The sequence below is a fragment of the Rhinatrema bivittatum genome, chromosome 1 (assembly GCF_901001135.1).
Source record: "Rhinatrema bivittatum chromosome 1, aRhiBiv1.1, whole genome shotgun sequence".
Taxonomy (NCBI): Eukaryota; Metazoa; Chordata; class Amphibia; order Gymnophiona; family Rhinatrematidae; genus Rhinatrema; species Rhinatrema bivittatum.
Window position 1 is genome coordinate 277,830,556 of NC_042615.1, and position 288,358 is coordinate 278,118,913.

At 43.6% G+C, this 288,358-nt stretch overlaps 1 protein-coding gene across 1 annotated transcript; it reads left to right on the forward strand.

Moving 5' to 3' along the window:
- The first annotated feature begins 23,100 nt into the window (after positions 1–23,100).
- Positions 23,101–218,629, forward strand: LOC115087796 (drebrin-like protein). Its single transcript, XM_029595386.1, has 14 exons — positions 23,101–23,356; positions 122,656–122,708; positions 145,311–145,423; positions 158,659–158,733; positions 166,135–166,269; positions 170,248–170,325; positions 183,757–183,908; positions 191,755–191,809; positions 192,260–192,334; positions 193,312–193,435; positions 210,134–211,156; positions 211,509–211,654; positions 212,475–212,532; positions 213,781–218,629. Exons 1-14 carry the CDS (start codon positions 23,271–23,273, stop codon positions 213,915–213,917), a joined length of 2,310 nt encoding a protein of 769 aa, XP_029451246.1. The 5' UTR covers positions 23,101–23,270; the 3' UTR covers positions 213,918–218,629.
- The last annotated feature ends 69,729 nt before the right edge of the window (positions 218,630–288,358 follow it).

The following is a 288,358-nucleotide window of genomic DNA, read 5'->3' on the forward strand; positions in this document are numbered from 1 at the left end:
TGGAAATGAGAGAGAGACTGGTGTGTGTGTGTGTGTGTGTAACAGAGAGAAAGTGATTATGGGAATGAGAAGCCTGTGCATGTGAAGAGAGTGAGAAACCTGGGTGTGTGAGAGACACAGCATGGGAGGGAGAAGCCTATATATGTAAGACAGAACATGGAAGTGGGAAGCCTGTGTGGGTATGCATGAGAGAGAGAGAGCGAGAGAGAGAGAGAAAGAGAGAGAAAGTGATTATGGGAATGAGAAACCTGTACATGTGAAGAGTGAGCATGGGAGTGAGAAACCTGTATATCTGAAAGAGACCATGGGAGTGGGAAGCCTGTGTGTGTGTGTGTGTGTGTGTGTATGTATGCATGAGAGAGATCAGGTGACGTGTGTGTGTGTGTGTGAGAGAGAGAGAGAGAAAGAAAGTATTATGGGAATGAGAAGCCTGTGCATGTGAAGAGTGAGCATGGGAGTGAGAAACCTGGGTGTGTATGCATGAGAGAGATCAGGTGACTGGTGTGTGTGTGTGTGAGAGAAAGAAAGTGATTATGGGAATGAGATGCCTGTGCATGTGGAGAGAACAAGCATGGGAGTGAGAGACTGGTGAGTGTGTGTGAGACAGAGAAAGTGATTAAGGAGAACATGGGAGTGGGAAGCCTGTGTGTGTGTATGGCATGAGAGAATCTGTTCAGGAAGGTGACTGGTATGTGTGTCAAAGACTGTTTGGGAGATGACTGGTGTGTGAGAGACAGAAACTGGTCATGGGGGCATGACTGGTATGGTGTGTGTGTGAGAGACATGGGCACTAAGGAAGAGGACCATGAGTATAGAGCTTAGCCTCTACTGCTGCTTCTGCTGTGTGCTACGGCCTGCATGGAAGAGGAGTAGGAGAGCTGCTGGAGGGGGTAAGTAAAGGTGGCTTTTTAAATGTATTTTTCTTGATTGACTGCCATTTTAATTATTTAATATTATGTGATGTGTCTGCTTTTTTTGAAATATTTTATTGGTGTTTGGAGAATTTTTAATAGTTTTTATGAGTTTTTAATTGTTGGATGTTATTCTGTTCATAGCTGTTTTGAAACATTTATTCTGCTTATTAGTATGGTTTTACAATTATTTCTGTGTGTGTATCTATAGCTGCTTGCTAGTTCTGATTTCCTAATAAGAGGTGTATTGGTTTTTAGGGCCTGATTTAATATTTGTAGTGCTGCCTTTTCATAGATAGGGTTGCTCCTGATTGAGTGCATTCCATAATACAGGTGTAACTGTGTGAGGATTAGTTTATGTGCATTACTACAGATCCTGGGAGTATGTTAGGTCGGTTCTGTGTCTGTTACCGAGATGAGATATTTTACTAGCATGTAAGCGTTTTATCAGTCTTATTTGTTGTGTTTTCTCAAGAGGACATGCATTGGTGGTAAACTGCTGTCTTTTCATAAGTAGGGCTATTGAGCCTGGAAGTAGGAGTTTGAGTTGCTGTTACTGAGATGACACCAGAACCAGAATATCTTTTTTGTAGGGTGAGTTGTATGGGGAATGTCATAATTCTGCTTTACATCCATTATTGTGGGTCAGGGGGGTTCCCGTGGATGCAAACTGTACTTTTACATCTAGCCCCGTGACGATCATGGGTCAGTGTGTCACACATGTGAGAACCATCTGTCAGGTGTGTCCCGACAGAAAAAAGGTTGAGAACCACTGGTCTAGATGGCTTAGCCTTCCCTTCTCCTTTCCAATAACAGGTATTGTTTCTGAAAAAGCAATAGTCTTCGCATGTGCCTAATATTCTTCCCCAAATTCTGGAAATCTCTCTGTACTGTTTGGATGCTATTTCAAGCAAGGTCATTGGTCCCCAGATGGAAGATAAGGACTAAAAAATCAGTTACTTCTTTTTTTAATTGTATTGATTATCTGGTTTGCACTTCTACTAGCTGAAGATCCTCGAAGGCGTTTAACTATTTTGTTCCCCTGGAAATGAAGTTCCAAATTAGTACCTCTAATGACAGTCTCTCCCAGTACAAGAATGTTTCTATTAGGACTTTTGATATGTTATGGGGTTTTCCTGTGCATTGGGTATCTTTTTTTTCCTTTCCAGATATTACTATAGTTTCCATTGCTGGGACATCTTCATTTTTCAATTCAGAAAAGGCATTTTGTACCGCTATCATTTAAGAGAGTGGGTGTCTCTGTGTCACAGGTCTTGTCTTACTAGAGCCCACTGTAATCCATTTGATCCTAGGTTTCTGGATGCTCTGTAGAAGTGGGCATGGACATTTGAGCTTCACAAGTGGGAAAAGTGGGTGTGGGTGGGTCACAGGTCTTATCCTACTAGATCCCACTTATTTCTGGGTTTCTGAATCCTCTGTGTGAGTGGGGGCAGGTTCTCTGAATGCAGAAAGGCGGAGGTGATTTCTTTGATGTTGCTAATTCCTGTTTAGCCTTTTTAAATTGTAGCTAATAGGGATGTGCATTGTTTTTTTGACGGATGAAAATATTGTACAATATTTTCTAATCCGTCATGTATCGGGGGTCCCCAAAAATGATAGGAAAACCCCACAAAATTTTTGTGTGGTTTTCTTATCGTTTTGGGGGGGGGGGGGGGGGGAAGAGGGCACACAGAAAAAAAACCCCAAACCCACCCTGAGCCTTTAGATCTAATTATTTAAAGTCCCCCACCCTCCCAACCCCCCCCCCCCAAAACTTTTCTAAAGTACCTGGTGGTCCAGCGGGGGTCTCGGGAGCAATTTTTTAAGATGGCGCTGGCCATCCATTGCTCCTACCATGTGACAGGGGCCGGCCAATGGCACCGATAGCCCCTGTCACATGGTAAGGGCAAAGGGCCACCGGCGCCATTTTGTTTACTGGCAGCCGACGGCCCGAGAGCGGGAGATCGCTCCCGGGACCCCCGCTAGACCACCAGGTACTTTAGGAAAGTTTTTTTTTTTGGGGGGGGGGGATTGCAAATAATTAGATTTAAAGGGTCGGGGTGGTTTGTTTTTTTTCGGCTCGGGACAGCCAAAAGAAAAAAAAAACCCCGTCTGGAACACGGGAAATAGAATTTCCTGTGGGTCCACGATCCCGAAACCGATTCAGACACCTGATTCACATCTCTAGTAGCTAATTCTAATTTGAGTTGAGTCAACTCCTTATTCAATGAAGAGAGCTGCAAAAAAATGGGGCAAGTTCTAAGTCTGCAGATGATTTGCCTTAAAAGAAAGCACAACAATTATTATATTAAGACATTTTAATAATTTCTTCTGATATGGAACAACTTAGGTATGATTAAGATTTGCAAAAGAGCTTATTACCAATTATATTAATTATGTACCTTAGCAAGACTATATATAAAAGCAGAAGCCCAGGAATGGGTGGATAGAGGGGGAGGGAGGACTTTTAACAGTTGAAATTGCCTTTTTTTCTGTTTCTTTTTTTTTTTCTTTTTATTCAGCCACAATACACTCTATTGCCTTTTTTTCTCAATTAAAAGATACACCCTCAAAGGCACTCAATAATACAAATATAGACAAAGGTTATACTTAGCCCAGATATTTTAAATAAGCAAACAATTCCACTTAGCTTTTAGATGCCTCAAATAGGAAGACCTGCAGACAATGGCTAAGTTACACTGGAAAATTAGTTTTGAGGCAAGTGAATTCTATAATGAGCTCCTCCCACTATAGACAGTCTAATAGTACACTTATGGGACTTTTTATTTAGCACAATAAACTATTTGCCATTTTTTCTCAATTAAGACACACCCTCTAAGGCACCCAATAATACAAATATTGACGTGCATTGGTATGTGTGAAAGAAAGCATATGTATGGAAGTGTGTGTGAGAGAGCGTGTATGAAAGTATGTGTGTGTTTGAGAGAGACAGCCTATGTGAGAGCCTCTGTGTGTATGAGAGTTTGTGTGAAATAGCTTCTATGTGTGTATGTGAGAGAGAATGAATGTGTGTGTGTGTGTGTGTGTGTGTGTGTGTATAAAAGAGGAGAAAGATCTCCCTGCCTGCCCTCTGCATTAAGCCATGGCAATTTTCAGGGTGACTGGAAATCAAAAGTCCCCAGTATGGAAAGTGGGGATATTTTTTACCCTTATTGGGGCAGATTTTCAAAGGGATACACGCATAACCCCTGAAAAGCTGCCCCTGTGCGCGCCGAGCCTATCTTGCATAGGTTCAGTGGCGCGCGCAAGCCCCGGGACACGCGTATGCCCCGGGACTTCAAAAAAGGGGCGAGGGGGGGGGCAGGTCCGAGGCCTCCTTCGTTACGGCCATGCCGGGGAATGGCGCGCCAGCAGCTGGCTGGAGCGTGCAAGTTATGCCTGCCCAGAGGCAGGCGTAACTTCTGCAACAAAGGTCAGGGGTTTAGGTAGGACTGGGGGGTGGAAGGAAAAGTTCCCTCCGAGGCCGCTCCGATTTTGAACTGGGAAAGCCATCATCACTCCCTTAGGGCTCGGTGCGCACAAGGTGCACAAGTGTGCACCCCATTGCGCGTGCCGACCCTGGATGTTATAACATGCGCGCGGCAGCGTGCACATGTTATAAAATCGGGCATAGATTTGTTCGTGCTGGGTTGCGCGAACAAATCTACGCCCACGCTTATCTTTTAAGATCTGGCCCATTCGTTTTAATTATTGGGTATTATTTGATGTGTCATTTGAAATATTTTTTTTATAATTTTTGTATGAGTTTTTTAAATTATTGACTGTTATTCTAGTTATCAGCTGTTCTGAAAAATATATATTTTTACTAGTATGTTTTTACTATTATGACTGATGCTTTGTATTCCTTTATTTTATTATTTTGAGGAATGGTATTTCTATTTTTCCATGTTTGTACTGCATACAGTTTGGCTTGTTGCAGTTTCTAGTTCAGTTTTTGCCTACACGTTTCAGTTTATACTTTATGGTCTCTTTATTCTATATTTGTAGAGGGTCTTTCTGTGTTCTGTATGTGCGACTAAAGCGAGATTCTGCTAAGCGTGTAGTTTCGGTATAGGAATCTATAGCAGGCTGGCTTGTTCTGTTTTCCTAAAAGGAGGTGTATTGGTGTTTAGGGCCTGGAGTAATATTTGCAACATTGCCTTTTCATAGTTAAAGTTTTTACTATTTAAGTGCTGGCAATTAGTTCACTTTTATACTAAAAGGTTTACTATATTGTAATTGTGATTCAATTTACTCTGGGCTTTCTGAGGGCAAAAATCCACCTCCAACATGCATTACAATAGGCCTAATACCATATGAACACCAAGTATGTTTGCTTTTTTTGCAGGTTGTGATATTTTTACCTCAGAAGACTATAACTTTAATCTCTTTATTTTTTCACGTAAAATTGGTTATTATAAATACATAATTTTTTAAATTGTATGTGTTAGAGGAAGGGTAGATATGGGCACAAGGATGTAAAGTTAGTCTATGCTGCCTAATGCCCCTTCACCCGCCCGGAGAGCGTATTCCACACAAAAGCCCCCACCATGCACCCATCTCTCAATTTTTCATGGGGAAATGGTGGGAGGCAGGGTTCCTGGGAGTGTAGCAGGGTTGCCAGCTTCCTAGAAATGTCACCAACTCCTGCCACTCCTCTGGGAAACTCTGACCCCTGATTTCCTTCTTCCGCAGCATTTGAAATCACCGAAAGGTCCAGACTACAAAGAGACACCCCACTTGCCCCTCTTGATAACATGACCCATGCCTTTGGGAGGGGGCAGGGAGAGAGTAATGTTATCCTTCGCTGCAGACAGCAGAATGCCGTGAGCCACCCCTGGGCAGCACCCCTTCATCTCACAGCTGGAACCAAAAAAATAAAATAATTAAAAAAAAAAAAAAAAAAAACTCTCGCTGGTGCCATCCTGAGCTGGGATAAGGCAATATTTTTTTCCTTTAGTGAAAACATGTTAGTTTTCCAAGAACAATGCAACATTGTGCATAGCTGATCTGATGTGTTGTGTCTGCAAAGTTATAACCACATTTAGTAACCCGGAAACTTCCTCCAACAAGTGGATCCAAGCCTCTCACTATCACTGTGAAGCTGCCCCTTCAAATTAACAGTGGATATCTGGCGGCACCCAGTAGGGACTGCCACCTAGGGGATATTTTGTGCCAGCTATAATCCTAGGACAGCATTAGGAAAAATGGAATACATCAGGGAAATGATTATGTCTGCCACACGAAGAAAAAAAGAGTTAAAGAACTCCTGATCATTATTTACAAACAGAAAATATACTGGGAGAACAGTAAATAAAGGACAGGAAAAGTATGAATCACTCAGTTTGCTCTGTCTGCTGGTAGAGGTGCATAACCCACTGGTCCTGAACCCATCGGTCTAGTGCTAGGAAACTTTAGGTATTGCTCCAAGCTATTAGCAAACACCCAGCTTTAGGAAAAAATTCCTGTAGTTGCTACTTTGGAATGGGAGTACCCAGTTTTTTTTAAAAACATAAAATCAAACAAAAAAATCCCCCCTTGCCACTGCTGCTGCTGTTGTTGCCTTAGGCCAGGGGTCAGGAACCTTTTTGGCTGAGAGAGCCATAAACGCCACATATTTTAAAATGTAATTCCATGAGAGCCATACAATATGTTTAAAACTAAATACAAGTAAATGTGTGCATTTTATGTAAGATCACACTTTTAAAGTACAATAAGTCTCTGAAAATATTACACCAGGCCTTAAGACACCAATACATCTCCTATTAGGAAAACGGACCAAGTCAGGCTGCTATAGAGTCCTACACAGAAACTACACGCCAGCAGAAAACCTCACCTGAATCACGTGCTGTCCCTCACCTAACATAGAATAAAGAGACCAAAATGCATAACAAGAAGCATGCAGACAAAAACTGAATTGGAAACTGCAACAAGCCAGAGTCTCTGTATGCAGTGTAACAAAGGAAAAAAGAAACATCACACATCCTTATAAAACAAATCAAGAAATATAAAATCATCAGCAGTAAAACTGTACTAACAAAAAGAACATATTTCGAAACAGCTGATGAGTGGAATATCCAATAATTAAAAACTCATATAAAACATTTCCAGATACCAACAAAATATTTCAAAATAGCAGACACAAAGATCCAGTAATGAAAAATAATAAGGATACAAAAATTTTTTTGCTCTGCATACCTGGGAACGTTTGATATCCAGGTGTCCTGAGATTGTTCTGAATTAGCAGGAGGTGGGGTGGTTTGCTTGGAACTTTCTCCTCTCTCAGTCACATACCAGCGCTCTCTCTCACACTGGCTCTCAATGACACACCTATACACACATGCTCTCAGTCACTCACATATACAAATGTTTTTTCTCTCTCACTTATATAGGCTCTTAATTACACATTTACACACATGCTATCTTTTCACGCTTACACACACACAGGCTTTCAATCACATAAATACATGCTGTCTTTTTCTCTCACACACAGACTCTCATTCACATGCTTACAAACATGTCCTCTCTTTCTCTCATTTACACACAGGCTCTCAATCACATACTCACATGCTCCCTCACCTAAATCAGCTCTCAATCACACACAGACACACATGGTCTCTCTCTCTCATTTAAACACAGGCTCTCAATCACATACTCACATGCTCCCTCACCTAAATCAGCTCTCAATCACACAGACACACATGGTCTCTCTCTCTCATTTAAACACAGGCTCTCAATCACATACTCACATGCTCCATCACCTAAACCAGCTGTCAATCAGACACAGACACACATGATCTCTCTCTTACTTATACACACAGGCTCTTAATCATACATACACATGATCTCTCTCACACACAAAGGATCTCAATCATACACACATACTCTTTCAAACAAACAGGTTTTCAATTACAAACTTACACATACAGGTTCCCAATGGTAAACTTACATTCATGCTCTCTCTCTCACAGGCAGGATCTCAATCACAGACATACTCTCTTTCACATATACAGGCTCTCAATCATTCACATACATGCAATCTCTCACTCACACACACAGGATCTCAAACACACATGCTTGCTCGCTCATTCACTCTCTCTCTCCCCCCCCCCGGAACTCGCGGCAGCAGCAGCCACCTCCCAACGCTAACCTCCTTCATTTTCAGCCCTCGCGGAGGCGAAGGCGGAGTCCCATCGGCCGCGGTTGAAGATTTTCATTTTCCTCCGAGCCGCGCTGCAGTCTTCTTCCCGCGCAGGCACCCGATGCTCTCCACTTCCTCTTCCGGGCCGCGGGAAGAAGAGAGCACCGGCGTGCTCTCTTCTTCCCGCGGCCCGGAAGAGGAAGTGGAGAGCATCGGGTGCCTGCGCGGGAAGACCCGCGCAGGCACCCGATGACTCCAGCGCTGGCACCCGGCTGACACCCGATGACTCCCGCGCAGGCACCCGGATGACTCCAGTCGGCGTGCTCTCTTCTCCTCCCCCCCGCGGCCCGGAAGAGGAAGTGGTGAGCATCGGGTGCCTGCGCGGAAGAAGAGACCACGCTAGTGTGGTCTCTTCTTCCCGCGCAGGCACCCGATGACTCCAGCGCTGGCACCCGGCTGACACCCGATGACTCCCGCGCAGGCACCCGGATGACTCCAGTCGGCGTGCTCTCTTCTCCTCCCCCCCGCGGCCCGGAAGAGGAAGTGGTGAGCATCGGGTGCCTGCGCGGAAGAAGAGACCACGCTAGTGTGGTCTCTTCTTCCCGCGCAGGCACCCGATGCTCTCCACTTCCTCTTCCGGGCCGCGGGTGGGGGGGGAGGAGAAGAGAGCACGCCGGTGCCGCTGACTCCAGCTGTCCTGCCGCGTTCCGCCCGGGCTGACAGCATTTTAAGCCCGGGCGGCGGAGGACCGGGGAGCAGCTGGGTCAGCGGGGAACCGCGAAGTATGGCGACACGTGTCTGCGAGCCAGATGCAGTCCTCAAAAGAGCCATATCTGGCTCGCGAGCCATGGGTTCCCGACCCCTGCCTTAGGCCGAATTGTATTCTACAGTATATGAAGGTTAGGCAGTGCTGGCCCTGGAGTGCCACAAACAGATCTGGTATTCAGAATATCCACTATGAATGTGCATGAGATATCATATACAGTGGAAGCGGCGTATGGAAATCTCTCATCAGATTTATTGTAGTTATCCTGAAAACCAGAACTAATTGGTCCATTCCAGGATCAGAGTTTCCTACCCCTGCTCTATATGTTGATATTTTTGTTTTGTAATGCAATTTGTTCCAGCTCCCTCATTAAGAGCGGAAAGAGTATCCAGACTTACTTTGCTGTATTTTTGCATTTATGATACTGTTGTATTTGATGTACTGTATATTGATTATATTGCTATAAGCTGTATTTGATACCATATTTGATTGTGTGATATTAAGTCTACTGTAACACGTTTCCCAACTATCGCCCGGAGGCACACCTAGTTAGTCTGGTTTTCAGGATATCTGTAATGAATATGCATGAGATCTGCATACATTCGAGACCCAGGATATGCAAATTTTTCTTATGCATATCCAACTGGCTAAGTAGGTGTGCCTCCAGGCGAGGGTTGGGAAACACTGCTGAGGATTAACTTGGCCCTTAAAAAGCAGCAAGTAAATTGAAACTAAAGTAACTGATTTTTTTTTTCAAACCCCTCACTGAAGAAGGGAACTCAGTCTCACTCTGATTACAGAAGAAAACATTGTTTCAGACAGAAGAAGAAGAAGTGGTGCAATCGTGAGGGAGACCTATAGACGGGAAAGAGGGAGGGGGGGAGAGGAGCTAGGAGTAGCACACCTCTCCTTTCCCTCCACCCTCACCAGCATCTCTACATTGGGCTTCTGCTGTGTCTTCCCACCTCTGCCCTCGTCATCTCACCAGCGTCTCTGTAGTAACTCCTGCTGTGGTGGTCCCACCTCTGCCCTCAACTACCTAATCAGCAGCACTACAGCAGCCCCTGCTTCTCTCACCCTACTCTTCTTCCAGAAAAAACACACCATCAAGAAAGGAGCACAAAAGCAATCATAGAAAGGAAGAGAGTGAGAGCCACAGCAGGAGGGTTAGAGATTGCTGTACAGCGCCAGGAGAGGATAAGGGAGACAACGTCAGACAGACAAATCAATGCTCCAGAGATAATATTTTCTGTGGGAATAAATCTGAATGTCTCAAGTCCCAGCCACAGTGACAGGAGTAGATGGTGGTTTGCTATTCTCTCCATTTTTCCCATCCCTTTCTTTCAATACATGCTTTTCCCTTTTTCTCCATCTACCTCACTTCAGGCCAGGGGCAGGGGGAACATCTAGTTGGGAACTAAACCAACTTGAACCACCCCCTATCCTGATCCTTTTTCCCCCTCTCCATTTCTACCCGAACTTGCCGTGCCCTCCCCCCCGGCTGACGTCACCTGCACTCTGGGTGAGTCAAAAATGCGTGCGCGGGCCGTAGACACTGCATGCCTGGCGACGAGCGCCAAAGGAGCGTGACCAAGGGGCCTGCCCCTTAGTGGCTCCTTTTGAACTGCCTGTCTTTACAACACTTTCTCGCATCGCATCTGCATTCTGTGAGTATCCATCATGGAAAATATTCGGACTGTGCCTGTCATCACGTCTAATAGACAGTTATGTAGAAAATCATACATGAAACCCTTTGCTCGGAGTCTCATACAAATTCCTACTACCAATAACGTTCTAATTCTAGGAATGTCGATGATATCCATATTACTACTAAATGCACAATCTATAACCAAAAAACTACCAGTGTGTAATGACCTTCTTTTGGACAATAAACCGGACTTTTGTGGAATCACTGAATCTTGGCTCAAAAAAAAACAAAACAAAAAAAACAGAATCTGTTACAATAAATCAATTACCAAAAAACAGTTCACTCCATCCCCCGATTGAACAGAAGAGGGGGTGGGCTATTATTACTGAACAAGAAAGCTTTTAAAATGTCGTTGCAAGTCATAGTGCCTCCCTCTAATTTTGAAACTGGCCTTTTAAAATCTAAACAGCTCCAAATATGTTTAATATATGCCCCACCTGCATTAATCAACCATAATCCTTCTCTTCTAATTGAGTTTTTGATGAACAATATTGACTATGATATTCCTGCTATTATCTTGGGCTATTTTAATGTGCATGCAGACTCTGATCTACTTTCTTCCAGTTGTGAATCCTTCTTAACCACCATGATAGCCTCTGGTTTCCAACAAAATATCAACTCACCCACACATAAAGCTGGCCACACATTTGATCTTGTTTTCATCAACATAAAGATCCTCCAAAAATTCTTCCAATTCCTTGGTCTGACCACTTCTTGATTTCAGCTATGCTTATTGTGCAAAATCCTACTGTAATACTGTCCAATCAGCCCATTAACACTGAATACAGAAAGATAGGCTCCCTAGAGCAGCACTTCTCAACCAGTGTGTCGCCAAACACCGGCAGGTGTGTCGCGTCTCCAGGTGTCCCACTGCCCCGTTGTACTTTTCTTCTCCCTTTTTCCAGCCCCCGCAGGCCAATTGAAAGCCTTTCTTCCAACTCCCATGGCCAGTGGGAAGCCTCCTTCATTCTGCCTTCCCCCGCGCAGGCCAATCGGAAGCCTCCTCCCTTCTACCTGCCAGTGGGAGTAGGAAGAAGGGAGGAAGCCTTTGATTGGCTGGTGAGGCAGGCACGGCATAGCCCGGGGGTGGGGTGGGAGGAATGGCAGTGTCGAACCCCGACGAAGCAAGGCCGCTACGGGAGCCCATCCCCGTAGCGGTGAAGAGGAAAACGCGACCCCGACAGTGCAAGGCCGCTACGGGAGCCCATCCCCGTAGCGGTGAAGAGGAAAGCCCAACCCCCGACTGAGGTGCCCATTCCCGTGGCGCAGAAAAAAGAAGGCCGTGGCGGAACTGGAGCCCATCCCTGCAGTGAAGGAAAAAGTTGTTTTTGGTGAGAGCTGGTGTGTGTGTGGGTGTGAATGGAAGCCTGGGTGAGAGCTTGTGTGTGTGTGGGTGTGAATGGAAGCCTGGGTGAGAGCTTGTGTGTGTGTGTGAATGGGTGAGAGCTTGTGTGTGTGTGTGTGTGGGTGTGAATGGGTGCTTGGGTGAGAGCTTGTGTGTGTGTGTGTGGGTGTGAATGGGTGCTTGGGTGAGAGCTTGTGTGTGGGGGTGTGAGACTTTTGTGTGTAATTGAGAGAGCGAGACTGGTCAGGAAGATGACTGGTGTGAAAGAGACCGAGACTGGTTGTGGGGTCTAATTGGAGATGTGTGTGTTGTGAGTGACTGGTTGTAGGCGCTAAGGAAGAAGATTGAGGACAGTGCTTCAGCAGCCCTTGCTGCTTCTGGTGAGTGCTATTGGCCTGGAAGGGAAAGGAGTAGGAGAGTTGCTGGAAAGGGTAAGTAAAGGTGGCTTTTTAAATTTATTTTTCTTGATTGACTGCCATTTTAATTATTCGGTATTATGCAATGTCTGCTGTTTTGAAATATTTTATTGATATTTGGACATGTTTTAATAATTTTTATGAGTGTTTAATTGAATATTATTCTGTTCAGCAGCAGTTTTGTAACATTTTTGGTATAAACTTTACAATTATTTCTGTGTGGGGCTCTGTAGCAGCTTGGCTTATTCTGTTTTCCCAATAGGAAATGTATTAGTGTTCAGGGCCTGTTTTAATAGTTGTGTTTCTTAGATAGGGTTGTTACTGTTGAGTGTGTTCCATAATACAGGTGTAACTTTGTGCGGGTTAGTTTGTGTGCATTATTGCAGATCCTAGGATTATGTTAGGTGCTATATTTCTCTTTCCATTTCTCCAGGTTCGCACTGCATGCAGAGTGGCTTTTTTGGTTTTCCATTCCAGTTTCTGTCTCCATATTTATAATTTGTGTTTTTTCTGTACTTGGTGAAGGTCAGTTCTGGGTGTGTGACCGAGGTGAGGTATTTTACTAGCATGTAGGCATTTGTATCAATCTTATTTGTTGTGTTTTCTCAATAGGATATGCATTAGTGGTAAATTACTGTCTTTTCATAAGGAAGGCTGTTGTGCCTGGTAGTAAAGGGAGTTTGTTTTGCTTTTACTGAGATGTCATCAGAACCAGAATATCTTTTTTGTATGGTGAGTTGTACGGGTAATGCCCTAGATCTGCTCTGCACTCATTGCTGGGGGTTGAGGGGATTCCTGTGGATGCAGAGTGCATGTTTACATTTAGCCCCGGGATGGTCACATGTTCAGTGTGTCACGTATGTGAGAACCATTTGTCAGGTGTGTCCCGGCCAAAAAAAGGTTGAGAACCACTGCCCTAGAGAACCTCTCTGATGTCCTTCCAGATGCCATTAAAAATTTAGATGTTTCCAATACTGACAATGCTGTTAAATCCTGGCTGGATATTACCAATGCTGTCGCTAAAAACTGTTGCCCCTTAGTAAAAAAAAACAAATCAAACCATGCCTTAAGAATAACTCCCCCTGGTTTACCTCTGAATTAAAAGTAATGAAATGTCTCTTAAGAAAATTAGAAAAAAATATGGCGTAAAGCACCCTCAACTACCAATCTGACTAATTATAGAAGAGCCCTTCACAATTATCGAAATAAAATCAATGATACCAAGTGTAACCATTACTCAAAGAAAATCCATGATTTCAAATTCAATCCCAGAATCCTCTTCTCTTTTGTTTCGGACCTAGTTAGCCCTTCTTCTAATATAGAGATATAATCAAAAAGCTGAATTCCCTTTGTAATGACTTGGCATATTTCTTTAGGGACAACCCCTGAAGTTAATAAAACGCCATTTCTCCAGATATAAGCAATAAAATAACTTTGCCTACCAACCCTGAAATCTCATGGTCCTCCTTTGAAATATTGCTTCAACAGAAATAGAACGTTTCTTACGACTCTTAAAACCAACTAACCATCCCCTCGACTCTATCCCCACCAAACTATTGAAATTAGTTCCAAACATTGTCTCAAAACTCTTTGCTAACATAATTAATTAGTTCTCGTCTCAAGGCACATTGCCGGACTGCCTTAAAAATGCTATCAAGCCAATCTTAAAAAAAACAGAACTTACCATTCACTAATCTCTCAAATTTTAGACCTATTTCTAAATTCATTGAAAAAACTGTTAATCAGCAATTAATGGATTACCTGGAAATAAACCACATCTTATTCCTATCACAATACGGGTTTCGAAAATTTTTCAGCACCGAGACTTTATTAAATGTCCCTTATTGACACGGTCTTGAAGGGCCTTGATAACGGTCAATCCTATCTGCTTGTAATGTTAGACATCTCGGACACTTTTGACACGGTTAAACATGAGATTTTATTAGACTGAAATTGGTATTACAGGCACTGCTTATCAGTGGTTTGCATCCTTTCTGAAGAACAGGACATTTAAAGTTCAAGTACATACTCATTTTTCTGAAGAAGTTAACATCACATGGAGTTCCACAAGGCTCATCCTTGTCATCGACCCTCTTTAACCTTTACATGCTTCCACTATGTAAGTTCTTGGCAGGTCTAGGCTTATCCCACTATATTCACGCAGATGACGTACAGATCCTAATTCCTATCACAGACTCTGTTGAAAAAACCCTTAAACTGTGTGAAATTTATTTAGCAGCTATCAGACGCCTGCTCACACAACTCTGTTTATCTCTAAATTCCTCAAGAACAGAGTTCCTTATCCTTTGCCCTAAAGTTAATGATCCCATCACTATGCACATCACGACTCCCTCTAATAATAAATACTCGATTCTACATGAAAATTAGAGATCTAGGAGTAATTCTGGACAGTGAACTCAATTGCAAGAAATGGATCAATAATCTAATCAGAGACTGTTACGGTTCGCAGGCGCTGTACCTGCGAACCGTGCCCATGGCAGCAGACCCAGACGGGACCCCCCCCCCCCCCCGCTTCACCTCTTCACGCTCCGCACTGCGGAAGACCTCCCAAAGCCTGCTGCATGGCCGCTGACGCTGTCTTGCTTCCCTCAGCAAGGGCTTCTCCTTGACACACGCGGGAAACTCCGCCCCTTTAAGGGGCAGTGACGCAACAGAGGATGATCTCATAAAGGAGGGAGTATTTAGACCTGGTAGCTGCTGTGGAGAGATGCCTTAGCAACAGGTTGTCTCTCCTAAAAGTTCAGTTTCTGTTCCTGCTCCGTGCCTAGTTCCTGCATCCGATCCTTGGCTTGATTCCTCGGTTTGACCTCAGCTTCGTCTCCTGACTTCCTTCTTGTCTGCCGCTTGCCTTGAACCTCTGAACTGTCATTGACTCTTCTTGTCTTCCGCCTGTCACGACTTCGACTGCTCACTACTTCTCTAGTCTCCAAGAGACCTCCTAAGTCCTGCCGGCCCTCTCAGCACCTAAGGGCTCAACCCGTGGGGATCGAGGGCTTGTATAGGTGAAGGCTCTGTCAGGTCTTCTGTCTTGATCCACCTCCCGGCTACGAGCATCGCTGCAGGCCTTCCTGCAGTAGTTACATCTCTCACTCTAGCCGGCCAAAGGGCCCACGAACATAACAGAGATGACTATTTTAAACTCCACGTTTTAAAAAACAAAAAACTTAAGCCGTTACTACATACTCAAAATTTTAGGACTGTTTTACAAGTTTTATTGTTTTCTAAATTAGATTACTGTAATGTGCTTCTTTTAGGTCTTCCAGCATCCACCACAAGGCCTCTCCAGTTGTTACAAAATTCAGCAGCTAGAATTCTCACAAACATGAAACTCTGTGAGCATATAACCCCTGTTCTAGCAAATTTACATTGGCTTCCTATAACATACCGTGAACCAATATAAAGCTTTAATGCTAATCCATAAAACCTTATATAATGAAGACATGGAATGGCACGATGCAGCGCTTCATTTTCACACACACCTCTCAGAAATACTAGATCAGCGTTCACCAATGACTTGTTTAGAGAGCTGGACAACAGCATGAGTAACTTAATGAAAAGGACAGATTCCAACCTATTTAGTCTCTCCAAATGCTTTTGCTAAAATTACCCAAAGTAACATCAAGCCTATCCAGGTCCAGATTGCTTATGATATAGTTTATGTCTGTATGTGGACATTGAGAATATGGAGGTTGTGCAGGTTTTAAAATTGGCCTTTCATTTTACCTGAGAATGTTTACCAATTGAAACAAGTAATTAATGTAGGTACCTGGATAAACAATGAATACCTGTGTGTAGACACCCCTGCCCTTCTAGCCTATCAGAGCGACAACCCACAGCAGTATTTAGTTCCTAATTTAGCCTATGCCAATAAACAAATGACCGACATTGGTGTAAATGGGATAAATAAAATTTAAATACCTGCCCGATTGTTGCTGGGGCCATGGGAGCCTGATGAGCTCCCGGCAACCAGAAAGAGCCCATAAGTGCTACGATGAGTGTCTTTTTTTAATAGATAAATGCCATTCTGTGTGGCTGGTGCCCTATGCATCAGAAGCACTGGGAATGCTGCCGCTGCTAGCTTAAGCCAGCAGACAGTGTCAGGGCATGATACAGTTCAGGCCAAGGGGTCCTCACAGATGTGGGACAGTGAAGTCAGCGAGAGGCTACCTACACCGTGCCTGTATGAAAATTTAAGTTTAAAAATGAATACAACTAATTAATGATCTTAAAAGTGTAAAAAGGTGATGTTTCAAAAAGGAAGCATGTAGAGAGACTCCCACCTTAGTATCAGCCCCTATTTTTGCCTATCAATATAAATTAACATTTTGCAAGTGTTGGTATGATTTAGGCATGCTTGTGACTTGACCACATCTGGAATTTGGGATCAGAAGTGAATATTAATTCAGTTCTCTCACCCATTTTCCCAGGGGGGTCCCTGTGATTGAAAAGTGATTTAAACCTATCAGAAACTGGGTTTGGTGGTGGTAGTTGCCAGGTGAGATCATATAAATATGGATTTAACCCTTGGTTTGGGGAAATAATGTTTAAGTTAAAAATATAATTAGCTGTAAAAATGTTAAAATAGCTAATATGGTCATGAAAAGACACATGACTACTGTTACATTTATTTAGAAGTTAACCTGAAAGTTTGGTGTGATTTTGAACTATTCAAGCGGAGCTTATTAGTTTCATTTTCCCATTCATTTTAATGGGCAATTTAAAAAGTGGTATAAACAAGTTCCATGCAGCTCTCAGAGAGAGAGAGAGAGAGAGAGAGAGAGAGAGAAAAAAGAAAACCCTTTGCCATCCCATAGACAATGCAATGGTAATGCTAGCCCATGTCAGTATCTATGCAAAGCAGCTGGGTGATCAGGTCTGTGTAGCAACACCAAGCTGAGGCAAAGCACAGAAAGATTTGAGAAGCAATTTTCTTAAAAGAAGGGTTTGAATATACTAAAAATTCTTATGAAAGCTATGTTCCTTAGTCAAGGAGTTTTTAAATGGTTTCTTTGTGGATAAGGGTTTTTTAAAAAACTAGATGAGAACTATTTCTTGAAAAGATTTCAGAGGAGTAACGATCTCTTCTGAGGATTTTTCAGAAAGCATGTGCAGACTGAGGCAGAGCTGTGCTAGTGACTGCAGGAGAGAGACCCGGTTATAGGTTCCTGTCACAGAAGCCTAGACTAAATGGAAGAGAAGCACCCTAGGAAAACAATAGATGTGTGTGTGAAAGTGGCGTTTGTTGTAATTCTAATCCTTTCTGAGGCAAGGAATTAGTTAAAAATTATGGCTAACTTTCTACAAATGGTTCGCTGTGTTTTTGCCAGCTTTGATAGATAAGTGGATGACTGATAGCCCAATTCTGAGCCGATTTAATTGAAGTACAAACTACCTCAGAAAGAAAAATGTTCATTAAGTCCCACAGATTTCAGATTGTGTACACTCCACCTGTAGATAAAAAGGTATTGCTGTGTTTCCTTAGAGGAAAAAAATCTATATTCCATGTTACTTCAAAGAAGTCCTGTAACTTGTTCCTGTCTTTATTGGCAAATAAGTGTGGAATGTGAGAGAGAGAGTGATTGAATATTTTCTTTATTTTGTGAGTTCTCTCAAAGCAAGCATCCTTAGAGAGGGTTAAAATAATTATTTTTTGATTTCTATTAGCAAGAACTCCAGTATCATTTAGACACACACGCTAGCAACACTGTAGTCTGCGGAAGATTGGCGGTGTGAGGCAGTCAGTCTTTATTTTTGATTTGGTTTGACATAGCATAGTAGATAAACACTGTATCCTGAGACTTTGTTGTTAAGAGTGATAGATCAGGTCCAGTCTGCGCCATAAAGCAGTATGAGCTATTCCTCGATCACAAACCACCAAAGCTTCACATCATTCCTGGGTCAGTGCTCTCTACCCAGCGTTCACAAGCAGCTCTCCCAGCAATCAAAGATAAGTATGTACCAACAAACTGTGACATAATTTTGGTAAATTACACTAGTGCAACACACATAGACATACAAGAGGTCAAAGTCATTGAGTTAAAACAGGTTAAAGATAAAAGTTATTAATACTTACCTGGAGAATTCCAGAACTGCCTGAAGAGCGTGCAATAACAAAATTAACACAAAGAATCAGATTTCTTGAATTAAAGTTAAAATTTAACATTTGTTCTCATTAAGTAACTAACTGAGAAAATAATTATCTGATAGTATCTTGGTAAGAAGGAATCCTTGTACAGAAACCAGTTTCTATTCCAGACTGTGTTAAGAATTAGAGTGAGAGTCACATATGAAAATTGTTCTTGTGCACCAGAAGTACATTATTTCTCATTGAAATTGACTTTATTGAAAGGTTTGTTTGTTTAATAATTACACTTGTTTCTAGAAGTGAAGAACCTAGAAAATTATCCATTTGCCAGCAAAATAAAATCCTTTAAAATTTAATTATAAAAATGCTTCTGAAATCATTTTGATTTATTTTCTGGTGAAGATACTCTGGGTGTGCAAACTATCTCCATATCATTTTTAAAAGTGGAAACTCCAATAGCCTTACCATCTGGCTACACACGTGATAGTGCCCAAGATAGTTTGATGCCCAAGGGCGTTTACATTGGTTATGTCCCAGTAAGCCTTTCCTAAAGGATACTACAGATGCTCTGTGTGGTTTGACCTCGGACAATGACTGAGAGAAATGTAAGATTACCGTGACAAAGTATGATGAATTCTCCAAAACCAAGATTGCTGTTGTAAATAATGTTTGGTTAGTTAGCACCCCTCAGAAGGTGCTTGCTATTTCTAACAAGCAAGATGTTACTAGTAAGGTTCCCTTACCCAGTAATGTTCTTTGTCAAGTTCCTAAGAACTCAATAGTTACTGTAGGGGATGTGTCCTTATACTACCTAGAAACACACCCAGTTCCCACAGAGGTAGAAATCCAGGATGTGTTTCAAGGCCATTAAATCAACTTTGATGAAAAGCTGGTATATCTTTTAGGCTATAAAGACTCTCACACTGTGGAACTGTCTGTAGACCAAGATGCAGCAGAAATTGCAGACTACAACTATGATTCCAGAGATGAAGATAGTTTGTAAAATATGTCCTGTCTGATGCCTTACCTACCCTAGCCATTATGATTGTGGCCCACCTGCTATTTTCAATCACCCTCTTTAAAAGCAGTAAGGGCCTAATAAGATACACAGGGGAAAGGTCTCACTGTAAAGCTATGTGCTTGCGAGACCTCCCACAGTCCCCAACTCTGGAACTGTAAGAGGAACCATATAATCAGTGATCACACTTGTCACCTTCTAGACTAGGGAAAGAAAGGAGAGTTGTACACAAATATATTCTACCTCAAGTCTGAGATAAGAACATAAGAAATTGCCATGCTGGGTCAGACCAAGGGTCTATCAAGCCCAGCATCCTGTTTCTAACAGAGGCCAAAACAGGCCACAAGAACCTGGCAATTACCCAAACACTAAGAAGATCCCATGCTACTGATGCAATTAATAGCAGTGGCTATTCCCTAAGTAAACTTGATTAATAGCTGTTAATGAACTTCTCCAAACCTTTTTTGAACCCAGCTACACTAACTGCACTAACCACATCCTCTGGTAATAAATTCCAGAGCTTTATTGTTCGTTGAGTGAAAAAGAATTTTCTCCAATTAGTCTTAAATGTGCTACTTGCTAACTTCATGGAATGCCCCCTAGTCCTTCTATTATTTGAAAGTGTAAATAACCAATTCACATCTACTCGTTCAAGACCTTCCTCAAATTTCTACAGCATACACCGCATGAGAACTTCATTATTTCCTCATTTCTTATCATCCTTTGTATATACCTCCTGTTACCATTCCCCATTTATTTTCCTTCATTATACTTTTAACACTCTGCATTTCCTCATTATAAAAGATGATTTTATTCACTATTATTCTATTATTACATTGCTCCCATTCTATTATTACTATTATAATTCTTTATAAATACGATGACAATTATTATTGTTCCATTATTCCTACTTCATGTTCATGATGTCATCATTGGTCATACAGCTGAAGCCTGCATAATAGCCTGATAGTTAGACTTCAGCAGTGATAAGCTCCCTTGCTGGCTCATCTCACTTAAGAAGGGGGAAATGTAGGGAGATATCCCATTTTTAAGCACTGATAGCACCCAATATAAATCATAATAGCCAAAGAGGGATGCCGACATGCCAAAAAAACCCCAAACCAAACACTGTAGCAGTGGCAAAAGAAGAAACTTTGCCCAGTGAAAACTTTAATCAGAACTGAAGGATGCTTATTAAGATCTGCTGGTTTGTAAGCTCCTGTGTAAATAAAACCAAGGCAGAGGGACAATGCAGCAACTTTGGCTCAAAAGCAGAAGTCACTGACCGGCCAAGGGAAGTCCAGAGGTCAGAGTGGCCCCCACCCTTGGATGAAGGGGGAACACTCTGAAATGGAGAAAATGCTGATGCAGACAGCCTTGGTCCAAATGTGGCAGGACCCCCCCCCCCCCTCGAAGAAAAGGGAAGGGGGAAAAGACCATGATTATGCACATTTATCAGCTGGAAAGTATAATACGGGGATAATAGTGAGAAAGGGGTAGCCCCAACACTCCCTATCAAGAAGGGAGAAGTATATGTGTGGCCAGGAGACCAGAGAGAGGAAACACCCTGCCTGGGGTTGGACGGTGGCGCGGAATCTGAGGCGATGAGAAGCCAAGAAAAGCATGGCACCTTTGCCAGTACCAGACCCAGAAGCAAGCCTCTTTCTCGGACCACCCTACAGCTCTGCCAATATCAGACCTGGAAGCAAGCCTCTTCCCCTGCCCACATTCTCCAGCCAGAGCCTACTTCAGAGGTAAACAGGGAAACTGCCTGAAGATAGGATAACTTATCCCCTGGTCCCAAGTATTAATATATTAGGCAGGATAAGGTTTATGGCATGTTTTAAGACACCTATGGTGCAGAACTTTCTTTAGGGTAAACTGGTGCTCAGTAACAAGGATGTTAGCGACATGTGTTATCTTCTAAATGCTAATCCTGCCAAATCTGATAAATAAAAGTCTAATTCTGTGGAGAAAATATTTGTCTTTTCCTGAACTTAGGATTGTGAGGGGAGGTGGGAGGGGAACCGGAAGTGCTCTGTGGCAGACAAGTTTCTGTACCCCGAAAAAAAACAAACACAAAAAAAAAACAAAACAACTTACCTACACTACTGCTATACGCTTCCTTGTTGCATATGGAATTTCTATCTTAAAGATTCCACAGTGAATTTTGTTTGCTGTAGGACCTTTATCATGCTTGACTCTATACCATCCTTTACATGTAGTGCCACCTCTCCACCAATTCTGTCTACTCTGTCATGTTCATTTCATTTCTAGCTGGGTATCACACTGTCCCATTGGTTATCATCCTTCCATCAGTTCTCTGAAATGTCTATACCTTTATTAAGGGTCACAATTCTAATTCTCCAATCTTATTTTTTTAGATTTCTGGCATTCACACACAGACAATTTAGAGTGTTTATATTGTTTGTATTCACAACCTGTTTATTAGCCGTTGATACAAGTAATTTCAAATCCTTCGTATTAGTTAGCTCTTTATTTGATTCCCTCTTGGTTATGTCAACTTTTACCACAACCTTGCTGCCCTCCCTGTTATGCGAATATATTTACGATACCTCTCTCTGAACCATGTGTGCCTGTGCGACTATTGGCGTTACCCCATGATTTCTTTTAAAAGTTGCTCGCTCCTTTTAAAATGTTAAAAACACCAGCAATCGTTCTTCCAGCATCCCATTCCCTCCACCACCTCAGCATCTTCTTTTAAGTTTTCATGGGGGCTGTGGCAGGGTGCAGGCAGCGCGTATCATATGGGAGGTAGCTGCTGCTGCAGAACTCACTGGACAGAAGCGTTTTGGGCAGAAAATAGTGACAGGCCTGCATGATTTGGAGGTGCAGGCTGCAGCAGTGACTCTCCATGCAGACAGCAGACACAGCTGCATCTGTATGTGTCTGGCTCCCGTGTTCTTTTGCACCTGCACCAGGAACAAAAACGGGTACGTGCATAAGGGCAGAGGAGCCGAGCGAGCTCCCATTAGCCGATTGCCTGCCTGCCCTGCTTTTGACCAGTGATTACAGTGTCCATTACCGGGCACTGAGAAAATGTAGGCTAACCTGCCCAAAGTTGATGGGGCAATGGCCCCATTCCTTGCCTATTTCTCATAAACCTTAGTCTGTTATAAGGATGTATAAATGAGCAGCCATTCGTTTTTGTCATCATTCACATGAAACATATAGATATATACCACAATATAAAAATGTTAAGTGCCTTATTCCATAATGATATTTTTTTTCTGTAGACACCGAATAGGGAAAAGTCCTTTTCAAATAAGGCCATAAGTGCAATAAAATGCTAGCTAGTCTTCCATGTACTTTGATTCCACTTCAGAACAATAATCTTGAAACTAATCAGAGGGTGGCCTATACCCACTTTGACCCTCCCTGTCCATCTGATAGATAAACCAGCTCCTGCATGGAGGGAGAACACCCTCTGTGAAACCTGCTCGTGAGTCGTTTATGCACAGGACAACTACAGAGGGTGGGAAAACGGTAATGCTAAGGCAGTAACCTCAGGGAAACAAACTCTCTCCTTTTACTTCTGTGTCGCTTGCACACCCTACCCTCACTCCCATCGGCACCCCCTTTCTCTCTCTCTGACTCCCCTCCCACACACACACACACCTCTTCCCCCTCCTCCTCTCTCCGCTGGATTTGTTTAAGGTTCCAGAAGGGGGAGGAGCTCTGGCTTAAGGCTTTCAGTCAAGAAACTTTTCCTGAAGCTGAGTGAGCTTGTGCTCTGTCTGCGCCTGCAACACGGCCGGGGAAGGAGAGGACGAGAGAAAAGAAAAGACGCAAGTCAGGGAGAATTTGCTAATTGCAAGCAAGGGGGGAGGGGAGCATCATGAGCGCCATTAATTTGGAAAAATACAGTTTATCTCTACTGACGGCCAAGGAGGATATTCTGAACAGAAAGTCATCCACGGACTGGTAAGAGAAGGAAACGGGGGTAACAAATGGCTGGGGGGGGCAATTTCCAGCAAACTTCATCAAACGCTGCTGCTTAGCAGGAAAGCCTGCCAGCTTTTTCTTTAGTCTCTCTCTCTCGCAGCTGCCAGGGGACTGGGCGGGGAGATCGGGAGCAGCACGTTGGCAGAGCAAAGGCATAGAGTGCGGAACGGGCCCCCGGGACGGCCAAATCTTTGACAGTTGCTCCGAGTTTGGCATGTCCTCAGGGGAGGGGGGACGCCGAACGGATTCTTTATAAGAGCAAAAAAAAATACGAATGGTTCCTCGTTAACTCTTTCCGCCCCTTGCTCTTTGATTGCTGCATGGTGCTAGACGTGTGTGTGGCAAAGGCACCCCACCGAGAGTGAAAGAAATGGCACAGGAAGGTGCTGCGGTTGCATTGCACACGCAAGATCATTCTCTGTTGATAGACTGTAATGCAAAAAATAAAGACCGTGTAGTGCATGATATCTGCAAACCAGGGCCCTTCTTCGGAGGGAAGAGCCACAGCTGAAGAAGGGACTTGGGTGGTCCCTAAAGTTCATGTACTACAGGGGGCTTTTGCGGGGGGGGAGGGGGTTAACATCTCACGCCCTACTACAGCTCTCTTGACAACGGATAAGGCTACTAAGCCTGCACTCTGAAACCTGAGTGGGAGACAGAAGGAATGAAAACGTAACAAAGAGAGAGAGAACCCCGATGAGACAGACCTAAAATGTGAGGCTGACCGGGGCCTGGCAGCACTGGAGTTGGAAGTTTGAACTCTTGATCAAAGCTACATATTGCTCGCAAAAAAAAAAAAAATCTCAAACGTAACAGGGTTTGAAGCATAGAATCACAACACGAGCAAAGTGCAGTGCTAGGGGAGCGAGCTGGGGGCTGGTGATGCGGTGGGAGTGCTGCTGCCTATGGAAGAGCTAACGGCCTCTCTCCTTTCGGCTCTTCAGGCAGCAGTGATGCAGAGGCTGTGGCCGGGAGGGGAGGGGAGTTCACGGACCCTGCAGCCTCAGCTTTTACCTCCTGGGGGAATTAAGGAAGGGTCACCGCTTTACAGCTTACAGGGTGGAAATACGCGAGAGGTTTCAAGGATTAGCATCCTTTTCATTTCTGGCCCCCCTCCCCTTCATTTTACCTGTGTTCCATTTGGCCACCTTTTAAACCCCTTCATCCTTTCTGGCTTGGCTTTGTTTTTACCAAAGTTTTGAACTTTCCCTCCATGGCGATTGGCGAGCGCAGCCGCAGAGGATGTCGGCGCTGTTCCTGCCTGCGACGCTTCTTGCTTGCATTGATAATTCATGCGCGCACATTGTTACCCCCGATGCCACTGCGAGCTGTGTTTCTGCCGTCGCCTTGAGTCCGGGAGAGAGGGGGGAAGGGCGTCAATCTCTTCCTGGCGGCTCCTTGTAGTTGACAGGCAGCCGCACATGGCAGCGAGCCAATGGCCGTAATGTCGCTTCTCGGATTCTGGGCGGTGTTGTATGCAGTGGTGGTTCCCCCTGGAGAGAGAGAGGAAATCTGTAAACAGAGGTGGATCGAAGCCTACTGGGAAGAGCAGACAACTGTCTAATATCGAGAGGAGGATGGGCTGGCGTCCTTTACTGACTCCAGTGTGCTCTATTTTTTTTTTTTTTTTGTCGGGATAGGCTGAACCGTTCCTGCTGTTACCTGATTACCCTGCAATGGACTTGTAGTACGGTTTTCCTTAGGGAAATGGGAGACCATGGATTCAATGAGGCAGAACCAGTACTGGATCAGCCTATCCTGAAAACCAAATTGGAACCAGGTGTCACCTTAGCATGCTCAAGAAAAAAGATCCTCGATTATTAGGGGTTAGCAAAATTATCCTTTTTAAGCCATCCCCAACACCAACTATAAACTTATGGTTTTTTTTTTTTTTTTCAAAACGCATTAAAGAGTCTCATGATTCACTGAAGTTCCTGAGCCATATTCTGCAGTCGCCAGAGTAAGATATTCAAATTGTTTGGTGGTCTTTGGACAGGTGCTAATGTTTCTAAAACCATTCTGCTAGTACTAAACTACTTAACTAGCCATATGCAATGCTGTACAGAGCCATGGAAAAGATAGTTCCTGCTTCCTGGAGCTTATAATCTAATTGAGACACAGAGAGGAAACAAACAACTTTCTACTAATTCTTTAACTATTACAGTAAAACACATTCCAAAGGATGTCAGGGAGGTAGGGCCGTCCTTGGTGCGAGGTCAAATAGGTGCAGTGGCCGTATAGTAACATAGTAATGATGGCAGAAAAGGGCCAAAATCTTTCATCCAGTCTGCCCAGCAAGCTTCTTAAGGTGGTATCTGCCGTGCTGTGCAGGTTACCCCCATGTTTCTCTTTTACTGGGTGATGAGCCTTCTTGAAAATTCAGACAGTGCTGCCTGACGTGCTTTGCTTATGGACTTAGAAGCAATCCAGTGCTTTCTCCCTTATGTCTGCGTATCAGTGCCCCAAACCGTAAAGGTTCAGGGCTCGTGTTGGTTGTCGTCTGAATCCAGTACCTCTTTCCACAATGCCCCACACCATCAAAGCAGAGAGCGATACTGCAGTAGCTTCAAAGGAATCAAGGCTTATTGGTTAAGGATAATAATCCCATGCCTTATGTTAAAGGTAGTAACTGCCATTCTGTACAGGTTATGCCCATGCTTATCAGTTCCCCAGACTGTAAAAGTTGGGGCCTTCGTAGGTTGTTGTCTGAATCCAGTTCTCTTTTTTTCCCCCTGCCATTGAAGCAGAGAGCAGTATTGCAGTTGAATCAAAGCATCAAGGCTTATTGGTTAAGGGTAGTAATCTCCATACCTTCTGATAAGGGTAGTAACTGTTGCACCGAGCAGGTTACCCCCCCCCATGCACTCTTTTCTTCATTTCCATCCTCTTAGCCTTTAGGGATCCACAATGTTTATCCCATGGTCCATCCCCCACACCGTAATTTCCTGTCAGCTTGGAGCTGGATCCATGTTCGTCAGCGTTCCAGGGCCCCGCTGTGATTGATTTGCCATTGGCTCTGCTAAGGTCAGCTCTGCAGGAAGGGCACTATTCCAAGTCCTTTCCACAAGTAAAAAAAACAAAAAACATTTTACCTACAGAAATCAGGACTTTAAAAAAATGTGGGTCTGTCCATGGGTAAAAGTATGCATGCTGTTCAACTTTGCACATACTTTTAACCATGGACTGCAGAGCTGGTCCGGGGCTGGAGAGAAGGCAGCAGGTTAAACTGCATAGGTAGTTTTGATTATTTAAAACTATGCCTGTTTATGTTTATGCGGGAAAAATTGTGCACAGAGAAAGCAGGTGCAAATCTCTGTGCATAATTTTTCCTTGGGCAATAATCAAAGCAAAACTGCTGGCAATGGGTTTGCGTGGATTTGTTTAACATACCCGCATTTGATGTATTTACCCTATAGCTCAGGGGTCAGGAACCTATGGCTCGGGAGCCAGATATGGCTCTTTTGATGGCTGCATCTGGCTCACAGACAAATCTTAATAAAAAAGTAAAAATCTAACAAAATCCCCCACCCTCCTGACGCCCCCCAAGACCTCCAAAATTAATTTACTACAACCCCCACCCTCCTGACCCCCCCCAAGACCTGCCAAAAGTCCCTGGTGGTCCAGCGGGGGTCCAGGAGCTGTCCGGGAGCGATCTCCTGGACTTGGGCTGTTGGCTGCCAGTAGTCAAAATGGCGCCGACGGCCCTTTGCCCTCACTATGTCACTGGGGTCGACCAATGGTGGCGGTAGCCCCTGTGTCATAGTGAGGGCAAAGGGCCGTCGGCACCATTTTGACTACTGGCAGCCGACAGCCCAAGTCCAGGAGATCGCTCCCGGACCCCCGCTGGACCACCAGGGACTTTTGGCAGGTCTTGGGGGGGTCAGGAGGGTGGGGGGTTGTAGTAAATTAATTTTGGAGGTCTTGGGGGGCATCAGGAGGGTGGGGGGTTGTAGTAAATTAATTTGGTAGGTCTTGGGGGAGTCAGGAGGGTGGGGGTTGTAGTTAGTATGGCTCTCATGGAATTACATTTTAAAATATGTGGTGTTCATGGCTCTCTCAGCCAAAAAGGTTCCTGACCCCTGCTATAGCTAGTTCTCTCAGCATAGAGGTCAAAGACTGAATCCATATGGAAGCTACATTTTTATCCATGCATGACTGAGTTAGAGTGGGCTTGCAGCACCTTACTGGGAGAGCGTTAGGGAAGTGTACACTAACATTGTCTGTGCTGTATGTACATTTCCTGGAATTACAACAGCTTGAAGGTTTCTGTTTCCCATAGGCTTTTCATAAACACGAGAAAATTCAAGCCAATGAATGGTTTATCAAGAATAGGAACTTAGGAGGTACAAAGGAATGATTAGAAACCAATAACAAATAGGGAAAGCATGCAGAGGCATGACTTCGAGAATGCTTTCCAGCAGATTTGTGAAAGGAGTATTTGCGTATGGAGGAGTTTGGATGGAGAAGTGTTTTAGAAAATTAGAGATATGGATGTTTGTAGGGGGTGTAGGTGCGGTATTTTGGGGAGTGTATGGGTGGAGGTGAGTGAAGTTGTGCATGGAGGGATGTGGGTGTGTGAGTGTAGGAGTGTGTGGGTTGTTGGTCTGCGTGGGGATGTGTGAGTGTGGGAATTAGGGAGACATGAGTGAAGGTATGTACGAGGGTGTGGGTGGAAGGAGAGAGAATGTGTGTGTGTGTTTTGTAGGCGTGTTTGGGCTGTAGGCATGTGTGGAGGGGTGTGAATTTATGGGTTCAGGAGTGTGGGTTGTGGGTTTCTGTGATCTCTGTGTATGAGATGTAGAAATGTGTGAGTATGATGGTTGTGTGTGCGTAGGAGTGTGTAGGTTGTGAGATGTGTATAAAATGGGTGTGTAGGAATTGGTGTATGGGGGATTTAAGCTTCTGTGGGGGGTGTATGTATTTGTATGAGATGTGTGTGGAGGATGGGGGTTTGTGTGGGGCTGTGTTTGTATGTGAGGTGCATGAAGATGGGGTGTGTAGGTAGGGGGTGTGATGTGTTTGCAGAGGATAGTCTGGGGAGTATGCATGGGGTGGGGGAGTGTGTTGGTGGGATGTACGGGGTCATTGTGGCGATGGTTCGTGTTTGTATATGATGAGTGTGGAAGGTATGTGGGGGCTATGTATGTGAAGTATTTGGGGATGAGATATGTAAATAGGGTGGGTAGAAATAGGATGTACATGCGGGGGGCAATGTGTGTATGTGTTTGATGGTGTGTCAGTATGGGCGGTGTGGATGTGTCTTTCTGGGGGTGGGGTGGAGGAGGTGGGGCGTGCTTGGGGGACTTTTCAGGCCGATGCAGTACCGTACGCTGGCCGCAGTGCACAGCTCAATGCGTGATTGGACGCACGTCCATAATCCCTGATGCAAAACGGGGGTTAGTGCGTCCAAAATGCACGTCCCATCGTGCGCGCAGGTAATAGCGCTTATCACATGTAAATGCATGTTGATGAGGCTATTATCTATTCTCCTCCGATGCAAAAAAAAAAAAAAAAATGTGTGGCCGACGCGTGCATTTTTACTTGCCTGCTCCGAGCAGGCGTTAATTTTGGAGGAGCTCAAAAAGTGTACAGAAAAGCAGAAAATACTGCTTGCTGCCTTTCTGTACTTCCTCTGACTTAATATTGTGGCAATATTAAGTTGGAGGAACTAAAAAAATTAGAAATGTTCCCCCCACTCCCCCCCCCCCCCCCCCAAAAAAAAAGGGTGTTTGCATTCAGGTTAGGAAAAGGGATGCTCTAATTTTAGAGCATCTGTTTTCTTAACCTGTACACAGCCACGTTTTCCTGACCGGCTGACAGCCACCTCTCCCGGGTGCCCACCGCCGAGGAGGCGCTAGGGGTGCACAATTTCCCCTAGCGCCTCCTTTTTACCACAGCACCTGATTTAAATATTAAATCGGGCACCCAGGGAGAGGTGGGTCGCCGGGCGTTAAGGGAGCGGGCGCTCATGATTGAGAGCCCGTTTAATGTGCGCCACTATTGCATCGGCCTGTTTTGGGAGGGTTTGTGTACGTGTGTGAGACTTTGGAAGTGTGAAGGAGGGGACTTGGTGCCATCCAATGCCAGCTGCTTCAGTCGTTTTTCCATGCCTCTGTCTGCCTGTGTTGTTCTGGGCCAAAATGCTGGAGGGGGTGAGGGAGTTATTCAGAACGGAGCAGTAGTCAACATTATACAGCTCTAACGCTTTGGAAGCAATGGGGACTGTATTTTTGAGGCTTGGTTCTCTAAAAAAAATATTGACCCAACATTTCTGGATTTTGAACTTATCCGCTGTGTTCACGTTTTCTTCCTGCATGCTAAATTTGGTTAATTTTCTTTCCTTTTTTGGAGAGCTATTATGCCTATGGATAGATGGACAGACATCGATCCCTCTTATATCATTCAATACTCCTTGTTATGCTTTCCAATGTACAAAATGTTGGAAAGAAACGGCAATGACTCTTTATGTGTTGGGCATTTCAGCAAAGGGAACACAGCAAGAGACCACTATAGTCCACCGATTGTAGGGGAAAAAGTAAGTCCCAAACCTCCAAACGTTCAGAAGAAAACAGGCACCGTAATAGGAGGATGGGCAACATTACCAGAAGAAAGAAAGGGACGCAGACTGGGCAGTGAGACTGGCAAAAGCTCAAACCAAGGAATATATTGCCCGGTCAATAAAGGGAGGGGATAAATGTTCTTTAGGGAGGCTAAAAGGAGGCCTAAAGGGGAGGATTGGTTTAGTGAGGAGGAGGATCAGAAGACGGCAGGCATCCTACATATGTTTGCTCAGTTTTCAAGCTAGAAGGGGGCTGAAAACAAAAGGCAGGGACATAAGGGGGTGAGCACATTTTTCCGTTTACTGAGGAGTGCGATGATAAAGTTTAACACAAGGCAACAGGCAAGACAGACAGTATATTTCTCTTGAATAAAGCCTTTTTATTCTTTATTCTTATGCGCGCAAGGCATTGTTCAAGGGCACTAGCCCAGTTGAAAGTAGACAAGGACACAGGACCTGATGGGGCGTATCCCAGACTGCTGAAGGAGTTCCTGACTGCCCCCCCTTCACCGCCCTGTGCAGCTTCCAGCACTGGAGGCGGCGGAAGTGCCAGGAGACTGGAGGGGAGCAGATGCAGGCCCTCTCCACAAAAGCGGGAAGAAACAGGAAAACGGCAGACCTGTTAGCTTGACATCGGTGTTGAGCAAGTAACGGGAAGGCCCCCTGCGGGAAAGAATAGTTTGATGCGTTGAAGCTGGGGAAGATCAAGGGGAAGTGCTTGCCAAGCAAAATTTGTTTGAGGCGACCAGAGTAGTGGATGGCGTGGTGGGAGGCTACAGTGGATGTGGCCTGACTGGATTTCAGGAAGGCCTTGGCGCTTTTCTACAGAGAAGACCGGTCAGCAAGGAAACCAGTTTAGGAACTGGAAAAAAACCGGGTGAGAAACAAGACTCGGAGAATGATGGTAAACGTGATATGATCCCCCCTTGGAAGGGAAAGCGACCAGCAGGGTTGCCTCGTGGTCAGTGTTAGACCTCCCGTCCTCTTCACTGTCTTTATAAGTCGCGTCGGGGAAGAAGTGGAAGGGAAAGCGTACCTGTTTGCAGATGATATGCTAAGGATTAGACAAAACACTACACTTTAATCTAAAGCCATGCCTTTGGGCTGCACAGATCCAGGAGCCTAATATCATTTTGGAAGAGAAGAATTAAGTCAGAACAGAGACCTGGAGGTCATCGTCTGAAGGTGGCCAGTCAGTGTGACCTGCAGACAACTGGGAAAGCTATCAAGCTGCTTGGGTGCATAAAGAGAAATATCAGTAGTAGGAAGAGGGAAGAAACATTACTTCTGTACAGCTCTCTAGCGAGCCTCTGCCGTGAGGACCGGGTGCAGCTCTGGAGATCGAAGCTGCAGCAAGACGCTGATAAAATGGAGGCAAAACGGCTAATGGCCTACACCAAGAGCCAAGCCGAGAGAGACCGAAAGAGCCAACGATGCACTCTCTCTGGAAGAAAGAATAGAAAGGGGAGGCGTGATACAGCATTCAGATATCTGGCAGGCTTCAGTCACGCACCGGAAGCTAGCAGTTTCCATAGAGTGAAGAGCTGAAGGGCAAGGCCTCATCGTGTGAAGGCAAAGAGAGGGAGGCTCATGAGGAATGCTTTTTCACTAAGCGAGTGCTCGACATCTGGAAAAGACATTCCTAGTTGTATTTTATGAGGCTATGCTTTTTTTTTTTTTATGTTGTACCACGCCTTGAGCTGTCTAGGAAAGGTAGCTTATAAATTAACTGATTGATTGTAGGAAGCGAAACAAGGGTGAGCAAAGTTTTCAAGCCAAGGTGGGTTACATTATATATAATGCACTCACACTCACTCCTGGATTCCTGAACCGGTGTCACATTTTTTTTGCCAACTATTCAGCTCTTGAACCAGTTGCCAAGCCGTCAGGGAGCCATGCTGCTAACCAGTGGCCTAAACCCTCCTCCCATTTTGTGCCTCTTCAAGTTGCTGAAGGGAGCAAGGGCACGTAGACAAACATGGACACAGACTGAAACAGACACCTCATATCCAGACAGTCACAGACACTGTGTACCCAGACAAAAAGGTACAGCGAGTCACAGATAATGCACCCCCTGACGGACACAGAATTCCCGCCCCCCCCCCCCCCCCAGCACACAAAGCGGCACAGACAAACACAATCACGCTGTACTTGGAGACCGAGAGAGGCACAGACATACCACACCTAGACACAGAGAGACAGAAACAGGCAGGCAGAACACACCACCCACACAGCACAGTGCCCCGGTGCAGCCAGACTTTGCTTCCTTGATCAGCCAGTCATTGTGCCCCCCCCCCCCGTTCAGGATCATTCATACCCTACGCCCCGCCCCCTCAAGAGGGGCCCGCCCCCTGGCCCAGATAACTAAAAGCATTGCCTTCAGGAGTTAAACCAGCAGCCTCTGATGTAAGAACCGCCCTGGGGAAAAATCAGTGCTAGCCATCTAAGTTCTTCCGTCGACCCTCCGAAGAGCTCCAATTTAAGTGGCTAAAACGTAGCCACCTCCTGAAACCAGGTGGCCAGATTTTGCACCCCGTTAGGTGCCCTGTAAATATAGCTGGTTAAACCCCTTAGTTGATGGACTGGATCCTTTTAAAATTTGGCCCCAAAGGACCATGGACACAGGAGAGAGAAGATCGCAGACCAAGTAACGCCTGTAGTAGCACGGTGGGCAGGCAGAAATGGGTAAACTGGGTGGACCGAGTTGACCTTATGTACCGACATCTTCTGTGTGGGAGGTCAACTAAGGAAATTGTTATGCTGTGGTACTGGAAGAATTTAAACTTACCGTTCATTTATTAAAATCATGCATTTAGTTCCGTCCATCAAGATCTTTCTTAAAATCCCTTTGCTGCCCAGTCAGTAACTCTCTCAGCATCTAGGGAGCCGTACAGAAAAGGAAAAAAAAGAGAGACTGAGAGAGATCGTACAAAGGAAAAGAAGAGAGGAAGAACGTTCAAAGAATGATCTTTGGATAGATGCAGGCTAGGAGGAATGGTGAAACAAAATGACACAGGAAACAACAGGGATAGAAAAGGATGAGGATTACAGGACGTGAAAAAAAATCTCTTTTTTCCTCAATCTCGTTCCTCTCCCCTTTTTATTGCTAGTTCCCAGTTTTCTCTCCATCCCATTTTTTTCTGTATTCTTTTCCTTCAGCCTCTTTTTTTTTTATCTTGTGTTTTTTTTCTCTTTTCCTTTCTTCTCCTCTGAAATCACAACAGGAGACACCGAGATGTCAGAACCATGGTAGTTTAATTGCAGGTGTGTGGGGTGTGGAAGGGTTAGGGATCAGTTATATAACTGCAGCTATATAAACTCTGGCAGCTTTCCTGAAAACGTCTGCTCAGCTTGAGGTGATTAACAAGCACTTACATCAAACACGTTTATAACCGGTTATAATCTCATTTTCTTTCTGCCTGTGGTAAGCATTAAGAAGAGCAATGTGGGCCGTGCTTAGCACTGGAGGAGCGATTACATATCCCTTCTCTTTCACGGAGGTGATAGTCCCTCTAGGCCAGATAGATTGTGGTGGAGCGATATCAAGAGGCGCAAAATGGAATGACCCTAGAAACCTGATGGAACCCGAATATCCGTTCTGTCACCGAGAAGGGTGGTGAGGCCTGCAGTAGATTGGTGGGAGAACATGTGGATGGGATGACTTAAATCCCATCAGCCTCTTGTTCAACTTGTTTCTTCAGGTCAGGGTTGAGGTCTCTTGAGAAAGTGGAATGATAAAGCCTGAGATAGTTAAGCTAAAGAGAGAGTGAAGGGGATGGACATGGAAATTTAAGTAGCTGCCAAACGACTTAATGTTCCTGTTTAAATCTCACTGTAAAGCCGCTTATGATTGGAGACAACTGTCAAGCATATTAGGGTTCATTGTGACACAGTGGTTGAACAGGGCTGTGCTGCAGCTCAGGGATGTATGATGAATTGTATATATACTGAGTGGCTCTGCAGGAGCGATCTTAGCGCTTTTGTACTAAACATTTATCCTAAGGACGCAGCATGGTAAAAACCCATACGTACATCAGACTGTATATGTGTGTGTTAGGAAGGCCTGGTGGAACGGTGCTGCTGCTAGTTCCTCAGTCTGTTCCACGAACCCAACAAGTTTCCCAATCTTTTCAAGCCCCAGGCACACCTGCATTAAACAAAAATGCTGTGTGGCACACCTTCACAGAGCGAGCAGCACAGAGAGGATTTATAAGGCCAAAAGAAGAGCTAGGGAAGCAGTAGAGTCCCAATCAGTGTTTCTCCCAAATTTTAAAACAAAGGGAGAGAGGGGGGGGGGGGGGTGGAGACACACGTGGACCCATCATGATGGAGCAGGGATCCAGAGGCCTTTGAAATTAACTAACATAGGCCGGCCTGATGGCTCGGTGCTGTGCACTGCCATATGGAAGGCCCCTGGTTCAATCCCCGAATCGGGTCTTCCAATCCCTGGAAAGGCTGGGGAATCTGCAGAGAGGTGCTCACAGACCCTGAGGGAGGATGGGGAAATTATGGTCATTGTTCAGGGGAGACACCTAATGGCCTGTGCCTGACCGCTCCCCCACATTTAAAGGGCCAGTGGCAGGAAACGCCCGCGGCCCTCAGTGATGACGTGTCAGCCAGGGGCCTATTTAATTCCGGCCCTGGCAAACTGCAGTTGCCTCAGCAACAGGTCTCGCTCTGACTCAGAGCTGCTGGTTGCTTCATCTGTTCCTGGTCCTGCTTCGTCTGGTCCTGGTCCCTCTCTTGTCTCTGCTTCTCATTCCCTCTGTTGGTTCTTCTGGTTATTGACTTGATTTGTCTCTGGATTCTGCTTCATCTGCCTCCTGCCCTGACTCATCGACTCTTCTTGCTAGCTGCCTGCCTCGACCTCTAGCCCGATCCTGGATTCTCCTGCCTGCTGCTGGCCCCGACCTCTGGAACGCCTGACTTTGCCTCCGCCTTCTGCCTTCAAGGATCGACTTCGTCAGAGTCCCGCACCTAAGTCCTCCCGGCCCCGACACCCAAGGGCTCAACCTGCGGGGAACGAGAGCTGGTGTAGGTAAAGGTCCGGTTGGGTCTCCATTCCATGCATCCGCCTCCCGACGACGAGGACCTATCGAGGCCTCCCTCCTATAGGTGGCACCAACCTAGTCTCAGCTCAAGGGTCCATCGCTCCTCGTAACAAAGGGTTGAGCAATAAAGGTGATTGCCCTGGGTGCCAAACCTGGGGGGGGATGTTGTAGGAGAGGGCAACATGCCACCCTTTTGAATCTGTGAGTATGCAAACCTGAAAAAGAAGGGGACCACTGAATGCAACCCTTGTCCAGAGTGCCATCTTTGTCCAACAGCTGCCCTGATGGTGGATGACTGGGTGCAAATGTTGACACACTGTTGGAATACATGGAATGTTATTGTGTAATTTAGCAGAAGCAGTGCAGTCAAGGTTCAGTATAAGCTGCAGTAAGTTAAGGTTTCAAGTGTACTTGGTTGCATAAAAACAGGGCTTAAGTGCAGAGATTGGGCTGCTCTACAATTGTATAAGGTCATGTGAGACTGCACCTGATGTATCTTGTACAGTTTGGCGCTCCCTGTCTCGAGAAATTTATCAGAGCTGGAAAAAGTGAAAAGCAATTGAGTTAATTAGGCGACTGGAACATTTACCATATGAGGGAAGACTAAGGCTGGTAGTAAGGTTTCCTCTGGTGATATGAGCACTGTCTGCATATATGGGAAAGGAATGTGCCTGAGTCAGTATGTTAATCTCTGGAAGTGTGAAAGACAAAAGTTCATACTTTGAAGCCACAAAAAGGAACAATTGACTTGATTTTAAGGAATACCTATTTCACTATTAGAATGATCAAACTGTACAATCTGTAGCCTAGTGAGGTCATGCATGCATCACTAAGGATACCTGAGAGAAAATTGGAGAATTTCATGAACGCCTGAGTTATTAAGAGATACTATAGCACAGTGAGCAGCAGAGGTTACATAGATCAGTAAAAGAAAACTAAATCTGATGAACACATGTAAGAATATAAAGTTAAGAAGTGCCATGCTGGGTCAGACCAAAGTTTGTCGAGCCCAGCATTCTGTCTCCGGTGGCCAGTCTGGGTCACAAGTACCTGGCAGATCCCCAGTAGTTGATCTGTTTCTTGTATCTCACTCCCATGGATAAGCGCTGGCTTTCCCAAGTCTTCCTGGTTAAAAACTGTTTATGGACTTTTTCTTCAGGAACCTGTCCAACCCTTTTTTAAACCACACTTTTAATTGCCTTCATCACATCCTCTAGCAACAGATTCCATAGTTTGATTGTGCTCAGAGTGGAAAAATACTTCCTATGATGATTTGTTTTAAATCTGCTGGTTAGCTAGTTTCATGACGTGATCCCTAGTTTCATCTATATCTATCTATCAAGAAAAAGTATGTAATGGAATATGTCTGTAAGAATAAAGGATGGTAGGATAGAATCATAGGAGGTAATTTTCAAAAGGAGTTACTTGTGTAAAAGTAGCATTTATTGTAGCAAGTTTCAAAAGTCCATTTACACACGTAAAACCTTTTGATAATTCAGCCCTAGGGTGTGAATTTTCAAAGGAGATGCACGCATAAAAAGTAGCAGTTTTCAAAAGCCCATTTACATTTGTAAAGTTCATTTATGTTCGTAAAACCTAGTTTTTACATGCGTAAATCCTTTTGGAAATGACCTCCCATAGAGTGAGTCTGTGACAGAGAGCTAATAGTCAGACTGATGCAATATAGTGCGCTCGGCTGAACGCACTGCTTAACATATACTTGGACGCACACAAAACCCCTTGTGCAATAAGGGGATTAGCGTGTCCAAAATGCGCATCACTAATAGCACTCATCACTTATTTATTTTAGATTTATATTCCGCTTTTCACACTTTTTTCAGCTTTTCAAAGTGGATTACATTCAGGCACTGTAGATATTTCCCTATCCCCAGAGGACTTACAAACTAACTGGCCAATACAGTACAGTGCGCTCCGGTTGTTAGCCCGTGTTTGGACGTGCATTTTCGACGCGTTAGCTTTACCCCTTTTACAGTAAGGGGTAATAGCGCGTTGAAAACGCGCGTCCAACCCCCCCGAAACTAATAGCGCCCGCAACATGCAAATGCATGCTGATGGCCCTATTAGTTATTCCCGCGCGATCCAGAAAGCAAAATGTGCAGCTTCGCCCAAAGGCTGGCGTTAATTTCTGCCAGCGCCCGGGAAGTGTACAGAAAAGCAGAAAAAAACTGCTTTTCTGTACACCCTCCAACTTACTATCATAGCGATATTAAGTCAGAGGCCCCAAAAATAAAAAAAATTAAAAATAAAAAAAAATAATAAATTTAAACTCGGCCCGCGGGTCGGAAGATGGACGCTCAATTATGCCGGCGTCCGTTTTCCGAACCCGTGGCTATCAGCGGGTTTGAGAACCGACGCCGGTAAAATTGAGTGTTGGCTGTCAAACTCGCTGACAGCCGCCGCTCCTGTCAAAAAAGAGGCACTAGGGATGTGCTAGTGTCCCTAGCGCCTCTTTTTACCGCAGGCCCTCATTTGCATACTAAATCGCGCTCACAGGAGAGTGGCCTGTGCGTATTGGTAATTTTTTGGCTATTTTTATGTTTTTGGCAAAAAAATTACCAATACATCTCAAATAAGTGAACGATGATTATAAACCTCCAAGCCTCATTTCGGGTATGTTATAGCTATTAGTGATTAACAACCCGAGGTGTATGATGGTCACTTTGAGATACTATATAAATATGTACGCAGTCTATTTTTGAACAGATATCTCTAGAGAATAGCTGGATGCATTAGAGAGACAGTGTCTCATTTCAAAGCTGTAATTAAATTACTGGAATGATGCCTCAGGTGATGGTGGAAAAATAAAATAAAAATAGAAACCTTTCATGTTTGGTGGGGAAAAAACACCGTCCTAAGTAGAAGGAATTAGGTCTGTATTATTTTTTTGATGCTGAAGTTTCAGCCTCCCATCTACCCCTCTTAGGACAGGATGCATTGACAGCTCAGAGCAGGCAACAGAATGCAATCTAGTGCAGGAAAGGCAGGAGGATGGGAAGATGGTGCAGATCTGCCTCACATAATGGAGTCAGTCAATTGCCAAGATACTGTGACCTGAAATACAGAGCAATACAGGTGAGGCACGTCACAGTGTACCTCATGATCCCCCCCAAAATCTTTAGCAAAGTAGTCAAGAGTTTTTGTTTAAGTTATTTTTCCTGTAAATAAATCTGTTATAGTATGTATATATATCTTGGATCTACTGCAACTTTGTGCGTATGATCCTTAGTGTTCTTTGTGGCACAAGAACTGACAGTTTGTAGTATAGTGGGTTTGATTGTCAAAGCAGCTTGCACACGTAAAGCCCTATTCTGCCATTGCCTGACCAATTAAGGAAGGATTGTCCTAACAAATTTCTGCGCATAAGTTCGCTTTGAAATTACTTGCCAAAATCTGTGTGTGTACATTGTATGCAGTGGACTTATAAAATTACCCTCAGTCTGTGCGTTCTGAAGATGGGTCTGAGTGATCTGTCTGAGCAGCAGTTTGTGTGGTAGAGAAATGACTAGTTGTCCTGCTGCTAGCACTTGTCCATGTCATGTGTGATAATGTGGATGTATTATATATATAACAGTACTGTGTTTGTGTGTCTTGTGATGTGGATATATTATGACATGGGTGTGTGCTCTGTTTCGGTTGATAACATTTTGAAATGAAAACGGACTGTGTGAATGGATGTGGAAAGAGCGAGTTTGTGAGGTGTGACAGGCTGTGAGAGAGAAGGGAGCGTCCAAGGGTTATTACCATAAATAATCAAGAGGCACCTCTATATGGATGGCAGGTTTTAAAACTGGATGTAAAGTACCTTGTTGGTAGATTCTTAAAGAAGCGCACACACGTTCATTATTAAACACGAGTTAAACATTGTATCTGCGTTTTATAAGAGTTCACCAAATTGTTCATTTCCAAAAACAAATTTCTTTATGGTTTTCATGAGTCTAGCTTAAAACAAATAGCCATAAACAGGTTAAAAGTGTCTCCCAGCCGGTTTACCTGACACACATTCATGGCATGGTGTCATCTAACTAAGCAAGAGTTAAGACAAAGAATAACCAGTCATGTTTGCCAAACAGCAGTTAAAGCAAGTCACCCTAGCACTGTCTCTAACGTGGTAAAATAGGCCAGATCTCGGTCAGGGAACCCTCCTGCACACGCGTAGAAGCACTTAGTCCATTGGTGTAGCCAGGTGGACGGTGAAAGCAAAGCGAAGCGAAATCCTTTTTTTTATGTTCACCTTAGTGCTAACCTTTCTGTTAATCCTATGTCACGTTCCTTTTGGGTGATAGCAGGAAGAACACTTCCTGTGTGCTCAGAGTTTCGTATGTCCAAAATACCTTGTTATGATGAATCCCATGTGCCCTTTTTCCCTGTGTCCATAAAAGGAGTTTATGGCCACCTATATTGCAGAAGTCAATGGTAGGTACTAGTTTTTGCAAGCACAGCTTTTTCATCGGAATGTCTAGAATAATAATAAAAAGAAAAAAAAACATTTGTCGGAAAAAAATCTTCCACAATGCATTGTCCCAGTTAGACTCCATCTTGTATATAGGTTTATTGGTTCAGTGTGTCCTAAGTTGACTTAAAAAAGGATAATGTTTGTGTTATAGATGAGATTCTAGGTCACTAGACTAGGTCAAAATGGGTTTTGAAAAGGCTTCAGATTCTGGAGTTTGCTGGGAGCTCCTACAGGTTGAAGATCTTGAGTCCTAAACTTGAAAGACTTGGTATACCCATTAGTAATTTGTATGACTGAGTCCCAGAGAATGCTTTGGCATTTCTCTCCTGACATGCATTTTATTTTCTAGAAATGATAAGCCGCCCTCTGAAGCATACAGCTAATAGAATGAGCTAAGAAATCTTAACATTGGAAAAAAATGTGAAAGTTTCCTCTTTCTTGAACATTAAAAGTAAGCATGGGGAGTAGAAGGACTGGTGAGAAGAAAGTCATAAAAGACTAAGTTACAGTGTGTGTTTTGGCCCACTTATCTACTCAGAACTAAGTTCACAGAAATAGAGGAGTGGCCAAGGACATCTGTTACAGATAGCAGTGCTCCAGATAGCCACAATGTTAAGTGTCCACAGGAGAAACGCCCACCACATACCTTCAAACTTTAACTGTAGTTGCTCATTCTCACAGCTGTTGGTCTGCATGTGTTTGTTCAAATTCATTTTTATCAAGTAATAGGGCTAAGAATATGAATATTAATTTCGGCATTAATAATTACAGTGGGAGAACGACAAGCATCTGAACATAGGCATGTGTTAATGTAGGATGGGTGACTGCAAATTTTGACTGATTTTAGCATCGTTAGTTGCATTTCACTGGAATGAGAGCATCTGTGTCGACAGTGCGTCTGTCTACATGCATTGTGGAAGTCTGAAGCCACCGAATGGAATTTTCTAAATTACAATTCCAGGACAACTAAAAATTGTCAGGGAATTTTAAATTTTATATATTTGTTTGTTTACATTTATTAATCACCTCTGTAATATTACTCAAAGCGATTTACAGTCAAACGTATCAAATACACTATAAAATAACAAACAAATGTAATACTGTGGGAACACCTTGGATTCCCCACTATGGGGCAGATTTTTAAAAAGTACGCGCGCGTCCATGTGCATGCGCCACCCGGCGCGCACACATGGATGGCCGATTTTATAACATGCATGTTATAAAATTCTGGGTCAGTGCGCATAAGGGGAGGTCTAATTTTGCAAATACACACGGCGACGCATCGGGGCCTTCCTCGGTTCCCTCCCAGTCCACTTCAATTAAGGAGCAGACTGGGAGGGAACTTCCCTATCCCAGCTACCCCAAATTGTTTTATTTTACCTTTTCCTCCTACCAAGGAGCAGGAGCAAGTTGCGCGTGCTGGCTCAGCGGCAAATGGCCGCTGTACTGGGCGCCTCTAGCCCCGCCCTGTCCAGAAAATGCCCCCCCCCCCCCCCCCCCGGCCTGCCCCTTTCAGGAAGACCCGCGCTTATGCACGTGGCTGGGCCTTTTTGAAAATAGGCCCAGCCTCGCGCGTAAAGGCTGGGCCCTTATATGGCCCTTGTTCCTAGCCCCTTGGTGAGCTAGCAGCAGGAGGAGGGAGGGGTGCACCATTCTTAGAACAGCATCTCCACAGAGTTTGCCAGAATGGCTACCCCTCTGCCAGTATAAAAGCAGCTTGTAGCATTGCAATGTGTGGCAATTTTAGTTAGCAGTCAGAGAAGAAAGGCGCTGTGGGGTTTTTTTTCTTTCCTGAGTTGATTTTCTTCCTATTTGGGTGTACTAGGACTCTCGGCCTATGACCTGCACTGAATGGCAGGTGGGCAGTTGCCTTGCTAGTTCACAGCCTGTCCAGTAAGGGTGTGCCAGGGTTGTTTAAAGGATTTTTGGACCTGCTTTTTGAGACTTTTTCTGTGAGATTCCTGGTACTTGGCTTGGGTCAGGTGACTTTCGGGGAGTCCTTTTTTCTTGGGAAGGCCAGGAATAGAGGAGATTCTGCTGCTCTCCATCATACAAGCCGTGGATGGATTGAGGGTGACTCGCTGCAAGAGTTCCAGGTTTTGCCATTTTGTGAAGATCTGCCTTGTATTTGGGGGGAAGTTTGGCTGCCATCTTTTGCTGAAATGCCAATTACTTGTTCCTGTTTTTCTCTGATCCAATGACACTTACCCACTTATTTTATCTCTCACTACTAAAGTTTTACTGGACCGGGCTCTCACCTCCCCTTATTATTAGGCTTACCATTAACTATGGAATAAGATTATCATTAGTTTAATTGTTATCTATACTTAATACTTGTTCTTAATTTTGTTCTTAATTTATTCCTAATAGAGTTATTATGTACACCTTATTTCATATAGACTGTAAAGCTTGTTGCTGGTTTATTGTTTATTGTAAACCAAGGTGATGTTATTAACGTGCCGCGGTATATAAAAAATTATGAAATAAATAAATAAATGTGAAGCAACCTTAATTGCCACCAAAAGACCACATATAACCCATGTTTACAATTATACCACCATATATTCAGCACAATTCTATTTGTGTATGCAGAGGATAGACAATGAAAAATGAAATACAAACAAAATTGCAAAGACAACAGGGGACTGTATACAGCTACAGGAATATACATGAAATAATATAACACGGGTACCTTTAATTTGCTGTAGTAGACTCCTACAAGGATCCTCGTTTCGCCACTTGGCTTCTTCAGGGGGAATCTCTTGTTACTTTAAACACTGTGACATCTATACAGAACATAAAAAATATATATTATGAAATCTTAATAGAAAAACGCAATCATGAAAATTTATCAGAGAATTTATTTATGATAATTTTACCCTTAACAATAAAAAGAAAACGGTTTGTGTGTTACAAAACCACAGGCAAACAAGATCCCAGCTCATTAATGTTGCGCGTCTCGGCCGTGCTGTGCCACGACCGGGCCTGCTCACCTCGGGCTCCCTTCCACGGGCTCCGTTTTGACCTCTCCCGCAGCAGCAGCCAGCTCTCGGTGTCCCCAACGCCTACCCCGAATGCCTCCATCGTCGCAGGCCTCTCAGCGGAGCTCCTGCAGGGGCTCCGTGTCCTTGGCTCCACCCCTAAGCGCGTGCGCGGCTGGTGCTCCCTCATTTAAAGGGCCCAGGGCGGGAACCTTGGGCCGGACGCCTCCCAATGACATCAGCTAAGCATCCTATATAAGGCAAGGGCCTTCCCTCAGTTCCTCGCCTTGGCAAATGGGTCGTCTCATTTCTGTGAAGCTAGTTGCCATCCTGTGTTCCTGCGTTCCTTGTTCCAGTGCTTGATCCTGTGTCTTCCAGTGGTCCTTCCTGTGTTCCAGTGTCTGCTCCTGTTTCCTGTTCCACGTTCTGCTGACCAGGTTGTACCTTCTCGGACTGATACTCTGTACTGACCTCGGCTTGCCCCTGACCTCGTTTGGACCACTGCCTGGAACTAACCTCTGCTTGCTACTGACCACGCTTGGACTGATACCTGGAACTGACCTTTGCTTTGGCTGACCACCCTCAGACGGATATCCTGGCTTTGATCCTTGCGCTCCATTCGGACACTCTCTCCTTGCTTCTCCTGTGACCACCAGGTCTGCCTGCTCTGACGCTGCTCGCGGCCTTCCACAAGCTAGACCACTAGGTGCTGCCTATTCTGTCCGGAGGACCTTCAGTTCCTGTCTCATTCCAGTGGTCTCTGGTACACTCTGATCCGGTCTAGGTCATCTGTGCACCGCGCACCCTTGCTCTTCGTGGGCACACATCTCTGCCAACTCTCCGGGAGACCCTCAGAGGCCCACTTAAGCCCAGGCAGTCCGGGAATCCAAGGGCTCAACCCACGGAGCCCCCAGACTGTTATTGGTGAAGCTCCAGCTAGCCTCTATCTCCTCGTGTGCTCCGCCTCCTGGCGGCAGGTGCCCTCTGGGAACCCTCAGAGGGCCGTACCAATCCTGTGCCAGGCCAAGGGTCCACCTCCAGCGCAACACAGAAACATGACTTTTAAAAACAGAGAAACAGGAAGAGAAAAACAGTTAAAAACAATACCTAAAAGGACAACACATAGATAAAAGGATGGTAACCACTAAACCAGTAATCCCATATCAACTAAGAATTGAAAAATTAAAATGCTTACAATAAGGCGATAAATCAAATGCCTGAAAAAACAGCCTGCTTTCCAACTCCTGTCAGGGTCAGACCATGCTGTCATGGCTGCAACACTGCAAAATCTGTTTAAATGCTGAAAAAATACCTGATACAAAAAGAACTGCAATATAACTGTCATAGCCTACGTGCAATAACGACCCATCCTTCAATCACCCTCCTGCCCCCCCAAACCTAGGATTTTATAAAGCTAATAAAGCAGCCACATTAGGAAGGGAGAATGCAAACGTTAAAATTGCAGCTTATTTATAACTTTCTATCAATAATAAGCCGTATCGTCAAAATCGAGCACTTCTGTTGGATTATACTGTCAGGTATCTTTTGGTTATATAGGTAATTCATGTTTTGGATATATTAAAGATTTAGTACATGATTAAATAAAGATTATATTTGAATGATAAATGAAAGAGTGGGCTTTTACTGATTGTTTTTGGTGTATACCGGTTTGGATGTAGCCCCCTCCTAATAGAGGTATAATTAGTGCCATTGTTTATATACTATATATATATATATATAGTATACACACACCTTTACCGTAAAGATGAAAACCAGCCTCAACCAATTCTTTTGAAGCCTGAGCCCTTCATCATGTTTAAAGTTCCTGTTTATCCCAGCCTGCTTGCTCTGTTGTGATGTCAAGCCTGGGAACTGGAAGGAAGGGCATAATGGACCTCGGCAGTAGGAAACCTGCGGATGAAGGGGGTGGAAGGTTTAATCTGATTTCCAAGGGTCTCCATAAAGTCCCATTGTTCATCCAGCGGAGTGGAAATTGCAAACAATCTCATTTTTTCCCCTTTTTTCCCTGGGGAAGGTGAAGCTTAATTTTTGTCTGGAGGAGGGTTAGGGATAGATTGTCTGGAGGTCAGAGAGGCTGAAATGAGACCGAGACTGACCCTGAACGTGCTGGAGTCTCTTTCCGCAGAGGTAATGTTCAGCCATGTATCCTAGAAATAGAATGCATGCATTGTTAAATAGAAGGTGACCAGTTCAGCATGGTAATTTCTAGAATAGGGGTGCTGAGGAATCAGAGTGCCAGGGATATAGAAATCCTTGAAAGGCCAGTGACCGGTGCACTGGATAATCACCTCCCGTGATTAGTGTAACCAGGTCATCAAAAATCTTAAGGAGTAGTAGGCTGGAGGATTAAAGTGCAACAAGATAAGATATGTCTGATAATTGGTGCCCGTGACTCTGGTTGTTTTGGAGTGTGTGTGGGGAGGGGGGACGGTAGAAACAGATAATTGCACTGTCAGTTAATTGTAGCTCCACTGATTGATTAACTTAACAATTGTGCTTGATAAGTAAATGGGAAATTAGATTACTGGAGCATCACAAACTAATGCAGGGATGCATGGAGCACTTGGATAACTGTTTTATCAATGAATGGATGCACCAAATAAATATCCAGCAGTAGTGAACATTGCACCAGATAATGGGAATAGCACTGATTGGGTGCCAGTTACAGGGTTGCTGATGAATGGAGCTTGGGATTCTGAATAATTACAATAGCACTGATGCTGTAAAATAATACCTTGATTCTCCTGAATTGTGTTGGACTTACAAGTTTGGATCCCTTTAATGAGAGAAGACTGCTCCCCTGAGACATGCATCAGGCCCTTCTCAATGACCAACCTTTTTGTTTCACACAGTGTACTAACGTGTTACAAGGGCCATTAACACTGTGTTTAACACATGCAATAAGAATGAGATGTGCACACGAATGCTGGCATTCGTGTGCACATGCAGAGAGGTCAGTGCAAAACATTAACTAAAAAAGTTACCAGTTACGTAATTTGCGTTAACAGGTCGGTGTTAAATTTTGCACCATTTTAAAAAATCTACATTTTTAGTCTCTTTACAACTGATGCCCAAGGCGGCCTAACAGCATTATTAGAATTCAGGCACACATTTTTCACTGTACTAACAGTTGTTTAGCATAATTCTGCATCTCATTACCTCATCAGTGTAGGTGTGATAGGTAATGCAGGCATTTAATGTGCATTAATGCTTTATGTTAGGATTAATGCACTTTAGTACATCGGTCCCTTAATTGTTAAGAAATGAAGGTTGCGCACAGGGTAACACTCGGCAAGGCATATTGTTAAGGAGGAGGCTTTGGTTTCCATTATTATACTACTGTCAAAGCTATAGTTATGGTGATTATGTGTGTTTGCATGACTCTTATTTTTTATTGAATTTATTTCTCCAAGTTAACCACAACTACACAGACTTCTCGCCGCAGGGATCAGCATTCTGTGGAAAAAAGAAACAAAATTCATTACACCTTCCAATGATATTGCAGGGATTCGCAGCTCCACCAGCATATCTTATCACATCTAGAATACTGTAAAATGTGTCGCAGAGCAGGGAACCAGCTGGATGGGGAATTCCCCCAACAGAAGCAGGGTCAGATTCTTGGGCAGGGTCTTTCGCCTGACCAGCCACCTCCCCCCTTGGGTTGAGCGTGCTGGTTCTGGTGGCTGGCAGGGCTTTCCGGGAGCAGTACATGGCTGGCAGAGGTCTGGGCAGGCAATGTTCCGACGAAGTCAGTGTCCAAGCTGGAGGTCGGAGCAGGCAGCAAGCAGATGAGATCAGGGCAGGCGGCAGACGAAGGTCAAGGCCAGAGACTGTTCAAGTTAGCAATAAGATTGGTCCAAGGGTTGCTGATAGGACGGCAAGGCACAGGGGAACCAGTCAGGAGCCAGAGATTGGCATAGGAGACAAGGGCTGGAACAGGAGGCAAGGCCTGGGCCTGGAAACAGGGACTGGAACGGGAGGCAAGGCAGATTTGAGAGACAATGGCTGGAACCGAAGGCCCACAGGGAGCAGGGAACCAAAGGGAGGACTGGGCAGGAGAAGGCAAGACAAGGACAAGACTGGGACTGGACAAGACCACGAGAACAGGGCAAGGAAGGTACAATGCAGGCTAATGGGAATCTAATGCAAAGCAAGATACATATAAGTCCAGACAAGGGAGAACCAGATGATAAGGCCTAAGCAGGCCACAAGGGAAGACAAAGCTAGACTAGTAGGATCTGGCCACAGGACAGGGCAGGAAGGCTATGGAGGCTGCAGGACAAAGCAGGATGGCCAAGGAGGCCGCAAGACAAGATGAAACAAAGCCACAGGGACTATGCAAAAGCAAGGTAAGGTGACACAATGAAGAGGCAAGTCTAAATAGGGCAGGCCTTGCTGAGTCATGGGACTGCTAAGGGGGTGGCTAGAGCAGGAGAAAGCTTGGCTCCATGAGGATCTGTGCTGGTGGGGAGGCTGCCCAGCGGCCAGGGTTGTGACAAAATGTTTGCTAAAAAGAAAACACAAAGCCCCTCAGGATGAGGAAGGATAACAAAACAGGCAGGTACCAGCTTTTTTTTTTTTTTTTAATGTAGATTTTAAATGAAAAACTGGGATTTTTTTGTAGACTTGAAAGATGCAAAGTCGGAAAATCAAAGTATTATTTTCTATTATTAAAAAAAAAAAAATCAGCGTTTGAACATAATGGAGCGCTCTTAAAACAAAAACCTTAATTTCATGGAAAATCCATTGGCGTATGCTGAGTTTCGCTCTAGCGGAAGAGAACGGGCGCTCCCTGCTAATAATCCGTGAGGAAAAACCCATCACATGAATACTGTTTTCAACACAGATCATGCACGCAGCCGCGGTTTCACTTCTGTCTCCACTTCGTATGACTTCATCCTGAGTCACAGTGCATTCTCGAGGTATGGACAAAGAAAGTGTGACAATAGTGACAAAACCAAACCGGTCTCCAGTACAGATGAGCCGTGCTGGCGGTGGATTCTTCTCCAGGCCAGGGGTGCCCTTCCCTGTACCAGACATTTTGCTGCATTAACGTTCATTGGAAGGAGAAGGGGGGGGGGAGGGGCGTTCTGTAGCATTTCCAGGACTGCTTCAACATTTGGACTTCGCACTTATTTAGAAGGTCACAAATATATAATAAAAATGTCTAGGAAATGTATTCCTAAAGAAAAAGAAGTGTTTTCAGAGAAAATAGTGTGTTTTAGTGAGTGAAAATCCAGGTTTTAGTGAGTAAAATCCAGGTTCTGGATTTTATTTTTACCTTCAGTTTCCACGCACTTTTTTTGTGTATCAATGTATTTTAAGTAAACGACTTGGACTGGGTATCATGAGCCAAACCGAACTGCTACTTTAAAAGGCGGGCCTGGCTTATATTGTAGATTAGCATACAGTACTTTGTTGAAGTCTGCTCTGCATCTTTTAATGAAGTTTGACTCGTTAATATTCTTCATGCCGCCTGCTTTTGCTTTTCTTCCCTTTCTTCTCCTCATCCTTTTCAGCAGCCTTAACGTTCCATATTGCTCCTCTGCTCTACGCGCCCAGCCATCTTTGTGCCAGCTTTTCTTTCTCAATGCTATTACTGTGATTGATCTTCCTTTATGTGCCTCTTCTTTGCACAGTCTTCCCTCACTCCTTGTATCCTTTCTGTGGCCTCTTCTCATTCAGGCTCAACATTTTAATCAGCCTCTGGCCCCTCATGTTGACGTCCCACGCTTCTTTGACTACTGGAGTGGTCTCAGCTGTGAACGCTGATGACCGATTGCAGCACTGGGCTTTAACTTTTCCCTGTCTGAGAGCATTTCATTGCACTGTTTTGTTTTTTTTTCCCATCTCTCCAAAATAAATGATTTGGAACCGGTGCCATTATCCCGCACCGTTTGTCCCTACCTATAAATTGTATTGATGCTCCCTTGACTTCAACCAAACTTCACAATCTGCCATCACTGTGCCGCTATAATGATATAATCGGGCAACTCCCAACTAGCAAGATGATCCCGCGCCCCTACTCTGCTTGAAGACTCTGAATGTAAACCTTGGACTGTGTAGGCATGTAATCCTTAGCTTGCAGTATCACGCTTTGAACTCTGGATGGAAAAGCGTGAAACAAATTAACGATGATGATGATGATTTGTTTCCCTGGCTTTCCTTTTTCCTTGTTCTTTGTGCTTTTTCGTCTCTCCCCCCTTTAACCTCGCTCTTCTGCCTGTGTTTTTTCTTTTCCTTCTTCAGCCTCAGTTTTTTGTTTTTTTTTTCTTGTGTATATCTTACTCTCACATCTGGTCTCTTTTTTCTTTTCTGAAGCAGTTCTTTCTCCTTCTCTTTGTTTTCTCTCCTATATTCAGACTTTCTTGTACGTCTCTCTCTCTGTCTTTCTAAATCAGAATAGCTATAGTGGCTTACTCAGCGTCTCAGATATCACAAGCCAGCCATAAATATTGACAAGCATGGAAATTCTGTAATTAAGAGGATATGTTTTTTTAAATAAAGTACAATATTTTTCTAAGGCAGCTGGCTTTCTGGGTACAAGCTTGGGTGTAGGACAGGCAGGCTGGTCACGGGTTTCAGCGCACAGATTTTCCTATGCACCTGCAAGCATCCCCCCCCCCCCCCCACTGGGGGCCATGCAGAGCTCTGCCAGTGCACCCCATTTCTTCACTTGCATCCTTCTCCAGGCCTGGGCCCTTCTCGAGCACAGATCATGAAGAGTGCACTCGACTGTGTGGTGAGCAGCAAACTTCTTTCACCAGTGCTGTGTTGGCAGTGTTTTGAACCCTGATTGCCATAAGTAAATTAAGGAATCGGTGCACTGATTCCTTAATTCTTCCCTAATTTATAACAGTTCTGAAAAAGAAATTGGGAGTTACATTTTCTGTAGTGACCAGATGTATCAGAGAGGCGCTAATGTGAAATTACCATAATGAATGGAATATTTATTCTGCACTCACTAGTATCGCAGAACTAAAACGTGCACTAAGATACCATTCAAATACGACAGTGCTATAAAGATGGAAGTGCCCTTATGTGGAATCGGCTGCAAACCATCTGTAAGTGCAGGGTTCTAGTAACCGGATTAGTCCCGCGGAGAATGAGAGGCTTGGTGGTGTCAGGCCCTGCAGGTCCTCACCAGTAGAGGGCAGCGGCGTAGATTCTGCTTAAGCAGCCCGTTCAGTGCGGGGCGGGGAGGAGAGGGACCCCCAAGGAAGAAAGGGACCCATGTACAGCCATTCTCGGACCTCCTGAAATGGACCTCCCCGATCCGCTCCTCACCTTTACAAAATTGTTGCTGCTTGGGGGTCCTTAAATCGAATTGATGCCGCCAAGTAGAGGTTATCTTGCTTTTTAAGAAACGCAGATGGCTTTTGAGGTGTGTCATCCATCATTTATGTAATCCATCCCCGGTGGGAGGGTATCTCCCTCGGCCTACAGATAAACTCAGTAGGGTGGGGGGTGGTTTTCAGAAGGAGAGAAGGAAGGGAGGTTACAGGAAAGCTTTGCGCAATGTTGTGAGAGGCCTCACATTTTTGCGCAGTGGGAAGGCCACTTTTCCCACACTTTCATAGCAGAGCTATCGCTTTTGTTTTTCTACTGTTTTGGTGGCATGGAAAAGGTTCCTTTTTTTTTTTTTTTTTCCCCTTTATGGTAAGAAAGCTCAGCCTCCTTAAAAAAAAAAAAAAAAAAAAAAAAAAAAGTTGTCACCAAGCACATATCAAATCTCCCAAGGGATTTGTTTTTCCTTTTTCCAGACTGCGAGCCAGAACTGTCCACGTCTCTTCAAACCAGATCTAACATCAGTAGTCCAGGTGACGATTTAGTCTCGTTGGGTTGTCAAAATAACTTGATAAAGGTCCCCTCCCCCTCGCAAAATGGCTTCGTAAGGTTCAGCTCATACAGAACAGTGCTGCTGGGGTTCTTTCAGGAATAAAATGTAGAGATCGTATCACGCCCCCCCCCCCCCCAAATGCCTTCAACTGGTTATGGATTTTCTGGAGGATTGAATATAAAAATCGTTTGCTTGCCTTTGAGGCTTTACATAGGGATGATCCCATTTATTTGCAGTCTCTTATGCCTTATTCTCCTGCTGGACATCTGTGGTCCTCCCAGGCCCCTTTTACTTGTGGTCGCCCCTCCGAACACTGGCTGACCAGCGCATGCCAGACAACGTGCCTTCTCATACTGTCTATCGCTACTGTGGAACGGTCTTAAGGATGAGGCCAGGTTAACTAGGGACGTTGGTCAGTTCAAGCATGCCATCAAGACTTGGCTTTTTTAGACAGGCCTTTGGTATTTAGCCCAAGTTGATTTAATGTTTAAGAGAAGGATCCCTTGTAGAGTTTACTATGTATAATGTAACATTTTTCATTGAATTGTTTGCTTTTGATTGCTGGTTATTTGTTTTGACGTTGAACCATGTTTGGCGAGTCAGTTTTAGCAAATAAACGAACTGTCAAACTTGGGAGATTTAGGATTTCTGGTGGCATACTGAAACTGGCGGCAGTCTATTTTTTTGGAAAAGAAGGCTGTTGAGTGTAACATTTTGGAGGGTGTCCATCCCAAAGACAGGAGAACTATTCTTGAGGGGCTTCAGCACTTACAGGTATAAGGGAGCATCTAATAGCAGCAAAGAATCCCACATTTATTTATGTGAAGGTCTTGGAAACAAGTGAGGCCAATGGAATAACCAGAATATTGGCTACTGTTTGTTTTTGTGTGTGTTTGCTGGACTGTAATTCTGACCTAATTGCAACTCTGAAGAAGTAATTTTTAATCCCTGCATCTGCTTTAACTTTTTGAATCATTGGAACAAATTTTGCGTGTGCAGTGCATTTGTTGAAAAACTGTTACACTGATCCTCTACAATCCAGAGGCAGTTGTTTGCCCCCTATTTGAAAGAACCACTGGGACTGTAGTGGGCTTGTGAGACCTCATCAGTGCCTGAAGGTGTGCCATTGTATCAAACTGGACCAAAGTAAAGGTGTTACAGTGACACCTTTTGAAAATCCAACAAAAAAAGAGACTGTAGTGCATAAGTTTTGGAGGTATCTGATGAAATGACCTGTGCAGTATCAAATGTTCATGTCCAACAATCGCTCTTTTCTTGGTCCTCTTAAATGTTTTACAATTTACTAAGTAATCATTTGCAAATAATCAATTTTCAAAGCAAACCTTGATCAAAATATGCACCTGTAGCTCTAAGGAAGATCAACAAATAGACCGACTAGTAATCCATAAGCATCATGTATGGTACTTGTACACAGATAAAAGGATGAAAACTATTTGTTAAATTCATTGAATGCTAGAGTCCCTCAATTCACTGCTATGACAGGTTTGCTGAATCTGTTTTTTTAACTTGCATGCCCAGTATTTGTTGAGTATATGTGGATGTTATAAGTGCTGCTGGAACAAATGGACAGAGACATGACTGTTTTCACAGCACCAATTTAAAGTCATGCAGTGGTTCTCTATAACGTTCAGCCAGCTTTTCAGAAAGTAATGGAGCTGGTACATTGTGCACTGCTGTGTTTACGTAGATGGCATTACTGTATTTGGTAAGACTGCATTGCAATATGTAAATTTTAGCAAGGTATTTGATTACCCAAGATTTTCCAGGATTAATATTGCCTCCAGAGTAATGCTAATTCCTTAGATTTTTGTAATGACATTTTTGGGCCATGTGATGTTAGAGCAGGTGCTCTTTTATTCCTTGCTAGGCATGTAATAACAACTGTAAATTATTTCAATTAATATTCAGCCTTCCTTAAAACTGGCAGTGCATTTGCAGGAATGGCTGAAACCATAGAACCTTACTCTTATAGTAAAGAGATTGCCTCTAGCTTTCCTTGGTGCCACTCCATTGGCTGTCGGAAAAAGGGATCCCATTGGATTGGATACTAGCATCTGAAGGAGACTTTCACCAACCATCCAGTTATGTCCTGTCCGAGTTATCCCTCATCCTGTATGTTGTACCCTGATCTCTCCCAAAATGTAGTGGGGGCAGTCTTAGCCCAGATGCAAACTGGACGAGAAAAAGTAGCACATAATAGCCTTCTCCACAGAGATCAATTGGACTGAAGCCTTTGAGGAATTTCGTGGTCAGTGAAATATTCTTCATTAATTTCATTTACTATTAGACTCATCACAAGATCTCACTGGGAGAAATGGAAGGTCTGCTCTTTCACTGTAAGGAGCATAGGCTCCTAGGCTCTTAAGATCTTATGTAGGCGCTAAGCATTTTTTTCCATAGACAAAGCATGGGAAAAACACTTTAGATATATCTTTAATACATCTGGTCCTAAGTTTATATAACTTGCATAATTAGTATCAAGCTGGTTCCAAGCACAGAAATGCTCTGTCACATAGACCAAGTAACATTTCTGAACAGCCCAACAATTCCCTTGCATGAATTCAGGTGGCGGAGAGGACCCTGTTCAGAATCTTTCCTTAGAGGTGAGGGGCACAGCTTGGGACACTGCAAGGGTTTTAATAAATTTAGTGTAGTCTGGGGAATTTTTCCAGATGGGGGAGGCCACTGACTCCTAGACTCAAGGTAAAAGCCCTCACACCAGAAAGTGTTGTTCCAAATAAATAAAAGTTTATCCTTGCAAAAAAAAAAAAAAAAAAGGCAATGGTTGACAAAAATGTCCTCTTCCCGAACACAGGATTCTACAGTCACTCAACAGATCATAAAAAAAATACAGCATTTAGAACTCCTGAAGTCCCTTTGGCCTCACTTGCCTCCAACACTTCTTAAAGAGCAGAATGTGGGATACTCTGTTGCTCTTACTGATTTTTCTCTGCATACCTGCAGCTACTTGGACTAGTTCTCCTATTCTGCAAAATGGGATGGATCCCCTCCTCTTTAGTTGAAGAGCTCTCAACAAACACCTTATGCAAAACTTCTCCTGGGGCATGAGACCTTTATCCGTTCTCCAGTTCCCCCCTTCCTCTCTTATTCTCTTCATGGAGCAGGCCAGTAGACATATACTCTCTTCCATTCGCAAACTGCTCAACTCTTCAGTTTCAACCACTGCCCCTCATGACTCCCAAGTGAGCACTGGACTTAGAATTATGAAGATGCCTGCCGGTGGGGGTGGATCATATACGTGTCGTTCAGACTCCAGTATTTTCTAGGCACCGACTAGCTTTGTTAAGGACCTGGTAGGATACAATGCTAGAGCAGAAAGACATTGCTTATGGGGGCCAACATAGTGGCTCAGTTGCAATGCAGGGAACCTGCATCTTCCCTGGGTTATCCAGGGGTAGGGGTGCTGCTGAGGCTGCTTTTAAAGCCCCTGGGCGGGGGGTGTGTGTGTCTCAACCATTGCTCAATGGGGACAGCTAGTGGCCATATTTACTGCCCTTAATAACAGGGTTCGGGAAGAAATGCTGTTGTGTGGCCTTGGCTGAGGACTGGCCCTGCAATAGCTGGATTAAGTGAGTTGGGAGGGTTGGGAAACCAATGAAGGAAGTTAGTTTAGACTGAGCTGGAAGCCCAGAGGAAGAGGAAGTAACTCCTAGGCCCAAACAAAACAAAACAACCCCATCTTGTTTACACAGCAGTGCCTCAGTACTGGAACGCAGTAAACAGCAAGTCCCACTGGATGCCTGCCTCTGTGCTGTCAGTCTGAGAGGCCTACGTTCTCCAAACATGTGGCAATACCTGCTTAAAGTATAACTTGGCGTGTCATAATGCTAGGATTGTAGGAATTATTGTGACTGATTTTTGTCGAATGTGCTTTTATTTGAAAGTCTGTGAAAGGGGTTCTCTTAGTATTACAAACCCCCCACCCCAGTTAATTAGATGGCAGCTTTCTGCAATCAAGCCACTTTCTAATGAGAAAGGAGCCCACTCCCAGACAGGAGTGCGTCTGTGTGCTGGCTAAAGCAAACTTAACTCCGTTCTCCCACAGTAGTTAGCACGGGGTTAAGAAACCTGATACCATAACCAGCAGGAAGCCCACAACCACAAAAAGGCAACTTCCAGCTTGCCTGTGCTACACCTCCCCCCTCCAACTCCCTGAGTGCATTTCCTCTGATGCACAGGAAGCAACTTGCTAATGGGCCGCGAGAACCCTGAGACAGTCAGGGAGGGAGCCAGGAAACAGCACAAGAGCAAAGGAGAAAAAAAAACCCCAAGAGGTCCTCGGCGTCTGTCGGGGGCGCAGAGGGAGTGGCAAACCCAGCGGCCCCACTGCCCAGCTGCTGGAGGCCATCTGGCAGCGGCCGCTAAGAAGCGCTAATGGGAGCGCGCGGCTTCTCGCGGCGCAGCTCCCCGGGAAGGCACGCGCACCATATGCGCCGGCAGCTGGCTACGTGGGAGAGCTCGGGCGGGCAAGCAGAGAGGTGTTTTAATCTCTTGTAGAAAACACATTAGATCCTGGCAGTGGGCTGGAAGGAAAAGGCTCACATCTGAGGGGAAAGATAGTTGGCCTTTTTTTTTTTTTTTTGCATGTAGAAACGGCAGCAGATGGTCTAGCAGCATCCCTCATAAAGTTTTTTTTAATTTTTTTTTAATCAGTTTAGTTGGTAGCTAAACTCATTAAGATTCCCTTTCGCTTTCCCGGTTCGCCCTCTCTTATTAGTCTAAATCAGGGCACTGCTGTGGTGCTCCTCAGCGGGGGTTGCCTGCAGCCATCACTGGGACACGTGCAAAACAAGTGAGGAGTGCACTCGGAAATATTTTTAAAATAGAATCCCAGACACTTTATAAACATATTTAAAAACAAAACACTGAAGCAATAAAGAAAGGAGAGGTGAGAATAAGATGAAATGAGGCAACGGGTTTAAGAAAGAGGCAGGTTGATGATCTGAGAAAAACTGATAGCCCTGTGGTATAATGAGGTTACCAGACACCTCCTTAGTGAGAATCTCAACCTGATGTGGATTCCCAAAGTGCTGACTGTATCCTTGTATGCGGCATGCCAGTAACTAGCCGAAACTCCTTGCTGGTGTTCCAACATAAAACTTTACTGAATAACTTTCTAAAATGATATTTTTAGGCCTGTCAGCTGGCACACACTTGGGTTGTTGGCGGGAAGGAGAGTCTGCGGGTGCTGGAGTTGAGACGAGGAAATCATTTACGTGTCTCCTTCTTTTATTTCCCGAAGTACGTTCCTAAGTGTATGCACGCATGCTTACACGGGCACATAAGTCTGTTGGAGTTTCCGCAAATGGTCCTGATTTTCAAAGCAGACCTACTTACACATGAAAGTCCCCTTTACAATTTGGGATAAAAGTCTGTGAGAACTTTCTATACGCTACCCGCTTTTTGTTATAAAATGAGTGAATGAACTGGCACATCACATTCATCAATCCAAAACACTGCCCCCCACGGCGCCATTTTCTTGGAATTTGTTGCTGTCTTCTACGTTCTTTGCCTTTCCATTTTACCTCTTCTGCATGTCCCCTTTGCTCATTTGTTTTGCTTCCTCTTAGTCATGGCATGCTTTCTGCCTTCGGTTTTCATTTTATTCTCTGTCTCAGCTTGATTTTCATTTCTTACTTTTGCAGGACAATTTCCGAACCCCTGCACCTGCGTCAACAGTGATGTATGTGCGTGTATGTTGGCTGTCTGAGAATTGCTCTACCTCAATGTGGCTAAACGTACACGTGATATTGCCATAGAGGAAGCATTTTGTGTTCAAAAGTTGTTGAAAAGAGCAATTTTTGATTGGATATCGAGTGTAGTAAGTGTCCTGAAAAATCAGCCCAGATATATTTTGGAGCATGACAACGAGTGACCAACACACAAATGGAGAAAGTTCTACAGCCAGAAAATCTTACAAATTTCATATATGTGAAAATAAAGTTCCACTCTTGAGTTTGGGGAGGGAGAGAAGCATACTTGTATATGTGTTTGTAGACATATTTTCCATAGGCGAACTCTTATCCATTTATTATAATTCTTCAACCATGACTAATTTTGAAAGGGAAAATTCAAAAGCAGAGCCATTACCAGTGTTATATGTGCATTATTAGTCTTAATGGGGCTAATAATCCAACTGTCCCCATTGGTGCAAACCCTGTAGGTACCTTGCACCACTAATCAAAGCAAAACCGTGGGGGGTAGTTTTGCTTGGATTGTCGTCCCAAGAAAAGTCCCTGCAGAGATTTATGCTTTCTTTTTCTTTGGATTAATTCTATTTTTCTGGCTGAAGTAAAGCAGAGTTTTGAAGGTCGTGTGTGTCCTTGTTTCCCTTGACCTGACCCCTGCCAGTGAGAGCGCTGCCATACAGTACACGTTGTTCTTCTAAAAGTTTTTTACCTGCAGAAATGGCTTTGAAAATTGCCATCCCTATGCAATATGACAATGCAAACTTTATGGCATTATATATCTTTTTTTTTTTTCCAAATAAAAAACTGGATCCACCAAAAAAATTTGTAGACCAAGAAAGTGTAAGTTGTTTTTTTTTTTTTTTTTTGGGATCCACTTTTTTATTTAAAAATCTTTAGTGACACTGGATTCATTCTTTTCCAAATACACATTTTACTCCAACAATGCATAACCGTAGATAAAAGCAGAAAATAACTGGAGTTAAATAGCTTTTTGGCTATAAAGTAACTGAAGTGCTTCAGCCAGAGACAGTTTAGGTTAGGTGACAGTGGCCATTACTTATGGGGGGAGGCAGCCTTGATTCGAGTACCAGTTTAGGATGCACATGAAAGAAGCTTGGCTCAGCGTGGGAAGAGGCCTGGTATAGATTTGTGGTGCATTGGAATAACTCAGTGTGTGTGGGCTGAGCACCAGGCTAGCAGGATTCTAAAACAGAGGCGGATTAACACAGCCATGTGAGAGATCCAAATCCAGGATCGTGGAATGAGGTTCTGCCGCGGGCCAGGAATGAACTGCACAGTGCACTGGCTAAGTTGCCTGATGTTCTCATATCCAGAATAGCAAAAGATGCCTCGGCCTAGGACTGAGATTATATTAGCAGAACTGTGGAGGAAGTGGTTAGTGCTTGCAGTATTAAAGCGGGGTATGGGAGGCTGGGATTGGAGCACAATGTATGAGGATCTAGAAGTAGAACAGCAGGAATTGCGGAAGCACGTTGGCATGCCTGTATGTGGTATCCTAGTGCTGGCATGTTGGAGAAGTTGCAACCTGCAGCTCAAGAGCTCAGGAGTGTTGGGAGTGCTGGAGCAATTACCAGTACCGGTACAGCATGGGTGGCTGCAGACTAGGATTTAGCTATTTTGGTAGAGCCACGAAGGGTTTCATGTCAAATGGCATTAATGTTACAGATCTGGATTGAATTACTTTGACTGCATTGTACGTGATAGGAAGTGGTATTGTGGATCACGATTGTTCTGGCAGAGATGAGTGGCCTGCAGGACGGGAGTAGCGAAGAGATGCTGAAGGGCAGGTTTGAGGTACATGTAGCTCCCGTGTCGTCGTCTTCTACAAAGTAGGGGGTTTTCAGAGTATCAGCCAGCCTGCTGCAACCCCTGGGGTTCTTCAGTGGGGAGAAGCAATCGTTCAGGACCCACAGGGGTAGAGTACAGACAAAACACAGTGAAAAAAATTCACTGTCCACTCCAAGATGTGTTGTTCCAAAATTAAACAGTTCACCGAAGTACTTAATGAAACGTGATATCTTAACAAAAAGCCCCCCCAGAATTCCTGCATGTTACATCCAGAACAAAAATCCAGTCACATACATCCAGTTCATCAGCAAACAGGGGCTTTATCAGACTTCCAAACCCCTCTTCGGTACCTCAGGCTATGGGACTCTTTTGGTAACCTGAATCAAGCTGGTGATTTCTCCTCCTCTTCTGAATCCACAGGGCGGATTCCCTGCACCAGAATGAGATCCTTCTCCCCTGCACTGTCTCTCCTCTGAAACTTCTTTTGACAGTTCACTCTGGAAGAACCTTCTGCTACCATTCTCACTTTTCAGCTGCAGAACACACACTCCCTGGAGCTTGGACTACTCCTGAGCATATTTCTGGATGACTCCCAAAAGAGCAAAAAACTTGGGATAGGTTTCCCCCTCAGTAGGAACTTTGACAAAATTCCTGCTTAGAGCGCTCACTCCCACCTGCAGCACCAGGAACTCCGACCTTTAGTCTTGCACTGCATGAGGAGAGGGCCTCTGCTATATTCAATCTCCAAAACGTTAGACAGTTCTCCCTGGGGAGTGTCTGAACCCTACTGCCACCTTTTTATGATATCATGGCTGAGTGCCTATGGAGACACTTGCATCATTAGTAAGGGACCTTTAGACCCTCTTGCATACACTAGCAGAAGAGTGTGAGCAGGTGATAGATCCAGTTTCATATGAGACTCATCAGGCAAGTTATGTAGGGGCACTCAGGGCTGGAATAATTGGGGGTGCTGTTTGTATAATGTTTGGGAAATGGCTGCCACGAGCATTTGGTAGGGGTAGTGCCACATTAATTGCATAATGTCCATTTCTCTGTCAGTGAGCCTATACAATGCCACCATGCTGGAAATATAACAAAGAGGATATTATGGATATAGCGCCTGTACCAGATGGTATGCCTTAGAGTGTAAACTCCTGTGTTTTGAGCTCTGTCATTTCCAATGGTGCAGGCCTTTTACCTCATCCATTCGGGTTGATATGAAACAAATCAGGTTAATTATGTTTCAAGAAACTGCTACAGTGCATTCAGAAAGTGTTCAGACCCCTTCACTTTTTCTACATTTTGTTATATTACAGCCCTATTCTAAAATGGTTAATATGCATTTTTCCCCTCTTCAATCTACATACAATACCCCACAATGACAAAGCAAAATCAGGGTTGTAGAAATTTGTGCACATTAATTTAGTAAAAGAGGAATATCATATTTACATAAGTATTCAGACCCTTTATTCAGTACTTTGATGAGGCAACTTTTGTAGCAATTACAGCCTCAGGTTTTCTTGGTTATGGCACTACAATTTTGGCATAGCTGGCGTTGAGGATTTTCTCCCACTCTTCTCTGCAGATCCTCTCAAGCTCTGTCAGGTTGGATGGGGAGTGTGTAAGCACAGCTATTTTCAAATCTCTCCAGAGATGTTTGATCAGGGTCAAGTCTGGGCTGTGGCTGGGCCACTCGATGTCATTCACGATCTTGTCCCAAAGCCATTGGCTTTGTCTTGGCTGTGTGCTTAGGGTCATTGCCCTGTAGGAAGGTGAATTGTTGCCACAGTCTGAGGTCCAGAGCACTCTGGAGCACGTTTTCATCAATGTTCTTTCTGTACTTTGCTCCGATCATCTTTCCCTTGATCCTGACTAGTTTCTCAGTTCCTGCAGCTGAAAAACATCCCCACAGCATGATGCTGCCACCACCATGCTTCACCCTAGGGATGGTACTTGCTAGATGATGAGCAGTGCTTGGTTTCCTCTTGACATGACGCTTGGCATTCAGGCCAAATAGTTCAATCTTGGTTTAATCAAACCAGAGAATCTTGGTTTTTCATGCTCTGAGAGTACTTTAAGTGCTTTTTGGCAAACTCAAGCGGGCTGTCATGTGCCTTTTACTGAGGAGTGGCTTCCATCTGGCCATGCTACCATAAAGGCCTGATTGGTGAAGTGCTGCAGAGATGGTTGTCCTTCTGGAAGGTTTTCCTGTCTCCACAGCAGAACTCTGAAGTTCTGTCAAAATGACCATCGGGTTCTTGGTCACCTCCCTGACCAAGGCCCTTCTCCCCCAATTGTTCAGTTTGGGCAGGCGGCCAGCTCTAGGAAGAGTCCTGCTGATTCCGAACTTCTTCCATTTAAGAATGTTGGAGGCCATTGTGTTCTTTGGGACCCTTTCCCAGATCTGTGCCTCAACACAATCCTGTCCCAGAGGTCTACAGACAATTCCTTCAACTTCATGGGGGACGCCGTGTTGATAATCTTTTGCGTCTGTTAAGCAATGGAGTTGCCGATATAATGAATTAAATATTTGTTCATACAAATTTTGAAGTTTGGGACTGACTTTGTTTCTGCATCTCCCTGGTGACTTGGATATTATATTTGGAGTGCAGCATTTGCTCCTCTGTGGTGCTTGTGGATTTTTTGATTTTGCTCTGACATGCACTGTCAGCTGTGGGACCTTATCTAGATAGGTGTGTGCCTTTCCGAATCATGTCCAATCAATTGAATTTACCACAGGTTGGGGACTCCAGTCAAGTTGGAGAAACATCTCAAGGATGATCAATGGAAACAGGATGCACCTGAACTCAACTTTGGGTGCCATAGCAAAGGGTCTGAATATTTATGTAAATGTGATATTTCAGGGTTGTTTTTTTTTTTAATTAATTTTCACAAATTTCTACAAACCAGATTTCACTTTGTCATTATGGAGTATTGTGTGTAGATTGAGGAGGGCAAAAAATCCATATTATCCATTTTAGAATAACTCTGTAATGTAACAAAATGTGGAAAAAGCAAAGGGGTCTGAATCCCTTCTGAATGCACTGTGTATCCAATCCTTTGTCTCAGTGACTCTGATCAGTAACTACAGGAACTTCAGCTGCCACAGGAACTGTGTGAGTCATTCTATAGCACGTGTTGACTTTCAGTTATACTTCCACTCTTTCTAAAAGAAGAAGAGTGAGATACTGTTTGCTAAATTTAGACATTTCTTGTAGATACAGCAAGATGTACAAATATTTTGTCTTCACACCAAGCCTATAGTTTTTAGAGCACTGTTTCCCAACTCTTGTGCCTTCAGACCTGATCAGACGTACCAATGAAAAGTCCCCAGTTACTGATGCTCAGATCTAAACCAGTACCTGAACTCCGCTTTCAGCGCCTCACAGCAGCAAGAATCATCAGTGGTGGCTCATGTCGAAGTTAATTTCTGAAAACGAGGAATCGTGCATACCTCTTCTCCCTAGCTACAGCACGAGCTCTCGAATGTGGTGCTTACAAATAGCCGGACCCTGAATTGTGTAACCCATATATTGCGCCCTGCACCTCCTCATTTTCCCCTTCCTGAGCCGCCTCCTCCTTTGAGTCCTTCCAGTCTCTGCCTTATCTCCAGGCTAAGGGAGATGGGGAGAGTATGTACTGAGTGCTGGATGTGGCTCAGGCTGAATGTTGGGAGCAGCAGCAGCAGTGGAGGAGCGCTGTCAGCCACGTGAGGCAGCCTAGGTAACTGAGGGGCTGATGAATATCACGTGCATACAAACGTGCGTCCAAACTGGGCGCCCGTTTTTTTTCAATGCGTGCACAATCACCTCCTGGGAACACAATGCAATATTTTAATGAGCTGCCGCGCTAAAAAGGTCACACTAGGGATAAGTTGTGTATCCCTTACACTCAAAAGCATTGGGCACCCAGGAGAGGTGGCTGTGCGCAGGTTAGGAACAAGGGCACTCAATACAAGCATCCATTTTCTCCTTGGACAAGCAAGATGGTAGTCCTCACAGATGGGTGACATCATCAGATGGAGCCCAGCACGGAAAACTTTTGTCAAACTTTCTAGAAGCTTTGACTGGCACACTGAGCATGCCCAGCATGCCGCTATCTGCGTGTCCACATGAGGTTAGAACAAAAGAACATGCCATATCAGATCAAGGGTCCATCAAGCCCAGCATCCTGTTTCCAACAGTGGCCAATCCAGGCCATAAGAACCTGGCAAGTACCCAAAAACTAAGTCTATTCCATGTTACTGTTGCTAGTAATAGCAGTGGCTATTTTCTAAGTCAACGTAATTAATAGCAGGTAATGGACTTCTCCTTCAAGAACTTAAAAATCCTTTTTTAAACACAGCTACACTAATTGCACTAACCACATCCTCTGGCAACAAATTCCAGAGTTTAATTGTGCGTTGAGTGAAAAAGAATTTTCTCCGATTAGTCTTCAGTCTCTTCTTTTCCGCAGTGTGTTTGCCTCACGGTTTTGGAGCTCAGCTCTTAAGAGAATTTTTTTCTCTCATTTTTTCCGGTTCCTCTCCGTCCAAATGCCAGACGTGGCAGGTTAATTTTCACACCTTCTCTGTGGTTGACCCCTGGCGCATCGCTTCTTGGTGGCCCACTGGCCGTCGACCGCTCGCCGGTTGTTCTTTTTCATGGCTTCATTTGGTTTTCGCTGGTGCCCCCAGTGCCCACAGATCATGTCCATCACGGATTCACATGAGGTTTGTATCCTCTACCTGGGGGCATCGCACAACATCTGAGGGTGTCAGCTGTGTGACCAGATGACCCCCAAGGGCCATCGTGCGTGTCAGGATAAAATGGAGAAACTTTTTGGCTCCAAAATGTCTGCTCCATCCACGCCTGCATCAGAATCATCGACGCCCCAGGGTTGAGGAGAACCGTTTAATACGCTTTCCCTTTCTACACCCCTGGCGGCATTGTCTAATAACCATGTAGACGGTGACCGCTCTTCCATGGTCTCTCCATTTTCAAGGACATCGGAATCTTCAGCTTCCTCAGCGCCAGGGAAAGACTGGGCCGAGCACCGTGGGAGAGCCCAGAAACACAGACACAGGTCGCCATTGATGCGTGGCACCGGTCCCAGTGCGGCACTAGTGGCTGCCGTGTGTTAAGCACCAAACACGCTTAAAGGTGCTTCTCAACAAACACAAGGATACCATACCAAATTGAGTAGAAACAAATATCAATTTTTTATTGCATGTCAATAAGCAATGCAGGTATCCTTGGGAGGTACAGAGTCACAGCAGTTCTCCTTTTGTCTAGATGCTCAGGAGAAACATTACTCTGTCTCTCTTTATATGTCAGTGAGTGCTGCTTTTTATAGGTAAAACATACAATAATCCCTAAGTTGCATGAACCTGTGGGAGAATCACGTACACAGTTTCTCATATTAAAACAAGATGAATTAAACTTAAGTTATCCTGATCCCCCTCCTAAATTGGGGCCCACTTGCCTGATGTTTACATCAATCTTCTGTTAGTCCTTTCTCCTGTCAGGTTTTCACCCTCAGGGAGGTTTCCAAGACTCTGGTTTTACTGGTGCCACCGTAGTTGAAATGTTAGCCTGTGAGATTCTGATCTTTTCCTTCTGCTTTTTTGTGACTCCATGACACTCCATCATAAGTTTTTGACAGCTCCTGCTGCTGTCCAGATGTCTCCCGAAGTTTCTCTAAATTAGGGTTAATAGGGCATTTAAGGTTCCCATGGCCAGAACTGCAAACAGGCCAAAGCAGCAGAGGATTCTGGGTGAGTCATAGTCTCCATGTTGGTCTCAGACTCAGGCACACATAACATGTGCCACCACCGAAGTGACCATGTGGTGAGGAGGCTCCACCCTCTGACTGACAGGCCCGGGAGTTCCAGGTGTTCTCCACCGATACTGGTGCCAGGCACCATGCCTCCTCGGAGCTCCAAAGAAGTGCCAGTGATGCCTCGTCCCCCTCCATCAATCCTGTCTTCACAGGACTTCCAGGAGGAGTTGGACCGCAGGGTGCAGTGCGGTACTCCAAGCCCTTTGGAGCATTGAACTGCCCCTGCCACCGGCGCTCATACTGGTACTGGAGCCTGCGCCATCCATCTTAGCACCCTTGCTCGAGCGTCTGGATGTCCAGCTTGGAGCCCTCTTGATACAACCAGTGTCCAAGGGACCCTCTGTTCCCCAGCGGCCACCGATGCCCCCCCCCCCCCCTCAGGTGCGATTCCCATCATTGGGTCCTCCTCCAAGGAGGAAGATGTGCACTAACTGCGGACATGTCCAGTGCAGTGGTCCCGAGGCCTTCGTTCCCCGAACCCTTGCCCGAGCCTTCCAGCCTCCCAAGACCCTCAATGCCACCGCTACCACTGGGGCCCTCGGCTCCATCTGTGCCCAAGCTCGGGGGTTTATGCATAACTCGCCTGCGCTGGCCCCACAGGGACCTCAGCAAGGAAGAGGGTCCCTGTGATCCATGGGATATGACTCTTTTGAGTCTTCCTCTGAGATATCTGATGATCCTCTCTCGGAACCTTCGCCCCCAGAGGAAAGGCATTGGTCTCCCCAGGAAGACCCTTTTCCTTCACGGGCTTTGTATGGACCATGGCCGAGACCATCCCCTTCCAGCTTCTCACGGAGGAGGATGCATGGCATAAGATGTTGGAGGGCCTCCAATTTATCGATGCTGCAAAGGAGATAGTGGTTGTTCCCATCCACGATATTTTTAAGGACCTCCTTCTTCGGATGTGGGAACACCCGATATCCATTGCCCCAGTAAATAGGAAGGCGGATGCCATCTGTTTGGTGCAACAGGCCTTGGGCTTCAAGAGGTGCCATCTCCCCCACCAGTCTGTGGTAGTGGAGTCTGCTCTCAAATGCAATCAGTCTGTCACTGCCCCACTGAAGTTCAGAGGCCAAGGTGCGGAAATGCACTGCATATTCTCCTACCGAGCAGGAGCCTTGGCTAATCTGTAGGATTTCTGAGGCCTTGGATATCGTAGTGCCTGGGTTATCAAACATCTGTCAGAACTCTTGAAGGAAAGCATGCCAGATCCCCCAGGATTGGATCATCCCTTTCCCAAAGAGGTGAGGCCCATATCAGTGCTGTGCTGCCCAAAAAGGAAAGAATATGTCACTTTGACTTGGTCTGTCAAAAACAAGGGTGCCTGTAATTCAAATTACATCCAACATTAGTAATTCAGGGGATCCCCTTCATACCTCGGAGGTGGAGGCAGGTGAAGAGTAGAAGTAGTAGAAGTAGTAGACCGGACCAGTGATGTCAAAGCAGGAGTCACTGGAAGTGAAGGGGCAGCCATGCTTTGTAGGAAGCTGATATCTGATCCAGTTGTCTTTGCTGCTGCTGCAACTTGTGGGTTATCTCGGCCATGACAGAAACCTGGCCTCAGCAATCTATAAGGGATTTCAGGTGTGTGAGCCCTTAATGCTGCCTCGTAGGATGACCTTCAAGGCCTATGCTGGCAGCTGGTGAACAGACTCAAATACAGGCCAGACTGGAGCTTCATATATACCAGCCGCTTCTCCCTTGGATTGAGCCCTTGTGTTCTGACAGCTGGAAGGACTAAGGCGGGGCCCTGGAACAGAGTACAAGGCAAAAGTCTAAGACACACCAGGAACAGGGCAGATAACAGTAACAGAGTCAGAGACAGGCCAAGGTCGGTGCAGGCAGATAGCAAGAATAGTCAGGTCCAAGCCAGAGGTCAGGGTCCAGGTGGCAGGCAGTCGTGGTCAAGTCCAAGCAAGAAGTCAGGTCCGGAGAGTTAGGACAAGGGTGGATGAAGACACATTGAAGACACTGAACAGGACAACTAAGGAGGACAGGACTGGACCAGAAGGCAAGGCTGGACAAGGAGGCACGAAATCAGGAATGCTGCAGCACACATTGCTAGATAGGAGACCCATTGCCGAGTCATGTTGGCAATGGCCTGGCTGGGTTTAAATACCCAGCCACGCGATGATGTCATGACGCACCAGAACTGGGTTTCCATCTGCAGGGTCAGTAAATGCCGGTGCGTGATGCACGTTTGTGCCTAAGGAATAGCATGGTGCCATGGCAGGTGACGCAGCGGCAGCATCACTCCCGCAAGAAGGATTGCAGGACTTCTGGCAGTGGCTCAGGGTGAATGTGGCTGGTTGTGGGGCAGCCCACGGCCAGCCAAACATAATAGGTATCACGCAATGATCCGACCACAGGACTGGAGTTACTGCTGGATCACCAATATGTAATCTTGCTACTGCATTCTGTTGAACATAAACTGGCTGTGTGTAAACTGCTGTCCGGCAATGTGGCTAAAACCATGCATGAGGTCCCACAATGCACATATTTTAAGTCACATTTAGAGGAAATATTCCCAGGGACGTGCTTTGGTCGGAAGGAAAATAACATACGTAGATTTCATTTTCAAATCTATGTGCAATCTTTTCCATGAAAAAAGTTCCCACAGATAAAGGGCCGGATTTTCAAAGGGTTACACGCGCCGGGCCTATTTTCAAAAGGCCTGGCGACGCGCGTAAAGCCCCAGGACGCGTGTAAGTCCCGGGGCTTTACTAAAGGGGCGGGAAGGGGGTGGGGTGATCCGGGGAGAGGCGGCCATTTGTTGCTGTGCGGGGAATCGTGTGCCGGCAGTTGGCCTGCGCGCACAACTTACTTCAGCTCCAGGGCTGAAGTAAGTTTTAAAACAAGAAACAAAAATAGAAAAAGGTAGGGGGAAAGGGCGGGGGAGGTAGGGAACGGGTAAAGGCAGCTCGGCACGTTCAAGGTGCACAATTGTGCACCTCCTTGCGCGTGCCAACCCCAGATTTTATAACTTGCGCGCGCGAGTTATAAAATCGGGCAATACATGTATGCCCGCGTGCACCTTTTAAAATCTACCCCAAGGCGAATGCAAATGTGCCCACAGCAGGTTTCAACGTGAAATTGCTCAAGGTTTGCAGGTAAAAGGTACCCCGTGGACTTTGTACCAAGATGTACAGTTTGTAAATTCTCCCCCACCACACATTTCTTTTCTAAACTTAAATAATTCCTTTTCTGAGAAAACATTTTTTTTTTCGCTTTTGTGAAGAAAAGATAATTCAAATTATGTAGACAGCATTGCACAGGGCAAATCACAGATGGCTTGATTCAAGCCTTTAAACCCCATGAGCTAAATCAGTTGAACCAGTTACTCATTTCTGCCTTTTCTGGCCTGTAAATTGCCTTTGTGTCAGCTCTAAGGTTGCAGATTTCCATCTCTGAAGAGCTTAGAATCGATATTTGAGGGGGGGGGGGGGGCGGGGTTAGGTGACTTGCTCGGCAGTCTCAGTGAGCGATAAGAGGTCTAAGTTTCACAGTGCAGTACATAAATGTACCCGGTGTTGCAGCTGTATAGAAAAGTGGCATAAGTTATAGATCTTTGAGGGTCATACATAGGTGTGTTCAGCAGGATATCTACAAGGAACAATCGCCAGCTATCTTTGCATAATGTTGGTCTAAGAACCTATTCAATTACATACTTCAGTGACTGAAAACAAACCTGTGTGTATCCCTCAAGGATAGGAGTTAAGAAACTCTGGCATAAATGCTCATGTAATATAGAGAGGACAGTTGTGAATAAACCTAGAAAGAATGGGGATAGCTATAAATGAGAATTACATTGACACAGACTGTTAACAGGCATTCTTCTCACAGTATATCATTACAATTACCTCATTTTTTAAGTCCAGTGCTCTCTGAATTTGACATACATGGCTGAGGACAATGAGTTACGACATCCCCTGGCATATACACGCGCCAGCAATCTTGAAATAAAACCCCTACTGCAGCACTTTCCATTGTCAAACAATTTAGCTACAGCACCAACAATGGCTTGTTCAAAGTTTCAGTCCTCATTATAAGAAAGTGATAAAGTTCCTTTGTGTGGTAACTGCAATGTGCTGAATGCCATTCGTTTTCAAGAGACGGAATGGCTACTTCAGAGGATGATGCAATAAGGTGCATGCACAGAGCGCACAGTTTAATCCTCAGTTCTGTGCATACTTTTTGTGCGTACACTTTACTGCTGATATAGCAAGGAGTTTTGTGCACAGAAAATGTGCATGCAACAGTGGTACTTTATATAAGGAAAACATGATATGGGCACATAAACCATGTTTTATGTGCATAAAATATGAGTTATGGGGTCGTGCGGTTCCCAGCGCTTGCACATGGATGTGCCAGTTTTATAACATGCATGTGTTGCAGCACGCATGTTATAAAATACAATGTCCATGTTCACATGCGCACCAGATTTTAAACATCTGCGCGCATGTGCAGATGGCCCGCAACTCGTGTGTGTGGGGGGATTTTCAAATTACACGTTGCAACACGATCATCCTTTTTCCCTAACCCTATCCTTCCTCCCTCTTCCCCTCTCCTCCCCAATCTTTAACCTAACCCTATCTAGCCCCAATTTTTTTTTATTTTTTATATTTGCTGCTTCTCATGAGCAGAAGTAAACCCCGTGCACCAGCAGCTAGCTGGCACACACTTCCCCAGGACAGCCTCTGATGGTGCTTGTGTATATACGTGTGTTATGGTTATTGATGTTTGGGTGGATCCTTGGACACTGTGGCAGCTGACCACGTCCACGGGGGGCAGTCCCGTGAGGGACCACAGTGTCAGGCTAGACTCTGGACACACAAACACAGATTTGAATCTTTTATTAAACAGTTTTGGAAACCACCAGAGATGGCAGTAGTGAGTAGTAGATGTTGAGCCCGGCTGGGCAGGTCTCCCACAGAACGCTGGAATAGCAAATTCTCTGCTAGGTTGTGCTGTAGTGGAAAGAGACTGAGAGTTATGAGTACACCATAAGAAGCATTCAGAGTCCCAGGTAGAATTAGGAGAAGCTCCGAGACAGGGAGAGCAGGCCCTCGAGGAGCGAGTACCTGATCCCTTAGAGCAGAGAGACTCAGTTGTATTGTACTCACGCAGCAGTAACAGAGATTCCACTAGACGAGAGGTCTGGCACTGGAACAGAGGGCAGGCCCTCGAGGAGCGAGTACCTGGTTCCAGGGAAGCAGCACTGTGGAATAGATGGTAGTTGTACTCACAGATGGATACTGTTAGTGAAGTCTTCCAAGTAGAAGGGTTTGAAGATGCAGGCAGCGACTCAGGGAACATGGGCCCTCGAGGAGTGAGTACCGGTTTCTTGACAGCACCTAAAAGAAGCAGAAGAGGCCCCTGAGGAGCGGGTACCCCGTTAGCAACCCCGAAGGATAGTAAGAGTTCCAGATAGCGCTGGAGTGGCAGAGTAGCTTCGGTACAGAGAGCGAATCCCATCCATAGAGTTACCATTGCTAACTCGATGAGCTAGCAGATACTGTAGGCTTAAATATCAGGGCAGCGTGATGTCATATCAGGGGGACGTTCCTGAGGTTCACGCCAATGTGGAAATAAAGATGAGGGCGGTGTGCGCACGTGCGCCCTAAGGTACCTTGGAGGAGCATGGCGGGAGGCAGCACCATAGCCAGTCCGGGGACGCCAGAGATGACAGCAAACAGACGCCGTGGCAGCCAGTAGTCCGAGGTGAGCGGGAGGAGCCGCAAGTAGTGAGAAGCAGTCGAAGACCGATGGTCGCAACAACGTGTGTGTGTGTGCCTATGAGAAAGATAGATTGGGAGCCTGTTTGCATATGTGAGAGAATGATTTGGAGGCTGCTTACGTCTGTGGGAGAGATAAAGGAGAAAGGTTGTGCACCCCCTCTCTCCTGCTAGTAAGCCATGGCAGTTTTAAGATGAGTGGAAATCAAGCATTCCCAGATATGGAGAACAATGTATATATTTTTTTATCCTTGCTAGTTTTACTTATTGGGTGTCAATGTGTCTTCCAAACATCAATAATAATATTTGAAAAGATCAAATTTTTAAAAAAATGTATGTTTTCAATTATTGGATAATCTATTTGTCAGCTGTTTTAAAATATTTGTTCTTTTTTTAGTATGGTTTTACTATTATGTTTTATATTTCTTGGTTTTATTGTTTGATGTTTTATGAGGAATAGTAATGTTTCTATTTTTCATATACAGTGTCTAGTTTGTTGCAGTTTCCATTTCAGATTTTATTTTCATACTTTATGGTCTCTTTATTCTGTTTTTGTTGAGGGTCTGTTTGCATTCTTCCTGTGCCAGACCAAAGTGAGGTATTATCATTAGGTTTTAGTTTCTGTGTAGGGATCTATATCTGCTTGGCTTGTTCTGTTTTCCTAATAGAAGGCGTATTGATGTTTTAGGGCCTGGTGTAATATTTGCTGTGTTGCTTTTTCATAGGTCGGGTTGTTGCTGTTTGAGGGCTGGCAGTTAATGCTGTTTTGTTTTGGGGATTTACTGTATATTGTAATTGCAATTTAGTTTACTCATGGTTCTCTTAAGGCCAAGCCCACACCCAACACATGTTACAATAGGCCTAATACCACATGAGTTCCAAGTGTCTTACTTTTTGCAGGGTTTTATGATTGGCACCACAGCAGTGCTTGTAAATATAGTGTGCATCTTATATTTTTATTTCAGAACAGCTGTTCTTCAAATGTCTTTTTTTCAAATAAAATCTTATTACAAATGCATAATTTTTAATTGTGTGTGTGGATGGTAGGACTGGGGATGCAAGGCTGTAAGGTTTGCTTAGAGTGCCTATTACCCTTGCACCACCCTGGCTGGTGTAAGGGTACTGGTGCTAGTAATAGGAGTGGCTATTTTCTAAGTCAACTTGATTAATAGCAGGTAATGGACTTCTCCTCCAAGAACTTATCCAATCCTTTTTTAAACCCAGCTACACTATCTGCACTAACCACATCCTCTGGCAACAAATTCCAGAGTTTAATTGTGCGTTGAGTGAAAAATAATTTTCTCCAATTAGTTTTAAATGTGCTACGTGCTAACTTCATGGAGTGCCCTCTAGTCCTTTAGAAAGCAAATAAGGAAGGCTGAGCTCCCCAGTGCTAAACAAAATTGTTTTCTCTATATTTGTAAAATCAAGGAGGAGAGTGTTACTTTTGGAGGAGTAGAAGTGGATGCACAAACACATACATACACATGAAAAGTAATCCATTTCAAATGTAAATGTGTGTGTGGAGGAGCATATTCGGGTAGGGGTGTGTGGGAAAAACTGCATCTCATAGTAAAAAAAAAAACCAGGGATTTTTTGGGCGGGTCCGGTCCGTCCTCTGAAAACAATGATTTGCTGTTTCTGTTCTTGAACTTGTCCAAGTTATCTCCATTTTTTCTTCCACTGAGCCAAAAGTGATGTTTTTCTGTCCCCTTATGAACACATAGTTGGACCAACATAGAACTTTATATATTTCTATCCAACATTTCACAAGCTGGAAAGCATAAAAAGGAAATGTTTGTGAACATAAAATTTTGGGTGGAGTTGGGTGCTGTGACTTCACAAGTCGTAAACGGGGGCAATTTTACAATTCCTACATACGTTTTCAATCAAATATGCGCTGACAGGTAAATTTTAAAAGGAGTGCGCGTGTGCCCATAAACGCGCCTATTGGTCACGCGAGCAGAAGTATGCTCAGGTTTTTATATAGTGTGTGCAAGTACACGCGGATCATTTAAAAGTGTGGAACTTTTACGCACGTACTCACAAGTGACCGAGAGAGACAATCCGACACTCTGTATATCTCCCACTGTAAGAGGGGAACTTTCAACTCAGAGTGGGTTTTGGGGAGGGGGGGGTTACATTGGTCTGCCTAGGGCGCAAAGGTCTGTAGACCCTTGTAACACTGGCAACCCAACAAAACCCATCCTGAGTTGAAAGTGCCCCTCTTACAGTGGGAGATATACACAGTGTCTGTCTGTGTGTGTCTTTCTCTCCCCCCTCCCCCCGGTGTTCAGGATCTCTCTGGCCCCACCCCTTTTCTGTCTCTTTATTCTTGACACACGCACAGATATGTACGCGCGTACGTCCCGGCTTCTTAAAATTTGCGTCTCTCGCGTGCAGCCCATATACGCATGTATGGGGCGTTTTTTTTGTGCAAACAACGCATTTAAAACATAATATCACTTGCAAAATTATCCCAGCAAAACTTGTGCATAGAATTTATCTGAGGAAGTGCCTACACGTGCTCTTCAGAATGCAAAAGGATCCATGCAAGCAGAAACCCCTCCTCAAGCCCGCCCCCAGGAATGTGTCTCTTCACTGCAGGTAAATCTGCACCCATCCATGAGAAGCCATTTCTGCGATGAAGTCGCTGTTTTACCCATGGAAACACCTTCCCCGTGGCAGGGTGGTGGTAGTAAGCAAGAGTGCTAGGTAACCTCTTCTGTCACATCTTGCAGTTTAATTTGACTCACAAGATATTTGTTTCCAGGTCCTAGGGAGCTTATCCTTCACTTTTATTATTTCCATCCAGGGAAACTGTTTGGGCGTTATTGAGTTTAGCTCTGAGGGCCTACCCGTGAGGGCCATTATACTCACTCATGTCCATCTGTTATTCTACAGTTTATTGGATGTATACGGATAATTTGGAAGAACATAAAGGCAGAATCATATTCATCCAGGCTCCAGTGCCAACAGTTTAAGCTGCCTGCCACCACGTGGAAGATACTGAGCGAACCTTTTCAGGTTTTGTTTCTCATCGTTGCGTGCAGTGCAATGGTTGCGGGTTTCAGAGCTGCAGTCACGGGTATAGCTGCTCCGCCTTTGTGCTCCAGTGACTACTTAGTGACATCGGCAAGCTGGCCAGAGCTGCAGTCCCAAATCACAGAGGAGGATATTGCCATAACTTACTGAGCATCTGCTTTCACCCCCTGCTCACCTGGGCGCAGTGTGCTTAGTTGTGCTCAGTAAAATAATTAAAAAAAAAAAAGGTGCAAGCATGTAAACCGTAGTATGAGTTTCACCCTACAGGCAAAATTGCTGTGGCTGAAATTTGTAGTAACTTGCCTGGATCATGGGAAAAGTTACATTTCACAACGTGATGACTGATTTATCATGTCACTGTGACAAGCACATAGTTCTCAAGATGCTGAGGTCCACATTTGAGGGAAATCTTTGCAACCTTCCTTGCACCCTCCTCCTTTCTGTCTTCCATCCTCTTTCCCTATCACCGTGCACCTTCCAGTCTTTCACCACAGCACTTCCCACCCTTGTTAATCCCATTCTCTGTCTCTTCTCCACCCCTAATCCTGTATTTCCCAAGCTATTGGCTAGGGATACTGAGGTGGGTTCCTTCCCTCGTGGGGTAGCTGCAGCTCCATGGGCCCTACTGGTAGACACACTGTGCCTTGAAGCTCTTCCGGCAAATCTAGACATTAACCGAGTTCCCAAAGCTTTTCTTTACTGTTGAATTATAACTCAATAACAGTGACGTTGCTGGAGTGAAGTTATCCATACTTTGACACGGAATGAACAACTCTTCTAAACAGACGTCCCTTTTACAGGGTGCACGGTGAGCTCGGATATCAGATTCTCTAGTTTTATCCGTGGCAGACGCTGCAGCTAATGGATAACAGCATAAATCTTTTGCACTGCCCTCCTTCTTCTGTCTTTTTCCAGTAAATGCCGTTCCTGGATAATGCCCCACCACTCATTCTGCTTGCTGCTTTGCTCCCAAATGTAGACTGCCACTATTTCTTTGGTGAGAAATAACCCTGATATCCCATGGAGTGGTAATCCTTCAGCAACCAGTGTACTTTACCCCCTCTCCCTTGCAGGAAAGATCACACTGAGAGTAAACTTGAAGCCTCTTAAGTTTTTTTTGTTTTTTTTTTGAATTGCACTCATCGGACAGATTTCAGCTTTCTTTCAGCTATATCACTCCAGGGGACTTCTGAAGAGCACGCCCTATTCCTCGCTGAGATTTGCTTTGCCAGCGATTTCTCAGCTATAGGACTCCAGGGAACCTACGGGAGATCACTCGCTACGCTGATTTATCTAGAGATGAACTCTTCCCACCCTTCCAGAGGGCGAGCTTCTAGCCTTCCTAGTCTCTCTGAGGTCCTTATTCAGTTGCGGGCTGTTTGGGTAATTTAACTGGATAATCTTATCCGGTTGTCCCTCTGAATATCCCTAATTAAATTCAAAGTTAGCTGGGTAAGTTAATCCAAATAACAATCACAGCTAAAACTATCTGGATAGCTGAGCTGGATAGCAGTGACTATCAGTGATGTCTGGTTATTTTATCCAGAAAACTTAGCCCCACCTCAGGAAACTCCCGGAATACCTCTGATTACCTGGGTATATCCTATCCATCGAAACATTTACCTGGATAAATCAAAGGCAGTCAGTGCAGCAGGATTTTTAAAATCTGCAGTTTGAGGTCACGTGATGTGGATAGACTGAGCAAGACGTGTCTTGCCTGGCTCTGGACGCCGCGCCACATAATCCCTCAAAACGAACTTGTTTCCCGGCACAAACAAGCTTTAAACGGCGAGGAGAAGCTGCGCTTATGTCGATTGTGAGTTTCATGCAGAAAACTCCTCCAACGAAGCCGATTCGGGGGAGTCGGAAGGAAAAAGAAAAAAGCAAACCGGGACCGGACAAAATGGTGACCGTGCCTGTGCTGCAAAAAGGCCCCCAAACGCCGTCTGGTACCGGTAATGACCAGCTCTTGGGTGAAATCAAGGATATTATAAACACTGCTTTAGATGAAAAATTAGCGGGAATTGGGTCACAGCTAGAGGAAGTCAAAGCAGCGCTCACAGAGCTGGGCCCACGGGTGGATCACGTGGAAGGGAGAATCTCCACTTTAGAAGATGATAATTATAATCAAGCCTCCAAGTTACAGGAGCTGGAAAAAACGGTACTGGAGCAGGCAAATAAGATAGATGACCTCGAGAACCGTGCTCGGCGCTCGAACTTACGGTTCATTGGCTTCCCTGAAAATCTGGAGGAAAACCAGCTCGGCCGTATGCTAGAAACATGGCTGCCAGAGGCACTCGCGCTCCCTGACTTACAAGGCGCCATCTCTATCGAAAGGGCGCATCGCCTAGGCCCCAAACGACAATCGGATGTGAGACCCCGAATCGTTATTGCTAAGCTGCTTAATTTCGCGCACAAGGCGCGCATAGCCCAGGCAGCCCGCAATATCCCAGAAATTCTTTATAAGACACATAAAATTCGAATTGTGCAGGATTATTCTACCAGGGTGGCGACCCTTCGGAAGGCGTTTACACCATCTTGCTCTCTACTATTTACCAAAAAAATTAAATTTGCGCTTGGCTACCCAGCGAAATTACGCATCTGGCATGAAGGTCAAATCAAAATGTTTGAAGATCCGGCTGCGGCTAAGGCCTTCATTGACTCTCATTATAGTGGCTGAAGGTTGGTAAGCGGAAAATGCCACGGACGTGACGCAGCTGAGTAAAGACCGGGAGAATTTATCTGATTTGACTTTGAGGGAAATTGATAAGTGATATGCTTTGTTTCAAATATCAATCTGTTGGATGTTAGTTAACTTTTAAGACGTATATGGACACGGCTTTGACAAGGGGAGGGGGGCGCGGCGTCCAACCGCATGCCACACGTGTCCTTTCTCCATAGGAGACATAGATAGCACAGGTTTCATGTTGGGGGTTGGGGAGTATTGGGGGTGCGGAGTCGACATTGGTGGTTCTGGGTTACAGTTAAGGGAATTGGTTTTGGGAATGGGGAAACAGGGAGGGGGGGGCAGAGAGTGGTCACCTAGTTATGAGATTGCTTTGGGGCGTGGAATTGGGAGATCTATGGGATTGCATAAGAGTTTTTCAGAATGCACAGTTGAGCGATCGAGAATACCTCGGGAGCCATAGGATTTCAGGGGTTAGGTTAGGCTGGGAGCCTGGCCCCGATCTTAAATTGAGTGTGTACATTGGTCTATATATTTGCATAGGGCAGGTTGATGGGGGGTAAATACCGAGTGATTTCCTGGAATGTCAACGGACTTGGTTCCCCCATTAAGAGAAAAAAAATTTTGCAATACTTGCATCGTCTGAACGCTAATGTTGCCTGCATCCAAGAAACACATTTGTCAGAGCTAGAGAGTGTAAAGCTCAGTAGGGAATGGGTTTCGGAGTGTTTTTTCTCCCCGGCGAAAGGGAAGAAGGGGGGTGTAGCAATTCTGGTAAACAAAAATACTCCACTCACGGTGACTCACGAAATGCATGATGAGGAAGGGAGATATATCATTATAATAGGGACTCTTGCGGGTAAGGCCTTTACATTGTGCAACGTTTATGCCCCTAACGTCCCAGATCCAAATTTTTTCATTAACTTAACTACCCTACTGCACACCCAAGTACAGGGTGACCTGATATTGGCGGGGGACATGAATAGTGTACTGGATAGTCACCTTGATAAATCCCAGACCCCGACAGGTTACCGTATGACTGGGAACGTGGGTGTGGGTCAATTCTGTAAAAGTTTGGGGTTACTGGATCCATGGCGAGTTTTGCACCCGGAGGAACGTGATTACACGCATGTTTCTAAGGCCCATGGCACCCTATCTAGGATAGACTATGTCTTGCTAGCGGAACATATGTTTTCCAGAGTAGAGAAAGCTGAGATTGGGGTTATTGCAGTGGCGGACCATGCTCCTACTTGGGTGGATGTCTGGTTCACCTCGGATAAAACTAAACACAAATCTTGGCGACTCCCAGGGCATTTATATAGTGATAGTGCCTTTCATAGTTACCTCCGCGATAAATGGGCAGATTATACTGTAAATAACCAGGAGCATACTCAGGACCCCAACCTCTTCTGGGAAGCGAGTAAAGCAGTGCTCAGAGGTGAGATCATTGCCTATGCCATTAATAAGAGTAAAAGAATGAACGAGGCTATTCTCCTATTGGAAGCACATCTTCAACAGGCCAAAAAAGATCTAGCGGAGAGGCCCACTACTGCCCATAGGGAGGTTTATAGGAACTGCTTACAGGCACTAAATGCCCAACTACATCTGAGGGCTCAAAAAATGATGGCCGCTTCTGACCATCATTTTTACAGATTTGGCAATAAATCCAGCAAGCTTTTAGCGAGACTTGTAGCAATCAAACGGAAAAAAACTTATATAGCGGGACTCCGATCGAGCTCGGGTAAAGTGGTTACTTCTTCCCCTGAGATTTTGGAAACTTTAAGATCCTTCTATGAACATCTATACACAGAGGATCGGACAGGGGGGGATTTGGAGGAGGCCAGTTTTTTTCAGAACCTGGCGTTGCCACAACTTTCGGCCTCCCAGCAAGCGCTCTTAGTTAAGCCTATCACTGAACTAGAGATCCGAGGGGTCATTAAGACCGGGAAGGGGCACAAATCCCCTGGTCCAGATGGCTTCCCAGTGGAATACTATAAGATTCTGCAGGACCAGGTTGCGGGTCCCTTAACTGCCTTCTATAACCAAGCTTGGCTCAATGGGGCTTTTCCTTCAAATTTTAATAAAGCCTTTATTACTGTCTTGCCAAAGCCTGGTAAGGACCCTCTCATGGCTGCCTCTTACAGGCCCATCTCGCTTTTAAATTATGATTTAAAAATATTTGCCAGAATTTTGGCGATACGTTTGAATGGGGTTCTACCAACCATAATTTCACATTCCCAGGTGGGATTTGTGGGGGGACGTCATGCTGGGGCGCATGTGATTCGATTGCTTTCAGCCATTGAAACCTCACACAGGCAACAACTGCAGACGATGGTCGTAGGATTTGACTCTGAAAAGGCCTTTGACAGGGTCTCCTGGGGCTATATGTTTTCAGCATTGGTGCGCTTTGGTTTACCCTCTCAATTTCTTGCAGCTGTGTCCCTTCTATATGACCACCCTACCTCCCATATCTCTGCGAATGATGCTCTTTCAGGGGAAATTGTAATTCAGCGTGGAGTGAGACAAGGTTGCCCTCTTTCTCCAATACTCTACATCCTTGCCCTTGATCCATTACTGCGCAAATTGTTGCTAGCTCCCGAGCTACGAGGAGTCTGCTTTAAAGGGCAGGAGTTCAAAGTCGCTGCCTTTGCGGATGACATGCTGGTCATCCTGAGCAATCCGATCACAGCGCTCCCTCATGTTTTAAGGTTGCAAAGGGAATTCGGGGCCTTTGCTGGTCTAAAAATAAATGTGGACAAATCGGAGGCCTTGGATGTCCTGGGTGTATTGCGCGACATGTGGCCTGGCCCCTTTCCTCTACGCTGGGTGGATAAATCTCTGAAATATCTGGGAATCCATATCCCCGCTGATCCGGGGAGATTATATGCCCTGAATGTGTTACCATTAAAGCTTAAGTATATAAATAAGTTACGTTTGTGGCAGAATCTTCCCCTTTCTCTATCGGGCAGGATCTTGCTGGTAAAGATGATGGAAATATCGAAGTGGCTCTACCTATTTGCTATGTTGCCCATTTGGTTAAAGACCACGGATATTCAAGACACTAGGCGAGCTCTGAGCCGGTTCTTGTGGAGGGGGAAGCGGGCGCGCATCCCATTATCCATACTTATGAGGTCAAGACTAATGGGAGGCCTGGGATGTCCGGATCTTAGAGCGTATAATTATGCCAGCTTGCTTAGACATATCAGGGATTGGGTAGTTAATACGCAGCACTGCTCACCGACTGATCATTACAATAATTGGGTTTCTCCGCTAACTATTAGTGCTGCGGTACAGTCTCCTGCTACCGCCCTACCTAGTGCCATTGTATCTAGTGTTATAATACACCCATTTAGGCGAATGTGGCTCAGGTTATGTAGGCTATTGGAACTTGAGCCGGAGCGCACAGTATGCCTACCTATACGGGGGTGCCCGCTGTTCTTACCGGGCACGCAATATGCACCCTTTCTCAGATGGGCGCAAAAAGGACTGGTGAATGTTTCCCAATTGTTTACATTGTCTACTACGTCAATAACGCTTGTTAGTTTTCAGGAACTGCAACACCTATATGACCTACCACGAGAGGACTTTTATTGCTATCTGCAACTGCGGCATTTTATTACTGGACAGCTACTCACATGCCCCAGTTTCACATTGTCTCAGAAACTGTTGCCCCTGCTGTTGGGTCCAGATGGCAAGCGCACACGTTGCACTCAATATTATGGTGCGCTGATATCCATTCTTTACCCGGCGTCCAACGATCAGACTTTAAATAAATGGAATAGGCATCTACCGGACAAACTTACTGATCAGGACCTTCTTCAGAGCCTACGGAATATTCCGAGGGTAGTGGAGAATGTGCTGTTAAGGGACAAACTCTACCAATTCTACTTCCAGGCCTACTACACACAGCAGGTTGCTTCTCACATGGGAAGAGTGTCCACGAACCTTTGTGAGAAATGTCAGCACCCTGCGCCACACTTCTACCATGCATTCTGGGCATGTGCCAAGGTCCAGGCTTTTTGGAAGTATCTTCGGAGGTATCTGTTTACCCTGTGGGGTTTCCGCTTTCCTTTGGACCCAAGGATCTGGCTTTTTGGCTTAATCGCAGAGACGGAGTATCATATGGACTGTTTCCAAATGGCCTTTTTTCATAAAGTCCTATTGCTAGCCAAAGTAACTATATTGGCTCAGTGGACGGATCCTACCCCGCAGTACATACCCATATGGGAATACAAACTCTCGGGTTTACTTCACATGGAATACCGAACAGCGAAACAAAGACCAGCCAAGTATCGGACGTGGACCATACGTATCTGGAGGGACTATGTGCACCGCTTACCACAAGCAGTGTGCGAGAGCCTACCATCATTGGAAGAAGTAGATTCTGCGGGGCACACTGGGAGGACATAACCTTTTGACATTTTGTACTGACTGGATTTACCCTTATCATTGCCTAGGGAGTCCGGTATGGGAGGTCTGTGGTTCTTCTCCAGTGCTTGACGCATTACCAGTAGTCTTTTGTTCTATGTGCATATCTGTAATTCAAATTCAATTTCATAACATTCTCGAGTACTGGGTGACCACCAGGGGATGTGGAAGGGGGAGGGTGACTGTGGGGAGGGACAGGGGGGTTATGTTATCCATCAGTATCTGGTGGTGTTCTGGTTTAGGGGTGGGTTTTAGACTAATTTCTAGAAAATACAAATATGGTTAACCGGAATCCAAACAAATACAGAGACCGGGACATGAAGGTCATGTATGTGATGATATGAGGTTTTGGATGAAAGTGCTTATTACTAGGAAGATAATGCTACTGTATGTAGGTCCTATTTACATTCGGGCGATGTTATTTTTATGTTCTGATTATGACCGCTAAGAAGATAATGTTATGTGGTTTCACGGTTGATAATAATAAAAAATATTTCCAACAAAAAAAAAATCTGCAGTTTGGTCGGTTAAAGTCCCAAACTTAGCCAAACCTTTCAAGTGTGGATTAAAACGTTGACCATGAGATCCTATGTCTGTCCCTGGGATTCTTCTTTGTATCCTATAGAGGTGTCTGCTTCTTTCAATAGCACAGACCATTAATGCCCCCTGAATTAGGAGTGGACAATCTGGGCAAATGCCATCTTTTTTTACCCAGATCTGAAAAGTACCCTTCATTTCTAGTAAGGTCAGTGGGGTCCCTAAACTAGATAGTCTCCTGCCTTCCTACAGACAAAGAGGACAAGTGAGCTGGCCAGATTGTGCCATTTGCCTCTGACAAGTGCAGTCTCCTCTTTTTTTTTTTTTTTTTTTTTAATTTCAAGTTCTTGTTTTCCTGTTTTTATTGTGTCAGCTGGACTGTAAATAGTTGGAAGCTTAATAAATTCTTCCTCTTTCAAAACATTTGTTTAGATCAGTTTCTTAGTTTTGTGCTATGGCCTCATTCATACAATCTGTGGCTTGGGAATTGAAATACACCCCGTGGAAAATTGATCAGCGGTCAAAAACTCACATAAGCCAGACTCCTGTGGCAGATGGCTTTATTTTTTATTAAGATTTTTATTATGTCCAGACAAAAAACAAGTGCAATGATACACTCTCCATAGTACTTTAGAAGAATGACTGACAATTTTTATCCTAAATTTGCAAGAACAACCGAAATTATAGTTTTTTGACCTGATAGTTCCTGTATTTCCCTTTTGGGAAGCGGTGCCACAAGCCTTGATTCACAATTTTTTGAGGGTTTGAATGGACCCACCTTCTCACTCTTTCTAGTCTGGTCATTACAGCAACAGTGCTGAGGCCAGGAGCCAGGTATTATCAGTGCTGTTTCCAGAACGCTGTATCGTGGGCTCTGAATCCGGCCACCAGATGTCGCCCTTAACAATGACCATGACTCCTGCCCTCCCTGGGCTTTGAACACTGCTTCTGCAGCATCCCCGACAGACCCAATGGCGTGGAAAACCCAATCTGGGAATTTAACCAGGGACCCTCCGCAGGGTAGCGCACAGCACTGCCGCTGAGCCACCAGACTGACTCCAGTGGAGATTATTTTACATTTTTTTTAGAATCAAACTAACAAAAGCAAATACAAAATTTAACAATTCACAGGAAGCATGAGCTTTAATGGGATTTGTGGTCATAATGGGTCTGCTCAGGTTTGTGTAGCTTTATAATTTTCAAGGGGAATTAAAAGGATATGAGGGCGTGGAAAACACTGCACTCTGACATCCAATAAAATAAAGAGATGGATCCCAAAATGGCACAAAAACGATGGCTCTTCTGTTTTAGATACCACATCAGTTTCTCCGTCACCACTACATTCCAGTTCACCAAAGGAGGCTCTGAATTTTTTCAATTCTTAGCAATTGAATTTCTCAATGTTGGCAGTATTTATTTACATTTGTATACCACTAATTGCATTCAGAGATCCATTCCAATACATGGAATCAAATCCAATATAGTAATACAATAAACAGTCTTAAAAATATACAGACAAGATATCTATTCTATTTGTATATCTATTCTATGTATATCTATTCTATGTATAAAAATATACAGACAAGATATCTATTCTATTTGTTCCATCATTATTGTTGTTGTTCTATTGTTACCTGTTTTATTGTTCATCTGTTCTATGTAAAGCCCACTACTCTTTTTGGGCATTTAAAAGTTGTATGTGAACCGGATTGATTTGTAGTTCCTACAAGAACTTCGGTCTATAAAAATTAAAAATAAATAAATAAAAAATAAACAAGACATAAACCCGTCAACCGACAAAGCGATTATCCAACCACACGACCCACTAAACCCCCCCCTCCCGATCCCACCCAAAACTAACCATCCCACTCGCCTGAAAATCCAACCACTACAAGCCCCTAAAGTCTCATATCTAACCCAGACCTAAAGAACCCTTAATATCTCATCTCATCATAACCCTAAAAGCTCCTTCCCTTAAAAACCAAAGATTAGCAAATAATCGCCAGACGACCATATCACTAAGCAAAACCCCTAATACTCTTATCCTTAGAGAGCAATCCAATTCTCCATCTTCTCCAAGAATATTAAATAGAAAATGGAAATAAACTGGTTTAAACTAATTTCTTAAAGGATAAATAATCTGCCGTAGCCCGAATGTTAGTAGAAAGTACATTCCATATAGTAGGGTTCTGTATTATTGTGCTGAACACGAAACCCAGATTGTGGTCTCTCAAGAATGTTATGATCAACGTAATCAATTGTCTGACCCTTCCTGCGGCCAACCGCTGACCCTTCCCACCTAAAAAACCTATGGAGAAAGTGGTGCATCTGTTCCAGCAATATTAGAAATAATCTTTAGAATCTCCTTCCAAAAGTTTAGTATTTTAGGACATTCCCATGAAAGATGCTTAAATGGACCCTTTTTGCCACATCTATACCAACATGAAAAGCTTCATTTAGGCACTAAAAGGCACAACAGCTTTTGTTCAGCAGCACCATTCCAACCAAGCAACAATAGACACAAAACAATATGGATTTTATCAGGAGAGAAGATTCTCGGGCTGTGCGGGGAAAGAGGCTTTTCTTTTCTAGTTGGGAGCATGTCACTTCCAAAATAATTTAGTAATGCAAGAAAATGGTCAGGTAAAAGTGTTACTACGTCCTGCTGCTGACGGGCTCTGGCTATTTGTTGGATGCCGTACTTGACAGCAGGCTCTTTCATGCTAAGGGGTTGCAGCAGCAGATCTTAGGGTAGAAGACCCTTAGCCCAATTCTCTATCTGTGATCTAGGGGAGAAGGTGTAGCAGGGCTGTGTCTTTAGCTGCCCAACTTTCTCGTCCTTGGTTATTTTTCCATAAAGGCCTTGTGTATGTGGCATGCACCGACACTTTCGGTCTGTCTCGGGCAGCAGTTTCTTGCGCAGCCCGAGTTCCTTTCACCTCTAGATTCAGCCTGCAGGCTGGAAAACCCAGCCTGATTCCCAGGCCTGAGTAACTGGCTGAGCCTTCCCTCTTGCACACCCCTAGGGACTGCTTTTCCACTGGCTTGTTTCACTCCTTTCACTTTTTTTTTTTTCTTTCCTACCTGAACCCAAGGCCGCCTGAGGTCACTGCTCAGGCCGTCTATTACCCCGGGCTAGGAGAGGGGTGATGCAATAGCATTTGGTGCACTTTGGCTGTAAACAATTAAATACTAAGCAAAGAAAATTGAACTACCAAAAGCAGAACAATGTTGCTTGTCAATTAGTATACATATAACTTTAAAACACTGAAGATAAATTGGATATTCTGAGGGCGATATTCTTATTGGCTGATCACCTCTGAGTTAGCCGGCTACTGCTTGGCATTCCAGGGGCGTTTCTGGGTGGCGTCAAATTAGTTGGTTATTTGGCTAATTCTGGTTGTGCCATAGAGCAGTCGTAATGTTAGCTAGATAAAATTATCCAGTTAACTTTAAGATAGCCGGGTATTTTCAGAGGCATGGCCGCACTATAAGTATCCCAGTTAAATTAGCTGGATTGAAAATGGACCCCTCTATTTAACACTATAAAAACTAGATTATGTGCAGAATGCGGAAAGAAGCCGTGTGGTGTAAAAAGCTCATAACAAGCATCTTCTCTGGATATTTCATGTTAGTCTAATAAAAGATATCGTTCATAACCTGCAAAGGTTTAAATATTCTCCAGAACCAACACGAATACTAGAACACTCTCCTTTAAAAGGAACACCTTCCAGTAACTTAAATGGAACCAAAATGCTGTGGGCCAGCCCAGTGCGCTCTCCTGCAGAACAGCCAGATGCCCCCCTGTCTCTCTGACATACGGAGGGTGAATGCAGGTTGAATTCCGTTCTAAACAACTACTTGGTGGTCAGCTCCATGGCCCTGAAGACCATTTTCTTGTCTCCCAGTCGATTCATGTTTCTTCAGCAATGCGTGTTTTAGTAGCAATATTTATGCTGGAGGAAAGATGAGTCTTCCTGGGTTGTGAGGACCTTTTAAAGGACCAAGAGAGAGAAGTTGCAGGGCATAAGCTTTGCAGATCTCACAGGCCTCCTTCTTCATCTGAGGTGAGAAGTCAATAAGAAAGAGAAAGTAGGTAATTGCCAGATTTTTTTGAGCAGCACATTTTACATCGGAGCCTTCAGTGTCCTGTTGACTAGCTTGCAAGTTCCACAGAGTGGGGACTGTCTCTTCTGTTGTTTATAGAGGCTATATACACCTTATAGTAGGTATCTGCATGGAGAAAATGTTTCACTTGATTTGTTTTCGGTTCAAATGAAAAATTTCCACATTTATTCTGAAATACCCATTTGCCCCGTCTGTTTTCATAAGATCGTGTGCGTAAAAGCCATTTCACACACGCAAAATCTAATCTTACGTGCACAAAATGTTTTCAGGCACAAACCCCTGAAAAAGAAAAGAACAAATGCTCATCCCTACCTTAGAAATGTAGCTCATACACTGCAATATCTTTTTGTTGGTTCTTTGCAGTCGCATGCTTTTTAAGTGGTGTCATTCTGGAAAAAAAGAGACCCACAAGGCCTGCTTCCTTAATGCAGCAGGCAGCGCAGCTGTTTTAAGTTGGAAGATAATGTTTGTGGCATAAAAAGCAGGGTGGTCAATTTGTTAGCAGCTCGCTCCTACCAGCTTCAGTGTGGTTATGATTAAGGCAAAGTGAAGCATGCAAAATGGAAAATCCGTGAAATTCAGTGTTTACAAATGGATCTTGCAACTTCCTTACTTTTTTTTTTTTTTTTTTTTTTACTCCAAGCAACTCCCTCCTACTCAGGCTTTCAACCTAACCTATCCAAAACCTGCCTCAGCTCCACTCACAGTGCCAGGGAAAGTCCAAGGCTGTCATTTACCTGGTTGGGGGGAGCGGGTAGATTTTACCATTTTTTTTTTTTTTTAAATTCTTTCTAGCTCAGCCATTGCAGCGGCAGGTTCCAAGGTTTGAGGTGTCATGGACCTGGGCTTCACTGTTGAATGATGTCTCGGGATTGCATCCCCGGGGACAGGGTTGCCTATTCCCCTCTCGGTTCCGTATTGCATCAGCAGTTGGACAAGCCTTCACATCTTGTTTTCTGTTTCGTAGCCAGTGAAAGTATGAGAGCTGCCCAGTCGCCACCCCAGCAGACACGCCAGAGTAGAACAGGAAGTTCTCCCACGCAGGGCCCATGCAAGCCCATTTGGCACCCTAGGCAAATCTTTGGTTTTTCACCCCCCTGATTATCTGTTGGTGGCAGCAGTAACTCCAGGACTGCTCTCCCTTCTTTGGCAGTATTGCCTCCTGGACCTAGGCACACAGACCCTGGGCTCCTGCTCTGCTGCTGGGATGAGTCTGTGCTTGTTCAGCCTTTTCATGGGCTGGTTAACGTTTAATGTGGCAGCCATTGTCTCTGCATTTGTTTTTCTGCAGCCTGCAGATCTTGGCCTCTTTCCCTCACTTTTCCAATCGGGCTAGCTCCGAGAGGAAGCCTCCCGTGGTGCCCGTGCCTCCAGGCAGTTTCTTCGCCCGTAGCACTGTGGGGAGAGCCCCCAGTAGATCGTGTTACAAATGTAAATTAGCTGCGTTTTTCTTTTGAGAGTCGGGCAAGGCTTTTTCCACACCTGGAAATCAATCATGGTGTCTGCGTGTGGCGAGTTTTCTTGCAGGCTTTCAAGTTACTAAAAAAAAAAAAGCTGACAAGGAAGCTTGAACAAACGATTCTTTTAGTTTCTTTAAGGCTTTGAAGCTCAGAGTGGCTGAACTGTTCAGACTGCACCATTCAGCTCAAGGAAACGACCTGAATGGAGAAGCATGTTGTCACTTTGCCTGCCCGGTGCGATGAATAAAGCCATTTCAAGCTGAGCCGTTCTCAGCGCTGTGGCCATTTTTTCGCGTACATGAGACCTAGTCAGACCTTCAGAACGGCAGTGGAGTGAGCCTTGGCTCGACTTATTTTCTTGTGGGCATCAGACCCTTCAAATAGTTCTTTCAGTAGATCACTGAACAAACTTGTCGAGCAGTGTTTCCCACTCAGGGGGTCTGCAAGACCATCCAAGGGGGGGGGGGGTCATCCAGAAGAGATGCTAGGGAGAAAATGAGCGGGCTGCTGCCACAGGCCCGGAGAGTGAGAGTGGGGCCCTGTTATGGCCCTGAAAACTTCACCCCATATTGTTGCAGACCAGGAGGAGGAGGGGCAGAGGGGACCCGTTCACACCCATGAGAAGATTCAAAACTGCATGGCCACATGGTTTAGCAGAGGAGGGGAAGAGATGGACTGATTTGCAGCCCTTGAGAATTATAAACCCTACTGCTGCATTTCGAGCGAGGAAGTGGAGAAGAGAGTGGTGGTTTTGGCTGTCAGAAATTTTGCAGCTTCTGCTGCACACCGAGGAAAGCAGAGGAAAGTCGGGTTATCACAGCAGCGAGAAACATTTCCTCCTTCTGATTGATATAAAAATAGTACCAGTAGAATTGGAATTTGTATTCTCTGTTGTGTAGACCTAGAAAGTATTAGTGTGACCAAGATTTTATAGGAGCTGCTGTGATATCCTAGAATATGTATTCACAGCGGTGTTGAATTAGAAGGTGATCCTTAACACAAAGCCATATGATCATTGACCATGAATTTGAATACTAATACTGTAAACCGTTGTGATCTTTATTTGGCCCGACTTAAGACACCTAAATAAATAAACACTGCCCATGTTCTGCCATTGGCCTGAAAGGAGAGGAGACCTGCACCAGAAAAATGAGTAGAATAGCACAAAGGAAGAAAGGAGGAAATGGGATTGGGGTTGACAGTATGAGGGGGAAAGACAGAGGGGGTGAAAGAACGAGACAGGAATGAAGGAAGAAACAGAGGATAAAGAGGGAGACAGACATCCGTGATTTGACCTGATTAAGGGGAATGAGTGGATGGCAGGCTATCAGAGGAGAGAAAGAGAGGACCCGCAGGGGGGAGAGAGAGAGAGAGGGGATCACCATGGTCCATGAGGAAAGAAGGAAAAGATGACCACCAAGGATCGAGGAGGAGGGGCGGCGAGACAACAGCCAGATTTGGATATGACATTAAACATAAAGGCTATTTAGGAGAACACACAGACATGGAGAATCTCATAAGCCTTCTTCCCTTTGAAAAGCTATCACACAGGCACACGGAAGCACATATATGCGTGTGCATTGGTGTGTGCCCAGGGACGCGGCAAATTTATAGTATTTGTACACATATGCGAGTTTGTTATAAAACAGCCTAAGCACTCGCATGCGTGCGCTTAAGTTTGCAAGTAGGCGCATACAGCCACACAAATGGTGTTTCAGCCGTGTGAGGGAATTTTATAACCAGCATGCGTTCCTGCTGTTATGGTTTTGAGGTGTGGGAGTGGATTCTTGGGTACTGCGGTGATGGCCACTCCCATGGGGAGGAGCCCCATGAGGAACCGCAGTACTAGGCTAGACTCTATACACGCAGACACAGAGAATTCGTATTTATTATACAGCTTGATGGTACTGCCCGGGGAGTGGACAGCAATGAGGTAACCCAATAGAAGTAGACCAGGGGTCCTCAGCAGAGGAGATCAGTCCCACACTCGAGTAGATGATAGACATCACAGGGTAGCCGAGGAAAGTCCCGGATGAAAACTCCCAAGCATTGAAAATGAAGGTGAGACAGACTGGCAGGGTTAGTACTCACTGAAGTAGATAGCTGTATGATGAAGATCGTGGCAGACAGAAGTAGTTCAGTAGTAGGCACCAGAGTAGGGAGAGCAGGCCCTCGAGGAGCGAGTACCCGATTTCCCAGATAGGTACCTGAAAGAGAGCATAAGGGCCCCCGAGGAGCAGGTACCCAGGTTAGCAATGAATTACCCCAAAGGGCAGAGAGAGAGCTTCCTGCGGCAGCTAGGAAGCAGCAGAGCAGCTTAGACCGGAGGCAATCCAATCCTTGCTAACTCAGTTTGTTAGCAAACGAAGGGCAGGCTAAGTACCAGGATGTGATGACATCACTCGGAGGGGATGCCCCCGAGATTCCCGCCATGACGTGGATAAAGACGTGGGTGGCATGCGCGCGCGCACCCTAGGAGGCCCTCAGGAAAATCATGGCGAACACCGTCGCTGTTGCCGTTCCAGGGACGCCGGAGAGAGCGGCATGAAGAGGCAGCAGCAGCCATCTTCCCAAGGCTTGAGGAGAGAGAAGGAGGAAAGGTGAGGCACCGAGGTCGAAGCCGTCTGAGACCGACGGACGCAACACATGCCATGACCGGTTTCACCAGTTCATCCACCAGTTTGCCCAGTGTAGAGCTAGGTCCTCCAAACCCGCCTGGTGTTATGACCGTCGGTTGCAGACGGCTGCGACCGATGAAATTCGCTTTATGTACTGCTCTCCTCTCGTCTCCGGGCCTACTAGCGGCTGAGGCCAGCCGCTGCCGCTGCACTCCTCCAGATTCTCAGGACCTCTCATGGCGTCCAGGACGCTGCCACCAACCGTGCTGGTTCTGGGCCTTCCTAGGCGCGCGTGTGCGCGCCACCAGTCCCTCTTTTGAAGACCCAAGGGCTGGAACCTCAGGGGCGTCCCCGGCTGATGATGTCACCAGGCCGGGATTCTTAAGCACCGCCTTCGCCACTTGCTAGCTGACTTGGCAACGAGTTCCTTCGCTACTGATACCTGCTCCCGACTTCTCGGATCGTGGTTCCAGTATCGGCTCTACCTACTCTGGACTCTGTTCGGGTTCCTGCTCCTCGGGGGCTCTACTGCGCTCTGTGTGAGACTGCGTCTCCTGGCTTCCCCCGCTCCTCGGGCTAGCCCTGCGCTTCCCAGAGCTCCTGCCTTCCGGCCTCCGTGCTCCCCAGGGTCACCTCTGGAAACCACCTTCAGCTTGGATTGAGGAGATGCGCTTCCCCGCTCCTCGGGACAGCGCTTACGTTCCACTACAGAGACTGTGCTTGCGCTTCCCCGCTACTTCAGTGACTCTAGTCGGCACCCCCGCTCCTGGGGGTTGCTTTTGTCTCTACTACAGGGATTCACCCGGGCTTCCCCGCTTTGCGGGTGGGCCTACGTCACCACACCAGAGCCTTCCTTGCTGCGCAGCCCCGCCCCTCGGGTCACTCCAGAGGTTCCTCTCTCGCGCTCCCCGCTCCTCGGGGCCTGCCCAGCGCTTCTCTCTCTCTCTCTCTAAGGCCTACTCTGGTACGTGACTCTCCAGCTCAGCGAGTATACTGTGGGTTCTCCCAGCACTGTGTCTCTCAGCCCCGCTCCTCGGGTCACTCTCTGCTGCGGACCTCCAGAGGTTCCTGTCTCGCGCTCCCCGCTCCTCGGGGCCTGCCCAGCACTTCTCTCTCTCTCTCTCTAAGGCCTACTCTGGTACGTGACTCTCCAGCTCAGCGAGTATACTGTGGGTTCTCCCAGCACTGTGTCTCTCTCCCCGTTCCTCGGGATCCCCCACAGTACTTCCTCCTCTGCACCTATGATCACGTGGCAGTGACGCAGGACGCTCCCATTCCTCTACACTACTGAATCTCCTACCACAGCTGACCTTGCCTCCCGACGGTGGGGACCTGTGGGGCTCCTCCCCACAGGCGGTACCAGCTCTCACCTCGGGCCAAGGGCCCATGAATCCACGAATCCTAACACCTGGTTTAATAGCCTGCACTTTCCCTAATCACTCCAGACCCTTTAAACCCCTCAGGGATGGCTGGGTTTTGTTTTTTTTGTTTTGTTTTTAAACTTAACTTTACTTCTGCTAGGGAGGAGGTTATGCGGCACTGGACCTGGGCGCGTGCCCAGAAGCATAAGTATTTGCGTGCCTATCTCTTGTCCCCTCCCCAGGAGGCTCACGCTCCGCCCCTTTTTGAATTGGAGTGACATATTCACACATTGGGAGACACGCACGCATGTCGGTGGCTTTTAAAATCCGCTGGGCGCGCACAGTCCCGATTTTGGTGTGTGCCGGGCTTGTAAAATTCACCTTTAAATTATTTTGTGACTCATTTTCTCTGTGTGTTTGAAAGAATCATAAAAGAAAATAAAGTATAAAAGAAAAGCAGGCTAAAAGGGGTGGGGAGGGGTCACTTTTCAGGGAGGGTACGTTTTTCAAAACGTTTTATGTGGGTAAACCTAATCCCTGCCACTGAGGGTAAAAGTACCTGCGCTGTGAACAGCATGCAGACTTTTACTTGTGGGGAATAAAGGAACAGGACTAGGTTGGGGAGCGAAAATACAAGCAGAGATTTAATTCTGAAATCCTCCTGCTTTGCACCAGCTTCAAAGCTGGGGGCACTCCACGAAGTTAGCATGGGGCACATTTAAAACTAATCGGAGAAAGTTCTTTTTTACTCAACGCACAATTACACTCTGGAATTTGTTGCCAGAGAATGTGGTTAGTGCAGTTAGTATAGCTGTGTTTAAAAAAGGATTGGATAAGTTCTTGGAGGAGAAGTCCATTACCTGCTATTAAGTTCACTTAGAGAATAGCCACTGCCATTAGCAATGGTTACATGGAATAGACTTAGTTTTTGGGTACTTGCCAGGTTCTTATGGCCTGGATTGGCCACTGTTGGAAGCAGGATGCTGGGCTTGATGGACCCTTGGTCTGACCCAGTATGGCATGTTCTTATGTTCTTATCAAAAGTACTGGCTCTTCCCCCGCCAGCCTGAGTTCTCAGAAGGAAACTCCGTGGGCAGTTTTCCCTGGAAAATTAGATTGCAGGTCTGCAGGCACCGCTGCTGATTTTCTGCAGGGTCATGCCAAGTTGCCAGCTGGAGCCTTTTTTGAACCTGCTTTCTTTTCCCTCGTTGCAGCAGGATTGGAAAGTGTGATGGCCTCAACCTTCTATTATTATCGGGGCAAATTTTAAATAGCTTTGGAAATTGCCTTCCCTGCATACTCAGTTCAGATCAAAGTTTTATATTTTATGAATGATTCCTGAGTGCATCTCATTATTTCTTTTGTTATAGCTTGCAAAAGTGAAAGAGAAGTGTGGAGATGGTGCTCTGTCTGCTCCGATTCATCTGCAACGTGGCACCCGCCAAGGCTGCCCCCTTTCATCTTTTCTTTTCAATCTGTCGCTCAAACCTGTATTGCAATCCATCCGTCAGGATCCTGTTATCAAGGGTGTGGGCATTCAAGGGGCTGAGCACAAGCTGTCTGCTTATGTGCAAAGATGCGTGAGCTCTACCACCTCCCCTGTTCCTACTATTATGAGTCACATGGTGTATTTCACCCCGATAATCAAGTTATACGATTAACTGGAATAAATCTGAAATAATGCCTCTTAATTCAGCTGTCACCGTATCGACTTCCAGCTGTCCCAAGTTTCGCTGGATCTTGAAGGGATTGAAATATTTGGGTATGTGTTTCTTTAGTTCCTTGGCCCTTACCGAAGAGCGCATTTTTGGCGGTTAACAAACACTTTGGCCGCCTGGACCCCTCCACGTTTATCCTGGTGGGGATGTCTTGACATGATCAAAGTGATAGCACCATGTGTTAATTTTCAAATAAGTATGTTGCCAAGCTTCCTATCTATGAAATATTACAAGAGGTTAGATGCACTTTTATTGTGCCTTCCAAGTCACAACAAAACTCCGCAAATTGCTTTGCGGAAACTAAAACTCCCTAGGGAACTTGGTGGGGTTAACTTTCCTGATTTCTTTTGCTATCATGTTGATTTTATATTGCAGCAGGGTTTGGCCTAGGTCTCTGATATTCTGGCTTCAAATTATCGCCCCTTAGAGTTTAACATAGAAGAAGCAAGAGTCTGGCCCGTTCCCTTGTGGTCTGTGCCAGGCCTACGTTCTGTGCAAAGATATCGTACCAACCAAGTTTTTTTAAGCCACTTACTCTGCTTTTCAATTACTGGAACGTTCCATTCAGCAATTGGAGATTCCCTGGAAAACTTCTGCCTTGTTTACTATTTGACATAACCCCTACTTTCAAATCGGTAACTCCGCGCTGTGCTGGCAAGCATGGTTTCAAGCTGGCATATGGTCTCTTGTTCTGTTGCTTGGTGAACATCACTTTATAACATTTGCTCAATTAGAAGAATTCTTTTTTCTACCTCGGTCTCAATTTTTCTGATGGATGCAACTAAAGGCCTGCGTTACTGCCCTTTCAACCGATTTAACTCCTTTTACTCAACAACCACAAATGCATGGCTGAGTATTAATGGCCATGTTGCTCTAATATATATATATATATATCAACATCTTAAAAGAATTAAATTTCAGCATTATACTGGCATGGCGAATTTATGAACTCAGGATTTTGCCTTGCCAGCTGATTTTCCATGGAATGTCCACTGGAACAATTCCCTTCATGTTTCTTTGTCCTCTCAACTCAATCTATGTCTTTTTCTAGCTCATCAGGCAACATGGACCCCATGGACTTTGTTTCGGACTGGCTTCTCTCAATCTAATCTTGTGGGATTCCTAAGGCAACACTGTTTCATCTTTCCTTTTATTGTGATGTGACTAAGACCTTCTGGGAAGGAGTTTGTGGGAAAATGTCCTTATTACTTGTTTTCTATGCCTCTTCCATATGCTATCCTTATCTTGAAATCTTTTATGGTCCATCCCGCATTGCCACGACCTGAGGCTAAATTACTCGATATTTTTTTTTGTTTTCTGTTACAATAAAAATGGTGGTGCTGAGTTGGAAGAATGCTTCCCTTCTCCATGTACATTTTTGGTGGAACACTGTATGTTTGTTTTATAAATATGAGAAGGTGGCAGCTGTTCGGTTTAATCGGGTGGCAAACGTCCGTCGGATGTTGCATTCGGTTGATCAATTTGTTCAAATTGAAGACATGTTTTGGGGGCCATGTGCTGTACTTCCTTAGTTTTAGTGTTATGATTTTATTCCCATTTTGTATATCTCAATTTCATTTTTGCTCTCATTTGTACTTTATATGATGTTTCAATAAAAGGAATGGAACGAAAAAAAAAAAGTGTAGTGGTGGTGGTGGGAGGGGTCTCTGAAAAGTTCTTTTTTTAAATCTTTATCAAGTTTAAGACAAATTAACAAGTTAATCTTAATTTGTCAAGAAACAGAGTATAGAGAATGCATAAATCAAAAGAAATATTCTTATACAAACATTTTCTCAAATACATCTCTGTCAGACCACATTGTGGGGGAAGGGACCATTGTAATTATGAAAGAAGAAAAATCTTATATATATGAAAAGAAGAAAAAGCCAATACGATATGGAGACCAAACCCACTTTTCAATTAGTCGGTACACTGTGGGGTGGAAGTAAGGTTAGACGATATCTGCTTAAGTTTATCATTTAAGAAGTTATTTAACTGTGTGCGGTCAAAGAAAACATATTTACCCCACTATACTTAACTACAAATTTACGACTGAAAGTATAGCCCAAAGGATGCTCCCAAATTCATGACAGCAGGACGCATTAATAGAAAACGTTTCCTCTTATATTGGGTAATCTTAGACATGTCAGGAAACATACGAATCTTAAACCCCAGAAATACTTCATCCCTCTTACGAAAAAACATTTTTAGGTCAAAATCTCGGTCAGAGCCCAGAGCAAAAGTGACAACCAAAGTTGAAGAGGTAATATTTTCTTCAGTAGAGGTTTCCAGAAAAGATGATCAATGAGACACATCCACAGGAAGAACTTCAGTTGGAATATCTTTCAAATTTTGAGATTTAACTCCAGGTAGATAGTATGCCTTAGAAATAGGGGGAATTAAATTTTCCTTAATTACCAAAACTTCCATGAAATATCTGCGAATCATTTCAATTGGGGGCGGATTTTAAAAGGAGCGCGAATAGCCTACTTTTGTTTGCGCTCCAGGCGCAAACAAAAGTACGCTGGATTTTAGTAGATACGCGCGGAGCCGCGCGTATCTGCTAAAAACCTGGATCGGCGCGCGCAAGGCTATGGATTTTGTATAGCCGGCGCGCGCAGCCTACCCCCGTTCCCTCCAAGGCCGCTCCGAAATCGGAGCGGCCTCGGAGGGAATCCTCTAACGCCCTCCCCTCACCTTCCCCTCCCTTCCTCTACCTAACCCACCCGCCCGGCCCTGTCTACACCCCCCCCTTACCTTTGTTGGGGGATTTACGCCTCCCAGAGGGAGGCGTAAATCCCCACGCGCCAGCAGGCCTCCTGCGCGCCGGGCCGCGACCTGGGGGCGGGTACGGAGGGCGCGGCCACGCCCCCGGACCGCCCCGGGCCGTAGCCACGCCCCGTACCCGCCCCCAAAACGCTGCCGATACGCCCCGAAAACGCCGCGACGACCGGGACCGCCCCCGACACGCCCCCCTCGGAGAACCCTGGGACTTACGCGAGTCCCGGGGCTCTGCGCGCGCCGGTAGGCCTATGTAAAATAGGCTTCCCGGCGCGCAGGGCCCTGCTCGCCTAAATCCGCCCGGTTTTGGGCGGATTTAGGCGAGCAGGGCTCTGAAAATCCGCCCCTTGGTGTGGTAAATCTCTTTTTTGGAAAATTTAAAAATTCTAAGGTTACAACGTCTTACAACATTTTCCAGATTTTCCATTTTATTCTGGAGGTATAAATGACCATTCGATATTATGTCCATTGATATCTGAGTTTGTAACTCTTTAGATTCCAAGGAATCCACTTGGGCTTTTACTCCAACAATTTGTGTTTGCACAGTAATTAAAGAAGTTGAAAAGTCCCGATGTTGAAACAGAGACTGTGCAACTTGATTGGTCAAAGTTGTTATCGCTTCCCAGATCAAGTCTAAGGTGATATTAGCTGGCTTTACCAAAGTAACAGGCAATACTTCTAATATAGCTGAAGAAAGTCCTGTTGCTGTCGAGTTTAAAGGAGCATTAAGAGAAATTGCTTCCTTACCCGGCCAGCTTCCAATTCCCTCTGTTTGATCCTCCAGGCTGTCTCCTCCCGACGCTGACATTGCTGGCTGTGCACTCTCTCTCCAGGGTGCAGAGGGAAAATGCTGTATGCATCAGCTCTTCCCGTGGGAGGGAGGGGGGGGGGGGCAGGCTGCGGAGGAACCCAACTCTGCTCCGGGGTCACCGGCAAGGGAACACATCTCTGCGCGGCCCCCAAGGATACATTCACGGAGCTCACTGAGGCTTCTTGGCTCCGAACCACATGTTGATCCATCGGACCCGTTCGAGGGGTTCCCTCAGAAACCTCGGGGAACGCTCTGGGTCTTCCTTTCCTTTTTCCCATCAAAAAGGTACATTTTATTTTTGAAAACGCTGAAGAAATTCAGGGTATAAGGAGCGGGTCGGAGCGCGTCTCTTAACGTGCGACCATCTTGGAACCCCCCCCCCCCCCCCGAAACTTTCTGAAGCTGAAAAAGGGTCCCTGTTCCCTGAAAGGTTGGAAACCACTGCTTTAGAGCTAAATCTTCCAAAGTACAGTTAAAGCCACCAAAATGAGATATTGATAAGAGAGAGCAAGTGGGCAATAGCCATAGTTTGAGCAAGAAAGATAGCATCCTGTTTACAGAATTATATCTTACTACTGTTGTAGTCGAGCAGAAACACCACACAGATAAGGGAGCCGGTTTATATGCCTCTAAAGTTTCCTTCATTAACAAGGTTTATCCTTCTAATTATGGTGGCATGGTAGCGCTGCCATATTTGTGTTCAACAGCACTTTTGTGTGAAATCATGATTTTTACTCACACTTTTGCTTAAAGAAAAAAAAGGACCTGTTTTATTTCTGTTAATTGATATACAGGGGGTGGGGTAGTTTTGTAAATGCTCACAAAGGAATTTCTTATGTCTCTGCTTATCTCAGATGTTAGTGATTTTGGAAGAGTTTGCTCTGACCTCTAGCATGGGTATCGTGAGTTTGCTTCTGCAGCTCTGCATCATTTTGCTTGTCTGTGTTTTGTGTATGATTTCTTTTAACATTTTATGGATGTTTTTGCTTGTACCTCGCCTCCATCTTGGTGGAGTGGGATTAATAAATGGTTTAATTAAAGAAAAAAATAATAAATTGGTGGAAAGTTCATGGGTACTTTTTATCCACAGACTTTGCACCAATTTTCAAAATGAAAGCACATGCACACTTTCAATTTGAAAATTGCCCAGACAAACTAAACACACACAATTACACCTACTAAATTGTGCAGGTAATTTTCTGGAGAAAAGGAAACATGACAGAACTTGATAAAATCACGAGTGGAAGGAAATGGGAAAGTAAAGGACTGCTATTTACCCTTTCAAATAATACTAAAACAAGGGGACACTGTATGAAACTATAAACCAATAGATGCAAAACAATCTTAGAAAATAGCACACAATCAAGATGAGCAGTCTTGCTGCCAGAGAGGGGTGGGTGGGTGTGTGTGTGTGTGTGTGTGTGTGTGTGTAAGAGAGAGACTTTAGAGAGTGACATATTGATGTCTATGTAATTAGAGTGAGGTTTGGGCATGTGATAGTTGGTTGGTTTTTTTTTTTTGGGGGGGGGGGATTACATACACAGTAGGAGGTACAAACAAGAAAGTACTCATCACTGAAGATTTTCTGTCATTTTAATTGATGAAAGGCTCAAGAGGAGTTGATTTGTACAATGCATTCTCTACCTAACTTGTTGCACACTACCTAGCTTGCAGAAATTACCTATGTGATGCAGGAGCAGGAAAATTAGCCTAGCCATGCCCCCCCCCCCTTTTTTTTTTTTTGTCATGGGCGCTATTTCCGCTATATTTATAGGGGTAGATTTTATAAATCTACGTGCATGTGTACTTTTGTTCATGCACCAGGCGCAAACAAAAGTACGCTCGATTTTATAAGATACGCGCGTAGCCTATAAAATCCGGGGTCGGCGCACACTGCCCTTTCCCTCCGAGGCCGCTCCGAAATTGGAGCGGCCTCGGAGGGAACTTTCCTTCCACCCCCCCTACCTTTATTCGAAAAGTTACGCCTGCCTCCGGGCAGTAGTAACTTACGCGCGTCTGCTGGCGCAGCAGGCCCCGACACTCGGCCACGCCCCTGGACCGCCCACACGCCCCCAAGCCAATGCCACGCCCCGTGGCCACGCCCTGACCGCCCCTTTTTGCAAGCCCCAGGACTTGCGTTCGTCCCGGGGCTTGCGTGCGCCGCCGAGCCTATGCAAAATAGGCTCGGCGCGCGCAGGGGCGTTTTAAAAGGGTTACGCGCGTACCTTATGCGCGCAACCCTTTTAAAATCCGGCCCATAGCATTCTGATAAATCTAGGGGTAGATTTGCTGTGAAGTCTCCAGAATGGTTAGGAAAAACGTATTTTATGTATTTATTTAAAGTTGTTTTTTTTTTTATATACCGACATTCGTTGGGAACATCACATTGGTTTACAAGGAACACGAAATGCAGCGTAAAAGGCTTTACAAGGAACTGAGTTCAAACCTTATACGAACAGTAACTATATAAAACAGTAAGGGGCGGATTTTAAGAGCCCTGCTCGCCTAAATCCGCCCAAATCCAGGCGGATTTAGGCGAGCAGGGCCCTGCGCGCCGGTGAGCCTATTTTACATAGGCCTACCGGCGCGTGCAGAACCCCAGGACTCGCGTAAGTCCCGGGGTTTTCGGAGGGGGGCGTGTCGGGGGCGGGGCCGAGCGCTGCGCCGTTTTCGGGGCGGGCCCGGGGGCGTGGTTACGGCCCGGGGCGGTCTGGGGGCGTGGCCGCGCCCTCCGTACCCGCCCCCAGGTCGCGTCCCGGCGCGCTAGCGGCCCGCTGGCGCGCGGGGATTTACGTCTCCCTCCGGGAGGCGTAAATCCCCCGACAAAGGTAAGGGGGGGGTTTAGACAGGGCCGGGTGGGTGGGTTAGGTAGGGGAAGGGAGGGGAAGGTGAGGGGAGGGCAAAAGAAAGTTCCCTCCGAGGCCGCTCCGATTTCGGAGCGGCCTCGGAGGGAACGGGGGTAGGCTGCGCGGCTCGGCGCGCGCCGGCTATACAGAATAGATAGCCTTGCGCGCGCCGATCCAGGATTTTAGCGGATACGCGCGACTACGCGCGTATCTACTAAAATCCCGCGTACTTTTGCTTGCGCCTGATGCGCCAGCAAAAGTACACGAACGCGCCGTGTTTGAAAATCTACCCCTATCCGTATAGTAGAGTAACATAGGTATTGCAATAAAAACGGGTATTGCACTATTAATACAAAAATAAGAATTTAGGTATAAAATGTATAATATAACATAGAATAAGATTTAAAACCACCTTACTGCGTGGTGGTGCCAGCATAGCTGGAAACTTGAGTTCGGGCCATTCTGAGGTTGGTGTAGGTTGGCAGAGGGACATGCACACCCGCAATTATGCTGCTACTCCTGTACTCACTCAGTGAGTCCCCCCTTTCCCCAGTGAGCATCATCGTGTATAATTATTGTGGTGCCCCCCATCACCAAATTCCATCCCCTTCTTAACACCCCCATCCTGGACACACACTGGCTGTGAACTGCCTCTGCCCCCAGTGAGCTACAGCCTGCTGCTCCTCTCCCAGCTCAGCCCTGCCCCCCCCCTCACAGAAACCTCACCAGGATGGCTCACCCCCTCCCTTGCTGTGACTGCAGCTCATCTCCCAGTTCTCCTGTCCCCGGTATTTTCTCCTTGACTGTGTCCTATACAATCTCACCACCCCTGAGCTCTCCTTGCATAGGACTGGTCAATACAAATGGATACATCATCAGGAGCCCAAAGGGGGAAGGGCGCTGTTAAAAGACACTTTTCAGATTCATGGCAGGGAGGTCTTTTAAAAATGTGAGAAATTCTTCAGATTTGTTGCAAAGAGATTTAAAAAAAATATCAAAATTAGCTCCCTGAAACATTGGCATTTCTAAAACATTCATCATGTTGGGGAAAACCAAATTTATCAGTAAAATCACTAAATTGGCAGCATTATCAGGAAAAGAAAGAGGCGGATATTTGCAGCAACATTGGAAGGAAGCAGTAGAGCCCCCTAGTGGATGCAACCTGTGGCCAAAACCATATTGGTTATAGGATAGCTACGGCCCTGCAGGCTAAAGCATGAACTGTGACTTGTAAACCTTTGCATGGCCAAGGAGCATCGTATCTTCAGAGTTGCCTTTCCCTCGCACCAGCTAAGATTAGCCCAGGAGGGCATCCCTTGTGATGTTGTCTGATAAAAAGGTCGGCTTGTCTAAGACTCAGGATTGGGCCTTCTTCTGCTTCATGCCATTTTTCTAGAATTCCCTCTCCAGCGAAGTCCGTGCCCTAGAAGAATATCTGCTATTTAGGCTTTCCAATCAACACATGGTTATTTCACCAGGGCTTTTGGAGATTGAGCTATAATTAGCTGACTTCTTTCTTATTACCTAATCTTATCCTGGATTTAAATTTTTAGGGCCCAGTATTCAGAGTTATCCGGCTGTAAGTTAGCCAGATAAAACTTTTATGCGGCTAACTAATATGAAATAGTCATCAGCATGGCTATGCTGCTTAGGCTGGATAAGTTATATCTAGGTAAGCTAGATTTGCTCTAAGGCAGGTCTAACTTATCTGATGAACTGGGTAAATCTGAATACCAGCATTTATCCAGTTAATTTATCTGGCTAAGCAGCATTGCCTTGATCCGCCCATTGCCCCGCCCCCAAGATATCTGTTTATCTATTTAGCTGGATGAATACTTATCTGGCTAAGAGGCAACCACCGAGCACAGCTGGATATTCAGCAGCTGCCTCTTAGTTGGATAAGTTGCTACTTATCTTTTACATTTTTCTGTAATGTGATTGTTAACCGTTACATATGACTTTTCAAAGAAGTTACATATGTAAATGTATCATACTTTTGTAGCAATTTTCAAAAGCTATTTACTTGCGTAAGTGCGCTTAACACAGGTAAAACCTATGGACAATTCAATGGCATATATTGTAGCAATTTTCAAAAGCCCACTTACAAGGATAAAGTGCATTTACACATGTAAAATTTATTTTTAAGTGTGCAAATGCTTTTGGAAATCAGGCCCTTTAAATTTGAATTAGTATAGGAATTACTACATTTTTTTTTACTGGTGGTTGTATGTTTTGTATCTGTTCAGAGTTTATTATATATGCCGTTTTGAGTTCTCTGCTTTGTTATTGTTTTTCTCTTTTTGTAATGTGAATGCTGTACCTTGCCTTGGGCAGTACAGTGGAAAGGTGTGTCACAAATTAAATGCTATTGTGGCTAGTAATCCTAAACAAACGCAGCTTCTTGTGCACCAAAATAAACAGCATCTTGTCAGCAAAATAAAGCAGAACAGAAATACAACTTCTTGTTGGCCTAAAAAAAAAAGCGGAACTTAAAGAATTAGGAAGGCAAAATAGTTATAGTGTCTTCCAAGTTTTCATAACCAGAAGCAGAACATCTGCAGGATTTAGGAACCTCGAAGTCTCTGACTCTTAACCTGCCAGCTTTCCTGATGATGGGTGTGTCTGCACATGGAGAGGCCCTTTCCTAACAACCTTTGGTGTGCAAAGCCCAGACCGGATTAACTAGATGCCGTTTTCTGGTAAACTTGGGTAGTTTTAGCTTCTATCTTTTTACAATATATTATTTTGTTCCATGGATTTTTAAATTTTATTTTTTTTTTTTGCTTCTTTTGGTGTTCAGGTAATCTCAAGTGTGTGCCTGCCCCCTCCAACTTAATATTTGTAGGATATAATATTCCTGTGAGGAGAATTATTAATTGGGTGAATGGGCAACCTGGATAGGCCATATGGTCTGTTTCTATTTTGGACTTGCAGATGTCAGGAAATACGTAGCACAAAACATTGTTACAGCAACGCTGAGAGTCCTAAAAAAAGATAAAAGGAAATTCATGAGCAAAGATGGTTTTAGAGCAACATTATGGGGTAATTTTCAAAGACTTACACGGGGTTTGTGTACATAAAACTGGCATATATAGTGTATGCGTAAGCAACCACAGTGCTTAATCACCCTCAGTTTATGTATGGAGGCAGGTGTTTTATACAGTTGGTTAATATATGTGTGTATCTCGCTTATGAAAATTCATATCTGCGCGTATACTTCCAAGCACTGGTTTGCAGAGATCGCCACCAGTTGACCCATATCCTTCTTCACCTCTTGCTCCAGACTCCCCTCCCAAAAACCACAGACAAAAGAGAAATCAGATTTAAATGTCTCCAGCTTAATTAGGTGTAGAAGCATGCATGCATGTCCGATGATATAGGCGCAAAATCTATTTATAAAAATGAATAAATGTGTGGGTACTTTCCCCCAACCCCAGTTCGGAATGCCCTCAAAACGCCCTCTTCATACACGCAAACTCGTTTGTCGGGCAGCAACAATACACATTTTTTCCCACTCCTCTGAAAATGTGTTGCTTATGTGCACGTTACAATTGTTTAATGTGGAAAATATCTGCGTGTAATTTTGTAAAATATTTGTACAAACTATGCTGGTCCCTGCATTAATAAAAATGTGCTTAAATATATCTGTGTACTTTTGGGGCAATGATACTTAGTATTTTATAAACTGTGAGGCTCCTGCTGTGCAATTTATAAACTGCAGGCATCATTTTAGACGCACCTACTTATGCATGTATGTGCTGAGTTATACACAGTACTGAAATTTAACCTCTAAGGGTTCAAGATAAATTCCCGAAAGTCAAGAAATTCATTTATGAATGCACCAGAGCCTATAACTCATCTCCCCTAAAACTCTCTTTTTTTTGTATCCGAAATGCTTTCTCATGGCACACAGAGTCAATCATACATTTGATTCTGTACTATAACTACAAGTCGTCCTTATATTCAAGGGAGAGGAATTAAGAGCCGTTAAGTCTTGAGAGGCAGGGAGAGAGCTGGTGGGCGAGAGGAGCTCTGCTAAGGGTGGGCATTTCATGCCAAAGAGAAATCGCAGAGAAAGATCTACCAGTGGATAGGGTTTGTAGCAAGACCAAGAGACGCCGTTGCTACAAGAGCAGAGGCAACCTACTCTCCCAGGGGCTTGCAGAACTGAGCCAGGGATGGATACTCAGATACCTTACAGTACATGGACCATCAAGTGCTGAGTAAGCAAATGGAGAAATTCAAAAGAGCTGATGGGTATGGAAAGTGCAGTGCTGGTAGTTTTATGGCTGGGTGATCAGTATAAATACAGCGAGAATAGCATAGGGAACTGCATCGGGAACGTAGCCATTGTGCTGCAGAGGTTTACGGGCAATCAAGTGTCGGGAAAAGAGAAGCCCCCTTATTGCTGGTTCTTCTGGGCACATAGAACTCTTTTTTTGGGGGGGGGGGATCCTGGGTTTACATGGTCCCACCTTTCCTGTGTGTGCACCACTTTTAAATTAGCAGTAAATCTGTACTGAGGAAGGGAAGCACTCAACGATTTCCCAGAGCCAGGGACCCCTGCAGCACGGTTAACACTGAAGGTATCACTTTTCAGAGGGAGCGTGGATAACCCCAGAAAGTGGCTGGCTTACCACTCTTCTTTGATCTAGATCAGTTCCAACAGCAGACGAGGCAGGACCATTTCATGTTGTTTGTTACGTATGGGGGGGGGGGGGGGATTTGTGTTGAGGGAGGCCAAGGGGGCAGAAATTACTGAAATGTGTACAGTCCGAGCAGAGCCTGTCACCCATGTGTATTTTATGATGAAGGTTTCTGTTGCAATAAACAGTATAGTTTCTGTCCATGTCATGAATTATCTGTCTGCTGTGTTTAGAAGGCTTCTGTGGTTCCCTGTACATTAATTGTAGGGTGATGGCTAGACTGTTCTACCCCAGACTTAAATGATTAACAAAAATACTATAATTAAACTAGAGGAAACCTCTGAGGGCTTATAAAATATTAGAAAGGGATTCATATTTTATTTTTCTATTTTAACGTTTATTTTACATTAATATGCATGATAATTCCACATATACATAATACATTTGTCTTTCCATTGGTACTTTAGAAGTGAAACAGTTGCACTGCTAAGAGAACATTCATCGGCATGAGGTATTTTCCATGCAAAATGAAAAGTCCTAGGGGGCTGTCCTGAGTTCTCAAGAGTTTGCACATAGGAGTAAAACGGAATCAGCATTTGACGGCAGCGGTACATATTTGCCCTGCTCAGTACCAGTGTTGGCTTGCTAACCTGCCCAGTGCCGAAGGGCCCTGCATATGGAGCCAGTGCAGGGATTTGCCGTCATGGGCTAAAAATATTTCAGGGTTTATAATTTCCCTTGATATTGCTTCCTCAGTACAGGATTCCAGACGTGCTGCACTTTAGAAATATGTGGGCAGTCGTCTTCCGCAGTTGTGGTTTTCATGCTACACGACAGCTTGTAAATGGGAGAAGAGCAAAAAAAAAAAAACCAGATCGAGGCTGTTTTCTCTTATATCCTAGTCTAGTATAACATAACTTGATCATTAGTGCACCTCAGATATAGGATTGGTATAAATGCATAGGCTCAGTGTCTCCCAGCACCCGAGCTCGCAACGTCCAAGTAAAATATGAGCTCCACTGTCTTACTTCTGTAATGACAAGAACTATTTTGATTTGTTTTCTTAATTTTAGGTAATGATGATTTTTAAGTCCCTTCGTCCTCCTTCCTAGCCACTGTCACATAATCATGACATTTATTTATTTTATTTATTTATGCTTTTGATATACCGTCATTCCAATAGAAGATCACAATGGTTTACATAAATTGCATTCGATTACATTGTAAAATATTGTATTAACAGGTTCTTATTTAGAGTAATGGTAACTATTGTAATACTATTGATTAATCAAAACATTCAAAGTTAATCTAATATTGATTATTACTGTTTCAGATTGGAATGGAGTTTAGTCAAATATAATTTGATGTGCTGAGAAGAAGTAATATTTCTGGAGTAATAATGTTCATTAAGTAGCTTATATGATATCTCTTTACATTAGTTCGTAGGCTTTCCTGAAGAGCCAGGTTTTAAGTTCTTGTTTGAATTTCTTTTTTTCCGTTAACAGTCTTATTGATTCAGGTAGATTGTTCCATAGTTTGGGTCCTACTATTGTGAACATTCATTCTCTTATTTGGGTTAGATGAGTGTTCAGATTTGAAGGAATTGTAAGAAGATTTTTGTTTTCAGATCTGAAATCTCTTTGCAGGCTGTAGCTTTTTATTTATTTATTTATTTATTTAACTCTTTTCTATACCGACATTCATGATATGAATCATATCATATCAGTTTACAAGGAACAAGGGGTTGTAACATTAACAATACCATTGAACAAGAAGCAAAGTTACAATAAAACAAGGTGGAGTGAACTTGGGAGCTGAAGTAGCAGGAAACTGGGGATAGACGAAGAAAAACAACAAACGGTAAATGGGAGGTGCCTAGCTACATATATAGAGAGGTATGACTAGGTGGCACTTTTCCATGGTTCGGAATGTTTAAGGGAAGGCTTGAAGGAACAGCCAGGTCTTGAGTTTTTCCCGAAATGTTAAAAGGCAGGGTTCCAGTCTGAGGTCAGGGGGCATGGTATTCCAAATGGCAGATCCCGCTGTCGAGAATGCCGGTTCTTTAGTGGCTGTATGACGTGTGGCTTTGGGTGTGGGGACGTGCAGGGTTCCTTTGTACGCTTCTCTGATGGGTCTTGTAGAAGTGTGGAGTCTGAATGGGATCTGCAGGTCGAGCTGGAGCTGTTTGTGGATGGTTTTGTGGATTATGGTGAGGGACTTGTGTAAGATTCTGTAACTTATTGGAAGCCAATGCAGATTCCTGAGGATGGATTCCTGAGGATGGGTGATCTCCGAGGTTGGTGTTAGTCAAGATTCTGGCAGCTGCGTTCTGGAACATCTGGAGAGGTTTGGTGGTGGAGATGGGGAGACCCAGGAGGAGGGCGTTGCTGTAGTCTATCTTGGCAAAAAGCATGGTCTGGAGGACTGTCCTGAAATCATGGAAATGAAGGAGGGATTTGAGCCTTTTTAGAACTTGTGGTTTGTAAAAGCAGTCCTTGGTTGTGTTGTTGATGGATTTCCTTAGGTTCAGACGGTTGTCGAGGATTACTCCGAGGTCTCTTACTTGTATGATCGGGGTATTGGGGGGGGGGGTCTGTGGAGGGGGGTCGGAGGAGATGAGGAGGAGTTCGGTCTTGGCTGCGTTAAGGATCAGGTTCAGACTGGTGAGAAGGAGGTTGATGGATTGGAGGCAGTTTTCCCAGAATATGAGTGTTTTCGAAAGAGATTCAGTTATGGGGATCAGAATCTGTACGTCGTCAGCATAGAGATAATGTATTAATTTTAGGTTTGTTAGTAACTGGCAGAGGGGAAGGAGGTAAATATTGAAGAGGGTGGGAGACAGTGAGGAGCCTTGAGGTACGCCTAGTGATGATTTGATGCTGGGGGATTCTTTGTTGTTGATTTTAACTTTGAAGCTTCTGTTGCTGAGGAAGGAATCGAACCATCTGTGGACCGTTCCTGATAAGCCAATGTCTGAAAGGTGCTTTAGAAGGATCGAGTGGTTCACAGTATTGAAAGCGGCAGAGATATCTAGAAGAACTAGTAGGAATGAGTGCCCTTTGTCTAGGCCCATGAGGATGTGATCTATGAGGGAGATAAGGAGGGTTTCCGTGCTAAACGATTTACGGAAGCCGTATTGAGATGGGTAGAGAATTTTCTTCTAGGTAATCTGTTCTTCTAGGTAATCTGAGAGTTGAGTATTGACCAGTTTCTCCGTGAGTTTGGCAACAAAAGGGAGATTAGAGATAGGACGGAAGTTGGATAGTTCTCTTGTGTCTAGGTTAGGTTTCTTAAGAAGGGGTTTGAGGGAGGCAAGTTTTAGCGTGTCTGGGTAGATTCCGTGTGATAAGGAGCGGTTTATTGTTAATCCTGGAGGAGGTGGATCATAGTTGTTTATGATATTAAAGATGAGGGATAATACTTTGTAATGGATTCTGAACTTTATTGGAAGCCAGTGAAGGTTGATTAGAGAAGAGATAATGCAATCAAATTTTCTAGTTCCTATAAGAAGTCTTGCTGAAGCATTTTGGAGAAGTTGCAGTGGTTTAATTGTGCTTAAGGGAAGGCCCAACAGAAGTGAGTTGCAATAGTCCAGCTTTGAAAATATTAATGTTTGTAGGACTTTGTGGAAATCTTGGAAGGTAGGTAAAGGTTTTAGACTGTGTAAGATTCTGAGTTTAGAATACCCATATTTCATTATTTTGCTTATATTTTGCTTATATTTTTCATGCCCCCCCTACCCTCCCCCTGCCCCCCCTTTGTATCGACCCCCCCCCCCTCATCCCTCCCCAGTTACTTAGTTATTTGTTCTGTTACTGCGTTTTACGTTATACACCGTTCTCTGTAAAGGCTATGCCTATATACTTTCTGTTGTAAGTTACTTGTGAACCGGCACGATGTGCAAACGGTTGCCGGTATATAAAATTAAATAAATAAATAAAAATAAATAAATGTTAACATTTTCATCTTTCTGTATTCCAAGGTCATGGACGTCATCTGAGGGTGTAATGTTGGCTATTCCAAGGTTGAGGGTGGGTTGTTTGAAATTTTTATTGTCTCTTCAGTTTTATTTGTATTAAGTGTAAGTTTTAGAAGAGAGAGTTCTTGTTGAATAGATCTCATGTATGTTGTTAAGGTTGCTGTAGTTCTTTCAAAGGTTTTATCAAATGGAATGTAAAATTGAATATCATCAGCAATATATGAAAATTTTCATGTTCAGATTTTCTAAGAGAGTGCATATTGGAAGGAGGTAGATGTTGAATAGGGTTGCTGAGAGTGCTGAGCCTTGTGGAACTCCCATGTCTATTTCAAATATGTTTGATATTTGGCTGTTTAATTTTATTTGAAAAGTCCTATTCTTAAGGAAGGAGGAAAACCAATTGTGAACTTTTCTGTCAATTCCAATTTTTTTTAGTTGTTGGCATAGTAGATTATGGTCCACAGTGTCAAATGCTGCTTTTAAGTCTAGTGGAGTCAGTAAATATGATTCATTATGATCGAATCATTTTAGTATGTTGTTTGTTAGGGATTTGAGCAGAGTTTCCGTTGAACGGTTTTTTCTAAATCCAAATTGGTTTGGGAATAGAATATTGTTGTCATCCAGGTGATTTTATAATTGAGATAGAACTGCTTTTTCTAATGCTTTTGAGATGAAAGATAAGTTTGAGATTGGTCTGTAGTTGTCCCAGTCATCTATTTTTCCAGTTTTATTTTTTAATATTGGTTTCACAATAACTTGTTTTGCCATCTTGGGGACTATTCCTTGTGATAGTGAGTGGTTTATTATTGTTGTGATTACAGTGTTTATGTTTTTTAAGAGTATTAGCTGGGATGGGATCTAGTGGGTGGGACGCAGGCTCCATTTTATTGATTATCTGATTCACTTCAAGTTTTGATACCTTGTTGAAAGAAGTCCATTTTGGGCCTGGATTTTCTAAAATCACAGGCCTTAGTGAATCGGGTGGGGGGGGGGGGGCGAATCGGGGGTTGGGCCTGCGAAAGACAGCAGCGATCATACCACCGAGGTGCTGTCGCTGCCGGCTTTCGCAAACCAATAGCGCCACCATGAAAGGTGGTGCTATTGGGCGCGTTACTGGCGGCGATAAGGGGCCTTACCTTTTCGCCATCAGCGATGTCTTCGCCGCATCTGCCCGACTCCTCCCCTTCCAGTGCCGAATCCACCCCGATCTAGCTATCACATGCAAAAAGAGACTTTTCACGTGCAAAAGCTATAGAAAATGACCCCCTTGGTTTGGTAGGGTGAGTTTTTGAGTTATACTTGGTGGTCATTGGAGAATTGTGACTTAAGGGTATTGATTTTATGTAGGAGATAATTTGCATAATCATTACAAGAGGTTTTTGTGAAGTCATAATTGTTTGAAGTGGAGGATATTGGATCTTTGATAGGGTTTCTTACTGTTTCATAGAGTATTTTAGAGTTGTAGATTACTCCATGAATTTGATTAGTATAATATTGTTTTTTTGTTTTATTTATTAGTTCTCGGTATTTAGATAGTTGTAATTTGTATTTTGCAAGGTTTCTGTTGATCGTTTTTTTTCTCCATTGCTTCTCATATTTTCTTAGTGTTTGTTTGGTACATCGTAAGTCCTTGTTGTACCTGGTTTCTTTTGTTTTGAATAACTTTCTTTTTTGTAGAGGATATTTTCTTGTTCGGGACATAGATATCAGCTATTTCATTGATGGTTTTTTGCCAGAGATCAAAAGGTGATGGGGTATTGTTTATATCTGTGTCCAAAACTTTTGTTTGATATGTTCTTCTAGAATTTCGGGTTGTACTTTTTCTCTGTATTTGATAGTTTGATTATATTTAGTTTGTATTTTTTGTGAGGTTTGGAGTGTAATATTCGCTCCAATTAGTTGATGATCTGACCATGGAACAATTTTTTGGGATAGATTGATTTAGCAGTTATTTTGATTGGCTAATATAAGGTCAAAGATATGGCCTGCTTTGTGTGTTGGTTTACCATAATACAGCAGCCTTCTCAGGCAATCACTGTAGCTTGCCTAAGGCCATATTATAATATATAGCATGACAAAACCGGATGTCCCTTGACCCAGACACCACACCTCACGTGCATTGAGGAATGAAGCGAAAGGCCTTGGGATCATTTTGCAAAACCGCAATAATAAAATTAAAAGCTCTGCACATTACTTAGGCACCTAAATTTAGGGAAGGTCAGCCAAACTTGGGCACCTCATTTTTCCATTGAAAATCTTCCTCAATTTAGGCCTGTAATTATTTTGCCTGGATTTAGGGACATAAATTAGCTGCTTGGTGCTGAAAGGCAGCTCCATGCGCCTTGTGTTTTTTCTCTGCCTTAACTCCAGCCTCATAGTGGTGCACGTTTTACACTTCTAAATTTAGGAGTCTAGTGAAAATAGGCCCTAGTCAATTTTGAAAGGGGCTGATTCAGGCGCCTAACTCTCTAAATTAGACACAAACTCTTTGAAAATTGATCCCTCTTCCCCCGTTAAGCACTTAGAAATCTTGTAATGTATAGGTAAAGCATAATCTGGCATGTCTTCTTGCTGTTACAGTTGAAAATTAGAAATCATCTTGGTTTTATTTGATTTTAAAACTTGTAATGTTACTTTAGTGCCTTGCCTTGGTCATTACAGCATGAGTATGACATGGCAAAATAGTGTCAGTAATCAATCAGCCATGTTATAATTGCAGTTTGCTAAGGCAAAGTGCCGGAAGCACAGCGTTGGTAAAGTGATACAAAGTGAAAGGTATCAGTTTATAATAAAACCGCAGGCAGTCTCTGCAGAGTCCTGTGTTTGGGGTAGTCTTTTGAGAAGCAAGTCTGGATGTGCATCACATCCTGTATCTCTTACTTCTTGTGTCAGTTTGCTGTTAGGCATTCTCAAATGAAAGCCGATTATGGGAAAACTCCACCAAGGAACATCTCAGTTGCCGAGCTTGAGCAAAGGAATGCAGTTTCGTGGACCACTCATTTATATACCTTTGCGTTCAAGAGCTAGTCAGAATTACAGGGGCCTCCCCCCTATGCAGAGTCCACAAAATGTGTGTCCACTTCCACAGAAGATCTGGATCTTAAAAATGAGGAGCAGATGGATTGCAGTGGGTTAAGGTTGGATAAGGGCTCTGAGTCAAAACACACATCCCCTGAATAATAACTACCTCATAATTCCTTTACAGCGCTGGCAGTAGAAAAAACTCCCACGGAGGAATCGGTTGTGGAGACAGAGGTGAAGGTGGAGGTCCACTCTAAAGGAGAACTCAAGTGTAGCATCAGAGGATCCCAAAAGAGGAGGAAACTCATTCTGGTGGGGGATTCTGCATTGGGGCAATAGATTCCAGGATAGGATTGGAGGAAGACAAGGAGGTTAAATGCTTTCAGGGTCTACAGTTAACACAGACACAAAGCACATGCTTATGACAGAGCCAAAAAAATAGAAAAATCGGGAAAGAGATAAATGATCAGTCAGTGTAATCCAAGAGGAGCTCTGGAAATTAGATGAGGATCTTTGACAGCTGTCAAGTACAGTGACATTTTCTAAGTTATCTGTGTCAGGTAAGGGGGAAGACAGGGCACAGGAACTTAATTGAATGACTGAAAAGCTGGTTATAAAGAAGAGGGTTTTGGAATTATCAGGGACATTTTTAATAGTGATGACCTGCATTTTTCTGAGAGGAGAATCCTGCTCACATCTTATACTGAGCCAAACAGAAGTAGTATAGCGCTAGAAGTTCTGGAATCCTTATATAGATAATTCAATGAAGCAGTCCCAAGAAAATATTTCCAAAGCATTTCCTATATTTATTCACAGAGGGGCAGATTTTAAAAAATGACGCCGGATTTTAATAGATACGCGCATAGCCGCGCGTATCTTTTAAAATCCGGGGTCGGTGCACACAAGGCTGTGCAAATTCGGCAGCCTGTGCGCGCCGAGCCGCGCAGTCTGCCTCCGTTCCCTCCGAGGCCACTCCGAAATTGGAGCGGCCTCGGAGGGTATTTTCCTTCCTCCACCACCCACACCCCCCCACCTTTGTTTTAAAAGTTATGCCTGCGCCAGGGGGGCTGGTCCGGATGCCTCTGCCATGCCCCCTAACGCCCCCTCTAGCAAAGTCCCGGGGCTTGCGCGCACCGCTGAGCCTATTCAACATAGTCTCGACGCACTCAGGGGGAGCTTGGGGCAGGTTTTCGGGGGGTACGCGTTTATCTTACGCGCGTACCCCTTTGAAAATCTGCCCCAGAGTGCAGGAAAAAGTTTTGGTCCCCCAACACAGGCCGTGCTTCACCACATGGGCTCCGTCGGGAGGGACAGAAGCCCAAAGTCTCAACTAGTTGTTTCGTGTCCCAAGGAATTACAGAGCTATCTGATCTGTGCGAGCGTGCGTGAAGGAAATGCTAGAAGTGCAAAAGGGTTCAAAGCGCAGGCCTTGCAGAGTTGTTTCAGTCCCGGAAATTAAAGAGGTAGGGAAAGTAAAATCAGGCAGCAATTGGCTGTCTAAAGTGGTGAGCAATTTGTATACAGACTGGGTAGTGGGGCGGGTGCCTGAACCGGCATGGCAGAGACCTCCCCGAGCGCCGAGGATCCAGCGGCGTCAAAGAAATTTCAAGCAGGGCCTAGAATATATCCGCAAGGCAGATCTTATGTTGGACAAGGATTTAAGCCGGCTGAGAAAAGGTTGGCCCATGGAAGCTACTGAATCAGATTGTCACCTCGGGAATTACGGGTGTAGCCCCCTACTTCATTGATAGAGCTGAATAGGTCCAGGGGACACACTCAGTCCCAGGAGTAAAATTCTCCTTCTTATCACGGGCAGGAACCAATGGCAAAAAGAATTCCTCCCAAAACAACTGGAAGAGAAGCCTCTGCAATACTTCTCTCTTCTCTCTCGGTACTCTGTCAGGACACTGCTTGCCCTTCATAGACACGCGCCTGTCTGACCCCCCCCCCCCCCAAGCACAGGATTCCAAAACACAAAACTGACAGGAAAAGAAAAACCCAGCTCTTCTCAAATCTCCTCTTTCGCTCTCACGGACACAATCCCTTCCAGACCTGGGGAGTACTGGACAGGGCAGAGTCTCTATTCCTTGGATCAGGCCGGGAGGGGGAGGGGGGCACTAAAAATAGGGCATCGGCTACCAAAGTATTCTTTCAACTCAAAACGCAACTTCCCGAATAACTCCAACAAAAATACCATGTCCCCTGAGTCAGGCAGGGAGGTGGGGATCACTTAGACAAACCTCCAGCTTGCTTCAACTCCAACTAAAAATGTCACTCCATGTGCAGAGCCGGCTTTTGTGGAGAACTGCTGACCAACTGATAAAACAGGAGGGCAGGCTATCTAAAAAAGCCGTGTGGGCAACAAAGTGGGTTAGACGCCAAAGTAGTCCAAGTGTAACTTTATTTGGATGGAGACATCAATTCATTCAACTGCCCGACTCGGGCCAAGTTTCGCCCTGCTTAGGGCTGCCTCAGGGGCTGTGTATATTAGTGCGCTCTATTTATGTCTCAAAAATATATTCTTGGAATAATTAGACCAAATATCTGTTGTTCTGAAATTTGCTAAACGAATAAGGATACGTGTACTCGATCGGAGACCACACGTATCCTTATTCATTTAGCAAATTTCAGAATAACAGATATTTGGTCTGATTATTCCAAGAATACTTTTTGAGACATAAATAGAGCGCACTAATATACACAGTCCCTGAGGCAGCCCTAAGCAGGGCGAAACTTGGCCCGAGTCGGGCGGTTGAATGAATTGATGTCTCCATCCAAATAAAGTTACACTTGGACTACTTTAGCGTCTAACCCACTTTGTTGCCCGAACTGCTGACCAAGCCAGACGAGCCTCTGTGGAGGTGCCGACAGGGATGGTGTTACGTTTGGTGGCTCGCAGGACGCACTCGCCCCCTCCACTGACCAACACTGCCGAAGGCCTCTGCCATCCTGCACGCTGCCGACTGACACTGCCAGACCACCACCTTCCCTTAGGTGCACACGAGTGCGCACATCATATAAGGCCCCACGGCGGGAAACGCTGAGCGGTACCTTCCGATGATCTCAGCCCAACTGGGCTATTTAAGCAGTGGCCCTGTGGCATTACTTTGCCTCAGCAACAGGTCTCATGCCTTTCAGTATGTGTTGCTTGCGTGCTCCTGGTCCCTGTTTTCCTACGTTCCTGAACCCACTCTTGCCTTCCAGCCTTGCCTCATCTTCTCCAGCCTCGCCTTGTTCTATCTGCTCTGCCCAGTGTCTTCAGTGTGTCTTCATCCATCCTTGGCTTGATTCTCTGGATCTTGGACCCCTTGCTTGGACCTCACCATGATAGCCTGCTGCCTGGACCTAATCACTCTTGCTAGCCGCCTACACCAACCTTAGCCTGTCTCTGACACTGTTAGTTCGTTGCTTGCCCTGAGTCTAGTACCTGTGGACTTCAGTTATTTTCATCGCCCTAGGGGACCCGACTAAGTCCTGCTGGCCACCAGAATCCAAAGGTTCAACCTGCAGAGAAAGGTGGTTGGTATAGATCAGTGATGGCCAACCTTTTGAGCTCAGTGTGTCAAAATTCATAAAAAAACCGAGCATAACTCGGGTGGTGTGTCACTTCTAGAAAAATCCATAATTTTGTGATATATGTAGCTCTAATCAACAAAGTTATAATTTTAATATATATACTGTATTTATTAATAAAGCAAAAACAAATAATTCTTTACCTTACCTGCTTAGTGACTTTTTTGTTGCTGAATTTCATTGGCTAAATCTTCAATTGAAGGTTGGTATTTCGTACACTTCAAGTCCAAGCAAGCGTTACAAACTTCATCTGTCAGTTGGTTTCTTTTATTGGCTCCCATTCATGTTCACAACACTCCCTCCCCATCTCCCAGGCATGCACACATTCATTCTCACACACACAGACCCCCAGGCAGGCACCCATGCATTCACACACATACACCCCCAGGCAGAGTCCCATTCATACACATTCACACACTAAAGGTAGACCCCCCCTCTCTTTCTTTTGCCAGCAACCTCAGAACCTCTCTCATTCCTCTGCTGCCACTGTCACTGATGCCGCGTGGCTATTGCGGAGGTGCCGATTGCTGCTACTGACACTGAAGTCCATTCTGCTGCCTCCTCTGTGCAGGCCCCGTGGGCTTCCACTTTCTCCATGCTGATCTCGTACATTGTGAGATCCGTTGAGAAAGTGCTATTCTTGCACATTCCCAAAGAGTACATGTGCCAATCACTAAAAAGTACATTTTTTTTTTTTTTGCCTTTGCTGTCTGATCTTAGTTTTCTAATTGGTTTGTCACAGGCTTTTTTTTCACCTTCCCTTTCTTATTTTTTTGCCAATTCCTTTTATATTGTCTTTTTTTCTGTTTCTTTTTTCTCCATCTTCTTCCCTCAAACACACAGTCAGGTTCTCATTCTCACATGCATTTCTCTTTCTCACACACACAGGCTCTCACTGGCACATGCTCTCTCTCATACAATCATTCATACACATAGGTTCTCACTGACACATGCTCTCTCTCATACAATCATTCATACACACAGGCTCTCACTGGCACATGCTCTCTCATACAATCATTCATATACACAGGCTCTCACTGGCACATGCTCTCTCTCATACAATCATTCATATACACAGGCTCTCACTGGCACATGCTCTCTCTCATACAATCATTCATATACACAGGCTCTCACTGGCACATGCTCTCATACAATCATTCATACACACAGGCTCTCACTGGCACATGCTCTCTCTCATACATTCATACACACAGGCTCTCACTGGCACATGCTCTCTCATACAATCATTCATATACACAGGCTCTCACTGGCACATGCTCTCTCATACAATCATTCATATACACAGGCTCTCACTGGCACATGCTCTCTCATACAATCATTCATATACACAGGCTCTCACTGGCACATGCTCTCTCATACAATCATTCATATACACAGGCTCTCACTGGCACATGCTCTCTCTCATACAATCATTCATATACACAGGCTCTCACTGGCACATGCTCTCTCTCATACAATCATTCATACACACAGGCTCTCACTGGCACATGCTCTCTCATACAATCATTCATATACACAGGCTCTCACTGGCACATGCTCTCTCATACAATCATTCATATACACAGGCTCTCACTGGCACATGCTCTCTCATACAATCATTCATATACACAGGCTCTCACTGGCACATGCTCTCTCTCATACAATCATTCATACACACAGGCTCTCACTGGCACATGCTCTCTCTCATACATTCATACACACAGGCTCTCACTGGCACATGCTCTCTCATACAATCATTCATATACACAGGCTCTCACTGGCACATGCTCTCTCATACAATCATTCATATACACAGGCTCTCACTGGCACATGCTCTCTCATACAATCATTCATATACACAGGCTCTCACTGGCACATGCTCTCTCATACAATCATTCATATACACAGGCTCTCACTGGCACATGCTCTCTCTCATACAATCATTCATATACACAGGCTCTCACTGGCACATGCTCTCTCTCATACAATCATTCATACACACAGGCTCTCACTGGCACATGCTCTCTCATACAATCATTCATATACACAGGCTCTCACTGGCACATGCTCTCTCTCTCTCTCTCTCTCTCACACACACACACACACAGGCTCTCACATGCTGTCTCTGCAAACATTCAGGTCCTCTCTCTCAACTCACCTCATACACGCACTCTACGGGCCCTCAGCCTCTCTCTCACCTCTGGGCCTCATCTTCGCGGGTCGCCGCAGGATGGGCTCTGCAGCGGCCCTGATCTTCTCGGGCCGCGGCAGCCCTTGGGACTTGGGATTCGCAGCGACCCGCGGCGGCTCCTCCTCTTCTGCACGCGCTGATTCGCTTCCTCCTTCCTGCCCACGCGGCTCCGGCAACGTTTACTTCCGGGGCCGCACAGGCAGGAAGGAGGAGCATCAGCGCGTTGTCTTGAGCCTCATCGCTGCGACGCATGAGCCTCCCTGCGCCCGGGGGCATTGGTGGAGGGTAGGGGGAAACTAAAAACACATTTAAAGGCTCGGCGCAGCTGAAAAAGAAAAGGCTCGGCGCAGCCGAAAAAAAAAAATAAATTCCTGATAGTCCTCGAAACGCTGCGCGTGTCAGCCAAAACAGCTCGGCGTGTCACCTCTGACACGCGTGTCATAGGTTAGCCATCACTGGTATAGATGAAGCTCCAGTCTTTCCTGCTACAGGATGCGTTCGCCAGCTGCCAGCATAGGCCTCGTGGGTTCACCCTCGAGGCTGTGTCAACTATGCCGCAGCACAAAGGGATTTTACACCTGCTACCATGTGCAAGTTCGACCACTAGTGCAATTCCCGTTTCAAGTTCTTGGAGAAGTCCATTACCTGCTATTAATTAAGTTGACTTAGAAAATAGCCACTGCTATCCATGGGGAAGCAACAACGTTTCTCCCACCTGATATAACAAAATGTGTCCCCCGTCTCCCCTGGAGCACATGGGCTGAGCCAGCAGCATTTTCCAAGCTGGAACCAGCAGGGCAGGAGCGAGTGGGATCACTCTCTGCCTCTGGAAGAACTCCGTTTTGGGGGTAAGCTTCGGTGTGAGCTGGAAGTGGCAGAGGAACCCACTATGGTGCTTTGGTCCATTTTTTTGTATAAGGGAGTGGGGCTTACAGGGGGGTGGGGTTTGCCAAGGGGCTCCATTTTTGTTATATTTATGGGTTGCGCCAGGCCGGGAGAGAGGTTGCTTATTTCTACAAATCACCAGGGATTTTGATCCATAGGAGGGTGGGGGGGCTTGAACTGGCCCATGCAGCTCCTTTAATGCACCACTCCCAGTATGCATGAAGTTCAGCTTCCCTGGATCAGTCAAAAAAAGATGCATCTCATTGTATGATGATGTGCAGGAATCAGGAGGGAGTCCTCAGGGTGATCTGATGATCTCAAGGTTGCAAAATAGTGTGACAAAGAAGTGGCAAGAGCCATAGGAATGCCAAGGTGCATAGGGAGAGAGATAATCAATTCTGGGGGAATTCTACCCTTACCCCCTTGCAGAATTTACCTTTTTTCATGCAGAATTTGAGTGCTATCCCAGGAACCCCTTTTACAGCCAACCAGGAGGATGAGATGCTACCATTCAGGAATATCCAGCTCGTATGAGTGCAGCAATGTGAAGATCTGGCTGTGTGAACCAACAGGAACAGGAGCAGGGCTGTCATAGGGGAGGGCATATTGGGACAGCACCTCTTAGCTTTGCGCTTTGGAAGGCCAGCTCTGGACTCATCAGCAGCTCACTGGCTGTCGCCATCCCACCTACCCCTCCAGTGCAATTCCCTCCCACTGGTAGATGGCAGTGCTTCTCCTCTGCAGTTTCCTGCCCCTTTGCTGAAGTCCAGACCCTGCAGGGCTCCATAGTCTGGCAGGAACCTTTGGCCCCACATGGCTCAAATTTCTGATGTGAGTTGATAGAAGAGATGCATAGCTCTTTGACTCCTCCTATTAGTAAAAGAGAATTGTACTGGGGGTGACAGACTAGTAGAGGATATGATTATGTGGAGGGGGTGGAGAGAAAGAAGATGATTGTATGTGGATGGGGAAGATGCTGATGCTGATGAAGCCCTACCCTAGGGCGCGTAAAATGTTTTTAGTGCAATGAGTGAGGTGATCGAATTTTACAGATAACACAAAAATATTCAGAGTAGTGAAATCACAGGCGGATTGTGATAAATTGCAGGAGGACCTTTTGAGACTGGAAGATTGGGTGTCCAAATGGCAGATGAAATTTAATGTTGGCAAGCATAAGGCGATGCATGTAGGGAAAAATAACCCATGCTGTAGTTATATGATGTTAGGTTCCATATTAGGAGTTAATTCCAAGGAAAAAGATTTGGCATAGTGGATAATACATTGAAATCGTCGGCTCAGTGTGCTATGGTGGTCAAAAAAAGCACACAGAAGGTTAGGAATTATTAGGAAGGGAATGGTGAACAAAATGGAGCGTGTATCTGTATCGCTCCATGGTAAGACTGCACCTTGAATAGTGTGTGCAATTCTGGTCGCCACATCCCTATGAAGAAAGGCTAAAGAAGTTGGGGATGTTCAGCTTGGAGAAGAACATAAGAAAATGCCATACTGGGTCAGACCAAGGGTCCATCAAGCCCAGCATCCTGTTTCCAACAGTGGCCAATCCAGGCCATAAGAACCTGGCAAGTACCTAAAAACTAAGTCTATTCCATGTTACCATTGCTAATGGCAGTGGCTATTCTCTAAGTGAACTTAATAGCAGGTAATGGACTTCTCCTCCAAGAACTTATCCAATCCTTTTTTAAACACAGCTATACTAACTGCACTAACCACATCCTCTGGCAACAAATTCCAGAGTTTAATTGTGCGTTGAGTAGAAAATAACTTTCTCCGATTAGTTTTAAATGTGCCCCATGCTAACTTCATGGAGTGCCCCCTAGTCTTTCTACTATCTGAAAGAGTAAATAACCGATTCACATCTACCCGCTCTAGACCTCTCATGATTTTAAACATCTCTATCATATCCCCCCTCAGCTGTCTCTTCTCCAAGCTGAAATGTCTTAACCTCTTTAGTCTTTCCTCATAGGGGAGCTGTTCCATTCCCCTTATCATTTTGGTAGCCCTTCTCTGTACCTTCTCCATCGCAATTATATCTTTTTTGAGATGCGGCGACCAGAATTGTACACAGTATTCAAGGTGCAGTCTCACCATGGAGCGATACAGAGGCATTATGACATTTTCCGTTTTATTCACCATTCCCTTTCTAATAATTCCCAACATTCTGTTTGCTTTTTTTGACTGCCGCAGCACACTGAACCAACGATTTCAATGTGTTATCCACTATGACACCTAGATCTTTCTTGGGTTGTAGCACCTAGTATGGAACCCAACATTGTGTAATTATAGCATGGGTTATTTTTCCCTATATGCATCACCTTGCACTTATCCACATTAAATTTCATCTGCCATTTGGATGCCCAATTTTCCAGTTTCACAAGGTCTTCCTGCAATTTATCACAATCTGCTTGTGATTTAACTACTCTGAGCAATTTTGTGTCATCTGCAAATTTAATTATCTCACTCGTCGTATTTCTTTCCAGATCATTTATAAATATATTGAAAAGTAAGGGTCCCGATACAGATCCCTGAGGCACTCCACTGTCCACTCCCTTCCACTGAGAAAATTGTCCATTTAATCCTACTCTCTGTTTCCTATCTTTTAGCCAGTTTGCAATCCACGAAAGGACATCGCCACCTATCCCATGACTTTTTACTTTTCCTAGAAGCCTCTCATGACGAACTTTGTCAAACGCCTTCTGAAAATCCAAGTATACTACATCTACCGGTTCACCTTTATCCACATGTTTATTAACTCCTTCAAAAAAGTGAAGCAGATTTGTGAGGCAAGACTTGCCCTGGGTAAAGCCATGCTGACTTTGTTCCATTAAACCATGTCTTTCTATATGTTCTGTGATTTTGATGTTTAGAACACTTTCCACTATTTGTCCTGGCACTGAAGTCAGGCTAACTGGTCTGTAGTTTCCTGGATCGCCCCTAGAGCCCTTTTTAAATATTGGGGCTACATTTGCTATCCTCCAGTCTTCAGGTACAATGGATGATTTTAATGCTAGGTTACAAATTTTTACTAATAGGTCTGAAATTTCATTTTTTAGTTCCTTCAGAACTCTGGGGTGTATACCATCCAGTCCAGGTGATTTACTACTCTTCAGTTTGTCAATCAGGCCTACCACATCTTCTAGGTTCACCGTGATTTGATTCAGTCCATCTGAATTATTACCCATGAAAACCTTCTCCATTATGGGTACCTTCCCAACATCCTCTTCAGTAAACACCGAAGCAAAGAAATCATTTAATCTTTCTGCGATGGCCTTTATCTTCTCTAAGTGCCCCTTTAACCCCTCGATCATCTAACGGTCCAACTGACTCCCTCACAGGCTTTCTGCTTCGGATATATTTAAAAAAGTTTTTTACTGTGAGTTTTTGCCTCTACAGCCAACTTCTTTTCAAATTCTCTCTTAGCCTGTCTTATCAATGTCTTACATTTAACTTATGATAGAGTTCTATAAAATAATGAAAGGACTTGAATAGGTAATGAATCAATTATTTACTCTTTCAGATAATACAAGGATTAGGGGGCACTCCAAGAAGTTAGAAAGTAGCACATTTAAAACAAATTGGAAAAAATTATTTTTCATTCAACGCACAATTAAGCTCTGGAATTTGTTGCCAGAAGATGTGGTTAGTGCAGTTAGTGTAGCTGGGCTTAAAAAAAGGTTTGGATAAATTCTTGGAGGAGAAGTCCATAAACTGCTATTAATTAAGTTGAATTAGGGAAAAACCACTGCTAATACTGGCATTAGTCGCTAACCAACCTCTTTCCCTCTTCAACAATTCACCAACTTAAACGTGCAAGGGAATCCTTGTGTGGTGATAATCTTGTCCGGAGGTAATTGATAAGGATAACCGATTTTGCAGTTATCCTGTCTTTTGCCTCCGTCTATTATTCTTTTATTAAGGTCACAAAATGTTTTTTTGTTTTGTTGAATTTTTCTTAAAATCCCTTCTCCCCTGCTGCTTTTCCGACCCACTGCTAGTCTTACGTCATACTTATCAAGGTCGTCGCCTTTATTGATGTCTCATGGGTACGGAGCTGCTCGTCCGACACGGGCCATGTTTCGGCACAATGTGCCTGCTTCAGGGACTATGGGAGAATGAGCTGTGTCCTAAACAGGGTTCACAGCATGCTAAGGTCCTTTAACATAGAAAACAATTTAATTAAGCATCACAACTCTGTGTCACATTCATTCATAATTCTCAAATTTTCACCCACCTTTTCTTGAAAGGTTTACTTGTCAAAAGCTTCTGCTGTCTTCTCGTGCGACGCCTTCTGTGTCTGCCTGGGCGTCTACTCTATTCTCACTGCTTTTAAAGCCTGACTGGGAAGTCCACCGCCCTCTCTGGCCAGAACGAGGCTACCTCAGGTGAATGCTATAGAACTCATTAGTTCCATTCTAACTCATATATATGATATTATATCTTAATTTAGGTCAAACTCGAGTATATAAACACCTTTACTACGTGTCTTTTGTGATGTTAACTTATAACCGTGTTTTACTGATATTAATTCCGGGAGTTTCACATAATTACTGATGTGTAGCTTTAGGGGACCTGATGGAGAACTTCATCTGATCTGCAACACGTGTCTTTCTTTTCTCGGGCGGACCTGGTAGTGGACTTGTGCGTGCCACGTCCGCTCCTACTGTTTCTGATGTGATAGGTATCAATGTCAGTGGGCGTGTCCTGGGCGGGGCACTTGTGCCGCGCCGCTTAGTAGATTAGCTATCCACAGTCTTCTTGTCTTTGACATTTGATCGGGTGCTATGTTGAATTGCTCAAATGAATCTTTGCAGCCTCATTAATGTATCAATTTACTTATTTCTTGTTCTCTTTAAAGTGCTCCGTTTCAAGCCTGATATGCACTACCCTTAATATTTTAACATCTGAGTTTTAGATGATATAATCAACTCCTCCATTTTTTAAAATTGTTGCTAACCTAATAGGAAACTAATACCCACTAATCTTATGGACCTAAATTGATATTACGCTATAGTTAAATTTTTGGTTTCCTATTCTTTTTCACAAAACAAAAAAACATTTTGTGACCTTAATAAAAGAATAATAGACGGAGGCAAAAGACAGGATAACTGCAAAATCGGTTATCCTTATCAATTACCTCCGGACAAGATTATCACCACACAAGGATTCCCTTGCACGTTTAAGTTGGTGAAATACTGGCATTAGTAGCATGGGATCTATTTAATGTTTGGATACTTGCCAGGTGCTTGTAGCCTGGATTGGCCGATGTTGGGCTTGATGGACCCTTGGTCTGACCCAGTAAGGCAATTTCTTATGTTCTTATGAAGGTGAGGCCTCAGGTCAGGCACACTCTGCAGTACTGCAGCACAAAAGAAAAATAAGCAGACTAGATGGGTCAGGGGGGATCGTTATGTGCCATCATATTCTGTGTCTCTGGCTTACAAAAGGAGAACATTCCCAGAGCGGAACAGTCACAATTCACACTGTAATTTGGATTTGTAACATTACTGCTTGGTAGTCAAGTGATTTGGAATGCATTTGGCATAGAGTATTACAAAATGGTATTCCTACGTCAGTGCTGCTGTTTGTGCATACTGTAGTATGTTATTTCTATGTTGCCATCATCAGCAAATATCAGAATCGTATTCTGTTATCAATGCAAATTCTGTGGATTGGATACTTTATAATGTGGTATTCCTTGGAATTTGATCATGTGGAACTTCTGTAGGGGCTATGGTAAGGATATTACCCCACTGGACTTCAGTAACTTCACCAACAACCAAGCAACATACTGAGAACTTTGGAGACGTTATCCTGAGATCACTGTTGATTAGTGAAGGGTGGGGGGAGGAATAATACAAACCATCCCCCCTTGCTAATCCACTCTATTCACTACCACCACTTTTTCCCCTCCAAGGATTACCTCCGCATTCTTACCCTTCCTCCCACCCCCCCTAGAAGCTGCAGGTCCCTGACTTCTGCACCCTGCCTCTACCCTCAGCTGAGTCCAAGTCTTGGAATCACAGCTGCAGACTGAGCAGTGTCTGCTTTAGCTGTCAGTTTCTCCCCAAATGCTGCCTGCAGTGTATACTCCAGGCTGACCTCTCTCTAGCTCTCTCTCTCTGCTCCCAGTAGGCTTCCTGAGGAAGAGAGGAGGGTAAGTTTGGAGCAGACTCTACTGCTCTGCTCCCTTCTCCAGCTCTTCTCTTCCTGTTCCCTGCAAGCTTCCAGAAGGGGAGGGGCTGGAGCAGTAAACAGAGAGGCCTGGAGATTTCCGGTTTTTCACCCCTAAGACCCACGATTGATATAAATTCCCAGAGTCTCCATGTGTGATCTGGAGAGTTCTCAGCTGTGCCAAGCAACAGAGTTTGGAGGAGGCATGGCGGGGGAGGCTAAGGAGTAGTGAATGTTCTGCTTCCACGGAGTAAAAGAAGGAAAGAGAAAATAAAGATGACTTGCTGCTCATAATCTGTAATCCTCCGTCCCATGACTTCTTCCCTGATCTTTTTTTTTTCTTTTCCTTGTAGGGCTGTCTTCACCTATGAAAAGAACTATGACCTGAAACTCTCCGACTCAGGGGGTAAGAAGCTGCTTTGTATCTCTCTTTTCTTCCACGCATTATCCTATCTCTGGGAGAGGGTGGTCTCTGACCACAAAGATCACAGGTCCATCTGCTTTCTGAATTCCACGCTTGCTGTTGAAGGCAATGGCTCTACCCTCAAAAGGGTGCCATGAATGGAAGCCCCGAGGTTTGACAAACAGAGAGTGCTCTGCTCTTACTCAGCACTATTATTTCATAATGCCTTTATGCAAAAGCTATAATACAATGCAGAGATTTTTTTTTTTAATTCTTTATCATTTTCAATTTACAAATAAAGAAAATGCATATTACAGTTGGATAACATATATATATCAAACAATGCAATTAACATGGAAAAAAAGAAATTACTCCTAATTTATCCAATCTGTATATCAAAAGAAACAAGACAAAAACGCAAAAGAGAGCATCAGAGATAATATAAGGGAGAATTATTAGGACATTCACTTTTAAAGTAGGGCATTAACATAGTATTACTCCACCGGTGCTAAATCAATGAAAAAAAGACCTTTCCTTACTTAGATTGCTGGGGATGAGGTGGTTGACCTACGGGCATCTATAAATTGACGAATTTGATCTGGTTGGAAAAATATGAAACACTCGTCACCCCTCTTTACAATGCATTTACATGGGTACCATAAGGAAAAACCTAGAGAAATAATATTTTGCCTTAAAGATAGAAACTCCCTTCTCCTAATTTATGTCACCTGAGCCAAATCTGGATAAATTCTTACTGCTTGACCATAATACATAACTGGAAATTTCCTAAAGAAATTACGCATTACATTATTTAGGTCTTGGACAGATATGAAAGATACTTGTAAAGTATTTCTATCCATTACGTCCAGATTAGAACTTTCTAGAAAACTAGTTAAATTTGCAGGAATATTAACAGCTGCAATTTCTCCTGTAGAGGAAACTCTCCTGTTGAGGAAGCAACAGAAATTAATTGAGGGAATATTATCTTCAGAAAATCCAAGTTGCTTCTTTCAGGAACCGCTTCAGAGTAGTAAAAGGTATTTCTCCAGCAATTTTGGGAAAATTCAGAATCCGCAAATTCCGATGTATAACATTATTCTCTAAAATTTCCAGTCGTCTAGAGCAGGCCATTTGTTCTTTAATGGTAGCCACATTAAGTGCCTGGATAGACTGAATTTTATTTTCAGCCTCCAAGATCCTATTTGTGGTTACCTTGGCCTGCTGAAAATTATAGGTGAGAGAGTCCATTTTATTCTCTAAACGTCTGAAAGATATCCTGTAGCCTGCCACCAAGTCCCATAATGCCTCAAGGGTCACCGCCTCTGGCTTTGAAGGAATTTGCAAGGACTCACCAATCACGCTGGTCGATGTCTGTCCTTGGCTACCAGCTGCAGGAACCTCTACTTCTCCTCTCCTCAGAGGAACCCCAGGTCGATCTGCCTCCAAGCCTCCGATGCTCAATTCCGCTCCGGCTGAAGGAGAACTCTCCGCTTCCAGCACGAGGCAAGGGAGTGCCCCCCTCCACCTCAGTCGCTCCTACTGCGTCATCGGTCTGCGACTGAGAAGCGTCCTTGCCGGGGTCACGTTGCGCCGGAGGCGGGCGAAGGTCAGGGCTGAGGGACGCCTCTTCCACCGGAGATCCCTGAATGCAGAGATTTTTATATGCCTAATTTTGTTTTACAGGAAAAAACAAATTTCTGCAAACCAGATTGTTTAACCTGTGTTGTAATACAGCCATGACACTGTGCTTCGGACACTTGAAATGTCTATAGAGCAAACAGGACCTTTGTCTAATGCCTCTTCTGAAAGGCAGCATGGTGCCTCTTACTGCAGTGTTTCCCAGCCCTCTTCTGGAGGCACACTTAACCAGTCAGGGTTTCAGGGCTGCCCCAATGAATATGCATGAGATAGATTTGCATACCCTGGGTCTCCAAGGTATGGAAATCTCTCTTATGCATGTTCATTAAGGGTATCCTGAAAACCCAGCTGGTTAGGTGTGCCTCAGGAGAGGACTGCAAAACAGTGCCCTACTGAACCACCAACAGCTCTTCGTAGGGCACCCAGAGATATCCCAAGTAGCGGGCATGCCCCGAACCTTTTTTTGTTTCTGGAATCTGACCTGATCGCAAGATGACTGTGGGGGCAGGTTATATACGGGTTACAGTGCAGGCTTGTCTGGTTTGTTGAGGAGCCTCAGAATTGAATGAATTTAAAATGGTACCCAGTTAGCCAGAGACATGTGAAGAAAGATGCAGGCACGAGAGAGATGATAGTCTCGCTGGCCATTTTCTAGATTCTCGCAGAATCCATCTAAAGCTGCATTTCTTTTCTAGAGCAGGGCTTCCAAAATCGGTCCTGGGGACCCCCATGCCCAATCAGGTTGTCAGGATATGCACAGTGGGGTAGATTTTGAAAAACTGCGCGATCGCATACTTTTGTTTGCGCAGCAGGCGCAAACAAAAGTACGCTGGATTTTATAAGATACGCGCGTATCTTCTAAAATCCTGGATTGGCGCGCGCAAGGCTGCCGATTTTGGGCAGCCGGCGCGCGCCGAGCCGCGCAGCCTGCCTCCATTCCCTCCGAGGCCGCTCCGAAATCGGAGCGGCCTCGGAGGGAACGCTCTTTCACCCTCCCCTCACCTTCCCCTCCCTTCCTCTACCTAACCCCCCCCTACCTTTATCCATGGATTTACGCCTCCCGGAGGGAGATGTAAATCCACACGCGCCAGCGGGCTGCTGGCACGCCAAGACCGGACCCGGGGTCGGTTCCGGAGGGCGCGGCCATGCCCCCGGAATGCCCTGGCCCGAAACTACGCCCCGGGCCTGCCCCCAAAACGCCGCGTCGTTCGGCCCCACCCCGACACGCCCCCTTCCGAAAACCCCGGGACCTACGCGCGTCCCGGGGTTCTGCGTGCGCTGGCGGCCTATGGAAAATAGGCACGCCGGCGCGCAAGGCCCTGCTCGCGTAAATCCGGGCGGATTTACGCGAGCAGGGCTTTGGAAATCCACCCGAGTGAATATGTATGGCACAAATGGCACAATATATGGACATTTATCTCTTCCATATTCACTGTGGATATCCTGAAAGCCTGCGAGGTTGTGGGGTCCCCAGGACAGCCTGTTCTAAGGCTTGATCATACTGGAAAAAAAGCTCCTGACAGTTCCTCTCTCTAATCTGAACAAAGCTGGTTCTTCGGTTTAGGACAATTATTTGTTTTGCCAAAATAAAGAAGTACTGCTACTTTAATTCAATGCAGAGATTTATGGTCATATTGGCTCCAAAGAAAACAGGATATATATATATATATAATTTTTGGAGGTTGTGATATTTTTTATTGGACCAACATAAATTGTATCCAAAGATGATGTTATACATGTAACTATGGAGTCTCAAAAGCTTGCGTACAGCAGCATCTTTATGTTTTTAAGTTTGTCTTACAAGAGGTAGCACAGCCTGCAAAATATCCTGCTTTAACTCATTTTACATTTCTTTAAGCCAGTCCCCTGTACTTTACGTTGTATATGCTGGTATCTGATTAGCTCGTATAAATGAGTTCGATGTTTTTGACATCTTAGCCAGTGTAGACCTATCAGATCCAGGGTGCAAGATAATTAATGTCTCTTTTGCTAATATGTTTGCTTCTTGCAGGCAAATTACCAGGGAGCCATCTAAAATTTTATAATTAGGAGAAGGTGTCACTTTGTTTAGTATGTACTTTCAAAATGGTGCAAATTATACAGAAGGTAGGGTTTTTTTAATAAGAACATAAGAAATTGCCATGCTGGGTCAGACCAAGGGTCCATCAAGCCCAGCATCCTGTTTCCAACAGAGGCCAAACCAGGCCACAAGAAACTGGCAATTACCCAAACACTAAGAAGATCCCATGCTACTGATGCAATTAATAGCAGTGGTTATTCCCTAAGTAAACTTGATTAATAGCCGTTAATGGACTTCTCCTCCAAGAATTTATCCAAACCTTTTTTGAACCCAGCTACACTAACTGGACTAACCACATCCTCTGGCAGCAAATTCCAGAGCTTTATTGTGCGTTGAGTGAAAAAGAATTTTCTCTGATTAGGTTTTTTTTTTTTAATTCTTTATTTATTAATTTTTTCAAATAATACAATAAGGGGCGGATTTTAAAAAGCATTTACATGCGTAAATCTGGGTTTTATGCATGTAAATGCACTTTACTCGAGTAAGTGGGCTTTTGAAAATTGCTACAATATATGCCATTGAATCGTCCATAGGATTTATTCGCATAAGTGCACTTTACGTGAGTAAATGGCTTTTGAAAATTGCTACAATAGTAGTTACATTTATGCGCGTAACTCCTTTGAAAATTACCCCCTAAGTATATTATTGTATGCAGAAAAACATGGTGTAGGTTATGAAACACATTTACCCGTAATACTCAACTAAATCTTAACCCATCATATTTAACCATCCCATAACATATCAATCAACCTGGAGGGATTTTAGTTTACAACATATTGGGAGAATTATCAAGAAATTATAAAAACAAACCGAGGATAAATTCTAGCATATGTCTATACCAAAATTACAAATTATTTAACTAGACACTGGGGATGATGTAGGCAATCTAATCTGTTCAAGGAAACTCTTTAACTGATCAGGGATAAAGAATGCATACATGTCACCTTGCCTTGTTATCATACATTTACACGGAAATCGAAGTACAAACGAGAATCCCAATGATAAGACTTCTTGGCGGTGAGCCAAGAAGGCTTTCCGCCTTAACTGCGTGGAGATAGCCAAATCGGGAAATATTTTAACAGCTTTTTCTAAGAAATTAACAGGATATCTATTAAAATATATTTTCATAATCAAATTTATATCAGTTATAGAATAGAAAGTTGCCAACATTGTACCCCAATTTATAATATTTGCAGAGGAGTCTTCCAAAAGATTTGAAAGATTTCCCTGAAACATCTCAGGTCTAGCAGAATTTCTAGATTGGGGAAGAAAATAGCAATTATTAATAGTTGGTGATTGTTCCATAGTATATCCAAGATTTTCAACTAGAAATTTTTTCAAAGTAATAAGAGGATCTTCCCCCACAATCCTGGGAAAGTTTAGAAATCTCAGGTTGAAACGCTTGGAATTATTTTCTAATATTTCTATTCTTCTAGACATTGCTTCCTTATCTTTAACTACCGTTGCTTTAAATTCCAAAGTTTTCCTCTCCTGTATTTCAAGATATTTAATCCTTTCATTGGACTCTTTAATCTGTTTCTGTGTTGTTAGAAATTCTTGTTGATTTTTCTCATACATCAAACCTACTTTCCCTTCAAGATTTTTAATATTAACCATCATGCCTGCTATCATATCCCACAAAGGTCGGGTTGGGATGTCCGTCAGCTTACTACTTAGCGGAAGATCTTTTGCCCCCTCTAGGGGGGCCACTTGAGTCAATTCCCTTGCTCCTCCATCTAAGATCAAGGAGGTAGCTAGGTTAACTCCATTTTCAGAGCTCTTATTGCGGGACTGAGCATTCCCCGCTATAGGCTCAAAGTCTCTGATCTCATTCAAAGTATTTTCAGATAAACCTTCCTTCATTCTCTGAGTTGGTGGTAGCCCGGTGTTGGGGCTTAAGGAAGCCTCCTCTGCAGGCTCAGGAGGTCCTCCCTGACCTCCTGGCACACCAGGTTCTTCAGCTCCTTCTTTTTGAGGTATAGGAGAGATCATGAAGTTTATTTCCTGCTGTATGGGAGATGGTAAAGGAAGGGAAGGATAGATTCTAACTCTCCCCTTCCGTTTAGGAGGCATATTGCTCTAACCACATATACAGGAAACGTCCAAACTACCTCTCTGCTCTGCTAGATCCTTTAAAAAAAAACTGTTAACCCCAAGTCGGAGAGATGAAAAGATAAAAAAAGAGAGAGTCTTACTTGATTCTGATGACGAATTTAGGCGAAGCCCAGCAAAGTCTGCTGTCTCCGCACGCGGCTTTAGCGTCGCGCCAGCTGCTGATATGACCGCTTCCGGTCCCGCCTCCTAATTCGCCCTCCGGCGTCACAGTCTCTCCAGCTGACCTTCGGGGCTACTCCTCCTCACCCCCGGATTCCAGCGTAGGTGCTCTCTCACCCTCTCCTTCTCGCCCTCTCTCTGATTAGTCTTAAATGTGCTACTTGTTAACTTCATGGAATGCCCCCTATTATTCGAAAGTGTAAATAACCGAGTCACATCTACTCGTTCAAGACCTCTCATGATTTTAAAGACCTCTATCATATCCCCCCTCAGCCGTCTCTTCTCCAAGCTGAACAGCCCCAACCTCTTCAGCCTTTCCTCATAGGGGAGCTGTTCAATCCCCTTTATCATTTTGGTTGCCCTTCTCTGTACCTTCTCCATCGCAACTATATCTTTTTTGAGATGCGGCGACCAGAATTGTACACAGTATTCAAGGTGCGGTCTCACCATGGAGCGATACAGAGGCATTATGACATTTTCCGTTTTATTAACCATTCCCTTCCAATAATTCCTAACATTCTGTTTGCTTTTTTGACTGCTGCAGCACACTGAGCCGACGATTTTAAAGTATTATCCACTGTGATGCCTAGATCTTTTTCCTGGGTGGTAGTTCCTAATATGGAACCTAACATCGTGTAACTACAGCAAGAGTTATTTTTCCCTATAAGCAACACCTTGCACTTGTCCACATTAAATTTCATCTGCCATTTGGATGCCCAGTCTTCCAGTTTTGCAAGGTCCTTCTGTAATGTATCACAGTCTGCTTGTGATTTAACTACTCTGAATAATTTTGTATCATCCGCAAATTTGATAACCTCACTCGTCGCATTCCTTTCCAGATCATTTATATATATATATATATATATATATATATATATATATATATATATATATATATATTGAAAAGCATCGGTCCAAGTACAGATCCCTGAGGCACTCCACTGTTTACCCTTTTCACTGAGAAAATTGACCATTTAATCCTACTCGCTGTTTCCTGTCTTTTAACCAGTTTGTAATCCACGAAAAGACATCGCCTTCTATCCCATGACTTTTTAGTTTTCGTAGAAGCCTCTCATGAGGGACTTTGTCAAACGCCTTCTGAAAATCTAAATACACTACATCTACCAGTTCACCTTTATCCACACGTTTATTAACCCCTTCAAAAAAATGAAGCAGATTTGTTAGGCAAGACTTCCCTTGGGTAAATCCATGTTGACTGTGTTCCATTAAACCATGTCTTTCTATATGCTCTACGATTTTGGTCTTGAGAATAGTTTCCACTATTTTTCCCGGCACTAAAGTCAGGCTCACTGGTGTATAGTTACCCGGATCGCCTCTGGAGCCTTTTTTAAATATTGGGGTTGCATTGGCCACCCTCCAGTCTTCAGGTACAATGGATGATTTTAATGATAGGTTACAAATTTTAACTAATAGATCAGAAATGTCATTTTTGAGTTCCTTCAGTACCCTAGGATGCATACCATCCGGTCCAGGTGATTTGCTACTCTTTAGTTTGTCAATCTGTCCTACTACATCTTCCAGGTTCACAGTAATTTTGTTCAGTTCGTCTGACTCATCACCCCTGAAAACCATCTCTGGAACTCGTATCTCCCCAACATCCTCATTAGTAAACACAGAAGCAAAGAATTCATTTAGTCTTTCTGCAATGGCCTTATCTTCCCTAAGAGCTCCTTTAACTCCTCAGTCATCTAATCCAGGGGAAGGCAATAATTTCATATGAGTAAATAAGTGGATTGCCTAATCAGGGTTTCCATGTGCCCTCCAATGGGAAGGAATAGTTATATTTTACTATAGCTCTAATAGGGTTTGTTTGGCAGTCGCTGACACAATTATTTAGGCTTTCTTCTCCCCAGTTGGCCTGCAGCTAGCCATCTATTGATTGGCTAGTGCAGGCCAACTTTCTTTGTTTAATATATAGCACACTTACCCTTTGAATCATGATAGAGGAGCTAGGTTTTTCCCCATATCACTGTTAGGAATATTTCAGTGATGGGAAGTTACACAAGAGTAATGATCACTTAGGAGTGACAGGTTGGTCCATCCCCTAAACTGGGTGGGGGTCAATGAGGAGGGCTATAAATGGTGAGTCACTGGCAAAAGCGCTCTGAGGAGTTCTTTGAGAGAGCAGTGAGGGAGTCTGATGTGGAAGGGAGCGGGTGAGAGGCAGCCGAGGGCTGTGCATCTTGCTGGGCTCCTGGAAGGGGGGTGGGGGGTGGGGGGAGGGAGGTCATGTTCCTTCTCTGTTTTAACTTCTGAACTGGAAGAGGATTCCTTGGAGATCCTGTGGTGTTCAGATCCAAGGAAGAATCCTGTATTCCAGGGGTGAAGGAAGAATGGAAGGCCTTGCCCATGGGCTGCAGATTGTGATAAATTGCAGGAAGACCTTGTGAGACTGGAAAATTGGGCATCAAAATGGCAGATGAAATTTAATGTGGATAAGTGCAAGGTGATGCATATAGGGAAAAATAACCCATTCCATAGTTTCACAATGTTAGGTTCCATATTAGGTGCTACCACCCAAGAAAGAGATCTAGGCATCATAGTGGATAACACATTGAAATCGTCGGTTCAGTGTGCTGCAGCAGTCAAAAAAGCAAACAGAATGTTGGGAATTATTAGAAAGGGAATAGTGAATAAAACGGAAAATGTCATAATGCCTCTGTATCGCTCCATGGTGAGACCGCACCTTGAATACTGTGTACAATTCTGGTCGCCGCATCTCAAAAAAGATATAATTGCGATGGAGAAGGTACAGAGAAGGGCTACCAAAATGATAAGGGGAATGGAACAGCTCCCCTATGAGGAAAGACTAAAGAGGTTAGGACTTTTCAGCTTGGAGAAGAGACGGCTGAGGGGGGATATGATAGAGGTGTTTAAAACCATGAGAGGTCTAGAATGGGTAGATGTGAATCGGTTATTTACTCTTTCAGATAATAGAAAGACTAGGGGGCACTCCATGAAGTTATCATGTGGCACATTTAAGACTAATCGGAGAACGTTCTTTTTCACTCAACGCACAATTAAACTCTGGAATTTGTTGCCAGAGGATGTGGTTAGTGCAGTTAGTATAGCGGTGTTTAAAAAAGGATTGGATAAGTTCTTGGAGGAGAAGTCCATTACCTGCTATTAAGTTCACTTAGAGAATAGCCACTGCCATTAGCAATGGTAACATGGAATAGACTTAGTTTTTGGGTACTTGCCAGGTGCTTATAGCCTGGATTGGTCACTGTTGGAAACAGGATGCTGGGCTTGATGGACCCTTGGTCTGACCCAGCATGGCATGTTCTTATGTTCTTAGCAGGTAGAGGGTTCCTGGAATTCAAGGGTTTCTAGAGGAGAAGACACCTTTTTGGAGGGATCCCCTGTCCCAGGATGCAAGTGGCATGAGGATTAGTCTTTCTGTTATGAGACTGGCTGAAATTCTTCGTGCATAAAAACTGTTGTATTTATTCTGTGCTGGACTATTTGTTTTTTGTACCTGATGATTTATTCAGCAAATTAAAATTTTTGTGTTGATCGCCCCCTTGCATGGATTGATTTTCGTTGGAGTGTGATCTCCTGGGCCTTACAGGTGAATCCTGTCCCCTGGCAACATACATTTGTGCATTTTCCAGATGCTGCACAGAGTGACAGACAGCTCAGCAGCCTCTAAGGCTGACCCCCCTTGTAAAGGCAGGGAGGTACATTTTTATAAAGCAACAGCACTTATGACTAAGTGGTGATTATAGAGACAGGTAACGCTGAATTCATAGTTGTGCCTCAGTGAAGATCCTGGCAATAAGCTTGTGGGGAACCACCATTATCTCACTCCTTCCTGCTGTGTTGCTGAGTGTGTGCCCTCTTTCATACGAAAGTTTAAACCCAAAGTCCTCTGAACTCTGTATGCATTACAAGCTCCCATGACATTTTGTTTTGCAGGATTAGGGGTGTGAATCCTAGTATCATGACTAAGTTTTACCATGGGTTGTACCCTCTGCCTATAGAAAGAATGGAAGTAGGTATAGGTCTTCCCCTGTCGCACTACGTTTATCCCCTGTTGATTCAAAGATAGGCTGCACTGGAGAAAATTGCTATACAAATGAAATAATGTCACCATTAATAACAGCAGCAGCTGGGTAACTCGATGGACAGTGTTTCATTTTTGTCTGACCCAGTTTCTCAAGTAATTCTGAGACTTACATCTTCCTCAGATTACCTTAATGTTATTTGCAGACACGAAATCAGATTGTTCCTTTTGGCATGATATTTTTTTATTTTTTGCCTTCCCCTGGATTGCATGTAGTACTGTCAGGCACTTAGGAATAGATTGGAATCTATGAACTGGACTCTTTTTCTTTTCAAACAGCTTCTCTTTGTTATTATTATTATTATTATTAGCTTTGGTTATGTTCGACAGTTACCATTAAATCTTTGTGGCTAAGGAGAGGCAGAGGCACTGATGCCCAGATATACTGTGTATGTCCAGTGATCTCTGAGGATTTCAGAAACAAGGGTCCTGCTCGCTCTGTGGAAGACATAGGTGAAGTTAGCATACTTTGAAGAAAACTTTCAGGACTTAAAGCTAACAAAAGACAGCCCCAGTTTGCATTCTGCACCGTGTAATCAGCTGCAATCACTTAATCTTGGGCTGCGGGCATTTCCTGTCAGGAAGCATTAGATGAGCACACTCCAGAAGGGGAGAGCGGGGGAACTGCTGAGAGGGAAAAGCTTGCGGGAGAGCCCAGAGAGAGCCTCCCGCCTGCTTCAATTAGACTTTCTGTTTCCTTTCCTTAGATGAGATTTGGTGAGAATCTTCATTTTTCTTTTACTTTTCTTTAAAACTCCACCAGAATGAGAAACTGCTGAGCAGGGAGTGTGAGAGCAAGTACTGTGTTGTGAGGCGGGCACTGCACAAGTTTACCACACACAGCTAATCCGCTAGTACGAGCCCTCAACTAACTGACCTGCTGTGAACTGGAATCACAACAGAAGGTTTTGGCACTGTACCTGAGTCCTAATTTACTTACAGCCCTTAAATGCCCTGTGTCCTCCCCCCCGGCCTACAGCCTCCTTTGTATTTACAGTACAAACCCCTCAGAACACAGCTCTGTGGTACATCTCAAATCTTGCCACGCAGCACCAGTTGATAGCTGAGTTCTGGAGCCTGCACAGTTCTACGGATGTACATTAACCCCCAAACCCGCTGCATGATCTGCTATCCCACCACACATGCATGCAGACCACCCACCGGGGAGCTGCCAGGTCCACTACACCATCTGCTTGACCATTTTTATTTTTGTGACTCTACAGAGAGAGACTGGTGCTTAGCTCTCAGGCAGGCATCAGACACCGCTCTCATTTTATGTGCTGCATCTGGGGTGTTACACTATCTTCACAGGCCAAGTACAGTACCGTTGTACATTTCCCGTGTGAGCTTTCTCATGCAGCATCCTTTTTCTCTCGACGGCTGTTCTTTCTTTTTTAAGTTTTCTCCCCCCGTTGTCTCCATTCTCTAGCGGTACCGAATCGCTGGCAGTCATTCTTATTTCCATGGCAACAGACTGGGACGTCAGGAATCCAGACCATGACTTCTCTCTCTAGGGTCAGACCCGAGGGAACTGTTATACTAGTGAAATTAGCCTCCGTCCCAAACGCTTTGCTGACCTGACCCCCCCCCCCCCCCCCCCCCGCCAGTGACCCTTCTTAGATACATTTTGTTGGGAGTGAGTTAGATCTGGTGCCGGTGCTGACGTAGGCTACAAAGCTCACCATCGGGCAGTGGTAATCCAGGATGATCTGAAATGGCCAAAGAGCGCTAGATCAGTCGTCTTTGCAACCTTAGTGCCGTAGGCACTCCACAATCGCCCTACGTACGCAGTTCCAAATGTTGGAAGGTTTAGCTGGCATATTTCAATTTATTTAACTATAAAACTGCATTTCCCATGATCACAAATAAGGACCCTTGGTGGAAGGGTAGGACAGAGGGGGAAGGGAGAGGAGAAAAGGGGAGGGAGCCTGAACTGGAACATGTGTCCAAGGCACCGGTAGTTTTCCTGCCTTACTGAGATATTTACAGTAGCAAGTGTCGGTATTTGGCTCTCCTTTTTCCCCCTAGAGACTGTTAAACATTGCTCCCGTGATCTGACTGCCGGCCTGAGGGCTGATCAGGATGCTTTGGACTGGACCCGGATCATTTGCTTGACGGCACAGAGTACTTACCACTGAATCATTGGCCTGGAAAATGCGTTTGGCGGGGAGGGCAGGGGGGAGATGCTATCAGAATTCCCCATCTGAGGAAAAACCTCCTACAGTAAGACAAAACTCTTGACGTCATGTAGCCATTAGGTATCCAGAAATGAAATACATATCCATTTTAAAAATACAGACTGCTCGGACTTGCCCCTTTTGTTTAACCTATCCGTGTGTCCCCCGCTCCCTGGGGCTTCAGGTCAGGTGGAGCTAGGGCTGGGATCTGGCGCCATGAGCCTTCATTTGCAAGTACCTGGGAATATTTTTTCCTCTATTTGATATCACTTCCCATCTCACTTAATCCGATCATTGCCGTGACGATCCTTGGCTGGGGGGGGGGCACACACCAAGGCTTTTTGTGGGACCTGAAATCCGGCTACAGAGTGTCGCTGTTGTGTGATGGCAGGGGACTCCCTAAGGCTGTGAGCGCTGCCTCTTCAGCATCCTTAGCTCAGGATGACCCAGGGAGCGGAAGGTCCTAAGTGGGAAATTGAACACAGGGACTCCACATAACAGCCTGGGACCTGCCTCCATTTTTTTTTCTCCTAGATTTGTATGTCCAGGCCCTGGGTTTTTCCCCTTTATCTCTGATTAATTGATTAAACCTAGAAAAAAAAATCTATACTTGAGGCATTGAATTAACACCCTGTACAATAAAAATTCTTCATAGCACTGTTCGTTTTGGTAATGATTGATTACAGCTTATCGACTTACACACGTAAATTGATGGAGCTGATGAAAGGAGTGGAGCTCCTAAAAGCTAATCTCAAATGATTTTAATTTAGCCCAGTAGAAAGATATCTCCTACAACTCGTCTGTTGACCTTTTATTTTTACAATTTTATGTTTATTTCTTGGGTTTGTATACCATCTGTCCAATAAATGGCTCCATGCAAGTTAGCAGAACATGTAAAACATATAATACATTTGAACAAAAAGATAAAATAAAAATAACAATACAAAACATTAACTAAAATTAAAAATAATACTATTAATATACATAAGACATGGCCAATATCACCATAGTTGTTCTATTTAATTGTTTTACAGACTTATTTAACCATTGATCTTACTGTTGATCCTTACTGTATTATTTCTAATTTATATGATTATTCTTTTTGATTGTTACATTGATTGTTTTGGCTTTTGTTGTTGCTGCCTACAACTTTTTTTTACGATAGGCAACCTAGGTAATTGATTACTTAAGTGCCAAGTATGGTTAGGTCTTCCTGAGGAGCAAAGAAAAATGAGTTATTACTTTTAGTTTCCTGAATCACCTTGGACCCTACATTCAAAACATTTTTGCCATAGGTCAAGGCTGGCCAACTCCAGTCCTCAAGAGCTACAACCAGGCCAGATTTTTAGGATATCCATAATGAATATGCATATGAGAGATTTCCTGCACTGCACTGCTTCCATTGTATGCCTTACATCCGCCCACCCGGAAAAATGCTGGGCCAGGATCACCCCCACAGACACGGTCTGATGGGGATCCGTTGGCAAGGCCTAGGCCGAAGCCTCAGCCTTGCAAGGCCGAGGGAGCCATAAGTCGCCATAACCTGGACCTTCTCAAGGCTGAGATTTGGCCTGGGCCTAGGCCAGAGCCCAGATTCAGGCCAGGTCCCAACGCCGAGACCTCAGCCCGGATCCAGGCTCGATTGCATGACCCAGTCCAGAGACTGGTCCCGACACTGGGGCCTCAGCCTGACCCAGGCCCAATGCCGCATCTCTGCCTGCAAACCGGGTCTTGATGCCTGGGCCTCAGCCTAGGCTGGAGCCTGGACCCAGGACCGACATCGCAACCTGGGCCAGATGCCGGGGCTTCAGCCCAGACCCAGAGCCCAGGCCTCGCAGCTGCTGCCGCGATGTCTTCTGACACGATCCGCTAGTCTTCTGCTGGAGTTAGTTAACTCCGGCACATTCACCTCAGCGGACGGTGCCATTTTGATATACTGCATTGCCGTTAATTAACTCTAGCATAACCCCAGTGGACAACATCAGAAGAAAAGAAGAGGATGTGGAAGCAGCTGCAAGGCATGGGCTCCAGGCCTGGCCTAGGCCGAGGCCCAGGCATCGGGGCCCGGCCTCCCGATCGGGTTGTGGCATTGGGCCTCGGTCCAGGCCGAAGTCTGGCCTTGCTATCAGAATCACAGCGGATCAGGTAAGACCTTTTTCGGGTAGTACCAGCCAAGGTCTCAGCATCGGGCTGGTCCTAGGCCGAGACCCTGGCATCGTGCTCAAGCATAGGCCATGGCACCTTCTTTGAGCATCGGCCTGTGCCTTAGGCGAGGCCCCAACTTTGGGCCTAGGCTTAGGCCCGATGCATTCTTTTCAAACGAATGCAACAAATAAGGTTTGTTTCATTCTGGGGGCCCCTGATTTGTTTCAGGGGCCCCCTGAATGAAACAAATTGCCCTTATTCGTCATGTTTTTGTAATTTGTTTGAAACAAATGCACATCCCTAATATTGAGTCCAGTCAGAAAACTACTAGAAAAATCAGGAAAAGTGTAGGTAATCCATATTACATTTTCCCCTAAAAATGAATCTGTTTGAGTTACTTTTGTAAAACCGTCAGCTACTATAATCAGTTAGAAAAGTAAGATTACACGTCAATAGTTAGCATAACTAGATCCCTTAATGATCCTGATACTTTTTGACATGGTCACGGTTATCAAAACGTATACTCATCCCTGGCCTGCACAATTACTGCAGCATGCGCCCTCGGGTAGAAGCTCCACTTTTCTTGCAGAAGTGGCGCCAGCGGAAGGCTCCTGCCAGATATAGGGAAGGACCAGATGCTTTCTGTCTTCTTATGTGGCTGACGCCAAATCCAGAGTTTGAAGTGAGGCGCTGGGCTGCTGTCTGCATTTGTTCCTGATTAGTCTCTCTCTCTCTCTCTCTCGCTGACTGCTAGTAGTTAAACAACATTACACATTTTCTCTCCCATTCCTCAAAGCAGTTCCACTTTATTATTTATTTTTTTTTGTCTTATTTATATCTCAGAGGTCTCCACCACTCATTTATCCTTCAGCCATACTTAGGGACTGGTCTCAGTTACATAACATTGTCATCTTAATCCCTCTGATGCTTGTATGTTATACCCCAGCCTTAGCCCATAATGGTTAGAGCACGCAGCTTTGTAACTGTGATATCTGAATCTGCTTTGAAGTGCTGAAAGGCAGAATATAAAGCAAATAAATAAATAAAATGATGCAGATGTCCAACCTCACTGCTACCCACTCCCATCACCCGCTACATGACCTGCAAGTCATTTAACCCTCCCCCATGCACAATTTTAGACTAAAAGCTCCTTGATCTATCTTGTGCGGCACTGATAGTGCTGAATTAAAATGGTCATTATTGTGCAGTCGCACATTGGGCGGGTCTGTTAAGTAATGTATTGTTTTTATGTTCTCCGCTTTATGCATTTTCTCTGCTCTTCTTTAAATTGTCATGGCAGTGCGTGAGATGAGATGTAAAAAAATGGCATTTCAGCATGGCCTGTTTGCATTCCCCGGTCATAAAAGCACCCACTGGTCCACCGATGGCTCTCTCTAGTGAGTGTCCCTTATGCTCAACTTCACAGAGGATTCATTTGCAACTGTTGGGTAGGAAACGTTAACAGGTTCACCTCCTTCCCAGCCAGCTTGGAGTTTCAGGGCCGACTGCACCTCTGTGGGCAAGATTCAGCTTTTCCCAGAGCTTACCCAGTACAGCCCTGAACCTAACCAGGCAGGGTCAGCAGCTCACTCTGCTCGGGGGGGAACTAACTGCTGCCACCACAGCACTCCCAGCCTTGTCTGGCTTGTGGAAAAGGAATTCAAAACAGGAATGAGTCTGAAGGCTTGCAGCCCTCTAGCTAACAATTTTATTTTCCAGCCCTGCTGGAAATGGAAAAAAACATTTCCCATCACAGGATCTGTGTTTCTAGATGGCACTACAATAAAGTATCATCATTGGTAGAACATAATGCTGCTCGGCGTTGTAGCTATCCCCTTTAAAAAAGTAATACCACCTTTTATTTTATGTCCCTGAACTAGGAGTTATACCAGTTTTGGAGTTCATCCTAATGAGTGCAGATCCTTCTCTTGAGCAATTTTTAGAAACTTTCAAAACCATCAAGGGATTCAAAGAAACCAAGTCATTTAAACTGGATGAAAGGGCTGGAAGGTCTAATATCAGGCTTCTTTCTTCTCATTGATCTCGTGTGGTCCTTGGTGCAGGAATTTAGAAGACCCATGATATAAATCAAAATGCCACACCCAAGTACTTACGCTGGCTCATATTTTACTTTCAACCCAAATTATTTTACCCGCTTTTACATGCATCTGGATGCAGTTCCGACATCACAGTCCTTTGATAGGTGCCCTTTAGAGAAACGACTATGGGCTGCTACACTGATGAAGACTGTGATATATGGACTCTGTATGGGTGCCTTTGACATTAGGGAAATAAAATAATTAAACTGAAATTAAAATTTGAGCTATGTTTTAAGTCCTTGAATGTGTTGTGATTTATATGTGGATTTTCTGAATGAACTTATAACACTTGGCTGACCATGGTCACCACACTGCGGCTGACCTGCACTTATCCTGGGATGCCGCCAAAATCCACCATGTCTCAGGATACCCATACCGCCTTTTTCTAGGCATGTACGCGCCTTCCCCCTCCCCCATTTAATTAGAGCTCTGTGACGGAAAATGTTCCCACGGCACCAGCAGATGACGTCGACCGGCCATTTTAACATTGCTCCCACAGCCATCCAATGCCTCAGCAACAGATCCTCCTATGTCTGCAGTGCTCATTGCTTCAGATCCTTCCTCCTGCCTTTTTCCAGTCCTCGCCTTGCCCCTGACTTGTTTCAGCCTTGCACCGGTCCAGTCCTTGCCATGTTTCTGCCCGCTTCTCCTTGTCTCTTCTTTGTCTACTGCTTTCTTTCTCCCCCTCTGACTGATCTCTCGAGCCCTGACCCCTGCTCGGATTCTGATGCTGCCCTTGATTGCCGCCTGTGGACCTCTGCTCAGATTCTGATGCTGCCCTTGATTGCCGCCTGTGGACCTCTGCTCAGATTCTGATGCTGCCCTTGATTGCCGCCTGTCGACCTCTGCTCAGATTCTGATGCTGCCCTTGATTGCCGCCTGTGGACCTCTGCTCAGATTCTGATGCTGCCCTTGATTGCCGCCTGTGGACCTCTGCTCAGATTCTGATGCTGCCCTTGATTGCCGCCTGTGGACCTCTGCTCAGATTCTGATGCTGCCCTTGATTGCCGCCTGTGGACCTCTGCTCAGATTCTGATGCTGCCCTTGATTGCCGCCTGTCGACCTCTGCTCAGATTCTGATGCTGCCCTTGATTGCCGCCTGCCTTGACCCCTGCTCAGATTCTGATGCTGTCCTTGATTGCCGTATGCCTTAACCACTGTCTGGATACCGACACCTCTGACCACCACCCACCCTGACCCATGGACATCCTGTTAACTATGGACCTTCTCCTAAGTCTTACTGGCCTCAGGACCCAAAGGCTCATCCTATAGGTGAAGCTCCTGCTCCGTCTCAGGCTTGCGTGTGTGCGTGCTGTCGGCATGAACCCAGCTTGTGCCACATGCTGGGTAGTATCAACTATGCAACAGCCCAAGGTCTTGCACGTATTGACAGAACACCACCTCTGTTTCTGGGACCTCGAGATTTCTTTAACTCAGAAGAAGCCAAGAAATTCACTTTATTAAGGCTGATAATATAATTACCTTGTTAGCCCCAAACAGTTTAATGAATGCAGGTGGTACTTACTGAACCATTCCACAATAAGTATACCCCTGGGGCCTTGCATCCTTGCATGCTGAACTTCTGGCAGATATACATACAATCAAAGTAGGCTCAAGTGTGGCTCCTTTTACTTTGTCTAAATAAGAGGATAATGGCACAAATCTAAAGAAAGCTCTCCTCTCAATAACCTACTACTGCTGCACATTATAGGGCCTTCGTACTTATAGGAGTGTACTCTGCCTATGGGCTTTCAGCAATACTTCGTTCTTATTTTGCTCTTATTATAATCATAGGGCCATTATCCTTCGTTTCGGAGTAACTCGCGGACTTTATAGTATACGCATAACAGGTAGTATGCATGTATTTTTAATAGATCGAGTTTATGCGCACATTCTCTGTTTTTTGCGCATGTACTATAAAGTCCACAAGTTACACATGTAACTTCAAAATGAATGAAACAAATGCACCTCCCTAACTTTGTACGTTATAATCTTGCAATTAAAAGCAACATTTAATGTCCATCTGAACTTTAGCTGTTAATAGACCCAACACAACTCGCATTTCAGAATTCAGCCCAAGAGTCTGAATTTAGAAATAGATTGGTATTACTTAGGGTAACTGGTTGATGATGTCACTAAGGGGCATGTTTTATCCTTAAATATGATACGTATAAAGACTGTATTGAAGATTACTTTTTAAAATAACCATGGTGTCTGTTACAGCCTCACTGCAAAAAAAAGCTGGCTATATGGATGGAAAGAAGCTTCCCTGCATTAGGGAACAGACTCCATGGCTATTTAAAAAAGTAAATCTGTGAATACATGACTGTAATCCAGGCAATGTTGTACCATCGGCGCTTTGATCTTACTTGTAGAGAGACTTTGATATTCATTTAATTTCATTCTAACTGGTCTCTTAGTTTGCCCCCACGTCAATTAAGTCACAGGGACAGATAACTGCATAAACAACCCATGTGGTGGTACAGTCAATATGAAATTATAACTTAATGCTCGGTGAAAAATTCACTGGTGACCATTCCAAACCTGTAATCATCTGATTGCAATGTGAACATCTGCCAAATGGAAAATGCCTCCTAACTTGGGCTGTATCTTCTTGCCTTCTAGGAAGCATTGCTCGAGTGACATACTCCTGGATTTTTATTTATTTATTTATTTATTTATTTGCCACAAGTGAAGGCAATCCATGTCCTTTAAAACACAGTGCCATACCCATGTATCCCAATGCTTTCTAATAATAGCTACAAAAGCGTGTGATTTTTCCAAATGTCTCAAAACATTTTAATCTTGTGTCTACTTCCTTTGATGAATATTTAAGTAGAAGGTCCCTGTTTGCATATTTTGGCTGTTTATAAGCCCGTGTAGCACATTTTTTTGGATAGCCTCTATTATAGAATTTCTCACTCAGAAGTCTAGTCTGATATTGAAATTCTGTATCTTCAAAGCAAAGACATCTAATTTGCAAAAATTGCTTATAGGTAGACTGGATCTTAGGCATATCTTAATAAATTATGCCGGTCCGTGATTTTGCGATGAACAAATATGGTGATCTTACTGACAATTTTATTAATAATAATAATAATATCCTATGAAACTCCATGGTAAGTTGTAAATTGTGACCCACAGTATTGATCCAACCCAGACCTTGAGGCACACCTAGATTTGCATGCATATCTATCTCATGCATATTCATTGTGGATATCCAGAAAACCTGACTGGCTAGGTGTGCTCCCCAAGTCTGGGTTGAGAAGCACTGCTCTATAGTGCTTGTCCAGATGAAAAAAATATCAGCGATGAATTTTTTCCAGATGGAAATACACTGGAATCAACTGGCACAGCTGTGCTCCAAAAAGGGTTCATGGTCTGGATACAGTTTTGTTTTTAATTATCCCCTTCCTGTGTGATTTTCTATAGTTATGAACCAGAAAGCATCACCAGGAGTGACTCGAGGCCATCTGCTGCCCGAGGGCAAGGGGTGAGGTGGCACCCCCTCCCCAAGGCATGGCACAGGTCAAATCACAAAAAAGGCCTGGGGGATGATCTCCGTGGAGTCTGTCCCTTTTGATGATTTGAAATGCCAGGGGAAGGGGCAAGGAAGGAGTCAGGGTTCCCAGAGGAGGGGCAGATAGAGCGTCAGTGATAATATTTCTAGGAAGCAGGCAACCCTGCCACACTCCCGGGAAACGCTAACTTCTGTCTCCCACTCTTCCTCAGCATCTGCTCCCTGGGAAAGTGGGAGATGGGTGAATGGTGAAGATCTGTGCGTGCTGCACTCTCTCAGGGCCAGTGCTTGTGTATTAGGTACCTACACAAACCTTACAGCCTTCACCACACACAATACTATGCATTTCTATTAACAGATTTTACATGACAAAGGACTTTCCAAGTACAGTCTGTTGAGGTAAAAATATTGCTTACAACATCTACATTATATTTACATACACTGCTTTGGTGCTGACAAGGAAATCCTGCAAAAAAAGATACTTGGAGCCTATATTGTTGAATCCATTCTGAGAAATGAGTTTGGAAGTACTGGAAAACAAAAGCTTTTAAATAAAATAAATAAATACAGGCCTGTTGTAAAGTGCATTGGGTTTGAGCTCAGCTCTCAGAAAGCCATGAATAAAATGAACTACAAATTACAATATAATAAACCTGCCATACCAAAACTGCCCTAACTTGAACCCTTATCTATGAAAATGCAATACTGCAAAATTTCACCAAGCCTACCAGTACACCACCTACCAGTACACCAGTAAATAAAACAAGCCAGGATGCTATAGATCCTGACACAGAAACTATACAGTAGCCAAATACCTCACCTCTATCACACATCAGAACACAGACAGACCCGCAGAATAAAGAGAACATAAAGTATAAATAAAAACATGCAGACAAAAATAAAATCAGGAAATATAAAACCTCAATCATAATAGTAAAACCACACTAACAAAACAAATCAAAACAGCTGCAATTAGAAAAACATTCTATAATTAAACTTTTACAGATATTTTTAAAAAGTTCTTAAAACACAGTAAAATATTTCTTAGCAGCAGACACATCGAATGGGGTACCCTGTGGCCATGTCATAATCCCCTGCCACCCTGGGCATCTTCTTCCTGTTGATGGAGCCTGGGATCCCTCTGGGCATGTCATCATTAGGCGCCGCCGCCGCCAGCGTCTTTCTAACTGCAGGATGCAGGATCCTCAAGGGATTTTCTATCTTAAAGCAGATTGAGGTGGCTATTGCAGAGCTGTTTTCGGGGGGGGGGGGGGGGGGGCGCGCCAAACGTTTGCCGCCTGAGGCAGCTGCTTCACCCTCCCTAATGACAGAACCACCCCTGAGTATCATAGCCCCCACCCCATTTCAATTCACTGCATTTGTTTAGAACAGTTTATTAAATTTAGATAAAAATAAGCAATTGTAACCCCCTGAGAGGGGGCACATAAAATACGAGAGTGCCTGATGCCTGTTTGAGGGCTAAGCACAAGTCTCTTGTAGGTTCAGAAACAAAAATGATGGAGCAGAGGGTACAGTGGGCCTGGCTCAAGCTCAAGGGCTATATTTACCATGCTGGACCGGGGAAACCACCAGAAACCTCTTCCCTCTCTGTGATCTCAACCAAGCTCCAGCCTTTTCCGTGTATTGACAGATGCCTCTTCAAACCCACACCTTGGGCTAAGGGTATCTCCAAACAAACCTTTATTTACCAAAATCTGGGGATACCAGCAGTCAGAGTCAAAAATCTTAAGCATCACTGATGTCACAGGTTCTTACAGCATAAATAGCAGCAGCAACAAATTGCTCTTCCTTCTCCTTCAAAATGACCACGTCTTTCCCTTTCTTTTTATTCAGCCATAGGGACTAGCTCTTAGTCCAACCCTTCCAAAAAAAAAAACAACATTCTAGACTTGCAGATCCTCTTAACGCTTCTTCCCTGGACACGGACACAGGATGGAATCCTATTTACTTGAAAATCCAGGATTCCTTCCAGGAGCTATGGCCCTGCTGGACACCAGCAGTGGCTGCAAGGAAGAAGAGAGAATCTCCCCTATCCTGACCTCATTCCTGCCAGACACCAGCAGTGGCTGCAAGGAAGAAGAGAGAATCTCCCCTATCCTGACCTCATTCCTGCCAGACAGTCCTGTTCACTTCCCAAGGAGCTTCAGCTGATATTGCACCCATACATGCTCCTTCTAGTGGTCTTCCTCACAGCACCACTTAAAGAGACAAACAGATCCCCAGGAATAAACTCTGCAATAAAGACACATCACGCAACCCCAGATGTTAATGCCAAGCGCATTCCTCTAAGGATTTCCCCAAGGGCTCTCCTAATCATGAAACCCTATTTTAGGGGCCCCGTTATACAGTCAGTTCTGAAGTAATACATCAGAGCTTCTCTCAGATGGGCAGGTTGCTAGGTTTTGATGAATCTAGTTAGCAGCGCTGCCTTATGCATTGTGCCAAAGTGTACCAGTGAATGCTAGGGGTGGGCACTGGCTCATTTGCGAACAATTATGATTGACTGCGAAGATGATCCCTGTCTGTCTCTCTCTCTCTCTCTCTGTTTCACTTTCATTTTGCAGTTGGTGGACTGGAAGAGCTGACTGGGAAGTTTACAGAGAACAGCATCTTGTACGGATTATTACGGGTGAAAGATCCCAACACAGAACAGCCTAGAATTATCCTCATCAACTGGGTGAGTGCCAAGATGTTTCCATCATGGAAAGTGTGGTGGTGGAAAATCGGAACAAGGAACCAAGTTTTCTGCCCGATCATGGGCAGGAATGGCACCAAAATGCATTCCTGTTTTGCATACAACGTGATGGGTTTTACACATTGCTGTACATAATGAAAGAAGAGTGGCCACGATGCATGAAAACGTGCAACGTAAGATGATATATCATAATACAGAACAGGCTGAGCTGGCCACCAGAGCACCAAATATAGATGAGCAGCAGAACCAGAATGCAAAGAATAGAAACTAGAGAGCAAGAGTTATTGGAGCCTTTTATCATAGCCTGGGTTAGATGGCAGTAACTGGGTACAGGAGTTTTATTCATTCCTCTTTACTGCATAGAAACAGAGAATATCTGCCAACAGATTCTGTGTTAATAGGAAGTCGTTGCAGGCCTCTTGTCTGACATCAAAACTTTGTCCCTCCACTACCTTAAATTTATCACAGGCCAAGATAGAACTTCTTGACTTCTTCCCCGCCCCAAATCCACTTCCCCTCTTCCTTCTTTGTCTGTCTCTGTGGATGTTGCCCTCATCCTCCCAGTTTCCTTGGCCTATAACCTTGGAGTCATCTTTGATATCTTTCTCTCTTTCTCTCCATACATGCAAAACACTGCTAAAACATGTTCTTTCTTTCTCTATCCCTTCCTTCATAATTATGTTACCGAAATGCTCATCCACGTCTTATCTGCTACCACTTCGATTACTGGAACTTGCTCTTCACCATCTTTCTCCACTGCAGTCTCCAAATTCAAATGCACCGCTGTCGCTATGACCATGGAACCCCTCTTTTCAAGTCGCTGCACAGAGACTCACTGTCTGCTTCTGCATACAGATTAAGTTCTCTTACTCACCTATAAATGCATCCGCTCTGCAGCCCGCATTACCTATCTTCTCTTCTTTCTCCATTCATCCAGCAAGTTGCTTTGATCTGTGCCCCTCCCCTTCCGCTCCACCACCAACCCCCAAACTGTGCGCGTTCCACTTTGTACCATGTGCCTAGAATAGACTTCCTGAATCCATGCCTCGTGCTCCCTATCTGTCTGTATTCGGTTCCAGTTAAAAAAAAAAAACAAACAACTCACCTTTTGAGGCTGCTTTTGAATCCTCTCTACAATAAATGCACTTTCCACAAACTCATTTGTCATGTATGTTGGTCTTGATTAGATTGTAAGCATAGCACTGAGAATGTATAGTAGCACTTTAAAAATGATAAACAGTAGTAATAAATGAGTATAATTATCCTATACCCAAATACTGCCATCTAACTGAACAACGGAGAAAGGCTCAGATAACTCTTGTCTCCTGGTTTCTATCCCAATGCATGCTGGAATCTGTAGGCCAATTATTGTTATCCAAACAAAAGATAACAAGAAGCCTCCAAAAACAATCCTTTTAAAAATGTAGTGAGCAGAATTGGTTCAGTCTGTTCTTCCTAGGGTGGTCATGCATTCTCCTTTCTCCCAGACAGTCCTGCTTTTTCTGCCCCTGCCCTCCTGCCTGGCCATTAAAAACAAACAAACCCTCCCCTAGGCACAGCAGACCGCAGCAGTGCCTGGGAAGGGCCAAGAGGCAGCAGGGTTGTGTGGAATGCGGGCAGCCAATGGGGAAGTGCTATGGACCTGAAGGTGAAAGCAAACTTATCTCAAAAAGGGAGGGGTGAGTCGCAGGAAATATCTGTGCTGGGGACTGTAACAGGGAGGAGGGGGAAGGGGCAGTCACTGTAGGAAGACAACTTACAAGCTGCAGTGTCCAGAGTGTGTAGCCAGCCTGAGCTAAGAAGAGAGAAGTAGCAGCCCCATCAGGGAGAAAGCCAATGATTGCGGGGGAGGATGGAAAGTGGCACCTGCAGGCTGGGAAGGGCTGGCAGCCAGCACAAGATCTTTTGTATGATGTTGCTGCATGTCTGCTGGGGAGAGGAGGAGGAGGTGGTGAAAGCACTTCTGAGTACATGAGCAGTCACACAACAGAGGAGTGTATGTGCTTGTGTGTCAGAGAGAAAGTGACTGTATGTCAGAGAGAGAGAAAGACCTGGTTCTGGGTAGGGGGTGAGGCAAGGGGGAAGGGTATCTACTGTGGGGGGGGGGGGAGGGAGAAAGAGCCTGTGTATGTGAGAGAATGAATGTGTTATTGTGCGTGTGTGCGAGAGGGAAGATAACATTTGTACTGCCCTACCTCCCCCAATCCTTAATGATCTCAGGGTGACTGGAAATCAAAAGATCCCAGGTATGCAGAGCAGGAGATTTTTAAATCCTTATTAGTTTTAATTATTGGGTGTAATTTGATGTTTCTGCTCTTTTGAAATATTTAATTTTTTGGGGGAAATGGAACATTTTTTAATTATTGGATTTTTTATTCATCAGATGTTTTGAAAGATTTTATTTGTGTTTGGGAAAAAGAATATTCTTTTTATGAATATGATTTTGTTATGCTCAGGATTGTGAACCCTTGGGCTGACGGGAGGATGGTATACCTTTGGAGAAAGATCCGTAGGTTCTCCCATCGAGAGGCAAGGCAGGAACAGATGTGACCAGCTGACCCTCGGCACTGTAGACAGAGACGACTGTGGAGGCAGACAAAGAGTCGTGACGTCGAGGAACGGAAGTGTGTCTTCGCCACTGGAAGTCCGCGGGCCCCCAGGAGGAGCCCGTAGGGACCCGGACCGCTGGGACTTAGGTGGACCTTTGAGAGGTCAAGGAAATGGACGTTCTGTGCAAGGGCTGACTGGAGCTTCACCCCTGGAAGCCCACGGTTCCCCCCGGGAGGAGCCCATAGGGACCCGGGCCGCTGGGACTTAGGTGGGCCCTTGGAGACGATGGTCAGGAAGAAGTCCAAGGTCAAGTGCCAGAGGGTCACCGCTTACCAGTGCAAGGTCACACACTGAGGGATCACCACTTGCCGGTCCGAAGTCACACACCAGAGAATCACTGCTTGCCAATCCGAAGTCAATACCAGGAATCACCACTAGCCAATCCGAAGCCAGGAACCAGGAACACCAAGACGAAACAGGAACAAGGAATCAAGGCACTGGAACTCACCGAAGCAAGCAGACCTGACCAACGTAGGACGTTGCCAAGTCAAGGAATGAGCAGAGGAAGCCTCCTTATATACTTCCTCTGCTCTGGATCATTGGAAGCAGGTGAGTATCATTAAAGGGATCAGGTCCCTTTAAATCAAGCAAGGGGGCGCGGCCTCGCGCCTAAAGATGGCGGTGGCCATCTTGGATTTCCTCCGCGGAGGAATGCCGCGAGGGAGGAGCAGGGACGGCTCCCTACCCGGCGGCCAGACTGTGGACCAGCCCCGGACTGACAGGCACTGGCCCAGGGGGAGTAATTAAGAGTTACCGCGGCGGGTTGCCACTGCGGTGGAGGTAGGAGGCCGCACCCATGGACGGCCACGGGCGCGGCACTCAACAGTACCCCCCTCTTTAGGGCACCTTCCCAGAGGCCTGGGTTTAGACGGGTGGTCTCTGTGGAATTGCTCATGTTGGCCAACGGCTCCCAGGTGTTTTCCTCGGGGCCGAACCCCTCCCACGCTAGCAGGTACTCCCATTTCTTCCCATGCTTTCTTATGTCCAATACCTTGCGGACTTGATAGGTGAGGTCATCCTCGGAGGCAATAGGTTGGGGAGTCGGAGGCGTGCTGGAGGGCCATGGCAACACCAAGGGCTTCATGAGGAACACATGGAATGTGTTGTGTATCTTGAGGGAAGGCGGCAGACGAAGCTGATATGAAAAGGCACCAACCTGACGAATGATAGGAAAAGGTCCAATAAAATGTGGGGCCAGTCGCGCTGATGGCAGTTTCAGGCGGATGAACTGAGTACTTAGCCATACCTTTTGGCCTGGCCTGAACGGAGGATAAGGCCTTCTTCGCTGATCTGCGTACTTTTTAGCGGCTTGACTGGCCTGGACCAATGCACGTCGTGTGAAGGTCCACAGGCGGTGTAACTCGTCTGCCGAGAGTTGAGCTAACGGGGACGTAACTGAGATGGGAACTGGCAGCAGTGGGCGTGGCTGCTTTCCATACACTATCTGAAACGGCAAGGACCCGGTAGCCGTGGAGAGGTGAGAATTAAGCGCGAACTCTGCCCAGGGCAGCAGGCTGGCCCAATCATCTTGTTTCTCGTTGACGTAGAGTCGGAGGAATTGTTTCAGTGTCTGGTTTGTTCTCTCAGCAAGACCATTAGACTGGGGATGGTACGCCGACGTATAGTCTAAGGTAACGTCAAACTTTTGGCAGATGGCCCTCCAAAACTTGGCGGTAAATTGAGGCCCTCTATTGGAAAGGATGCTTCTAGGTAGGCCATGCAGGCGAAAGATGTGCTGAACGAACAGTTGAGCCAGCTGGGGAGCAGACGGCAACCCTGGGAGTGGCATGAAGTGTGCCATTTTACTAAACCAGTCAACGACCACCCATATAACCGTGTTGCCATTAGATAGTGGCAGGTCGACCACAAAGTCGGTTGCCATGTGAGTCCAAGGTTCTGCAGGCGCTGGTAAAGGCTGGAGTAAGCCTGGGGTCGAACCAGGGATCCTCTTGTGGCGGGCACATGACTGGCAGGACTCCAAGTATACCCGGACATCCTTATTGACTTTAGGCCACCAATAATATCTGCACAGGGTTTGTAAGGTCCGGGATTGTCCAGGGTGCCCAGAACAGCGGGAGTCATGAGCCCAGGCCAGGACCTGTTTCCGCAAGTGCAGCGGAACCAGGGTTTTCCCGGGAGGGATGGACGTGGTATTGATATTCTTCCCAGCGGGTCTGTAACGAAGGACGAAGTTGAACCTGGTGAAGAATAGGGCCCAACGTGCCTGCCGTGGATTGAGTCGTTGCGCCCGCTGCAAGTACTCTAAGTTTTTATGGTCTGTATAGACCGTAAATTGGTGTTGTGCCCCCTCTAGCCACGGATGCCACTCTTCTAAGGCTACCTTTATAGCCAAGAGTTCCTTATCACCTATGGCGAAGTTTCATTCTGCCGGGGAGAACTGGCGTGAGAGGAAGGCACACGGACATAGCTTATGACTTTCGGAGGTTTGGCTCAGAACGGCGCCTACGCCTTCTGAGGACGCGTCCACTTCGATGACAAACGGCCGCTGCGGATCCAGATGTCGAAGGCACGGCTGTAACAGAAATGCCTCCTTGAAGCGACGGAAGGCAGCCTCTGCTCCAGGAGGCCACTTCTTGGGCTCCTTTCCGAGTCAGGGCTGTCATCAGGGCAACGATGGACGCATAATGTGGGATAAAAGATCGATAGTAGTTTGCGAAACCCAGAAACCTCTGGAGTGCCTTTAGTCCTGACGGCTGCGGCCATTCCCGAATGGCTTTCAGTTCCTGGGGGTCCATACAAAACCTTCTCTGGACACTATGTATCCCAGGAAGGGAAGGGACTCCTGCTCAAAAAGGCACTTTTCAAGCTTCGCATATAATTTGTGCTCTCTGAGGCACTGTAACACTTGGATGATATGCTGGCGGTTAGTGGTTAGGGTATCTGAAAATATCAGTATATCGTCCAAGTAAACGACCACGCATTGATACAGGAGGTCGCGGAGTATCTCATTCATGGTGTTCTGGAACACTGCGGGGGCATTACAGAGCCCGAACGGCATTACTAAATACTCGTAGTGGCCGTCTCGGGTATTGAAGGCCGTCTTCCACTCATCACCCTCCTTAATACGGATCAAGTTGTAAGCTCCTCGGAGATCCAACTTGGAGAAGATCTGTGCTCCTTGCAACCTGTCAAAGAGCTCGGAGATGAGGGGCAAAGGATAACGGTCCTTGACTGTTATAGCATTCAGTCCCCTGTAGTCAATGCAAGGGCACAGACTTCCGTCCTTCTTTGCGATGAAGAAGAACCCCGCCCCTGCGGGGGACTTTGATTTCCGGATGAATCCTCTCTCCAGGTTTTCCTCGATATATTCTTTCATGGCCTGCGTCTCGGCCGGAGAGAGGGCATAGGTACGCCCTCGAGGAGGCTCTGTCCCTGGGAAAAGATTGATGGCACAATCGAAGGATCGATGCGGTGGAAGTATTTCGGCCTTTTGTTTCGAGAACACATCCGCGTATGGGGCTTTCCTGGGGGGGGGGGGGGAAGGAACTCGAAGGGAACTTTCTTTCCGCCTCCCCCACCTTCCCCTCCCTTCCCCTACCTAACCCACCCCCCAGCCCTATCTAAACCCCCCCTACCTTTATTGTAAAAGTTAGGCCTGCGCACGCCGACCCCGGATTTTAAAAGATACGCGCGGCTACGCGCAGGGGGGAGCTTGGGGCGCTAGTTTCTGCCGCCACTGGGAAAGTGCACAGAAAAGCAGTAAAAACTGCTTTTCTGTGCACCCTCCGACTTAATATCATGGTGATATTAAGTCTGAGGTCCCGAAGAGTAAAAAAAAAAAAAAATTTTTAATGGGCTGGCAGCTGTCGGGCCGAAAACCGGACGCTCAATTTTGCCGGCGTCCAGTTTCAGAGCCCGTGGCTGTCAGCAGGCTCGAGAACCGACGCCGGCAAAATTGAGCGTCGGCTGTCAAACCCGCTGACAGCTGCCGCTCCAGGTCAAAAGGAGGCGCTAGGGATGCGCTAGTGTCCCTAGCGCCTCCTTTTGCCCGTTTCTACTGCACCACCTAATTTAAATACAGAATCGCGCGCACAGATGAGTGGCCTGTGCGCACGCCGGGAGAGCGGGCGTTTGTCCGCTCTCCCGCAGACTTTACTGAATCGGCCCGTATGTTAATTATTTATATTATGAAACAATGTATTTACTTCCTTTCTTCTTTGGAAATGCAAATAATTTAAAATAATTGCTAACTACTGTAAACTGATTTGATATGCTTGCATGAAAAGTCGGTATATAAAAATTTTTAAATAAATAAATAAATAATTTGATTTTGTGGTAGGCATTGTAGCCTTTGTTATTGGTCCTAAACAAGGAATGGTTGGGAACTGCTGTTGTGTTTTCACCAAAAGTGAATGAAGAGAGGCAGATGGTGTGATAGGCTTATTTAGGAGCTGAAGGCTAACACGAGTTGCTTACTTAGTGACAAGAATGCCTGCAGCAGATGCAGGTACAAAGAGAGAGAGAGAGTGCTTGACTTGGCTGCCACTTAGCAACTGGAACTAACATTTCCATGCTAACTGAATAAATAACACCTTTACCACCAGGTGATTTAGTTTAGGCCTTTAGATGTCAAGGCCAAACTCAAATACACTGATCTAGCAATATATTCAGCAGGTGTACAATTAGTGTTTGCAGTGATAATATAGTAACTCTGGGTATTGGCAGCTTAACAAGTGCACCAATCAGTATGCTATCTGACAGAGTGTACAGACTTTAGACAGTTCTGGGATAGGTGTTGATTCATCTATTGGTCTTAGTGAAGGAATCTGTGCAAGGAGAGAAATCACAGGTTTCTCATGGTTACGAACTTCAGATATTCCTATCGTGTATGAAATGGATCCATTCGCTTCAGTGATGATGGTTGGTACACACTTTGATCCAGAGCTGTAGTTTTGCACAAGAACTGTATCATCTCTTTCTTTTTCAAACATTTGCAGTGGCTTGGATGATTGTGCCCCACTGGTAGAATCGGGTTCCTCTTTTAAGATCTGGACTGTATTTTGAGTATAAGTGATCTAAAAAAGTTTTCAGATGGCACTTCATGAGCATTTCTTGAAATCATAGGAGTCCAAGAGACGTTGTAGCTCTTGCTTCTTCAATCATCGTAAATCTGGGGTGTGTTTTCCACTAAAACGAAAACATAATGACAAGGAGTTTGTCCTTTCTCTGGTTTTCAGGTTTCACTGATGAGTTTATTGCCAGCTGTTGTGAGCTTGGTATATTTCCATTGACATTTTCAAATGGATTTCGTTGGTATGCTACAATGAGTAACTGCAAACGTTAGGTTGGTATTGGTGAGAAGGTCACATGGCAGAGTTTTCTCATAGACAAAGCAACCTTGTAGCTTCACTTCTCAACAGCTGAACAAAATGGAAGAGTTTTTAGCTGGTCAGTGAGGTTCAATGCTCAATTCACTCCTAATACTTTTGGGAGGGTGTTAATCCTTCTTCTTGAATTGAAATCTCTGAGCACTTACTGATAGCATGGGTAGGAAATATATTTGCAGCAGAGCCACAATTTCCTGATAAAATTTATCTGTAGATAAATGTGTGATTACACGTAATTGCTGATCCCTCAAACCAGCATGGCTTATTTAATAAAGATTTTTTTCCCATAAGAACAAAATAGTGTGATTGCCATGTTAGTCCACTTGAATGCATGGAAATAAAGGGCAAGAGAAAAAAATTGTATTGTGGGAGAAGTTGTGGATTTTAAGAAAAAGCACATTTTATTTTGACCTGATGATGGAGTGAAACTCTCAAAGCCAGCAAGAACTACATTGTTTAGTCCTATACAAAAAGATATCACTGTTATATATTTTTTGGCTTGTTGATCCTTATTTCCATACTTCCATTGAATGAGAATAGGAAAAGGTCCTTTCTGAAAAAAGGCCAATGTTGCGAAGGCACTCTCCTCACCTCCTCATCACGGGCCTGGATAAAGGTGAACCTGTAGATGTAGTGTATTTGGATTTTCAGAAGGCATGTGACAAAGTTCCTCATGAGAAGGCTTCTAGGAAAAGTAAAAAAAAGTCATGGGATAGGTGGTGATGTCCTTTCGTGGATTACAAACTGGCTAAAAGACAGGAAACAGAGAGTAGGATTAAATGGACAATTTTCTCAGTGGAAGGGAGTGGGCAGTGGAGAGCCTCAGGGATCTGTATTGGGACCCGTACTTTTCAATATATTTATAAATGATCTGGAAAGAAATACGACAAGTGAGGTAATCAATTTTGTGTCATCTGCAAATTTGTTCAGAGTAGTTAAATCACAAGCAGATTGTGATAAATTGCAGGAAGACCTTGTGATGCTGGAAAATTGGGCATCTAAATGGCAGATGAAATTTAATGTGGACAAATGCAAGGTGATGCATATAGGGAAAAATAACCCATGCTATAGTTACACAATGTTAGGTTCCATATTAGGTGCTACTACCCAAGAAAGAGATCTAGGCATCATGAAATCGTTGGTTCAGTGTGCTGCGGCAGTCAAAAAAGCAAACAGAATGTTGGGAATTATTATAAAGGGAATGGTGAATAAAACGGAAAATGTCATAATGCCTCTGTATCGCTCCATGGTAAGACCGCACCTTGAATATTGTGTACAATTCTGGTCGACACATCTCAAAAAAGATATAATTGCGATGGAGAAGGTACAGAGAAGGGCTACCAAAATGATTGATTAATTTATTTATTTACTTGTTTATTTATTTAAGATTCTTATATACCGACATTCTTGTATAAAATACAAATCACACCTGTTTACAGTACAACAGAACAGACGCAAGGGTGCGATACAAGGAATGATAAAGGGAATGGAACAGCTCCCCTATGAGTAAAGACTAAAGAGGTTAGGACTTTTCAGCTTGGAGAAGAGACGGCTGAGGGGGGATATGATAGAGGTGTTTAAAATCATGAGAGGTGTAGAACGGGTAGATGTGAATCGGTTTTTTACTCTTTCAGATAATAGAAAGACTAGGGGGCACTCCATGAAGTTAGCATGTGGCACATTTAAAACTAATCGGAGAAAGTTCTTTTTCACTCAACGCACAATTAAACTCTGGAATTTGTTGCCAGAGGATGTGGTTAGTGCAGTTAGTGTAGCTGTGTTTAAAAAAGGATTGGATAAGTTCTTGGACGAGAAGTCCATTACCTGCTATTAATTAAGTTGACTTAGAAAACAGCCACTGCTATTACTAGCAATGGTAACATGGAATAGACTTAGTTTTTGGGTACTTGCCAGGTTCCAACTTCTTATGGCCTGGATTGGCCACTGTTGGAAACAGGATGCTGGGCTTGATGGACCCTTGGTCTGACCCAGTATGGCATGTTCTTATGTTTTTATGTCCTCTCGCTGCACGGCGCAGCGGGGACGCCGTCGCCACCCTCCTCCAGGCCCTATCGTGCGGTCCATCCGCCGCCAAGCTCCGTTCCTGCCGGGGATGGTCCTAGCGCGTGCACGCGTGCCTCTCCCTGAGATTTAAAGGGGCCACGATGTGCTAGGGCTGCCGGGCCTCCCCTAATGACGTAATTTCCTCAGGTCTATTTAAGGCAAGCTCTGACAACCAGAGCTTGCCTTTGCAACTGGTTCCCTCCTTAGTTGTCTTGGCTCCTTGCTATTTGTTCTCAAATTCAACTTCTTTGACCGCTACCTGAACCAGACCTCTGCTTGTCCATTGACTTTGTTTGACCGCCACCAGAACATGAACTCTGCTTGTCCTTTGACCTCACTTGATCGCTACCAGAACCTGACCTCTGCTTGTCCTTCGACCTCGCTTGACTGCCACCAGAACCTGACCTCTGCTTGTCCATCGACCTCGCTTGACCGCTGCCGGAACCTGACCTTGCCTATCCCACGACCACGTCTGCCTGCTGCCTGCCTTCTGACCTCATCCTGCCTGTGACTTCGTCTGATCTCCGGAACCTGACCCCTGCTTTGTTGACTACTCCTCGGACTGACCTTTGGATTCTGACCTCTGCCTGATTGACCACTTCTTCTGATTCTGGCTCTGTCCATTGCCTTGTCATTGCCTACGCTGTTCTGGTATTCTTCTCCATTAGACCTCCAGCCTCGAACCCGACCGCGCTCCTCTCCTGTCTGTGGGCACGCCTGTCTACCATCTTTTTAGGAGACACTGCGAGGCCCACCTAAGTCCAAGCAGCCCAGGTCCCTACGGGCTTCCAGTGGTGAAGCTCATCCTAGCCTCTGTCTCCTCCAGTGCTCTGCCCCCTAGGGGCAGTTGCTTCCTGGTCCCTACCAGGGAGCCGTTCTCCACTGCTCCAGGACAAGGGTCCACCCCCCGAGCGCAACAGCCAGCAGAAAGAAAGGCATATGTCCCATGTTTCCAGGTCTGAGGGTGGTCAAACTTTATCATGTGTCCCGATGTCGCCATCTTGAGAAATATGGAATAATTTTACTTTATTTACAAAGAAAAAAAAGTCTGAGTTATTGCAAAAATCAAGCCAGTTCCAAAGTGAATTTCTTCCGCCCTATTCCATCTTTCAAATTCCTAATCTAGACGTCATGCCTGGCTGGCATCTGGAACTCATACCAGTCTTACAGGCTAGAGAGACATTTCCTCTGAGACAATCCCTCAGATAGCTAGGAGCAGCCATTTTCCCTCCCTCGCCGGCGTCAGGCCCATTGACTTCACAGTGCTCCCGACTCTAACCAGCTCCGATGGACAGTGCTATGACCTGAACCAAAGGGCCAGCCCAGCAGTGAGTTTTAGTGAGGTCAAGGTCCTTCCCTGATAGTACCCACTTGCCTTCACAAGGTTACTTGTCTGGTTGATTTTCCTTGTGATAGTTCTTCCTCCTTTTGCTGCTCACACACAGATTGAAGGAGCAAATCCCATCCTTGTAATCAAATTGTTGTGTTGTCACCCAGAGTGCATGAGGAGCAGCAAAAGGTATAACAACATAAGTTTAACTCAGGAGCTCAAAATTGACACAAGTTGCCTACACAGACCCAGGGGACGGAGAGAAACAGATACAGCATAGCGTCAACCAGAATATACTTGACTGAGTGACTGGAGTTAACATCTATATACTATATACTAGCCTGAATGCATAAGTTAGTACACTGAAAAGTGGACTCTTGTCCTTGAAAGCTTATGGTTCAATAAATCTGTTAGTTTATAAGCTGCCACCAGCCCCTGTGAAAGCAGCTTATTGGGAACTCAGCAATTACATGTGGAAATACAAAAGCATAGTCTGACTAGGTTTCCTATAAGTCCCTAACATTGCAGCTTTTCACTGTCCAGAGCTAGCTCTTGTGTTTTGTTTTTTATTGCGAGTTTGTGACTTGGTTCCTGATGGACAGGAACACTTCTATCCATATATAATTCTGCATGCACTCACAGGTCATATACATATTTTCCTCAGTATCAGCAATGTATGATCATTGTTGCCTTCATTTCCATAATGTAATTTAATTTAATTTTAAAATAGTTATGGCTTGCTTATCTAACATCCTAAAGGAGATACAATCAGACAAGCATAAAATCAAAACATAAAACAAACAAAAATAACAACTCTCCTATGGGGCAAATATACCAGTCTAATAAACAATAAAGACCATTCATTCAGTTTTATACTTCTAACATTCTCATAATCACTAATCCATTACTTCCACAAAAGCCTCTGAACAAATATATGTAAAAAAATGTTTCTGAAGGTTTTCAAATGTTGTATAGCCCTCAGCTTCTCTGGAAGGGAATTCCACAGTTTAAGACCATAAGCTCTATTAAATAAATAAATAGATAATCTCTACTAATTCGTATCTTCCTATGAAGTTTTGTTGTACTGTAGTAAATAAGGGGAATTCAGGCCATAGCTCTGTATGCTGCAGTGCAAGAGATATGACTTTAAGCCCTCTTGCCTGATGGGGCCAGCAGGGATTAGGCACACCACAGAGGTGACATGGAGTCCAGGGAGGGTGGGAAGATAGTGGCCACTACCGCAGTGACCCTTGCCACCACAGACCCTTAAAGGAGACTTCCCCAGTAGCTCTCAAAGCCAGCAATGGCTCTAGTGTTACCTGCAGGCCCACATGTCCCATTAGGCCCATGTAGGCCCATGGAAGGGAGTGGCTTCTTTCTCTGTGGAGGTTGGACCTCTCTCTAAGCACTGGTCAGCCTTAGCCGCAGAGTTTCCTTAAACTTGTCCCCCTTAAAGACACAGGAGCAGGCCGGCGGCATTGGGGTACTGTAGAATCACTGCTGACCCATCACTGCACCCTTAAAGAGGCAGGTCTGATGGAACGCTGCTGCCTTCCTGGGTCTTTTCCCCTTCTGTGGCCTAGGGGGGGGGGGGGCAAGGTAAATCCAGCCTTAGCTGCCTAGACATGTTGTCTGGAGTAGGATGAGATAAAGAGGGAAAATGGGTGAAGAAAAATAGGGAGGAAATTCTAGGGGTGGACTGGCAGACGTGCAGCACGTTAATTGTTGAGCCCCCATGCTTGCTTTGTTTTTCCCCTGGGTGATCGCCCAGGTTTTCATCGCTAGTGCAATCTCCCCGTGGAAGGGAAATCTCCTTGGAATTGAGTTGTTTGCTCTTCTCATGGTTTCTTATTTTTCTGCATTAGATCGGGGAAAAAGTGGATGACTATCACAAACAGACGTGTGCCGGGCATCTTCCTGCCATCAAGGCCTTCTTCAAGGTGAGAGAGAGTCTTTCTTCTGTTCCACAGAGAAAGGATTAAGAACTATGGGAAAGCAGAAGGACTGAAATATCGAAAGCTTTCTGACGACAGTTTTCAAGGGGATCTTGGTGCCTAACCAGAGGGTAAGAAAGTAGCGGTAGGCAGAACTGCTCATTGTCCCTGCTCTGTTTCACAACTTTGCAAGGAGGTGTTCCCAGGGGGGTTTCTGGGCTGGGGGGAGGGGGGGAAGAGCATGTGTCTAGAATTGCATTTTCATTAACAACCAACCACCAAGGGAACTCCCCGATGTGTGGTGATGTGCGGTAGCTACGTCTAAGACAACCACTTTGTGATTGTCTCAATGGGTAGCTCCCGTGTTTATTCTTCAAATGCTTTATTATTCAAATTTTTCAATGTATTTTTTCTTTTTTCTTTCATGTGCTTAATTAATATCCTCTCCCTGGCGGATAGCCCGACCCTCCCTAAGCGTTCTCGCTTTTCTGTGAGTACTTATCAGCTTCCTTTGCTCCAAACGGATTCCTGCCTCTTCTGTGGGGTCGGAGCCGCCTGCCCGACAGTGGCCGTGTTTCGGCAGTTGTCTGCCTGCTTCAGGGACCTCGGGGGGGGGATTTTTCTTTCAATTCACCGCGTGGTTTCAAAATTACTAAAGCACATATCTTTAAAGAACATAACAAAAATTCAATTTTTGTACTCATAACACATATGTTACATCACTAATAGAGTTTTGTTGTTTTCTTTAAAAATCATTCTCGTGAGCGGCGCCTTCATAGTGTAATCCGGCATCTCTCTCTACCCAATTCGCTTTTAAACTACCCTGGACCAATCACTACTACCCTACCCAGATCGAGGCTGAGAGCACCCTAGGGTGCCTCATGAATGATTGAATGTGCACCTCCCGTGATGTGTCATAAAAGATGTTTCACGGCATTTAGTGTTTGTATTCGATGCCGATCACTGTTACTACTTGCACTTAGCGCTATATTTTATTGTAATTTTTATTTTTTAATTTTTGTTTTCCTGTTGTTGTGATATTTGTCTGTGTTGATTTCAGTGGACCTGATGGGGAACTGTTGCTGGTGCTGCCATGTTTCTATATTAAGGCTGCTGGACCTGATGGGCAGCTAAGGTATCTCCTGTACTGTTTGGTCACAAACATAGAGAGAACAGCAGGTGTCCGCCAGCACAGAGGATGTAAAAAACAGTACAGGAGATACCATAGCTGCCCATCAGGTCCAGCAGCCTTAGTATAGAAACATGGCAGCACCAGCAACAGTTCCCTGTCAGTTCCGCTGAAATCAACACACACAAATATCACAACAACAGGAAAACAAACATTAAAAAATAAAAATTACAATAAAATATGGCACTAAGTGCAAATAGTAATTGTGATCGGCATCAAATACAAACACTAAATGCCGTGAAACATCTTTTATGACACATCACAGGAGGTGCACATTCAATCATTCATGAGGCACCCTAGGGTGCTCTCAGCCTCGATCTGGGTAGGGTAGTAGTGATTGGCCCAGGTAGTTTAAAAGCGAATCGGGTAGAGAGAGACGCCGGATTACACTATGAAGGCGCCGCTCACGAGAATGATTTTTAAAGAAAACTCGTAAGTAAAACAAAACTCTATTAGTGGTGTAACATATGTGTTATATGAGTACAAAAATTGAATTTTTGTTATGTTCTTTAAAGATATGTGCCTTAGTAATTTTGAAACCATGCGGTGAATTGAAAAAAAAATCCCCCCCGAGGTCCCTGAAGCAGGCAGACAACTGCCGAAACACGGCCACTGTTGGGCAGGCGGCTCCGACCCCACAGAAGAGGCAGGAATCCGTTTGGAGCAAAGGAAACTGATAAGTACTCACAGAAAAGCGAGAACGCTTAGGGAGGGTCGGGCTATCCACCAGGGAGAGGATATTAACTAAGCACATAAAAGAAAAAAGAAAAAATAAATTGAAAAATTTGAATAATAAAGCATTTGAAAAATAAACACGGGAGCTACCCATTGAGACAATCACAAAGTGGTTGTCTTAGACGTAGCTACCGCACATCACCACACATCGGGGAGTTCCCTTGATGGTTGGTTGTTAATGATCTCTTGAAAAAAGGGAACGAGGTTTGGTTGTTAAGTAGAATTGCATTTTCAGCAGAAAAGATCAATTGGCCCAGACTGAGACTCTTCCTCTCTGCTACTCTAACATCTAGGGTAGATGAGTACACAACTTCCCATTAACTAAACTGCTCCTCTCTCTCCTCTCTCCCCACTCATCCTCTCTCCTTTTCTTTCCTTCTCTCTGTTGTTCTTCACTAGCTTTTTGCATTTGCTGTTTCTCCCCGGAGCTCAGGGCTACCCGGGAAGTTCCTCTTTGGAAATCTGCCGAAAGTTGCTTGAGTACTTTATACCCCCCTATAGTGCTGCTCTGCAGCTTGCTTAGGTTTGTCCTCGTTATGAAGTCCCATTTTGACTGGATGTCTGTACTCTCTCGTGTTCAGGCTACCTCTCCCATCTTTGCTTTCTCCATTCTCTTTTTTTTTTTTTCCTCCTTACTTTTTCTCTCATACAATCCCGGGATAATTCCTGTTTGGCTTCCTTTTTACGTTTTATCCAGGTGACAAGTCACAGTGGTGTTTCCAAAATTCTGCTCATCACAGTTTTGAGGTGTCATAAGATCTTAGTCCCATCTGGGTTTTCTAGTTTCTCCTCCCTGTCCTGCAGAATGCATTGGGATGGGTGCCAAGAGCAACGTTTCATGATGACATGAGCCTACGGTTGGCAACACAGTGTTTTGGGGGAAAGCAATGTTAGAGAAGGCACTGGGTTGTTTTTTTCTTACCATGCTATGGTCTGCATCAGCATATTGTACCTGCCGGCGTGTTATGGGTGTTCTGAAGAAGATAAGGGATCGGGAACTGTGCTGAGGTAAGGACATTTTTTTAGTAATGAGACAGTGAAAAGATGGCCAGATGTTTCGCTGAATAAGATTATTTGGCAGGATGGCATTAACAGATTGTCTCTGCCAATTCGCAGATTGACCTATCCTTCTCGCCAGGGGTCAGTCACTCTGTCGAGAGCCCGGGGGCGGACTCCTGCCTTGAAATAGCTGCTCACACTGCAGTCCATTTGCTGTCGGCATTCTGATCTGCTGCTTCCAGTTTGGGCTGAATTCCTGAGTAAGGGAATAATCGTGCCAGGACTTTGTCACATTCTCCAGTATCTCTGTGTCACTGGACTATAACCGGGAAGGAAGACCTCTCTCCCACGTGTTTTACAGCTGTTCAAGTGCCAGGGCTGCAGTTTGCTCTGTAATTATTAACAGCTTTCTTCTTGCCGTCTGCTCTCTGTTTGAAAGTCTTTCATACTGTCTTTGGCACAGGCTGTTAGAGCTTCTTTTACCTTCATAAGCCCACTCATCTCCGCTGCCTCACACGCTTTCCGTCCTCCTTTCTCAGTGATCCTCACCGCTCAGACATGCAGACTTCTTGCACTTGTTGCCTCTTCTGTGCACTCTCTCGTAGCCTGCCCTCGTTTTTCTCATGCATTGCTTCTCTTTCACATGCAGGTATTCTCTCTCACTTGTACCTTTTCACTGTTTCTTTCTAGTCTTCTTTCAGTGCCTTGAGTTCTCATTCTGTGAAATCTGTCTGCCATCACACAAACCCATGTGTACTGTGCACTCTCTCTCTCTCTCATTCTAACCCAGGTCAGATATATTAAATCTTGAAAAAGGGTAGTTCAACTTGCAAAGTTGCTAAATTGAGCGCTGTATACCCTCCGATGAGAATATCCATTCTTGTTGTACAGTGACTTTCAATTTGATGGTGTGCAGTGCTATAGTTTAATGCTGTACACTCAGAAAGCATTTCAGTTTCACCCGTTTCTATTTTTTTTTTCCATCTGGCACAGTTGAACAGACAGAGAGACGCAAATCTTTTAAACTAACTTCATTCAAACTGGAGGCACTGACCCTTGTTACGAAGGCAGACCTCTCACCCTGTTGCACTCAGGCCTCCCACACTGACCCTTTATCCTGAGAGACACGGACCTCTCACCCTGACCCAGAACTCTTGCTGTGACCTACTCAGGTCACGCACACCGACCTGTACAGAGGGACGTTGATCTCTCACGCACTCGCTCTCTGTAGTGAGGGTCACAGACTTTCCAGGTGAAAACTCTGCCTCATTCCTGTCTCCAGTATGCCTGCAAACACCTTCTCCTCACCCCCTTATCCTCTCCCAATGACTAACCCTCCTTGCAATTCATACATGGGGAATTATAGGGTCTCCACATGTTCAAATCTGAGCATAGCTCAACAGCTGTTCCTCGGAAGCACACGCAGAGATTCCAAGAATTACTGTACGATGTGGGGGCAAGTGCAGACAAAGCCAGCACTAGCAATCCTAATGGATCTCGTCATCCTCGGCCTCTATTGCTGCCCCCCTCTGGGAAACAACAGCCAAGCGAAAGATGAAACATTGTGAAATCCGTACACTACAGCCTGTGTGATACCCCTCGGCAGGCTGCTTTAATATATATCTTCCATTATAGATCAGTAGAACTGCAGCTTTTAATACGAGGCAGGATCTGTGTCCTCGGTATCATGGTGCCCGACTCTCGGCATTGATCAAAATGTGATGGGACTTGCATTGCTAAATGCTGCTTTTTTTTTATCGTATTTTTAGCACTGGGTGCTCTCTTCATTATTGGTGACAAAGGAACCCGATTTGCAAAACTTTTTATTTTTTGTTCCCCAGGTCTGATCTAATGGCAACTGTGTTTGCAACCGATCTGCCTCTCTGCTAACTGACCTGGATTCTTGGCACATAACAGTGCCCTTGTGAATGCCCTTCAGCTGCTGACCCCCCTAAACATGCTCGCCGCTGAGCATGCAATTTATTTCCAGGATTAATCCCATGAGGTCTGAGAAATGGTTGCAAATAGCTGAAACTGATCCAAGACGCTGTAATTAAGCAGAATTGTCATTAGTTTTCCCTGGAATCTCAAAATGGCCCCTTTCTACTCGTAAGCCAGGGATCTCTTAGCAGGGTTGGGCTGTATATGATGATTTTGCATCAGTGATACGTTTCTAAGCTGAGGACATGGGATTCCAATTTATGGAGGAAAGCCACACCAAAAAATGTGGAGAGATGAGCGAACACGCTAGCCTGAATAGCAAGGAACCAGGTGTGTTGCAATAGTGTTCACAAATGGTCCAAGAACCTCAGAATGAATAAGCAATAAGTGCCTTCAGGGTTTGTGCATAACAATATTTTATTATGGAATCAGGCCCCCTTTTTTTAGGGTTGGTACATAACAATATTTATATTGTTTATTCATTGTGAGGTTGTTGGACCATTTGTGAAGACTATTGCAACACATCCAGATTCAAAGGTATAACCTGACTTTATCTCCATGGTGACATTGGGAGCTGGGAATCCTTACATGAATTTTGACTGTGTGTAATGACTTTGTAGCTATCATGTGCATGTACAAGCCAGAGGCCTTACAGTGAGGTTTGACTGCATTCATAAACAGAAGAATCACTTATGGCAGAGCAGAATAATTTGGTCAGCCTAGCCACCAACTGCCAGTTGATATTTTATTTCCCAACTGGAAAGATTTTAATGTAATGAATTTCTCATCTTTGCATTCATTTTTTTTTTTTTTTTTAGTTTGGGAGACAAGAGGGGAGAGTTCTTTTTCCAAAATATCACCAGAATTTATAAAAGGTCCATATTCAGCGGTGGCTGAATACATGCCCAGGATCAGCAGCCATCACTGACAAGATAACTATTTATTCGGCTAAATAGCCGGCTAAGTGATGAGGGTCATCCTGTAGGCCTGTCCTAAAGTTAAGCGGATAGACTTATCTGATAACTTTAGGAAAGCCATGTATATTTAGCGCACATCTGCACCACTGAATATTCAGGATACGTTAGCTCGATAGGTTCATCTGGCTAACCAGCCAAGCTATACAGCGGCTAAATATGGACCTCTAAGGGTAATACTGCCATTTAGGGTCCCCACTTATGCGATTATGTTTTTTGTCTTTTTAAATTGTTATACGCTGCCTTTATTGTTGGTTTCAAATATTTAATTTAGCACTTTTTTTTTTTTTTTTTTTAATTTTCATCCACTTTGAGCAAATTTTATTTTTGGATGTATTGTGGAATATAAATGAACTGAAATGTGATGCACTGGATGTGAATTTCTCTTCGCCTTTTTCATAGTGTTTAGAGGGAAGCAGGCAAATTGTCAGGTCTTATTGCTCATGTTGCAACTTTATATTCATGGCGACTTATAAGTCAGGGATATTATGACAAGAATTTGCTGCCTGAGATCCATAGTGATACACAGTTAGGGATATTGTAGCAGGAGTTTGTTGTATGTGGCTTGATAGCCATGGTCTGCCAATGGGCTGGGGAAGTTATGATGAAAACTCTCATGTCGGGTTGCCAGTTGGCTCCATGTCATATGGAATGGGCTGATTTGGTCCCTGGTTTTACCCCTGCCACATGCATGGACTTGTAGTCTTGCTTTTTCTTCAAAACTCCTGCCCCCGTGGCATGTCAGGTTCCAAGAGCGGCGAGACTGACAAGGAGTCAGCCTAGGAAGATGCACCTGAAGGGGACAGACCCAGCTGCGGATTCTGAGACAGCCGCTCAGCAACTCCAGGAGCTGCTCTGCTTTCATCCGCTGTGAAATGAAATCTCCGAGATTTGAGTCCCTTCACCTGCGAAATGTAGCTGCCAGGCAGATGGGAGGAAAGCAGAGCTGTACATCTAGTATTACACGGCACGCTCTGGCATTAGCCGTGCGGATGGACCAGGGGGAGGGGGGAGAGGTACAGAGAGAAGGAGGGTTGACGGAGTACAGGATGGAAAAGCTATGAATTCACCTCTTAGCTTATGAGCATTAGGAAAAGTAGTACCTCGTGATAATCATTTCAGTAGCGCCATCAGTGTATGCAGCACTATACTGGGTAAGTCACGTTACTATGGTAGGTCGTGACTTTTTTGAAATGTTTATTTCAAACATAGATAAATCCTTTTTTAAAATATGTTTTAACAATCTACTCTGAATTGGTTCTGACAGTACTGTAATAACAGGAACTAGGCATCTGCTGGCCTTCATTCGGAACGGCAGGAAGAGCACATGGAGCCTCATTAACTAAGGCTTTTCTCCCAGGCTGCGTCTGTGGAGGGAAAAAAGCTTAGCAAATCAGGCTGGTAGCTTGTAACCTCAGAAGCCAGCTTCCTATAGACACATTGTCTTTTGTTACCAGGGGGACCATTAAACTAAGGAGGAGGGGAAGTTGAAAGGTCATGTTTGTTTGGTTGCTTAAAATATCTTCTGACCTGGTGACAGTATACGACTGTGCATGGTTGCCCCCGCAGGAAGCCCATGCAGTACTCACCGTTCACAGAGTGGATGAGGTGACCCCTGATGCCATTCAAGTTATTCTATCCCGGATCTCGACGGCCGGCGGGATCTCCAGGGGCGCTCGAGCTCTTGGCTCAGAGGCACTGGTGGTAAGTGCTGACCTGTTTTCCTCCACCCAGTAGGAATGATTTTGTATTCTTTATTTAAATTGTTACTACTGCATCTCCTTTTTATTTTACAAAAGCAGCTTGGATTTGGATTCCTGAAAGGGACAGTGCAGCTTATTACACAAACTGGCCAGGAGAAAAGAAATGCAGGTAGCATTTGCCTAGTGGACCAAATGTCAGCTCGCCTTGACATGCCTGCAATTGTTATCTAAAGGTTGCAGTCTTATGGAGGCACCTGCCCAAAGGAAGCTTCTAGATAGGTTTCAGATGACGCCTAATGGTTCCCTCATACCAGCTGCCAGTCAGTTTCTTGATAACTTCTCTAGGGAAATAAAAGATAATTCAAAGGGGCAGAGCAAGACCCCATAAGAGGGGAAGATGAAGGGTTGTGTTACTCCATAAGAGTGCCATCTTTAGAGAACCGAAATCATATGCAACTGTTCTTTCTTCAAAGACAAGTATTTTTTTACAGTATCACATTGATGGAAATAGAGATATCTGGAAAAAAAAACAAAACACTTCCCCAAAATGTAAATCAAATGCACAAATCTATATCACTCACTCACCGATGGCATTTGATACGTATAGCAATGTGCCAGCCTGAAAATGGATGTTCAGAAGTCTGGTTAACTCAGGCAGAGAGAGGAGAAACAGCTACCTTCTTAAAGTTGCTTTGGATCATCAGGCAGTTCCACCTTCATTAACTCACCGGTGCCCTTGCACGTCTAAGCCCAAAGACACCTGGCAGACAGGGATTAAGTCAAGTGCTTTACATTTAGGCCAATTCAGAGAGGATCGTGGGAGAACGGGCGCTCCGTGCTGAGCGCCCACTCTCCCAACACGCGCCTAGCCACCTCTCCTGGCTGCGCGATCCTGTATTTAAATGAGGGGGTTGCACTAAAAGGAGGCGCACGGGACAATTGCGCGTCCCTAGCACCTCGGCCCAGGAGAAATGGCTCTGTCAGCGGGTTCGGGAAACCGACGCTCAATTTTAGCAGCGTCGGATTTCCGAACCCGCTAACAGCGATTGGTTAGGAAGACATAGGCCGGTAAAATTGAGCGTCCATTCTCCTAACCGGATCGGCCGGCACATTTTTTTTAATATTTTAATTATTTTATTTTTTTTTTTTAACATTTTTGGTTCCTCCGACTTAATATCGCTAGGATATTAAGTCGGAGGGGTTACACTTTTTCGGCTGCTCATGAATGAATGCCTGCCCTTGGCACAGAATCTGCCCCTTTTTGCTTCCTTTGATCTTCTTGATTCTCACAGCGTGCTCCTACTATGGTAATTCTCTGGCCCCCAGAATACATGCAGACTGCAACTGCTTTAAGCCACCCTGTCTCTGTGGCAGCACTTCAGCCCCCAGAGACAAACTGACAAACAGCGGTTACTTTTAAACATCCTGTCTCTGTTGTAGCACTTCCGTCTAGCCCATGAAGCCAATGCTGTAGGTTTTGAATTGCAGTCTTTTCTTAGCAGCCCAGTCCAAAAATAAACATATGTAGCAGGATTTAAACTCTTGTTTTGCTGTCACAGTTCAGCTCAAAATTAAACACAAAGAGAATGCTTGCTCAGTCTGTCAGTCAGCTTCCCATTTTGAATCACCACCTCTGCCTTTGGCAATACACCTGTGTTTTATCAATAGTGTGTTGGGAATCTCCACCCTCAGAACCTTAATTACATTACATTCTACACCAGAAATGCTGGGACTTGTAGTTCCTTCTCATACTCCATTGCTCTGAGTTCCCTCTGGCCTGCAAAGGAATCGTACATCCCTCCACAGTCAGGTTTTGTAGTTAATGTAAGTTGTCAAACTTTATTTTTTTTCATTGTTCATTTTCCCATCCAGCTAATGACTCCTTGAGGTACTCCCCCGTTTTAGCAAAGTTAATTTTCCTGAAGTCTAGAACCCTTGCCTTTGAATGAAGCTTCACTGCCTGTGGTCTAATACTGAACTACACCATTTGGTGATCACTGGATCCTAGATGATCATCCAGTACAACATCAGAAATTGTCCCCATTAGTAAACACAAGGTCCAGTATTGCTCCCTCCCTGGTTGGTTACATTAACAATTGATGGAATGGTTCTCCCTGCGGAGAATCCAGGATTTCCCTGCTTCTAGAAGACACCACTGCCAGGATACCCCAATCAACATCCAGCAGATTGAAATCCCCTAGCAATAGTGTCTCCTCTTTCATAGCACTTTTATGAATATCCTTCATTAAATCTCTATCATTTCTTCCATCTGTAAGAGATGGGGGAAAGGACACCCTCCTTGCTTTTATTGATACGAGTGCAGCCTTAGACATTGTTGATCATCAACTTCTTATCCACCGGTTGGCCGAAGTTGGTCTTTCCAGTACCATTCTTATTGGTTCAGCTCCTATGTGGCTATTCAGTCTTTTAGAGTAGATTGGGACTCTAAACCTTTGGATGTAAAATCTCCTTTTTTTGTGGAGTGCCACAGGGGTAGGTTCTTGCTCCACTGCTTTTTAATGTGTTCTTAGTTCCGTTAGCCCCCTTAATTCAAGATTGAGGCTGTTCTCCTTATCTGTTTGTAGATGATATTCAGGTTGCTGTATTTACTGACCCAAGACACCCAGAAGAAATGTTGAACTTTGATAGTTACTTAGATAAAATTAATGATTGACTACAGATTCATAAGTGGAGCGAGAATCTGGCCAAATCGGAAGCACTCTGGATGACTAGAAGGTCTCATGAGGTTACTGCGATTCCACCTAAAGATGTTGTTTCAGCTTTACGGGTAAAGCTGGATTCTGAATTGTCTATGACGCCTCAAATCTCTTATGAGCTTCAGTCATCTTTTTTCTTTTTAAGATATATCAGACGCTTGAGACCATATTTGAATGTTGGTGATTTACAATTGTTGGCTCATGCATTTATCCATTCAAGAATCGATTACTATACTATTCTTTATCTTGGTGTGCCTTTGACTCACATGAAGCATCTGCAGGTCTTGCAGAATACAGCAGCTAGGGAAATTTGGGGTTTAGGAAAATCTCGACAAAGATTGCATTGGCTTATATTGCATCAAGTTTAAAGTCTTATGCCTTGTATTCCGAGGTGTTCATAAGGGCCAGCCTCAACATCTTTCTAAATTGTTGATTCCTTAGGCACCTGGAAGATCATTATGGTCTTCTCAGTGTGAACCTTTACCTATTCCCTTGCCTATGGTTATTACACATGCGTGAACCCATTGTACTTCATTTAGTTATCAAGTTCCTGTGTTAGGGAATTCCTTGCCTCTTGACATTCAGAAAGAATGAAATTATTTGAAATTCAGGAAACTAGTGAAGTCCTGGTTATTCAGTAAGGCTTTTGCGTGATTGGGTCCTTTTTCATGAGTTATCTTCAGTTTGCTGAATTCTAAGTAAAACACTATTTACTATGGTTAGAGTGATGAGTTTGGGTTAAGTGAAATGGTTTTCTTTTGCTTAGGTATGGTCTGATAGCAACTTTTGTTTGATTGTATTTTGTTTTTATCTATTTTATTCTAGTTTTGTTTTATGTTATTTATTATGCATGTCTTATATTGTAAACGGCTTGGTTTCTCATGGGATAACAAGTAGTATATGAAATTGAATAAATAATAATAATGTTTTATTCCCTCTTTCCAGATTAACCCACAGTGCCTCCTCCTTAGCTTATAAGCCCTCCAAGTCTGTTGCTTTAATATTTGTTTTTTATAGTGCCATTCGTGCTCCCTTCTTTCTGCCCTGTCCTTACTGATTAAATTGTAGCCCAGTATAACTATAACCAAGGGTCATTTTTTTGTATGAGGTCACAGCTGTTTGGAGAAACAAGAGAGTGAGTTGCATGTGTCAGTCAGTCCAGGGATCCACTTGGTTGATCCCTTCATGAATCTTTGTAGTGATGCAATAATGCAATGGGATGAATGCAATCCTTGCCGTCTATTGATTTTTTTTTCTCACAGGGGACTAATTACCGAAAGACAAATCCTGCACTGGAGATGAGACGCACCAATCGGAACTCGTTCTGGGCCCAGGCTGAGGTGAGAACTCAACCAAAAACACCATGAACTTTACAGAAATAATGCAGGCTGAGAATCAGGTAACAGCATTATATTTGCATCTCTGTTCAAAATATCCGTTATTATAAACTGGTGTGTATGTAAGATCTCTGCTGCCTAATGATGAGCCTATCACATTCGCCGGCCAGGTGGGGCTGAGCTGAGAAGTATGCATCTCAGTTGGGGAAACTTTTTCAGTAGAGCTCGGGCACAAACTGCAAAGAGTGGTGATCAGTCTATAGCATACTGCCCTCGTCTGGGCTTCCGGTGAACCTCGCTGAAAAAAATGCACCACTTCATAGAACAGAGAGAAGAAAGGGAGGCAAAGCAAATTGGAGCTGGCATGTCAGGAGAGGGTTTAAAGCCAGCGTGGGAGATTGGGGATAGCAACGCTTCTGTCAAGGGTTCTGTTTTATTTCTGCCTGAAATGTTACCCTGAAACGTGTCTACTTTTATATTCTTAGTGTCCTGCTCATGCTGTCTGCCCAGGTAGAAGTGCCTGACCATGCGGCGGACCTGTGAGAGACTGTGTGGGAGCTGTTCGTGCTTGTTTTGTTAGCTCCAGGGTTTTTGTGTCTCTCTTTATATATTAAAAAGTCTTGCATCATATTTTTCCACTTGAAGCAGAATGTTCCAGTTCTATCCTTTTACTCCCCACTCTTCCAAAAATAGAATTACTTTAATTACGAAACAATGCCTGGCATTTTCGCAAATTATATTTGTCCAAAATTAGGTTCCACCTAGTCTCAAAACAATGATGAAAAATCAGGTAATTAACACAAAGAGCTTAGGGGGTGAAATTCTTCTGACCCTGAAACAAGAGCGGGATGTGGGGGTGATTTGTATCTCAGGATCTCAAGGTGGCCAAACAGGTGGCTAAAGCGATAGCAAAAGCTAGAAAGATGCTTAGCTGCATAGGGAGAGGAATGGTCAGCAGAAAAAGGGAGGTGAAATTGCCCCTGTATAAGTCCCTGGTGAGATCTTATTTGGGATTCTGTGTACAATTCTGGACATCGCATCGTCAAAAGGATATAAACAGGATTAAATTGATCCAGAAAGTGGCTACTAAAATGGTCATTGATCTTCATTGTAAGCATATGGGGGCAGACTTAAAGATCTAAACATGTATACCCTACAGAAAAGGCGAGATAGGGGAGATATGATAAAGACATTTAAATATCTCAAAAGGTTTCTATGCAGAGGAAGTGAGACTTTCAACGGGAAGGAGACTCTGAAATGAGGGGTCATGGTATGAGAGTGAACGAAGGTAGTCTGAGGAGTAATCTAAGGAAGTATTTGTTTATAGAGAGGGTGGTGGATGCATGGAACAGCCTCCTTGTAGTGGTAGTGGAGACAAGAACAGAATCTGAATTTAAGAAAGCATGGGATTGTAGAGCTGAGCAGTTATACAGATAGGCAGAAAAGATCAGTCATGTGGTCTTTTATTTTTTTGCCATCAAGTTTCTATTGTAGTGAATGTGCAAGTTCTGTAAAGGGAACTTCTCAGCTTTTGCTGAAGTGATGAAAGAAGACCCAGAGGTGCAACATTCATCTGTCATCCTGTTTATTTTTATTTTATTTAAAGGTTTTATAATCCGCAATCTCCTACAGTCGATTGATGCAGAGTACAATATTACATTCACAATATTAAAATACAGTTCAATTTAACACAGTGAATATTACACACACACATTTACAAATTAAAAGCTTCACTAAAATACAGTGCTTTCACCTGCTTCCTAAAAATTGTAATATCATTAATGCACCGCACTCTTTTGGTAACGCGTTCCATAGAACAGGAGCTGCATACAAGAAAGCCCTAACCCTGGTTGTTTGCACTTTATATCGGTGTGCAGCAGGCGTTCTTAGAAGATTTCCTTCCTGAAATCTCAGTGCTCTTTGAGGTTCATATTTTATTATTAACTTAGCCAAATTACAAGGTTTTTCAGCATACAGTAATTTATGAACAAGTACTACTGTTTTAATTTTGGAATGATATGTCATTGAAGGCCAATGTAATTTGATGAGCTCTGGGGTTATATGGTCTCTACAACCAACCCCACTCAACAAACGTGCTGCTGCATGTTGTATCAGTTGCAAAGTATTCATATATTTTTGGGGTAATCCAATATATAAACCATTGCAGAAATCTAGCTGTCCAAACAGTAATGACGGTAGTACTGCATGAAACATTTCACAAGTTAAAAGTTTCTTCAATGGCATTAACATTCTAAGTTTATAGAATGCCTTACAAACTACTTGCATAATCTGAGGTTTGAAGGATAATTTGGAATCTAGAATGACTCCTAAGATTATGCCCTTCCGTACTATGATTTAGGGGCGGATTTTAAAACCCCCGCGCGCGTAAATCCTCCCGGATTTATGCGCGCAGGGCCCTCGCACGCCGGCGCACCTATTTTGCATAGGCCGCCGGCGCGCGCAGAGCCCCGGGACTTCCGCGCGTCCCGGGGCTTCCTGAAAGGGGCGTGTCGGAGGCGTTGCCGAATGACGCGGCGTTTGGGGGCGTGACGCGGTGTTTGGGGGGCGGGCCCGGGGGCGTGGCACCGACCCGGGGGCGTGGCCGCGTCCTCCGGAACAGCCCCCAGGTTGGGTCTTGGCGCGCCAGCAGCCCTCTGGCAGGCGTAAATCCATGGATAAAGATAGGGGGGGGGGTTTAGATAGGGCCGGGGGGGTGGGTTAGGGAGGGGAAGGTGAGGGGAGGGTGAAAGAAAGTTCCCTCCGAGGCCGCTCCGATTTCGGAGCGGGAACGGAGGCAGGCTGCGTGGCTCGGCGCGCGCAGGCTGCCCAAAATCGGCAGTTTTGCGCGCGCCGATCCTGGATTTTATAAGATATGCACGGCTACGCACGTATCTTATAAAATCCAGCGTACTTTTGTTTGCGCCTGGTGCGCCAACAAAAGTACGCGATCGCGTATTGTTTTAAGATCTACCTCTTAATGTTTTGCTAGCAAAGATTAAACTAATACCCATATCTGGAGGAGATACTTTACCAACCCACAACACCAAGGTCTTTACTATATTTAGTGACAAGTGATTGGTCCTTAACCATTGATCAATTTCTTTGCTACTGCCTTGAAGATGTAACAAAGAGATGTTACCATCTAGGCAGGGACTATAGTATTGAATGTCATCAGCATAGGTCTAAAAACCAGTCCCAGAGAGTCAAGAAGGGTACACATAGAAATATTGAAGATTACGGAAGACAGGCAAGATCCCTGAGGAACCTTCTGCACATGGATCTCTCCATTTAGAGCAGGCTTCTCCCGCCTGGACCTGATACTGATGCCCCTGTAAATATGAATTAAACCACAAAAGATCTGTACCACTTATACCAATTTCTTTCAACTGATCAATCAATATATCGTGATGTATGGTGTCAGAAGCTGCCATATTTCTATGCTGCCATTGTATTAAAATTCCTGTTTTTTACCTTGATCTAATTCACGTCGAAGGAAGTCTGTTAAAGACAGAAGTAAAGTTTCTGTCCCATGACATTTACAGAAGCCTTATTGATCATGTAACAATTTATTTCTCTCTAAGTGGGTTTCCAATTGACTAAGAACACTCTTTTCAATAATTTTACTCAATGTGGGTAAATTAGAGACTGGCCGAAAGTTAGCCACCATGCCGGTAACTTTTAAACAGGCACGCAGGCGCACATAAACGCGCGTTCGTCAGCCCACACCAGGGGACGCGGCCATTTTATAACCTACCCGTGTATATATGTGCATGTTATAAAATGGACTGTCCGCTCAAACGTGTGCACCATTTTAAGTGGACACGTGCTTACGCGAGCAAATGCCGCTTATATCACGTAAGTGGGGGGGGGGGGGGGGGGGATTTTAGTAGACACATGCAGCGACACCATTTCCAGTTTTCCCAGTTTGTTCCCAGATTGCCCAGATAGTGGGGTTTGGAAGTCCTATCCCTTAACAGCCTCCCTTCTCCCCTGTTAGCCCCTCCCTTTAAAACCCCACTGATCTGCCTATGTCTGTTTGTTTTACTGCTTACGCACCCTCTGTAGCAGAAGTAAAGTTACGATGTAGGGGAACCCGGTGCGTGCCTGTGCACATAACTCTTTCTGCTCAAATTTCAAGTTGAAATCCAGGAACGAGCATGCCCCGCCCATGCCCTGCCCAGACCACACCCACACACTGCCCCCTTTTCTTTTGGAACTTTTCATTTGTGCACATAGCGGCAAGCACGTGAACATGCAGGCGACTTTTAAAATCCGCTCGGCGCGCACTGAACTGACCTTCGCGCGTCTCCTGATTTTGGCGTGTGCCGGGCTTTATATCGAGAGCAAGCGCCAAATTCTTTCGTATAGGGCTAATAATTGTTCTCTTTAATGTACAGTACAAATTGCCTTCCATTAATGATTTGTTGACCATTGGCACTGTCATTTTGTAAGGCACTTTAACATTTTAATTTTAACATAGCTGAACGGGCAAGGATCCAAAATGGAATATGTTGATTTAATACCATTGATTGCCAATGTCACATCCAACACAGACACCTCCTCAAAATTATCCCACACAATTTCAGAAGCAGCTATTGCAGTTTGACAAGGAATCATTGGTTTCACAAAATATTTGAATACACTATAGAGTGGGATCTTTTCGGGATACATAAGGAATATAGTGTGACATCCTATTTAATTGATTATGTAATTGGACAACCTGATCTTCAAAATATTGTGCCAAAACATCACAGTTAGGATAATATTGTTCAGATGTGTCCTGTTTCATACTCCATTGGCGTAGCACCTGAAATAATTCCACTGGTTTTTTTCTGGTTTTTTTTAGAGATATTTCTATCCTCATAAGCACCGTATCTTTCTTCTTGTTACGTCAACATGCATTATAAATCCCTTGTTGGTGAAAATATTATGTCATCATTATTCTTATTTCTCCTCCATTTTCTTTACGTATTTTATGCTTTTGTTCTTGCAATTCATTGGCATACCATGATTTTCCTTTTACACTGGCAACCGGCTAAGCTTTTGATTATCGTCTTGGTAGAAAGAATTGCCACATTTGAGGGTCTCTCATTAAACTGTTGCCCTGAAGTCACTTTTTCCTACCTTCGGTTTTCTAAAGCGTTGTACAACACGCCAGTAACATTGAGAGTCAGAGAGAGACGCACAGGTACCTTGATATTTGAATATGATACGGTGAGTTCTGCGCACCCTGAGATTAGCAGGAGGAAGGGGGTGGCTGTTCGGACTTTCTCTCTTCCTCCACCGGGAACAACTTCATTCTTAATTTATATTTTCTATCAGATAATAAAATAGTCTTCAGCCTTGCTGGCTCTGGCTCGATTTTCTGGCTCAGCGTCTTTTTTTTTTTTTTGTTTTTCCTATTTTCTGTCCTTATCTCTCCCTTTTTTTGTTGTCTCTCTGATATCCTCCTTCATTTTTCTTTTCACTTTCAGTTCTTTCTCTTCCTTCCTTCTTTATCTCTTTCAGCATCAGATACTTTAACACTTTCTCTTCTTTCTTTTTCTCTCCACTTCTGCTTTTTCCTTCTTTCTCCTCTTCTTATTCATCCCACCTGCTCGGCTTTCCCCATTCTTCCTCCTGCACTCTCGCTCCATTCCTCATCCCCCTTCCTTCTACATTATCACCCTGGATTCCTCCCCCAATCCCGGGTCCTCTCCTTTTCCATCTCCTGCCCTGCCTGGTCCCCTCTCTCACCCCTTTCTCTTCCTCCTCCCCATTCTCCACCTTTTCTTTCCCCTCCTGGTTATTGCCTTCGCCCTCCCATCTTACTCTCCCCCCCCTCACCTTTGCTCTTTCCCTCTCTCCCCCATCTCTTGTCCTCTCCTCGGGTTCTTCTCTCTCACTCCCCCCACATTTCTGTCCCCCTCCTTGTTTCCCCCCCTTTCATCCCTACCCTTGCTGCCTCCATACACATTCGACCTGTCCTCTCATAGCCCATCCCAGCACTCCCTCTGCTCTCTCTTCTCACTGCCTCCTCACACCTCTTCTTGCTCTCTCCTCTCACTGAGCAACTCACCATAGTCACAGTTTTTCTCCTCCCAATTCTTTGATCTCTCGCTCACCCACACATGCACACTTTCTCTTACCGTCTCCTCTCCCTCTCCTTTACTGGGATCCAAGCAGGACTGGCCAGGTGGACACAGCTTCCCCCCCTCCTCTTACTGCTGATTGGTTTTGACTCTCACAATGAATGGGGAGGTGGGGAATTAGGAGCAGATCTTCCTCCTGCCTCGGATTCTGCCCTAGTGCCCAGTATTTCACGACCAGCGTGCCATGGCACCCTGGTGTGTCTTTAGACGTGATCAGGTGTGCCAGGGAAAATTCACCACTGCCTGATGCTCAGATCCAGGCCAGCACCTGGGCTCTGCTCTCAGCGCCTCACAGCAGCAGGAGGCACCTTAAACATGTAGGAGCTCCATTCTGAGCGCAGGCCTCCTCTTCCTAGCCACAGCATGAGCTCTGGAGTGTGGTAATTAATGGGCAGCATGCACTACATGGATAGCTGGGTCCTACTTTGTGTGGCACACACTGCCCACAACACCTCTTCATCTTCCCCCTCCTGAGCTTTCTCTTTTGAGTCCTTCCAGCCTCTGTCTTATCCCCAAGCTGAGTGAGACAGGGGTAAGTGCTCACTGAGCACTGGATGTGACTCGTTCTGAGTTTTCAGAGCAGCAGAGTGGAGGAGCTCTGGCAGCCAGGTAACTAATCCAACCAGTTGCCTGCATCACACTAAATTCTTCCTTTTCCTGCACTGGTATAAAGAGGGAACTGATTGTGACAAGTTCATGTGTGTCCCCACTCCTTCTCTCTCTTAATTTTAAAATTTGGAAGAGAGATTGATAGGACTTTCAGTGCTTCCCTAGCTCTTATTTTGACCATATGAGCCCTCTCCATGCCCATCGTGCCTGCCCTGCAGAGGTTGGTGAGCCACACCATATTTCTGTTCATGTAGGGGTGCCTTGGGTTTGAAAAGGTTAACACTGACTTATTTAGCACAGATGGAAGAAAGATGCAGCTTGGCTTAGAAGGGGAGGTGATTGCTAGGACCCAGAGTCCTCTGCTCTCCGGAGATCTGGAGAAAGGGATCTAAACATGGAGTCTCTGGGTCAAATCCAGAGACTTCCCAGGTATGAGGAGCATTTATGAATTGAACTGATTTGTCACCAAGAGTGGTGGGCTGGTGATGGCTTAAAATGTCTGCTAAAATCTTGTGGTACAATTTCAGAGAGTCAACGGTACTGCAGCTTTCATTGCAACTGAAATCAGAATGGGTACCTTCCCTTTCCTTTTTATGAGATAATTTCATAGGTGTTGTGACATTAATTGGACCAGAACGGTGGCATACCGAATGATTTTTTTTTTTCACTTCTAGCTTCACACATACACCATAGTATATTTAAGATCTCTGTCAGCTTTAAAGTTTGTTCACCTTCATGTAGTCAATGTGTCTTACAATTCAGTCCTACAGAGCAAAAATACAGATACATTTCAAGCTGGCTTGCATAATAATACAGCCTCTAAGTTGGAGATATCCTGAGAGCACATCAGGAAGTTAGATATGTAAGGCCTTGATTGCTCACACCCCGAGAGACCAACTCTATCAATCTGACTTTTCAGAGGGATTATGAGGTCATTTATGAGTATTTCCCAGTGGTTTGTAAAATTCAAGGAGATCATAGATATTTGCTGAATTGCGCCCAAGTATGCGAAATATATCCGCAGGGACATTTGTGGCCTGTATCCCACTAAACTTAATGAGTGAGCCGTAGTGTGGATAAACCCAGGAAGAAAGTTGACACATGGCATCCTTGTTTATTTGTCCTATGCTTTCCTTTTTAAAGTGTTGTTAAACTGTACATTTATTTCCTTTTTTTCTCAGCATGATAGTTGCTGCTCTGTGTCTGAAGCTTTCAATGTATCAGTTAAGTTTATGAATGGGTCCTGGGGATGGGGCCTAGTTTGGTTGTTCTCTAGTTTGTGCTGTATTTCTCTTGTTTATTGGGTTTATACGTTTATTTTAATGTTCATCGTGGAATAATTACTTAAGGGGCAATTTTCTGAATAATTCTTCCGAATTACCACAAAATTACAACTTTCCTTTGGTTTGGATAGGCCAAATATGAGTCCTATGGATAATACCAAGAGGTTCCATTTAGTTAGCTCAAGTTTGGGAAGATTCATGACCCGATTCTTTTTATTAGGCTTGAGTGGTGAGACACATTTTGTTTGGTGTCTGGTTGAATTTACTCTTCAGAGGGGTGAAAATATCATGGCTCACGACTATGGTATAAAACTTTATTATCTGGGTATTTACCAGTTGGTTGTGATCGTGAATAAAAAAATGAAACCAAACAATCTGGAAAAATAGCAAATTTTGCTACATCTAGGATTATATCAAGATTGTATAGAATTCCCTGTGACTTTTCCTGATCAATTTCTTTTTCTGTTTCCAATTGTGGTCAAGAAAACCCCACCTGATTGCTAATACTTGTACAGTATAATGGGCGCAATTTTAAATTCATTCTATGTTTTGCCCATCTTTAGTTTCTTCCTCTTAGTCTGTTTCTTTTGCTCATAACTGTTGAAAGTTTCTCCATAAGTCATCTGTGTTTAGTGCACATGATCTGCTTTTCATAAGCGGTAATCTATGTTTTGATTTTCCAGTTTAAAAAGAAAGCGCCAGACATCCTCATTCAGTGTGAATGGAGTAACGTACTGTGGGTGAATGAATTCTTGATAATTATCCCTTTGATAATTATCCCTTTGAAGATAACGTTTTCTTAGGTTGCTTGAGCTATGCAAGTTTCTTTGTTTTTTTTTTTTAAAGATTCATCAGCTTCAGTTGTGCATATGGTCACGTATATTCACCCTAAAGTTATTCAGCTACCCATAGCCAAATAACTTAAAATCCTAACAGGCTATGTTTTGAATATAGCTAGTTAGGTTTTCAAATTATGGCCAGATAACTTCTTACTTAATCAGATATCTTCAAAAGATATCTGGTTAAGTAGAGCTTTAAAAAAATAAAATGAAAGCTGAAGTAAAGAGCCTACTTTCCCCTGCTAAATTGTATAGAAGCCCTGTGGGGCCATGTACCCCTGCCCCTTAATCCCATTTTAAGTAAAGGGTCCGCAGCCCCCCACTAATGTTTAGCCGCCTTCCCCCCATTCCCCCCTCCCCCCGCCCCGAACCCTAAAACTCCCAGCAAGGTCTGGTGCAGCTTATGTTATGACTGGACACAGAAATATCAGAAAATGACTTTGTTTTTAAAAAGTAAAAAAACCCCCACACATTTAAATTGCAAATATATGTAAAATTATGCTAATTTGCCATATAATAGCTGCAGAATCTTGAAAAATCTACCACAGGAAGTCAGAGGCTCTGGTTAAGGGCAAAGTCAGCAGCAGCGTCAACTTAACTTTGCTAAGACAAACAAGAACATTTATGGGGGATGTGGTAGGGGAAATCTAGGTGACACAGATAAAGAGTGAGCAAAATCTTTAGAGGGTCACAGAGAGAGGATGACAGAGAAACAAGGAGGAAAGCAAAGAAGGCAGTCAGGGAAGCAAAAGAACATGCAACAAAAAATAATTATCATGGCGATCATCATTTGTCTGGCATATACAAGATGTGCACAGTGCGGTATAGAGATACAGAGAAGGCAGTTTTAAAAGGAATTTCTTCGGGCAAAGCAGTACTTTCCCCATGGAAATGCCTTTTCTAAAGCCGCCCACCCAATATGTTGGTAAGCCTACACACGCATGTATAATATGCATATAAAGACCCCCTAGATCTCCAGTGTCCAGTTTGTCCCTTGCTCAGGCTGTGGGTTAGGATTTAGGGAGGAGGTGGGAGTTGGCAGACCATCCCTTGCAGGCACCTCCTGTGAGGATGCCTTGGATTGGTCAGCCAGCCTGCACAAGAGCAGGCGGAGCACGAGGAGCGTAGCAGTCTTTGGATCATTTTGGGAGGAGTGCTGCAGTGATTCCCCATTCTGGGCCCACAGCCTGGTACCAGTCCTGGCACAGCACCCCACGGTCGGGCAGGAGGTGTCTCTGGGGAATGGAGAAGATTTTGGGAGAAGTTATTTTTGAGAAGAGTTCTGTTTGCCTGGATCCTGGTCCTGCCTCTGGAGGACCCCCACCACCATCACAACCACCACCACCACACCTGGAGATGAATAGAAGGGAAAAAGAAATATGTTTCCCTGTCTAAACTACAAGGGGGAATGGCAGTGTCTTCATAGCAGAGAAGATTGTATTTGGAGAAGGGAGTTGCAGTTTTTGGAGAAGAGTTGTGTTCCAGTTTTGTTGGAAGGAATTTTTTGCCACCAGTTCTTGCCTGTGAGAAGGAGAGAGGCATTTTGATTTTTGTATTTTGGGACTTTCTAATCCAGAGGTCCAAGAATTAACATCAGAGAAGAGACTACAGGAGATCCCAGTTCTCACTAGGAGCCCACTCTCTCTCACTAGAAAGGTTGGGGTTTTGCCCAAAGCCTGCAACTTGAAAGGGATGCCAGCTCAGCTGCGCAGGACTGAGACAAGAAATATATGTGGATTATTTTTGGGAGATCAGTTGGAGATTTATTTATTTATTTGTTTGTTTTTTATGGTTGCCAATTGGATCGGAGATATTTTTGGTTGTAGTAAATTTTTTGTTGGAACACCCCACCAGCATGTCCAGTGTCCCCTAATGCAAGGACATCCTAACTGTGAGCACACCTGAGCGAAAAAGAGATGGAGAGACTATGTGTAGTACCACCCCTGTGTACTTGGGCGCCAGAGGTTGAATTCACCTCCCCACCAGAAAGAACCTGGCACTCAGGGCTTGTGGACTGAGAAAGAGAGTCAGAGAAAGTTAGTTTGTGGTCCTGGGACAACCTTGTACCCTGCATTCAGGACACCCGCTGAAAAAGGGTCTATTTGGACTAAGCAGGAGCATTGCAAAAGGTGGGATTGGGTGGGATTTGGTATTAAGTGCATACTTTTGGATTTTCAAAAGTGTGCATTTAAATTTTCCCCAAAAATTTCTGCATACATTGTAACCGGTGTATGCAGATACTTTGGGTGGGTAATTTTTAAAGCAAAAATAGATGAAACTGAGTTGCATTTTTATAGTCTATCTTATGTTGGCTATGGCTATTACAAATTTACCCATATAAACGACAGACTTGGAGTTTATAATCTAGTCAGGGCAAAAAGACCCAAAGTAAAAAAAAAAAAAAAAAAAGGCTCTGAGTTAAAACAGTATGGCCATGATTTACGATTAAATAAACCAAGAAGGCCAACATAAATTGAGTAAGGCTGCATGGAATGAGGTCAAGAGTCTGTAATAGAAAAACAGCAGTGGGATGGATGGGAATTTGTCAGAGGAAAAGCAGGATGACAAAATCTTTTATCTGTTGCAGAGAAAAGATAATGAAGGTATGGGATTGTAAGACACAGAGAGATAGGAAATAAAGAAAAAGCAGAAACACTTGACAAATGTGTTAGTGCTGTATTCACAGAAGAAGAGGGACCGCAGATAAGTGACAGAAGTAAAAATGGGGAAAAGAGCCTGATTGAAATTATCAAAACTGAAAGCGGACAAAGCAGTAAGGCCAGATGGGTTACCTCTGAGGTGTTAACTGCACCACTAACAAATCTAGGGCTAGATTCATCATGCGATAGGAAGAGGGGCGTGTTTATGGTAATAGCTTATTTATCACAAAGTGTGCTATCTTAGCGCTTCACATAGGTATTACCGCATAGTTTGATAACTTTTTGTACTTTGCGGTAAGTGCCACAATTGTAATTCCTACCTACAACCACTGGAGGGGGGGGGGAGGGAGGGAGGGAGAGAGAGAGAGAGACTAGCTATAAGGCCCTCATAGTAGTTAGGTATTTATACCTCTATAGGAGGCCCACCTAGTTACTCGAGGTGAGGTTTAGGTATTAGTGTAGGGGTTAGGGGCCACTTTGACATTCAGAGTGAGACGTACGAACAGAACAGTGCTCTCTTGTGAAGATTTGATGTCCTAAATAAAGTTGGGAGAGGATATAAAATAGAAGGGGGGAATCCCAGAATAGTTACAAAATGAAGGCTCCTGTTGCCAGGATCTCAGCCCTGCTTCCAGGTGAGCTGGAGGCAGAATGGAGCAGCAGGAAATCTTCCCAGTGAGAATGAGAGAATCAAGAAGAGATGGGATAAGCACAGATGATCCGTAGTTGTGGGGAAGCGAGGGTAAAGCCAGAGATGAAATAGGGTTTGCAGTATTGCAATGCATAGGAAAAATGGGCAAACTGGAGGGGCCTTTTGATTTTTATCTTCTGTCATGATCTGTGTTTCTATGGAAAAATAATTTTGGAGTTTTAATAGAACACTGCATATCTGAATACTTGACTTTAAGGGACTTTATTTATTTATTTATTTATTTATTTATTTTTAATTTTTATATACCGATGTTCCTGTAAAGAATACATATCGCACCGGTTTACAAGGAACTGAACAGTCGCCTCCAGGGCAGAAATACATTAAAACAGTCGCCTCAAGGCAGAATACATTAACACAAGTATACAGGAAAACTATTAAAAGAGAACTTTCATAAACTCAATTAAATGTAACTGTGAACCATAAATCAGGAACCATATCAGGACTTTGACTCTCCTTTAGAAGGCGTCTTTATTTGAAGAGTCCTACTGGCACCTGTAGCTGGGTTTAAAAAAGGTTTGGATACGTTCCTGGAGGAGAAGTCCATAAACTACTACTAATCAAGCTGACTTAGGGAATAGCCGCGGTTATTACTGGCATCAGAAGCATGGGATCTACTTAGAGTTTGGTACTTGTAGTCTGGATTGGCCACTGTTGAAAACAGGATGTTGGAACTGATGGACCCTCGGTCTGACCCGGTATGGCAACTTCCTATGTTCTTGTGCCTGCAGTGACTGCCTCTTTGCCCTTCCTTAGTGATGTACTATCCTTGCTAGTATAGAGAAGATGCTTGAAGCTGAAGAGAGGGGTCAAAAACTCTTTCTGTTTACACTCCAGATAATCTGTGTTCTTTTTTCCAATTCTATTAACTTGTCTTGCCCTGTCTTACCTTTGGCTCATTCCCCTCCCCCCCCTTCTCTGTCTCCCCTTCTCTACATGACAGCCTTCATTTAACTTTCTTACCTAAGGATTTTGGAAAATAATTTCAAACCAGTTTTGAAATCAATAGTAAAAATAATGCATTTTTAAACACCAGCATCATTAAAAGAAATAAAGCTATGAGAAGGATGCAGTTATTAATTTGAATGCACGAGCATCAAAAAGACGAATCCACAATGCCCTCGGCTATAGATTAATTTCTTCCATTGTAACAGTATCATGGGGTTCTGGATTCCTTAGCTTGCATTTTATTGTTCTTCTCAGCAAGAAGAGGAGCAGCGAAAGGAGGAAGAGCGCCGCCGGCGGCAGGAGGAGAGGAAGCGCTGGGAGCGGGAAAGGATTGAGCAGGAGAAAAAGGAAGCAGAAGAGAGGGAGAGAAAGATCAAGGAGAAGGAGAACCTGATCGAGGAGCAAAGGTAAGAAAGAAGCCATTAAGATAACAAGTAAGTGTGTCAAACTTGTCATATAGAATGTGTTACCGTGCGAAGAGTAGATATATATGTTATGGCCTGCAGCTTCGTTTCCACGCTATGGCGGCAAGCCCAATTGCAAAGGATCATATTTGCGTTGTGCTGTACGGACTCCGTTTTATTCCTTGCAGTTTTAACAATTCGTTAGTGTGCCAGAAGCAAAGAGGGCGCCAAAGAGCCACGGGGTTGAGTATCACTGATGTGCAGCTTTGTTTTCTATGTAATGAGGAAGACGCAAAGGGAATGGAAAAATCAAACCTATGCTTACCTTCACCCCTTCCTCACCAAAGAAAACGAGAGTAGTTCGAGAGCAAAAATAAACTGGCAGCCAGCAAGAGGGAAATTTTCAAAGAGAGAGAACGCGGGTACTTTCTCTTTCAAAATTGGTGTAAAGGACGTGTGTGAACAGCAATTGTGTGTTTTTCACCTGCTAATTTGCGGGTGTCCAAGAGGGGAAAAATAGAATGCGTATTTCTGAAATTATCAGGTAAGTGCGCCATATTCCTCCCCCAATCTAAACATGCCTCTGGGAACTCCTCTTCGCATCCTGACTAAAAGTATGCACACTGTGGAAGACCACGCATGCTTTTAGCTGGACCTAGTATAGAGTCTAGGTGGAACCAGCAGATATTAACCAACTTTTATTATGTACACCAGCAGCCACTAAAATGGGAGCTGCATAACCAGAAAAGATAAAAGACAGGAACAAGAACCAAGAGATCAACTAACACAGAACCCGAACAACGAGATCGCTCCCTGCTGCATGTAAAACACTGAATGAGGGCAATTGATAGACAAGCCATTGTAAACAGGTGAATGGCTTTGAAAATGGTCCTCCCCATAATAAAATAAGATAATAAAGGGGGTGCTGTTTGGCAGCCAATGAGAGCGGTCGCATAAGTGTGGATCTCCATCCCTCACAGGCCAATACCACCACAAGCATATAGCCTTCTCGCCCTGAAAACCGAAGATTATGTTTGCTTGGGAACTTTATCGAGAACCCAATATCCAAAACATGACGTCTAAAATTAAGCTTCCCGACCTCAAGCAATATTCCTATGGAAAAGTCTCATCGGACCTAGGCTCAGAAAGTAGCATGTCGGAGTGGCTCGATTCTAAGGAGATTGAGACACTACCGGAAGCCTACGCCAAAACAGGGGAGCCGACTGCACAAATGATTGATGAGCCGTTAATCAGGAGAGAAACGCGACAATAGTTTATAGAGCTATGCTCGGAACTCAGACAACACAAATCTGACATCATGGCTTCTGTGGCTGATCTTAAGGAAGACCTTGCTGCCCTGGGAACGTGTGTGGATGAGATGGATATGCGCGTAGATACCCATAGCGAAGTGCTCCATAATTTGAATTCACAACAAACTTCTTTTTCCATGGAGCTCACAGCACTTACTGAAAAAGTGGAAGACCTTGAGAACAGGAGTCGCTGGAACAATATCCGCATACGTGGGGTTCCGGATACCCCTGAATTTGCAGACGCACACGATATTGCCCAACAGATCTGCTGTCATATACTGTCCCTTGATTGTGATTCCAGACTAGAGTCAGACCAAAACATGCCGGAAATTAGGCTGGAAAGGGCACACAGAGCCCTGGGGCAGAGGAGAGATCAGCGCCCCAGGGATATCGTTATTTGCTTTCACAGTTATGCTTTAAAGAATCTGATCTATGAAGCTGCCAGGAAATATAAAGAAATTCAGTGGAAGAATCACTCCCTTTCAAGATCTTTCTCCGAAACATTGAAAAAAAGGTACGAGCTGAGGGATGTCACCGCAAATCTGCGCACATGTAATATAAAGTACCGTTGGACCTTCCCCTTCGGGCTGCTGTTCCAGGCTAACAGAGCAACTTACCGTGTTAAAAATATCACCGAGGCTGCAGAGGTCTTTCGGAGTGTGCAGCTCCAATGCTCATTCCAAGCTCCTAAAATGGCCACCACATTGCAGAAGATGGACATGGCACCACGCTGGCAACGAGCCAAAAAGGGTCCTAAGACTGTGCCGGCAAGTGAGCATCCCTACGTCTCATACACAGGATAAAGGTTGAAAAAGTGTGACGCAGACCGAATGTATGTTTGGAGACTTACTTCCAACACTGTAGGAGCAGTTCTCCTTTGCTCATAGGGGCACAAAACTGAGTTTTGCGAGGGGACAGTTCTGTTATATCTCTTTAAATATGCAGAAATAATACATGTTCCTAATGTTTCAGGGAAATGGTTTTCAAAATCTTTTCTTACGCGGTGGGGTAATGCTAGAGGTATCAGTACTTATTTGAGACCTGAAGGGGGACTAGGCTGAGGAGAGTGAACGCTTTACATCAGATGTCCCTGGCCCTCGGGAGCACGCTATCCCGTAGCTGGGTGATGGGATACTTTGGGACTAAGGGGTATGGCACCAGATCATGTTATGCTTATTCTAGTTGGAGAGGGGAGAGACGTTATCCGCTGTCAGGGGGATGTCTTATGTATCTGGATGGAAGGAGCACAACGAGATGTTCATCTGGAGGAGAGGCCGTGAGCCTTTTCATAAGCTTTATTTCTGTGTGCTTGAATAATGGTGACCTGTATCTTCCCACTTAATGTGAAAGGACTGAACACACCGCGAAAACGCTTACTCCTGAGAAGGGAATTGCAGAGTCAAAAGGCCGCGATAGCCCTCATACAAGAAACACATGTATGTAAGAGGTTTGAGCGGCTTTTGACCTTCCCATCTTATTCTAATGCATACTGGGCCACCAGCAACAAGGTTTCATGATATTCAGGGGTGGGTATACTACTTCTGACTCTTTTTTTTGTTCACGAAGTTTTGTTTAAACAGGTGGATCCCCAGGGCAGATATGTCCTCCTAAAAATTAAGGCAGGGACCCGGGTTATCACCATTCTATCTGTATACTTCCCCAGTACACACCAAGTACCCTTCTTGAAAACTAGTGATATGTTATTAACTACTCATCATGAAGGAGATCTAATCATAGGGGGAGATTTCAATGCCATTCTAGATCCCCGTAAAGACACTTCCTCTATGACGAGAGTGGTTTCCAATAAGCGACCCACCTGGCTAACATTTTTGGCTAAATGGTGTCTAGTGGATAGCTGGAGGCAACGTTATTCTCACTCTCACTCATACCTTTTTTTCTACCCCACATAGCACATACTCCAGAATTCATTATATCTTTGTATCCATACATTTACAAAACGCAGTTGGTAAAACATAACCTGGTCAGATAATGCGCCCATATGGGTGGAAATCCAACTCAGAGACGCTGACCAGGGATACCAAGCTTGTTGGCTTAATGATAGCCTTCTAAAGGACAAAGCATTTGTCCAACAGACTCAGGATCAAATGTTGGAATATTTCAGGGCCAATCAAATGGAGGGCATGTCATCCATAACAATTTGGGATTGTTCTAAGGCAGTAGTACGCGGGCTCTTTATTGCAAGGGCAGCTTTTTGCAATAAAGAAAGGGAGCAACAGCGCTTTTCACTGTTAAGTGAGTTGAAAACGCTGACCCAACAACATTTCTCTACTAATTCTGATAGGGTATATCGCCGCCTCTTGCAGGTAAAAGATAAGCTGCATTCCCTTGATGATGAGGCCATTAGTTACCACCTAATGATGCTTAGGCAACAATTTTTCAAGGGAGGAAATAAGGCTGGGAGATCTTTAGCTCAAACATTAAGAGCAGCCTGCACCCAGACTGTCGTGGCCAAGATTAAAAACACTCAGGGTGTATTAGAAGCTACATCAGAGCAGATCTGTCATTCATTTACTGCATTTTATAGGCACTTGTACTCCTCAGATGCTTTCATCACTGAATCAGCTATTAGTGCATATTTTAGTACAGTGTCCTTGCTAGTTTTGACTGACGATCAACAGGCCTATCTAGAAAAACTAATTGAATCTTCTGAGGTGTTGGAGGCGATAAAAATGTTTAAAAGTAGGCAAAGCGACCGGATTGGATGGTCTCACTGGCAAGTACTATTGTAGCTTCCAGCTACCACTGGTGGACCCTCTAACTGAAATGTTTAACTCCCTCCGGGAAACTGCTGTGATAGCAAAGGACGCAAACACAGCAGGCATCACAGTTCTAGCCAAACCTGGTAGAGACACCACCTTATGTGGTTCATACCGCCCAATATCGTTGATCAATTTAGCTTTGAAGATTCTGGCTAGAATTCTAGCTGCTCGATTGAATGGGGTCTTACCAGGCCTGGTACACACAGATCAGGTGGGATTCGTGCCCGGAAGACTAGCGGCGGACAATGTTCGCAGAATAGTTGACATAATAGACGTTGTACGTCGGAATAATATCCCTGCTGTTCTCCTCTCACTGGATGCTGAAAAAGCGTTTGATTTAGTACACTGGTCTTTCCTTTTTCAAACGTTACATCATATGACATTTGGTTCTCACTTCATCAACTGGCTTAAGAAATTATATGACCATCCTTGTGCGAGAGTAAAGGCTAATGGTAGATATGGTGATCCCTTTCCCATTCAACGTAGCACTCGTCAGGGATGCCCGTTGTCGCCCCTTCTTTTTGCATTGTTCCTAGAACCCTTTACAACACGAGTCAGAAGGGCTAACACCATAAAGGGTCTACAGCAGAGTATGAAACATTTTAAAATATCATTATTCGCTGATGACATTATGTTCATCCTCACGGACCCGGGCTCCTCGCTACAGGGGGTGATGAGCGAACTAGCCCAGTTTACCTCAGTCTCGGGCCTCAAAGTAAACTACGATAAATCTGAAATTCTGAATCTTACCCTCCCCCAGACTGAGGTAACACTTTTGAAATGCAAATATCCTTTCAAATGAGCGTCCTCATTTCTAAAATATTTGGGGATTCATATAGATCCTTATACAAACCAATTGTTTGATCTGATTTACACTCCACTTATTCGCTCAATCCAAGGGAACCTAGAGTGTTGGCTGCAGAATACCCACTCACAGCTGGGCAGACTAGCCATTATTAAAATGAATGTGCTACCTAGATTGCTATATTTTTTTACCGCTATTCCCATATTTATCCCTTCAACAACTCTCAAGAGGTGGCAACAACAGCTTTGCTGTTTCATTTGGCACAGGAGACCACCTTGGGTGGCTAGATCTACTTTATATTTACCGAAGAATAGGGGAGGCCTTAATATGCCAAATTTGGTGTGGTATTTCTGCGCGGCCTAGCTGCACACCTTAGTGGCCATGCATTGCACGAGAGACGTCCCCAATGGATCTTGCTGGATCAAGCGATGTTGGGAGATAAGCCGCTATCTGCTTTACCTTGGCAGCCTGAGTCCACTTGGGGCCCTATACCACTAATGCCCTACGCCCTACAAACTACCCTTAGAGTATGGCTACATTGGAAACACGTATTGGTGGGGAAGGAATCCTACTCCTTATTGACCCACTTATTTACTGACTCGATTTTTCCACATGTTTCTCAACTAAAGGCTTCCTCATTGTGGATAGTGGCTGGTATCACTAGGATAGATCACATTCATACTCAGGGCGCTATCATGACCCGTGAACAGATTTGTGTTCATTACCACTTGGATGCTTTAGACTTCTTTCTTTATTCAAAGATTTACCATTTTGTTAAAAGGGCTACTAGAACTGGCACACTTCGAGTCACAGGTACTTTGTTTGAAACTTATTGTAAGACCATCCGAGGGGTGATCTCGAAAGTTTACGCACTTTTACATGGGCAGCTCACTGGCCCTATTAGACAGTGGCAAGCCTGGGAAATGGACTTTAATCGTAGTCTAGAAACTAGGGAATGGGATTCAGTTTTTTTCCACAGCCCACAAATGTTCCATTTCTACTGGCTTGCAGGAAAACTGTTACAAATTACTATATAGATGGCATTACACCCCTTTAACTCTTCATAAATTGAATCCCATGGTCTCTGAGTATTGTTGGCGGGGGTGTAGTAGTATAGGCACATACTATCATATTTGGTGGCAATGCTCGAAATTGTCTCATTTCTGATCTATGATATGTGAGTGTGTGTCCCTTGTACTTCAGACTGCAATTGATGCTAAACCATGGCACATCTTATTGAGTTTACCAATTGAGGGATTGAATAAGAATGCACAACGCTTTGCTATACAAGTCTTTATTGCAGCTCGCACAGAAATAGCGGTACATTGGAACCACACACGAGTACCGAATATTGCTCAAATACAACATCGACTCTATAACTATTATCAGTTGGGGCGTCTCACGGCTACACATCAAGATCATTCCAAAAGTATGGGGCCCTTATGAACAGTGGTTGGCGCAACAACAGTAAGGCTGTTCATGTCCCATTGCCTCTTCTCACAGCCAGTAAAATTCCTTTAGACACCAAGTTGGGAAACCTCGCAGATTTGCCCCTCAGCATAATGTTCTTACAGATGGCTAAAAATCTTATTTAAGGTTTTACGTTGGGTCTGCAAGATATCCTCCTCTCTCGTATTAATGCCTTAATCTTTTTTTCTTTTTTTCTTCTCTCAACTATCTCCTTTTTTATTAATTTATTTGATTCTTGTGCAGAGTCGGGGGGGGGGGGGGTATCCAGGGGAAAATAATGGTAACTTTTTTCCACTTGTAACATTTGGTGACATGGATGTCATATTTACTATGTTTTGTTTACTGTATAATGTGCTGATACTCAATGTTCCCAATGTTGAAGTTGTTTATTATATTACCTCAATAAAAATGATTAAATACAAAAAATTAAGATAATAAAAAAGGGCCAGAAATCAGTGTAATGATGATCTGTGGGCTTGTGGATGCAGTTAAATCTTAATGAGAGTACCTATAGGTTCAGTTACCAGCTGTTATATGAAGTAAGTCCAGTGTAACTGTTCCGACCATGGGAAAGTTGTAGATGCTTCAGTACTTGGAGGATGATGATATCGTGTCAGAAGCATGGAATTGTGCATCAGTGAAGGCACTCAAGACAATTCCATGGACAGTAACTCTATACTTCCTTGGGGCATGTTGGGATTGAGTCTGGAGGATGCTAAGGTGCGATTTTATTTCATCTATTGCTATTTATATGATGTCTTTCTAAAACGACTCACATATTTACATAGCAACAATAGGTACAATCAACATCAATTGCAATGACATAAACTTGCCAGGTCATTCTGACAAGAAACATTTAAACAATTTAATAATGACTGACCAGTTATACCAACAACATCAGTCAATGATGCTGCCATCTCCCAACCTTTCCAACATCAACATTTAATATACTCTCTGTATTCCTAATGAAATACCACAGATTTCTCAGTAGCCAAAATTAAAATAACCAGGTATTTAGGACTCATCTAAACCCCATGAGAGTCTCAGCCACCCAGATATTTTGGGATAATGTGTTGCACACTCACGGAATAGCAAGGGAAAATGCCTCGTTTGTCAACCTGGGTGATTTCATCTTCTGTCAATAAAGTCAAATCTGTACAATTCCAAGCAACTTTATTTAGTATGATCTTTTATTCAGAAAGATGGCAAAATGCTTTGTTACCAATAAAAGGTTTCATAAAGTATTGAAGGAAAATTCAGAAAGGGAGTACATTAAAAAAAATGTCTAAGAGACGGATGAAACTTGGAAAAGGTGCGAAGCAGAACAGAAGTGACTGAAGGGGTGAGGGAGGATCAATAACAAATGAGAAAAGCGAATGTGTTTTCCATGGAGATCTGAAAACGGAAGAAGAATCAGAGAGGGAAAGGGTGAAGTGGCCAGAATAAAAGAGAGAGATTGTTATTCCTTCTCTCTGTCTTTACAGGAAGACACAGGCCAGACTGGAGGCAGAAGAGAGGAAGAAAGAGAAGACCAGATGGGTGAGTGGGGATCATTTCCGCATTGAGTGGAACAAACATCTTAAATGAGGGTGACGCCCTGTAATCACTGACATTCGCTAAACTGCCTTCCAAAATCCGAGATCAAAGCAGGGAACAGTACATACGAACACAGCAACAAAATAAAAATCTGTTAGGTTAATTATAATAACAGCAAGAGCCAAAGGTTTGGCTGCAGGGTCTCCATTACCTTTCTGTAAAGCAGGGCGGTCATTGTGTAATAGACTGGTTGGTGATCTCTTTGTGGGTTGGCAGGAGATGGGGACTCAGATCTGGATGGGACGTCACGGCACAGATGCAGTTTTGGATGGACTGTTATTGGGTATGGACTGGGTGCCTTAGCAGAAGTGAAACAGGCATTCTGGGTGCAGTTTGGGAGAGGCTGACTGCAGTGTTTCATTTCAACACGTTTCTGTTTTGTTCCTGGACCAGGAGCAGCAGCAAAGGGAACATGAAGAAGAAATGAGGGACAGGTTCAGACGAAGTGAATCCATTGAGAAGGCAGCAGTGAGTATCTCCGGGACACATTCAAATTCGCCCCATTTCTAGTGTTGGGGACACCTCCCCCCCACCCCCACCCTCCGCATCAGGCAGTAAGAATACCTCATTCACCACCACCCAGAAGAGCAGGGAGATATTTTGATTTCATTTTCCCATGCTCAATCTAGGCAACTTCCTTCCCCTGGAGGTCTAATCATTGGCACTGGATGACATAAGGTTCGGGATAAGAGCATCGAGCAGTCTCTTCCAATGGGAATGTTCTCAGCACAGCCTTGCTACGTAAAATAAGCATTCCTGGCCTTTCATAAGCTGAAGATTACATTTCTCGTGTTTTGGCCCAGAGTTGGTCAGGGTTTCCCTCGAGGCACAGAATGGGAGAAGTGCAATCACTCAGAGTCGCCTGCAGCAAGGCTGTTTGCAGTGCCGGTGGTATCAGTGGGGCAGAGGCAGCCTTCATCCTTCTCCGTGAGGACTCAAAAGGAAGCTAAAGAGCTTTGCCATTTGTACCAGACTGTTTCTGCTTTTGAGCGTTTGCCGAAAAGGATGGGGGGGGATGGATTTGCATTGCCAGAATGGGAGGAAAGCTTTGATAAATAAAATGCTACTGTACTTGAGGATTTAGATAATGTTATTGGCTTGTACTTTGCCAATGGTTTTATCCGTGCATCTGCTCAGAGACATTTGGATGCTTTCTTCTCATGTGCAATACAACTTGATTTACCGAATTCAATCATCTAGCTCTTTCTTCCTCTGTTTTTCCCTATTGTTTTCCCTTCCTCCCTGCTGCTTTTCACTTTTCTTCTCATCAGTTTCTCTCTATCCCCTCCCCCTTCCTTCCTTGTCGTTACTCCTACGTCTGTCTTTACTACTCTTCTTTCTCTTTGGGCCTCCTCAGTTGCGTTTTCTTCTTTCTGCCCTGCTTCCCCCTCTTGCTGGCCCGCATTTGCCTGGTTAAACAGCGTCACTTCTCCCTGACCCTACAGGAGGCAGCAGTGCTGGTGTCCCAGCGATCGCTGAACCCACGAGACTTCTTCAGACAGAGAGAGCAGCGCTCCATTTCTTTTTCCCCCTCCCACTCTCCCACCTCCCCCACCGGTGCCGGGGCTGGTGAGTATCAAATCGGTATTCATCGAACAAGGTAGCTTTGTCCCAGCGGTGCCTCCGACTCCAGCCATGCAAAGGAGCACTTTAATCAAAGCGTAAAATAACCCTGGAGCCCTGAGCACTAGTAAAGAAATATTATAACAGTATCCAGTGCTTTATGAATAACGTGAACAATTATTATTGCCAAGTTATTACTGATACAGTACTTATTGCTTGGCTAGAAACAATAAAATCCAATGGGCTAATGATTTTTATCCCTTGCTTTTCGGAAACTTTAAAAAACAAAAACCCCCCACATTTATCATTTTTCAGAGCTGCTCAGGGACGTCACTATGGTGTGGCAAGGGGTGGCAAGGGCACTCCAAAAGAAATCACTTGCCATCCCTTTGCCTCTGCCAATCGGACTGCAGCTTAGGCACGGGCTCTTCCTTCTGCAGCCTGCACATGAAACGGCTCCTGTTTGAACCGCAGGGCTCTGTATCTCTGGAGCCTTGCGCGATTCAAACATCAGTTAGCACTGCACAGAAATCCAGGTTTTTAGAGTGTGGATTATGTCAGCTTTGAGAATGGGCATTTCTTATGTTTGCATTTTACTCAGCACTGGAGGAAATGCATCTCTGGTGTTGTACTGCATGCAGAATCTGGCTTCTCAGGTTTTTAGAGTGTGGATTATGTCAGCTTTGAGAATGTGCAGTTCTTATGTTTGCATTTTACTCAGCCCTGGAGGGAATGCATTTCTGATGTTGTACTGCATGCAGAATCTGGCTTCTCAGGTTTTTAGTTTTTTATCTGCATGTTTTTGTTTTTGTTTTTAATTTGGAGTCCCTTATTTGTATTAGGTCTGATTTTTGCATATGTGACTGAGGTGAGGAATTCTGATAGCGTATATTGTCTGTGTAGGGATCTATAGCAGTTGGTTTGTTCTGTTATTCCAAAAGGAGGGGTATTGATGTTCTAGGATCCTGTAGTAATATTTGCAGTGCTGCCCTTTCTCAGGTACGGTTGCTGCAGTTTCACTCCTGTTATGAAATGGCAGGGTTACTACAGAAGCTCTTAGTGTCTTTTTTGCAGAGTTTTGTGTTACTTCACAAAATTTCTGTCAGTGGAAGGTCTTTGTATAGCTACTACTGAAGTGACACAAGGTTTTAAATTTGTTTTTGTATGGTGCATTGTAAGGCAAAACATCCTAGGTCCATTGTTGGGGGAGTTTATGTGATGCAGAGTGTGTTCCACAATTAGTGATACAGAGTTTATATTAAGATTCTGTCCCTTCCTTGAGAGTCTCCAGGCTTCACTCCCATATCCATTCAGAAAAAATGGTTTAATGAAGCTATCAAGTAATTTTATTTTAAAGATTTATTTATAAAGATGTGGATCATTAACATCAAATTAAAAACGAGTAATATTGAAATTATAGTTACTAATAATAGGGCATGTCACGAAAGATCGGATGCAAAGTTCAGGAATGCATCATGTCATATTTTAAACAAAAAAAACAAAACATATAGAATGTTGAAATATTCCACATAATCACAAGACATCCATTCACACACTATTCGTACCTAAACTAGAGCAGTAATGTAATATATACGCTATAATTTAGATCCATGTAACAGATTCATGTAAATATTGCAATGTTTCTTTAATTGGATTTGATAAGGTATAAAAGTTTTAACTTGTTCTTACACAATCCTTAGCAATTAACGTTGTGACCAGACGACATTCAATCTTTCCAAATGCATCCAATCTGACATATATATGTTGCTGCCACAAAACAGTGGGCGAAGACATATCCTTAGGCCAAAACTTCAAAATACAAAATTGGGCCATTAAAATAGCTGTGCAGATAAATCATATATCTCTGATAAATCAGATGATCAGTTAGACAATCCTAATAGTAACAGCCCAAATGAAAAGGAAGGTTGAATAGATGTAGCTTTCTGAATTCTTGATAGAACATTCCCAAAAAGCATGTAGTCTTATACAGAGAGCAAAATTATGCACCAAAGTGTCTTGCTGTATATGGCATTTAATACATAAAGCAGATTTGGCAATGCCCAGTTTGTATGCTTTGACAGTATCAATAAAGCTATAATGTAGAATCTTAAATTATATTTCTTGATATTTAGAATCAATTGAAATTTTACTAATTCTGTGAAAATATTGCATCATATCTGTCACTTCAATTTCTACATCCAGTGCAGTTGACCAGTTAACACCTCAGAGGACTATTTTCTGCAGCTTATACCACATAGATAAAATTATTAACTTGTGTTCTAAACTTTAAAAACAGCTGGCATCAGCCAGTCAGACTGGAACAACATAAGCATCTGCTTCTGAAGTTGCCAAGTATGTCTTATTTGAAGATATGCATACAAATATTTAATGGATAGATCATATTATTCAAAAGAATAAATGTGATCCTATATTGTAGAATAAAAAGCAGAAACATCTTTAACCCTGTTGTCAGCTACTCTTGAAAAACTTTGCTTTGAACATCTGGAGAGAGATCCTAGTAGTGGCAAAAACTCAGATATAGAAGATGATGTACCTCACCACTTACATAAGAAATGCCAGGTACAAATAATAATCAATCTTATACTCAATTAACCCTGGTGTACAAAATGTATAGCAGCACATGATCCATTCCCAACAGAAACAAACTTGGCAAGCAACATTGTAAAATCTAAAATTTGGCATATTTAAACCACCATGAGGTCCATATTTAAAAGCATTTAGCTGGATAACTCAAAAGCTATCCAGCCAAAAGAAGACTTGGGCAGTTATCTGACTAGAATTTAGCTGAATAAGTTAGGGGCATTCCGGGGGCATAACTGGGAGGAGTTGAGTTAGCCGGCTAAGTTTGGTTGGCCTGCAGACCTATCCTAAAGATAGCCAGGTATATTAAGCAGCGCAGCCACACAGCAACTGAATATGGGCCTTCGTATCTTTTAGGTCTCATTCATTTCTTTTTCCGAAACATTTATTTATAAAGATTTCAGCAGTTCCATGACAAACACAAAACATACCAACAAGAAACATAGTAAAAAAAAAGAGAGCATATGTCACTGCACATAATCCAAAAATACCAACAAGAAGCATAGTAAAAAGAAGAGAACACATGTCACTGCACATAATCCAATTTTCAATGTAAGAAAGACCTCTCTCACCCTCCCAAACCCCTCCCCACCCTCCACCTACCCACACACACACACATAGTCACACACACACACATAGTAACATTCATACCAACCAGTGCCATCCAAACACAACACCCAGCCAACCACCAGCCTTAATCAAATGGATGCCAAGAGGGAAGTAACCCTATTATGGAGGACCCCAGACAAAGTGCTCTTAAATTGATGCTAGCGACTTAGGAACATTGGCCTCTTAAAAAAAAGTTTCACGCTTAGAATTTAGAGCATCAGCACATAAATAATTAGACATGAGCTGTTCCCACCTAGCAAGAGTTGGGGCTTGATCTACTCACCAAACCTTCTTAGCTAGAACAGCACTAAACACAAATCTCCTGTATGGCCAGTTGTGCAGTTGGCAAATCAGAATACGGAATGAAAGAGGGACCTTAAAACCCACAATCAATTCAACCCTGTCAAGTACCCCCAACCAAAAGGGTCTCAGTTTAACACACCACAGAAAAGACTGCAAAAGACTTCTTGCCATCATATGATACTTAAGGCAAAGATCAGAATCAAATAGAACCTAATCCTTTAACTCTGTCTAAATAAGCTCTGTACAGTAGTTTAAACTGAGTTTCCCTGGAGTAAGAATCAGTAACCAGTCTAAACAAGGAGAGGAAACATGTCTGTAACCACTTAGTGGAGAAATCTACCACCATATCAATAAACCACTGCCATGCCAATCCCGTAAAACAAGAAAACTGAGTATTACTCTGAAAGGTTTATACCCCACGTCACCTTATTAAAAGATATGGGGAGATTAAGCAATGAATGATCAAGTCTCCATATCCAAGTCTTAAAATCCTTCTGAGGAGAGAGCGTCTGAATATAATAACAAACCTGCAGGAAACCTAGAAAACGATCATTGGGGATATTTTTTTTACCTTTCAAATCCTGAAACAAAACAATAGAAGACAAATCCTTAGACAAAAAAATGTTACAAATTAGTCAATTCCTTCATCTTCCAGATGTAAAAGAAACCCCAGAGAAAAAATTAACATTATCTGTCAGTTGAAGAAAATGGGAGCGAAAGGGACACACATGAAAACATTTCCTCCCCCATCTCCATGCCAAAGACCCAAAGATAGAATCATTTGTAATCATAAAGGGAATCTGATACATATGGGAACCTGGTAACTATGGGAGCTTGCTGGGCAGACTGGATGGGCTATAAGGTACTTTTCTGCCAACACTTCTATGTTTCTATATCATATTGACCAATGGGGACCCATGACCCTCCATGCAGAACAAGGGAACTATATTAAACTTGTCCGTATTACACAGTATATCCACTATCAAATGAAATGGGCAGGCAACATTGTACTGTCACAGATCAGGCATATTTAACCCACCCCTGCGTAGTCAACTTAGACGAAGATATCCTGGAAACTTTACCTCTCCAGATAAAGTGAACCGCAGCACATCTAAAATCCTTTAATACCAACAACCAGCAAGGTATCATCTGCAAATGGTACAAAATGTTGGGGAGAATAACTATCTTGATGAGAGTGCACCTACCACACAATGATAAAGGCAAATCCCATGTAGCCAATAAAGATTTGATTTTGTGTTGTGTAGCACGAATATTAAGAAAATAAATACTACCAGAAGATATAGAAATTTTAATACCCAAATAAGTAAAGAAGTCTGCTGCCCAAGTAAAAGGAAAAAAGGAGCTCCATCAAGAGAGTGATAGTTCATTCAAGGGAAATGCTATGGACTTAGCATCATATATTTTAAATCCAGAAAAGAAGCCAAACTCCAAAATCTCAGCTTTCACTGTTAGGATATCTGACTGTGGGTCTCCGAAAAACAGCAACATATCATCAGCGAAGAGACTAACCTTCAATTCAGAATCATTGACCCGAATGCCATGAAAGAAAGACAAAAATCTTAATCTAATAGCCCAGAGGCTCCATAAATAATATCAATAAAAATGGAGACAGAGGGCATCCTTGTCTTGTCCACCTACATAAAGGAGTAATCAGACAAGGAGCCATTAACCAAAATCCTAGCTTTAGGTGAAACATAAAGTGCTCTAAGCCATCAAGAAAAAAATCAGAAATACCATATTAAGGTAACCAAAAAAATAAAATAAAATAATCCAATCTACTCTATCAAATGCCTTCTCTGCATCCAGACTTAACAATAAGGCGTTCTTCTGCTTAGATTCTATCACCAAAATAGCCTTAGCCATATTAACCAAGGGTAAAGTTGATTGACAAAGCCTGTTTGGTCAGCATGCACCACATCCCTGATAAAACTGTTCTTAGAAGGGCAGCTAAAATAGAAGCAAAGTTCTTCAGGTCAGAGTTTATCAGGGAAATAGGCCGAAATGCTTCAGGGCATTGAGGATCTTTACTTTTCTTCAACAAGTCTGTAATTAAAGCATGATTCATATCACCAGAAAAACCTGTAACCTGATCAGCATGAGTAAAGACTGCAAGGAGGGTACAAGCAAGTCTCCAAAATGTTCTAGAACTCATTCCCCAAACCATCAGGACCAGGTGCCTTGGTCAATGGCAAATTCTTCATTTGTTGTTGAATTTCCAAAGGTGAGATTGGCTCATTTAAAAAGGAGATCGGAGTAGGAGATAATCTGGGAACAGAAACACGACAAAGAAAGCATCTCTAGCAAACAAGCAGCATGAGTCTTTGGCATAAAGTTGACTAAAGAACTCTTACAAAAATCTTAGAAATATCTGAGCTATCAGTGACTCTAGAACCACGTTTGCTCTTAAGAGCTGAAATAAGATGAGTGTCTCTGGCAGTACTGACCAACCGGGCCAACAATTTCCCGGATTTGTTCCCAAAATATAATTTGTATTTATAAAATAAGAAATGAGTATAAATCCACTATGTGAGCAGCAGATGAAGACTCTCTTACTTGCTGTAACCTCCTTTTATCTCCCTCAGAAAGAGACTTAACATGCTGACGCTTCATCCGATAAATGTTTAATTTCAGTTTCCCTTTCCCTGTTCTTACCCTCCACATAAGCGATATTGTGACTCCTCATAACCGCTTTCCCAGGCTCCCAGAACATAGAGGCATCAACTCCCACATTCGAATTTTCCTTATAACAGTTTCTCCACGCCAAGGAAAGAAACTCCTTAAAGGCAGAATCAAATTGTAAGATGGAACTCATTCTCCAAACACGCAGCCCAATGTGTTTACCAAATTTCAAGGTAAGAGCAATTACAGAATGATCAGAAAGAACATTATCTAGGATATTAGCTTCTGTGTCCTTCCCAAAACAATTATGAGAAATAAGAACGTCGTCTAAACGTGATTAAGCATTATGGAAGGCAGAAAATAAGGTGAAATCAGCCAAAAAAGAAACAAAAACATTGCAGCCCTGCGGACAATAACATGTCATCTGCAAACATACACAGTTTTTGATTGTTTTCCCAATTTAAGTCCCAGTACAGCTGAAGAGGCCTTAATTTTAAGAGTTACGGGTTCTGTTATTAATATATGTTACAAAGGTGAAAGTGGACAGCACCTGACACTCGTGCTTGAGGGAAATTATCTAATAATCAAGTGCACTGAACAAATAAGCCATGAATCCCATCCTGACCCAAAACATGGATTTCCATTGAACTTTATCAAATGCCTTTTCCGCATCTAGACTAGCTACTATCCCTTGTTCATTTTCTGGATAAGAACTTTCTAATGTGTCAAATAATTTACGCACACTACTTCCTCCATGTCTGCCCTTCACAAACCCAGAGGGAGATTTACGAAACTGCAATATTTTACTTTGAGAGGGGTGAAATATCATGGCGGGGGTGGGGGGGGTTCCAGCAATATTTCATCCCTCCCTGGGAAAATATCACAACAATATCACTGTGTAATTTCTTTCTTACAGAAAAAATAGCACAGAGAGGCCTCAAAACACGTGAAATGCTGTTCCACTTCTCCACAGGTCCACCATTATTTTAAAGGGCTGTGAGGCCTCAAATCCCCCTCCCCCCGCAAAGCTTCAAAATTCCCCCCAGGGGTCTTGTGAGGCCTAACTTTTTCCAAGTAAATGCCCCCAGATTCCAAAACCCAACCCCTCCCCCGGTTTAAATACCTCCAAGGCATCAAACCCCCCTCCTTAGCCAACCCATCCCTGGTGTCTAGGGGTGGCCTGAAGCACCTCCTAACTCCAGGCCCAGTCAACCCCATTTTCCATTGCCCCGTTACATGCACATAAATGGACTTTATAAGTGTAAATGGGCTTTTGAAAATTGCTACTTTTACGTGTGCAACTCCTTTGAAAATTCACTCCATAGGGATGAATTGTCAAAAGGTTTTACACCTTTAAATGAGCTATCAAATGATAGAGGCAAAGGAAACTTTGCTGGGGGGTGGGGGGAGTTTACTTTTGGGCCGCATTGCCCTTTAAGAGACATCCCGGGGACATCAGCATGCGCGTTAGCATCCCGATGTCCCGGGGATGAAATAACTACACCTCCTTGAAATGCGATAAAATAACATGGCTGGGTTTTTTTTTTTAAGTGTTATTTTATTAGCATTGTATTGCCTATGCATTAGCTGCTTTGCATGCATTAGGTAATTTTATGCATGCCATTGTATGCAAAGCAGCTAATTTCAACAGGGTTGGATAGTTTGTTTAAAAAAGTCTGATATTGCCACTATCATGCAATTTATTTATTTATTTATTTAACATTTTTTTCTATACCGAGGTTCTGGTAACAATGTTACCAATCACTTCGGTTTACATATAACATTAGGATGACTAAACATATGAGTCTTACATAGAACAGGAGAGTTAACTTGGAAAAAAATTGAATTAAAAATAAGGCATAATAATACAACAAATAAGGCATAATAATACAACAAATAAATAACAACAATCTTATAGACAGGCAATTAGAATGAATCAGTCTAGATGGATAAGTCATTGGCTATAGTATTATTGAACCTTGAACAACACCACAGCCATAGTAATATAGTATTGTTGAATATTGAATAACACCAATATGCAATATTGCCACAATATGCTTTGCGCATGTTATACTCATTGCAGCTTAGTAAATCTACCTACCTGTTTCATCTGATGAGATTAAAGATGGAAGGACTACACGCAACCTTTTTGCCAAAATAGCTGCCAATAGGTCTAGAAGATTCTGGATACAGTGGGTTAGTCTCTGTTATTTGGTGCTTAAAGATTGATTAACTTCCTGAGAAAATGTTCCTGCATTATAACAACTGTTATATATCTGCATTAAGGGTTCAGAGACCAAATCTCACAATAACTTCCCTAATTTTAAGGCTTCAATATTAACATCTACTTTTGGTGTTATGTTTGGCTGGCCATGGGAAGGCCACGACCAGCTGCACTCACCAAGACACCATTGACGCTGCCCCTCTGACGCCACCATTGCTCCCAGCCGATGCTCCCTAGGCGCGTGCAACTGCGGGCGTCTGATGTAAGCCCTGCGGCAGGAACTGCAGCAGTCGTGCACCGCGATGACATCAATGCGGCTGGGTATTTAAACCCCAGCTGCGCATACAGCTATTGCCTCAGCAACAGGTCCCCTGCCTAACCAGCAGTACGAGTTGCCTCAGCGTGTTCCAGCCTCGTCCAGGCCTCGCCTTGCCCCGTCCAGCTTTGCCCTGTTCCTCCCCTTGCTCTGTCTTTGTTGCCTCTCCCTGTCTGCCTAACTTGTCCTTGTCCTCGGAGTCTTGACTTGTCTTGCTTTGTCCGTCTTGTCCCTCTGTGTCTTGTCTGTCTTGGCTTGATTCTCCAGTTCTGTCCCCTGCTTTGGACCTTGACTGTTCCCTTGCTTGCAGCCTGGGACCTGACCTTGCCTCGAATCCTGACAATGCCCTGCCTGCTGCCTGCCCTGACTCTGGGCCCGTCCCTGGTCTCTCTCTTGGTTTGCACTTGGGACTCGCCTAAGTCCCGACGGCCCCTGGAGCCCAAGGGCTCAACCTGTGGGGAATGGGGTTGGTTTAGGCAAAGCTCCGCTTGTCCGAAACCAGAGCATGTTTACCAGCTGTCGGCAGGGGCCTACTAGGCTGCATCAACCTTGCCTCAGCACAAAGGCTCACAATCATTACATTAGGTATAGGTGCGTTAAGCATTTGTGTCTGTGAAACCGTGATAAGAGGTATTTGAAGGCCATAAAAACATTTCAGCATTCTTCCTCCGAGTTTGGATAGGCTGAGTACAATTCTGAATAACAGTCTAAAAAAGTGGCATCGTTTGTTGTACGTGTGTGTGTGTCCTGCCCTTTGTTTGTCTTTTAAAGCCAATATAAAGAAGTGAATTTTCAAAGGAGTAACACACACAAAAGTAGCATATCTCACAGCAATTTTCAAAGGCCCATTGACACATGTAAGTCCATTTGGCAATTCAGCCCTGTGGAATGAATTTTCTAAAGAGCTGTGTGCATAAAAGTTTCAATTTTTAAAAGCCCATTTACACTCGTAAAGTCCATTCACGCACGTAAAACCTTTTGAAAATTACCTCTGTAATGTCTAGGCTTAGAGCTATTTGCAAATCGTGCTGAAACCTTACTGGCCTTATTACCCCGGTAGAACAGCTGACTTCTACAAGTCTAGGCAGACCTAAGAGCCCATAGGTGTATTAAATGGTTCAAGCTTTTCCTGTCCTTGATAGGCAGCCAGCATGACACACACACACACACACACACACACACACACACACACACCTCTTTATTTGATTAGCTCCCCTGAAGGGGAGGTTACACGTGAAAGAAATTTTAAAAATCCAGAGCTCCAAGGAACTACATCTTTAGAAATCGTCTTTCCTCTTCTGAAGTCGGAAGACACATCCAACGGGGTCGTCAGGGATCCAGGCATCTCAAGTCAGGCCGTAAACAAAGTAAAATCAAATAAAAAGTCCCATGACGCTGGTTTTTAACATTTAATTCCAAATGTCAAAACGTTAAGCAAGATTGTTAACAGCTACTTGTTTCAGCTTGAAGGATTAGTAGTAACAATTTTATGATCCAGCTGTAGCAGCTGCTGCAGAGTCACCAGTCCATAAACCCAGGATTTACTTTTATATCAGCACTTTGACCAGAGAGTTATGCAAAAGAAAAATATAATAGACCATAAAGATAAAGGGCTGATATATCACTGCCAAAAGGTCTCTGGTTCCAAAAATGATTACAGCATATAGTCCAATGAGCCTAAGATAAAACATCCATAGCTACAAAATGTAAATATAACTGCTGGAGGAAACACAGAGAGAAAGCACTGAGACCACAGTTCAAATCAACTGTGCACACTGACCATAAACTTATCAATCTGCTGCTTTGATTATAGGAACAGAACTATCATCATGAATAACTCGCAGTTTAGCAGAGAACAAGAGAACAAACATTATCCCTTTATGATGCAACTCTAAATGGATAGGAGCTAACATTTTGCAATTTTCAGATACTTTAGCTGAGTAATCATTAAATAACAAGATGTATTTATTTAAAAAATGTATATCCTGCTCCATCTTCACAGCTCTGGGAGGTAACATATAGACATAAGCCATTCTGTTCAAACACACCTTTTTTTCTGTTCACCATTAGTATTTTAAGTTTGTCTGCATAGTTCAAAATTTGTATGCTCACAGGCCTCAGCCTAGTTGCATTGTCTCTTACCGCAACTATCCGGTGAACCCGCTCCAAAGATAGGCCTAACATTTTAGGCAGCCATACATGTAGCAAGTGTGTAAGTTCTTGATCGGAGACTGATTCAGGTAGGCCTGTATCTGCTGATTATTTCTCCTACCCCAGTTTTCTTTGTCTCCGATTCACTCCATCAGAGCAGCATTTTTTTTTTTTGGTAACACTGCAGTCTAAAGAGAAATGTATTCTGTTGCAACCTCTTGTGCAGTTTATGTGACGATCCAGATCAGTAAGTTTAACAACATGGCATTCAAATCCATCTCAGATTTCATCCATAGAAGACTGCAATGTCCTCAACCTTTCTTCTACCACTGGGACATTTTATAAAAGTTCCTTTACTAGATCTTCTTTAATTTCCAGTAATGATTTTTTGGCCACACTGCCATCTTGGCTTAAGTACTTTTGATCTTCTCAAGTGTTACCTGCAGTGGGGGTTTTTTTGTTTTTTTTTTTAATTTAAACTTTATTATTTTTTCATCAATGATTTACATCATCAAAACAAGAAAATATGTATTCCAACACAGCAAACAATAAAAGAAATCAATTATCAATCTATTCTGTTACATATGCCATAATTGAGGGAGTCTCAAGGAAACTTATATACATATATATATATATATATATATATATATATATATATATATATATATATATATTCTACTTATATAATATAAGGAAAAATGCACTCATTCTATTTGTTTAAACAGAAAAAGAGAAAATATATAAGGAGAAGGGAGTTATATTTATTTTTTACTGAACGTCATCCTACGATGCCTCGGCTTGACTTTTATCGGATAAAAAAGTTTCTAGGTGTGTTGGATCAATAAATCCAAATCTTTTTCCTCTATAGTTAACAAGACATAAACATGGAAATTTTAAGAAAAATGTTGCACCAATTGCAAGTACATGATTTTTTAAAGACAGGAAGTACTTTCTTCTTACCTGTGTGGCGCTAGCCACATCTGGAAATATTTGCACTTTGTGCCCTCAAAATAACATATCTTTAGATCTAAAGAACTTCTTAAACAAATTCTCCTTATCTTGTTCATCAATAAAAGAAATAAAAAGAGTAGCTCTATTATTTATAACATCCATCGACTCCTCTAAAAAAGTCGATATTCCCAAAGTAGATGGGGCCTCTCCATTTTCACTCTGCCCTCCAGTGACTCTGGCTGGCTTTTTTATCAAGTAATAAATCTTTGAAATCTCTGGAATTTCCTCATCCTGGTATAATAAAGACTTGAATTTTTTAAACATCTCTTAAGGAGATAACAGCCGAGTTATAGGAAAATTTATAATTCCCATCAAGGATCCCGTTTCCGACACTCTAAACTATTGGAATAGCTGCCTTCACGCCATTAACCTCCTCCTCACAAGCCTCAGCCTTGTTCTCAATACATCCAAGACGGAACTGCTGGTCATTTCCCCCAATGATAATAACCCACTAACCAACGCTACTAATACACCATTAGTAAATCAAGTGAGAGACTTAGGAGCCATCCTAGACTCCAGAATGAACCTTAAAAAATTCATTAACAACACCACCAAAGAAGGCTTTTACAAACTACAGGTCCTAAAACAGTTAAGACCTCTCCTACACTTCCATGACTACCGCTTGTTCCTTCAAGCCATACTATTCTCAAAGATTGATTATTGTAATGTGCTGCTGCTTGGTCTCCCGGCCTCTTCTACCAAACCTCTTCAAATGCTGCAAAACGCTGCAGCCAGGATACTCACAAACTCTCACCATATGGACCACATCACACCGATTCTAAAAATACTTCACTGGCTACCCATCCGCTGCAGAATTCTCTTGACACTGACCATCATTCACAAAACCATATTTCAGCAATTCTCTCTCCAACTCACCATACCCTCAAACCACACTCCTCAGCAAGACCTACCAGATCTGCATACAGAGACTCCCTCCAGGTTTCCCCGAACAAATCCGCTATACACAACACCATTGAAAAATGAGCGCTATCAACTGCCGGTCCGCATCACTGGAATTCTCTCCCGCCAGATCTCCGCCAGGAACATTGTCATATCACATTCAGAAAAAAATTAAAAACATGGCTGTTTGCCCAAGCATATCCTTGAAGAAGCCTTATGGTAATCCACACGGACCAACACCCCACGGTTGCGTCCTCTTTCCGCCGCACAAAGGAACTGTTTTTCTGCTAACTGCACTCTCATATAACTTGCCTAATCGACTACACTGTGTAAATTGTTTATAATTCTCACCATGTAAGCAATTACTCTCTGCTTACATGCACTGCTCTCCAGTTAGAAATTGTTAATCTATCCCTTTTTTTCTAACAGCCTTGTTCCACATTCCCTGTTGTAATGTAACTTTCGCTTTCAGTGTTAACTGGTTTACCCCCTAGTTTATTGTAAACCGGTACGATAAGACCTGGTCTTGAGCATCGGTATATTAAAAGAATTTAAATAAATAAATAAATAAATAAATAAATATTCCTAGATCTTAACAGGTTTTTTATATGTTCAATTTCCTTATGCATCGTTATACTATCGCATATAAACACATTCTCCGAATTTTGAATTAATTGCATCTTATTTATTAAAACCAACATATCTTTCTCATGTTTATCCACTTTCTTCACTTGTTCATCAATTAAACTTCTATTAACATTAATAGCAGTCAACAATGATTCATTCATTCAAATTATATTATTGTCAAGCTTTGATATCATTCTACCAAGATCAGCCAATGTAACATTGTCCGGTATAACCACTGGGCTAATGCTACCTTCTAAGTCAACTGGGAGCTTTAATTTCACTTCACTTGTACTAGGTAAATTAACATTTTCAGTCCAACGAGTCACTGTTTGTTGATTTAAACCTGTGCCCCCTTGAGCTGCTCCTACCAGTTCACAAGTTGTTTCAGTAGATGTCAATACCGTCGGCTGTGGTGGGGACGTCCGTCCTTTGCCAGGACTAAGGGAGATTAAAGACATACCTCCCAAACTGTCCTCTTTCGGCGTCTCCAACACTCTTACGACGTGTTGGTTCATTGGGCCACTGCGGTGTTGCTGCACGGGAGAGGAGGTGATGATTTTTGCCTTCCGTTTCTTGCCCATTGAAGAAATTATAAAAAGAAGAAAGTTTCCAGCTGGCTACTGGCCTTCTCCAACCTAAGCCGGACCAAGCCGCGCGGCTTAAGCGACGCGCTGGCGGCAGCGGGGCACCGCCCATCTGCAGATTTTATTGTCAGTGGGGGCGTCCTCGACTGACGTCACACAGCTGCGACTCAAGCCTCTCCTGCCGCTCAGTTCTTTATCTCGGGATTACCAGTTCCTGGCATTCACAGGGAGGGCAAACACCTTCTCCCTTCTCCTTCGCTCACTCCCCCACCCGCAGTGGTTTTTGTCAGCATTCCCTGCAGTAAGTCAACAAAAAACACAACATCGTTGACTTAGTAATAACACTTATGAAGTCATAGAAAAACAAAAAGCAACATTCTGACTCAAAAAAGAAAAAATCTCTGTGCTGGCCCCAATGGAACTTCACCCTCACATGACTTCATGACTTCCCTGCTGCCTCGCATCGCCAGAAGCATTAGTAGTGGTTGGAACTGACCCGGGGGGTGTCCTTGGTGCTTTTTCTTATTGTATCTTTTATAGACATTTTGAAGTCAGGGGGTTGTGCTATGTGGAAATGTCACTTTGGCTTCCCCTCTCCTCCAAATTTAATTTGCCACCTTGTCGTCTCTGACCCCTCTCCAGTACTTCAGTCTGGAAATGCCACAGGAGCTGCCTTTTATGAATTTATCCTCTGAAGTTTATGTTCCCTACAGCGAGGTGGCATTTACTTCTCCACCCGTTTGCTCCCTTATTTAAAAAGAAGAATGGCATTCCATTGGTAGAGAATAAGAGGTGGTTTTGTCGATTCATGTATCTGCTCTAATCCCCCCAGTATTCTTGGTTGCAACCGGAGCTAGGAACGTGACCCGAGGTCTGGAGCTGTACATGGGCCTCCTTTCAGACAGCGACTAACTCTGCTATTTAAAGTCGTCGGGCTGGCCTCCTGGATGGCTCCATCTTTGCTGGCCTGATTTGAAGTTTGAGCAACAATATAGGTTACAGTTGTATGAAGTGATGTCTCCATCCAAATAAAGTTACACTTGGCGTCTAACCTATATTCTTGCTCCAACGGCATTTTTAGATAGCCTACCCTCCTGTTTTATTGGACTGATTTGAAGTTTGACTTTTGTTGGCCGTTTGTCTGTATGCTGTTGGACGTTATGAACTCCTGCGCAGCGTAAGCGGTCAGGAGGCCTGCTTGAGGAAGGCATATCCGCATAACCAGCAAAGAGGTCAGCTGCGCTTCACTGCGGCTGTGGAAAACAGAGCGGTAATAGTCTCGGGATCATCGAATCTATGGTGGGGCCCTCACTTAACTTTCTTGCAATGCGTTTTGAAATGGTTTCAAATAAGCAGGAGAGGTTGCGGTTTAAACTGGTGGGAGACCATTTTTCCTGAATCGTAGGGAAAGCAAGTGAAATGAGAGCAACATTGTAATTTTGAATAATGCTAATGATGATGGGGGGAGGGTGGAGAATGAAAAGCATTTATGTTAGGCTAGGCCGTGGCGTCTGCATCTCGTGCTGCACGATCTTGGCACCGAACTGCCATGCAGACAGGTCGCTGTGGTAACCACATCGTCAGAGCAGCGTTTTACACAGTACTGGCTCTCTCACGTGTGTCTGTTGTAGATTTACAGTTCAAAGATACAACAGTAGCAAGAGTGAAAGGAAATAGCTGCCAGTTTAACGAGCTGATGCTGAAGCGAAAACGGAACGTATGTCACGGGTGTCATCGTTAGTCAACAGAGTCGGGTGTCATCGCTAGTGAACAGAGTGACTCGCTCCTCACTAACCGGACTGTAAATTAGTGTTCCGTAAAACCTTGAAAACAGGAAATATTTCTAGTGTGACTGCGCAGAGAGGTTGCAGTGGCTGGCACGACCATAGTCTGAGCCAGCAGCCGGTGCCTTCTAAGTTCAATTGTTTTGCGGGCATCAGGCAGCAAAGCCCCCTTCCCAACAACGGGTATCACCCTCATTTCCTTTCCCGGTAGGGTCCAGGGTCTCGGGTTTCAAGGCATCCAGGAATCCCAAGCGAGGGCGTGCGCTCCAGCTTTGCCCGGGGAAGAGGGAAGAGCTCACCCTGTTTGATGAGGAGTATATGAAAAACCGGATTTGATTTCAATGCTTCAAAGTTAACATACTGTGCCCAGCCCAAGCCTTCTGTCTGGTTGCCTTTGAGGGCTGCGGATGCTTTCAGTCGTCACAGCTGTGAAACGCTGTCCCCACCTCTCACCCTAATCCGTTCCTTCCTTCCCCAAAACGCACTCACTCTCACACACTCACTCTCACACACTGCTGGGAAAACAGTGATGCTGGCATAGGATGGGAAGACATTTCACCTCTTCAAAGCCACAAAATGTGCCCTTACTTTACAAACTGTTGGCTTAAAATTATTTGCTAGCCTCTGGAAGAGTTCTGAAAGATGCATGCAGCTGTGAGCCCAGTGGCATTCTGGGGTGATATAAAGGCTTCTAAAGAGACCATGGTCCTAGAAGGCCATGGGGGCCGTCTGTTCTGGGTGCTACAGGTCCTCTAATGATTTATGATTTGAGCCACAGCTCTCAAAATAATTTTTTTAAAAAATGATAAAATTCCTGCTTCTCTGTTCCCTGTGCCCCTCTTTCTCTTCTTTGAAAAGACTTAAGAGAGCTAGCCTAGAGCTGAGAGGTACTTTAATGTGTTTGCTGCGTGCAGCTGCCTTTTCTGATGCAGTTCCCGCTCTTTTCCTTCCTAGGAGTTCCTCGGAGACCCTTCCTACGATACCAGCGCAGCCTGACAGAATCTGCCTTTATATTCCGAACGCCAGAAAGCCCTCTCTCTCCCTCTAACTCCCTCCGAAATGAATTCTTTTCTTCCATGGGCTCTCGCACCCCTGACCCTGCGTCACCATCTTCAGGGTTTTTCACTTCTGCAAGTCCCACCAGATATGGGTCTGTGCCCCCCACTGTTCCACCCAGGGCTGAGTCTCTTCCTTCAGCGCACAAATCCCATATTGGGCCTCCGCCTCCTATCAGCCCACGCAAAGCTGGGTCTTTGCCCCCTATTAGCCCACCGAGTGCCGAATCTCAAACCCCAGCAAACAAACCTCAAGTGAGAACACCACCACCCACGAGTCCACGTGGCGTTGAATCTTTACCCCACATTAGCCCATCCAGAGATGAGTTTCTGTCCTCTGTTAGTTCCCCCAAGGATGAATCTTCACCAATTGCTAGTACATCCAGAGTAGTTTCTACACCTCCTGCCAGCCCACCCGTACCTGAGTCCCTGCCTGTTATAAACTCCAGCCTATCTGAAGCAGTGACTACGCCACCTGTTGACCCACCACAAAAAGCTGATTTTCCATTCATTGATAGCCTACCCGCTGATGAATCTGTGCCCCTAGAAAGCTTATCAGGTGACGATCCTGTGCTGCCTCAGGGCTTACCCAAAGTAGAACCTGTCTCAATTGAGAGCCCATCCTTGACAGAGCCCCAGCTTTCTGAAAATAATGATACAGTGCTGCCTGCCAGCGCTGCCTTATCACAGGCCAGTGCCAAGCCTGCACCTGACCCCACTGTTCAGATGCTGAGCTCCGAGGATGCCCATTTAAGTGAGTCAGTGGCCTGCAGCCTCCATTTGAAGTCAGAGATGGAATTTGACCCCTCCTCGGCCTTTCAAGGCACCGCCCTGGAGACGCACGTGATTGTTTCAGAACCTGTGCAGAAGGAAGAATTTCCTGCGAAATCAAATCCTAACCGTGGCCAGGGTTCCATGCCAGGTAAGACAGCAGGGTCAAGCTGCTGACACATCTTCGGGGGGGTACTTCTTCCACAACCGGGCCCTGATATTTGGGTGGAGGGGGAGAAGTAATGGGCTGTGGAACTGCCTAAGGCCAGCCAAGGGGGGGGGTAAATCCTCCATCGGATCAATAGGGAGAGGGTTAAGGATTATTTAAGGAAAACAAAAACAATGCAGATACTTTTATCGCGATTAAGAAATGCCATACTGGATCAAATCAAAGATCCAGCAAACCCAAAGAATAGATCCAGTGACTGAAAATAACATGAGGTCCACTCCTACACCAAGCCCCCTCCCTGAGCTTCATCTTTCTATGCCCCTCTCAAACACAGAGGCAGAGCGGTGCCAGGTGGATATCGCTGGGAAATCTCACAGCTCACAGGAGATCCACATGAATAATGTAAAGCACAATGGAATCGAAGGAGAGAATGGGGAGGCACAGGAGGATCAGATGACCATGGAAGACGAAGAAGGAAAGGTACAAAAGGATGGAGATAATTGCAGACCATAAGGACAGTGTGAGAGAGTTGGTTAGTCGGGCAATTGACCTCACTAGTCAATATAATGATTTGGGGAGTGCAGTTGGGATGGCCGTCCCCTTCAATATTCTCACCCTTTTTTTCCTTCCCATTCTCACCCTCCTTTTTCCAGTCTCTCCTGCTACCCTCTTTCTTGCCCTCCTTTCCTCACCCCTTTTCTGCCTTCCCGCTCTTGCCCAACTTTCCACACTCCCCCCTGCTTTCCCCACCTTTCACACTCGCGCCCCTGTTTTCACCACCCTCCCCCTTTCTCCTCTCCCTTTCCTGTTCCCACTTTTGCTTTCCTTCCCTAGATGCTGCCTGCCCCAGCAGCTGCTGCCTGTACAGGGCTCAGTTCCCTGTAAGCTGCATGGTGCTGACTGGCATCATGTGGAGAATTCAGACAGAAAGAAAGCAGCAACTTGACTTGCGGAGGAGGGTTAAAAAGTGACAGTAGCTTGGCTCCTGGCAATGGTAAAAGAAAAATGGCAGCTCTGCTCATGGTAGGGGGGGAGGAAGTGGGGGGGAAAAAAGTGTAATACTGGCCTGGGGGAGTGGCGTGAAAAATCAGTGGGCCACTTCAGTTAGGTTTTAAATAAAGCAGCGGCCTTTCTGTGCCAAGACATTGAAAAATAGCAATGGCCTTAGCTCAAAGCTTGGGTTACTGCGTCTCCACAGAGGAAGGCAAGATACCAGGCAGTTGTTGCGTCTGCGAAATCGCAGGAAGCCAGGGTCTGTGCCTGAAAGCATGGCGTCTGATGGTTGCTCTTCTTCTTGCAGCTGGGGACGGGCTCCTTTCCCTGGCTGTGCGTACGAGTTCTTCAGGACTACAGCGCTGGTAAGGGGCCTCCTCCTCCTCCCCATACCATCAACCTAACCATCACCTGCTCGAAACGTTTTCTTTTTCTTTCCTCTCACTCCCCTTCGTGCCTGTTCTTTCAGTTGTTTAGGAATTCAGGAGGCAACTGTCATCCTTCGGAACACTCGCCATCGCACCTTTACACCCCTGAGTTATATAAAACAGCCCAGGGAAGGGCTTCTGCTCGCTGGGCCTGTTGAAGCTGGGGATGATATAGAGGTAGCAATCACGCACCCACGCCCCTCCCCAGGGCAGGGGAAGGAGCTCCAGTCATCCCACCACAGCGATGCCTTGTGGCTGGATTCTGGGTGCGTGCTTACTGTAATTCTGGAGGGAGCTGTGGCCTATGCAGGGCTCAACGGGAGGGCATATGAGGGTTAAAAATATGGGAAAACCCTCAGGTAGTTGAAAATTAAGGCTCGTTTCTGATTCAGCTGGAAACCCAAAGGAGCTAGAGGAAGCTTCCGGATCAAAAGGGAGACAACAAAGCACAGAGTAAAATAGAGCTACTACAATGGGGCCTTCTTATAATGAATGTCTGAAAGAAATCCACAGTATAAGGAAATTTACTGTTACCAGGAAATAGCAATTCTGCCATTAATATTCATGAAAAGCATGCATTAAAGTGTAACAGAGCAGGGCTTCTGAAACCTTTCCTGAAGACCCCACAGCCAGGCAGGTTTCTAGGGTACCCACAATGAAAATGAATGAGATAAATATGCGTGAATTGGAGAGCCAGTATATGCAAATTTGTCTGATGCATATTCGTTGTGGGGGATCCTGAAAACCTGCCTGATTGTGGGGTCTCCAGGCCAGGTTTGTGAAGCTCCTGTAATAAGAGATATCATTCTTCAAAAGCTATTACACAGACCTGTGCTTTGGGAAATGGCACCTGCACCCAAACAGAACGTCAGAAGGCCCCCTGTATCTAGATACTTGCAGTGATGGTGTTCACGTTCAGAGGGCTGTACCCGCAGTCGAACTGCAAGATTAAAAGGAGAATCCATTTGAACATCTGACACTTTGTAAGTCAGCTCATGGAGAAATGGGTGGGGGCAGCACTGAGTGAAAACGTTTGCACGGTATTGCTTTGTCGCTCAGATTGGTTTCTCGCTGCACGCATGCTCCCATACTGACAGAAGACGCATGTATTCATCTGCTTCTTTTATCTGATTTTAATTCCTTGACAACTTCCTTCCACCAATCTTTGTTTGTTAAACCCTCCAGAAGATGACTCGAAGCTCTCGCTGGAGCGCGGTGACATCATCACAGTGCTGGACAGATGCGACAACGCCTGGTGGTGTGGACGCAAGCAGGACGGACAGTGCGGCTTTTTCCCAATGAATTACGTTGAGAGTGTTTGAATGATGTCAGCTAGAAAAGGAGGGGGAGACAAAGTGCACCCCATCTTCGTAGGGGATTGGGGAAGGCAGGGCAAATACCCTGATATCTACCCTGCCTCCCAAATAAACCCTTTAGGAATAAGAGGTGTTTGCAGAAACTGAGACACAAGCACTATTTATGGGGAAAACAAGTTTCAGAATTTGGGGACTGGACAAGGAGATCAATGTTCCTAAATGTTTAAAAATGCAAGGCTTTCTATCCAATCTAATGCCTACTGGAGATTGATATTCCTGATACCAGTATTTTGGTAGAAAAGATTGTTTTTCTGTATCTGTCTTAAATGGCTTCCTTTCTCTCCCACACTCCCTTAAAACATTCCTCTTCTGTCCTGCCAATCCTAGCTCCAATTCAGAGTGACTCCCTTCTGTACTCATTTGGAACTGAAAATGATATAACACCCAAGTTCCACCCTCTTGTCACTTTGGATCTTGCTTTATCTTGTTTGGTCTTTGTACTGGTTGATCTGTGCTACTCCAGAGAAAGGCAAAACACCCTGTGTATACTCCAGACGATCAGTCTGAGGTAACGACCCTTTGCTGACTCCGTTAAATGACACAAATGGGTCAAGAACCCGGTGCCACCATCCCTCTGACAGACTGTGACACCACCACATTCTTCTGGGTGTTGGTCCTGGGGTTTACAGACAGCATCAGAACCAAAGTATGGGGACGTCAAGTCTACAAGCCCAGCCCATCCCTTTGGCAGTATCTTGCCTCTCAAACTTTATGGAGAAGTCCAGCCAAAAAGCACTGTGACCTTAGAATGGGTCGGGTGGAGGAAACGATGAGTGGAAAGCCTCCATTTCAGTAGATGAAGCTCTTTCTGTGCCATTATACTGGGTCTTATAAGGTGAATTCTGCATGTAGGACCAAGTACTGGATGGCCTCCGCATGGAGGTGAGAGGCAGATCTTTCACAGGACTAATTGCTTTCTCAGCCAATGAAATATTTTCTTATTGAAAACTTCAGGCTTTTTATTAGTACTTTTTCTAACAATTGTTTTGATTCTGGTGGAAGATGATAATACACTGATAGCTAAAAGATTTTTAATTTTTAGTACTATCTATAGAACAGGTGCAGCTTGGACAGCAGCTCCACAAGCATTGCTTTAGAAGAACCTCCTAAATGTTCGGTCACTCGCAACCTCTGCCAGATTTCGCCTAGTGAGTTAGAAAGGGTTTTGTTTCCCTTTTCTGATCCAGTGAGCCATGCACCCCTCAAGAGGAAAAGGCTTTGTGTCCCTGCACCAATTTCTCAAGTCATCCATGGAGTTGCCAGCTTGCCCCCATGTCATCCTAAGATATTAGTTCAGTCCTTGTGTTAAAACTCCCATCCTAATGTATTGGCAGCAAAATTAAAGGCTAGGACGTCAACTTGAAAACCAGGTCTAGGTTCACGTCCCACAAGACATAGTCCATTCCTGGTTTGATATCCAGTGCTTAGCTTTCTGAATAATCTATCAGGGTGGGAGGTATAGAAGAAGGAGTGGACTAATATTTCATGATGACACGGAAGCAGGCTCGCAACTTCTACATTCATTGTCCCCTTCCTCACCTCTCAAGTATTGCAAGTTTTCTGTAAGGTTGTTTGCCCTATAGGAGTGCATTATGTGGGTGTATTTTGGCTTGGCCATATCTTATGGGCACTTGGTCATATTGTTTTAGAAATGTTCCAACAATAACCCTGGGCAAGGTGTCTGGTGCTTTTGGATGTTCTGAGCTGCTCAGAGTGCAAGAAGTTCCTACTTACCATGTCGCTAAGAACATGTAGATGTGTCATTGGTCATATGAAACAGACTAATTCTCAGATTAAAGAAAATAATTAAAAGACAAAAAAATTGCAGAAGACTATGAAATAGCATTAAACTAGGACAATCACAGTCCTGCTTTGAAATTCATTTTGCTGTAATAAGTCATCTGATTACTGTGAATAAACTGTTTCTATCAAATGCACGCTGATGTAAATAATGTGGACACTGTCTATAGCGTGCCAGCATATCTATACAGGCTTAATCCCTCCCTTGTGACGCAGGACAGCCAGATTTGAGAATTCTGGAGTCTGATGTAAAGATTTACAGGCTGGCTGAGAACAGACGGACTGGGAGCATGATAGGGAAATGCTCATTTTAGAAAGACAGACTGATGGGTTTTTTTCCCTGATTGCATTCCCACATCTTGAGGACTTAAATCTAGTCAGAAAAGAATGTGTCCATCTTTTTTTTTTTTTTTATAAAAGAGACTTTTGGAGTACAGCTATTTTTCTAGAGGTCTTAGATTCAGTCAGTAATGGACCCACATTATGCAATATTGCAAGGGAGGTACAATTGATCTGAAGTTTCCTGAGGGCTCAGGCATCCGATATATGGATTATATACAATACAGTAGATATACAGATGACAGGACAGCTTATCAGCGAATCAGACTGCTTGTCTTCTCACTGTAGAACAAGAGATTTAGTCAATCAGATCACTGAATTGTTAAAGTATTCCAGGTCTTTATAACCCGGGCTTTATAGTTGGGCCATAGTAAAAACAGGGATCAATAAAACTGATGTTTACTAACTTTTACAGATATGTTCCTGAGAAATGTACTTAAAACATGAAAAAACCCCATTGATTTATTTTATCTTTCATTGTTAGCGCTAGTCTGGCTATATGATATACTATAGCTGTTGGGTGCCATGCTTCTTCTCTGTTTAAAACTGATTTTTTTTTTAAATATATATTTAAGGGTATTTCAAAATAATTATAATTATTTGGGCCTGCTAATGATTAACTTGGTAATGATTCTGCTCTGAATTTGTAAGCTCAGAATGCAGGACTGCCATAACACTGAAAGACTCCAGGCTTGCATTACTAAAATGTGGACTTTTATGAAAAATAATCTTAAATGAAGTAACAAGAACACCAGAGTCTTCGCTGTTATACATTTCACACAATGTCCCACTCTGTGCTCCTCAAATTGATAACTTACTGTTTTAAACAACTAGGAGCTTATGTGCTAAAGTGCGGTATTTGTAGTGCAGGGAAATCTACTGCAGGATTTACCAAACTGAATTACCAAGGACCACAATTTAGTGAATCCCATGGTAATTTTCTGCACATTGTCATGGCTGGGAAATTTGCATGTTCCTGGACAACCCCACCCCCACCCCATCTTGGGTCCATCATCTTTTAAAGGGACCACAAGACTCCCTAAAATAAATCCCCACCCAAATCCTCCATGTCCACAAATCCCTGGGGCTCTGTTGGGCCCCTCCCTCACTGCACTCCCACCCAGGCCCTTCATATAGTGAAAGGAACCCCCTTCTGATTAAGCCCTGCCCCTAATAAGCAAATCCCTCCAGCTGAATCCCTCCAAGCTTAATGTTCAATCCAGAGGGTCTAGTGGGGGCAGGAGTGATCCCCATGCAGTTGTGCCCCCCCCCCCACCAGTGCCATTTTCCAAAATGTGCAATATGTGGACCCCAGTCTTCATTTGTCCTGATTACAAAGGAAACAAAGGAAGACCTGAAGGGAAGCCGGCACCATTTTTAAAGATGGTGCAGCTGGGGCAGGAGTGAGTGGAATTTGCTTCTACCCCCTAGATCCTCTGGGATTGAACAGTAAATGTGCGTGGAGGGTGGCAAAGGTGGAGGTTGCTTACCAGGGCATGGGCTTTCCTAAAGGAACAGGGTTTAATCATAGGGGGTTATTTTCACTAAAAGGAAGGCCCGAGTTGATGTGAAGGGTGGCCCCTCAACCCCCACAGATTTTTAGCCAAGGGGCTTAGGGGTCTTTTAGGTGACCTTGCAGCCCCTATAAATTTCCAGCCATTTGTAAACTTGCTGATGTTCTGGAGGGAACTTTAGTTGCACCTCTTAAGTGCAGCTTAACTTACCAGGAGTAGCACAGCATGCAAAGGTTTTTCGCATGCTGGACTACTCATTTTTATGGCAGTAAGCTGCTTTGCATGCCTGCTTTTCACTGGGTTTGAGGGCCAGGAAATATGTGGAACTTGCAAGTTCCTCACATTATTTCCATTTTTGCTGCACTAATGCATTTTACCACCTGGTCGTTGATTCTGCGAAAACGCATTAACACAGTTTAGTAGATATTGCTCCTAGTGACTTATATTGGAGGCTATTAATAGGCAGCATTGGTAAATTCATGAAACTTATTCTAAGCCAAGGGTGGCCAGCTTCGGTCCTGAAGAGCCACAAACAGGATAGACAAAATGAATATGCATGAAATAGATTTGCATGCACTACCTCCATTGTATACAAATCTATCTTATGTATATTCATTATGGATATCCTGAAAACCAGGCCTATTTGTGGCTCTTGAAGACTGGAGTTGACCACCCCTGTTCTAGGTATTTATCTAACTCTGGCTCACTGCTTGATTTTTAACTCCTGTCCCATGTAGAAAGGTACACATGTGGACTGCATATAGCAACGTAGAGTAAGATATTGTCTACGTGCATCATGATTCTCTACTAGGTTATAGCACAGGAGTTTCAAGATGTCTTGAAATGGGACTTAAATGTATTTAAGTATGCAAACTTCTCAGTGGAAACAGTGGCACACAAGGGAAATGTCCTTCTACATATCGATAAAGTAGTTCGGCTGCTGTGTTAGTCCACTTGAACGCATTGAAATAAAGGTTAACAAATAAAACCAACAATTACATCAGGTGATACCTTTTTTATTGGATTAACAGTATATTTCTTGCCTAGCTTTCAAGAGCTAATACTCTCTTCCTCAGGTTAGAACAGGATGAACAAAAGATGGCATTTACCAGAGAATGTAAGTGAATCATCGTGTTGCAGCCACTTATGTGACTACCAGGAAGTATGTGTGAGATATAGACACAGGAGAGACCAACCTGTGGTACTATGGTATTTATTATAACACTGGTACATAGACTAAACACAAAATTAGAACCCACGGTAATCCAGCTCCATGCAGAAACATCTTTCTCTGCCTAGCTACCAAGGGAAATAGGAGTTATATCTCACTCAAACCAGAGACGTGAAGGGAATTCCACAAAAGGGACTCTTAATAAGTAAAAGAAGAAACTTCTTGTACATTTCAATCTAATCTGAGTCCAGGATGGTAAACGGCAACAGATCTTGCTTAGATGATCAATGTGTCCCTTTGGTATTGTAAGATATAAGTACTTTTGAAAATTAGGTAGGATGTCCCCTGTAAAATGCTTTAAAAATGAAACAGAAGACCTCAAATCTAACACTGCAGGTAATGGATAACCAATGTCATTCTACAAGGCAGGGGTAGCATGATCGCCCTTTCTGTCCCCAAATCAATTTTGCTGCTGTGTTTTGCATTATTTGGAGTCTCTTCAATAAAGACGTAGGAAGACCTTGTAATAAACTATTACAATAGTCTATTTAAATAAGAATTATCGCATGCACTAAGAGCTGTAAATCTTGTTTCTACAAGAAAGGTCATAAGTGACATACAAAACTTGGTTGTAACCAATGTCAGACTAGAAATACCACTGCCCATTGCAGTTCAGGTTAAAGCAGCCATTCAGTACTCCAGGTTAAAAAAAAAAATTTAAGTTGCTTACTGATATATTATTTGAATTAATGATGTAGCATGCAAATATGCCACATGAATTTTCATGAAAGGTATCCTGAAACCAGATGTTTCAAAGCTCTCAAGGACTGATCCTGGCCTTTCTGCTATAGCATCCATCAAATCAGTGGTTCTTAAACCGAGATTCTCCTCCATCCCCGCAGTCAGTCTGGTTTTCAGGATATACCTAGTGAATATTCATAAATAGGTTTGCATACAATTGAGATCGTGCATGCAAATATATCTTAGGCGTATTCATTATGGATTTCCTGAAAACCAGACTGGCTGGTGGGGGAGGGGACCACGAACCAGTTTAAGCACCGCTGTGTTAAATCTGTGGTAGATCTGGAACTACATGGACTTGGTAGAAAGGTTTGATCTCTGAAACTTCCATAGCACCTTGATTTTTCTCTGAAATACGCCCTCTGCTTTTCCTTTACTAACAGCATAGATTTGCAGCTTTTGACAAAAATGACATCACACCAAGTCTCTATAGCTAATTATACACTTCTCTCCCACAGTTTTTGCTTTTAGTAATTTTTAGCATAAATATTTTTATGAAATCAAATTCATATGCAGAACATCTCCACACAATGAGATTACAATGGTATGAGGAGCAATTGCAATTCAAAGAATAAAATGAATACAGCAATAAACTATAGATTATTCATGGGCTCTTTAGTTTAAAATATTTAGCAACCTTGCAGTCAGACAAATTATTTAACACAGTTTTGGAATGGGCTTCAGTTATATTTATGGTAGAGAAAGTGATATTTCCATAGACAGAATGCTATAAATGTTTTAAATCTACTGTATCACCGCTCAAATTTAAATTGCTCCATAGAACTAGTTCTGACGATTTATCTTTACGTTTTGAAATCCATCTGCTTTGTTTTCCATCTTAATGAACATTTGTAAATTTTGTGAGTTTTCTCCAGACCACTAGGGGCTCCCATTTCCAGCCCATGCGTCTGGAACAATGAACAAAGCAACCAGGAATCACTCAAAGTCACACCAGCAACCTAAGATCAGTCAACAGTAGGCTAGTCAAACTTCCAAAGTTATTCTGAGGGACATTTTGTAACGTGTGTAATGGGGGAGAGGGATGAATCGTAACCTCCCATTAGAATATACTGGAATGGATCCAGTTTTTGCAGACCAGAGCAGTAAGAGTCATTTTTCATTTTGGATCTGTCTTTCTAGTTGGCTGTGCTAAACTTAAAACTTCCATTTGTTTTTACTTCACTTGTGGTTTTATAAGGCAGAAGGACAGCATTTCAAAGTTAAACGCTAAACTGGTTTTCTTATTGAGTGCAGAGTTGCTGCAGCCTAGGAGATTATGAATGTAGTCTAAACGGTGTCTGTTCTTACAATGAGAGAGTGTTACCCTTAATATAGGGCAAGACATTTTAAAAACTCTGGATCAGCTGGCAGATGACTTCATGCTGTTTGAGAGTTGCAGAGCTTAAGGAGGGCCTACAGGAAAAGGCTTTTGGGAGATGTTCTGTTGTCAATTGCCCATCTCCTTTTAGAAGTGACTTGCAAGTTGGACTCTACCAAAAAAGAGCTTTGAATGGATATTCGAATAAATGTTGCATGAAATCCAACCATTCAGGCTTTGGCCGAATAAGTTTTCATTTTGCAGTGAGTCAAATAGTTGGTGTACCCAGTTCTATGAACTTTGCTATTTAGGACATGCCACAAATTGTAGGCCTATGGTATTGTATACTGCCATTAAGATATTCTATGGAACTTGGATCTTCAGACCAGACAACAAGTTCAAGTGTTTATATTGACCAGATGTTGGCCTCACCCTCCTGGTGAGAGGTGCAGTCTACCTAAAGTAAGAGAGCCACTGAAATGCAGGGGTCATTGGGAAAGGAAGAAGCACTGTGGGTTGTCTTAAAAAAGATGATGGCACTTCTAGTTACAATGGTGAGAGATTATGGATAACCTTCAAGGGGCTCTGCTCAGACAAATGGTGATGGAACGCATGAGGGGGCAGAGCAGGACTGGACCTTGCATTCACAAATGTAGATAGCATCTCTAATATCCAAGTGGGTGTCTACCTAAGCACAGGTAATCATCAGCTGGTGTGGTTTCAGGGAGAGAAGTCGCACGAAGATCAAAGTCCTGGCTTTCAAAAATACAGACTTTGGTAAAATGGCAACGTATCTTGAGGAAGAGCTAGAAGGCTGGGAAGATATGGGTGAAGTGGAATAATAGGCTAAATTAGAAAGAGTTGTAATAAAGGCAATAAACCTTAATGTAAAAAGAAAAAAAAGGAAACCAATATGGTTCTCTCTGGAGGTGGCTGAGAATATAAAAGCAAAAAGATCATTAAAAAAGTGCAAAGGAACTCAAAAAGAGGAAAATGGAAGATTATCTGGTGATGCTGAAGGAGACAAAGAAGGTAAAGTGAGGCAATAAAGCATTTTTCAAATATATTAGAGAAAGGATGGCCAGAGGTGGCATTGTAAGATTGAAAGGAGACAAGGAGCAGGGTGTTGGAGAAAGAAGAAAAATAGATGAAATATTAAATAGTTCAGTTTGGTCTTCACTAAAGAAGACCTTGGAGAAGGTCCATTGTTGGTTGGCAAGAGAATAGATGGGAGTGGGGTAGATACAACCACATTTATAGAAGAGAGTGCTTGTGTGGAACTAGCAAATCTGAAAAGAGAAGGCCATGAGGCTGGATGAGATACATCCCAGGATACGGAGGAAGCTCAGAGAGCTTCTGTCGAGTCTGCTGCAATAGATCCTTTGAGAGTGGAGTGGTGCCACAAGATGGGAGAAGAGTGATTGTGGTCCCACTTCACAAAAGTGGGGTGAAGGCTGGAAACTATGGGCCAGTTACCATTACTTCAGTGCTGGGAAAATTAATGGAGCCTTTGCTAAAGGAAAGGATAATGAGCTATCTACAATCAAATGAGTTGCCAGATCCAAGGCAACATGATTTTATCAGGGGAAGGTCTTGTTGAATGAATCTGATTGATATTTTTTTTTACTTGGATTTTAGCAAGGATTTTAATACTAACCCACGTAGATGACTCCTGTAATAAAATTGGGAAGCCTGGAAGTGAGTCCTAAAGTCATGGAATGGATTATAAATTGGCTGTCTGACAGATATCAGTGAGTAATGGTAAATGCAACCTACTCTGAAGAGAGAGTAATAATAAGGGGAGTGCCTCGAGGATTGGTTCTGGGACCAGTTCTGTTCAATGCCTTTGTGAGTAATATTTCTGAGGAATTAGAAAGTAAAAAGTTTGTCTTTTCACTGATGACACTAAGATCTGCAACAGAGTAGATATAATTGAAGGAGCAGAGAAAATAAGAAAGGGTCTAATAAAGCATGAGCAGTTGAAGGCAGCTGGGATTTGATTCCAAGAAGTGCAGAGTCGTGCATGTGGAGTGTGGCAATGCAAAGGAGCTGTATGCGATGGGGGGTGAACGTCTGATGTGCACCGACTGGGAAAGAGACCTTGGGGGGGATAGTGTCCGATGATTTGAAGGTAGCGAAGTAATGTAGTCAGAAGCATAGCCAGCAAGGAAATGCAGATGATACAAGTCACTGTGGAGGCTTCAGCTGGAGTACTGTGTTAACTTCCGGAAACCATATCTCAAAAAGTATAAGGACAGGATAAAAGTGGTCTAGGGAAAGACAACCAAAATGGTATTGGGTCTGCACCAGAAGACTTATGGAAGGAGTCTGGAGGAACTAAATATGTACTCCCTGGAGCAGAGGAGAGACATGGAAAACATGATGCAGACCTTCAAATATCTGAAAAAAATTGATGCACAAAAATCAAAACATTTCCAATGAAAAGGAAGTTTGAGAACAAGGGGGTCATGATATGAAACTACAATGGGGAAGACTGAGGAGCAATGTCAGGAAATAGTTCATCATCAGAAGGGTGGTGGATGCATGGAATGCCCTCCTGGAAAAGGTGGTGAAGGCACGAACAGTAATGGAATTCAAAAGGGTGTGCAACAAACACAGAGGATTCCTAGTGATTAAAGAATGAAAACAAAGAAATGTACTAACCTCTGTTACATCTAAAGTTAACATTTGTGCATGAAATGGCAGCTATTACCCTAAGCAATTTGCTGGGCAGACTGGATGGACCATTTTGTCTTTATGTGCAGTCATTAACTATGTCACTGTGGGAGAGTATGGATTCACAGTCCTGATAAATGTGTAACCCTCTTCCCTTTGTTATAAAAGATAGATACACAAATTCTTTGTAAGGAGAGAAGGGGAGAATGATCTCCAAGGCCGCCTAGTGAGGAAAATAACCCACTTGCACAGTTTGAATCCAGACACTTGCACAAATAATACTAGGGGTGTGCATACACTGTTGGTTTTTTTTCATTTTGTTTGTTTCATGTCATTTATTTGAAATAAAATAAAACAGCAAAAAGGCAAAACAAAAGAAAACAGAAACAATGTTGGGTCCCCACCACCGCTGGAAACAAAACCCCACAACCCCCTCCTGGCCCTTCCCCTTTGGCCCTCCCCCAGCAAAGAGATAAAACTGGAGATTTCATTAAAATGCCTTGTACTTGTTTCCAGCAAGTACACGTCCCTAAATGAGACACACACACACTGATTTGCAGTTGCCAAGGAAAGCTTGTTTATTTGAAGCAAGTGATAGAGGAGTATTTTCAGGCAGAAGAAAAACAGACTATTTATAAGAAGGTCCTCGAATGATACAAATAGGTCTGGTTTTCAGGATATCCACAATGAATACGCATGAGATATAGTGGAGGCAGCGCATATAAATATATGTCTCATGCATATTCAATGGAGATATTCTGAAAATGAGATGTTTGTGGCACTCAAGCATTGGAGTTGCCTACCAAATCCCCAGCTACGGTCCACCTGTCACATTATTTCCATAAAGGTATTTACATGTCCTGAGTCTCAGAGGGCAAGAGCCTTGTGGAGTTTTGTCTGTTGAAATCCTTGGCTTAGTGTGCGTTGGTCAAAAAAGCAAATGGAATGTTAAGAATTATTAGGAAAGGAATGGAGAATAAAACAGAGCATGTCATAATGCCTCAGTATCGTTCCATGGTGAGACTGCACCTTGAATACTGTGTGCAGCTGTGGTCACCGCATCTCAGAAAGGATATAGCTGCACTGGAGAAAGTGCAGAGAAGGGCAACCAAAATGATGAGGGGCATAGAATGGCTGCCCTATGAGGAAAGACTAAAGCAGTTAGGGTTGTTGATAGAAGTCTATAAAATCTGGTGGTGTTAATCTGTTTAAATGTATTTTCACTGATACAGTTTTGGGATTCTTCACACACCGTATCTGTGTTACTATTGTGATTTTTACTATTCAATAAAAAATCATTTTGACTATAAAATCACTAGTGGAATGGAACGGGTAAATGCAAATCCGTTGTTTACCTCCAAAAAATAAAAAGAATGGAAAATCCATGAATTTACTAAGTCACACATTTAAAGTAAATCTGAGAAAATATTTTTCACTCAATGCACAATTAAGCTCTGGAATTCATTGCTGGAGGTCATGGTAAAGGCAGTTAATGTAGCTGGATTTAAAAAAAAGGTTCTCCTGGGGGGAAAAGTCAAAGAGGATCAGGCTATGCTAGCACTGCATCCCTATGGGAGGAGTGAGCCAAAACTCTCCCCACAAAACAATATCCAAATACTTGCTCTCTGAAAAATTGCTCTGCGACTGTTGCTTTGCTATCACTAGTGCTTGCCCCATCGAGGGTAGAGATTAAGGCTTGTGGGACTTGTCCTTCGTGTGTGTAGGGGGGGGGGGGGGGTCCTTCTCCAAGAGTGCAAGGTTTTAGCAGGAATCCCTTCTGAAAAAGGGCCATCAGAAATCTCACACAGAAGATCTGTTACTGGGGCTTGCCCCATCTCGGAAGTAGAGGGACTCACAGGACTCTGGACTGAGAGCCCTTTTGGCCCAAAGGGATTCAGGCAAAAATCAATCTCACTGCAACTAAATACAGGACAGGGTGTGCACAGAGGCACCTCTTACAAATATAAAGTTCCTGATAAGACAGGGTCACTTGTTTGTTTGTTTGTTTTGAATATTCTTTTTCATGTAAAACCTGAATAATGAATGCACAGTTTGTAACTGTGTACATGGTGTGGTGCAAGGTATAAGGTTTGCCTAGGGCACCTAATACTTGTGCACCAGAAATGGGTTCCAGGGGAGGGGGTGAAGACCCGGAGGGTAGAGGGGTGACAGTTTAAAAGTTTAGGTCGCTGGAAGGAACTGGGCTTTTTTATGGAAGGCCCGAAACAGAGACTGAATGAAGTTGGGGCGGGGGGGCGGCAGAATAATTGTTCACACAGGGCAGCAAAGCAGCTAGCACCAGCCCCTGTATGCTGCCTTGGATAGGACTGAGCCCTCCTTAATCCTTGCTGCTTCTGTATCCAGTTGGTGGAAAGGGCTAGTGAGCCCGTTGTTCCCCACTCCACTGGGTGGAAGAGGCCAAGGGTGCCTGTTTTTCTGAGGTCTGCCCCCAGAAGACTTAGCTTGTACAAGTATGTTTTGGCAGTGTACGGTGGTCCCCGCTGCAATATTAATAGGTTTAGAAGGTTGGGATTGTCCCGGTCATCCTAAAAGGCTAAGGTTCTTCCTCCAGGAGAATTATCACGAGTTGAGGTATTTGTATTGTAAAATGTTGTCTGTTGTTGTTATTGTTAAGTGTAAACTTGAGTCTAAAGTCTACTCCAGTTGTAGGCTCCACTGGGGTTAGCACTCCCCCAGATGGTTGGACTAGGTATTGCAACATTAATTGTCATTGCGGAACGTCATCGTAAGTCTCTGAAACATTTGTGAATGTCTCCCGTCCCCTCAATTTTTATGGGAGAGGGAAGAGTGTAGAGATTATGGAGTCTCCGCTAGATGGCCGTAGTTCCCAGCCCTTGGTTAGAAGGCAGCAAAGGGGCATACCAGTCTTGCAGCACCTCCCCCATTCGCACAAGGCGGGGCTAGCTCATGTTAGATTGTGGCAGTGTAGTTTTGATTTTGAGGGAGAAGGAGCTAATTCTGTGTGCTCTCCAAGTTAGGCCCCCAGTCTAGCACAGAGAGGAAGAGACACTGTCCTGCCAGTTCCTAAGTTAGGACTGGATGAGGAGAGAGTGAGAGATAGAAGGATTTTTGCATTTTTTTTCCTGATTTTGCAGTTTTTGACCTATACTGTTCCTGGCAGGCTGTCTCCCCTGCTCAGGGTGGTCAGGAGGGAACTGTGTACTTCTTCGCCCAGATAAAGTGGAAGTTACAGTGACCAGTTAAGGATGAGAGAAGGTTTTTTTCCAGTTTGAGTTTTTCCTATTGCAGAGGCAAGCAAGTAGTTTTCTGTCACCCATCCAAGTCCCGAGCTGGAAGGACTGCTTTCAGTATTTGGCCTTTCCTTCAGGAAGGCCTAACGTTATCATTTGAAGAGGAGTCGAAGGGAGAGAAGAGAAGAAGGACACCTGGAGACCCTCAACAGAATTCCCACCTGTGAGATACAGGACACTGCCAGGTTGAAGATCGGGGTTCTTCGTAGACTTCAGGTACTGTGGTAGGGGATCCAGTCACAGTTAGGACATCTCAGCCCACTTGGGACACTTATCATCCTTTTCCATGGAAGATAATCAAGTTTCAAGACCCTGCCTGGAGGGACACATATACAGAGGTAGAGATTCTTTAAAACCCGACTCCTGTAAATCTGAGGACCCTGGATGTACTTGGACACTTTGGGGTAGATATTCAAAAGCCATTTAGACGGATAACTCACAACTCCGTCTAAATGGGTTATATGGCATATTGAGCTTCCTATCCGGATAAATTATAGTTGGATATGTTGTTAGTTTAAAGGTATTCATGCCTTGTTGCCAGCAAATTCAAGATTGTATATTAATCATAGTTTGTTGTTTTAAGGGCAGAATATTATTAAAAACTGTTTTGCACTGTATATAGGTGTTACATGCCTGTCTATGTTTAACCCTTATGTGCAGCTCTCTTATTGCAGTCTTGATTCCTGAAATAATAAAAGCTGTGTTGTGTTGAAAATCCTTTTTCACTCAACGCATAGTTAAGCTCCGGAATTCATTGCCAGAGGATGTACGGTAGTTATGGCAGTTAGTGTAACTGGGTTTAAAAAAGGTTTGGATAAGTTCCTAGAGAAGTCCATAAACTGCTATTAATCAATAAGGAATAGTAGCTTGGGATCTATTTAATGGTTGGGTACTTGCCAGGTTCTTATGGCCTGGATTGGCCACTGTTGGACTCAGGATACTGGACTTGATGGACCCTTGGTCTGGCCCAGTATGGCATGTTCTTATGTTCTTACTTTAGTGTGTTCATTGGCTCACCAATAGAGAGGTTGTGTGCATTATATTGGGATACTCATTTCAGGAACAAGTCCCCTCAAAAGTCTATACCCACACCTTGGAGGGGGCTACACTTCATTTTTTTTTTTTTTCTATCCCCTCCTGACTCAGCACAGCCATTGCAGCAGGTTCAGCTATGGTCCACAAACTACAGCTCTGTGAAGAATTCAGCTAATGCTGAACCCTAAGTCTGGCCTGTAAGGGTCACCATTGAGCAATGACCGAGACTCACCCCGGGGTTATGAATTCTGCATTCCACAGGATCTCCAACCCCAGCCAGCCCGGGAAACAGAAAGGTGAAACAGCTTGCCTTCCTGTCTCAGTACATTAATGTTTACCCCAAGGTAAGTTCATTTCCATTGAAATCACTTGAAAAGGTGAGCTAAAAGAAAACCAAGAAGTTCTACCCAGAATTAATGTAATCTGTTGTCCAGGACATGTGCCATGTGCATGACCTCGGCCACAAATATTCATGGCTCTGAAGAAAGCGTCCCTGTCATCCCCTTCAATATGCCCTGAACATTTGGAGTGGATGGAGCACTGAACAGGAAACACAGTGACCTCATAAACCTTCTTTTTTTCTAGAAAGTAGGCTAAAAGAGGATTTGTCGGGAGGGGTAAGGTGCACACACAGACACACAACTCTGTGATGATTTGTATAGGCCCCCCTGATGCTTCCTGAAACTTGGTGTGGCTAGGACACATCACATTCATGCACGAAAGAAAAACATACATACAAGCACTGTCACGGTGATCTCTTAAGCCCTGTATCATTCAGAAATTCAGCTAAAAATTGCCCTTTCGGAACCATCTTGGACCCCCTGATATCTGAAAATTTGGTGTGGATCAGATGTAAAACCAAAAGGTTTTTGGACGAAACAATTGTGCACCCGTGTTTATGGAATGCATGGACCTGCCCTGTGTGACCCTCGTGAACCCCTCTGCCCTCTGAAAATTGAATGTGGATCAGATGCAAAAGAAAAATATTATTAGGGAATGACAAATGCACGTGCACATTCGTGGAATATGTAGAACCCCCTCGTGATCCTAGTATGCATCTCCTGAAAATTTGCTGTGGATCGGATGCAAAATGAGAACTTTATTAGAGGATGAGAATTGTGCATGTGTCCTGCATACATGGGTAAAAAAACCCAACATAACCCTGTCAGAATCCTCACGCGCCCCCTGACATGTCCTGAAAATCTGATGTGGAGAAAACACCAAACACACGCTGCATATTATGAGAGAGCATTCAGCAGCGTGCTAGCTTTCGCCATGCTCAGAGAGATGATCGTATGTTCCAGCCTCTCTGAAAGCCCTGCCATGGACAACTCCATGGGCAGCTACAACACAGGAAATGAGGACTGAAAGTTGCCTTAAAAAAAGCATAATCTTTGGGGGGGTGGGGGGAGGTTTATATTAATGCTTATGGCAAAAATAACGTATTCTTTCAGAAAGGATAAAGGAAAAACCCATAAGAAGTGCCATGCTGGGTCAGACCACAGGTCCAGCATCCGATCTCCGACAGTGACCGGTCCAGGCCGCAAGTACCCAGCAGATCCCAAGGAGTAGATCCATTCCTTGTTGCTCACTCCCAGGATGGCTTTCCCAAGACTTCCTGGCTAATAATTGTTTATAAACCTTTACTCCAGGAACTCACCCAAACTCCCTTTTTAGACCCAGCAATGCTAGCTGCCTTGACCAGGTCCTCCAGTAACAAATTCCACAGCTTGATTGTGCATTGGGTGAAAAAATGCTTTCTCCAATTTGTTTCATGGCGTGTCCCCTAGTCCTAGTAGTATTTGAAAGGGTGCATAACGATTTCCTATTTACCTGTTCCACCCCACTCAGGATTTTGCAAACTTCTATCATGATTCATGACCCCTCACAATGGTCTCTTTTCCAAGCTGAAGAGCCCTCACCTGTTCAGTGTTTTTTTTCCACATTCCATTTCCTTTGCCATTTAAATGCCCATTTCCCCAGTCTGGCCAGGTTCTTTTGCACGTCCTCATCATGGTCTGCTTGTGTTTTAACAACTTTTGATATTTTTGTGTCAAAATAAAGCATGAGAGACTAGCATGAAGCAATATGCAATCCATAAACAAACTGGTTAGAAAACAAGGAAAAGATAATATATAGAACTATGGAATACATTTGATAATGTCAAAATATAGTGAGGTTATTTTGTATAATGTCAAATGATAATATAGGACTGTGATGAGTGGAAGAATGAATGAGGAACGGATGAGTATGAATGTGGAGCCGAATGAGAAATCTCGACATTTAAAAGTAAAAAAAAAAAAAAAAAGAATCTGCGCCAATAATTGTTGAAATTGTTGTAAATTTAATAAGATCTGAAAGTTAAAGTGCATACAGTTTGCACTGAAAATTGGTCAGGTTGTAAATTGTACTGATTCTGACTCAGACTGAATTAATAAAAATATTATGTAGAGAAAGGAATATAAAATCATAGGAACTTTTTGGTCTCAGGACATTTTCTAAGTGTGATAATCCACTCTAAAACATGTATTAAAATGTTTCAATGCTTGTCCCAGATTATTTATTTAAAAAGATTTATGCTTCCCATTTCTGCGCATTGTAGTCAAAGCGGATTACTTATCTTTACATACATAATAAAATAACATGGACAATAAACAAACAGAAAAATCTCATAAGCAAGGCTGTGTAATAACAAAGGTTTATAGAGCAAGGCCTAAAACGACTCCTGTTGGTGCTTCAAAGACCCGAATAAACAAATGAGTCTTTACAGCTTTTTTTAAAAGCTTTTCGGCAACAGATGGTACGCAGTGATTCAGGAAGTAATTCCATTTACAGAGAACGAGCATGTGTAAGCCTGGGCCTGCAGTTTCAGCATGCTTGGCCCTTTAACACCCCCCCCCCCCCCCCTACATCTTGCAGTACATACCTGCTATCATGTGAGGGCGCTCCTGCATAGCTATAGTGTAACTAACAACGAGCATCAGGCATTAAAGTCTGTCAAACCACACAACAGCACATGAAAACGGTGCAGGTGTGAGCTTATGTTTAGTAAAGGAAATTAGATGTTTAACAGATTACAAGTAAAATCCTCTTTTTGTTCTGCAATATATTTATGTTTTTTTCTGAAAGTTTCCTTTATTTTTTAGCTGGCAAAAATAGAATTAACCTTGAAAGTGTCATGTAACCCCTGGGCTAGTGTCCCATCACAGGACCCCCAAAGACCATACCTCAAGTTATGGTTTAAGGGGTAGATTTTAAAACATGTATGTGCGCGTCCATGTGCGCGCAGTTTCTGGCGTGTGCACATGAACACGTCAATTTTATAACATGTGCGCGCCGGCATGTGCCGGCACGCCCATGTTATAAAATCCGTTGGCGCATTTTGAAAATGCGTGTGGTGCGCGCAGGGCCCAGTCACGCGTGTGAGTGCCGATTTTTACGCGTGCGGCTGTTTGAAAATTCGGCCTTAAGTGTGTGACTTTCATCCCCTGATGCTAAGTCTCTCTGAATGTCCATAAATCCCCTCTTGGGGGAGGGAGAATATCTCCTAACACCCTGAGCATTGTTCAGTAATTAATTCAGCATTTCAGTCTCTGGTAAACAGCAATGATAGTCACGCTGGAAGCCAATCATGGTCTCCAACTTAAGTTCTACTGATTAGAGATGGAAAGTTGAAAATGTTCAGTTACAAGATCTGAGTCTTTGCAGTCCATTTACAGCTTTAGTTCTGTTAATAATATATCTGTGACATTATGCTTCCAATGAATACATGTTGTTACTGAAGTCAATTGATTTCTCGTGCTCCTGATCCTGCCCAATTAATGGGGTAGCTTTGAAGCTTCCTCTCAGAATCTGGTGGATAGGATGATTACTTACAATTTAGATACCATAAAGTGAGGGCCTAAATTTCATATCTTTAGTCCAGTTGTTCAGAACATAATTCTTACTCCTCCTTCCTTCCTGATGGTACCTGGGACAGTGCCTCCGGGCTGCATTTAGGCACAGGCAACACAGGCTCGTGCCCTGGGCGCCAAATTCTGAAGATGCCTAAAAACTGGGATTTCCTTTGCTGCTGTCTGATGCCTGTAGGCAAAATCTGCAACTGGCCCTCTGCCTATGGCTGCCATCATTTTAAACCCAGCCTTAGAAAGTACCACCACACTCCTTTCTTCAATATCCTGATGATATGGTCATGGTTAACACTGGATAGGTGCCACTTGTCTCCTCTGTACTCCTCATTTCTTCTTCTCCCCAGAAATGAATAGGGAATCATCCCCTGCAGAGCTTCCAAAAGTCTATGGGATCTCTCTCCTTGAGAGACTGCCAACTCCATAAAATGTTACACAGCAACATAGTGTTGTGGGCAAAAAAGACACCAAATGGTCCATCCAGTCTGCCCAGCAAGCATCCCATGTACTTACAAGCAAGATCAAGCAACTGCCAAACCCATAACAAAATTCCTGCAACATCGTATGTGGTGAGCAGCCTTCCTGATAATTCATACAGGGGCGGATTTTAAAAGGGTTACTCGCGTAATATACGCGCGTAACCCTTTTAAACCCGCTCATGCGCGCACCAAGCCCATTTTGCATAGGCCCGGCAACGCGCGCAAGTCCCGGGACGCACGTATATAGAAACATAGAAATGACGGCAGAAGAAGACCAAACGGCCCATCCAGTCTGCCCAGCAAGCTTTCACAGTTATTTTTCTCATACTTACCTGTTACTCTGACCGCTGAGGTCAGGGCCCTTATTGGTAACTTTTATTTATTTTATTTTATTTATTTTATTTTATTTATTGGTATGTCCCGGGGCTTGAAAAAAGGGGCGGGGAGGGGCGGGACCGAGACCTCGGAGGGAACGGGGAAAGGCATCGGGGCTCCCCTAGGGCTCGGCGTGCGCAAAGCACACAAGTGTGCATCCCCTTGCACGTGCCGACCCCCAATTTTATAACATGCGCGGCTGCGCGCCCATGTTATAAAATCGGGCGTAGATATTAAAATCCGGCCCACAATGTTCTTTGCTTTTGGACTTAGCCTTAGAAGAAAAAAAAAGGGGAGGTGGGGACTAACAGCTCAATCACAACTATTTTGCTGCTGTATTTATCTACAAGATATGTCTGCCTGACGACTACATTGAAAGAATAAAGCTTCTCTTTATAATTATATTGCGGCCCTTGTGCCTGTTGAAGACTCATTTTGACACACTCCTATATTATTTGGGCAATTGTGTCTAAAACATCAAGACTAATTGGTTAAGGGTAGCAATCCCCCATGCCTTCTGGCTAAGGGTACCTACTGCCATTCTGTGCCGGTTACCCCCATGCACCCTTTTCTTCATTATCATCCTCAAGCCTTTGGGGTTCCATAATGTTTATCCTATGCTCTTTTGAATTCGTTTACAGTTTTTGTCCTCACCACCTCCTCTGGAATAGCATTCCAGGCATCCACCACCATCTCTGTGAAAAAAAAAAAATTCCTTTTGTTGTTTCTGTGTCTTCCCCTCTGGATTTTCATTTCATGACCCCTAGTTCTACTGTTTCCTTTTCAACAAAAAAGGTTCAAAGTTTGTGCATCGATAAATCCTTTTAAGTATCTGAAAGTCTGTATCATATCCCCCTGCACCTCCTCTCTTCCAGGGTATAATTATTCAGATCCTTCAGCCTCTCCTCATAAGTATTCCAATACAGGCCCCACACTATTTTGGTCTCCCTTCTTTGGACCGCCTCCATCCCATCTTTATCCTTTTCGAGATACAGGCTCCAATATGAACACAGTACTCCAGGAGAGGCCTCACCAAGGAACTCTACAAGGGTATCACTACCTCCTTTTTCTTACTGAATATTCCTCTCTCTATGCAGCCCCCGTATTCTTCTGGTTTTCGCTATTGCCTTGTCACATTGCCTCACCGCCTTCATATTGGCAGACACCAGCACTCCAAGGTCCCTCTCCCAGTCCATGCACATCAGTCTTTCACCCCCCATCACATACAGTTCTTTTGGATTACCACACTCCAGATAAATGACTCTGCACCTCTTGGCATTTTATCCCAGCTGACAAATCATTGACCAGTCTTCAACCTTTCTTAAATCGCTTTTCATTCTCTCTACTCCTTCAGGCTTGTCCACTCTGTTGCAGATCTTACTATCATCTGCAAATAGACAAACCTTACCTTCTATCGCTTCCGCAATGTCGCTTACAAAGATATTGAACAGAACCCGGTCCCAGAACCAGTCCCTGTGGAACTTCACTTAACAAATGCTAAAGAAGCTTTAGCATACACATTGATACAAATTTAATGTGCACGCTAAAAGGACACTCAATGTGGGCTATGCTACATTATTACACATGCCAGCAAAAAGGAAGCCTTTTTTGTAGTCATGCAAAAAAAAACAAAAACATGCATGTATGTATGCATGTATGTGCTAATCAGTTCAAGGTGAAAAGGCCACTTAGTGTGGGGGTTTCTCCTGCCTTTCCCTCCTCCTGATACAAGATGAAGGCTCCCAACAATCTCAAGCACTCCCCAAAAACCTTCCCCTTCCCCAGTCAGAAACTGAAGGCCCTCAGTGGCCCTGATTATCTCTCTCCAACACACTTGCACAAACACACAGCAGTCCCTCACAACACAGGGGCCGAGGCAATATCATGCACGTAAAAACGTGCGTCCGAACTGGGCACCTGTTTAACATGCAGTATGTAAATTAGTGGCCACATTAACAATTGTGCATCCCTAGCACTCGATGCATTGGGCGCTCAGAATTGCAATGGGCACGCATCCGTTCAAGCCTCTGAGGAGGGCCTAGAGCCCTGGTCATTACCCAGCTTTATTTTAAAATGCTCCACATTTATTCTCTGAAGAACCCCTTACATGACTGGTTTTGTTCTCCCCTCTGGTTCAGAAAACTCTAAACCTTATCATTCAAGCCCAGCGAATGTGCATCTCAAATCAATGGCGCTCTACCCAGCTTTATTCTTACACCGCAAGCAGAATTGAATATAGCAAAGACACTGAGTAGGAGGAACCACATAGGACAATATTTTTCAATTTCTCCGGAGCAATTGACTTGCAGTTTGACTTAACGCCAGCTCCAGGGCTGGCGTTAAGTTTGCCTCGTTAACCAGTGTTCATTGGGCACTGGGAGTTTTCTGCATCACAGGGTAATAGCTAATAGCCTCGTCTACATGGCATTTACATGTGATGAGTGCTATTAGCTAAGCGTGAGTTTGGATACGCGCTTTGGCTATGCTAATCCCCTTATTGCACACGTTGACCTGTACACTAATCCCCTTATTGCACAAGTTGACCTGTACACTAATCCCCTTATTGCACACGATGACCTGTACACTAATCGCCTTATTGCACACATTGACCTGTACACTAGGCTGAGCGCACTTTATTGTTTCAGCCCACAGATTGAAAGACCCAGATAGCTCCAACTTCACCTCCTATTTTCCCCAAACACACACACACAAAACGAGTGGGTCTCAGCAACCCCAGCATAATCCTTCTCCCACTCTGAATCCCAACTGAAGATCAAGGAGCCCTCATGCACTGACATAGCGCCCTGGGTTTCATTCTCCAGCCCACTGGCAAATCCCCGTCCCAACACACTCCCCTTCTTCTGAGGTCCAAACAATGATCAGGACAGGAGAGACTAGAACGCCTTCCCACCCCACCCCTGGGGAAAATGGCACCGGCTGAACTCTCCCGTCACTCTGTCCCTCATACGTGCAAGGGATTAAATACATGCAGAGCTCTGCAGTGCACGCAGGCTTTATCGCTATGCGGGGAGTTGCAAAATTATCCATCTAAGCACACAACGTTTAGGAGCACAGAGGCCAATCTTCAGAAAAAACTGAGCCTAAGTTTTCAGCTGAAACTTCACCGATTACTGAATTAGGGGTTAACTCATAATTTAGCGCAGGAGTAAGCAAAATGTATGCTGATATGCAGTGCACATTTTTTACTCAGATTTTAAGACATCGGGCCCTAAATTAGTTCATTAAACAGGCATCGGCTGCAGCTTGCTTGCTGGCCTGTATTTCTAGCTGCTGAAGTGAAACGATGCAGTGACCGCACCCCCTTCACCCCTGGGCAAAGAAATTCCAGACTAATTCTTCAAGAGACCAGGAGGTAAAAATACCTGCCATGTTCCTAGAAGTTTTATTAGAAGAATTTCGCAGTTTCCCAGGGGACTTGAGCACTACAGAGAGAATTACTTGCTCCACCCCCAACAAATGGCAACTGGGATGATGGGAGAAGAGCAAGATACAAAGAGGACAGGGTGCAACGGGTTGCACTGAATATTTCCTTGTCCTCATTTATTTACTGTCCAAAAGAAATATTTCCATTTGTTTAAAATGGATTCTCTTGTCTTCCATAACCTTTAATTTGCAAACTGACAGTTACAATATAGCTCAGTGAGGTTTCTACCTGTTTAACTGGATTTTTTTTTCTGCCATTCTGCTCAGACAGTTCCACTTTTTTTTTCTTTTTTTACATTTTCAAATGTGCTTTGTTTACATTCCTCTTTTAATCGCACAGTGTACTGCCTGCCTGGAAGGTTTGTTATTTTGCAGGTCCCGGTGTGGTCTTGTAACTAACGAGTCCTAATCCCTCTCTAAGTCCTGCCTCTGCAACCTGAAGCAGATCTCTTTATCTGTAGCTATAGCTGCCTAATACTCTTGTTTCTTTAGGAATTACTTGGCAAGTCTCAAACCTGGAGGCCAGATTATCCACATGAAGGGCATCTGCCCAACATGCTCCTGAATTATTGGTACTGCAAAGGACTCTAAGGTCCTATTTAGATGAAATATGCTACTAAAACCAAAAACATCATCGTTCAGGGCCGTTTGAGGATCAGAGGGGTATATGTTTTGAATCTGTAGTCTGGGGAGACAGGGCATCAAGAATGAGAATTGTGGGTTAACAAGAGAGCCTGTGCCTCCTGTAAATGGGTATTGCCTATTTTGTTCTCTCTGAGTATGGGTTGGCTCTTCACTTAGAACAGCGATTCTCAACCTGTGTGTCGCGACACACCAATGTGTCGCCAAACACCAATAGCTGTGTCACGCACTCCCACTGACCCGGCTGCTTTTCTCTTGCCCTCCAGCAAGAGACTAAGAGCAGACATTTTTGCACTGCTACTGTTGCCATCTGGGCTATCAGCATGCCCAAGCCTGTAGGGGAATGGTACCAATATAAGTGGAAGCTGGAAACTGCAGCATGGCCTTTTCTTCTTCCCGCACCCTGTGGCCTGGAATAGGAAGTGATGCTCAGCGGGGTGCTCAGGAAGAAGAAAGGGTCATGCTGCATTCAAAGGTAGCAGCAACATCAGCCAGAGGAGCAGTGCAAGCCCGGAGAAAAACAGCTGATGATCCACAGCGTTAATCCCCGCAGCCGATGTGATTATTTCTTGGGCCATAGGGCTGGAGGAGGAGGAGGTTGCTGCAACTCCTAGTTGTGCTGAGGAGGGAGTGAGTGAAATCGAGAGCGAACCAGCATGTGTGTAAGTGAGAGAGAGAATGTGTGTGATTGAGAACTTGGGTTTAAGTGAGAAAGATCATGAGTATGTACAAGAGAAAGAGCATGTGCATGATTGGCAGAGAAATTGATCAGGGAAGTGACCTGTATGCATGTAAGAGAGAAAGAGAGAGAGACTGGTCAGGGAGAAAACTAGGGTGAATGTGAGACAAAGAGAGACATCAGGGATGTGACTGGTGTGCATATTTATTTATTTATTTTATTTAAGGATTTTTATATACCGACATACACTGTGAGTATCACATCGGTTCACATTGAAAACATAAACTTAGCTTATTAGAGCTTTACAGGGAACTCATCAAATATAGGAGAAACGAGAACTAGTTAATATAAGAGACACTGGTCAGGGAAGGGACTAGTATGTATGTGTGAGAAAGAGAGAGGCTGATCAGGAAGAAAATTGGTGTGCATGTGAAAGAGAGCGACATCAGGGTGGTGACTGCTGTGCATGTGAAGAGAGAGACTGGTCAGGGAGGTGACTGGTCTACACATGAAGAGAAAGACTGGTCAGGGATGTGACTGGTGTGTGTGTATGAGAGAGAGAAACTGGCCAGAGAGATGACTGGTACATAAAGAGAGAGGCTGGTCAAGGAGAAAACTGGTGTACATGTGAGAGAGATGTCAGGGAGGTGACTGCTGTGCATGTGAAGAGACAGAATGGTCAGGGAAGGGAGGTGACTGGTGTGTGTTTGTGAGAGAGAGATTGGTGAGGGAAGTAACTGGGGTGTGTGTGAGGGGGAGGTGACCAGAGTGTATATGAGCGAGAGACTGGTAAGGAAGGTGACAGAGAGAGAGAGACTAGTCAGGGAGGTGACTGTGTAAAAGAGATAGAGACTGGTCAAGGTGGTGACTGTGAGAGAGAGAATGGTCAGGGAAGTGACTGGTATGTGTGCATATGAGAGAAAGACTAGTCAGGGAGCTGACTGTCATGTGTGTGTGGGTGAGAGATTGAAAGTCTGGTCGGGGAGATAACTGGTGTGTGAGAGACAGAAACTGATCATGGGGGTGTGACTGGTGTGTGTGTGTGTGTTTAAAAGAGACAAAGAGATTGGTCTTGGGCCCTAAGAAAGAGGACTATGAGGACAGATCTTCAGCAACCTCTGCAGCTTCTGATGTATGCTACTGGCCTGCAAGGGAAAGGAGTAGGAGAGTTGCTGGAGAGGATAAGTTAAGATAGCTTTTAAAGTTAATTTTTCTTGATTGACTGCTATTTTAATTATTAGGTGTTATGTGATGTGTCTGTTGTTTTGAAATATCATATTAGTGTTTGGAGAATTTTTAATAATGTTTATGAGTTTGTAATTATGGGATATTATTCTGTTCAGTTGTTTTGAAATATGTTCTCTTTATTAGTATAGTTTTACAATTATTTTATATTTCTTGAGGAATGTATACATAGAAATGTGCAGACAAAAACTGAACTGGAAACAGAAAGAAGCCAAACTCTGTAAGCAGTTCATCAACAGAAAAACAAAAACATTAACTTTATGGTCTCTTAATTCTGTATTTGGTGAGGATCTGTCTGTGCTCTGCATGTCTGACCCAGGTAAGGGTATTCTGCAAACTTGTAGTTTCTGTGTAGGGATCTATAGCAACTTGGCTTGTTCTGTTTTCCTAATAAGAGGTGCAGTGGTGTTTATGGCCTGGTTAAATATTTGTAGCATTTCCTTTTCATAGATAGGGTTGTTACTAGTTGAGTGTGTTCCATAATACAGGTGTAACTTTATGCGGATTAGTTTGTGTGTATTATTGCAGATCCTGGGAGTGTTAGGTACTCTATTTCTGTTTCCTTTTCTCCAGTTTTGCACTGAATGCTGAGTGAGTTTTTTTGGGGTTTCCATTCCAGTTTCTGTCTCCATGTTTGTAATCTTTCTGTACTTGGTGAAGGTCGGTTCTGTGTGTGTAACCGAGGAACCGAGGTGAAGTATTTTACTAGCATGTAGGAATTTATATCAGTCTTATTGTGTTTTTTCAATAGGACATGCATTGGTGGTGAACTGCTGTCTTTTCTTAAGCAGGGCTATTACGCCTGGTAGTAGGGAGAGTTTGTGTTGCTATTACTGACATGATAACAGAATATCTTTTTTGTATGGTGAGTTGTATGGGAAATGTCCTAGTTATGCTCCACACTTATTGTTGGGGGTCAGGGGGTTCCTGTAAATGTAGAGTGTATGTTTATATTTAGCTCTGTGACAGTCATGTGTTCAGTGTGTCACGCATGTGAGAACCATCTGTCAGGTGTGTCCAGACAGAAAAAAGATTGAGAACCACTGATTTAGAAGATTCAGAATATTGGCTCTTAGCACATCTGCTGTTATCCTTTTCATTTTTGTAGGACCCCACTGGGATCTCTAAGAAGGAGCGGTTTAGGTCAGGGCAGTAGATAGTGGAGGAATGTACCTAGTGGTGAAGCCACAGGTGAGCATGGGTGGGCCATGGCCCACCCAATTTGGGCTCAGGCCCACCCAATCAGAGCTTCCCAACTATGGAAGAAGAGGTCCTACAGCATGGCCACTGTGGACCCCATCCTGCGGTGGCTAGAGAAGGAAAGCGCCACCATAGACCCCATTCCACAGCAGCTTAAGAGGCCTGCAACATGGCTGCCGCGGATCCCAACCCACAGCAGCAGAAAAGGCCACTGCAGACCCCATCCCCTGGTGGCTGAAGAGGCCTGCAGCATGGCTGCGGCAGATCCCATCCCGCGACAGCTGAAGAAGGGATGTGGCAGTGACTGAAGAAGAGGCCCTGAGAATGTGTGCGTGTATGAGTGGGAGTGAAAACGTAAGTGAAAGAGGGAGTCTGTGTTTGTGTGTGTGAGTGTGTGGGAACCTATGAGTGCAGGAACCTGTGTGAGTGTGTGTGTGTGTGTGTGTATCTACAAGCCTGTGAAAGTGAGAGCATGTGTGTGTGTGTGTGTTTGTGTGTGTGTGTGTGTATATCTACAAGTCTATGAAAGTGAGAGCATGTGTGTGTGTGTGTGTGTGTATCTACAAGCCTATGAAAGTGAGAGCATGTGTGTGTGTGTGTGTGTGTGTTTGTGTGTGTGTGTATCTACAAGTCTATGAAAGTGAGAGCGTGTGTGTGTGTGTGTATCTACAAGCCTATGAAAGTGAGAGCATGTGTGTGTGTGTGTGTGTGTGTATCTACAAGCCTATGAAAGTGAGAGCATGTGTGTGTGTGTGTGTGTGTTTGTGTGTGTGTGTATCTACAAGTCTATGAAAGTGAGAGCGTGTGTGTGTGTGTGTGTATCTACAAACCTATGAAAGTGAGAGCATGTGTGTGTGTGTGTGTGTGTGTATCTACAAGCCTATGAAAGTGAGAGCATGTGTGTGTGTGTGTGTGTTTGTGTGTGTGTGTGTATCTACAAGTCTATGAAAGTGAGAGCATGTGTGTGTGTGTGTGTGTGTGTCTGTATCTACAAGCCTATGAAAGTGAGAGCATGTGTGTGTGTGTGTGTGTGTGTTTGTGTGTGTGAGTGTGTGGGAACCTATGAGTGCAGGAACCTGTGTGAGTGTGTGTGTGTGTGTGTATCTACAAGCCTATGAAAGTGAGAGCATGTGTGTGTGTGTGTGTGTTTGTGTGTGTGTGTGTGTATCTACAAGTCTATGAAAGTGAGAGCATGTGTGTGTGTGTGTGTGTGTGTGTGTATCTACAAGCCTATGAAAGTGAGAGCATGTGTGTGTGTGTGTGAGTGTGTGGGAACCTATGAGTGCAGGAACCTGTGTGAGTGTGTGTGTGTGTGTGTGTGTGTGTGTGTATCTACAAGTCTATGAAAGTGAGAGCATGTGTGTGTGTGTGTGTGTGTGTGTGTGTGTGTGTGTGCAAAGGCTGTTCTATAATAAGACAGGGTGAGGCAGCAAAAAGTGCTCCCAAAATGCATCTCCAGCGGCTGCCTCCCCTAGTTGAAAACCACAAAATTAAAAACATGCCCGCGGGATTCTCACACCACCTCTCACTCTCCCCTGCGAGCTAAAAAAGAATCCCTGGGACAGCACAGAACAATGACACATCCAGGATCTGAAGGAGAGAAGAAGCCCAGCCTGCATCGGAAAATAAGAAGTGGCCTCGTCTGTGAGCCAAGGAAGAGTCCCAACAGAAGCCAGTGCAGCCCATCCCACTAGCAGCCGAAGAACAAAGAAGGACCTGCCGGCAGAAAAAAAGAAGAGTCCTGGCAGCGTCCAACCATCGGAGGACAAAGAATGTAAAAGGCCCCTCCGGTAGCTAAAGAACGTGAAGGGCCCAGTAGTAGCAGAAGAAAATTAAAGGCCCCAGCTGACTTCTGAGCTCATCAGCCACAGCCAGTATAGAAAGGGGAGACTGAGCCTGACTGACAGCATGTGAGAATGAGGTAGAGGAAAGGAGTGTGGGTTTGCCTTTTGAGAGAGCACGGATCTGTGTGAAAGAGTAAATGTGAGAGCCTGTGTGTGAGGGCACATAGTGGGTAAGTGTGAGTATGTAAATGTGTAATAGCATGTGTGTGTGAAAGCGTAAATGAATGAGTGCGAGAGAAAGAGAGAGAGAGAGAAGAAAAAGTTCTCTCTTCCTGCCACAGCCCCATAACAACCACTAATCCACAGAAATCTCAGTGTGACTGGAAAGTTCTCAGGTATGGAAGGTGGGGATTTTTAAAATTCTTATTAGGTTTAATTATTTAATATGTCTGTTATTTTGAAATATTTTATTAGTGTTTGGGGAGGTTTTTATAATTTTGATATGAGATTTTAATTATTGGATTTTATGCTATTCATCAGCTGTTTTGAAATGTGTATTCATTTTTTTAGTATGGTTTTACTATTATGATTGTTGTATATGCCTTGAATTTATTATTTTGAAGAATGGTATTTCTATTTTTACATTGTTGCATTGCAGTGCATACAGTCTAGGTTGTCACGGTTTCCAGTTCAGTTTTTGTCTACATGTTTCTGTTTACCCTTTATGGTCTCTTTATTCTGTATTTGGTGAGCACAGTGTCTGTGTGCTGCATGTGTGACTGAGGTGAGGCATTCTGCTAGCATGTAGTTTGTGCAGGGATCTAACAGGAGGTGTTCTGGTGTTTAGAACATGGTGTAATATTTGCACTGTTGCCTTATCATAGTTACAGTTTTATTGTTTCAGTGCTGGCAGTTACTGCTCTTTTACAGGCCAATACTGTACAGTGCGCTCCGATGGATATTAAGTCGGAGGTCCTGAAGAGTAAAAACAGTTAAAAAAAATAATTTTTAAATTGAAAGTCAGCCAGCGGCTGTCGGGTCAAAAACCGGATGCTCAATTTTGCCGGCATCCAGTTTCCGAGCCCGAGGCTGTCAGCGGGCTCGAGAACCAACGCGGGCAAAATTGAGCGTCGGCTGTCAAACCCGCTGACAGCCGCCGCTCCTTTTGCCCGTTTCTACTGCCGGGCCTAATTTAAATACTGTATCTCGCACACAGGCGAGTGGCCTGTGCGCGCGCCAGGAGGGCGGGCATTTGCCCGCTCTCCCGCGGACTTTACTGAATCGGCCCGTTAGTATGGTAGGTTTATTGTATTGTAATTGTAATTTAGTTTCCTCGTGGCTTTCTGGGGTCAAAACCCACACCCAACATGCATTACAATAGGCCTAATTCCATAAGTACTCCAAGTATTTTGCTTTTTTGCAGGGTTCTGGTACCCCAGCAGTGCATGTAAAAATAATATACATGTTTTTGTGATATTTTTATTGCAGAAAACTATACTTTGAATGTCCTTTTTCATGTAAAATAGGTTAATATATATATATGCAGATTTTTTTTAGTGTGTGATAAAGGTAGGGAGGTGTGGGCCCAAGGCTGTAAAGTTCACCGTGGATGCCTAATGCACTTGCACCAGCCCATGCAGTGCGCGCCACACCCGCCACCATTCATTCATCTCCCACTTTTCCAGGGGGAAAATGCTGGGGGAAGAATGGGAGGCAGATGGTAGGTAGGGCTCCTGGGAGTGTGGAAGGGCTGCCAGTTTCCTAGAAATCTTATGACTGACACTCTATCTGCCACTCCTTTGGGGGAACTCCTGCGGCAGCATTTCAATTCAACGAACGTGCCAGACTCCAAGGGGATCCTCCCCTATCCCCCGCCCCTCTTGATGATCCGACTTGTGCCATGCCCTAGGGAGGGAAGGGCAGGGGCGCCATCTCGTCCCTCGCCTCAGGCAGCAGATTCCCTTGAGCCGCCCCTGCTGTGGAGGGTTAGAAACTAAACAAAGTAATTTCCAGTTCACAGTTAGTAGCTGGTAGAGATGTGAATCATGTGATCGATCGTCTTCACGATCGATTTTGGCTGGGAGGGGGAGGGGGAGGGAATCGGATCGTCGCGGTTTTGTTTTTTTAAATATCGTGTAAATCGTAAATCGGGGGAGGGCGGGAAAACCGGCACACTAAAACATCCCTAAAACCCACCTTGACCCTTTAAAATAAATCCCCCACCCTCCCGAACCCCCCCAAAACATCTTAAATTACCTGGGGTCCAGTGGGGGGGGGGGGGGTCCCGGTGTGATCTTCCACTCTCGGGCCACGGGTGCTTTGATAGAAATGGCGCCGGCGCTACCTTTGCCCTGTCATATGACAGGGCAAAGGTAGCGCCGGCGCCATTTTGGTTCCTGTCCCCCGACGTCAGGAGCGTAGGAGATCGCTCCCGGACCCCCGCTGGACCCCCAGGGACTTTTGGCCAGCTTGGGGGGGCCTCCTGACCCCCACAAGACTTGCCAAAAGTCCAGCGGGGGTCCGGAAGCGACCTCCTGCACTCAAATCGTGTTGCCATATTGCAAAATGGCGCCATTTTGCAATACTCGGGCCGGCGCCATTTTGCAATACGGCAAAACGATTCGAGTGCAGGAGGTCGTTCCCGGACCCCCGCTGGACTTTTGGCAAGTCTTGTGGGGGTCAGGAGGCCCCCCCAAGCTGGCCAAAAGTCCCTGGGGGTCCAGCGGGGGTCCGGGAGCGATCTCCTGCGCTCGTGACGTCGGGGGACAGGAACCAAAATGGCGCCGGCGCCATTTCCTATCAACGCACCCGTGGCCCGAGAGTGGAAGATCACACCGGGACCCACCCCACTGGACCCCAGGTAATTTAAAACATTTTGGGGGGTTCGGAAGGGTGGGGGATTTATTTTAAAGGGTCGGGGTGGGTTTTAGGGGGTTTTAGTGTGCCGGTTTTCCCGCCCTCCCCCTTCCCCCGATTTACGATTTTTGACGATAAATCAGGGGAATTCCTATTATATATCGCCTCTAATGATTTTTGACGATTTAAAATATATCGGACGATATTTTAAATCGTCAAAAAACGATTCACATCCCTAGTAGCTGGTAATTCATCTCTAGTGATTTCTGCCATTAATTATTCTGTGTGATTTGTGTTAGGAGCAAGTGTTTTGGGTTGTTTTTTTTTTTTTGTTTGTTTGTTTTTAATCCACCTTTCCTTCCTAGAGAGAGAAGTAAGAGCAGAAGTTTATTGGGTCATCTTCATGTCCCCCAACCTAAGGGATCCCTTTCGCCAACCTGGCAATCGGAGAACAAGGAACGGCTAGTGGATACCCAGCTGGTCCCATCACCAAGAGGACAGAGGAGAATCTGAACTCCCATTCTAGATGCTCATGCACGCCTTTTTTGGATGGCTTCATTGTTTCTCCCCTCTTCTGTGAATGTGTCCTCCGTTCCTGGGCTAAGCCTTATCTCTCAGGGAATGAGCTGATAAGCGAAATCCCACTTTGGCAGGGAAATACCTACGTGTGTGTGGGTGTGTGTGTGAAGGATCCCCTGAGCCTCAACATTGCACTTGAGGTCCACCTGAGTCCGGTTCTTCCCCCAGTTTGTGCCCTGTGTCCCAAGGGATGGAGATCCAGTTGTGGGTCTCCCAAATCCTGACTTCTTCTGGTGCGACCTGTCAGGAGGAAAGGTCTGTGCTGGAACAGCTTCACAATGAGCAGGGGTGGCTCCAACCGCCTCACCAGCCAAAGTGCAAAAACACTTTCAATGTTCAAAAACACCTCTCCCGAGGTGAAGAGTCACTGCAGCCCTTCCACTTCAGGGGAAGGGGGTTCACATGGCTTCTCCCCCCTGGTCCCTCACCAGCACTAACCCAGGGTCTCACCCAGGGTGAAATGAAAAACCTCAGAACTTCATGGAGAACCGGAGGCAGCTCCTGACAGTCAAGGGGGCACCGCAGAGGCTTCTCCTCACAAAAAGGGGAGTTACGAAAGGAGGGGCCTAACTCGAAATTAAGAGCACTGATTTACTACTTTTAAGTTGCTACAGGGATTTTACCACAGAAACTTGTATCAGATGCCAAACTTTTCATGCTTGAACTATTTCTTCAGTAACGTTATTGTTGGAACACCATTACAGCTTTTTTATTGGCACTTAGGAGAAGAGACTACAGTTAATGCCTCCAGCCTTGGAGGTTTATCCTCCCTCCAGGGCTAAAATGCTTAGAGACTCAGCCCTGGTATGTTAGCCCATAACTGTCTGATGATCACCTAGGGTGGAGGTTACATTTGATTTATTTATTTGGCACACTTTTTCCAGCTCCAATAAAATTTGGTAAGCAGGGTGTGGGACAAGGATGAGGTTGCGCATCGTTAAATGGAAGCTGCAGGGAGGTAGTGAGGGAGGGAAGGAAGAGCGGGGGTTGGGTGGCAAACGTTTTCCAGGATGCTGGGAGCAGTCGGGTACCCAAGGGGTAAAAGTGGGGAATTGAGACGGCACGTGGAGGCAGGGCAGAGGGATCGGAAAGGGTCGCTGGAAACGAAATGTATGCTGGTCAGGCAGAGGATAGAGGGATACTCCTGTGTCCTGCGTAGTTTGCAGTGAATTTGCCAAGCGACAGTAGGTGGGGGAATGTCTCTTTGAAGCTTTACTTCGCCTCTCTGCGGGTACAAAAGCACCCGCCTACTTTGCACCTGCTCTATGTGCAGGAGGAGGAATGGGGGAAAAAGTGAACCCGTCCGTTTGAAAATACAATTTTATGTGGTCACTTTCTCCCCCAGCCTAAAGAATCCCGCCCCCAGGCGTGCACCTTGTCTGTGCGGCTAAAGATCCCTCCATATTTATCCACTTGGAGGGGGCGCGGTTTTCGCCACGGGGAATCCAGCTGGCCAGCTCGAGGAGTTATCCGACGCAATCCCTTCGAAAGCTGACCTCCTAAAAATCTCGCTAAGGATTTTGAAATAGATTCTGAAGTAGATGCGCAGCCCAGGAAGGTTAGCAAAGAAGAATGGGTGACGGACGACAGAAGAAAACTTTAGTGGAACATTGCATTTTATAAGTGCTGAAAGCAATGGAGTCAAAAACACAGGAGACCTGAAAGAAGATGGGTGAGAACTAGATGGAAGCTAGGCTGATGGGGTAGTGTAATACAGCCAGATGTGATTAACGTTAAAATGAGGAGTAGAGAGTGATGAAGGGGTAATTGCTCGATTCTTGTGTTTATTTGTTGTTTTGGCAATGAAAAAGACTGTTTAATAACAAAAAAGGCTGAAGACTGATTGACAGCTACATGTGTCCAAACAAGACAGCAGACCAGCAATAAAAGACTGAAGACTACTTGAAGTATGGATAAGACTCTGAACAGGCTAGGAGCAGCTGAGCTCAGCAAAAATGCCGACAGCCATCTGTGCAGATACCATCTGTTAGAAATTACTGCAAGGCAAAACAAAAGTGGCAGAAACAAAAAAAACACAGGGACATAACCCAAAATAGAAAGAATAACAGAAATAGAGAATGTGCCCCAAAGCTAGCACACTATGCTCAGTATTAAACCTACAGCTAATCTTTAATTTAGGGAGTGAAAACGGCGTGTTCGTACACACACACAAAGCCAGCATACCAAACACCTAGCACCTTGAAGCTTTTTCTGCTCACACTAAAATATATAAAAATGTATATGGAGACAAGGGGTATTTATTTATTTATTTATTTAAATTCTTTTGATATACCGATACTCAAGACTAGCGTCTTATCGTACCGGTTTACAGCAAAACAGGGGGTAACCAATTAACTGGAAAGATAAAGTTACAATGAACAGGGATTTATAGAGTGGGAGAGCTGAGAGCAAAAGAATAGGAATAACATAACAAAGTTTAACATAACAAAGTTATAAACAGCCTGATCAGAGCTTAAGTTACAGTGAATATAAATTGTACATTTCATGCATGGCTACCTTATAATATCTTTCATAAAGGTACTTTGTTATAATCATCAAAACCCCTCCTAATAGTTCAACATTTTTTGGAAATATTTTTTATGCAAAGAAAATTTAACTTAAAGCGCCTCAGCAACAGTCTGACGTGGCTGCGTTTCCCAGTTTTTTCGGAATGTTTTTTTGTGCAAATAAAACTTGACTTGCTTTTGATTCACTCTATATGTGGAGCATTGATATATGTAGTTTCAAAAACCAGCAAGCAGGAGGACACAAAATTGCAATCATAACACACCGTTAAAACACTCTACATGTAATATTTTAATATTGGGCACAAGCATGCAAAAGGGGCGGAGTTAAGAGCACACACATTTAGGTAAATCACAACAGAATAATGTGCGGCAAGCACATTATTCTGTTGTGATATTTTAATATTGCACAGAAATAAAACAGGGTGGTGCGGGTTTCAAAAGCACTGTATAGGTGGCCTGATTCAGAATGGACAAAATCCCAAAACAATGAGAGAAACTTTAATCCCTGATTTGAAGTCACTGTCCCCCAACAAAGGACCCTTGTTTGGTTCCTCGGGGGGGAATCAAAGTGAAACACTAGACTTAAACATTTTTCAAACTAGCGTGAAAACCTCACTCATAAATTGCATTCTCCTTAAACCATGGCTCCACAGCATTGCAGAGAATCAAAATGGAGAATCATCAACTGCAGAAACAATTTCAAGGCAGCAAGCACCTTGCAGGCTTCAAAATAAATCTTAAATGGCTAAAAAAAAAGACATATAATAATGTATTGTAAACATGATAAAATAAATAGACTTTTTTTACCTGTCAGTTTTCAAAAAAATGCTCACAATGTCCATGACATCTGACTATGGGGCCAAGGAGGGAGGAAGTGACGGACAGGAGAGAGAGAGAAAGAGAAAAAAGCAAAATGGAAAGGAGAATCTGGTCAAGCAGTTAGAAGACAGAGAACGGCATCAGGAAAAAGAGACAATGAAAAAGAAACCTCACCCAGATAACAAAGGTAGAAGAAAGCATTTTATTTTCAGTCTAGTGGCTGGAATATGTAACCCAGTGAGCTAGTAACTGCCTGGCTCCTGGAGTAAACTGGATCCTCTTCAGGCTGTGAATGCTTTTATTGGATCAATGTAAATAATTATCCAAAAATGTTCTACGTGAGTTACAGAGACCTCATAGGCCTCTTCTTCCGATGTTAATAAAGTCTCCGATGTGATATCTGAAGATGGCACCTCTGTGGTTTCAAACGCTCATGTAGAATATTTTTTGATAATTCATACGCTGATCCAGTTAAAGGTTTCAGGTCTGCCTAGAATACCATGCTTGGAATGTCATTTTCAGGGTTAAGTCACTTTATGGTCCATGAACAATTTATTTGCTGTTATAAGGCGAGAAGTGGTGGAGAGTGAAATAATTTTGTGAAAAAAGCAGAGAGCCTCACCAAGCGACACAGAACTGCTGGCAGCCCCTCTCTGACCCTGTGAGACTCAGCCAGCACAGGGTGTCCCTTGCCTCTTCCAGTGTGGCTGCTGCCGGTTTCTTAAATTGTCTTCATAAGGCCCCGCAGGATCTCAGTAACATTGTTGCCCTGTGTTTTTACAGCATCGTTCCTGGGGTTGGGGGCGGGGACGCTGATCATGATTGTTGAATTTAATTATCAAAATCTCAGGGGGAGACCCGGATGCACCCAGGTCTCATGGGCCCATGCCCTGAATCTTTTAAGTACCGCTGCACAGAAATAATAAAACAAGAATGAGAGAGAGAGAGAGAAAAAAAAAGGCAGGCATACTTCCTGAGCAACACAAACAAGGCACACCTTGCCAGAAGGAAGAAGAAGAAGGAGAAACAAATTTCTAATTTTATTGTGGTATGTGCTGAGATTGAAATCACTTCACATTCCAAGAAGCAATATTACCAGGAAAAGCACAGAATGACATGCGATGTCTGACAGATTTAGCTTGGGTGGGGTGTGAGAAAATGCAGTTATGTAATTAAAGAGAATACAAACATTCAAGAAATGATTTTATCTCATTTTATCTATTTGCAGACTGTTTCCTTGACAGCAGCAGTGGAGCCCTCAGGGGGTCTCCAAGAACTGCTGAAAGTCGTGTACTGAGTGGTGAATAGGAGCCATCGAATCCAGGTCCTCTCGGGGTTCGCAGATCCATGTCACAACCGCTCTGCTTTCAGCCCACGAATTAGTACTGGGAATTTTGGAATTAGATATCCGGGATACTGCTGAAATCTGAGAGATCCCCACTCACCAAGCTGGTGAGTGGGAAAGTTACCTGGGAGCTTACCTGGATAAGTGTCCCACTGAATGTACCCAGATAAAGATATCCAGATACCTGTAGGATGGGTGTTTCTCCAAAAAGACCTACCTGGCTTTCTCCTGGAAGCACTGAATATCAGCACTGCCTGGACAAAGTGAGGCCACACCCCGAGAGTGCCCCCAATGCCACTCCTCTTTATCTGGGTACATTTCATCTGCGCAACAAGCTGCCCAGACCAAATTTAGCAGGGTAGTGAAGGAAAACATTCAAATCTGAAGTTTGTGCAGGATTTGTCTTTCTGACGCCGTGGCTACATTTGGACCCAGGTGGAAAGTGCTCGTTTTTACCAGCTTTCAGCAGTGCATGATACTAAAGCTGAGTTGGTCCTGGATAAAACTGGATTCTTTGAGAGGCCATGACACCAGAAGTGTGAGGAAAGTGAAAGCTCAGACAGGATCTATGGCACTGCGGCACTAATGGAACTGGACAGAACCTCAATGTCATTCTCTTCTGTCATTTTCTATGTTTCTGTGCGTCCAAAGACATAATTGCAAATGAGCTTTAGAACCAGATTTGACATTTTTAACTATGGGGTCTATATGCTAAGCAATGTTAGAACCCTGTTACCTGCCAGTGCTAATGTAGGTAGTACATCGGTAGCACCATAATGATATGCAGAAGGTGGCAGTGTTAAACTGAATATGGCCATTATAATGCCACCAGGGGCATAGGGTGGCTGCTTGAGTTGGTGGTGCATCAGAAAGTTTGGTGCTGCCGTGTAACTCAAGAACAAATTATGCACATTCTAATTAAATAAGAAAACACACTAAAGTGTATTAACTTTCTCACAGTCATGTAGCTGTGAGAAAATTAACGACATTAGGATAGGGTAGTGGTGGAGAAAAGGTTAGCATGCCAGCCCTACACCATAGGTCACTGCGTTAACCTCTTTGGCAACCCCTTGGACACAAAAATGGTCGTCTATAAGTAAACTGCTCCCCTACCTTCAAGGCACAACAAGCCTCCACAGATCTCAACACTCCCAATGTTCTCCCAACACACCAAGGCTGCCCAGAGTTCCTGGAAGTCTACCCAATCCTCTGAGATCTCCCAGATTCCCCATACCCTCCGTAGCCAGGAGAAGAAAAAGATAGGTCAGATAAATGGACATGATTCTTAAAGTAACTAAATAAGAATAGTTGGGAATGTGAATTTAGAAGTGCATGACACTAAAAGGTCCAATTATTTCTAAGGGGGGGGGAGATGGGGAATTTTTATAAACATGAGAATGTCTGAAATTGTAGTATTATGGTATAACAAGCAGAGAGGTCTCAGCCACACTCTCCTGAGGGAAAAAGACGTGTGGAATTTTAAGGAATACAGAGAATGAATTGGCTGATCTCACACACCCCTGACATGGCCAGACCCAACCTTATGCTCCAAATGCCACCCAGCGTGGTCCGAAACACTGCCAGCCACTGCCATCCCTTAGGCGCACATGCATGAATATGCATGCATTATATTGGCCCCGCAGCGGTAAATGCTGGGCAGCGCCCTCCAATGATGTCAGGCTGACCAGCCTACTTAAGCATGAGTATCTCAGTTCTAACTCGCCTAGGCAACGGGTCTCCTGCCTTAGCTGTGCATGTTGCCTTTGAATTCCTGGTTCCTGTGTCCTGCATTCCTGATTCTTCATCCAGCCTTGCCTCTCCAGGCTTGTCTCATCCAACCTTCCTTGTCTAGCCTTGCCTTCTATTGCCCGTCTTGTCAGTGTCTTTCATGTGTCCTCATACACCCTTGGCCTGACTTCCGGATCTACTACTGCTACTACTTAATATTTCTATAGTGCTACACAACATACGCAGCGCTGTACAAACATACAAAAAGACAGTCCCTGCTCAATACAGCGTACAATCTAATAAGACAAACAAACAGGACAAGAAACTTGGGGTATTTCATAAAGCAAGACAATGGTTAAAAAGAAAAGAAAGTTAGTTAACAAGACAAAAAGTAGACAATTAGTCATAAGATTTAAAAGCAGTTTCAAAAAGGTGGGTCTTTAGAAGGGATTTATCATTTCAAAACAGGGAGCCTGATGCATCAGTTCAGGAAGACTATTCCAAGCACACAGTGCAGCCAGGTGGAAAGCACGGAGTCTGGAATTGGCAGTAGAAGAGAAGAGCAGAGATAGGAGTGACTTATCCGACGAGCGGAGTGTATGAGGAGAGGTGTAGAGAGAGATAAGAGAGGAGAAGTAGTGAGGTGCTGCAGAGTGAAGGCATTTGTAGGTGAGAAAGAGGAGCTTGAACTGTATGCGGGAGCAGAAAGGGAACCAATGCAGTGACTTCAGAAATGGGTTATGTGAGCGTAGCGACTTTGGTGAAAGATAAGTCACACAGCTGAATTTAAGACAGATTGCAGTGAAGAGAGATGGCTTGCCGGGAGACCTGTGAGGAGCAGGTTGCAATAGTCTAAGCGAGAGGAGATGAGAGAGTGGATAAAGAGTTCTGGTAGTGTGTTCAGAAAGGAAAGGATGGATTTTGGCAATGTTATAAAAAAACGATACATTTTAGCAGTGTTTTGGATATGCGTAGAGAAGGAGAGAGAGAGGAGTCAAAGAGGACTCCAAGGTTACAGGCTGCTGGGACCGGGATGACAACCATGTTATCCACAGAAACAGAGAAAGGTGGGCTTGGGGAGAAAGATAAGCAGCTCTGTCTTGGCCACATTGAGTTTAAGATGGCGGCGGGACATCCAGACAGGAATGACAGACAGGCAGGCCAAGAACCAGGATTGGATTTCTGGTGAAATTTCTGGTGTAGAAAGGTAGATCTGGGAGTCATCAGCATAAACATGGTATTGAAAGCCATGAGAGGAAATCAGAGCACCAAGGGAATTAGTATATAGTGAGAAGAGAAGAGGGCCCAGGACGGAGCTCTGAGGCACACCAATTGATAAGGGGATAGAAGTAGAGGAGGAACCACCAGAGGAAATGCTAAAAGTGTGATGGGAGAGGTAAGAAAAGAACCAAGACAAGACAAAGTCCCAAAATCCAAGCGAGGACAGAATATCAAGAAGTAGCTGGTGATCAACAGTGTCAAAAGCAGCAGACAGGTCAAGGAGGATAAGGACAGAATAAAGGTCTTTGGCTTTAGTCATAAACAGATCATTGGAAACTTTGGCAAGGGCTGTTTCAGTTTAATGTAGAGGGCAAACACCAGACTGGAATGGATAAAAAACAACTTGAGATGTAGGAAAGTCAAGACAGCAGCAGTGAACAGCACGTTCAAGTAGTATGGAGGCAAAAGGGATAAGGGATATGGGATGTTAGTTGGCAGGACAAGTAGGATCCAGTAAGGGTATTTTAAAGAGCGGTATGATTAAAACACATTTGAAGGCAGAAGAAACAGCAGCAGTCGACAGTGATAGATTGAGGATGTGACAGATAGAAGGGATGACTGCAGTGGAGATGAAGCTGAGAAATTGAGTGGGGACAGGGTTAGAGGAACAAGTAGTGAGTTTAGAGGAAGAGAGAAGATGAGCAGTTTCCTCCACTGTGACTTCAGGAAAGGAGGAGAGAGAGGCAGAGGCTACGGGAAAGGTATTGAAAAGAAGTGGGGAAGAGGCAGGTAAAGGTGAAATAGTTGAGAACTCAAGACTAATTTTGTGAATCTTGTCATGGAAGTAGTCAGCCATAATCTGGGGAAAAAGAGAGAAGGGGAGGAGGGAGGCAATGGAAGTTTGAGGAGGTAAAGAGATGGCGAGGTTGGATGTAAATGAGTTTGTCAGATGCACATAGTTGTCTTGATTGACAAGCTCAATAGCATACTGGAAAGTGGTCAGCATGAATTTGAAATGTATGAAGTCTGCATGGGCACAGGATTTTAGCCAGAGATATTCTGCAGAGCGGGAGTAGGAACATAGCGAATTCTGGGGGTGAGCCAAGGCTGGGGTTTAGTGTGCCTTTCAGGACAGAAAAGAGGAGGAGCAAGAGTGTCTAAGGCTGAAGAGAGTATAGTGTTGTAAGAAGAATCTGCTTCATCAACAGATTCAGACAAAGTTGTGGAGGAAAAGAGAGATGAAAGAGCAGTAGAATAGATGCAAGGGTCAACAGCTTGGAGATTCCTAAAGGTGTAAGTGGTGACTGAACAAGTCTGTGGGGGAGGGCGGTTTAATGTGAAAGTTATCAGGTGATGGTCTGAGATTGGAAGAACTGACTGAGGTGGTTAAGTCTGAGAGACAGCAGCTGGAAGCAAAGACTAGATCAAGGCAGTGGTCATGCTGGTGAGTAGAGGTGATCAAATGAAGAGGTTAAAGAAAGGAGTTTTGAGGCATAAGGGTTAGAGGGGTCATCAACATGGAGGTTAAAGTCAACAAGGATAAGGGTGGGGAAGATGGATCAATGAACGGGTAGATGTGAATTGGTTATTTACTCTTTCGGATAATAGAAAGACTAGGGGGCACTCCATGAAGTTAGCATGTGGCTCATTTAAAACTAATCGGAGAAAGTTCTTTTTTACTCAATGCACAATTAAACTCTGAATTTGTGCCAGAGGATGTGGTTAGTGCAGTTAGTATAGCTGTGTTTAAAAAAGGATTGGATAAGTTCTTGGAGGAGAAGTCCATTACCTGCTATTAATTAAGTTGACTTAGAAAATAGCCACTGCTATTACTAGCAACGGTAACATGGAATAGACTTAGTTTTTGGGTACTTGCCAGGTTCTTATGGCCTGGATTGGCCACTGTTGGAAACAGGATGCTGGGCTTGATGGACCCTTGGTCTGACCCAGTATGGCATGTTCTTATGTTCTTATGAAAACTGCCTTGAAGGACCAGGATTGGGATTGATACCCCCGGCTGAAAGCAGAAGGAAGAGCAGAATATGGAGAAGTTATGTAAAGGTGTGCCAACAGCAACAACGGTGAGATGGTTTCTGGAATAGTGGAAATGAGTGGATGAGGGGAAGAAAACTTTGAAGTTCAAGAGTGGTGGACAGTTCAGATGACAGATTGGCAGGTGAGATAGAGAATGCAAGGACAGGAGAGGGTGAACTTGAAAGCAATTGTGGTTTGCAGCAGAGAATACGATTAGGGAGGATTAGCAACAGGAATAGAAAATATATTGGAGACATGGGAAATATGAAGAGGCCCGCAAACACTAAAGACCCAGAGACAGCAGGAGCCCAAGATTAAACAAGGGCTGGATTGTCTCTTTTTCTTTGCTCACTCCTGTTAGGCATAGGCCTCGTAGGTTCGCCTACGAGGCTGCGTCAACTATACCACAGCACAAAGGGCTCCCACCCACGCCACCCTTCACACAGGGTTTGCGCAAAAACCTGCAAAATCTAAACTACATGCGTTAAAAGTGCTGTTAACATATGAAGATGAAGTTTCCATGTATACTTACGTTTGCAGAGGTAAGGACTCATTGGTTCCTCACCAAAAGATCATATTGTAGGTCTGTGTGTGTTGTATTCTGTTTATTCCATATGATTATGTTTGCATGTTTGTAATCTGCACTGAATATTTGCTTTATGGAAGTTTGCAGAATATAAGAACATACAAATAAATGCATAAATGAATATTTGGGTTGGGTAGTGCATGGAGTGGGATGATACCATTTCCTAGGCAGCCCCCATCAAGTGTGCTGCAATGGTTTCTTCCTGGCCTTTTAGACACCGCCCCATAGAGAGCTCCAGGGAGAAGAGAAGGGATGAAGCGTGGAGGAGCTGCAGAAGCAAGGGTTTTTATAGTTTCCAGACCCTGTATTCGGGAGGATCCAGAGTTGAGAAGTCAGTCAGAAGCTTCCATTTTTTATTCTACTCTTCTGTGTTTTACAATGTTTCAGTTGTTTGGGTTTGCCAGGAAAGGGTCTAGAAACTGCCAGTAGGGATCTGCTTTTATTTATAATGAATTAGGAAATATTATTGGCATTTCCTAATTTGTTTCATTTTGTTGGAAAACAAATAAAATGTGTTCATTTTTACAATAGCTCACTGATTCCCCCCACGTTGACTAAAACCCACGCACTACATGTTTTTGTTTTAAAAAGCTCCTGGGGCTACCCCTATGCCCTTTAACCTACTGGACCCACCTCCCGTATCTTATCCCATCCCATGGGGCATATTTTGAAAAGTTTAACATAACAGGTTTAATCCTCAGGGATGGGGGGAACTGGCAGCCAGTTTTTAGCAGGCACTGAACCATTTTAATGCTCGCTACTGGCAAACAGTGAGAGCTAAAAATAAACATCAAATCAAAGGGTAAAACCAAACAAAGGGAAACCCCCCTGCACAGGGCCTATTTGGATATTTCTGTGCGAGAGAAAAGGAGCATTTCTTTTACACAAATTAATCCACTTCACGGACCAGGGGCCATCCAGGGGCCAGAAATCATCTTTCCCGAGTTGGAGGAGACAGTGCCATCCAAGAGCAGCTTGGAGAAGGGCAAAAAGGGAGGATGTCCTTCAGGAACCCCAAAGGAGACCAGGAAAGAGATAGAACATCAGGGGATAGAGTTATTTGTTATGTTGCGGCTGGTTCATTATGTTCCTTTAATCAGCCCTTATGGTCTGTTCCTTCAGTGAAGCAACATTCCTTACCTTCTACAAGAAAAAAGGCCTTTGGAAAGCTGTCCCATTTGAAATCCGCAGTGAGGCTGACAATTCGCTTTTTCGTAAGTTGTTAAAAGCATTTCTTTTTAGGCAGGTTTTTAATTAAATGTATGTATTGTTTTAGGGTTTATTCTTCATGATTTTTTTTTTATCTGTGTGTGTTTTTTGTGTTGATCGTCTACTGTACATGTTTGTTGTTGTCCACACTGAATATTGTTAGCTTTGTGGATTGTAAGATTTGTAAATATAAATAAATCAGGTACCAGGGATTGTCTCCGAAGAGGAGGGGGCCCCAGGATCAGCTACTCTGAGAAGATGTTCCAACTTAATTCTGAAAAAGACTGCAGGTATTTAAGATGATTTTACCTTCTAAAGGAAATATTAGGATTCATCATCAAGGAGGTAAACTTTATGTCGTCATGTCAGCATTGGAGACTTTTATTTATGATAAATATATTTCTTTCATGGAATATCAGTCACCCTCTGAGCGTGATCTGTTAAGACTTTTATTAGTTCCCTTCCCCCACCTGCACCCCCTCCCCCAATCAGAATTACCCTAGGGTTGCATCAGATGCCAAGAGCTCCGTCGTGACCTCCTCATCTGTGTAAGGAGATAAGAGGGGCTTACATGAGTTTAAGCACAATTCGGCATGTTGGTCTAAGGCGCTACGGTTGTGCCTAGAAACTTTGGAGATCTCTCTCAGATTGCAGAGGAAGAATTTCACTCACCATTTTCTGGTACATATGACAGTGGCAGAAATCATCATACCAGCTCTACACTATTACGTGTACCAGAAAACGTTGGATAAAGCCCTGCATCCTATCTCTCCCAGTAATCAGGGTTGCATGAGGGCTGAGGTAGGAAGGTTGCAATGGGCTGGTGGACCGATTCGTAAGAAGGTAGGCACATGGCCACCAGGGGGTGAGGTTGCCCATGATCAGCTCTTGCCATAAGGAGGGGAGCCTATGATCTGCTGGGAAGAGGGAGGGTGTCCTGATCAGCGAGTGGGTGGGATATGCAGTCATACTGGAGTCACTGTACAATTTGGGGAGAGGAGTGATGCTTGGGATTGGAGCCGCTGCTGAGGGAGAGATGCTCGCAAACTGATTTGCTGCAGGTTGGGGAGGGGGGGGGGGGGGAGGATGCTGCAATCTGGCTCACTGCAGTGGGGGAGGGGGCAATTACCAGAGTGCCATTCAACGGGAAAACTAGAAAGCTAATTTTTCCCTGCTCAAATTCATCTCTATGTCAAATTTAAAAAAACAAACATAGGTGTTTGTTTGTTTTTTAATTGGCATAGTTTATGTAGATTAAAATTACACAATAGTTTGCCCACTAAGCAAGGCTTTGGTTATAATTCACCTTAAATTTAGAATATGATGTTCCCCTTTATTAAAGCGCTCAAAAATAGTTCAAATCAAATGCATACGATGTAATGACCTAATACAAGAAAACGTAGAAAAAGGACCATCATACCCCTCTGCGGTATTTGAACTTAGTTTTAGTTTGGTATTTATAACAGCTCAGGGTCACTTATAATCATTGGTCCTAAATAGCAGAATGAAAAATATTTTTTGTAATTTTTTAGAAATGCTTATCATACATATTTAAACATGACAATTCAAACAGCCCAATATAAAGGAACCAGAACGTGTAATTCCTTTAGTCAATCCAACAGGAAAGTGCCCAATATGACATTAAGTTTCATGGTAAACTGACTCAGGGGCTCCCAATGTAGATTCTTTACCAGGCATGACGATCACAGCTTTTCTGTGGATATAGAATAAAGTCATTATGATAACATGAAAGGTTCTTGAAAAAAAAGGCCACTCCACAAGAGGGACAATGCTCATGTTGCAAAAAGGAACACTTACAAAACAGCAGAACGTCGCAAGTGTGTCAGTTAATCATTATTCTGGCACCTGTGTTGTGTACGTTTTTATATGTGGTACATGTCATTCATACAAGGTTGACGTAATTCATGACCGACCATTGGCATACAGAGAAGCATCTACAAGAGAATTAAAAGAAAGCCCCCCCCCCCCCCCCCCAATCAATTTCCTTATTAAGTCCTTGTGGAGTAACTGTTTGGAGACAATATATCCATCTCTGTTCTTGTTGAACACGTTTTGTAATTAAATTCCCACCCTGCCAATGCGCCGAGATCTTGTCCAGAACAATCCATTTAATTATCTTTAAATTCATGATGAAATTGTTGGTATTTATACCCTGGGCTGGTCTAAATACCAAATACCGCAGGGTGGTATGATGGTCCTTTCTCTACAAATAAGATGTTGAAGATTTGCATGCACACATTTTCTTGTATTACCCCTTTATTAAAGCGTCATCCATGCACAGTTCAGATCACAGCAGAGAAAGAAGAGGGATCTGTGCTGCTTCCTGCTGGTAGTAGGATAATAGGGTTCTGGGGTTTCTATAGGTTGTAGCTGTGAGTTATGAGTGATGTGTGAGTCTTATAGTTATTACTTGTGGCTTCATTGTTAAAAAGAGGAATTCTTGATTATTTTGCTATGTGTATTGTCCCTATACATTTATTATATCTTCGTAAAATAGTATGTAAAACATTAATAAAAACTTGATTTGCATTTGTCCCTTTTTCTTATATATTTTTACATTATATCCTCTTAAGAGGGGTCTCTTATTCTACCTTCTATTCATTTAACTAGTAGGATAATATCCCACCTTTAATTCAAGTGATGCTATTCTGCTGTAGCTACCATTAGCACAGGCAGACTCAAATTATTGCCATCTCTGATAGGTTGAGCAAACACCATTATTTCCACTAGAAGAAAGGACTATTCACTTTCTGCACCCAACAAACACGTTTTTCAATTTCTGAAATTTTGCAATAAACACGTTCTGACTTGGAGCCAGTACAGGTATCAGATGCCATCACCACAAAGTACAAAGAAAGAGAAAGAGCTCAGCTTTCCAGGGTGCAAGCTCAGATTCCTTTGTCAATAACTCATGGGGAAAGATACCAGTTGTGCCAAATATTTGACCTTCTGAGTAACAACCAAAGATCATTTAGAAGCAGGTTTATTGCAATGTAGAGCTTGCATCTTTACTTTGAAAAATTATATCCAACATAAAAGATGTTTGCCTTAGGTAATAGGTCCATGTTTTGGCAGACTAAGAAAAGTACTAATATTATCAGCATACAGCATAATGCATAGGAATATTATGTTTCACAAATACTTACCAAGGCATTGATTAATGATTCATTTCAAAACCAGACAGGAGCTCTTCTCACTGTGTTCATCAAATTGTTTGCAAAAGGACAAAGTCCACTGGGTGAACAACTCACAATGTAGCAGGATACTGCAGTGTAATGCACAGTTTCATCTTGATTAATTGATCACATACTAGTCCAAAAGCCTTCCTTCTCACTGAGCGTGCTGATGAATAGTCCTGAAAAATTAGTAGGGAGAGAGCCACTGGGGTGGCACACATATTTGAGGAAAGGAACACAAAGATGAGATTTCTACAATGAATTCTCGCCCTAGCTTGATCTCATCTTTGTGTTCCTTTCCTCAAATATGTGTGCCACCCCAGTGGCTCTCCCTCTCTCTCTACACTCCCTATCCCTGTTCCCTACTCCACTCCTCTCCCTCTCCTTTCTGCTGCCCAAAACGGGATTTGCGATAAATATCGCAAATCCCGGTTCGGGCATATCGCACAGCTTAATGCCAGGGAAAAAGGTGTAGTTATTTCTGGCATTAAAACATGCAATAATGTGCGTTATGCTATTACATGAAACATTAAACACCCCTCATTTTCATAAACCCCACCCAAACTGACTAAATTTTCAAAATTTGCATATGCATCTTGCAATGCGAAAATCAACGCATGTGTTATGGTGTTATCACAGGCGTTAGGGCCCTAATGGCCACGATAATGCCCTAACGCTATTTGAAAAATGACCCTGTTAGTGGGGAGGCAGAGGACTATGAAGGATCCTGGTAGGCAGTATATCATCATTGAAGGAACTCTGTATGGTCTACCCTTGATATTGTATAATCTGTATGGCCAGAATGAATATTCTCATTATTTTTTCCAGTTAATTTCTCATTTGTAACAGACTTACTTGACTTCATTTCTGTTGGTCAGGGGAGATTTTGATTATGATCATGATGCCTCTTTTGACAAAAACCTATTAGTCGATGAATCTCACCATGCAGGTCTTAAAGATGTCTTTTACCTTTGCAAATCTCTGGAATTGATTGATGCCTGGATTATTTTACACTCTTCAGAGATTTACTCATGTCTCTAGGGCACATGGTATTCAGTCAGGACTGGATTATTTGTTACTTTCTCAGGCTTTTTTTTGCAAAAGTTCCTACAGTTGAAATTGGTCCTGCTGCAATTTCAGATCATGCTCTAGTTTGGTTGCAATTGGAATGATTTCAGGATACAGCTGTTAACAGATGCTGGTGTTTTCTTGCTTATCTCTACGATGATTCTGCTTTTAAGGAGTATTTGTTGCAGAAATGGCAAGAATTTGTACATAATAATGGATGACATCTTTATTTTGGGAAACTGGTAAAGGTGTTCTTCGTGGAGACATTATAGCTTTTGAGGCCCACAAACAAAAAGAATTAAATAAGGCAATTTTGTGCCTGGAACAACAACTCCAGATTGATCAAAAGAAATTCAAATTTTAATCCTTCTCCTGTTACCAGTTCTCAAGGTTTTTTGTTACCTAGGTGTCCCTTAAGTCCTTATTACCTCAGTAAGCTGCTAAAAGTGTGTTATATTATAAATTTAGGTTCTTTCACTTTGGAAACAAAGCAAGGAGTATGATAGCTAGAATAACTAAGACTTGGGAAAGCCCTCATTATATTTCTGCCATGAGAACTACCCTAGGCATTACAGTCTATTCTAACAGGGATATAGCTGAAATTTGTTAAACTTAGTATACAAATTTGAGTAAGAAGGGCCTCTGTGACAGTGAGAATGTGATGTGGGGGGTCTCTCCACACTGACTCTTTGAAAGCGTTCGGAGCATCAGCTTCTTGCCTTGAATTCGCCAGTTATGCCTGGGGAGATTCAAAAGATAGTTTCCAAAGTCAAACTTTTTACGGTTCCTGGAGCTCTGATGGGTTTTCTTGCAAATTCTATAAATTTTTGTTAGCCCAGATTAGTCTCACATTGGAGCGTCTATCTGAGGAATTAATAGTTAAAGGGGAGTTAATTTATGATGCCAATATGGCCATAATTAATTATTTAATACATCGACTCTGGGAATCATATAATATTTAACACAATATCTGTAATTTTTTATATCTATGTGGAGCTAAATAGCATCATAATTCTTAAATACATTGACTAGTCATGCATATACTACACAATGTATATTTATTATTAAATTTTTTAAGAATAATTGCACATAGAATAATTTAAATTCAATGTATTACAAATTACAAAAAAGTGTTTACAGATTCATACATAGACACAACATATTACTTCAAAAAGTGGACATGTCGCATACAATGATATTATACACACATATCTCAAAGCTGGACATGTCAAAGACCATATTAACCCTTAATCCCATCAACTTCCATAATCACACACACATTCTCACCACGCATACCACATTCACTGGATACTCATCCACATACAATTCCCCACATAAAATATAAATGTTTGCAATATCCCTACTGGGTTCTTCCAAAAACTGTAGCTCTTTTCTTTTTACTACTGTTGCTCTTCTCTCCTTCTTTTCAACAAAAAAAGTCCCCAACAAGGTGCCTTGTTTTGCCCAAAAAGGGCTTCTTCAGGGTATACCTTAACCCACTCTTAATCTTCATGGAGACACCCTCTAACTCCACATGCGAACTCCTAAAATACATAATACAATTAATCTTCCCATCAACATGTGATCATGTAAACCACCCCAATATAACCACTTACTAATCCAAAGTCACTCAGCTCATGTGTTGCCCGTCCCATCCGCGCTCAGCCCGTGCCCGGGGCTGCTCACCTCTCCAGCTCCTCCAAGGGTCCTGGGTCATCCTCCTCTGCAGCGGTGGCAAGCACAGCCAGGCCTCGGCGTCCCACGGCGGCGGTCGCCGGGCCTTCTTCCTCCAGCCAGGACTCACTGCGGGGCTTGGCATCCTCCATGGCGTTGGCCCCGCCCCTAGGCATGCGCGCACGTGGACCGCCCAGTGCCCTAAAGGGCCAGGGGCACATCCCAGCTCCGCGGCATGCCCTGATTGAGCACAGTATAACAGGAAGCTCCTGCCCTCACTTCCTTGCCTTGGCAATTGGGTCGATCACATCGTGATTTCTAGTTTGCCTATGTGTTCCAGTCTGTGTTCCAGTCTCGTTCCAGTCCTGTTTTAGCGTCCTTCTATTCCAGCATCCTCCTGTTCCAGAATCCTTCTGTCTCCTCATCTCCCCAGGTAGCACCTCCCGGACTGTCTTCTCGGTACTGACTACATTGATCGCTGCCTGCCCCTGACCTTCTGCTTGTTTCTACGACCACATCTGCACGCTGCCTGGAACTGACCTCTGCCTGAACTCGACCACGTCTGACTGTCTCCTGGAACCTGAACTCTGCTTTGGCTGACTACCCATGGACTGACTACTGGTATTTGACCCCTGCTTTACCTGACTATCCATGGACTGATGGCTCTGACCCTTGCATTGGCTGACCACGCTTCCTTGAATCTGGCCTTGATCCTTGCCTACATTCAGAGACTCTCTTTTGGCCTTCTCAGGCAATCCGGACATATTGACCGCACACCCTTGATCTTGCTGGGCACACCTCTGAACTTTCTATCTAGGAGATCCTGAGAGGCCCACCTAGGACCAGGCGGCCCAGGGACCCAAGGGCTCAACCCGAGGGAACCCCGGGTTGCTAGTGGCGAAGCTCCAGCGAGCCTCTGTCTCCTCTTGTGCTCTGCCTCCTGGTGGCAGGCGCTCTCTGGGTCCGACCAGGGAGCCTACCAATCCTGCACTAGGCCAGGGGTCCACCTCCTGGCGCAACATCATGTCCACAATCTTGTCCTGATATATTCCTTGGTGTCCACTATGAAAATATATATAGATACCTTTAAATTTCCACTCATTACATAACACACATATCGCTAAATTTTCAATGTAAAATAACTCACATTTCTTACACTCATCTTATAGCAAAAAGATACTGTTAAATAGTCAACTACACACCTCATAGACAGGGGAGGAGGCCATTACCCAAATGTTTTTAAAGCCGATAAATTCACCATCAGTCTTCCTGTCGGACTGCTGTTTATACACGCCTGAAATAATACAAATCATCCAATACACAATTTTTAAGTCAAGGAACACTAAGTCAAACCCCAGTGTTTGGAAAAACCTATAGATTAAAATTGATCTTGTATGAAATCTGGTAATAAATCATAGAATTTAGCCCAAGTTTTTAAATAATCCTTAGGTGGTAGATGTTGCTTAAAGGTAGCATCCAATCTTTCAATATGCATCCACTCTTCCATAATATTCTGCCAAACAGTGAAAGATGGTTCAATATATTTGCTCTCTCCGTGTTCAATATATTTGCTCTCTCTGAGACACTGTTACTGTTACAATGTTAACTTACTCGTTTTATTGTAATCCTTAGTTCAATGTAATTGCTCTCTTCTGAGGCTCTATTACTGTTTCAATGTAAACCGAATTGATTTGTAACTTTTTTACAAGAATTTCGGTATATAAAACTGTTAAATAAATAAATAAATAAGATGGTGCCTATGGCTGTACACAATGATTTAAAATAATAAAATAAGCTAACAATAAGGCCACATATACAATTTTTTTATACTTTTAGAAAGAGAAGTATTAAATTGAGAAGATCCAATCAATAGTATTCTTCCATCAAATGAGGGATGCCAAGAGGTTATCTCTGCTATAATGGAAAACACTGTATCCAAAAGAGGAAAACCTAATGACTTAAGAGAAATTTATAAAGTTAAAGAGCCTGTCTCCATTTTATAGCTATTACATAAGTTAGTCTCAGCAACACCAAATTTAAATGCTTTTACATTATTAATATAACTGTGATGTAAAATTCTGAAGAACATTTCCTGATCTTTGGCATCTAGAGATAATCTAGTAATATATTCAAAGCATTGCCTAATATGTGTTGTAGATACCTGCCTCCCTAATGAGTGCATCTAATAATGCGCAAAGTTATTAAGAAATACATTTGTAATCTCTGTAGGTGAAATGTATACCATAAAGATAATTTATTCTTCTTTTTCTCTCCCACAAAGCAAATGGCAGCAGCAAGTGAATTGGAATGAAATAGATCTCCAGAGTCCATTAATAAGCTTGTTTTGAAATGGCTGGCTTGAAGATATGCAAAAAATTGCAATCTTGGCAGGTCATATTGTTCTTGTAATTGTTGGAAAGATAATATAGTTGTTGTACCTGAGCAATAAAGATATGAGATATTCAAAATATCTTTTGTATGCCATTCTTTAAATACCCTGCCCAAGGTTCCAGGAACAAATGATATATTACCTAGTAATGGAAAAAAGGTGGATATCTTAGGAGAAGATCCCCACCACTTATTTGCATAGTGCCAAGCCAACCACACCAGGTGAAACAAGCAGTAATTCCGTAACACTTCTGGCAACCACAGTATCTGCAGCCTGGAGTGCTCCAAGAATAAAGATAAGGAATATTTTGGAAGAAATCAAATCTGGGGTACAAAAATGATAAGAGGAAGTGTACCATTCCCAAAAAAAACATAACTGATATGCCAAATTATAAAAATGAAAATCATGTCAGACTGTTTTGATGTGTTCCTACTGTTTTAATTGGTGCCTATTGATCTGCACAAACTTGCATTTTATTGTTTGCATTCGATGTCCTGGGGTGGGGGGGGGGGGGGATATTGTTACTATCTGCATATTAACATCTTATATATGCTCCTGCTGTATGTGTCCCTACCAGCTGGCAGAAACACTGCTGGAGGGACACTTCCATGAGGAAACAAGTGCAGTATTATGGAGAAAATGGAAAATTATGATGGTTTGGTTTGTTTGTTCTGCTGGTTATCTTTTATTAGTTGGTAAAAAAAAAAAAAAAAAGAAAATCAGGGAGATTAAGGTCTCCAAAGCAGTGAGGCCTCATCAGTTTTAAGAGACTAATATGAACTCCTCTTCCATGCCAGATAAATTGACCCAACATTGATTTGAGAGATGCTATATCTTTATTATGTAACAAACAGGACACCATCTTAAATTTGCACAAAAGTTTTGGGATTAACACCATTTTAAATAAAGTACTTCTTCCCATTAGGGAAAGAGTTAATCTTTCCAGGCTTGAAGTTGAGCCTGAATCTCTATTAAAGTGGCACCTATATTAAGTGAATATAATCTACCCTGCTCCCTAGGCACCCAAGTCCGCAAATATTTAATCTTATCTTCTGCCCAGCTTAAGGGGAATGTACCTAGCCACTTCAATCTTGTATCTTCTTGAAGAGGTAAAACTTCAGATTTAGAGAGATTGAGTTTCAGTCTAGTAAAATATCCAAAAGATGTAAATAGTTGCATAAGGCAATGAAATTTAGGGATTACCTAAAAACAGTAACATGTCATCTGCAAATAAGCATATACGGCAATCAATTCCACCCAATTTGATGCCATGAATAATAGGGGATTCCCTCATTTGTATAGCTAAATGTTCTATCTCAATAGATTCAGTAACGAGGATAATGGGCATCCCTGTCCTGTTCCACTAAGTAGAGGGAACACAGTAGACATGTATCCATTCACTCTCAAGCAGGCTTGAGGGGATTCATATAGTAATCTTATCCATAAAAGAAAAAACCCAGATATACCATACTTCTCTAAAAACCAAAACATATAGCTCCACTGGACTTTATCAAAAGCTTTTTCTGCATCTAGGCTAGCCACTATACCTGTATTATTGTCCAATGATGGTGAGTATAGCGTCTCCAGAAGTTTACAAATATTACTAACCCCATGCCACCCTCTAACAAATCCTATTTGATCTCTAGATGTCAAGGATGATAACACTGCATCCATTCTCCTAGCCAAAATAGACATTAAGAGTTTTACATCCATATATAGATCTCACTCATAATCAAATGTGAAAGATATTAAAGGAACACCTTAGCATAAAATGACCATCATATCGTACTAGGGCAGAACATCGCTTTCCCCAAATGTACTGAAGTTATAATCATTGGTCAATTTACTATAACTAGTGTCCTTCTTGATGTTTTTAAAGTGAATAAATTGCAACAAGATCTTAGAGTTGCACATCTTATAAAAGTCCTGGAATAGAACACAGCAAACACCACTGTGTATTAAACACTATTAACTTGGTATCAACCCGACATTGCAATGTTTCGGAACAGATCCTTCTTCAGGGGTGCTTCCTGAGTCATCTATTTATCCCTGGTTTGACCGTGTTATGTCAGAAGGTACATAAATGGATTAGAGAAAATGGCGTACATGTCACCAATTCCGCTATTCAATTGTAGTCAAATAAAAATAAGAAAATGATGATGATGAGCACATAGGAGAAAACCTCAAATAAAAAGTATCAACAATCATAGAATTATGAGTAGGATCCATCAATTTCTTTCACATTCACTTATGAGTGAGATCTATATACATTTGTAACATTCATTCTTATACTTATTGGGTTTGAGATTGATTAAGAGTTTTACATCAACATTTATTAGATCCTAGGTCTATAAGAACCAAGATCCAAAAGATCTTTCCCCTTCTTAGGACGTATAGTAATAAGGGAATGGTTCATACCTAAGGAAAAGGAACCAGTTGATCGACAATGATTATAAATGTCTAATAAGGGAGGAGAAATAGAGGTTAATAATATTTTATAATATTCCAATCCCAAACTATCTAAACCCAGTGCTTTGTCAATTGTCATATGGCATAATGAATTTTCAAAATCTTAATAGGGGAGTTTACATATTCTCGCTCTGCTTCAATCAGCTGTGGTAAAGGGAGGTTCTTAAAAATATCCTCTCGGACATCCACACATTCAGGCTGCGCTGAATACAAATCAGAATAAAACTGTATTAAAATTTCAGAAATTCCCTTAGTATCAGTAATATCACCTTGCATGTTTCGCACATTATCAACGAAGTGTGGTGGCCTAGCACTATGAACTAAGCAAGATAGTTTACTCGCCTTTTTGCCATATTGAAACAATTTACTGTGAAATTCATAAAAGATCTCAATGATCTCTGATGAAGTAATTGGTTCAAGGTATTCCTAATGTCTGCAGTTTTCTTAACAGAATTTTGCAATGAAGATAAATGAAGAGATTTGTCTAGTCAATTCCTGATTAGGTCTTAAAATTTCATTGTCTCTAAGTTTCTTTTTCTCAGCAGTGTAAGTGATTATAGCACCTCTCATAACAGCTTTTCTAGCCTCCCATAATATATCAGGAAAAAGATTAAATTCCTAATATTCTTTCCATTTACTCATAAGATATCATTTAAAATCCTTATCATTAATATAAGTGGGGCTTGAGATACCATTTAAATGCTGTTGAAGAAGGAGTATCCAATCCAAGCTTAATAGATAAGGGTGTGCGATCAATGTAAAATTACCAATAGACTCTTGAGTCACCATAGAAAATACATTAAGGGATATTAAAAAATAATCAATATGAGATTAACTCTGATGAGAATCAGAGTAAAAGAAAAATCTAACTCACCCAGGTGTAGCTCCCTCCAAATATCCAATGATTGAAGTTCTTTCAAAAGAAATGGTACTATAAGAACATGTGCCCGATTCCCAGACATTCGTGGAGGCTTGGTATCCATACTAGGATCTGCTGTAAAATTAAAATCTCTACCCTATAGAACTAAATATTCAGGGAACTGACTAATCATAGCAAATATCCTCATAAAAAAAAAGTATGATCATGCATATTAGGAGCATAAATAGTACAGAAAAGAACATTTTTATGTCCAATTTCTCCTAAGATCATTACAAATCTTCCCTCAGGATCTGTAAATATTTTCTCTGAAATAAAGGGAAAAGTCTTGTGAATTAAAATAATAACTCCCCTTTTTCTACTATTAAAAGAAGAAAGAAAATTTGACCCACCCAATTAGTATGTCATTTTTTATGTTCAACTATAGAAAAATGAGTTTGCTGAGGAAAACCAGCTGAACATGAGCTTTCTTGAAAAAAAGTTAGTAGCTTTCTTCTTTTTACTGAAGAATGGATACCATTAACATTTAATGAAAACATATTAAGATCAGCCATAGTAACAGAAGAAAAAAATATGTCAATTACAATTCCTTTCAGCCAATAGCTAGAGTACCCCCCAGCATAGGTACCCCAGACATAGGTACCCCATAAAAAACAATGAGAAATACCACCCAAGTTCCTGATCAACATTCATGCATTCTACAGACATAGACAAAGACTGACATATAGTAACAAACTCCAAGGTGTTGTGCGTCCCGGCTGCATGGGTGCTGCGACTGGGCCTGTTCACCTGGCGTTACCTTCCACAAGCGCAGGCTTTCCTGCTGCTGCAAACCCACAGCGTCCCCATCGCTCACCGCGGCCTCCCTCGGCATCTCCGTCCCTGCAGGCCTTACAGCAGAGCTCCCGTCGGGGCTCCGCGTCTTCGGCCAGCTCGGTCCCGCCCCTAGGTGCATGCGCAGCCGACCTCTCCACTCTTAAAGGGAGCAGCGCGGGAAAAACCCGTGAGGCGCACGCTGATGACATCACTAAGGCTCCATATATAAGGCAGGGCTCAAACCCCTGATCCCTGCCTTGGCAATCAGGTCAACACCATTGGTGTGATAGTTTGCCTCTGTTCTAAGTGTCTCCTGTTCCAGCGTCTCCTGTTCCAGCATCTCCTGTTCCTTTGTCCTTCCCAGGTAGTACCTGTCCGTACTGACTTCTTGGTATGGACCTCTGCCTGCCTGACCATTCTCTTGCCTGCCGCCTGGAACCAACCACTGCCTGCCTGACCATTCTCTTGCCTGCTGCCTGGAACTGATCACTGCCTGCCTGACCACTCTACTGCCTGCCACCTGGAACTGACCCTCGCTTGTTACGACTACGCACAGACTGATTCTGGTATTGACCCTTGCTTTGGCTGACCTCTCTTGGACTGATACTCTGGCTCTGACCCTTGCGCTTCACTTGGACACTCTCTTCTGGCCCCCAGTGACCATTGGACCAAGTACTTGGATAACAACTGCGGGAACAACATGGGAACCTTCTCCGGTGTACCCCGCTCTGTGGACCATTGCCGTGATTGATTAGAGGAGCCACCTCCGAGTCTACCCTGCTCTGCGGACCCCTGCCACATTATCTAGAGGAACCCTCGCGCTGCTTGTCTCATCCGGAGGACCTCTCTGAACTGTTGCCTTCCCGAGGTCTCCAGAGCTTCTGGTTCAGGTCTAGCTCATCCTCTCTGTATCAGCCGCGCACCCTTGCTCGTGATGGGCACACCTCTCCGATACCTCTCCAGGAGACCACTGGAGGCCCACCTAAGTTCAGGTGGTCCAGGTACCCAAGGGCTCAACCTGCGGAAACCCCAGACTATTATTAGTGAAGGTCCAGCTAGCCTCTGTCTCCTTGTGTGCTCTGCCTCCTGGTGGTAGGCGCTCTCTGGGTCTGACCAGAGGGCCGTACCAATCCTGCACCAGGCCAAGGGTCCACCTCCAGCGCCACACATGGGACTATACTATCCAACTACACTTACTCTCCTTTTAGTGGAAAGCATACCCTAGAGGTCAGATAAATCAATCCCCATATAATATAGTAAAATTATACAGTCATCGAATAGCGATCTATATAGAATATCCAAAGACATTAAGAATAAAATGTTCAAGTTTTATATGATAATTATAACCAATATCTACTATCCTGAGCAGAACAAGGATAAAGAACAAAAATAAAAGAGAAAAGCCATCTCTACTATTCTTTGTAGAATGGACAGCAAGGAAATTAAGATCAAACTTAAAGAATATAAATGTCACAAGAGGATTCCAGCGAATATAAGAGGAGCTGGATTCTGGCTTTGAATTCCGTTATTCAATTGTAGTCAAATAAAAATAAGAAAATGATGATGAGGATTGAGGACAGAAGAGAAACCCTCCCAAAAAAAGTATCAACCATCATAGAATCATCAAGTAGGATCCATCAGAGGCATGCAATATAAAAAGAAAATATTTGCAATTCCAAATTGCAAAGACAGCATTACTGCTCGTGTAGGCATTATAGTGTCAGTGATTGCATACCGCCATAATAATCTGTCTCATTGTAACAAATATAACAACCAAAATTTCCAAATTCAGGAAAGAGAAAAAAATTGTCAACAGTTATCAGAAGAAACAATCATGTTTTAAATCACCGCCTTAGTAGACATCGAAAAAGGGATTCTCAAGACTTAGGCCAGAGACCTCATGAATCTATCAATGTCCTCCTTTGTAGTCAGCATTTTAGGGTCTGCTGTGCCAACAATCTTCAATTTCACCAGAAACAAAACTGCAAATTGTATTCCTTTGCTTACTAATGTTACGCTCCACAGCCGCAGACGGCTGCGACTGCTCTGCTTACCTCTCTTTTTGCTGCTTTGGCTCCGTTGGGCGAACTTGCAGCCTCTGCCAGCTACCATCGGCCTTCCGCCCTCCATCCCCGGGCCTGCCTGAGCAGTGTGGACGCTGATGACCGCCATTGGGGTTCCCTAGGCGCGCGCACGCTCCCCAACCTGCTTTAACCATGTCATGGCGGGAACCTCAGGGGCGTCCCCATCAGATGGGCTGCGTTGGGCATCGCTGAGAGTGGGTAAGTTCGGACCCCACTCCCAGTAGGGTTTTTAAGGATTTGGGGGGATGGTGTGGGTCCAAGAGGGGTGAGGATGGGGAGTTGGCCACTTTATGAAGATGGGGGGGCCTGATGGTACCACTGCTAATCAAGTGGGGGGTGAAGGTCCACAGCGGGCAAAGGTTAATTTTATCAATATAGGAGGTGATGTGGGATGGGGAGTGCAGGGCCACTATGGCCTCTGTGAAAGCTGATGATAGGGGTGCGAGGAAATTGGGCAACAGGGCCCTGTACTTCACTTCTTTTCTAACTTTCCAGCACTACTTACCTGGATATCTTTTAAAGATATCCAGATAAGTAGCAAATTATCCGTCCACATAAGGACGGATAACTTTAGACCTGCTCAAAAGCAGCTCTAAAGTTAGCTGGCTAACTTAGCCAGATATATGTGATATTTGGCGAAGTTAGCCAGATAACTCAACCCCTCCCCTAATGACAACAGAAAAGGACCAAATGGTTCATCCAGTCTGCCCAGCAAGCTTCTTATGGTTGTATCTGCCACACTGTGCAGATTACCCCCATGTTTCTCTTAAGGGTAGAAACTGCTGCTCCATGTCTTATGATAACCCATAAAAAATTTACTGTTAACATCATTTTTACTGAATGATGAGCCTTCTTGAAAATTTAAGGAAACAAACCGGAAACTGATCCAATATTACAAGGAGCGACCAAGGCGTAGAAGATTGGTAAAAACACCAGGGATTCTTTATTATCACAAATCTTTACAAGCTGCCTGACTCAGACTGAGTTTCGCTCACGCGTGAGCTGCATCAGGGGCTATTATAAATAAAAACAGATAAAAGTAACACATAACAACATTTAAAATGTGCTGACATTATTACACAGAAATTAAATAATAAAAAATATATATACAAATATATAACATACCAACTGACCAACCATTAAAGAAACCAAAGATACATACAAAAAGAAAAATGATACATGTATAAAATATGACATATATAGAGCAATGATTGATGATATAGCATAATTTACCTATCATGGTAGTGTAGTTAAATAGGTAGATTCCTTAACACAAACTTTTGGAACTCACTCCGTCAAATGCCTTAACAGATAAAAAACAAAGTTTCAAATTGCACCAATCAATAATTTGTATAGATGTCTTAAAAATGAACAACACTAATTGAAAAAAATGTATGTTGATTATTAAAAGGTGACACACACTGGAGGCCCTAATTATTAATCTAATACTGTGAAGATATGAAAAATAAAATGATACTAACCAAAAATGGCAAGATGCTCTTCGTCTTAAAAATGAAACCATCTAAAAAAGCATATTCATTGTATGCATCCTAAAGAAGGATCTTTAGAACCGCATTTCCATTCCATTTGATATGCTGGTAAAAAGATGTAAATAAAAACCATAGCCATAAACACACTGATGTAATTCAAATAGGTCAGAAAGTGTGCTATCAATATATCCAAATGGGACAACATGAAAAATCAAATTACCTATTGCTGACTCAATTTGGACGGGTGCACTGCTGAAAATATGCATTTAGAAAGGAAGCCATGCTAGCATCTTAAATGTCAGAGAATAATCAAAAATAAAAATACAGTGGGCCTTTGGGTTATGAACGGCTCGGGTTACGATCAAATCGGGTTACGACCAACATTCAAGGTTTCGGGTTGCGAACAAATTTTGGGTTACGAACACAATTTTTGGTTTTGAGTTACGACCAGATTTCGGGTTACGACCCGTGTGCCACGTTCGTGCAGTTTTTTTTTTTCCAGATTGGTTGTAATTGGCCCGTTGTTGCTGCCTATTGCATTTTTTTGGTCTTGGAAGGCAGGGTTTAAACAGAGATTGGATGGCTAGCAGACCCGGCACGGAAATGCAAACAATAGCATCGGGGACAGCATCGGGGGCAGCATAGGTGAACAACAGCATTGGGGGCAGCAGCGGTGAACAGCAGCGGGGGACAGCACTCAGCTGGCAAGGTACAGAACAGTTTCTGGAGGCCAAAGATGTTCTTATAAACATTGGTAGGAAGGGGGAAAAGAGTGTCTGGGGTTGGTGTTGTTTTTGGTTATACTGTACACCTTTCTAGATTTCTTTTATCTTTTATTTCTTCTCCCTGCAGAACACCAAAGAAGTGTTAAAATGGCCCCAAAGATAAAGAAATCAATAACTATTGAAAAGAAAAAGGAAATAGTGCAGAAATTTGAGAGTGGCGTTCGAGTGACCGATCTCGCTATCATATACAGCATGTCAAAATCCACCATTTCCACAATCTTACAAAGAAAAGATTTGTACAAGGAAGTTAGTGTGGCTAGAGGGGTCACTCAAATTACCAAGCAACGATCAACAGTGATAGATGAGGTAGAAAGCCTATTGCTAGTATGGATAAATGAAAGGCAGCTGGCAGGTGATTGCCTATCTGAATGTCTAATCTGTGAAAAAGCTAGGGCTATAAATGCAGATATCGTAAAGGATAAGCCATTACCAAGTGAACACGGTGAAATATTTCGTGCCAGTAAGGGGTGGTTTCACAATTTTAAAGCAAGAACGGGGGTTCATAGCGTAACTAGGCATGGTGAAGCTGCCAGTTCAGATAAAGAGGCTGCTGAAAACTACATACCCCACTTCGAAGCAATGACACAAAGACAGAAACAGACAACCTTAGACCAGTTTTTAATTGAGAAAAGGTTGAGACCAAGTGAGCCAGAAGCAGGTCTTAGTGAGCTACAGACTCCCCCAAGGAAAGAAAGGACACCAGAGAGCCAGATTCCAGACGTTCTTATGGAACGGGACTCTCCTTCTGAACAATAACCACCTTCCATTTCGTCCCCTGATGCTGTTTGCTTCCCCTTCCTCCCTTCCTGCAAACCAAAGATGTCAACTTTTAAATAAAAGTGAAAACAATAGGAATCGGATGATCACACGAAGCCCTTTATTATGTGCCCGACTCTGGCCGAGTTTCGCTCGTAGAGCTGCCTCAGGGGCAACTACAACAAAACAATATATCAATAAATATCACAATTAATGAATAAAGAAATTAAAAACATAAAAACATGTATAGGTGTACATACTCAAATCATATAAAAAAATACATGTATAAATGTATAAAAATGGATAGTATTAGAACATGTATAAATGTACTTATAAAATCATAAGATACATGTAAAATGTAATCAACAAACAGTGTCCTTAAAAATATAAACTTACAAACATATATAATTGTAGGAACTCATGGATGATGCATGAATCAAACCTAAAATGTATTTAAACATTACAATAGTGTAGACAGAAAACAGGAATAAAAATAATGGAACTGGAGAGGCTGACTGATTCACATAGGAGTTCATGATAAAAGAAAAAGTAAATTGGAGTCTGCATATATTATATCATTAATTGTATAAATATAGGTCTTACTTCAATTGGCAGGATTTTAACAATGCCTGCTGGGCTGCTGTCACATGTATACTGTCACAAAATCACGTACAGAAATATATTAATTCCTAAATAGAAATCAGAAATAAATATACCATGTCATAGGAACCATAACTAAACATTACTGAATATATCAAAATCTCTTAATTGTCTAATCATTCGATTAACTAAATAGCTGCATGTAATTGGTCAAAAACAATTCATAATACATTGTAATAATAAATTAAGCACAAACTTTTCAGCGTCAGATACTTCCAATTTTTCAAACCAAACACACCGTACTAAACACTCACTCAATCCATACAACCAAATGCAGTGCTAAACAGAAATAACTCTATGGCTTTTAATATCAATAGCTGCACACTAGCGCTTACTCACATACAAGCAATAAAATAGCTTACTAACATTAATTACTTCTAATATTAGAACATATTCACATATCGCACTTATCACCCATTCTTATCTGCAACATTCAACACAGCTACAAAATCTATCAGTTCCAATCTAAATGACAATCATGTATATTTAGCGCCAAAACATACAAAAATTCATATGTCAATCAATTTATAACTAACAAAAATATCAATATACAATAATATTATACCAATAATGTGAATCAAAACTATTTTTAGATAAGTATATATCGCATCCTAAGCCGGCTCTCAATCGGAATATTATTTTCTAAAGGACAATTACGTTCTTGTTATTTTCATTTAAATTATGTAACTCACTATTTCACATACCATACAATTTTCAAATGAACGCCAAACCCATACAATATTATCAGTGCGCTTTTCTTATACTTATACCTATTCATACCTGCGGAACGTACTGAAAATCATTCTGTTACTAACTGTTATGCTACCATCGATCACAATCTAAGTAGCAAATTACACAAGTAAAACCGTATTTTGGCGCCAAAATCATCAATTTGCGTGATCTATCAATCAAGGAGCGCACAGGCGCGTATTAGGATTTTAAGAATAGCACAGCACTCAAGTTGCATGATATGTCAATCATGGTGTGCACCAGCAGTATTTAATTTTGAAATCGCATAACACACAATTTGAACATGATCGTTGTAAAAATAACCCAAATCTTTGTAGCGTAAGATGTTTACAATTTTTGAAACCAATCACACATCACACTACTAACCCACTCCATCTGACACAATCCTATGCTGTGTTAGCCAAAAACAACTCTATGGATATTAATATAACTAGTTGCACACTAACACTTCCTCACGTACAAGCCAAAATATCTACCTAACAGTAAATACTTCTAACATCATAACACATTTCCATATCGCGCTTAAAATCCATTCATATCTGTGACATTCAACACAGCTTCAATCTGACAAACGATCCTCAAAAAATACATAAATTTATGCATCGAACCAATTAGCCACTAGCGCATATTGATAATTTTCAAAGCATAACTGTCAAAAAAATATAATATTAAATCAATGATGTGGATCATAAAATGAAATCTAGCTATTTTTTGATTATTGTGAAACACATCCTAAAACGGCTCTCAAGGATCAAAACGTTCTTGTTATTTACATATCTCACTATTGCACATATCACACAATTTAAAAGTGAACGCAAAACACATTCAACACTATCAATACGCTTCTCTTGCATACATACCTGTTCGTACCTACGGAACGTACTGAACATCATTCTACTGTTAACTTTTAGGCTGCCAACAGTCACAGTATAAATTGCAAATATCGCGAGCTACGCCGTATTTTGGCGCCAAAAACGTCAATTTGCATGATCTGTCAATCAAGGTACGCACAGGCGCGTATTTAGATTTTGAGAATAACACAACACTCAATTTACATGATCTGTCAATCAAGGTGCGTACAAGGACGTATTTAAATTTTGAGAATCGCATAATACTCAATTTGATAGATATTACACCATAGAAGACATTCTAAGGTCTATTTAAAGAACAATTTGCTATTTTATAACGTGCATCATATCAATATTGATATTATATAAATTTATAATATGAGAAATGAAGGGCAGTGTAAGGATATAGCGAATTTTTTGAAAAACATAATGATATAAATAACCACACTCCAATCACAATTAAAACAGATAATATAAATGAATGACCTAAATATGAATAAAAATATTAAGACTCCAATAAAAAATAAAAACTGAGTAAATACAAAAAATGACACAGCAGATTATAAAATTGATACGCAAGCACCATAAAAGACAACTGAACCAAATAAAAAGTCTCAAAAATAAAGTACTCATGTACGTTAAAACAATTAGTAGTCTTTTATAGATAAACTGCTAAATCAGTTTCACTGTTAAGACCATTTGGTGTCATGGTATTAAATTCGAAAATGAATCTCTGTTCATTTCTTAAAAGTAAATTGTTAAAATCACCGCCTCTCCAGTGTACCATTGGTTTTTGGATGACGCAGAACCTAAAATCTGAAAACTTGTGACCAGTTTCAATGCAATGTGTGACTAAAGGTTTTCCTTCGCTTAATCTATTTATTGCACTCTTGTGTTCAATGACCCTTTTATTAAATTGCCTGATTGTTTTTCCTATGTACCATTTTTTACAAGGGCAAATAGCTACGTAAATCACACCAGAGCTCTTACAATTTGTGGAATCATATAGCTTATAAATCTTGTTCGTATTATTAACCTCCAAGCTCTGCGTCTTAAGGTTCACATAGCAAACACTACAATTACCACATGGGCGATGTCCTACTATTACATTCTGCTTTGATTTAATAATCGGTAGTGCCGATGGTGCTAGTAATTCTTTAAGATTTTTTTTCTCTTTTATTGGCCACCATTATTTGTTTATCACTGAATGCTGGAAGAACTTGTAATATATGCCAATGTTTTCGAATGACTTGAGTAATATTATGCGAAAGACCTGTGAATGTGAGCGGACAGATTATCCTATTCTTTTTCTCACTTTTCTTTCCTTTCTTTAACAAAGTATCACGCTGTTGTTTATCTGCCTTATCAAAACACTCATTGATACAGTTCTCTGGATAACCTTTTTCTAAAAATCGTATTTTTGTTTCTTCAGATCTTTTTTTGAATGTCTTATTATCAGTGCATAATCTTTTTAAACGTAAGAATTGACTATATGGTAAATTTTTTATGAGTGATTTGTTGTGATGACTTTCATAAACTAAAAACTTATTTTTGTCTGTAGGTTTCCGATAAACAGAAGTAGTAAAACCTATATGATCCCTCCTTATCAATATATCCAAAAATGAGATCTCTTTTGAATCAAACTGCACTTTAAAATGTAAATTTAAATCCAGTCCATTGAGCCATTCCACAAAGTGTAGTAATTCACATTCACTACCTTTCCATATTAAAAACACGTCGTCAATGTACCTTTTCCATAATAGGACATTAGTCTTGTACCTATGATCTGTTAAAAACATACTTTCAAAATTAGCAACATACAGATTTGCAATTGATGGGCCATAGGTGACCCCATCGCAACTCCCTTAATCTGCATAAAATATTCACAGTTAAAGGAAAAAAAATTTTTTTTCAATGCTATTGTAGCTAACTCTAAGATTAATTGGTTAGGTATACGGGAGTCAATATTGTACTTGTGAATAATATTTTCTACAATTTTGGTCGCCTCTTCCTGTGGTATATTGGTGTATAATGAGTCTACATCTAAAGTCACCAAAATGATTTCGCTATCATCAATTTTCAGCTCCATGAGTAAGGTAATCATATGGGCTGAATCTCTTATGAAGGATGGTATTTTGGGAACATGTGGTCGCAAAAATGTGTCTATAAAAATGGCCAGGGGTTCCATAAGTGACCCATTAGCGGAAATAATGGGTCTTCCAGGTGGATCTGTGGTGGATTTGTGTATCTTTGGTAAGACATATAACACTGGCATTACAGGAAATTCTACCGTCAGGAAATCTATTTCTTTTCTGGTTAGATAATTGCCTGATTCACCAATCGATATGATCTTATCAACCTCTTTTTTAATCTTACCCGTAGGATCATTCTTTAATTTTTCATAAAAGTTAGTATCAAGTAGTTGCCTTTCTATTTCCTTGATGTACTTCGACTTATCCATAACAACGATAGCACCTCCTTTATCTGCCGGTTTTATTACTATTGATTGATCATTTCTCAATTTAGTGATAGCTTCTCTCTCCAATATTGATGTGTTATGTTTATATCTGAAACTTCTTTCTTTGACTGTGATATCTTTTAATATCAATGCCTCAAATGTATGGATAATCGGATTCGGGGGTCCACCTGGCATCCATTTACTCATAGGTTTCACAATAGAATTATCTGTAGTTGCTGGTATATTAGAGAAGAGATCAATGATCTTCAATTTCCTCATAAATTTGAACAGCTCTACTCTAGTCTTGAAAGCATCATATCTAGTAGTAGGAACAAATGATAGACCCTTATTCAAAACGGATGATTCTACACTATTCAACTCCCCTACTTGATATATTGATCACTCTCTTCTCATCTGTAACGACCACATTCTCTAATATTGTTGAGGATAACCTCTTCCCCGTCCCCCTTCCTCTTCCTCTCCCTCTCCCCCCTTACGGGCGGAGTGTCCCATTTGTTCTCCTGATTGTTGGTTTTTGTCGTGTCTTTCTTCCATATCTTTCCTAACTGAAAAAACCTGGTACACAGGTCTGGGTGGTGCATTATTATGAACAACGGGGTCAAATAGTGATGCTGAAGGGTCAAAAGATTCCTCATTTTCACTTCGAATGCGTTTAGCACCTCTATCAATATTTGGACTATTGCCACTTACAGTAACTACCTCCTGTTGTCTATCTTTAGATGTGTGCCTAATTCGTGATTGAGAAGCAGGTTTTGAGTCATACTTATGTTTGTAACCAAACTTCTTTGGTCTATGCCAAGAATAGATACTATTATTTTTGTAATCGTATTCGTCTCTTTTAAATTTCTCATATTTGGTGTTTTTTAATTCTTTAGTAAATTTTTTCCAAATTTGTTTTATAATCTTCATAGATAACATCAAAACATAAGTCCTTCTCCTTTAGATATTGTAATTGTGTGTCCAATTCAGATTTCAATTTTCTTCTCTTTTTTTAGCTGTTTTAATATTAAAATCATTAGGTCAAGTGAACACTTATTGAGTATTGCTTCCCAACTACTCATGAATACACTGTCCTCCTGGTACATACTTGGTGGCTTGTTTACTCTTAAGCCTCTTGGTATTCTCTTATACCTACAGTAGTCCAGTAGAGTGGAGGCATGAAGTGAGCTCCTAACAACCCCCTTGTTTAGATTGATGGCATCTTCCCATCTCTGTAGAAAATCTTCAAATGCTTCACTTTCCTTAAAGAAAGGTTCAGGTGGGAGAAGATCATTTAATGTTCCATCCGTGTAGCTCAAAATGTCTTTCCATGGGGAGAAAGACATCTCCGGTAGAAGGGATGGACCCAAGAAACAAATCGGAAACCGATCCAGTTGGCTGTATTAGAGTGAAAACAATAGGAATCGGATGATCACATGAAGCCCTTTATTATGTGCCCGACTCTGGCCGAGTTTCGCTCGTAGAGCTGCCTCAGGATCCTTGAGAGCCGTTTTAGGATGTGTTTCACAATAATCAAAAAATAGCTAGATTTCATTTTATGATCCACATCATTGATTTAATATTATATTTTTTTGACAGTTATGCTTTGAAAATTATCAATATGCGCTAGTGGCTAATTGGTTCGATGCATAAATTTATGTATTTTTTGAGGATCGTTTGTCAGATTGAAGCTGTGTTGAATGTCACAGATATGAATGGATTTTAAGCGCGATATGGAAATGTGTTATGATGTTAGAAGTATTTACTGTTAGGTAGATATTTTGGCTTGTACGTGAGGAAGTGTTAGTGTGCAACTAGTTATATTAATATCCATAGAGTTGTTTTTGGCTAACCCAGCATAGGATTGTGTCAGATGGAGTGGGTTAGTAGTGTGATGTGTGATTGGTTTCAAAAATTGTAAACATCTTACGCTACAAAGATTTGGGTTATTTTTACAACGATCATGTTCAAATTGTGTGTTATGCGATTTCAAAATTAAATACTGCTGGTGCACACCATGATTGACATATCATGCAACTTGAGTGCTGTGCTATTCTTAAAATCCTAATACGCGCCTGTGCGCTCCTTGATTGATAGATCACGCAAATTGATGATTTTGGCGCCAAAATACGGTTTTACTTGTGTAATTTGCTACTTAGATTGTGATCGATGGTAGCATAAACAGTTAGTAACAGAATGATTTTCAGTACGTTCCGCAGGTATGAATAGGTATAAGTATAAGAAAAGCGCACTGATAATATTGTATGGGTTTGGCGTTCATTTGAAAATTGTATGGTATGTGAAATAGTGAGTTACATAATTTAAATGAAAATAACAAGAACGTAATTGTCCTTTAGAAAATAATATTCCGATTGAGAGCCGGCTTAGGATGCGATATATACTTATCTAAAAATAGTTTTGATTCACATTATTGGTATAATATTATTGTATATTGATATTTTTGTTAGTTATAAATTGATTGACATATGAATTTTTGTATGTTTTGGCGCTAAATATACATGATTGTCATTTAGATTGGAACTGATAGATTTTGTAGCTGTGTTGAATGTTGCAGATAAGAATGGGTGATAAGTGCGATATGTGAATATGTTCTAATATTAGAAGTAATTAATGTTAGTAAGCTATTTTATTGCTTGTATGTGAGTAAGCGCTAGTGTGCAGCTATTGATATTAAAAGCCATAGAGTTATTTCTGTTTAGCACTGCATTTGGTTGTATGGATTGAGTGAGTGTTTAGTACGGTGTGTTTGGTTTGAAAAATTGGAAGTATCTGACGCTGAAAAGTTTGTGCTTAATTTATTATTACAATGTATTATGAATTGTTTTTGACCAATTACATGCAGCTATTTAGTTAATCGAATGATTAGACAATTAAGAGATTTTGATATATTCAGTAATGTTTAGTTATGGTTCCTATGACATGGTATATTTATTTCTGATTTCTATTTAGGAATTAATATATTTCTGTACGTGATTTTGTGACAGTATACATGTGACAGCAGCCCAGCAGGCATTGTTAAAATCCTGCCAATTGAAGTAAGACCTATATTTATACAATTAATGATATAATATATGCAGACTCCAATTTACTTTTCTTTTATCATGAACTCCTATGTGAATCAGTCAGCCTCTCCAGTTCCATTATTTTTATTCCTGTTTTCTGTCTACACTATTGTAATGTTTAAATACATTTTAGGTTTGATTCATGCATCATCCATGAGTTCCTACAATTATATATGTTTGTAAGTTTATATTTTTAAGGACACTGTTTGTTGATTACATTTTACATGTATCTTATGATTTTATAAGTACATTTATACATGTTCTAATACTATCCATTTTTATACATTTATACATGTATTTTTTTATATGATTTGATTATGTACACCTATACATGTTTTTATGTTTTTAATTTCTTTATTCATTAATTGTGATATTTATTGATATATTGTTTTGTTGTAGTTGCCCCTGAGGCAGCTCTACGAGCGAAACTCGGCCAGAGTCGGGCACATAATAAAGGGCTTCGTGTGATCATCCGATTCCTATTGTTTTCACTCTAATACAGCCAACTGGATCGGTTTCCAACTTTTAAATAAATAAATAGAAAAATAAACTTGAATTGTTGTTTCTGGTAGGCTAAGCACATTTTATAACCTTTTGGTGAGTGCACTAGGGAAGTATTGGTGTTTCTGGTAATTAACGAGCTTATACAACCATTTTTTATGATAGAAATGTTTAGGCAAAGGATGCTTTTCGAAGGTTCAGAACACATTATTGGTTTTCCCATTGTTTCCTATGGTAAAAATAGTCTTGACTTACAACCAACTTGGGTTACAGCCAGCCCTCTGGAACCAATTAAGTTCGTAACCCAAGAGCCCACTGTACCAAAAAATAGATCAAGACTGGTTCAGATCTCAACATGTATGAATGAGACCGCTGGAATGATCCAGCTATATATCTCATAAGTGATCTACTTATAAATAAGACTTAACCAAAATTCTTCCACGCACAATATTTGTATTGCCACTCCGTGCACGAATGAAGTCATGTAAGTCACAAAACTAAAGCAGCGGTAAATAAGATAAAATGAGCCCAATGAGAAAAAGAATGAAACATTCAAGAGTAGTGCCTGTGTACAATCAGACAAATATATACGGAAGGTAAAATGACATAAAAACACCCGATGTCAGTAGTCAAAAAAGAATTCTACACTCTTAGGGCCAGATTTTTAAACTTATGCGCAGGTGTAGATTTGTTCGTGCAACCCGGCGCAAACAAATCTATGCCCAATTTTATAACATGCGTGCGCAGCCGCGCACATGTTATAAAATCCGGGGTTGGTGCGCACAAGGGGGTGCGCACCTTGCGCACACCGAGCCCAAGGGGAGCCCCGATGGCTTTCCCCGTTCCCTCCAAGGCCGCTCCGAAATCAGAGCGGCCTTGGAGGGAACAATTTTTGCCTTCCCCTCCCTTCCCCTATCTAGCTTACCCCCCAGCCCTAACTAAATCCCCCCTACCTTTTATTTCCGAAGTTACGTGTGCCAGCTCGCCATCCCCCGACACAGGCCGCTGTGCCGGAGGACTCGGGACCGCCCCCCTGGACCACCCCCAAACCTCCGCCACACCCCCGGACCACCCCCAGACTGCTAACCACGCCCCCGGAACCGCCCCCTTTCTGTCCCTTTTTCGAAGCCTCGGGACATACGCGCGTCCCGGGGCTTGCGTGCTCTGCCGAGCCTATGCAAGATAGGCTCAGTGCACGCAGGTGCAGGCAGGGGCAGCTTTTCGGGGGTTACGTGCGTATCTTACGCTCGTAACCCTTTGAAAATCTGCCCCTTAATATTATAGTAATTAAAACATATCATTTAAAAATGGAAATGACATTTTTAGCAATATTTGAAAAGCAAGACGTACCAGGAACCAAATCGCCGTGTCAGAAGTTGTCTACCACTGAGTATACAGAGACATGCGCGTTGCATGCTGCTGTTTAAATGGTTGCTTTTCGTGCCAAAAGCAAAGGTATATTAAAGAGGGCTAAAAAATGACTAATATTAATTCTTGTACAAAGAAGGAATAAGTAAATAATGTAACATACCATTTCAAAATGCAAATGAAAAATCAAAAATGAAAAAATGATAAATAAATAAAAAACTGGCTCAGATCTCAACATATATTAGCGATATAAATGAAAGAACATAACTGTACTGCTTGTAGGTAGTCTGCTTATGTCCAAAGAATGTACATAAATGAAGTCCTTTTACTCGAAAACATTTTTATGTGTATCACTACTAAAATCAGATAGACAAAATGAATAACAAAGCCTAAAAATATAATAAGAAAACATGCATGTGAAGTGACTGCATTAGAAATTCCATGTGTATATGAATCTATGAGCAGATGTGTAATAACTTAAAAAATGTCATTAGTGCATATCAAACAAGGACTATTGTGCTCTCTCACTGCTATACCTATTCAATTGAGGGAAAAGTGATGATATTGCACAATAAAACCAGTAAAAATGAAAAATAAAACACTGTAACAAAGATTGATAACTCTAAGTGAATGAAGACCTGCAAACTGAAGGGGTCATTTATCAAAATGTGATAGGCCCTTACTGCATGTGATAGCACCATGTTGTGATTCAAATAGGAGGAGTGTGGGCTGGGTTAGCCTGTCTGTGAAGAGCTATTGCACAGCTGTAATGCTGATTTTAACTTTGAATTGTGTGGTAAGGTTTCATTGCCCTTTGTGATGTCTCCTGTAAGGCCTATTTCAGGTGGAAGAGAGAGAGAGAGACTGGCCATGATGTCATCCCCATAGGTAGGTATTTGTATCCCTATGGTAGGCCCACCTAGTAACTCGAGGTGGGGATTAGGTAAGAGTGTAGGGGGTTAGGGGCCACTTTGACATTCTACGTGACACCTACGAACAGAACCGTGGTCTCATGAAGATTTGATGACCTTTGGAGTGAGGAAACTCACTCCAAGATGAGATTTGGGCAAGGTTCTCTCAACCTAGCTTGATGGACTCTCTTCCTGGGTAACATCAAGCTAGGTTGAGAGAACCTTGCCCAAATCTCATCTTGGAGTGAGTTTCCTCACTCCAAAGGCCATCAAATCTTCACAAGAGACCACTGTTCTGTTCGTAGGTGTCAAGTAGAATGTCAAAGTGGCCCCTAACCCCTTACACTCTTACCGAAACCCCACCTCGAGTTACTAGGTGGGCCTACCATAGGGATACAAATACCTACCTATGGGCTATGATATTACAGACAGGCTTGCTCTCTTGCTCTCTCTCTCTCTCTCTCTCTCCTCCCCCCCATGTCTGGGACCATTAACAATGGTCCCCCAGTGGTTGAATGCAGGAAATACAACAGGTCTGGCACTTATCACAGAATCTGAAAATGGTATTGCAATTTGCACTAACTTAGCTCTTCACACAGGTAATTAGCATAAAACACACCCCTTTTGCTATCGCATGCGGTACTTACCGCATTTTGATAAATCCAGGCCTAAAATTGCTACCTAAAACATTGCTTTCCACGCTGGAGATAGGATACATTAAGAAATGAACCGGGGTTGTGCCAAAGTATGAACATTAATGTAAAAAATAGAATAATAATAAAAAAATAAATAAAAACACAAGGGCTATGTGTGCATGAAAAAAATCTAATATGACCTATTGAATAAAAATAGACATATACAGAACATTATGAGCACCTTGTATAAAAATATAAACTAAAAACAAAAGGCGCCTAAAATTAAAAACATCAAGTACAAAATCAAAATTGAAAAGAGGAGCCATCATAAAATAGATCAGTATAGAAAAAATTAATAAAACAGGAATACATCTTTCCATAATAATTGTTATAAAAATACAGTGAAATCTATTTCTTGATTAAGACCATTTGGTGTTACAGTATTAAAATAAAAAATAAATTTTTGTTCAAGTCGTAATAAATTATTATCAAAGTCAGCCCCTCTCCAACTTGCTTTTAATTTCTTGATGACACAAAATCTGTAATCCTCAAAACAGTGTCCAGCCTCTATACTGTGAACAACAAGTGGTTTACCATCAATCTTTCTGTTGACTGCACTTCTGTGTTCTATTAACCTCTTATGGAGTGGTTTCAGTCTTGCCCACATACATTTTCTTGCATGGACAGATGGCAATGTACACCACACCATCGTTCCTACAATTGGTAAAACTATCTAAATGGAATTCCTTATCACTAAGACCAATTCTGATACCCACCCCCTCTCTCTTTCCTTCTCCATCTCTGCTGTATTTCATCCTGCAGCCGAGACTCCGCCTCCCGACGGTGAGGCTCAGCTGGGCTCCTCCCCTGAGCGGTACCACCCTCTCCCCTCGGCCAAAGGGTCCACATACTTACAGATCTTAACAGTGAGCATGCCATGGCTAAGCTATTTGTCACTTATGGTGGGCTGGAGAGAGGAGCTACTTCTGCTGAGGTGTGCCCAGGTGGGGAGCCGCTGATTCTGGGCTAGAACTGGACTTGGGAGTAGCCACCGTGATGTTCCAGAACCCAAGAAGACCTGCCACTCTCAGTCCTCAGCCTGGGCAGCTGTACCTGCTGCCCCCAGGTCCAGGAGACAGATCACAGCTGCTGCCCACCCAGGAAAAAAGCAAAGGTGGGATAAGGGAAGGGAATGGGCAAAGAGTTCAGAAAGAATGAGGAGGTGGAGGAGAGAGAGGTAAGAGTTGGGGAAGAGAGGATAAGGCAAAAGGTGTTAAAAAAAATAGTTAACTAAACAAATCAAAGCATGAAAAAATAAAAAGTGAGCAAGAAAAATCGGAAAAAATTAGTTAAAACAGTAAAAAAAAAAAAAAAAAGTTAAGCAGGGAGGGATGGAGTTTTTCTCAGCTCCTAAACAATTTTGGCTGGCACATAAGCTTTTTAAAAAATTTCCAGCCCTTACTATTGTGATGTGTGGCCTGTGTGTCTAGGTGTGCTGAGGAATGTGTGTCTCTGTGTTTTTCTGGTGTGCTGTGGTTTGGGTGTGCTGAGGAAAGTGTGTATTTTTCTGGTGTGCTGTGGTCTGTGTGTTTTTGTGCCTGAGTGTGGTAGGTCTGTTTAAGATTTTCTGCCTAGGTGAATTTTGTCTCTGCCTCTCTCCGTATCTGTCTGTGGTGTGTCTGTCTTCTGTCTGGGGGTGGTATGTTTGTGTGTCAGGTTCCTGTCTCACTGTGGGGTGCCTGTGTCTGGGTGTGTTTTTTATCTGTCTCTCTGGGTATGGTGTAACTATGTCTGTCTGTGTGTGGGGTCCCTGTGACTGTCTATGTCTGTCTGGGTGTCTGTTTCGCTGTCAGTCCGGGAGTTAGGGTAGGTAGGTAGGTAGTAATTTTATATACTGTCGTACTAAGTGAAGATCGCAATGGTTTACAAAAGTAACATTTGTCCTTTGGGTCTTTACATTATGGTGTAATACATGTTGGTCTAACACATATGGGGTGTCTGGCTGGGGTTGAAATCTTTGTTTCTCTCTGTGTCTGTTTGAGTGTGAGGTATGTGCCTCCTTGTGCCCGTGTGTGTGTGTGTGTGTGTATATGTGAAACAAAATGGTAGCTTTGAGCCACTGGTTGGCAGTGTGACTGCCTGGTGAATACCCTTCACGTATATATGTGTGTGTGTATGCCTGTATATATATGTATATATGTGTGTGTGTGTATTTATTTATATATCTTATAATAATCCATCCTGGTGGAGGGGTCTCAACCAACTGCATGAATGGAAGGGGAGCCATGGCTCAAAAGCTTTGCTCATCCCTGCTCTAAATGATCTTTTGGATAGACATCCTTGCATTTACTGAATGCACATTGTCTGAAAGCCAGGGTCTGGAAGTGTCACTTTCTGGCTTAGAAGAATTTCATGCACGAAATAAAACTTTAGCCTTTGATAGAACATATTTTTTTCATCTTCCAAATAATTTCTGCTTGCTTAAACAAAGGTGGATCAAACTGGTTTTTCAACAACCTCAAAAAAAAACAAAACCCTGCAGTGCTTACTTGCCATACAAAAACTCATAAATTAGACACCTAGACCATATATTGTACTTAACAAACAAAACTAAAGAAACCAAACATTTACATATCAACCAGCAATGGGCACTTATTTTATGTTTCCTATTTACTGCTTTGGTTTTAACTTACTGCTTGCCTAGCCATTTTCCCATTTACTTACTCAGGTGGGAGCACCGAGAGCAGATACCAAAGACAGCATACAATACTGTTCCCCATTTCTCACTGAGACTATGTTACAAGCCATAACTTCCTCAATTCTTCTCTGGAAAATGCTCCACGGGTTTCTTATTCATATTCTATACAATGGCAACTAAGTACACAATCACAATAACCAAGAAAGAAAAATGGACATAAATGCAATCAATTACCCAGTGATGTTTGAGCTCCAATAAATTAAAACCTGGCACTCCATTCCTG

What these genes read in the sequence shown, in the direction of transcription:
- LOC115087796 (XM_029595386.1), top strand. Translation starts at nt 23,271, where the DNA reads ATGAGCGCCATTAATTTGGAAAAATACAGTTTATCTCTACTGACGGCC. An exon ending in CCATCAAGGCCTTCTTCAAG is followed by an intron (nt 158,734 to 166,134) that starts GTGAGAGAGAGT and finishes TTGCCCCCGCAG; the next exon opens with GAAGCCCATGCAGTACTCAC. An exon ending in TGGCCAGGGTTCCATGCCAG is followed by an intron (nt 211,157 to 211,508) that starts GTAAGACAGCAG and finishes TCTCAAACACAG; the next exon opens with AGGCAGAGCGGTGCCAGGTG.